At 45.0% G+C, this 285,664-nt stretch overlaps 5 protein-coding genes and 1 non-coding gene across 23 annotated transcripts; 3 read left to right on the top strand and 3 right to left on the bottom strand.

Annotated features, from left to right (window-relative positions):
* The first annotated feature begins 9,117 nt into the window (after positions 1 to 9,117).
* Positions 9,118 to 18,527, top strand: CABP7 (calcium binding protein 7). Its single transcript, XM_044243957.1, has 5 exons — positions 9,118 to 9,226; positions 15,332 to 15,475; positions 16,326 to 16,438; positions 16,752 to 16,905; positions 17,138 to 18,527. The coding sequence occupies exons 1-5, from the start codon at positions 9,118 to 9,120 to the stop codon at positions 17,263 to 17,265; spliced, it is 648 nt and encodes a 215-aa protein (XP_044099892.1). The 3' UTR covers positions 17,266 to 18,527.
* Positions 18,528 to 18,607: 80 nt separating this feature from the next.
* ZMAT5 (zinc finger matrin-type 5) lies at positions 18,608 to 47,270 on the bottom strand. The gene is made up of 6 exons (XM_044243959.1): positions 47,186 to 47,270; positions 33,126 to 33,404; positions 28,425 to 28,487; positions 26,960 to 27,040; positions 24,585 to 24,696; positions 18,608 to 18,972 (listed from the first exon to the last, which is right to left on the bottom strand). Exons 2-6 carry the CDS (start codon positions 33,250 to 33,252, stop codon positions 18,843 to 18,845), a joined length of 513 nt encoding a protein of 170 aa, XP_044099894.1. The 5' UTR covers positions 33,253 to 33,404; positions 47,186 to 47,270; the 3' UTR covers positions 18,608 to 18,842.
* A 337-nt stretch (positions 47,271 to 47,607) lies between these two features.
* Positions 47,608 to 49,669, top strand: LOC122902031 (cytochrome b-c1 complex subunit 9). The gene is made up of 2 exons (XM_044241083.1): positions 47,608 to 47,797; positions 49,404 to 49,669. The coding sequence occupies exons 1-2, from the start codon at positions 47,648 to 47,650 to the stop codon at positions 49,446 to 49,448; spliced, it is 195 nt and encodes a 64-aa protein (XP_044097018.1). The 5' UTR covers positions 47,608 to 47,647; the 3' UTR covers positions 49,449 to 49,669.
* Positions 49,670 to 62,255: 12,586 nt separating this feature from the next.
* On the bottom strand, positions 62,256 to 127,458 carry ASCC2 (activating signal cointegrator 1 complex subunit 2). 9 transcript variants are annotated; one of them, XM_044243950.1, is made up of 20 exons: positions 127,441 to 127,458; positions 99,360 to 99,457; positions 93,871 to 94,029; positions 93,334 to 93,504; positions 91,428 to 91,557; positions 86,743 to 86,810; positions 85,552 to 85,662; positions 84,397 to 84,509; positions 79,499 to 79,573; positions 78,972 to 79,079; positions 78,694 to 78,840; positions 78,465 to 78,542; positions 76,861 to 77,041; positions 75,090 to 75,304; positions 74,088 to 74,207; positions 68,092 to 68,185; positions 67,880 to 68,010; positions 67,234 to 67,333; positions 65,663 to 65,742; positions 62,256 to 65,212 (listed from the first exon to the last, which is right to left on the bottom strand). In XM_044243950.1, the coding sequence occupies exons 2-20, from the start codon at positions 99,438 to 99,440 to the stop codon at positions 65,041 to 65,043; spliced, it is 2,334 nt and encodes a 777-aa protein (XP_044099885.1). In that variant the 5' UTR covers positions 99,441 to 99,457; positions 127,441 to 127,458; the 3' UTR covers positions 62,256 to 65,040. The 9 variants fall into 9 exon arrangements, with proteins under 9 accessions (XP_044099885.1, XP_044099883.1, XP_044099886.1 ...); XM_044243948.1 differs by lacking the exon at positions 127,441 to 127,458 and adding an exon at positions 103,617 to 103,694; XM_044243951.1 differs by lacking the exon at positions 127,441 to 127,458 and adding an exon at positions 103,617 to 103,693 and having other exon boundaries at positions 78,465 to 78,539.
* An 11,498-nt stretch (positions 127,459 to 138,956) lies between these two features.
* Positions 138,957 to 279,380, top strand: MTMR3 (myotubularin related protein 3). Of its 10 annotated transcripts, none has more exons than XM_044243936.1 (23): positions 138,957 to 139,104; positions 189,618 to 189,656; positions 204,130 to 204,165; positions 219,617 to 219,669; positions 225,611 to 225,690; positions 235,059 to 235,148; positions 235,758 to 235,874; positions 243,976 to 244,058; positions 246,275 to 246,441; positions 253,972 to 254,068; positions 256,494 to 256,607; positions 261,601 to 261,806; positions 262,327 to 262,458; positions 263,426 to 263,537; positions 264,908 to 265,103; positions 265,906 to 266,091; positions 269,045 to 269,215; positions 270,336 to 270,481; positions 271,241 to 272,657; positions 273,788 to 273,898; positions 274,353 to 274,441; positions 275,225 to 275,251; positions 277,194 to 279,380. In XM_044243936.1, exons 5-23 carry the CDS (start codon positions 225,688 to 225,690, stop codon positions 277,363 to 277,365), a joined length of 3,636 nt encoding a protein of 1,211 aa, XP_044099871.1. In that variant the 5' UTR covers positions 138,957 to 139,104; positions 189,618 to 189,656; positions 204,130 to 204,165; positions 219,617 to 219,669; positions 225,611 to 225,687; the 3' UTR covers positions 277,366 to 279,380. The 10 variants fall into 10 exon arrangements, with proteins under 10 accessions (XP_044099871.1, XP_044099874.1, XP_044099876.1 ...); XM_044243938.1 differs by lacking the exon at positions 138,957 to 139,104 and adding an exon at positions 139,420 to 139,437; XM_044243939.1 differs by lacking the exon at positions 189,618 to 189,656.
* On the bottom strand, positions 191,780 to 191,909 carry LOC122903880. The gene has a single exon (XR_006384081.1). It is a non-coding gene; the product is annotated as a small nucleolar RNA SNORA70 (small nucleolar RNA).
* Positions 279,381 to 285,664: the final 6,284 nt, after the last annotated feature.

The following is a 285,664-nucleotide window of genomic DNA, read 5'->3' as shown; positions in this document are numbered from 1 at the left end:
CCCCGTGCTCTGCCCATGTGGGAGCCACCTCAGGGCTGGGGTGGCACTTCAGGCACAGGGAGCTAGGGCCAGCAGAAGAGGGGTCTCCTGGGAGTCCCCAAGCCTCTTCCCCCAGAGGTAGTCGATTCTTATGGGGGGAGGATGACGGAGGCAGTCAGAGATCGTGGGATGACCTGGCGAGAGGGGAGGGGAGGCTGGGCTGTCGGCCCTCAGGTGGAGGACACTGAGGCAGAGCATTTTGTCTCCCCCATGCCCACCTGCCTCATTTGCTGATGTGGGTCACTAGGGCGCCATCTCCTAACTGAGCTACTGCACAGGGTTGGGGGCTGCGTCAGCCAGAGGGAAGGGCTCTCAGCTAGGGGTACTTTGGCCATTTTCTCCACCTGGCATTGGCTTCCTGCCCCCTCAGCCGGCACACTTCCCAAAACCTGCCCTCGGCTCCCAGGGCCGAGTCTGGAGGGAGCCTCTCCTTCCTTCCTTCCTTCATTCATTCATTCATTCATCCAACAACTATGTATGAGCACCTCCTGTATGTCACAACACTAGGGATGCAGCAGTGAGCAGAATCCAGGATCAGGCAAGAAAGAAGAGTCCACAGTATGTTACACTGTGGTACGTGCAAGCCTGGACAAGCAAGGCTGTGGAGGATAGGTGCCATTTGTCTGTGTGTGTGTGTGTTTAAATGTTTTCAGCTAGGGTGATCAGGGAAGGCCCATTAGGAAGGTGATTTTTAAGTAAAGAGTTTAAGGCACAGGTGATGAAGATGTCTAGGGGGAGTGCATTCCTGGCAAACAACACAGCCAGTGCAAAGGCTCTGGGGTAGGCGTGGGCCTGGCACTCCGCTGGGAGCACCTGGGTAAGGCTGTGGGAGCCGGGGAGCAGGTGGGGACCAGGAGGTAAGGAGCAAGGCATTTTGGGCCCCTTGTGACTTTGACTCTCTCTTGGCATAAGGTGGATGCCATGGTGGGGTTTTAAGGGGACCACGCCAGAGTTTAGAAGGACAAACAGGTTAGGGACCAAGGAGAGGGACCATGTGACGAGGGCCATGGCCCATGATCTCCCTGTCCTCCCTCCATCCCTTCCTCTCTTTTCTATTTTTCTTTCTTTTCTTTATTAATTAATACAGCAAATATTTGTGGAGCACCAGGCGCGGTTCTAACCTTTTGTGAATTCAATCCAAACGACGTTACATCCTGCCTCCCCTGCACACTTCACCACGTCTGCCCCAGGTGCCTGGGGTGGGGGCTGGGCCCGCATGTCAGCCCACGTGTCCCTCACCCAGGTGCAGAATGAAAGTGGCACGTGTGCAGAAAACCTACCAAACACTGGCGTTCAGGGCAGGGAAGCCTCACAAGCACGGATGAGACTAGCATGGAACACAGGCAGAATGTCCTCTCCCCTCCCCGGGCCTCAGTTTCCCCGTATGAGAAACGAGCAGGGTCGGAGGACCTAAGACCCTTCCCTATGTTAAATGAGGACCCTTTGTGGCTACCTCGAGTCCTGGGGGCCAGACCGCAAGGATACAGGGCTGTGGCTCTACCTGCGTGGACAGGGACTTCGGTGCATGCAGTAAACACACGGGTAAGGCTGCACAGAGCCACGTGAGCCCACATGAGCTCAGGGAACACATATATGAGGATACGGGGAAGGACTGGGCTTGTGGGAATCCCTGCAGCCTGTTCTATGAGGAGCTGGGGTGTGAGCTTTGGGGTCTTTCTGTGGAGTGGTCTCTAAGACCTCCTCTTCCTAACATGATGGGGCATGGGAGGGGCACAAGTCCCCCACACTGGGACCTCACCCAGTTACCCCAGGGGCCCTGCTGGGAAGGAACAGTCGACGAGCAGGAGGTCCCAGTGGTGACACAGCCCCAGCCGGGAAAGGGTCCTGTCTGCTGCTCCCTGCCCCTGGCCCTGCATGGCCCCCCACTTCACCCCGGCCCCCCATAGCTCCTCTAATTACACAGCCATAAAGCACAAATCTCTAACGATCCAATTAGTAACGCCATTACTGCTCTGTCCAGGATTAAAATTACCAATTAAACTGCTGTCGATTTTATCATCACTTAGGCTCGACAGATCCAGGGCACTGTGGGCCACAGAGGCCCATTAGGAGGCCTTTGGGTGGAGGTGCTGGCTGGGGCCAGGGTAGGAGGCTTAGTCCAGCCTTGGAGAACAGAGACCCAGAAGGAAGTCTTCCATCCACCGCCCCCGGAATCCTGGGACCCTGTCCCAGACCTGTCTCTCGATATCAGAGAGGATCACAGCCTGGTTTCCTAGAGAACTCATGGTGGCCAGGGCAGGAGGGGTTTGGAAAGTCTGGCCCCCACTCCCCTTGCCCCCTCTCTGCCACCGTAGAGCCCTCTCCTTGGCCCACAGGCTTGAGGTGCCGTTCTTACTCCATGTTCCCACTGTAGGGGCAGGGGTGCCACTCTGATGAGCTGCTCAGAGGTCAGTGCTGTCTCCAGATGACAGTTCTGGGGCCCCTCTCCCTCAGAACAGGGGAGATCTTGGAGGACAAAGAGCCCAGGGAATAGGCAAGTGGTGGCTCTGCCTCAGAGGAGGGGTAAGCTTCCTGTCCCTGGAGGTGTGCAAACACCAGCTACCACTTGGCATGTGGCAGCAGGGGGAGACAGCAGCTCACACATGGGGAAGGCTAAGCCTGGGGCTCAATCGCTGCAACCCGGTAAATGACTTGGTCCATCTGAGAAAGACCTGGAGAGATCAGGGTCTGAGAATCTCCAGGGGGTTCAGTCCTATGCTCTCCACATCTTGCCCTAGAGCTGCTACCGCAGAAAGAGAAAGCCAGGGGCCAGGGAGGGGGCAGTGGGAGGGGTCCAGGCAACCAGAGAGAGAGGTAGGAAGGAACCTAAAAACTCAGCTCCAGGGAGTATGCTAAAGGCTGCCCGTCTGCAGCATCTCAAGGACCCTGGGCCCAGGGCTCAGCGCCTTCTGTGCCTTTCTCTGGCCATGCTTACCCTCACAGACAAATGCGCCAAGAGCAAGACCAAGACTCCAAGTCCCAACGACTTGCCTGAGATCACACAGTTCTTCTCTTGTGTCTGACCCCAGAGGACATGTTCCAGCCCCCTTGGAAGGGATGGGATTTGCCAGGTGAGGCCGCAGAGCTCACCCACAGGCCCTGTGTAGCTGATGTTCAAAGGGAAGTTTACACCCAGCTCTTCATGTCGCACAGAGAGAGGCAGAGGAGGGGGCAGGCCCGTGGGGAATTGCAGGGTCCCGACCTCACCCGACTTCAGAGGTAGCAAGACCTTGCAAGGAGAGGCAACTTCCGCCACCCACCCCCACGATGCCAGGGCCAGCCAAAGATGGGGCCTCTTCTGGGTGAAGCAGCCGCTCTGGGCAGGTCAGTCGAGTGTCTCATCAGAGGCAACAGACTGAGGCAGGGAACTGGGAGCCCAGAGCAATTAGGAGCTGGCTAGTGCCTTGCCTCCTGCCAGCTGCCACAGCTGTCACTCAGGAAGTAGGGCTGGAGCAGGGTCTGGACCAGAGGTACCCATGTCCTACTCCCGGCCAGCAGACTGACCATACCCTGGGCATAGGCTCCCACTTCCCAAAAGGGGAGCCAAAGGCCCAAAGGGGATGAAGGACACGGATCTCTGTCATTTCCTGGGTGGGACATTCCCAAGTTCTTCTTATCCCTGCTTGGACTGTTTCCCCTTCAGGTCTTTGTCCTCTGGAGCAGTGGTTCTACCCCTGGTTATACCTTAGAAGAAGCTCCCTGGGAGCATTTTAAAAATACCTTTGCCCAGGCCCATGCCCAGCCCAGTGGAAGCTGACTTTGGGGTGGGGGTGCCTGCACGAGTGCCTGTGCCCATCTCTCCTGGGCGAAGTTTTTGCACATATTGACAGCAAACCCTTCCCTGAGGACTAGAAGCTTGTCTACTTCTGTGGCCATGCCTCTCTCTGCCTTCTAGACTGCTCCTGGGCTCAGGAGAGTCTGGGGCCAGAGAAAGAGGTTCTAAAGGTCCAGCCTTTCAGCAACAGGTCTCAGTACTGTGTGCCAGGGACAGGGGCACCAGGTACCGCCACCTTCTTCACTTCATCAGATCTCAGCAACCCTAATTGTGTGGTGGCTGTGTCAACCCCATTTCACAGCAGAGAAAACTGAGGCAGAACTGGCATACTCAGGACACAGAACTGGTAACAGCAGTCAGCATTCATCTCAGCCACATCGGACTCTGAGTCCAGTGCTCTTTTTCCATCACCAAGTTTCCTCTCAAGGAGCAATAAAGTCAAGGATCTGTCCCCTTTGCTCTATGGCCCTCTGATGGGCTCTGTCTCATGCTCTGTCCTGTCTACCCCTGTCACCTACAGGAGCTGGAAATCTGAAGGCTTAGACTGGGTGCCCATGGCAGGGTGGGATCAGAGCAGACAGGGGCCCCTAGATTCTGGCCCACACACCCTCCCAGCTGGGTCAGCCTCTGCAAGTCTATAAATTCCATTATTCATCAAGTGACTGTGTGAGTTTGCCTAGACGATGAATATTTTATTCACCTCCAGACACTGTCCCCAGAGGCTTCTTGGAACAATATTGCTCCCTAGCCAAGGGGCAGAGGCCAGAGCCTCTGCCCTCCCTGGATACCCCCTTCCCCTCAGCAGCTCCCCCCGCAGGCCCCACAGTTTGGACAGCATTGTGGTTAAGCAGTCCCAGATTGACCTTGAGCTTGGCACTTGCCCTCCCTCCACTTTGATATCCTCTTCTGGACAGTGGGCTCCTTTGTTGCCGTGTCAGGCTCTCCATGCCTCCACAACTGCACCCTACGTGGCTGGGCCCAGGGCTTTGCCAGGAGCTCTCCCTGGTGCTGAACGTGGGTGGCAAGAGAATGTTGGCCTCGGAGGAGTTGCTTCCAGCCAGCGAGGGTGGCAAGCCTGCTAGTTTTTAGAGGAGAGGGCTCCAGTCTCTGGAAGGGAGGCACCTAGCCTCTGGACAGGGTGGTCCCCATTCCTCTCCCCTTCCTCCCTGCCACTGGGTGGATTCTCCCAGGGTCTCTTGGGTCTCACCTCTCCTGGCGTCTCTAGCAGCCTGAGCCAAGGACTTGTGGGCAAAGTCTGTGGAGATCCCTCTCTGGAGGGGCCCATGAGTTGAGTCTCCTGATGGCACCCCAGGGAGTGTAGTGTGATGGCGGCAGCACCTTCCCCAGATGGGGGAGCGACAGACATAATTCACACCCTGCAATCACGCCATCTGCTCCCCAGTGACGTGGAGAGGAGAGGACGGGGCTGCAATGCCGAAGGGCTGGTGGGCTGGTGGGTGATCATTCATTCATTCGTTCTCTCCTTCATTCATCCAGCAGAGGTTCAGGCAGCCCCTGCCAATTTCCCAAGCCCAGCCAAGTCCTGTGCCAGACAGCAGATCTGGGGCATACAGAGCCCACCCTCCAGGGCTAAGGGTGGTCCTCTCACACTTCTGAGCTTTTGCTTACCCTGGCTTTTCCTCCTAGAGTTCCCTTGACTCGTAGTAAGAACTATCAAGTACTGTGTGCTGAACACTTCACATGAAGGATCTAAGCATTCATTCTGGGAACTAGATCAGTTTCTATTTAGCAGGTGAGTAAGCTAAGGCTCAGAGAGGTAAGTGTAGTCACCCAAAGGCATATGTCCAGGCCTGGGTTCTCAAGGCGACCTTGTGGCACTGCCTCACCCACCCCATGTCCAAGGTTTTTCAAGCTGGTTTTGTGACCTTCCTTTACACAAGCTGCCCTCCCTCCCCCCACCCTTCACCAGAAAACGAGCTGCCAGGTTGACCACGCTGCTCAACATTCTGATGCTGTTCTGTGAGCTCTGGGTACAAGCAACTCCCTCTCATCCTCTGACTCCTGGCCTGACTTGTTTGTAGGACCTAGCACCCAAGGGTTGCCCCGTGACCTGAGGGTCACAGTGTTGGAGGGCTGAGGAGGTCTGCGATGGCTCCCAGCAGAGGCAGCCAACCTCCGAGCCCAGAGGGATGTAATCAGAATGACCCAGAGCCTGGTTCCTGAAGCTCTCACCCTTACCCTAACCCAGCTCTTGCCTTGGGCTCAAACCCCTGCCTTGCTTCACAACGATACACGACCCATCCTTGTCCCTTAGCAGGGTTGCCCTCAACCATACATGGAGGCAAGGACAAACTGCCTTCAGAGGTTCGGGGGATGGCTTTCAGGTTATGTGCATAGCCCAAGTACCCATGGGCAGATCAAGAAAGGGGACAGGTGAGGCTGGTGACACATGGAAGTCGCCTGGGCCCACAGTCAGCTCTGTGGGTCATGGCTTTGGATCAGGGGAGACACAGGGACTGGCCTGAGTCACCAGAGACCAGGATGTCAGGGATGGCCCAAGCGGTGGGGCGTACTGAGACCTTGGGGTTATAAACCCCATCAGGTCCTGTCCCTCTGGCCTGATGGGAGTCTGTCTGAGGAAGCAGCCTGGTCACAAGAGGTAGAACTTGACCCTTATCTACAGACCAGAAGGAGGGCTTTGTCTCCCTGGACACTCATGCCCTCCCTCAGGGCAGATTCTCAGGACTGGGCTGTGTTGGGTAGACCCATTCACTTGATTTTTGCTTAATTTATTCAAGGACCCTTTCTGCCCCATCCTTTGGAAATTCTCCTCTGGGCTGGGAGCTACAGAGGATATAGCTGGCACTGCCCCTCTGTCAGGCGGGTGACCACGTGCTCTCTAACAGCCCCTCTTGAAGCCGCTGGGAGCCAGGTTTCCCATCAGCCCCTTGGCAAGCTCCAGCCCAGCCTTCCTTGGTGCGGGGGTCCTGATTTAGAACTACTTGCCCTGGGCTGGTGCAGCCTGAGCACTCAGGAAAAAACGAAAGAGAGCCACTGTAGCTCAAGCTCTTGATCAATACATAGCAGCTATAATTATTATTAATTCATATTCCTTGGGGGGAATTTTCATGCTAATAGGAAACTCCCAAGAGCTACAGGGATACTCTGTCAGGCACCTCTCCCATGTTACATCACTCCATCCTTACCACTGCCTGGAAGGTGGCACTGCCAACCCTCACTTCATGAAGGGGGATCCAAGGCCCCGGATGTTAAGGGAGGTGACTAAGGTCCCATGGCAGCAAGGGGATGGTAGAGACAGGAGCCCCAGGTCTGCCTGGCTCCAAGTTCTGGGTTCTTTCCTCCCCACTCCTCTGCTGCACCAGAAGACCTAGGGAACTGAAAACACTCCAGTCCAACAGTACATCGTCAGACCGGGAGACAGATGAATGAGGAGGGCTTTGGGGTAGGGCTTTTGGGGGGCCTCTCCCACCCCTGGCCCTTGGTTCTAAGGGGCACCCAGCTGATCCATAGAGGCTGGGGAGACAGACAAAGAGCTGAGGTTTTTCCTGGCTCTTCTGCAGGTTGGGGACACTGCTGGTATCTCCCTCCCACGCCATGCCCGAGGAGTGCTGGGGGCCAGGGCTGACATCTGTCCCTGAGCCCCCTCTCCCCAGGCCCCAAGATAGGGCTGTGATTAATCAACGACAAAAGCAGAAACAAACAGAAAAATGTAATCAGCTTGGGAAGGGCAGGGCTGGGCTGGGCCGTGGCAATCAGCTTTCCCGCTGGGGCTGTTGGCTGATTGAAGGTGGTTCCGGTAGGGCCTCCAGGAACAGGTCCAGCAGCTGGGGCCATGGAGAGGCCAGGGGGTCAAGCCCTCCCCCATATATATGCATGTACATCTGTGTTCCCATGCCCATGCCACTCCTAGTCCATGGGTCTGCACACCGCCCCCCTCCCACCCACAGGCTCCTACCCAGAAGCTCCTGCCCTCCCCTCCCCTGCCAGCTCACAACCTTGGCACACGTAGGTTTCCATACACACTCCCAACATGCATCCATCTGCATGTGGACTCAAAAACACATGAACACACCCTCCTGGGTAACAGATATATGCACACACATGCTGCTCCCACAAACACCTGCCCCCTCACTTCGATGCACACACGTGCCTTGGGGCCTGGGTGAGTCTTGCGCACACATGGGTCTAACTAGCCATGTGAACTGACAGGCTCTCACACCAGGCCCTACAAGCACCCAGCCACCTCTCTGTTCTTCAGTACCCTGAGCTGGGGGTGGGGAGAGGAATGATGCAGACCCTTGGCAGCTCCCCAGGCAGAGTGGTGGGGGCTTGGAAAGGAGCCAGGACTGGGGCTCTACTGTGGGGGGGGGCAAGGTCAGCCGCCAAGTTTCAGCCACAGGCAGGAGAGCCTGCCCCAGATTTGTCCCAAGCTCCTGCCTGCCACCAGCGGCTTATGACCTTGGTCAACGCCCTTCTCTCTCAGCCTCAGTTTCCCCACCTTGGAGCCCCTCCTGGCACCAATACTGTATGATTCTCCTCCAGGACCCAGGCGCCTGGGGCCCATCTCACCTCGTTGCCAGGTCTCTCTGGTCGTCAGTTCCCTGCTCTGTTCGTGCGGGGTGGGGGCGGGCCAAGGGGCTGGAAGGAAGGGCCCCACCCCCACCTTGGTCCCGGTGGATGCGGACTTGGGGCGAGAGATAAGTGATCCCCCGCTGGGAGAAAGGGCAACCTAGGGCGAAGAGGAGAAGGAGCCCGCGGCGGGCTAGGGGCGAGCGCTCAGGGACCGGCGGCGGGAAGGGGCGGGCGGGGTAGGGGGGAAGAGCGCAGAGGGGGCGGGCAGGCTGCGGGCGGGAGGGCGGGGGAGGCGGGGAGCGCAGCCAGCGCTGCACAGAGCGAGCGAGCGAGCGAGCGAGCGAGCAGGGGAGGCAGCGAGAGCCGGAGCGGCGGGCCGGGCGGCCGCGCCGGCGAGCGGACTAGCGGGCGGTGAGCAGCGCGGAGCGCGCGGGGCACCGAGGAGCGGGCGCGGCGGGCGCAGCGCGCGGCGGCCCGAGCGGAGAGGCCCGAGCGGCGCCGCCCCCATCGCCCCTGCGGGGCCCCCGCCGGGAGCCCGAGGAGGGAGGGGGGCGGCATGGACCGGCGGCCCGGGGCGCGGGGGCGCTAGGCCCCCGGAGGGGCGCCCCTAGTCTAGCCACCGCTGGTGCCGCCGGGCCGCCCTCCGCAGCCGCGCGCCCCGCCCGCTCCAGCCGCCCCCGGGGCCGCCGCCGGCCCATGAGCCCCGACCTCAAAGTTTGCGGCGGGCGGGCGGGCGCGGAGCCTCCAAGATGCCGTTCCACCCGGTGACGGCGGCGTTGATGTACCGGGGCATCTACACCGTGCCCAATCTGCTGTCGGAGCAGCGCCCCGTGGACATCCCTGAGGACGAACTGGAGGGTGAGTGCCCGCCGGGACCCCTGCCCGCCGGCCCTCCTACCTGTGCGCCCAGGTGAAGCGCGGACTAGGGACGCAGGGGGCGGGGGGCCGTCCGCAGGTGCCGGCTGCCAGGTGGGCGCTCCAGAGAGCAGCTGCGCGGGGAGTCAGGACCAACTCGCACCTCTGGGTGCCGCGTTGGGGGTAGCCAAGGCTGAGGGGCGGCCCAGCCCCTACCCGCATGGTCCCCCGCGCTGCGGAAACTTGCCGAGCCCCGCAGCGGGGTCACGGGGCCGCGCAGTCCGCGGTGACGGTGCGGCAACGCGGCGGTCTGGGTGGGGGTCCAAGCTGCGCCCCCCGCGAGGGCCCGGCCGGAGCACCCGCATCCTGATCCCCTCCGCGGCGCCCGCCCGCGGCTCTGCGCTCGAATTGACATTCCGCTCGTGTCGCTTTTCAAATCCAATCTGCTAGGGCAGCCGGAGAAGGGGGAGAGGGCGACTGCCCTGCTTTTGCCGCCTGCGGGGCTGTCCCCAGTCCCTCCTGCAGCCTTGGCCCCTTCCCCACAACCCTGCGAGGACCCCCAGCCCAGAGCTCTGGGAGGGCGGCCCAGGAGGTGGTGGCGACAACAAGTGGCCAGATTGGGTGGCTTGGTCTCCATAACCAAGCCTGGAAGGGAAAGGCAGAGGCTGGGACCCAAATCTGTTTCCCCCAGTAGTCCCTCTGCCTTTCAGCATGAATAGGGACCTTAGGCAAGGGGCTGGGCGGGATGAGAGCAGAGGTCAGGGGCTGGGGTCCTTGGATGGAAGATTCTGCAGAGCTGTGAGAACCCTGGGGCCTGCAAGCTCTTTCCCTCCTGGGATGGGGGCAGGTTCTCAGGCCTTCCATCCCCCAGACCTCTTAGGGCCCCATGTGGAGTGGAGTGGGGGTTTGAGGCTGATAGTCTTGGGCCCCTGGGATCTACTTCTCTGCTGTTGTGTGAGGGGCTGAGATCTCCAGAGGCTGGGCCTCTCTTCAGTTATCTTGGGGCCAAGGGTCTCTGCGATCTGGAGCTCATCAGGGCTTGGGGGGTGCAGCTGAGACACCAATGCAGTCAGGGATGATGACGGGAACACAGGGAAAGTCATGTAGAGAGGTCTTCCCTCATCCCCCAGCCCTGGAGAGGGTAGATCTTGGGGGAGTCAGACTGGGTGAAGGGAAGATCAAGAGGGAGAAGGTAGCTATCCTTCCCCCAACACATACACCCTGTACCATAGACTATGAGCCACCTGCTCCTCTCAAGTCCCCTGAAAGTCCCCAGAGGCTGGCAGAGCCACGGAGACAGGGTCTGGTGTCTGAATCAGGCAGAACAGAGAGATGAGTGCTGCTGCCTTGAATCCCAAAGCCCAAGTGTCTGCCTTGTCTGTCCAGTGCCTGGGACAAGGAGGAGGTGCAATGAGGACCAAGAGGGCAGGGGATGGGGCACAGCCATCTCTTCTCCACCATTGTCTCCTCCTGCCCTAGGTCACCCCGAACCTCCTGCCAGTGTCTCCCTCCATGGGCCCTCTATCCCTTCCTCCTGGCCACTTGGGCAGGGGACAACACTCTCCCCCCAAAACCCATGAAGCTTCCGCCTCATTCCCTATCCTTGCTCCCAGCACCCCACTCTGACGCTGGTAGTCCGGCTATGGGCCTGGCTGGGTCTCTCCTCTCTTGTTCTCCCAGCCCTGGGGTGCAGACCTGAGAAGCTGAGAAGAGGCTGGGATAGAGGGGTGAGCAGGCACAGGGAGGGCAGTGCAGGGGTAAGGAGGCCGCAGGCTCCACTTGGGCTGCCTGGCGGGCACACTGGCAGAAACCCAGCAGTGTTAGTCACCAGCCACACCAAACGCACTCCCTGCTTCTCTCCTGTCCCCCTCTCCTGGGCCCTGAGGAGCAGAGGGACCGTGGCACAGGGGCAACTGAAGGGCAGGGCCCTCCTTGGGGTGACCAGGAGGGGGTCGTGGAATAAGCAGGTGCCTGGGTGACCCCAGCCCATCTCCTAGCCTGTGGGCAGCTGTAGGTGAGGGCAAGAAGTCCTCCATGGCTGACCCCCCCTTCTTGCCTGTGGGCGCTCCAAAAGCCCTCCTGGGGGACCAAGTCTCTGCAGGCCCTGGTGGTCCTTGAGTGCCGGGGCTAGATGGAAAAGGTGACAGACCCCCCCGTCCCCCTGCCGCCCAGTGCCTGGGTAAGACCCAGGCCCTTAGCGGAAAGGACACCCACCAGTGGGGGACCCACACGTGCAGAGAAGAGGAAGCCCGGCAGCTTGGGATGAAATGCTGCAGACATTATGTGCCTGCTGCAGAAATCCAGGGGGCGGTTAGTCTGAGGGGGAGAGGGACAAGGGAAGTGGAGAGTGCAAGGGGTAGATGAGGGCTTTCCAGCCAGGCAGGCCTGGGTTCGAATCTCTGTACTGTCCGCTTACAGAGTGACCTTGGACTATCACTTGGCCTTTCTCGCCTCGGTGTCTCCATCTGTGAAAGGGGCTTGGCGTCGTCCCTCCCCAGGGCTGCTGGTGGCAGAGGACACAATGGAGGCTCTTATCGAGGGGACTGGTGTGCAGCAGGAGCTTGCTGACCCCAATGCTGCCGCAGGGGTGGCCAAGTAGGGGGGTTCTTGCAGGAGTAAGAGCCTGGAGTGTGGAGAGATTGGTGAAGCTCTTGAGTTAAGGACCCAGGATGGATGGGGGGACAGGGCAGGAAGGCTGCCTCCGCGAAAGGCTGGGTAGAAGAGTCCTTGAAGGTCTGGCAAAGGCACCTGGGGACCTGTGGCCCTAGGGAGCCGTGGGTGGCAGTTGGCAGGGTAGACGCGGCTGGGCAAAGCTGGCCCGGAGCCTGTCTGACCCTGGAGAAGGAGAGGCACAGGCTTTCCAGCTTCTCCCAGTATCTCACACCCCGTCTCATCCCTGCCATGACACACACACCCAGCCAAGCCTCCCAGGGTCTGCGGGAGCACGGAGGCTGGCCCAGGGGCATCAGCGGACTTGAGCACCTGAGCGTAGGAGTGCAGTGGCTGCAAGTCCTAGGCCAGCCCTTTCTGGCCAGAGAGAAGAGGAAGGAGACAGACAGACAGGCAGACAGTCACCAGGGCAGGGTTCTGAGGTTGGCACTTGGCCTGCTCAGTCAGACAGTGGAGCCCACACTCAGAGTGGCCAAATAGGGCATTCGGAGTATGGGGGGGTGGGGGAGCCCCTGTCCTGCCCGTTTTCCCTGCAAGCCCAACAGCCGCTTCTGCGTAGACTCAGGGCCGCCAAAGTGGTGGGGCGTGGGGCCAATGCCGCGGAGAATGGCAGCTGCGGCAGAGGATAGGCGCTGCCCCCCCATTCATGAGTGACCTCCAGCGTGTGCACCCCGTCTCTGGCCTTCAGCTTCCTGATGGAGGGCTGATGTGCCTTGAGGCCTGTCAGGCTGCCTCAGGGTCTATCACCAAGATTCCCCTGCCCTCTGCTGTCTCCTGTCCAGTCCCGTGCATTTCCTCAGATCTTCCAGAAGAGGACCAGGGGCTCCAACTGAAGCGGCCATGGGCTCTGAGGGCCACACCCGGCTCTGGGGGCCACACCTGGCCAGAGTGGGAGGGACAGCCTGGACCCCAGCTCCTTGCAGGGGAGGGGGCCCGCATCTGTGGCAGTCCCACTATGCGTCAAGGGTTTTGCCATACCCATCGCAAATTTCCCAGTGGGTCTCTACCGAGGAGGAAACTGAGGGACCCGGAAAGATGGGGTGCTTGACTCTGGGTTCCTCCTTCCAAAACCAGCCCCTCACCCAGAAATCTGGGGATGTACCCTCAGCCCTGGCCTCAGCTTGATTCCTCTCTTGTGTGGTGGCCAACACTTACTCTTACGAGGACTGTTAGTGAACCTGGGCTCTGAATGATGACCTCACACTGGGTATTGCATGCACTTCCGCCCAGATCTTTTCTGTCTGTGCTGCAGAAGGGTAGGCTCCCCAAATCAGTCATTCATTCATTCACTCACTAGTTCGGTGACGTTTATGCTTGACAGACAGGCACTGTTCCCGTCATGGGGCCCCAGCGGCAGCCTTCATAGTTCATTCATAGTCCAGTGTGGTCCATGCAAGGGCAGGGCAGGGTCTGTGGGCGCCCGGAAGCAGGTTGAACTCAGCTGGGGCGCAGGAGGACACCAGGAAGGTGATGCTGTTTATGCCAGGAACCTGAGAGGTATCCGAGTTTGCCATGGTTTGGGGAAGAACTTCCAAGTGAAAGTAGCTCCCTGTTCAAAGGCCTGGACATGGAACGCTCCTGGTGCTCACCAGGGCTGAAAGGGACCCTCGGGCTAGAGTTCAGGACACCTGAGCTGGGAGAGCCTGGGACTGGGTCAGGGTGGTAGAAGTGGTGGACGGTGTGTCTTGTTGCTCTGTTGGTGCCTTAGTCTGTACCTGGAGACCCTTAAGCCATAGGACCCCATTAGCCACCTTCATGACAGCCGGGGCCCCCCTTAGAGACCTCTGGTGGTGGGGAGCTTGCCATCTTGTCAGTGGCCTGGGAGAATGGTAGGTGGGAGTTGGCTTGGAGTTCCAAGTCTGGGATTTATAGAAACCCCTGGGCCTCTGGCCCAGATCTCCTATCCCAGTTGCTTTCTGGCCTTGGGGGCCCCTGGTCAGACCAGATTCTCTGGCCCAGCCTAGGATGGGTGGGGATGGTCCAGAGTCAGAGGATCTGGGGGTCCGCTTGGCTATAGCCCACCGTCTCTGTCTTGGCCTGCGTGCCGTCTGGTCTAACCTCCAGGCCTTGGGTGCAGACACCAGGTAGGAGGAGCTGGATGAGATTTTGGGCCCTTGACCCAAGCTTCCTTGCCCCAGCCCCTAATCTGTGATGGGGCCAGTGGGATTAGGGCCCCCATAGCACAGGATTCCACAGTCTGTTTTAGGGGTTCATAGTCCCTTTAGGCCAGGCCTGGGCCAGCCAGATTCCTGCTCTCACCAGAAATTGCCTTGACCCCAAACTGACCCCAGTCTGGCTGCTTTGCCTCTCTGTGCCTCAGTTTCCAGGTCTGCAGTGTGGACCGTTTTCATCTGTCTCTGTTTCCAAATACACCCACACTCACACCCAGGGACAGGATTCTGTCTGCTGAATCCCAGCCAGGGGACAGCTCAGGCAAAGGCCAAGAGGCTGGCAGGTGAACAAGGATGCTGGAGCAGGCGGTGTGAGTGGGGTGAGGCTCCTGTCTTGGCCAAAGAAAAATGCTCTTGAGGGCTCTTCCTGGGCTGTGGCCACGAAAGGATAGCAGGTAGAACTAAGGTGAGCAGGGAGAGGTTAGGACCCTTCAACAGTTCCTGGACATGCTTGGTAAAATCCCTTGTTGTACCCACATCACTACTGGGCATTCTACTGTGGGTGGGACTGGTCCCAGGTCACTCACTGCTCCCAGCCCAGTTCTCTGTCCCTGTCACCCAGATCCTCAGGTCTCTGTCTCCCCTTCTGTACGATGCAGGGGACGATCTCCACATCTGAGCAGGCCTGGGCTGGCTGGGGCCCCTCCATCCAGCCTCCACCTTCCCCCTAACCTCGGGCTGGGGAGGCAGTCTCTGCACGGAACTGTCAGCCTGACTCTGAGCGGGAGCTGACGGCTGTCTCATGGGGCATCCTTAAGGAGTGCTGGCTGGAGTTTCCAAGCTGAGCCCAGGGGAGGAAGCATGCGATGAGGATGAGAGGGAGTGGGTGATGGAAGGAGTGAGGGGTGGACAGGGAAGCCTTTGGCCCCTCACAGAGTGGCCACCGCAGCCAGGCCTCAGGAGCCCATGCGGTGGGACTCATGCTTACCCGCCACACGGGGTCGTCGTGAGCACGCCCTAAGAGGCTGTGGGAGCCTGGCTGGAAGAAGGAGGACCCGCCCACCCCCCCATCCCCAGGGTGATCCTGGCCATGCTGCAGGCTTGGGCATACCTTTGCCGCCTGACTCAGCTGGCCCTGAGCTCCAGGAAGGCAGTGCTATGGTGGACACTTGGGCCACCACCTGCCACTTGTCTCTGACAAGACCTGCAGGCTCCCTGGTGGATTCTTAGTGCCGGGCTCAGGCTGCAGGTTTGGGGATGCCGGTGGCTTAGGGAAGGGGTGTTGGGGACAGAGGTGAGGTCCCAACCTGCTCTGCTCCCCCCACAGAGATCCGTGAGGCCTTCAAAGTCTTTGACCGCGATGGCAATGGCTTCATCTCCAAGCAGGAGCTGGGCACGGCCATGCGCTCCCTGGGCTACATGCCCAATGAGGTGGAGCTGGAAGTTATCATCCAGAGGCTGGACATGGATGGTGAGCACCAACCCCTGCCTCCGTCTCCTCACCCCTCACCTGGGCCTCTGAGGCCAAGCCCACCACCCTCCAGGTACCCCCAAGCCCATGGCGGTAGGAAGCCAGGTCTGGCCTCATTTCGCAGCCTGGAGAATAGACACTGGATTGCAATGGCCCCAGCCACACCCACATATGGAGGTTTAGAGGCTCTGCCTCTCTAGCTCTGCATTCTGAGCAATTTGTTTTTTTAAGATAGTATTTTTAAGTCATCTCTACGCCCAATGTGGGGCTCAAACTTGCAACCTCGAGACAAGAGTTGCTTGCTGTACGGACTGAGCCAGCCAGGTGCCTCCCGAGCAATTTTTTTTAAAGCACAGAGAGGTAGAAAGGCTATACTAAGTACCCCAGGTCCCATCACCCCAAATAAAATATCATTTAGTCATATTTGCCACCTGGCATTTTATTAAGGAAAACCTAGTAAAAAAGGCTGGTAATATCCAGTCTCCTCTTCTTGTCTCCCCTACCCCCACCATGGGCCTCCATCTCTGCCTCCCCTCCACCCACAGAGCAGGTGGTGGTCTGTGCAGTTTGTGCCCTGAGTTTCAGTTCCTGTCTGTGGGGTGAGGATGTCAGGCCCCACACCTGCTGGGAAGCCACGTTTCTGAGTAAAATGCAAGGCTCTCCCATGTGCTCGGGCCCATCTGCTGCACCCCATCTCCACTTTGCAATCACCATATTTGGTTTTAGTCCCTGAAAATAACTCAAGGCTCAGAGGAGGTGGGACCTGCCCAAGGTACCCTGTGACCTGAGGTGGCCCGGAACCCAGCCCGGTTGTCAGCTGGCCCATTGATTGGAACTGTGCCTACCCTAGGTGATGGCCAAGTGGACTTTGAGGAGTTTGTGACCCTCCTGGGACCCAAGCTTTCCACCTCGGGGATCCCAGAGAAGTTCCATGGCACGGACTTTGACACTGTCTTCTGGAAGGTAAGTGTTGTCTGGTTGGGACTTAGGGCTGTACACACTGTGGAGGGCTGTACAGGGTCGGTGAATGGCCAGGGCCATGCCATAAAGGCAGGTGACTATCCCAGGCATCTGTCCCCTGGAGGTCTTATCTTCCAGAGGGCCAGGGGCCAGCCCGGGGAGGCTGGTGTGGTCAAGGACTCAAGGAATGGAACGAGTAGTTTCTAGTCCTCCAGAATCCAGAGGCCTGTCACTGGGCTTGTGTGGCAACAGGGTGCTGGGTGGCGGCCGTGGTGGTGGCAGTGGCCAGAGCACTGTGTCTCCTCCCCAACCCAAGTGCGACATGCAGAAGCTGACCGTGGATGAGCTGAAGCGGCTGCTGTACGACACCTTCTGTGAGCACCTGTCCATGAAGGACATTGAGAACATCATCATGACGGAGGAGGAAAGTCACCTGGGCACCGCTGAGGAGTGCCCTGTGGACGTGGAGAGTGAGTGACTGGCCCCCAGACCTCCCCCCACCCAGGGGCAGGCCAACTGCTGGGGGCAGGGGGAGGAGGAGGACCCGGGGATTGCAGGGAATGGCTGGGGGCCTCCTTGCCCGCCCCACACCTTGTGTCCCTGTGGGACGAGCCCACGTGTGGGCAGTGCAGGCGGCTCCTGATTCCGCGCTTCGCTGTCCCCGTCTGTCTCTCTCTGGTGCTCCCTGGCGGGCGGCCACAGCCTGCTCCAACCAGCAGATCCGCCAGACGTGTGTGCGCAAGAGCCTGATCTGCGCCTTCGCCATCGCCTTCATCATCAGCGTCATGCTCATCGCGGCCAACCAGGTGCTGCGCAGCGGCATGAAGTAGGCACACGCGGTGCGTGGGGCCCACTCCACACTCCCCACCGCCTGCAGTCCTCTCCTGCACTCGGCTTCCCTGGGCCACCACGTGTACTTCGGGGCCCGAACGTCCAGCAACCCTACCCCACCCGACCTGAGGGCCGTTGCATGGTCCCGTGGCCCGGCTGCGGAGGGCTTGGCGGTGGTTCCAAGGTGGCCCCCGGCCCCGCCTGTACCTGCCCACGCCTGTATGTAGCACTCACTCTCCCTTCCACTGTCCAGGGGCTCCTGGGAAATCTAGGAGGCATCTGCACAGGGTCCGCTAGCTGATGTGGTCACTTAGACAGGAAGAAGCAGCACCCTGTGCCTGGGGCCACAAAGCCAACCTGACCCTTCCCTGAGATTTGCCCAGGGCCATGAGCCTGGTGGAGATGGGAGCAGGAGGCTTCCTCCTGGAGAGGGGGTAAGGCTGGGGTCTCCTGGGCCCTATTCCCTGGCCAAGCCTGAGGAGGCCCCTGGCCTTCTCTAGGGTCCCTTTCTCTGACCCTCCTTAGACTCAAACCCAGCCTTCCTCCAGGCACCCACTGCGGGTAGAGCATTTGCCCATTTCATAGATGAGCAGCCTGAGGCCCAGAGGGCCCCCAGATACGGTGCCCACTTCAACAGGAATTTTTCAGAAAGGGCAAAAGCTCCCAGCAGATGGGGCATCTGAGGTGGCCCAGCAGTCTCTGCACCCTCTGAGCCCCACCGGCCTGAGAGCCACACTGCCCACCACCACCCAGTACAGAATCTAGAACTGGCGTGCAGTGAGGCAAGAGGCAGACCAGGGGCCTAGAGGCTCCATATTGCCCAAGAGCCTGTGCGACCGCCCCACCAGCCCAGGGCCTCCTCCAGGCAGAAGCCTTGGGGGCCGGCCCAGTGTCACTGCTGGGCCAAGGGGCTGGTGTAGCCCAGCACTGTGGGTGCCAAGAAACTCAACCAGGCCACTCCCCCAAGTCCAGGGCCTGTCCTCCTGGGTCCCCCAACCTCTCTACACAGGCCAGAGACACAGCTCCCACCGCGCCCCGGTTCTGCCATCTCACGTTCAGGCACCAGCTCAGTATGGGCAGATGTGGGGACTGGAGACAGCGGACAGAGTCTCTGAGCTCTTCTCCCAGATCCAGAGCCCCCTTACACCCGGGTGACCTTCCCGGCCACACTGGCACACCCTCTGCCCAGCCATGCTGAGCCCCCGCTGGCCCTCCCAGGAGAAGGGCAACAGCGCTCCTCACCCAGCAGAGGACCTCATCTCAACCCCAGTGCTGCCAGTCCTTGGACCAGGGGCTTGGGGAACAGAGCTGACGGCGCTGGCCAAGGACGAAACACACTACCATGGTGACAGACTTTCTTTATAAACACCCAGAAGGAAGTTTTCTCATCCATCTTCTCAGGATGTCCCATGAGGGCAGGAGGTGTAACTGCCTAGAGCAAAGCTAGGACTGGGGCTAGGACCGATGGCTTCAGGAGGCAGTGGGCGGGGCCCCCCGTGTCCCCAGGAGGAGCCCTTATCTGTATCGTGACTGACACCGAAGCTGACCCGAGGGGTGTCAGGTGGGGATGAGAGGCTCAGCCCCACTGGACGCTGGGCTGCAGGGGCCACCCCCCGGGTGGGGGTGCCCGCAGGGATGGAGGCAGCTCCTGGACTGGCGGCCAGCCTATGGGGTACTGGAAGATGGTGGTTCTCATGGGTTCGGCCCTAGAGAGGAGGAGAAAGTCAGAAAATGAGAATGGGGCCCAGCCCTGGCCCAGGCTGGGCCACTCCTCCGAGTACCCCCTCTCCCCACCACCCCAGCTATGGTCAGCTGCTTGAGTGACCTTTCTGGAAGGTGGAGCCTCAAACACACGCAGACCCTTCGAGCCAGAAATCTCACCTCCAGGAATGAGCCCAGATGAAACAGCAGGGCTGTGGGGAGAGACTGAGCTACAAGAAGCAGAAAAAAACCTGTGTCCACCTGTGGGGGACTGATTAAACACACCTGCACGACCACAGCAGCGAATGCTAAGCAGCCCAAGTAATGGAGAAGGCAGCCTTGTATGCACTGATACGGAAAGGTGTCATGATGTACTGTGTGAGTAGAGAGAAAAAGCAGCTTATAAAATAATGTATATAGCATGATACTATTTTTGTTTAAAGATATATAACATATATAAATGCATAAAAAAAAAACCCTGGAAGACAAAGCAAAATGTTAACAGTGGTTCTATCTGCGTGGTGTAGTTATGGGTGATTTTTTTTACTTCCTTTATACTTTTCAAGAAAAGTTTTACATGCATGCAAGCCTTGGAAATCAGAAAAAATATTGTCTAAACTTTTTTTTTTTTAAAGCCTCATTTCTCATGCAGCTCATTCTCCTTCCCCTGGAGCAGCCACCTGGGAACCCAGGGCCTATGTGGAGCATCTGCCCTGGGTGCCCAGCCAGGGGCTGCCTGTCCTCAGGGAGCAGACTGAGGTGCAAAGGCAGTCCCCCCACCCCTGCCCCCGCCCCCCAGCTCCACATTCCAATGCTTCTGGACTTAATCCCCACCCAGTCAGCTGTTGCAGGGCCTCCATGCCCCTTACAGGCTACGGAGCACTTTGAACTCACTGGAGAGCTCATGTCTCCCCTGTGGGACTGGAGCTCTCATGTGGAAGAGACCAGGAGGCTAGGGGTGGTGTCCGCTGGTCCCCCAGGAGCTGGAGCCAGGCCTGGCACAGGGAGGCCACCCAGTGAATGTCTGCTGATGACGAGGAGTCACGCTAAGTGCCCTTACTGCCTAGGCACTGCCTTGGGCCAGACACCAAGGTCTAGAGAAACCTCAAGCACCTTCATAGAACCCCATTTGATAGATGAGGCAACTGAGGGGTGAAGAGTCAGTCACACAGAGTCAGGGATTTGGGGATTAGGGGCTAACGGGCAACGTGAATGTGGGCTCCAGACACTGCCCCCAGGCCGCAGGCCCAGCTCTCAGTGGAGGCTGGGATCCAGACACCAGCCCTCTGCCAAGGGGGAAAGTCCTGGGCCTCTGAGAGGTTTGGAGAGGCCTCAGGCCTCCGATGCAGAGGTGGTGGCTGGGGTCAGGAGCCCTGGGGGTTTGCCTTGCCGCCACCACTGCTCCCCAGCCTGACACTCTTGGGGCCTGACAGGCAGGAGGGAGCCCACTCGAGGACTTCAAGCAGCCTCCTGGTACAAGAGGCCAGGGAAATCCCCTGCTTAGCTGCTCGCTGCCTGCTGGAGAGTCCGGGAAGCAGCTCCCAGCGTGATTTATGGCACTGAGGAGACTTCATAAACTCCGCCAGCTGCAGAGAAGGATGGGAGTGGGGGAGCTCTGCCGTTGCTGGAAGGGAGAGCCCCAGCTGCCAGCCAACCCCGGGCTTCCCGCAGGGTTAAGGTGACTGCAATTCTCTGCAGAGAGGGTGTGATCCTGGTGAACCCCTTCCCGTGAGCTCCAGATCCTTCTCTAGAAGATGGGGCCGATTCCTGGGCAGCTGGGGCCTCCCATCAACATAAGGGCAGCGCCTTCATGGGCTCAGACATGGACACATTATCAGGGCCCCTGAGCTCTTGGAGCATACCCCTCCTGTCCCACACAGAGCGCATGGGACACTGGGGTACACATGGCCAACTGTGGCCTCTTTCGTGGCTGGTGTGCCCTCGGCACAAGGACAGGAGCAGCTCTCTTTTGCTTCTCCCCAGTCACGGTTCTGAGCCGAAGAAAAGAGTCTTAGGGAAGCGCCTGGGCTGGAACAGTGGTGCCAGTCCGGAGAGAGGTGCAAAAGGGGAGATTAAGAGGGATAAAGTCACAATCTGAAGAGCCAACAATGGAAAACAGGGACAAGCACTGGCCTTGCCTGGGGATTAGTCCACGTCTGAGGCCAGCCTCTCCCTCTTGCCACTGTCTGCTCTGGGCAGATCCCTCAGGATCAATGGGCCAAGGAGGATGGTGCCATGTGCCAGGCTGGGGGCTCACAGGGCCTCTATTTCCCCCTTTTACTAAGAAGGGTTGGCCTGGTACACCTCAAAGCCATGGCTCAGGCCATGGGGTTGGAGCCCTCAGGTGCAGGTGGCCCCATGAGGACCGGGCAGCCATCTTCGCCCTGTACCTCAGGGGAGGAAACACACCCAGAGAAGAGGAGCCACCAGACCGGTCCCCAGAAGGGGTCCACAGCACCAACACCCAGGGAATAGTCCTCCAGGCCAGGGACCCTGCTCCCCTACATGCTCAGATGCAGTCAACATGGCCTGAGCCTGTGCCAAGCCTGAACGGCAACAATGTGAGCTCGGCGCCGAGATGGGGGCGTCTTAGCTAAAGCCTGAAGGATGAGTCTGCTTTGCCAGGCAGAGGTGGGGAAACAGTTCCAGGCAGACAGAGTAGTGTACACGTACTGCCCCAAACCAGAAATGCCCACCACATCCAAGAAGCCGCCAGCATCCCAAGGTGAGGGGACTGCATGGGCTTGGGCTTCCCTGGGGTCAAGCTGGGTGGCAGAGTGCAGAGTCCCTAAGGTAGAGGAAGCCCAGGAGGGTTGATGAAGGGGTCGGGGCCAGGTCAAGTCCTCGGAGTGTTTTAGAAGCGGGCTGGGGCTGTTCTGTGGAGGACAGTCAGGAGGGACAGAGTGCAGGTGGGAGACCGGGAGGGACTGCTGCGTCTGTGGGGGAAGCTGGGGTACGTGAAGGGCACAGAGGGAACGGTCTCTGTGGGGCTGCTTCCAGGGCAAGAGACTCAGGGACCAGGACAAAGCAGCCAGGGGACTTGAATCCACCTCCCCTGACCCAGCAGGGGCCCTGCCACAAGTGGACGGGCAGAGCCCAATACCCATGGGCTGCAGACTAAGGGGCTCTCCTTCCTGAGACCGCCCTATGGGAGAGGGCTTGAGGAACACCGAAGCAGTGACGGCCAAGGTAATAAATGGTCACCTCCCTTCCAGCAACGTTTTTCTTAAGGCCAGAGAGGCCTGCTCTGCCCCAACAGCAATCCATTCTGCCTCTGAGCCCTTAGGAGGCAGGTGGAAAGGTACACAGGCACAGAGGACAAGGGGTTGCCAGGAAAATCAGGTCCTCTGGAAGGGGCCAGCTCGGGTGCCCAGGGTGTGAGGGGCACAAAGGACAGGGCTGACACTCCCTAGAGCTTAGGGGGGTCCCCAGTTGCAGGCCCCACCCCAGAAACAGCAACTGCTCTCCCAGCAGCTGGCTGCTGCCACGACTACTCCAGACCTCCAGCTTGGCGGGAGCCCTTGGTGACAGAGGTGGCCCAGGGTCTAGACCAAGCAGGGGCTTCAGCTCTTTCTCAAGTGACAGTTCAGTGCTGCTGAAGATAGCAGGTGTGAGACCAGGACGTTCACACTCTCCTGGAGGAGCTGAGATCCCTCAGCCACAAACCAGGGGCACCGATCCCCTTAAATGCCCAGGGCCAAGGGCCAGGCACACCATAGCACCCAGCACCCCTAATTATCAATGCTCACCACCTCTACCTGAGACTCTGGGCCTGTCATTCAGCCTCAGTTTCTCCACCTCATCCCCCAGTCCTGAGTCTCATGGTCACAAGCATCCTGCACTGGATAGCACTGGGACACATCTGTCCCTAGGTGGGGAATTCTGGTCACCCGTCTCTACCCACTCCTTTACTCAGGCCAACCCAGGGACTGGGTCTTCCTGAGCCCTTGTGAAAAGCTCAGGAGGTACCCAGGCTTTCGGTGCTCACTCCCAACAGAATATGCATCAAGTCAGAGCAGGGAGGCGAGTGGGGAGCACAGTTGAGACCCACAGGTAGCCAGGTCCAAGCAGGAGGAGAGTGGGGAAGGCCTTAGAACTCTCTGGATGCCTCCAACCAGCCCCAGCCCTCTGACACACAGCTGATGGGGCCTGGGGCTCGAGACATGGATCCCTGGACAAGTCCCAAAGGGGCACTCCCCTGACCCAAATCACAACCACCTCAGACAGAACCAAAAGGGATGGGCATCATACTCTATTTTGATGATCATTTTGATGATCATTTTGGCTCAGACAGTGATTTCAGTGGCGTGAGATTGAGCCCTGCATCAGGCTCCATGCGAGGTGCGGAGCCTGCTTAAGATTCTCCCTCTCGCTGCCACACCCCATCACACTTGCAACTCACGCTCTCTCAAACAAAAAACAAAAAACCCAACAACTAAAGGTTAATCTTAAAATGGTTTAACAAAGGGGTGCCTGCGTGGCTCAGTGGGTTAAAGCCTCTGCCTTTGGCTCAGGTCATGATCCCAGTGTCCTGGGATCGAGCCCCACGTGGGGCTCTCTGCTCAGCAGGGAGCCTGCTTCCCTTCCTCTCTCTCTGCCTACTTGTGATCTCTGTCAAAAAAATAAATAAAAATTTAAAAAAAAAAAAAAAAGGTTTAACAAAAAGCTCTCTCCATGGGGACATGGAGAGAACGCCAGAAGTTTAGCCCCCACCTCCTGGCAGAGCTTAGAGGCAAGGCCTCACCCTCAACTGTCCAGCCAGCTTCCCTCAGCCCAGGCCAGGCCATTGTTGCAATGGACCACACCACAGAGACAATAGGGTCTGAAGCCCCATTGCAAGACAGGCAAAGTAAGGCAGCCCAGTACAAGCAGCTTTACAAAGTCGCAAGGAGCTCACAGGCACATCTGCTAGCCCCTTCCCTGCTCTCTCCCTCCTTCAACACCCGGCAGAAAAGTCCAGGAGCCCTGGGACCGCAGGCAGCACACACCTGGGGGCCCCTGACCCAGGGTGCTCCACCCACTTCTGAGCATATTGAGTGCCAGGCCCCGGCAGCAGCTGGGCCCAGCCGCCCCAGTCCCCTCCTCAAGGAGGCAGTGGGACAGTGAGAGTGAGCTAGTCACATCTCTGAGTAATCCCAGCTCTGCCTTTTGGCCGTGTGCCCTTGGGCAAGTCACACCCTTACCTCCCCCTCTGCAGGGTTGGGATAACTGCGCCTATCTGGCAGGGCCCGAGAGGAGACAGCTCAGTGACTGTGGGTTTCCAGAACCACAATCAGGCCCCTCCCTCTGGCAATGGACTTGGTGATGTCCAGTCAGGCTGGCCTGGCCACCTGCCTCCCCTTCAGCCAGCACAGATGCCAATTAAGGGAGGAGCCACCAAGGCGGGAGAATGGGGCTCGGGAAAAGAACCCTTAAATGAGTGCTCCTCAGCCTTTGGCCTGGGCCTGGGGACCCAAGAGTCCCAGTGTGGCTCCTCCCTTGAGGAGCTCTGTGGGGGCATCCATGTCTGGTCCCTGGGCCAAGGCAGTTCATGGAGACGACTTGGCTTCCAGCGAGGGCAGGCTGGCTAGCGTACTCTCCCAGAGGGCATAGGAGACGGGGACCCACGGGACTGTACCTGCTGCTTGGAGCTGAGCTCAGCCGCTTGGCTCTCTTTTCCAACCAGTCTTCCAGACGGCCCTCAGGGAGCTCTACGACATCTAGTGGCCATTCCCTGGCCCGCCTCTCCTCTGTGGAGATAGGGAAACAGAGGTGAGTGAGGAGCATAGTCACCCCTGGCTGGACCCCAATCTCCCACAAAGCAGCCAGAACCTTCCTGGGGATGAATGCACAAGCTGGGAGGCCAGGAGCAGAGCTGCTGGGCAGTCCCCACCCTCAGAAGGCAGGCTCCCTTCTGAGGCCTGCCCCTCTGGGTCTCCCTCTGCTTCCTCATTAAGTGGAGATAAAACACTGACTGCCTCCCAAGCTTTTTGCAGTTGGACACATGATAAAGCATTAGAGAGCCTGGTCTTCAGGAGGGGCCCAAACCTGGGGGCAGAGAGGCAACGTGGGTTGCAGACCAGGGCAGAGCAGGATTTGGGTCTCTGCCCTGCTGCCTGCCAGGTCTCTCTGACCCTTGGCAGGGGAAGGAGCCTCAGCTTCCTGGTTTCCTTTTCTTTCCTTTTTCCTTTCTTTCTTTTTAAATTGTACTTATTTGCCAGAAAGAGAGAGAGAGATTGAGAGAGTGAGCTCAGCAGAGGGAGAAGTAGGCTCCCTGCTGAGCAGGGAGCCTGATGTGGGGCTCGATCCCAGGACCCTGGGATCACAACCCGAGATGAAGGCAGATGTCCATCCGACTGAGCCACCCAGGTGCCCCATCCTGGTTTCTCTTCTCATAAAATATCCTGTAAGAACCTCTGCACACTTCAAAGTGAGTCAACGGTTCAAACAAGCTGAGTGTGAGATGGGTCAGGATCTCTGGGAGATGTGGGATAGGGCCTGGGGGCCAGAGGAAAACAATCCGACTCGGGCACCAACGGGGGCCAGGGCCTGGGCTAGCACTGCACACACTTCATCCTATTTCACCTTTACAACGTGTCAGGACATTGCCTCCAAGAGGTTTAGCTCTGTGCCAAGGTCACGGGGCATGTGGCAGAGCGAGGACTATCAGAGGTGCAACTGGGGGGTGAGGGGGTGCACACCTCTGCTTCCAGCCCCTCAGGCTTCCCCCATCCCTGTCTACCAAGCCCCGTCTCCCGCTGCAGGCCCACTGGCCTAGGCTCTCCCCACCATGGGCCAACGGTTCCCTGAGAGCCCACGGCCAGTGAAGAGCTGCCACCACTGCCAGGATTTGCTGGCGAGGCCTGTGGGGTCTCACTTCTGCCCTGGGAGAGCTCCTGGAAACCCTGTGTCTGGGCCAGGCCAGAGCAGTGCGTGGCCTGAAGGTTATGACTGGTCGGTAGCAGGGGAGTGGGGGCGGTGAGGCCCACTGGGGATTAGGGCAAAGGCCAAGCTGCCCCGGACACTCATTGCCTGCCCTGCGGCCACCCGGACAGAGGGAAGAGTGGGCAGCAGCGCCCTGGGAGGCCAGAATCAGCCTCTCACTGCGGGGGGCTCATGTGAGGTCCTTCTACCCTGGGCTAGCTTCAGTTTCTCCATCTGTTCCATGAGGGGCTGCATGAGAAGATTGACTAAGACCATCTAAGTGCAAATGGCCTTGTTCTCTAACTGGAGAAATGGGAAGTGAATTTCCCAAAAGCAGACGTGGCAGTTTCCACGGGGAGCTAAACTTGTTCTTCCCTGGAATTACTAGACCTGAGAGTTCTGAGGGCAGGGAAGGTGTCCTCGACATCCCTTTGTCCCCAGGATGCAATAGGGGATCTGCCTAGTGCTGAGAAAGGGCTGGAGAAAGATAGTTCCTGATGGGAGGAAGGAGAAAGGATATGCAGGAATGAGCACCCAGCAGGGCACAGATGAGGTTCAGGTACAACCCTTCAGGGCTGCTGGACAGGAGAGCCCCACATACCACTTTAAACCCCACAGAGAACACAGATGGGGGCCCCCCCCATTCCTTCTCCACTCATGCCTGCAGTGGTGTGGAGGCCTTTCTGACACCCACGCCATCACCTGGAGCAGCCCTCAGCTTATTCCCACAGGATGACCACAAAAGAGGAGGAGAGGGTGCCTGGGTGGCTCAGTCAGTTAAGCATCTGCCTTTGGCTCGGGTCAAGATCCCAGGGACCTGGAATTGAGCCCTCTGTTGGGCTCCCTGCTCAGTCAGGAGCCTGCTTCTCCCTCTGCTGCTCCCCCTGCTTGTGCTCTCTCTCTCTCTGGCAAATAAATAAAATCTTTGAGAGGGAAAAAAAAAAAAAAAAAGAAGAATCTATTTAAAAAGAAAAAAAAGGAAAAGGAGGTGGGGAGGCAGAGAGCAGTTTTGCAGGCCTCAGATCTGGCATCCCCCCACCCCCAGCAACCCGCTTCACGCCCCAACCCAGGGTCCCTGCCAAAACACACCCTCCACCTGGATGCTCAGCTCCTGGAGGTCTCTCTCTGACATGTGGGAAAACCTGCAGTTGGAGCCGAAGTCACACTGGCCTGCAACAGAAGACAGGGAATAAAGTTACTCACCACTTGGAAGAGCTCCCACCGTGTGCAGAGGGGCACCCTGTGGGGGCAAAAGGCTTTAGAACCTACAGAGTAACAATCCCACGCCCCAAGGAAAAACTTGGAATCTCTCTAGCTCCACCCACCCAAGCAGCCAGAGCAACCTGTCTGGTCCACTCTGCCCCATTCACGACCCTGGGAAGCAAATTGTGAAGCCTTCCGTGATTGGGGTGCACCGGCCTCTGTAGGCTTGTCTGTTGTCACCAATTTCCTGGCCCCTGGCCTCTGTTCCCCAGCCTCAACAAACCACAGTGGGGGGTCCCTGAAAGGGTCATGCTTCCTCTCTTCAATCCAGGCCCTTGCATCTGCTGTGCTCTCTGCCTGGTGCCCACCTGCCCATTTGGCTTGCATGAGCCACCGGACTGCTCCCCAGAAAGGTTTCAATTGTAGCTTCAATCAAGGAGGCACCAAAGCCCAGGAGAGCTTTCCGAATCTCAACCAGGGAGACCAAATTATGTCTCAAAATAGCAGGAGCCTGCAGGTATCTTAAGCCAGCAGAACCTCCCAGTGGTGTTTTCACAGCCAAATGAAGTCTGTTGGGGAGGCCCTTGATCTGCGGTCCTGGTGACCATTCTAGGGGCAGCACTGTCTCCTGAGGGGAAAACAGCCATTCACCCGTCTTCCTTAAGCCAGCAGCATTACCTCTCCCCAGGGCCAAGCTCTCTTACACACTTAATGGTAATCACCATGGTTCCCCTCTTTGCCTTGGCCATTAGGAAGCTTAGGACCAAACTCTATATACTGGAGAGTATATAGGAACTCAAAGCAAGCATGGAAGAAATGAATCATTCTCTTGACTTTGTTTTCTTTTTCCTACCCTTATCTTCATCTGCTCTTGGTTCCTTCACTTACTGAGGTTTTCATCTCTTTGAAGTATAATGCACCTTTATTTGGTGGGTGTTGAGCAAATCAACACTTAGCATTCTTGGTTCTAATTCTGAAGCTTCTCATCAAACCTGTTACCATCTCCAGTCCTCCCTGCTGGAGGTTGGGCTCCCAGGCTAACCTAATCAGCCAGTCCATCACAGCCATCAATGTCTCCTAGATTTATCTGCAATCTCCCAGTGCTTGCTTGTTCTGAGTGGGCCGGTAAAATCATATTCTAGGTCCAAAGAGCTGAGGAATTAGGTCCTGGAAGTCATTCCCAAGACACAACCCTTGGGAAGGTCCCAACTGACCAGCTAGCTGACACACCAAGACCATAAATTGGGCTTGGGTCATGGCTGGGGTAGGGGAGAGGCTCCGCAGAGGTCTGAGCAGGCCAGATGGGGCATGCTGGTCCTAAGGGGGACCCTAACTGAGTAGAACAGGTTACCTGTCAGTAGAAACTTCCTACAAGGCCTCTTGTTCTGTTCATCTAGTAAAATGGCAGCCGCATCTGCAAGAAGAGAGAGGGTCCGGGTTCAGACTCAGGCTGCACACAGGCACTTCCTATCCCCAAAATCAGGAAAGGAAGAGTTCCCACCCACAGAGGAGTGTAGGAAGAGATGACCACAGGTAGGGATGCTGGGCAGAAGCATCTGAGCTTCAGGTGACCTCAGCCCCTTCCTCCCCACCCAGACCTAGCCAAAGGCAAGAACCAAGTTTTAGGTCTGAGGCTCTTGGCCTTGACCATGCCATGGAACCACCTGGCTAGTTTTATTTATTTATTTTTTAATATTTTACTTATTTATTTTATAGAGCAATCAAAAGTAGGCAGAGAGGCAGGCAGAGAGAGAAAGGGAAGCAGGCTCCCTGCTGAGCAGAGAGCCCGGTGTGGGGCTCGGTCCCAGGACCCCGAGATCATGGCCTGAGCCGAAGGCAGAGGCTTAAGCCACTCAGCCACCCACGCACCGTTTTGTTTTGTTTTTTAAATCCTGGTATGGTAGACTTCTCATACTGTCTTTGCAACTTCTGTGACTCTGTAATTATTTCAAAATAGAAAGCTGAAAAAATCCTCCTGGTGCCCAGGAAGCCCACCAGTAAGTCCCAGGGCTCAGGCCACGGCCAAGCCTGCAACCTCCTGCTCTCTTGTTCCCTCCTCCGCCCTGCCAGTTGCAGGCCTCCGCAGGACTTCCCAGCAATCTTTCCGGAAGCAAACCTTAACCCTGGTTTCCTCCAATTTTTTGACCTTTATTTTCATCATATACTTATGATTTGAGTTTTGTGTGTTTCTTGGTAGGTAAAGAATCAATCAGTCAAAATCTGTGAGTGAGACAGGAAGGGGCTCTGACTCAGAGGCCCTGATGTTGCCCTGGGAGCCTGGGCTGGACACTTGCCGCATGGGTCCGCTGCCTTTTCTAGAGGCCACTGGAGCAGAGGAAAGACCACAGGTTTCCAAGTTCTCGTACACTTGACTCCAGGCAAGTGGCTTTATCTTTCCAAGTCTCTGTTGCCCCACATGTTAAATGGGAAAACAATTCTCCTCTGGTAGGGTTGCTGTGAGAAACAAATAAGACACAGAGCCCCTGGCAGAGGCCCCTGGTGATTCCAAGCCTGAGGGCACATGACAATTGCCAGGGCAGTGGGGCTGGGAGCGGATGTGGCATAACATTCCCCAGGTGACACTAACGTGAGGCCGGGTCTCAGAACCTCTGTCGTGGACACTCGACCAACGCTGAGCAGTGGCAGTTCTTATTTCGTGTCCTCCTCAGGAGCCCATGGCACGGCACTAACATCCCCACCTTGCAGAGGGGAAAACTGAAGTTCGAACAGGGGCAAGGCCACATCGTCAGGAAGTGGCAGTGCCAGGCTGGAACCCTGGTGTGAGTCTAAAGCCCCTGCCCTTCCCCCAGTGGCCACAGCTCCCCTGGTGGCGAGTGAAGTGGTGGGCACTGATGGGACGTTCGCCCTTCCTCCCTACCCCGGCACCAGGCAGCCCGTGGGGGTGGGCTGCTGTGGTCAGGAGTTGGTTATGAGAGAACTCCCTCCGGGGGTGACCCGGTGGAGTGTGGGTGGGGCCGGTAGGGTAGGGGGTGTCCTCCGTCAGCACTGGGCCTGTCAGACTCAGCCCGTCTAGCTGGTCCCACAGACCTTCCCACAGGAGGTGCGCTGGTCGGGGCATGTGAACATTGCCCCGTCCCACCTCCACATCCCAGAGGTAGGGTAGCTGAGCTGGGGTGGGAGTCTGCACCTGAGTCTTAGCCAAGGCATCCTGGGGACTCAGTGTGGCAGAAAAGTTCTAGGCTGCCCAGCACCCTGGTTCTTGACCCCAGCCACATGGCAGAATCACCAGGCAGCCTTTAAAATACAGGGATCCCTGGGCCCATCCTTCTCAGGTTCTGCTTTAATTCACCTGGCAGGGAGAGCATGAGAATTGTTAAAAGCTCCTCAGGGACTCTGAAAGGAACCCAGGACTGAGAACCCGAAACCAGGGCCTGCGCAAAGAAGGCATGCTCCTCCAACCTGGTATTCAAGGCTCCTCATGATCTGACCCTATTGGTCCTTCTTGCTTCATCTCGCAAAATTAACAGCTGCCCTGGTGCCTGGTGTTTGTTTGCTTGCTCATTTAGATATTCATCTAACAAACATTTACTGAGCATGTCCTGTGTGCCAGGCACCACGCCAGGATGAGGATTTAGTGGAGAATAAGTCAGACCTGCTTCTCCCTTCCAGTCCAACAGTCACACTAAGCCATGTGGACATAAACAGGGGAACAGCTAGCATGCAGCCAAATGACCTGACCTCGCCTGGGGACTGGAGAGGGCAACCCTGAGGACACTGTGCCTGAGCTGAGTTCTGAGATGGAAGAGCTAGGCTGAGGGCATGGAGGACAGCAGAAAAGGCATGCCCACTGAGGGGACACTACCTGTAATGGCCAGAGTGGTTGGGGCTTGGAGGGCCAGGTGCGCAGGGCATGGAGGCCTATACAAGACAGGGGTTCTGCCAAGAACATACCGTTATAACTGGGAGCGGAGTTGCCTAGGAGAGGGGGCCCTGGGAGCCAAGGACATACTAAGTGCTCACTGAGATAAAGGGCCTGAGGCCAATCCTTTTGTGGACCCACATGGTTCCTACTGAGTGAACCCTTATTGCCACACAGTCGTCATGAAAACACTGAGCCCCCTGTCACATCCCTAGGAGGTGGGTACTGTTGTTAGGGCTCTTTTACACAGGGTAGAATCAGGACAACACTGTTCATGAGTGACACCTTGGGACAGCCAGCCAGCCAGCCTAGCTCCAACACTCATACCTGTCCTGGCCACAGCAGATGCATTGTCAGCCCCGCTGCGGGTGAGGGGACTTGTCTAAGGCCATGAAACTGGGAGCAAAGTGGGTGTTGAATCCTAGTCCAGGCTGGGGTGCCACTTGCTCCCCAAGGTCTGTGCTGTGCAGTTTGCTCAGCAAGCTGGAGCCCCGGGGAAGCCTCATAAAGTGGAAAGAGCTCCTGCGCTAGCTGTGGACCCCAGGTGAATATCATCTACCATCCTGAAGTCATCACCTTTAAGTGGGGACGCCCGCCTGCCCAGCCTCCCTTGTAGAGCTATTCTAAGGACTGAATATGCCAGGGGATGTGAGAGGAATGCAGGGTCCCCAAGAAGGAGCTTACGGTACCGACTCTTTCATCTTTCTTTCTTTCTTTAAGTAATATAACAGCCTCTGCCAATCAGCCCTAGACCCAAAGACCCACCTGTTCTTCAGCTGAGATTCTGCGGCTGGAAGCAAACACCAAGGTAATCTTGAGGCCTGGCTCCTGCCAGATCGCAGTCCCCACTGGATTTGGGGGGCAGGGAGCCTCTGCCTGACACCAGAGTCAAAGGCCTCCCAGGCACCTCGGAGAACCCTCCTCTGCCACTGATACCACTCTGTCCCCGCTCCCAGCCCCTTGTGACCTCAGCCATGCCTGGCCTGCTGCGCAGCCTGGCCGCCCTCCCTCACCCAAGCCTCAGCTTCCTCCTCAGAAATGAGTCTGGGAGAGCTCTGAAAATACTGTGCCAAGGCCCCACCCCAAACCTGCCTCTGGGGATGGGCTCAGGTGACCAATAAGTTTTTTATTTCAAGGTCTCCAGGTGATCTTAAATTGAAGGGCGGAGCTCAGCCTTAGAGATTTGCTGATGAAGCAAAGGGCAAACCACAAAAGTGCAGCAGGCACTCCATAAACGCCCACTCCCTTCTTACGAATTCCCACTCGAAGACCAGGGCAGACTCTGCCCTTCTCCCTTATCGGCTGCTGAAACTCAGCTCCCTCCTTTTGCTCTGGGAATCCTGCTCCCCAGCTCATGAAGCATCCTGCTCCCCAGCTCATTCTAGAAGATCTGGGCCCATTCCCACCCCCACCCCCGCCAAGTCCCCTGTTTCATCGGCTCCTGGCTGGCCACCCCAACGTCTCCCTCGCTGTCCAGCAGCTCCCTTGCAGCGAGCACCTCCAGGCTCTGCGCTAGGTGCTTGTGGCGTGAACTCACTGGCTTTGGTAGCACCTGCTCTGAGAAGCCTTTCCCGGGAAAGCCCTCCCTCCCGCAGCTTGGTTATTCAACTGGCCGGCCAGTCATTCAACAGCCATTTTCTGCACCCCACACTCACGCAGCAGGCAGGGTTCACTGTCAAATGCAGCTTGTGAGCACTGCCTTCACTTCTACCAGCCAGCCCCAGTCCTGCCACTGGCTTCAGCCCCTACCACCCTCCTCTCCTACTGGGTCCAGCCATACCTTCTCTCCTCTGCTCGGACAGCACCTAATGCTTTGTTTGTGGCTGCCTGCTTCTGCATACTCTCTGCCCAAAATGCTGAGGCTGGCTTCTCCCTGTCTTTCCCACCATTGGCTCAAACATTATCTCCCTGGAAAAACCTTCTTCTTGGCCACTGTATCCCCAGAGGCTGGCAGAAGGGAGCCTCCATCTCGGTCAAGATTACTGGGGGATGGAGCTCACATTCCACCGTGCCCCTTGCATGGCCCATCGGTGGCCCCAGCTTTCCTTTCTTTGGCTCATCCAAGAGCCCTGACCAAGCCTGTCACTGGCCCCGGTACTTCCTTGTCTGCCCATAAGAAAGATCAGAGAGCTGGCCTCCATCAGCGCAGCTGCCCCGCCAGCCGGCACTCACCTCGAAACATGTCATACCAGACCTTCTTGGCCTTGAGGTGCTGCAGCCCATTCAGGTGCTTCTTGCGGTTGTGGAGGTTGTCCTGGAAGGAGCGGTTGCAGTAGTCACAGAAGTAATGCTTCCCCATGGCAGGCTATGCCGGGTGCTACTGCCGGAGAAGCCGAAGCGCTTGGTCAAGAGTAGGGAGGAAGCACCAGGCACCAAAGCCTGCAGTGGTGACGGAGGAGGCAGGCTGAGGACAAAGCAGAGGCTGACACCTGGCACCCGCTCCCGGCTGCCCTAAAACGAACGGAAGGAAGAAACAAATGGTTAACTGACAGCGATTACTGTCCTGAGGGATGTGGGACAGGAGTCTCCCTAAGTATACAAATATCTTAGCGATTCACAAGGAAAAAGCATTCTTACCAGTGGCCTAAATTTCAGAGACCCATAGACTCAATTTCCTGGAGCCTGAACATCACCCTCACCTCCATAGTGATGTGGGAAACAAAGGCAAAAGGGAATGTAAATAAAATTAAATTTCTTTATAATCTGCAGCCCATTCACAAATACTTGGGATACACAGAGTAACATTCCTTCTGGAAACTCCCAACTATCTTAACGTTAACACCTTACTAGAAGGAAAAACAACCTTAGCTGGACAATAGCCAGACCTCCAGTATCCCTAGGGTCTTCTTTAGCATATGAAAGTCCTTTGGGACCCCTCTCTTTTTCCTTACATCCCCCAACTCCCAAGTATATCACCAGCCACTCCTCACAACCCCAGTGCAGCAGCTTTGCTGCCCCCTGGTCCTGTCCCCATGCTTTAATAAGATCACCTCTTTTGCACCAAAGATGTGTTGAGAATTCTTCTTGGCTGTGAGCTCTGGACCTCACCTACATTACAAAACAACAGAATGCAGCACAGCCCCCCAACTGAGCATGCCCTGAAGGCCAGTGTAAGGAAGGCTCTGGTTATACACGCCTCATTTAAACCCCAGAACAGCCCGGAAGGAACTGCGCGGGCCAATGAGTACGCCTGCGAGGCCTCATTCCAGGCAACAATTCTGATGCCCAGCCTCCACCCCAGGGCCAGTGATCACGGAACTTCAAGGGTGAGACCTAGGCCTCAGCATTTCTGTAAAGTTCCCCAGGGAATTCTATGCAACCAGGCTGGAGAGCCACCACCTTATACCCTCTGGCCACTTCCCCACCTTCCCCCCAGCCCCCCAGTACACCTCTGACCTCCTGTCTCCCCTTCTCTCCAGTCTGGCCACATCAGCCTCATCGCTTCTCGCACCTGCCAGGCACCCGGCCACCTCATACATCTGGTCCTGCTGGTCCCTCTGCCGGGATACTCTCCCTTGTGACCCTGCTCACTGGATTCCTTCAATCTTACTCAAATACTATCTTCTCAGTAATCTTCTACGAGGGCTTTATTTAAAATTGCAGAATTTACTTAGCTTTCCCTATTCCCTGCTTCATTTTTATCACCTTTGAAGTAATAAGTTACTTGTTATGCTTATTATCTTTTTCTCCCAACAGGACTATAAATCCACGCAGGCGGGGATATTTTTGTTTTGTTTACTGCTGGAGCCCCACTACCCAAAGTGGTGCACAGTACAGAGTAGGCAACCAGTATTTGTTGAGTAAACAGATTAATTCCCACTTTCCCGACGGGACAACTGAGGTTCACAGAAAGGAAGTGATTTGCCCAAGATCACACAGCTGATGAAAACGCAAAACCCAGATGCCCTAAAAATCCCACTGCTGGGTGTCCTCTCTTCCTGAGCCAGCTTACAGAAGCCAGAAGGCTCAGGCAGAAATGCAAACAGTTTCACCAGGAGATTAGCGAAACTCTTAGATGGCAGGTCCCCACCAACCAGAGAGGGAAATGAGAATGTTTCAGGGTCTTAAGACCCCTCAGCCATGGTGACCACAGCTGCCACACCTGACCCAGGAGATCCCTGGCCATAGGCAAGGGGTAATTCTGAGTGTCAGGGCCGCCCTTGGGTCCCCAGATTTACTGACACGAGACAGGAGGATGAATGGGTCTACTCTGGGCTGCCAAGTGGGATATGCAAAGGCTGAGCCCAGACTACCCTCTCACTCTTCAGGTCCTACAGTTTGATCCCTCGTTTCCCAGAGCAGGGGCCCAGAAGAGGAAGGAAAATGACTTCCCTAAGCAAGCCAGGCTAACAGCAAAAGCACAACTCCCAGGACTTCGCAAATTAAAGATACGGCTGGGACCTGACCACAGGGCAGATGGATGGGGGAGTGCATCTTGGGAAGAAGAGAAGGGGGAGAGAGACAGAGACAAACAAGGCCCCTGGACAGTCCAGGCAGCCAGGTGGGTCGATGGAGGCCTTTCCTGCGGCAGACAGGGATAGCAGCCATTAAGTCAAGGGCTGTAATGGGATCGGGAACAGTCATTCAAAATAAAAACGTATAAAACCTCTCTTCTTCTATTACTGCTGAGAAACCACATCCCAGACACATGGACTTGATATATTAAATTTGGCAGCTCTAATACACCCCGTCTTGCCAATAAACTTATAGGAATTGGATTGAAATTGTAAGAGATGAACGTTTAACGGCCGAGTGCTTAACCAAGCCATTCACGAAGCCTCAAGCTCTGGAGAGCTGCTGGCTCTGGAGAGTCATGGGGAGGGGAGGGTGTCCCCTGGGAGGCAGAGATAGAGCGCTGGCTCTGCGGTGGTCTTAGCTGAACAAAACCACACAGGGCACAAGGCTGGCCGGGTGACCTTGGACCTCTCCCACCCTCTCCTTTCGCTGCAGGAATGTGAGACAGGGGCTCTGCAGCAATGTGAGACAGGGGGTCTGACGGGTTAGCTGATTGCCTGCAGAGCAGTAAACAGAAGTTTGGTAACCCAACTGAAATGTTAATGAGAGTAATGGAAACACAAATGACACTAGTAATGTCCAGCATGTAGCAAGTGCTAAAGAAATGTCACTTACTATTTGATTTACTGAGCACCTACTAGTGTGGTATGAGGCTAAGAGCTTTATAACGCATCATCTCATTTAATCCTAAGGACAACCTGTGAGGCAGGACCTACTCCACTTCTTCAGATGAGGGCACTGAGGCTCCAAGAAGCAAAGTGCCTTAGTCAAGGTCACGGAGCTGGAAAGCAGCCAAACTGGGTTCAGAATCTGGGCAGGGTGGCTCTAGAGCCCACGCTCCTCATGGCTTAGGAAAGTCTCCTTCCAACAAATCACGCTGCTAACTGCTCTTTTTTTTTTTAAGCTTTTATTTATTTGACAGAGAAAGAGAGAGAGAGATCACAGGCAGGCAGAGAGGCAAGCGAAGAGAGGCAGGTAGAGAGGGGGGAAAACAGGCTCTCAGAGAGCCTGACACGGAGCTCAATCCCAGGACCCTGAGACCATGACCTGAGACGAAGGCAGAGTCTTAACCCACTGAGCCACCCAGCCGCCCCTGACTGCTCTCCTTTTTAATCAGTCACTATACCCTGGGGATCATGAGCCCCCCTCCAAACCCAAGAGGTATGTGTTATAAGCCCACTTGTGAAGGAGAAGACTGGGGCTCAGAGTGGTGCCGCACGGGGCTCTGAGTCACGCTTTCAGGAAAGAAAGTCAGAGCAGGTCTCTTAGACTGGCAATGATGAGCCCCTCGGCAGTGGGGGGAGAAAGAGGGAGAGAGAGAGAGAGAGAGAGAGAGAGAGTTTGTGTGTGAAGTTTCCTCCTCACTTGGACTTGCTGGGAAAGCTTCCCTGAAGTCATATAATGAGCCTCTTGGCAGTGGACACTGTGCGTGTGTGAGAGAGAGAGAGAGAGAAACACGTTTCCTCCTCTCTCTCACATGCATGAACCTCAGTGGAGAGGTGCCCACCCACACCTTCCTTCCTCTGCCCACCCTGCACCTGGCACCAGGGCGGCACTCAGCTGTCCACGGCGGGTCAATGCACCCCGCGCTCTAGTCCCAGCTCCCCTAGGTGAGGTTGTGGCTCTGTCGCTTGCCCACTCGGGGTCTCAGTCTCCCCATGTGTGAAGGAGGAGGCGAGCAGCTAGACCAGGTGATCTCTAAGGGCCTCTCCAGACAGCCACGTTTAAATCCAGGTGCCACTGCTTTCTAATTCTGTGCTCAGCTTCCTCCTATGAAAACTGGAATAGTAACAGGACCCACCTCAGGGATTGTTCGGAGAATCAGCTCATCTGTGCACACATACTTGACTGAGCAGAGCCTGGCCCCCAGGGGCCCCTCAAGAAACAACAGCCAGCATCCCCCATCATTATTACTGGTCTCCCAAAGGCCTATATTTCAGAAAACTGAGGCTCGGAACAAGGAACAGGATGTCAGTGTCCAAGTGACAACTGGGGGCAGCTGGTCCGTATGACAAATGAGGAAAAGTGAGGCCAGGAGTGGGTAAGTCGGTTGCCCAAAGCACACAGCACAAGGTAGAGGTGGGACCAGACTTCAGCCTTCACGATGGGCCCAGACCCCTGCCCTGAACAGCAGCTCTGCAGAGCCCGTACGGCCCAGGAATGGTGTCAAGGGGAGCAAACGAGCTCCAGGGCAATCTGTGCGTCCCACCTCCCAGCGGGCCAGTCCCCAGGGAGGCCGAGGTCCTGGGCAGGAGCTGGGCTTCAGCAAGGTGACCTTGCCCAGACAGCAGCCAGCTGTGAGCTTCTAGCGGTCCTGACCCAACCGCCTCCCTCTCTAGTGCCTTGGCACACATTAGGAAAGGATGCTGGTGCAGAATCCTCCAGACAGATACAGTGCCCTGCCACTGCATACTTGGCAATCTGGCAAGCAGAGCGTATCTCACTCCGACTCATCCCTCAGCCAGGTGTCCTTGCACAAGGCACAGCCTGCACCACTGCACTTGGAAGCCCTAAGTGGGAGGTCAGGGAAGGGGGTGGTGGAGACAGCTGGACATCTCTGAAGGCGCCCAGACACCAGCATGGGGTGCTGACTAAGCTGGCCCTCTCGGCTGTGATTCACCCTCATCCTCTGGGACTGGTGCGCTCAGCGGCTGTGAACAAGGCACCATCCTGCCTTGCTGGAAATGGAGACAGCGCCACCTGCCCATTCTCAAGGATGGGGTCCATGTTTGCAACAGCAGCTGCTGGCTCCCAGGAGCTTCACCAGGTGACAAGGTGGCTCCCTATGGCCAAAGGGCAGCAGGTTGAGGCCAGTGGGACAAACTCCGGGGTCACACAGGTGTGGGTTTGAATCCCAGGTCTGCCACTCATCAGCTAGGTGTACTCTAGAAAGTTATTTCATCCCCCTGTGCGTGTCCTTAGCTCTAATCTAGGGACCCCCACTGCTATTGTGGATTGACAAAGGCAATGGTATATTAGGACGCCTACCATATAGTTAGTGCTCAGAGAACGGAGGATCTAACTGCTGGTACTACAACCATCCAGGTGGCTCACTCCCTCGCTCTCCCGGTGAGCCTGCCCAGACCACTGGATTTAAAAGTGGCAGCCGCAGGCCCTTCTCCCCTCCTTATGACCTGCAGTTTCCCCAAGCTCGTCTCACCTCACCTGCTGCTTTACTGTCATAAGTGTCTGCCTCCCCACTAGTATGTGGGTCCCGTGAAGGCAGAGAGATCTATCTGTCCTGCTGCACCCCAGCACCAGGAACACAGCATTGCACATGCAATTGCCTGTGTAAGGAGCTACCCACAGAACCAGAGGCCTCTTGCCCTCTGCTTACCTATAGCTCTCAGACCCTCTTCTCCTCCACTGCGGATCTAGGGACCAGGACGAGGATGGGCAGAGGAGAGAGACACAGAAGGTCCTGAAGACGAGTCTCTCACTGCCACCACCGCCCTCCCTGCAGGACTCCTGTCTCCAGCAGAGCCCTGCTCTACTGACTTGACCCACACCCGGCCATCCTGTGGCACCTGACCTCAGTCTTCTGGGTCTTCCCTCAAGGAGACACTGTGGGGTAGAGGAAAGAAAAGAGAATGGGGGTAGGATGGGGGGAGGGAAGACAGCATCAGATTCCGCGTGCTAGGCACCTGGCTTTCGTTCCCTTATTTCATCATCACAGGGACCCTTTGAGCAGATGTCAAGGTGTCCATTTCACAGATGGGGACGCGGGTTCAGAGATACTCCTCATCTGCTCAAAGCCAAAACTGAGAAAGATTCCTGTAATAGTCATTTCTCATCAGCCTTAGTGCTGCTGGTGGGCCAGTGGCACAGAGGACCCCCAGCACCCTCTGGGAGAGACCTCACCATGAAGCCAAAAGGCGTGGAGAGCCAGCACTGCCCCTGGGGTCCGGGTGAGTCCTGAAGCCTTTCTCTTCCCATCGCACTGCTCCGCTGTGATGCGCCCGTGGGGCAGACGTTTGTGCTTCATTGATATTCTTGGTTCCTTTCATCGTGTGTGTCTCAGGTAGAGCTGTCTTTGGCACAGGGCTAAAATAAGCCAACAGCTTGGCCGTGGCCAAGGGCTGGGAGACGCATCATAATAATTATCCAGGCCTTGTGCTCGCCACATGCTGCCCTCAAGCTCACCTGTCATTTCTTCTAATTATGGCACTGCCAGACCCCAGGTAAACAGTAAACGGCAGCCAGAGGACGGCGTTATTGCACGCCCGCTAGGAGCTCAGCAATGTCCCAGGGGCACATATGCCTGCCGTCTGGAGCTGATGGCATCAGAACTCCCTCGGGGAGGTGGGGGGTGGCCTGCAGGCTATACCACTCAGAGCCCAAATCCAACAAAAGTGCCAGGAAGATCCAGACGTCTTCCCTGATAGGGGCCCCATTATGTCAGGGGTCTCCCTCAGACACCTCAGTGCTTAGCAATGACCACACCCCTCTCTCACCCTGACCTCATTTAAGTGTTCCACCCCTGGGTGTTAGGCACATGTGGCATCATACTCCTGGCCCTCTAAGGCAGTGGGGGCTCCCCACCCACAGCAATTCCTAATTCAGCAGGTCTGAGCCAGGGCCAGGATCTAAGGAAAATGATGCATAGTCCACAGACCATGCTCAGAGAAATGCTGATCTGAGGTAGATGAGGGACTGAAGAACAGAGAGGGTGAGAGCTTACCCAAAGTCACACAGACTACCCAAGCCAGTTCTTACTCTATAATCATTCATCTCAGGTCTGAATCTTGTCTCTGCCATTTCTGGGTTGTGAAACTCTCTGCAAACTACTCACCCTCTGAGCCTCATCTGGGAGAGAGGCATAATAATTCTTTTATTTATTTATTTATTTGCCAGAGAGAGAGAGCACAAACAGAGGAAATGACAGGCAGAGGGAGAGAAAGAAGCAGGCTCCCGTTGAGCAGAGAGCCCGATGTGGGACTCGATCCCAGGACCCTGGGACCATGACCTGAGCTGAAGGCAGAGGCTTAACCCTCTGAGCCACCCAGGTGCCCCAGGCATAATAATTCTTATGGAATGATGGCCTAACACTATTCCATAAGATCACTGTGAGGATGAAATCATGGATATGAGGTGCTTAGCAGAATGCCTGGCACGCTGACAGTGCTCAGTACTCATCTGTGGATATGGCGGCCAGCCTCTGCGCTCCCTACCTTCTGGGGTTTATGCTTTGTATTGTCTGCTCCCACACCATAGGAGGACTGGTCTGCGGGACTAAGGGAACAGAGTAGACATGACCATATGTCACTTCCACAATTGGGTGATAAGACAATACGCCTTCCATCCTGGGGTCTCTTTCTCTGATCACTTAATTTGGGGGAAGCCAGGTGCCACACGGTGAACAGCCCTGTGGGGAGGCCCATGTGGCAAGGAACTAAGACCCCCTGCTGACAGCGTGTGAACAAGCTTAGAAGTGGACTCTCCAGCCCCGTCAAACCTTCAGATGAGGGCAGCCCCAGCAGAGAACTTGACTGTTACTTCCTGGGAGGTCTGAGCCATAACTACCCAGCTAAGCTACTCCCAAATTCTTTTTTTTTTTTTTTTTTAAATATGATTCTTAGGGTGCCTGGGTAGCTCAGTCCGTTCAGTGTCTGCCTTCAGCTCAGATCATGATCCCAGGGTCTTGGGATGGAGCCCAGCATCGGGCTCCCTGCTCCACGCGGAGCCTGCTTCTCTCTCTCTCTCCCACCACTCATGCTTTCTCTGTCTCTCTTTCTCTCTCACTCACTCTCTCAAATAAATAAATAAAATCTTTAAAAAAAAATTTTTTTTTAAGTAAGCTATATACCCAACATGGGCTTAAATTCACGACCCTAAGATCCTGAGTCATATGCTCCACTAAGTCAGCCAGCCACACCCCCATTTCCAAATTCTTAGCCCTCAGATATACAAGATATTTGTTGTGTTAAGTTGCTAAGTTTGGGGAGATAATCTGTTATGCAGCAATAGCTAACTGATACAGTGAAATAGACAAATGAAAAAACTGAATCACTTTAAAATATGTGATGGCTACGGGTACAAAGTGCCCCATATTCCAAAACACTCCTGAGTTGAGTCAAACGAGCCAATCCCTGAACACAGGCATAACCTTCCAGGACTTTCTATGGTTCCCTTCAGCCATATATTTATTAGCCAAACATTTGCTGACCCTCCCTCTCTGCCAGAATGGGGTTCACACCTCACGACACAAAGGCCCTGCTCTCACAAGAAAGTGCACTGAATATATGTTGGGATGGCTGGCCGATGTGCCCCCAGTAACATACTAGGTGATAAGCTGTGTGCTAGACAGCACCAAGGAAGGGTACCTACATCCAATAGGAGTTCCTCTAAGGAAATGATCAGAGATGATCTCAAAGATCTAGATACCAGGCGCTTGGGTGGCTCAGTGGGTTAAGCCTCTGCCCTTGACTCAGGTCATGATCTCAGGGGCCTGGGGTTGAGCCCCACATCGGGCTCTCTGCTCAGTGGAGAGCCTGCTTCCCCCCCCTCTCTGCCTGCCTCTCTGCCTACTTGTGATTTCTCTCTCTGTGTGTCGAATAAATAAATAAAAAATCTTAAAAAAAAAAACAAAAGGTCTAGATACCAAAACAGTCACTGCAACATAGCTTGTCCGAAAACTGAAATCTAAATGTTGGACCATAAGAACAGCTGACAGACAATGCTCACTACATGCAGATAGGCAGCTCAGTTTCCCCGACAAGATAGGAGTGGGAGGGTTCAATGACATGACTCACATCTTACCTAAAAAAAACTGGACAGAGGGAGCCCACATTAGCAAGGATCAAGAGCAGGGCATGAGCCACATCTGTTCAATGCACTACCAGACAGACATTAAAAATCAAGTCAAAGGAGGAGTGCTTGGGTGATTCAGTTGGCTGAGTGTCCAACTCTTGACTTTAGCTCAGGTCATGCTCTCAGGGTCATAGGATGGACCCTGTGTAGGGCTCCGCACTCAGTGGGGAGTCTGCTTGAGATGTTTTCTCTCCCTTTGCTCCTCCAACCCTCCCTCTCTCAAATAATGAAATCTTTGGGGAAAAAAAAGAAAAACAATCAAGTCAAAGGAAAAAAATTCAAGTCAAAGGAGAATATTCCCTTTTAGCTAAATAAAAAATGGCTCCTTATCACAGCAGTTTGTACAACACGATTACACTTTTTTTTTTTTTTAAAGATTTTATTTATTTATTTGACAGAGAGAGATCACAAGTAGGCAGAGAGAGAGAGAGGAGGAAGCAGGCTCCCTGCTGAGCAGAGAGCCCGATGCGGGACTCGATCCCAGGACCCTGAGATCATGACCTGAGCCGAAGGCAGCGGCTTAACCCACTGAGCCACCCAGGCGCCCCACGATTACACTTTTTTAAGGAGAAAGAATGTCCTGCCCCAGCACACCCACATACCCACACCCACGCACACAAGCAGACACAAAATATTTATTGCGACTATGTCTGGATAATAGGATTATATGCAGAATTTTCTTCTCCCTTTGTGTTTTTCTATTTTTCTAAGTTTCTACATTAAGCATAAATTGTTTTAAATTTGCTCAAAAAATTCCCTTCAAAAAAGTGGGAAATTTGCCAAGCTAGGATAAATACTATTCCTTCTCCCTTAGCAGGCCACTGTAGATGGTTCCAATGACTTGGTTCACCTGGATGGACCAATCAGGGCTGGTGTGGAAAGAGATCCGCCTTCAGTCCCTGGCTGAAGGCAGATAGGGCACACCATGATTCCAAGCAGACCTGGCTCAGGGCAGGTTGGCAAAACCCGAATCTGGGCTCCAGGGAGCTGTAGGATGGAGACACAGTTTCTCATCAGATAGTTACAGGTCCCAGGAGGCCAGAGCTTCCAAACAGAAAAGGTAAAAATAGTTTGGTGGAGGCTTCTGAACCAGAAACCTGGACTCGGAACCGCCTCTGCCTCCCCCTTCTTCTGCCGCCAGGCTGGCCCGTCACCACCCTCACTTCTGCCCAAGTCAGGTCTCATCTCCAGCATCTGAGCCAACCTCTTCATTTCACCCACCCTGGGCAGCAGAAGATCAAGTCTCTTAGAACCACTCCTGCTCAAGATTTTCCATGGCTCCTAGTGGGGAGCTTAATACAAATGAAGTCTCCTGGGTCGTCAGATCTCCAGGAATTCAGACTCAGCTGATCTGGAGCGGGGCCCAGAAATCTAGATTTTACTCATGGAGTCTAGTACCCTCTAGTAGGTACCCCTTAAAATACAAAGGCTGGGGGACCAAGTTTCTCCTGCTCAAAGACCTCTCTATTCCCTTCATCCCAAAGGCAGCCTTGGCTGGGGACAGTCACTCTGGGTAGACAACACCTGGATTCTTGTCTCGGTCAGAAACCAGTCTGATTTTAAATAACCTCAGCTCACTGAAATGATAAACCCAACTTGACTGGAATGCTAAACACAATTCATTAGAATGGATAAAGCTGTTTTCCTACTACCTAAGTGTCCTGTCATGCTCCAGGTAAGTTTAGAATTGAAAATAGAGGTAGTAAAATAAATCAACCTTATTGATGTTCCTGACCTCAGTTTAGTAATAATCAGCATATACTTGGTATTTAAAAGTATCTGTAACATTGAAAAGAATTTGACATGTTGAGTATGAAAGATAAGCACTGTGATTCCAATTTAAAATACAGAAGTTAGGATTGAGAAATATATGGGGTGCCTGGTTTGCTCAATTGGTAGAGCATGCAACTCTTGATCTTGGGGTTGTAAATTCAAGCCCCATGTTGACTGTAGAGATTACTTAATACAGAAGTTAGGGGTGCCTGGCCGGCTCAGACGATAGAGCATGACATTCTTGCTCTCATGGGGGTTGTTGAGTTCAAGCCCAACACTAGACATAGAGTTTATTTAAAAAAAAAATACAGAGGTTCTAATATATAGGTAGGGCGGCACCTGAGTGGCTCAGTCAGTTAAGTGTGTGACTTCCATTCAGGTCATGATATCAGGGTCCTGGGATTCTTTTTTTTTTTTTTAAAGATTTTATTTATTTATTTGACAGAGAGATCACAAGCAGGCAGAGAGGCAGGCAGAGAGAGGAGGAAGCAGACTCCTTGCTGAGCAGAGAGCCCAATGTGGGGCTCGATCCCAGGACCCCGAGATCATGACCCGAGCCGAAGGCAGAGGCTCAACCCACTGAGCCACCCAGGTGCCCCAGGGTCCTGGGATTTGAGCTCTGTGAGCTCTGCACTCAGTGGGGAGTCTGCTTGTCCCTTTCCCTCCGCCTTTGCCCCTCTCCCTGCTTGTGCTCTCTCTGTTCTCTCTCAAATAAATATGTAACATCTTTAAGGAAAAAAAATGTTTCATATATACAGTTAGGTAACTGATAAAGCATACGTCAGTAAATGATATTAGATTTATCATTTCAAGCTGAAAGGTCAGCAATAACTAGAAACATTGGCTCCACTGTTAGAATCATCTGGAGTGCTGTGAAAGCTACTGATAGTACCCCCCCCATATCCTAATTTCATGTCAGAGATGGCATCTTTTTTTTTTTCTTTTTAGCTTTCCAGACATAACCAGAGACATAAAAGAATTTAACTAAGTATGTTGAAAGTATTGAACTGTTTACAAGAACTTGAAATTTATTATGTTTGTAAATTTAAATTATTAGATTTTCTAGTAACATTTAAATATTCTTGGGAAATTATACTTGTTAGGTTATATATCTGAAGTACTTAAAAGGAAAATCAAATATATTAAATTATAAGTGAAATAAATGTGTAAGGGAATGTAATTAGGCTATAAATGGGGCTGACTGTTTAAAGGAATTTAAGATTAGTTCAAAGAGAGTTCAAACATCAAAGGAAAAGTGAAGGTCATTTTTCTTATTTTTCTAGATATGTATAGAGTAATTTCTAAGCTGAAGTAAGCAGTTTAAAGAAAATTCAGTATTTCCAAATTGTTGCTGCAAAATAAAATAAAATAAAACAAGCCACACCTTAACTCCCCATGGACTTTCCTAACCCATCCTACTTAAACCAATTCTTTCCTCCTCTAACTTCCCATCAGCCAGATTTGTTGTTAGCAAGACGAAAGTATTCTATCCTAGAAGCCTCACAACTTTGTGTCCCAAGGAGCTGCCAGGATGCTTTGCAAATAGAAAATAACTCCAGTTATGGTTAAGTCATCATGGTTTTAGACCTTAAAACTTTTCACATTTTTCTTCCCAGTCCCCAATCAGGCATTCCTTTTGCTTTTCCAAGTCAGGCCCAGACCTCTAATCCCAGGCCTCTAATCCCAGGTTTTCAGTACCTATGCTGATGACTTATCTCTGGCTTAGACCTCTCTGAATTTCAGATCCAAATCCCCACTGGCCTCTGGGCATCTCCACTTGATGTCTAAGGGGCAGCTCAAATCTAACATGACCAAACAGAGCTTAAGGTCATCCCGCTGGATTTCAAGTTGTTAAGGTCAAAACTTCATCCTCCATTCTTCTTTCCCACACTCTCTACACAGGCCAGCTTGTTCTGTCTGTCCGATCTACCAAAATACATCACAAATCTGATCACTACTCTAATCCATAAACTAATCTAAATTACCATCCTGTCTCAACTGACGCAACACAATAACTTCCTCTCTTCAATCTGTTCTCCAGAGAGCAGTGAGAATGATGACATTAAAATGTAAATTGGGGCACCTGGGTGGCTCAGTGGGTTAAGCCGCTGCCTTCGGCTCAGGTCATGATCTCAGGGTCCTGGGATGGAGTCCCGCATCGGGCTCTCTGCTCAGCAGGGAGCCTGCTTCCCTCTCTCTCTCTCTCTCTCTCTGCCTGCCTCTCTGTCTACTTGTGATCTCTGTCAAATAAACAAATACAATCTTAAAAAAAAAATGTAAATTGGATCATGTCACATCCCAGCTTAAAACCCTTCAGTGGCTTCCTAGAGCAATTAAAAAGAAGTAAGACTCCTTACTATGGGTTACAAGGCCCTATTTGAGCTAACCGAAGCCCGCCTCTTCACAGTTCGCCCTACCGCTTTCCCTCAAGCACTCCAGGACTGCTGCAGCCTCAAGACCTTTGCACCAACCTTTTCCTGTTTGACCAACTTCCCTTCGTTGGGGTCTCTGCTTAAAGTGTCACACTAGGCACCCTGGCTAAAATAGCACCGCCAGACTCTCTTCAAGCAACCTGTCTTTTGCTTTTTAAAGTACTATTTGTTTGTGGTTAGCGAACCTCCCGATCTGCCCACACACTGAGTGCTCCTTGAGAACGGGGCTTGTTCTTCGCCAGGTCCCCAGGTCATGGTCCAGAGGCAGCACTCAGAAAGTATGAGCTGAGTGGCACTAGTACATCAAAATCCCTATTTAATCCCCAAGAAGGAATGAGCGGTGCCCAGATCTCCCCCTTCTAGGTCAAGGTTCTAGTGGGCGAATCCCAGGGGTGAGGGGAACAGGAAGCATGTACAGAACCGCCCCTTCCCCCGATGCCCGGTAAAGGGGTTCAAGCCCCAGGGCCCAACTTTGCCACAGGCTCCAACGCTAGGCCTGGACTTGGATCCAACAGAGGAGACAGGCAGAGATGAGCCGGGGACCTGGGCACCCAGTCCCGCTCGCCCTTTTGTTCTCTCCCCGTTAATTAAGTTGGTGCGGCCCACAAAGCAGGGAAGGGACTTAGAAAGAAGAGCCCATGTCTTCCCCCTTGAGGGGAGACGACTAACACTAGGCCCTCGACGTCCTGCCAGAGAGAGTACCTGGTTCCGCAGGGCCCGACGGCTCCGAGCTCCTCCTCCTTCTGCGCCCTCGTGTCGCGAACTGCTTGCTGGGATTCGTAGTCCTTCCTTGAGTATCAGCCGGCCCTTCCCAGAAACCTTTGGGAATCATAGCTAAGACCGGGCGGGCGTTGGGGAAGGTAAAGGAAACGCGAGGACTTCTGGGTGTTGTAGTTCAGTATATTCACTTAACAAGAAATTTTTTAGAAATATTGGGTAACTAATCTTAACACACTATTTGGGCTGCCCTGATCTAAATTCTACGATGCTTTTCCTCCCCGCAAAGCCATCACTTACCTCTGTCCTTCAAAAAAATAAGAAATGAGCTTCAGAAAAACTACAAATCCCATAAAGTATTGCACGTCGAGGGCTGCTTTTTTTTGGGGGGGGGAGGGGAGCGCATGGTCGGCTGCGGCGCAGGCGCGGGCTTGACAGCGGAGAAACATGGCGGGCCCGACGTTTACTGCGAGGTTGTATTCCCTGCTGTTCCGCAGGACCTCCACCTTCGCTCTCACCATCGCCGTGGGCGCCTTATTCTTCGAGCGCGCCTTCGATCAAGGCGCGGACGCGATCTACGAACACATCAACCAGGGGGTGAGGGACTGGGCCATCCCTGACCTTGGGCCTGCCTGAGGGGTGACAGTGGGAGTGGAGGTGGGACTCAGTCCGCCTTTACTATGAGAGGGGTGGGGAAACGCTGCACGTCTTCTGTCGGTGGAGTGCCATATATCCTCTCCACCGGATGTGAATCCCAAAACGTTAAATGATCCCACTTTGTGCGGGTTATAAGTATTGATATCTCACACCCCCAGATACCCACTTGTCCATTTGCAGGAGCAAAAACTAAAGCTTAGTGAGAGCAGAGGATTTACTGTGGCTACCCTCAGGAAGTCAGTGGCGAATCTGGGCTGGAACCTGGACCCACAGTCTTCTCTGAGGATTTCAAGGGCAGATTTGAGCGGGCGAGGGTCGTGAAAAGGACATCTCCTTAGATACTGTGCTTGGTCTTTTCACATAGCACTCTTCACTTTCCCAGGCTTCCTATGCAAGCATTGTGGTAGCAATAATGGGTAGGAGACGGGAATATAAAATCAGAGACCCCTGGATGGGGATACTGGGCCCTGTCAGTTGATAACTGTGGCATTCAGTTGGGTGAGTTTCTTAACCTCTCTGAGCTTCACTTTTATCTGTGATGTGGAGATGATAGTAACTGCAGTAAGCAGCTCCTGTGAGAATTACATGAGATGCAGGCAAGATGCCGAGTAACCTGGTAGGTGGTGCACTCAAAAAATAACATTTGTTACATTGAGAAAGTGAAAGCGGAAGGTAGGACATAACCACACCTTGTAGACTCATTGTGTGCCAACACTGTGCTAACTGCTGTACACGCTTTTCATCATTACGTTGTGCCTCATGTTAGGGAAGGTCTCCTGCAGATAGCCCTGTTACACCCTTCACTTGTGTTTTTAATTTGAAGCTGTCTGACCCTACAGCCCTGTCCACTGATGCTGTACTGCCTGTGATCAGGACCTCTTTCTGCCCCTATGAAAGCGTCGCCACTGTTCCATCGCCCGCAGAACTGCCTTCCCCAATATTTGGGAAAGGCAGTTAAGTATGCTGTCATAATTTCCCTATCTGTCTTTTAGGAACAAGAATCAAGGACACCTGGCTGGCTCAGTTGGTAGAATGCCCAGCACCTGGTTTAATTTCAAGCCCCAAGTTGGGTGTAGAGATTGTTTAAAAAAAAATAAAACCATTTAAAAAAAAAAAGGAATGAGAATCCAACTAGTTCCTGACCCAAGGATCACAGGTTTAAGGAAATTATTAAAGAATGAGTCAATGTAAAGTATTTGGGGCTATGCATTTAGGACCTCTTGAGTAATACCTGGGAGTTGAGAAATAAGACCTCTTCCAGGCTCTGTTCCTTAGTACTTAGTACTTTTGAGTAATAACCTGTTTCCTGTAAAAGAGGGATCATCCTTTTCCACTTCTCTTTACATGGCGATTGAGAAGATCAGAGCAGTTTACAAGTGTTAGGAATGTGCATTGAGCCCAGTGCTGCTTCCAGTTTGCTCACCCCAGCTGTCCAGACATGGTACATGTTTCTCTCTAGCCAGTTTTAGAGATCAGGACAGTGGGAGTAGCTGCAAAATGTGAGAGACAAAGCTCAAAGTTTGTGGTTCTTGTCTTTAAAATGCAGAAGCTGTGGAAACACATCAAGCACAAGTATGAGAATAAGGAGTAGTTCCTCAGAGACCCCTCCCCACGCCGAAAGGACCAGGTCCACCCACCAGCTGTTTGCCCAGAACCAGGGCCTCAGCCTGAAGATGATGCTCAGATTACTCTTCATTGACCACCTGTAGCTGTTGGCAAGAAGCGGCTTCACCTGACAGACTCTTTAACTTCTGCTGTGTTTGAAGTCTGTTTAGTCAGAGTCATCAGCAAATAAATGGAAATTGTCCTCAAGACGTGGCTTCTGTATCTGGTGCTTTGTTAATGCTACCTAATCTTCACTTTTCAGTTGAGACCACTTTAGAGTCCTCTGCAAACATCTGAAGGGCAGATTTCATTCTTTTGTCTTCCATTAACTTTCAGACAACTCTGGTTTATAAAACATGAGCTGTAATTGGAGGTATTACTTTCAATTTTTGCTTCTAAATCAGTAATTCCAGTCTTTTTTTTCCCCCAACCCAAGCTCTCCCTCCAACAAGAGGCTTAAACTCCCAACCCTGAGATATCAAGGGTTGCAGCAGGGACGCCTGGGAGGTTTGGTTGGTTTGGCACCTGCCTGTGGCTCTGCTCATGGTCCCAGGGTCCAGGGATTCAGCCCACATCAGGGAGCCTGCTTCTCTGCCTGCAGCCCCTTCCCGCCACGCCCCCCACCCCCGCCGCCGCTTGTGCTCATGCTGTCTCTCTCTCTCTGACAAATAAACCAATAAAAATCTTAAAAAAAAAAAAAAGAATTGTATGCATAGGGGGCCTGTCTGGTTCAGTCAGTAGAACATGCAATTCTTGATCTCAGTGTTGAGTTTGAGCCCCACATTGGGTGTACAGATTACTTAAAAATAAAACTTAAAAAAACAAAAGATTAAGAGAAAGTCACATGCTCTACTGGCTGAGTCAGCCAGGAGCCCCAGTAATTCCATTTTCAAGTCATACAAAGGAGAGCTAACTGGCTTAACCATAGGAAAGACCTGGATTCAGCTGGGGGAAGAAACCCTGCCCCAGGGTCCTGTCTCCATTCTGCCTTTAATTTGCTGAGTGTCTTCAGATGAGTTGGCTTACCTCTCTGGGCCATAGTTCATCTGCTGCTGATGAACCATCCTGCCAGAGTTTCCATCTCTAATTAATAAGTTGGGTTTATCATTATGCTTACTTGGTGGGTTTGAATCCTCACTCTACCAGTTATAGCTGTGTGGAACCAAGGGCAAGGCACTTGACCTCTCTGAGCTTCAGTTTCCTGGTCTATTACATGGGGATGATGGAAGTGCCTTCTGTATAGGTTCTTTGTGAGTGTTAAAAGAGTTGTTAAATGCAATTAACATAGTCATAGTCCCTGGCACATGGACATAACTGCTGGCAGGGACACATGGGGGGATGCTTAAGGACCTGGAGAACCAGAAGATTCTGCCAGCAGGCTATGGAGCAGCAGGAATTGAGGAAGAGGGGTTCAAGGACCATAGTCCAGTCATTCATTCAACAAACATCGAGATGGCCACTGTGTGTGAGGCACTGTGCTAGGTTCCACTAGGCACATAGTGGCAAACATGAGGCTTGAACTACAAGAGATGTTGTAAATGCCATTCTATATCAAAGATGTGTGAACATGAAGGCATGTGATGTAATGAGTACTGGGTACTCTATAAGACTGATGAGGGGTGCCTGGGTGGCTCAGTGGGGTGAAGCCTCTGCCTTCAGCTCAGGTCGTGATCCCAGGGTCCTGGGATCGAGCCCCACATCGGACTCTCTGCTCAGTGGGGAGCCTGCTTCCTTCTCTCGCTCTCTCTGCCTGCCTTTCTGCCTACTTGTGATCTCTGTCTGTCAAATAAATAAATAAAATCTTTAAAAAAAAAAAGACTGATGAATCACAGACCTATACCTCTGAAACCAATAATGCATTATATATTAATTGAATTAAAGTAATTTAAATTAAAAAAGATACGGGACTCTTATACTATAGGAAAGCATGTGTGAACCATTTTCCTGAAAGATATTTTGCATGTATGTATTAAAATCATTAATGTGCATACCTTTGACCTAAGAAATCCTACTTCTGGCAAATTTTCCTTTAAAAATGCAGGTGTCCACAGAGATATTCATCATAGTGTTTTATATTATGGGAAAAATGAAAAGATATCTAAAACGGGAATTACTATTTTGGTGAAATATGCAGTCATTTGAAACCTTGTTTGGCTTGAAGAAAATACCCATCAAATGTGGCAAAGTACCAACCTCACTAATACATGAAGCAGTCTGCCAAGTTACTAAGAAAAAGGTGAATAACTTGGAAGCTAAGGCTAATAACACAAACAGGCAATTAGTACAAGAAATACAGGGGCATGTGTGTGGTTCAGAGGGTTAAGTCTCCGCCTTCATCTCAGGTTACAGTCCCAGGGTCCTGGGATGGAGTCCCACATCAGGCTCTGTGCCCAATAGGAGCCTGCTTCTTTCTCTCCCTCTGCCTGCCTCTCCGTCTACTTGAGATCTCTCTCTGCCAAATAAATAAATAAAAATCTTAAAAAAAAAAAAAAAAGAAAAAAAGCTGACAGCTGTCTCTTCTTTAAAAAAATAAAATAAAATAAAATGCACATAAGGGCGCTTGGGTGGCTCAGTCGTTTAAGTGTCTGCCTTTGGCTCAGGTCATGATCCCAGGATCCTGGATTGAGTCTTACATCAGGCTTCCTGCTCAGTGGGGAGCTTGCTTTTCCCTCTCCTGCTCCCCCTCCTTGTGTGAGTTCTCTCACTCTGTCAAATAAATAAATAAAATCTTTAAAAAGTACACAACAGGGGTGCCTGGGTAGCTCAATCTGTTAAGCACCCAATGCTTGATTGTGGCTTGGGTCCTGATCTTGGAGTTGTGGGATTGAGCCCCGAAACTGGCTCTGTGCTCAGCATGGAACCTGCTTGGGATTCTCTCTCCCTCTCACTCTGCTCCTCCCCTACCCCTCCTGGTGCCTGTGCCCTCTCGCTCTCAAAAAAAAGAAAACAAACAAACAAAAAAACCCACGTAACACTCAACAGACTGACCCTCCCAGGTGCTCCATAAATAAGTCTTCTAAAGAAAAAAAAAGAAATAAAAAAGAAAAAGTAAAAAATGCTTAAGAAGAAGGTGCGCATAAAGCATCAAAGTACAAAGCTAAGTGGAAAAAACAAGCCATGAATTCATATAAAGCACCATGCGTTTTTTTTGGTAAACGTGTATAAGAAAAAAACTGGAAATGCTCACAACAAATTGTTAATAGTGGTTAACTCCGGGAGAGTCATTTCCTGTTGTATTTCTCTCCGATGTCTAAGTTTTCTGCATCAGGCATGTATTCTTCTAATGGGGGAGGAATCAAATAGAAGGGGGCTACCCAGAGAGGGTGTGAACACAGAGAAATGCAAAATGTGAGCCCCTGGCTCTGGCTCCAGGCCTAGAACCCAGCTGCTGGGAAGCCCAGGGTTCCCCTTCCACAGCTCCCAGTGAGGGTTTGTCCTAGCATGGAACTGCCAACTGGGAGCTGGGCCTCCCCAGAGCTCCCTGGGTGGGTGTGCCTCACAGGTGGGGGAAGTGAGGATTAGCACCCGCCTCAGACTGGCACCAAGAAGCTTTTTATTACTGGAAAAATTTTCCTTCCCAAGCTCAGCTTGAGGCATTTCCTGGAGGCAAGAGCTGGGACAGTCTTTATGGTTAGAAAGTTCTGGGGACTCACCACCTGCTCCCCTCACACAGGTGTCAGGAAAAGCTAAATAGTTGGAAACCTCAATAAGCTAGTTACTGAAAGCCTCTGAAATCCTCTTCTGAGAAGTTGGCATCCAGTATAGCTCTCCTCTGAGCAAGCAGGACCACTCTCTCAGTTAAGTGTATTTGAGCTAATGTCCTATTCTCCTCGCTTCTCTCTTGTTTTCAAAAATCTCTCCAAACTGGTAGAAACTTCTCATTTATTCAGTCAGTCTGTCAGTCAACCAATACATCTTTACTGAGTGCCTACTCTGCTTGGCCCTGTTCTAGACCCCATACACAGTGAAGAACAAGAAAGATCCCTACTCTCTCGCAGCTTGCATTCTAGTAGGGGAGACAGATGGTAAATAAGAAATTAAATAAGAACGTCAGCTCACATTAAGGGCTGTGAATAAAATAAAACAGGGTGACATTTGGGACTGACTCAGGCTTAAAGAGCAGTGTGAGATGCTCAGGTAGGAAGTCATGGAACATTTCTCCATGGAGACGGCATTTGAGCTGAGATCTGAATGAAAATCTCAGCCAGGTAAAGATCAAGAGTATTTCAGGAAACAAGAACGGCCAGCGCAAAGGCCCTGAGGTGGGTGTGAGTTTGGTTTATTCACGGAACTGAAGGAAGTGAGGCAGTAATAGATAGGGTCATGGTCTTATAGGTCTTATAGGTCATGCTGCAAGAATTTGGATTCCATTCTAAAAAGACAGGTAAACCTCTGGAGGGTTTCTGATGAATAGCTTACATTTATCAACCACTTACTGTGAGCCAGGCATTGTACTAAGTGCTTTGCAGTTTATGTGTCAATTTATTTGAACAGTGATCCAAAAGGTCGTTTTATTATTCCCACTGAAGAGCTCTAGTGAGGTGTAAAGAGCACTGATTTTAGAATGGACAGTGCTGGGTTAGAATTCAAGCCCTGCCACTCACCAGCTGTGTGAATTTAGGCAAGTTCTTTACTGCTCCTGAGCCAGTGTCCTCAACTGTCAAATACCCACCATGATATTGCACAATGGCAGCTATGATTCTTGTTATTTCTGGAGATGTTGTCATCTTGGAGGGGTGTCAAGGGGAGTAAGGAGTAAGTGCAATGAATCCTTACCCAGCTGACTGCTTATTTAACCCAGCCAGGGGCTATCCAGGCTGGCACTCTAGGGGTGCCTGCCAAGGTTCAAAACTTTGCAGCACTGGGTGGAGTCCAAATTGGCCTGGCAGCTCAAAGAAGAAAGGCCCAGCCCTTGGAACATTCTAGGCTTTTCCCCAGTAGACACAGAGAGGCTGCCTATCACAGGCTGTGTTCCCCAGGAAGCAGATTCTTGGCTGGGGGTTAGTGTGTAAGAGGTTTATTTCTCCGGTCTATTTAATTAAAAAAATATATTTTATTTATTTATTTGACAGAGAGAAAGAACACAAACAGGGGGAGCAGGAGAGGGAGAAGCAGGCTCCTCGCCAAGCAGGGACCCGGATGCGGGGCTCGATCCCAGGATCCTGGGATCATGACCTGAGCTGAAGGCAGATGACTAACTGACTGAGCCACCCAGGCGCACCATTTAATTTTTTTTAATTAATTTTTTATTCGACTGTAGCTGACACGCAGTGTTACATCAGTTGCAGGTGTACAACAGAGTGATTTGGCAAGTTTATATTTTATGGTATGCTCACAAGTGTAGCTACCATCTGTCACCATACAACGCTCTTCTAATGGAATTGACTATATTCCTTATGCTGCGCCTTTTATTTCCATGACTTATTCATTCCATAACTGGAAGTCTGCATCTCCCGCCACCTTTCACCCACTCTGCCCATCCCCCCACGCTCTCAGATCCATTTTAGACCTTGAGACCCATCTACTCCTTGAGGACCTGCAAGAACAGATTGCCAAATCAAAGTAGCTAGAAACCCTTTTACTTATTAAACTCGTGAAGATTTGTGAAAATTATGATAATACCCAGCGTGAGCAAAGATGCAGGACATGATCCTTCTGAAATTCAGCTGGTGGGAGGGGCTAATTCGATCGTCAAGAAACTTGACTCAGCAATTCTAAGGATTTACCCTGAGAAAATAACCATGGGGACGCCTGGGTGGCTCAGTTGGTAGAACCGCTGCCTTCGGCTTGGATCAAGATTCCCGCGTCCTGGGATCGAGTCCCCCATCGGGCTCTTTGCTCGGCGGGAGCCTGCTTCTCCGTCTGCCTCCGTCTGCCTCCGTCTGCCTCCGTCTGCCTCCGTCTGCCTCTGCCTGCCGCTCTGTCTGCCTGTGCTCACTCTGACAAATAAATAAATAAATAAAATCTTTATTAAAAAAAAAAAAAAAGAAAGAAAGAAAATAACCATGGATTGGACAAGTATTTAGCCAGGAGGTTGATCGTTACAGCTTAATAGCAAATAATGAGAAACAACCAACATGCACAACTCCAGGCATGACAGTATCACGGGAGAACACTGCTAACCCTTTAAAGAGGATACAGATGAAAAGGGAAACATGTTCACTATGTCCAACTAACCGAAAAAACAGGGATAAGCGCCTATGTAATATGATCCCATGTTTGCGGAAAATGCATATGTAAAAAAAAATCAAGTGCCTATGTATATTCCTTTTTCTAAAATAATGTCATAGGGATAAGAGCTAAAATCCTAACGGCAATTATTTCTGGGTGGTGGAGATGTTCTTTCTCTTTGTTACCTGGTGTGAACCACACTGAGAAGGATGTTACCGCTTTTGTAATAAGAGGGGGGAAAGCCATGTAAGTTACTAAACAGAAATAGATTTCATCCCGTAACTCAGCCAGCTCTTCCAATGACAAGGAACAAGTCTGTCCTACAAATGAATTTGAAGTCTTGTGAGGAAAGGACAGGAATCAATGAATTTAAAATGTCTGAGCAATGTGCAAAGTTGGAGGGAATACAAATTCCGCAGGCAAAATAGAGGTTATGGCCGTTGCTTCAGTGTGAGCAAAGGATGAACACGGGAAAAGGGGCAGGCACCAGCCCACCCAGAGGATCACACACACACACCTGGGCCTGGTACCATTAACATACCCTATGTTACTAGATTCCTCAGCCCGGGGTGAGCACTGCTCTCTACCCCACTGTACAGGTGGAAAATGAAAGTTCAGAGAGGTTACGTATCTTGCCCAGGGTAATCCAGCTCGAGAAAGTAAAGCAGAGGTTCAAATACAGGATAGTTGGCTCCAGAGGCTATGCTCGTAACCACAGCTCGGTGCTGTGTAAAAATCATTTAGCTCTCTTCACTGGGGCCTTGGACTGATATGCTTGGATTTATACACAGACTGAATGCCAAGGGCAGACTCCCGCTGGCATCAAGGACAAGGCAATGATGGAATGTAGTGAAAGTGTCAGCTGGGAGACACTTAGCCAACACTCTGTGAGTACAGGGGAACTGACTGTCTTCCTGCTGTTCCCGGCCTTTCCTCCCTTCGAAATTCCTGCACAGAAAATTTCCTTGGCTACTCTGGACACTTCTTCTCCACTGCACCTTCATAAGACCGCCAGATCAACTCCCTTGCTCAAACAGCTTCAATGGCTCCCCACTACTGCTAAGAGCAAGTTCAAATTCCTTAACCTGACATTTAAGATCCAAGCTACCTCAAATCTCACCTTACAAACTTTCCAAATGCGGTCCTTGCTGTGGGTCCCTTTACTCTCCTGCCTCAGTTCTAGGCATGGATTATGGAAATAGCGCATGCCTGGTTTTGAATTCTAGTTCTTTTTTTTTTTTTTTTTAAGATTTTATTTATTTACTTGACAGAGAGAAACAGAGAGAAAGGGGCACAAGCAGGGGGAGCGGGAGAGGGAGAAACAGGCTTTCTATAGAGCTGGGAGTCTGATGCGGGGCTCGATCCCAGGACCCTGGGATCATGACCAAGCCGAAGGCAGACATTTAACTGACTGAGCCACCCAAGTGCCCCTGAATTATAGTTCTGCTACTCTCTGGCTAGGTGACCTTGGGCAGGTTGCTTCCCCTCTGTGAGCCTCAGTTTCCTCCTGTGGAAAATGGGATAATGATAGCAATACCTCACAGGGTGGTTGGGAAGCTATGTGACTTAATGCTTCTAATGTTTTTAGCACACACCTACCAGCCATGGTTTTGTTATGTTGTTACCATTAGTACATTTTGGGGGGGGATGGCGCTCCCTGCACAGTCTTCTGGGAACATTGCCTAATTAGCATATTTGATCCACAAAATAGGGGCTGAGAGCCTTGGGGATGACTGTACAGCTGAATCATCGAAGAGCCCCACCCCTTGTCCTAGCTGTTTTGAAACCGTGTTCCTGACATCCTTTCTATCCCTCTAAGGCCTGATCACCCTCTTGAGCTCCCTTGCTTGTCCTATGATACATCTTGTTTTTAGTGTCTCTAACACTGTTTTAAACTCCAGCTGACTGGTGCATTCCTCCAGGGTCCTTATCTCTTCCCCACACCTTTAACCACACAACCGACTCCTATCTGCTTTCGTCTGTCTTTCTCCTTTGCAGAAGTCTGAGCACAATCCTCTCTCCCTCGGTCCAGGCCTCCAACAGAGAGGCTACGTCCTGCCCTGGGGCTGCAAGTCTGCGCAGTGTCTTATCTCCTGGGCTCACTAATCTTTCCTAATGAAACACCTCCTTCAAGTTAGACCCTCTAAGGAGTAGCCCTTCCTTCCGCTTGCAGACAGGGAAAACTATTTTAAAGTGGAGATTTGGAAAATATATCCTGCCCAACTTCCCGCTCTCATCTCTGTTAATGGAATGACTTGATTATAAGTTGTACTCATTGAAGTATGGTGTTTAGAACAAAGGAGGTGATAGGTCCTCTTTTCCATGCTGAGCTAACCAGGCATGGAGTTAAGTGTCAAGCTATAAGGAAGCAGGAAAACCAGGAGGCTGAAAATAATGGACTTTGGAGGCTGGTAAACCTGGGTTTGAATCTTGAATCAGCCACTGCTCAGCCATGAGCAACTGGCTGAACCTCTAAATGAGGCTTATATAATCACACCTATCACCTGGCTTTGTTTCAAGGATTCATGGTAATTTCCTGTCCCACAAAGCTGAGCAGGATATCTCCTCTGTGCTCCCAGGGCACCCATCACACACTAACTAGGGTGGATTGTGCCAATTGTCTTCTCTTGTGTGTCTGGATCACCCTGAGCCCAGAAGCTTCCGGAAGGAGTGCCATACAGGAGTCACAGCAGCCGTGCTAAGAGGCTGAGAGGTGGGCTGCATGGAAATCTGACTGGGGCATTGGTGGAAGGCACCCACCCCCTTCTCCCGGGTGCCACTGAGCAGGGCCCTGTGAGTTCGTGTGCCTGCCTCACCATGGGCCAACACTGTATATATACCTTACCTCAGCCATCCTGCCAACATCTCAGTGTAGAGACGACCGTGGCTCAGAAAAATGAGGCCATCTCGCTCAGAGTCCCAAATCCGGAGAGTGGCTGAGGCTAGCAGCTTGCTTCTAACCCCAGAGCTCAGCTCCTGCTCTAAATGGCAAAACCCAAATAAGCCCCTGGCCATTGCATATTACTCTGAGTTACTACTCTGGGAGAGGAGCCAGTGCCTTCCCGTGTAGACTCTAAAGTTGGGACAGGCTGCAAACACCCCTGTGGCGGGTCGCGGAATGGGTCTGTTGCCGCTTTCCTGTGACACTGGCCAGCTGGACCTGGGGTGCGTTCTGCCCATCTGTGGCATCTGGTAGACCAGTCAGGAGAAAGGGGCAACCATCTCACCAGCCAGAGGGGTCCCAGTGTGAGAGTTCCCAGGCTCCCCTAGAGGCAGGGGCCTTTTGGAGGAGGCTGTTCCATGACAGAACTTGCTCATGGAGCCAAAAGCTTTAGAGTTCAGGCCATTCCCTGATTCTCTCCTTCCAGGGAGAATGGTCAGCAGCAATCCAGACAGTGGTAGCTCTCAAACTTTTCCTGGCCCTGGGACCCTGGCATTCCATGGGAAATGTGCCGGTTGGAAATTGGTGATTTGTGCAAAGAAGTTTCTGGCAGGGTGATTAAAAGAGAGAAGAGGAAACTGCCCCAAATGCAACATAGCCAGAAAACTGCCATCGGTTTTCTCCTCTCCCCTTTGAACAAGATTCCCCAATTTCAGAGTGCCCTCTGCCCCCACCCAGCATGATCTCAGCTGACCCTCACAATTACCCATGCTCATGAGGCAAGAGAGATGAGGGAATTTCCTCTAAGAAGATATTGAGGCCCAGAGAGGACAAGGAACTGACCCAAGGTCACAAAGCATGCTGAAATCTAAGGGCCTAGACCCTAGGCTCCCAACCCTCAGTCCAGTGCTCTTTTTGCCATGCTTTAAAAATAAAATAGCAATAAAAATGATGGACTCTTGAGGCCTGCAAACGTGCACGTGAAAGAACACAATATAAGCATGTTAGACCACAGGATGGAATATGGGGGCAGGAGCCTGCGTGAAAGCTCTGCCCATAAAATTCCTAAATGGACGGGCATGTTGGCCCTCATCCCACTGAAGGGCTCCCTTTCTGCCTGGCCCTTCTGCGAAAACCACTTTCAGAAGAAAACCCAAATTACCCACCTTGGAATGGCAGAGCACTTAAGGGACCCGCCAGAGTGCTGAGGGTGGGCTTGTGCAGCCAGAAAAGGCGTATTCAATATCATAATTTCATAGTGGGAAACCTAGAATTAAGTGCCTGTTGTTTTGGTAATTCAGACCGCAGCGAGTAAAGCTTGAAGATATAACCTCCATGGCTGGGAGAGCACCTTGGAAGCCCAGTGAATTCTCAAGCAGGGCGAACCTCCCTGACTCCTGGGAGTGGGGGTGGGGTAACTGAAATCCCAGGGTCCGAGACTTGTGGGGGAAGGCTGGGGGTTTAAATAGGTTGAGAAACTGGACAAAATGCCCTTTAAGGCTCTCCGAGGTCTGCCAGCTGTGTGAAATTCTCTTGATGATTATCGATTGTTGGGAGAGAATTTCTAGTATGATGCGAAGTCAGAATTTGATTCTCATTTTAAGACACACACACCAACCCACCCCCACCCCCCAGGGCTGAGATAGTAACCTTTAGATTACATTGGTTACCTCTCTTCAGGCTGCAGAATTCCAACACCAGTCTCAGGCCATAGCCAAGGTCCCTTTCTCCTGCCCCAGCACTCAGAGATCTAGCTGGGACAGAACACCAGGCTGACCTGGGGAGCTCCTACTGGGGACTAGCCTTCCCCCAAGCACATCTTCTAGAGCCTTGGTGCCTCCCCTCCTCCTTCTAGACATCCCATCAAAACAGTCTGGGTCGGGTGTGTGGGTGGTTCAGTGGGTTAAAGCCTCTGCCTTCCGGCTCAGGTCCGTGATCCCAGGGTCCTGGGATTGAACCCCGCATCGGGCTCTCTGCTCAGCGGGGAGCCTGCCTCTCCCTCTCTCTCTTCCTGCCTCTCTGTGTACTTGTGATCTCTGTCAAATAAATAAATAAAATAATAAAAATCTTTAATACAAACAAACAAACAAACAAACAAAAAACAGTCTGGGTTCCAAGGCTCCTTCCTCTCCTCTCAGCTCTCTTTTCCTCCTGAAGCCATGTTCCTTGGAAGGGGGGCCACTCTCCTTCCTTCTCTTCCTCACCTTCCATTCTTTCCATGTCTTCCCTTCTTTGGGAGGTGGGGCAAAGTCCCCATGAACCTCACTGACTTAGCCTGGTTGACTCCCAGCTGCTGCCTGACACTGTGACCACTACCCTTTGCTGCTGCTGCTTCTTTTCTTTTTTTTTTTTTTTAAAGATTTTATTTTATTTATTTGAGAGAGACACAGAGCCAGAGGTAGTAGGGGGCATGGAGGGGAGAGGGAGAGGGAGAAGCAGGCTCCCCGCTTTTTTTTTTCTGCTCCCCGCTGAGCAGAAAGCCTGACTCCTTGCTCCATCCCAGGACCCTGGGATCATGACCTGAGCCGAAGGCAGACGCTTAACCAACTGAGCCACCCAGGCACCCCCACTACCTGCTGCTTCTGGAAAGTCTCTTTGCTCTTGGCTTTTTTCTGTTCATCTTGTCTATTCGTTTCTTCATTCATTTATTAGGGCTTAGTACAACTGTGACTAAATCACTTTCCGAAAATGTCTTAACATCCAGACCCCACCTTGGACTGTGAATTCCACGAGGGCAGGGGCTGAGGGGCTGGTCTTTCTCACACATGCCTGACTCAGTGCCTGGCACCTAGTAGATCTTGGTAAACATGTGTTGAGTGGATGCATTTAGCCTCTCCTCCCTTGATCCTCCCAACCAGGCTGACTGTCCATGCCCCAAGCCCTGAGGACAGCCAGTTAACACTGGGAGCTGCTCTGGACAAATGTCTGGGCCATGGCCTGGCCTGTGGTCCTAATTCTGGGGCTCCCATCCTCTTTCCCACCCTTCTTCCATATTCACCCTGGACCCTTTTGCCCCCTCCCAGGCCTCTGTGCTCCTCAGGGTCTGCTGTCCCCATCTCTGCTGAGAGAGCTCTTTTCTCTTCACCACCCACCCCCGCCCCGCAAGCCTTTTCTCTGCTTCCCCTGGACATAAAAATGAAGAATCATTCAGTGGGCTTCGCGGCAGACTGGACACACAGAGGAAAGGACAAACCAATCTGAAAACAAAGTGAAAAAAAAAAAAAAAGGTCTGATGAACTGGGATTTCCCATCCTCTTGTCCTATAGCTATTGGGCTTATATTTTCTTCTTTCTTTGTTTAAGAACACTAGTGATGGGACGCCTGGGTGGCTCAGTTGGCTGGACAACTGCCTTCGGCTCAGGTCATGATCCTAAAGTCTCGGGATCGAGTCCCGCATCAGGCACCCAGCTCCATGGGGAGTCTGCTTCTCTTTCTGACCTTCTCCTCGATCATGCTCTCTCTCACTGTCTCTCTCTCAAATAAATAAAATCTTTAAAAAAAAAAACACTAGTGACAAGGATGCGGAGGTGGGGAAAGAAAGGATGGCACGTGGCATAGGGGTAGAAGCGTGGGCTTTAGGAAATCCTGGGCCTGAAGCCCTCCTTGGTCATGTGGTAAGTGTGGAACGTTAGACAGGTCACCTGCCCTCTCTGACCTTGGTTTTCTCATCTGAACCTACCTGGTGTGAGTTCGACAAGATAACACAAGGAAAGAGTCCAGCAGAAAACTGGCCACGGTGAGTACTCGGTAAGCGCTTTTATTCTCATTACAAATATCATGGTCTTACTGTCATTTTCATTTATGCACATTGCTTTCCAGACAGTCTGTACACGAAGTTTTCCAAAAATATCTTCACAATCGTGGAGCATTACCATCCAGTTCATTCTCTTAAAAAACATCACCACCACCAACAAACTTACTCTTCAATATTTTCTCACATTGCTACCAAGTGTTCATTGACATCATTTAAAGTAGGGGGTTCCATAACCACCCCCTGCATTTTTGGTGGGTTTATTTTTATTTGTGGTTCTTGGTCTCCCTCTCTGCATTATGCATTATTCAACCCAAGCTCCCGGTGTGACAGGGACAGGCAGGCTCCTGCTAATCGTTTCCTTTTCCGGATTGCACCTGGGGCTAAGGACCGACCTGCATCTAGGCTCCACTGCTAACTTGCCTCCCTGGGCTCCTGGGTCCCTTTTTTTTAAATCAATGACAGGCCCTGCCCTGCCCTCTGCACCTCACAGAGGCCCAGAAGCCCTGTTCAGACAGACACATTTGCCATCAGTGCCCCTCGTGAGCTAGAAACAATGGCACTAGAAATCCTAAGTCCTCTTGGAGGCACTGGGTCGTAAAAGCTTCCTGGGAAATGCCTGTGATAGCTGTGTTCTCTAACAGGGTGCAGAGAAGGCACTTAGAAATTCCTGCTTAGGAGCAGTGGTGGGGTGGTGGGGCCCAGGGATCAAGTGAGCAGGGTACAGGGCTCCTACCCCACTTCACTTGTAACACTTTTGCCATTGCCCATCTTAAACCTTGGGGCCTCCTCAGAGGATTTAATTGACACCAAGTGGAAACCATTCACCTGGCCCAATGTACCCACTTTGCAGATGGGAAAACTGAGGCCCTGAGAGGCGAAGGGTTGTGTTTGCCAGCACTGCTCTGGAGGAGTCCTGAGTGAGGTGTTTGCAAAGCATCCCTGAAGGGGGCGCCCTCAAGACCTGCAATGAGGAAGAATAGTTCTTCAAGGGAGATCAAGTTTGACCTGGCAGTACATTCTGGAAAGTTTGAAAAATCATTTGTCTTCTCTAATCCTTTAGACTGGGATGCCAAGGTGAGGCCCGAACGCCGCTCCCAGAGGTCAGGAGGTACGTATGACAAAATGAAGGCGAGAAGGGCTGTGTGAACAGTTAACAGTTAAGGTGGGTAAAGCCCAGGACTCCCCCAATTCACCTTGCCTTGCTCCAGGGCCAAGAGCTGGGTCTGAGGAGCTCAGGGAGACAGTAAAGAAATGACCCTCACCTGTGTGGTCCCTGGCAAAGGCCTCTGGGAGGAAACAGAGTCTTCCTGCTGCCTGTCAGAGTGGCTGACCCGAGCCCGATCTCAGCTAATCCAGCAGCTGGAGGGGAAGACACTGATCCCCTCTCTGGTCTGCATCTCAAATGCACCAAGAGAACTGGCGTGACTCAGAGGAATTGCTATTGATTTTCACTTGTGCGGCTGACCTAACAAAACCAATTCGTCAAGTGCCTGTCTGACTCGCTGCTCCGGACACTCATCCAAACCACGTGCAAATAAATTACACAAGCATCTCGGGTGATTTGTCAAGGTCCAGCTGGGCAGGGGCCCTAGCTCCCATGGATGGACTCCAGGCTGGGCTGGGGAGGATCAGGCCGGCAAATACCGCACTCTCGATCCTCTGTTGATCAGCAACAATCTGGGGGTGAGGGGAGACCAGGAATCGGGATGCCTGGCACCTGCTGCCACACTATCAACCAACTGACCACAGCCGGGTGGGGTTTTGAGGAACTAGGCCCAAGTCCTTCAACAGGTCTTGGCACGGACCTCCTTCACAGGCGTCTTCTGGTCTCTGACTCCTTGACTCTGGAGGATCTGACTTCTGGTATTGGATTTGCTATTGGACAAGTGTCCTCGGGACAGCTGTGAGATGGCAATGACACCACCTATGGGAGTCTAGGACTCTATAAAGGCCAGCGGTCAGACTGAGGGTCTGATCCTTGTTCTTCCCCCAACCCCCCTGCCTGTTGCCTGGGCAGGCACCTCCAGCTCTCAGCGCCTCACCTACACCACAGGGCTGGAAATACTCCCTCCCTCTAGGTGTGGAGGTGGCAGGGACTGAATGAGAGCATGTCGGGGACCAGAGGGCCTCACACCTTCATCTCTTCTTTCCACAAGCAGGGACTAGAGGTTCGGAGGAGGGAGTAATGTGCTCAGGGCCACACAACAAAGCAGGGCAACCTCAGGAGGGGTTAAAGCGAGAGGCAAGCAAGCCAGGCTGATGAGCAGAGCGGGCGACCACCCTGCTCTCTCACTCTCCTGATGGTGGCTGTCACTGAAGAATGGGATACAGGGGGAGCAGGCTGGGGGCACTCATGGATCATTGCTTGAAAGGGTCAAAAACTTTATTTGCAGGCCTTTTCTGTTTTTGTTTTTGAATTTACAGGCTTCCTGCCATCCGGGAAGGAAACCACCAAGAGAAGTGGTGTCTTGCTGCATGAGGTCTGTGAGGCTTGCCTTGGGGCTTTGTCCCCATCCCTTTTGCCTGCTCGCTGGGCCCAGGGGCTCCTCCACTGTGGGATAAGGCACTGTGTGTTCTGCAAGAAGGCGCTCACGGCTGGCTGGTGGACGACGAGGCGGCCTTCTCAGGGGCTGCGAAGCTGAGGCTGTTGAGGGGTGGAGTTGAACTTGGGGCCCCGGCAGGAGGCCAACGGGTGAGGAGACCCAAGGCTATAGTAACTCAGCCTGGCAGGTCTGCTGCTGCCCCCTCCCAGCTGGCCCTGACAGGGGGGCCTCAGGATGGAATCATGCCTTTGCTTCTTTTGCGGTCAGCCATGGTTCTCCGGTTGTGGTTGGCTCGCGTTGCCTTGTTGGCTTCCTTCTTCCTGCGTTCCTGGGTTGTCTCACGGGTCTGCCCGTGGCCCCGGGGGCTGCCGGCCACTGCCGTCGAGCTGTCATGCCTGTACCTAAGGGAGGAACAAGCCACCCAGGGAATGGGAAGAGCCCACTGCCTTTCTTAGAGGTCCCTGGGAGCGGACACACAGCTGGGGCCAGGACAACCCTGTACCACTGCAAGTGAGAAGAAATGGAGCCCCACAAGGGCTCTGGGGGCTCTGGCCGGTCCTGTGTCTGGTGAATTCTCTTCTCTGAACCCTGCCTCCAGATGGGTCCCTCTCTGCGGGAAGGACCAGCTGTGGGCTCTCCACAGCAAGGAGAGGAGGGCTCGGGGATGGGGATGGGTCTATTTCTTCCTCTGTAAAATGAGGATGATAATAAAGTGGCTACGCCATGGGGCTGTCGTGAGGATTAAACTAACACACGTGACACACTAGGTGCTTGGCTGAGCCTTCCCCAGATGGGTCCCTTCCCCCCAGAAGGCCCCTTTCCCCCCAGACACAGCTCTTCAAAATGCTCACCCCTTCCTGGCAAGGAAGGCCATCCGCCTGGCTTCTGCCTTCTCCCGCAGCACCGCAGGGTCCTGCACAAAATGATCGGGCTGTGGAGGGGAGGGGAGAAAAAAAATCTAGAGTCAGGAGCAGCCCCATTTAACCAAGCCTCACGTAGCTGTGAAGCTGCACCTGGCTGAATCTTGTAGACGCCTCTGGGCCAGGAGCGGGGGGACGCCACAGAGTGGCAGGGCGAAGCCCTGTAATGCAGCCACCCTTGTTGGGTCCAAGCTTTCCAAGAGAAGCCTCTCTCGTCCTTTAGAAGACGCTAAAGGGACGAAGGCTTCCTACACAAAGGGTGGAGCAGGTGGACCACAGATGGGCGTGCGGATGACAAATGAGGGACAGGATGGCCACCACGAGAGGCCGCACAGGGCCTTGAAGGCCAAGAGAGCTGCCCCTGGGAACTGCCTGGTCCTCACTCTAGGGCCGCCCCCGGGGTGCTCCCGGAGTACCCACTCCTGAAGTCCGTTTTTTTTGCCAATAAGCAAAGGAGCCTGGACTAGCAGTGGGGAGAGCTGGGACTGAAGGATGACACACGGGCTTTCACGGTCTGTACTATTTAAAAAGAAACACAAACAAGTGCAACCATAACATTCAAAAACTGAAAGATTTTATAGAAAAATCTGGGCTGATGGCTTGCCTGGGAAGAAGAGAAAGCCCTGGAAGCTCTGGGCCTCCATTTCTGCTGAGAAACCCCTCAGACAGGGTATATGTGTGCTTCTGCCCCACCAGCCACGGTCTCTGGCAGTCTCTGCTACTCGTTACCTCCGGAGCCAGGCCTGGATGCATGAGAATTTGTCACCCTGGTGGGAGGGCACGAGGGGATACAGGGGTCCCAGGGTGCCACTCTGTTCAACCTGAGCAACACCACCCTTAACCTGTTTTATATGTTGATGTTCTAGTTGAGGTTTCATTTGAGGAAAAAGTTCAGCTGCCAAAAACCCACCAGCCCAGATGACCTCCAAGGGCCCTTGGGCTCTAATATCTCTGTGAGTTTCAGAATTGCCATCCTGGGATGCCTGGGTGACTCAGTTGGTTAAGCGTCTGCCTTTGGCTCAGGTCATGATCCCAGGGTCCTGGGATCGACCTCACATTGGACTCCTTGCTCAGCAGGAAGCCTGCTTCTCCCTCTGCCTGCTTTCTCTCCCTGCTTGTGCTTGTTATCTCTCTGTCTTGCTCTGACAAATCAAATAAATAAACAAAATCTTTAAAAAAAAAACAAACAAATCGAAGAACTGCCATCCTGAGCATGGTGGCCCAGAGCTGTCCCTCTTTCAGCCCCCAGGCTCATGGGCCTGACAAACCCAGCAGCTCAAAGGCTTGGCCTCTAACCTGTCCCCTAAGCCCACACTGGGCAGTAAAGGTGAGTTCCAAGCCAGCAACTCTCCAAGCAGACATCCTAGGCTCAGAGGAACCCCTCTTCTCCCGGGCAGTGAGGCTGCCTCAAAGTCAGCTGCAGGCAAGCAGGGGCGCAGTGGCCCCAATCTGCCCTTCAGAACCGCCCCCTGCCCTTCATCTGCCACCTGCCAAGGCGGTACCTTGGGGGCCTCATCCTCAGCCTCCTCCTCCTCCTCCTCATCCTCTTCCTGCCCTTCTCCGGGCACTTTGGTTCTCAGCACCTGAGGGATGGTGAAGGGCCTGAGGGTTTAGAGAGAAAGTAGATCAAAGACTGGATTAGACCTTGAAAGGGAGCCTCGGGGAGGAGGCAATGGGTCTGGGTGAGAGGGGATATCAGGATGGGGATGGGTTCAGGCGGCTGGGTGCTTTTAAGCCAGCTTTGCTCCAGCCCCCAGACTGTCTGAGAGTACCAGAATCTGAGGCGGAGGCTTAGGGGAGGCTGAGCTGGACAGCTCTGTTTTTATCCACACTGGGAAATCTAAGATTCCATGGCTAAGAGCTTTCTGCATTTAAGAACAATCTGAAAGGACTGCATGAAACCGAATAAATGCTGCCCCACTGGGGATGGGTTGGACCAACTGGCTGAGGGGGTGTCTGGGGCTAGAGGGAGCACTGCACCAGGAGTCAAAAGGGCTCAGTTTAAGCCCTGGCTCTACCACTGACTTGCTAATGCCATCGGGGCCTCTGCTTCCCCATCTGTAGGAACAAGAGGCTTCGGGAACACAGCTGTGCCCCGCCCCTGGCCCCGCCCCCAAACTCCGCCCTCTTAGCGCCCCGAAGCCTCACCTCCGGCTGATGAGCTCATCATCTGAGTCCGCATCATTAGCGCCCACCTGGTTGCCATCATAGGTGTCGTCGTACTCATCCTCGTAGTCGTCCCCGCGGTAGGGCAGGCCCTCGCCTGGCTGCAGGGGCACCTGCAAGGAGTGTGGGGCCGATGGGCCGGGGGCCGGCCTACTCCCTCTCCCCCCCGCCCCGCAAAGGCCTGGGGTCCCTACCTCCTCCACCACCACGCTGTACTGCTCATAGCGCTGCCGCTGAGCCACCACCTCCCGCTTGTCGTTCAGCAGGCTTCGGGTGTTCTCCTCCTTCCTGGCGTCGGCAAGCGGGGACGGCGCAGAGAGAGGAAGGAAAACCATCAGGCCTTGGAGGCTGTGAGCGTGAGTGTCCAACGCACCACGGGCTTGGGCTGGTGCAAACTGACAAGCAGCCGTGTCAAAGGGGGGGCGGGGCTATGGGCGGCAGGATGGAGGTCGGTTGTCCCTGCTGCTGGTGGCCCTGTGACCTGGTCCAGCTGCTCTGGAAGGCATCCCAAAAGTGATGCTGCCATGTAAAACATGCCCACCCTTCGGCTGGGAAATTCTTCTCAGAGGCACCCACCCTAGGTAACTGCTGGCCAGGTGCATAAAGAGGTCTGATGGGGAATTTTCTTTTCAACGTTGATTGTGACAGTGAAAAATGGAAAACAACTAGTGTCCATCACAGGTGAAATGGTCAAATGATGTGCCACATCTATATTATAGAACGCTGCGCAGCTGTTATCAAGAATGACATTCATCTATTTGTGCTGATGCAGAAAGAATTCTAAGACTTACTCCTGAGTAAGCTACAGAAAAATGTATGCAGTAAGATCCCAGCTGTATAAAAAGCAGAAGGCAAACCAGAAAAACTATGTGTTCCTATGAGCACATAGATTATAATTTACATGTCAATGCACAAAAAGCTATTAAGTCCCCTGTCAAATGACAATGGTTACTCCTAGGTCGGGCTTGGGATTATTTGAACCTTTTAAAACAACAAAAATTTAGGGGCGCCTGGGTGGCTCAGTCATTAAGAGTCTGCCTTCCGCTCTGGTCCTGATCTTAGGGTCTTGGGATCGGCCCTGTGTTGGGCTCCCTGTTCAGCAGGGAGCCTGCTTCTCCAGCTCCCACTCCCCCTGCTTGTGTTCCCTCTCTAGCTGTCTCTCTGTGCCAAGTAAATAAATAAAATCTACAAAAGAAATTAAAAAGTAAAAAACAAAAATTTAGGGGCACCGGGTGGCACACAGTCTAAAGCCCCTGACTCTTGCTTTAGGCTCAGGTCATGATCTCAGGGTCCCAGGATCAAGCCCCTGGTCAGGCTCCATGCTCAGAATGGAGTCTGCTTGAGATTCTCTTCTTTTGCCCCTCCCGCTCATGCTGTCTCTCTCTAAAATAAATAAAATCTTTAAAAAATTAAAAAAAAATTTAAGAAAGAGCGAGGCCACATGTGGCCCATTTACTAAGCTCAGGGGAGCCACAGGAGACCTCAGGGGGGTGAGGGGAGAGCAGGGGTAGCTGCCTTCTTCCTTGCACCCCTGCTTTCCTCACGGTAGCCTTCTATCTGTTCTACAGTTCAATCTTCCACGTCAGATTGCACTGGAAGAAAAAGTCCAAAAGTTCAACTCCTGTTATATATCACAGGTGAGGAAACTCAGGCACGGTGGAGGGGAGAGGGATGTGCTTGAGATCTGTGAACTGAAGCACAGCCTCAGTGGGGACTCAGGCCTCTTAACTGTGGCTTTGCAAATCCGTAGAAAAACCTGGCTTGTCAGACACATAGCAGGCTTGTGGAATGTAGTTTCTAGCCCTGCAGGGGAAAATCAATATGAGATGCCAGGCAAGAAAATCCAGCTTAGCTGTGAAATCGGTTTTCTGGAAGGTATCAAGGGTTGGGGGGGGGTAAAAAAAAGAAGAAAAAGAGGTACAAAGTCATACGCAGCTTCCATAAAAATCTTCTATTAACTGGCTTTTGATGCAGGGAGGGACAGGGGCCTGCGTCACTCGGGCTGTCTGCCTGGGAGCCTGGGGCAGGTCAGGATTTGGCTTTTTTCAGTAGTTTTTACTAAGGGCCTACTATGTGGCAGGCAGGGTACTAAGGCTGAGTTGTGAGAGAGAATCAAAAAAGAGTAAGGTTGGGGCACCTGGGTGGCTCAGTGGGTTAAAGCCTCTGCCTTCGGCTCAGGTCATAGGGTCATGGGATCGAGCCAGGCATCAGGCTCTCTGCTCGGCAGGGAGGCTGCTTCCCCCTCTCTCTCTCTGCCTGCCTCTCTGCCTATTTGTGATCTCCGTCAAATAAATAAATAAAATCTTAAAAAACAAGAAAAGAGTAAGGTCTGGATCTGGGCACATGGAACTCATAGTCTAGAGAGGGTCACGACCAAACAGCAGCTATCATGAAATGTGCTGAATGAAGGTAAGCATGCCCTAGGAACACAGAGAAAGGAAACATGACCTCTGGCTTTGGGGGGCTCTAGCGGGGGTGGGGGTGGAAGGAGAGGAAATGGAGGCTCTTGGCGGGGGGCATTGGGGAGCACTGGATCTAGATCAGGGAAAATTCTTGGTCCACAGGAAAATTTCATATCATGCCAAGAAAGGGGGCCTGTGACTTTGGGCCCAGCCCTTACCTGGTCCTCTTCATCAGGCTGGGGGCTAAAGAGGAAAGAAGAGGGGAGCAAGGCAAAGGGGCCCGAGCTCATCCAAGTAGTTGGCGCCAGTGGAAGGAGCACATCCCCTCTTTCTACACATATTTCCTGAGGGCCTACTAGGTGCTAGGACCTGTGCTGAGCCAGGCGTCCAGGGATGAATGAGAGAGGTCACAGTCCTTTCTGCCACACCCCACAGCTCCTGGTCTCTCCAGTCCCTGGTTCTTGTGCATAAGGTCCCACTGTAGGCCTTTGGTTATGTGGCTCCCTGACAGGGCCAGCAAAGCCTTGACAACTCTGCCCACCCAGAGTCCTAGAGAGGACACATGCAGGGAGAGTGGAGCCTGGTGCCCTGGGTATCCCATCCAGGGAGGTGCAATTTCGGCCACATGACCCCATTTAGAGCCAAGAAGGAAAAGTCAGGGGCAATGAATGCCAGCCAGGAAGAGACCCATCCGAGGCCCAGAACTCCAGTCAAGTCTGGAAACACGAGCGACAGTGGCTTCAGACACTTTGGAGCAGGTGCTTCTTTGGCCTCTTACAAGATGACAGGGAGCCCAGGGACCATGTGGGCTCCCCTGAAGCCCAGCCACTTTCCCCCTCCTCACTTCTTCCAGCCTATCCTTCAAGGCCCAACTGGCCCTTGGGGGATGACTCCCACCTCTGAACTCCTAAAGGACCTGAGGAGGCAAAAAATCCCTCCTTTTGCAGACGAGGAAATGGAGGTCCCAAAAGGCATAGCACCTTTCCCAAGGTCACCCAGCTTTTGCCAGCCGAGCCAGGGCCAGAATACAGGTCTACCAACTCTAGTCTGCTCAGGAACTTCCTGAGCTGTATGATCCATCACAAGTAAGCCTCTTATTCTTGCCAAGTCTTAATTCTACATCCCAGGGATGAAATAAGATGATGACTACAAGTGAACCTGGTACCTACTGAGCTCAACAAAGTGAATCCTGTTTCTTTTCACTGCAGGACTTGTCAGGGCCTTTAACATGCTAATGGGCTCTGCGCCTCTCTAAGAAGCCAGGTGCACAGACATTTTTTTGGCCAGAGACCCTTTTCTGAGGGAAAACACTCATAATCTTCTAGATTATGAGTTTAGTCCAAAGGAGTTATGGGACCCCACCTTATACACTCTGCCTCCTTCATTTGGCCCATGTGCCTGGCATCTACCCAACAGCCATCGTCCACCACACCCCACTCCTAACAGACCCTCACTTGGTTCAGGTCTTTTGACCTTTCCCCCTTCTGCTAGAGGCCTGGACCTTGGCCCTGTGACCCAGCTCCCCACTGGGATGAGACCAGAGTCTGGAGACTTCTGGGAGGCTTCCTGGTCTCTAAAAGAGATACAGGAAGATCTGGTCCAGACTTCCTCTTGGCACTGTCACTTCTGGAGGTCGCGGCTGAAACAGCTGCAGCCGCCTAGTGGCTTCAAAGGAACTAGCTCCAAGAGATGGCAAAGATGTTTCCTTGATGATGAGGCTGTACCACAGGTTAACCAAGCCTAGACTGCCCTACCTTGTAACTCCCTGTCATGCCAGGAAGAGATTTCCCTATTACTTGAGCCACTGAGTGCAGCTATTTGATTTAACCACACACCTACCTTTTAACTCAAGTGTGACCTACCTTGTGCTACTTTTCTCGTGTGCCTGCTGACTGCCCTGCCCAGGTTAGGACAGGCGTCCCCACTGCGGTCCCTGTATGCCCCACCCTAGCACTTCTCTCACTCTGTTGCTACTCGTTTAATGGCCTGAGTCTTTCCCACGGTCTCTGTGCCATTTGAGAGCATGGCCCCGAGTGCCCTGCTCACCTTGTCTCCCTGGTGTCTAGCACAGGATCTGGAGCTAGTAAATCACTTAATAAATATTTGCTGAATGAATAAATAAATAATGAATGCATAAATGGAGGCTTTGCCTCTTTGCAATCCTCAGCCCCCAGGCGACCCAACCTCATGAGTTTGGTAAACATTTGCCGCCCAGTCTCTCTGCCCAGAGGGTTGGAGTACCCTCAGAGCAAGGCACAGCCCTCCTCATCTGCCCCTTTTTCCACAGCAGGAGCTGCGAGGGTCATGCTGGTCTGGAACAGTGGCCGCTGATGCAGGACAACATCTCTAGCCCGGGATCTGGGGATGTCGCAACGTGTGTGACTAAGCAGTTTACAATTGCTTCCTGTCCAGCCAGCCAGATGGCTTTATAGCTGCCCTGTGCCCGCTCCCCGAAGCCATCGGCCAGCTGAGCTTCTAGCATGAGATGGCCCTGGGGAGAGGAAGCCGCATGGGGCCCTCACTGAAGAAGAAGCTTGCAATTCTGCCGCTGAGGCTCCTATCATAAGAACGGGGCAGGTCTCTCACTGCCCCTCTATAAACTTCACTGTCTCCCTATGTATATAATGAGGGAGAGAGATGGGGGTAGCCTGTACTTGTCCTGCAGTTCCCAGATTCCCAGATTTCATGAACCAATGCCACTTAAAGAAACCCTGGGGACTAGCACAGTGTTGTCAATGTCCTACTTTGCCTTTTCTATTGAACCATCATCATTACTGACTCGTGGTCCCTCCAATGGGCCTCTACTCCAAAGCCAGGTCCTCTTTCCAAAGCATAAAATGTGTCAGCTCACGGATCATCACCATGCTCCCCACGATCTCGGGGTCACCGTCCCTGTTGTTTACTCTGCCGGAAATTTTCTCCTTGCCCGCTCTTTTCAGAATTGACCCTTTGACCCTTCCTCATCCTTCCGCTCTTGGTCCCATGTCATTTCCTCAGAGGAGCCTTCCTATGCAGATCAAATCCCTTACTGGAAGCTTGGAAGTCCGTACACCTTCACCTTATAGTGCCTGTTAGATCTACAATGTTACTCTGCTTGTTTGAACAACTGATTAGTGCAAACTCCATAGGGCCAGGGGACGTGTCTGTTTCACTGCCCACTTACATCTCCAGCACCTAATAAATCCAGGCCCTAGTATGCCGTAAGCGCCAGGCAAATATTTGTTGAATGAATGAATAAATCATAAATGGGCTTTTCAATCCCAAAAAAGTACAAAGGACATACACTAAAAATAAGTAGAAAGGCCTTAAAATAGAATGCGTTCACCCTCTGAAAAACTCAGTATAGGCCCTTAATTTTCTCATTTTGTTACAGAACAGAGAAAATCACGTGGAGGGGCAGCTTCTAGAAGTACCGCTCGGCTCTATTGTCCAAAGATTTGACGGTTGACACATCCAAAGATATAAGAAGGGAGGAGGGGGACATCTTAGCTTCCTCTGGCCTTTTGCTATCCACAAGGGGATTCATTTAAAAACCACCCCGTGCAGAGTCAGAGCTTAACACGTAACCATTAGAGAAGCTGACCCTATCGCTTCTCGGCCTTTTGGCTAAGATCAAGTGTAGAAGCTGGCCCTGCCTGCTGGGAGTACAGAGGTCCTGGACTTCTCAGGCAGACCCTAAACTGAAACTCAGGCCAGTTCCATAAAGACGGAGGCCTTACTGTCTTTTGATTTTCTCTCTGCACATATAGAGTAGGGGGGCCTGGTACCCCCCAGCCCCCTGTACTCACCTCCTGCCCTTGTGCACCCGGCTCAGGTCCACTGAGTCTCTGCTGAACACGTCAAACTCGTCATTCTGGAAGACGTTGTGACGAGATGTCAGCAGGGGAGTCGGGTCTGGCTTCACTTGCCTGGAAGTGACCCAGAAATCAATTTAAGGGGGACTGATTGGTAAGCTGATACCTACCTTGTGCCCTATGGACACCCACCACGTTACCTCCATCAGATTCTCCACTCCCCCTCAACAAGAGACACGATCTAAAGCACTGCTCCATCTGGCCCCTCCCTGGGGACACAGCCATCCCTCACTCAAGGCTCCCTCTCGGTCCCATGGGCTGGTCACATGGATTTTCTTCAAAATTCCCTCCCTCTCCGAACACTTGCAATAGTCTGACAAGATGGGTCCCTAAGAACTCTCAACCCTTCTGTGCCTCAGTGTCCTCCTCTGTAAAATGGGCACAAAGTGGTTAAGGAACTTGTCCAGAGATGGAGCTAAGTTCATTCATTCAAAAAACGTAATTTGTTCATGGGAGAAACACCCAATTGCATACCCATCACTGCGGCCCTGTGGGCCTTCTGAGAAGCAGTGGGCCAAACTCTGAAAGGGAGGTGTGAGGAAAGTGAGAAGCGCTGGCCATCCTCCCTTGGGAATTGACTAGAAAGGTGACAATGACAGGGGCAGGCCAGAAACTTTGGCACTCTGAAAGGCTCGGCAACCCTTCTCACATGCCACATCGGTGCTCCAGTGAGGTGCTGCTGTGTACACTCTCCGCCCTGCATGGGGCCCATGAGGACCCCCCAGGGACCTAAAGTTTTGAGGTTTTCCAGAGGAGGCCATCATTTACATGGCTGGTAAACGCTACCATGGGCAAGAGACAGAGGACTGAGTTCTGGCACAGAAGGGGGAAGCAGAGAAGCCAAGAAGGGGCCCAGACAAGACCCCCAGAGTGCCTCCAGCCAGGGCCATGCCACAGCCTGGGCACCAGGAGCCACCTCCCACCTCTTTCTCCCACCTGTCTAGGCTGCGGTCCAGCTGGCTGAGGGCTGGGGCCAGCCGCTCCTCCAGGAAGTTGTTGATCACCTGCTCCGGGTCATAGCCGTAGTGCTCCAGGCAGGCCAGAATGAAGCCCTCACCGAGGTCCGGAAGCAGGTCCTTCACTTGGGAGATGAGCGAATCCAGTTCCACACCACCCACGGGAGGGACCAGGGCAGCTGCTGCCCCCATGCACTGTGGAGAAAGCTGGAGTGAAGGCAGGGAAGACCGGGCCAGGTGGGTGAGAGGGCCACAGGCCCTGAAAAGCACAGGACTAGGAATCGGGGGACCTGGTGTGAGTCTTGGCCCTGCCATACCCGGGCCAAGGATCTCAGCCAAGTGACATAGGCCTCTGAAGTCTTCATTCCTCCCCTGGGAAAAGGAGGGTTCTGTGACTTACTGGCAGAGCTACTTCCAGCTGTGTGACTTTGGGCAGGGTGCTTCCCTTCTCTGAACCCGAGCTCCTTCCATATAAAATAGGCCTACTACCACACACCTCATGGGGTTGTCTCAGATGGCTCGGAGAGAATCATTCACCCGAGGCACCAAGCACAGTGCATGGAGAAAACTAGACACTATGTAAATGGCCGTGGCCTCTACTCGTCCTTAGCCAGCTCTAACAAGTTGATGGAGAGGAACAGCACTGGAGAGGAATGGCAATCACCAGCCCTGGACCATGGGGGAGCTGCTCCCCTTTGATTATATTCCTTTTAAGAAAATTTGTAAATCAAACAAACAACAATAAGAATCATCCATGTCAGGGGCACCTGGGTGGCTCAGTGGGTTGAGCCTCTGCCTTTGGCTCGGGTCATGGTCTTAGAGTCCTGGGATCAAGCCCTGTGTCAAGCTCTCTGCTTGGTGGGGGGCCTGCTTCCTCCTCCCCCTCTACCTGCCTCTCTGCCTACTTGTGGTCTCTGTCAAATAAATAAATAAAATCTTTAAAAAAAAAAAAATCGTCCATATCTCTGCTAAGAAGCCCAAATGGGGAAGAGTGCGGGAAAGGTGGAAAAAGACTGTCATTTTCCAAGGCCCTGTGGCAGTCATGGGCCTGAGTCTAACAGGAAGGAGAATGGCATCTGTTAACAGAGCACAGAGGGCTGGCTGGGTTTGGGGTGCTCCACACAACCCCTCTGGGAATCCCCACAAACTCGAGGAGGCAGGGATGGTGACCGTCCTCACTTAGAGATGGGGAACAGAGGCTAGAAGGGAGTGACGGCCACACGGCTGGTGAGTGGCAGGAGCCGGGTACACCCCTGAGCTGCCGGACCCCAGAGACTGGGTGGCCTTGATCCCCACATCACACAGCCTCCCGACATGCAGGGAAGAGTCCTGGGCTCAGTGGCCCATCTGTACAGCTGTAGACTGGGTGAGTTCTGGAAAAGCCTGGAGAGAAAGTGCTAGATTGGGGGCTTCGAAACTCGCTCAGTGGAGCTGTGCTGTGCTCTGGCGGGGAATCCAGGCTGGCCAAGCAGTGAGACCAGGCGCAGCTCTCCACTGCAGCCGAAGTAGTGCTGCGGCGATCTGCTCAGAGGAGCGCTCCAGGAAGGATTTCCCAAAGCTCCAGCACTTCACTTTAGAGGGGAAAAACTGGGGTTTTGGCAGCTGAAGCAACTTGCAGGACTTTCCAAAGGCAGCTCGAGGCTGTCAATTCCAAAAGAAACCCTTTTCTCTGAGAGCGGTAACAGAGTAGGGGGAGAGATTTCCTGGAAAGGGCAAGGGAAGCCGGTGAAAACACCGCTGCGGACACACACCTCGTCTTCCTCTGAGTTTTCCAGACGTGAGGATGGTCCCCCAACGGGCTCTGCCAGTGCAATGACCCCATTAGGATCCTCAGCCGCTGGCGGGTCTTTAGCATCTGTGGCTTTCCGACGGTCCACCCCTTCCCATGCACCCTCGACGGCCTGGAGGATGTAGGCAGTCCGCGTTTCGTCCCTGTTGACACGGGTTAAGGCGTCTCTCTCTTGGGGGCGGGGGCCTTCACTGCCTCCCTTGCTCTGAGGCAGCATAGTTTCTCAATCCCTTTCCCGCACCTGACCCTGTGACTTGTGTTAGGGGCTATCTGAACTGTACCCAGTGGGCATCATGGGCACCTGGGCTGCGTGGGGAAGCAGGTCAGGCCACAACCATCCTGGCCTTAAAACCCAGTGCCTCACACTCAGCAGAAAGCAGATCTGGATGAAGACAGGGCCAGGGGCACTCTGGGATGTGATATCTGAGGGAGCCAGCAGCTCCTCCTCTGCACTGACCCCTAGGAGGAGGGCCTGATGTGGGTCCTGCCACCCGGCCTCCTCCCAACTAGCTGAGGGCTTCCTACAAAGGCTGGGGGCCCGGCTCTCCGCTCAGCAGAGAGCCTACTTCTGCCTCTCTCTCTGCCTGCTGCTCTGTCTGCTTGTGATCTGTCAAATAAATAAAATCTTTTAAAAAAAAAAAAGGTGGGGGGCCCAGCGGGTATCCCTGAGGCGATACCTGAGGTGGCCTGAGCCACCTAACCCAGCCTCCAACATGGCCCACAGGCCCTCTTCCCTGTCCTTCCTCACTCTCTACCACTCCAGCACTGCCAAGCCCGACGTCTGAGTGTTGCCCTAGATGCCCTTCCACCCCTTCTAAACCGCACTCCCATTGGCCACACCTGGATGCCAGCCACAGCATCCCCACCAGCCCCTGGGCCTCACAGAGGTCCCAGGCCAGTCTGTTCTCTTCCCTGTGCCAGATAGAGCTTTTCCAAAGTATAAAACTGACCCTTTTACTCCCCGTTTCACACCTTTCCGTGACACCCCAGTGCTTGTAGGACAGAGCCATGCAGACCAGCCATGCAGGTCTGCTCACCTACCACGTCATAGTTTCTTCCTGCTAGACCCCGGTCCCCCGGACCCCACACCCCCAAGCCACACAAAATGTCTCAGGGCTCCTCAGAAGGGCCTCTCTGTCCTCCATCTACTGGGAACACTTAGTCCTGGTCTTGGCCTCCTCCATTCTCTTCTGCTGTTCTCAGCTCGGACAGCACTTCTGTCTCATAGCCTTACCCCGAGCTTGCTTGTTTCCTTGTCTGTCTCCCCTCCTGCTAGGAGGTCTGTGAGAGAAGGGCTGAGTCCATGTTGGTCACACAGGCCCAGACACTCAGTAAACACCTGCAGAATGCAGGCCTCTGACCCCATCCAGCTCTGAGGACCAGAGTAGTCATCTCCTCCAGAGACAGGGGCTGGGACTTTGGCGGGCATTCTGGAGACCCGTGGGTTGTAGCTGGCTGACCCGTGGGTTCTGGAGCTAAACCTCCCTCTGCTCCCCAGGGTCCTCGCAGCCCATCTCCAACTTGGTCAGGCCAGGTCCTGTCCCAGAGGCTGTGGGAGAAGGATACAAGACTGCCGAGGCCTGCTGGAGCAAGCTGACATCATCGGCCACAGGGAAGAGTGCGTCATAGTCCCGGAGGAACCTGCTGGCCAGGGAGCAGACAGAAGGGACAAGGCTGGGGCAACAGGGGCACTGGTCTGCTGCCCAACCAAGAACCTCAGACCAGGATAAGCATTTAGCAGAGGCTGTAGTATGTAAGGCCTCGTGCTGACCGGTCCCAGCTCAGCTGCACTTACCTCTTCTCCTGCAGCAAGGAGCTGAAGATCTGAAGGAACTCTTCAATGAAGCCCTGAATGTTGTCACAGCTGGAACAGGACAGCAGGGCAGATGAGCTCGCTCGATGCAAATGATCTGGAACTTCCCTCCCTGCTCCTCTGCAAGGCCTCAGGCCAATGAGAGGAAAGAGGCACGGGTCTCTTTTTCCCATCTCGGCTCAACGAGGAAGAGGGCAGAGGAAGAGAGGGGTATACCTCTGCTGGGCTAGCCACCTAGGCAGCTGCTCCCAAGGACTTACCTGCTTTCCAGGACAGGGAGGAGGCAGATCTGGTTTACGAGGATGTGAAAAATCTCCAGTAGCTTCTTCCTAGAATGGGATAGCCTCTGCCACAGGTCCCCTAGCAGCCTTTGAAGGCCAGAGAGAGAGAGAGAGAAGGAAAAAAATATATAGAGATTAAGGAGATTAAAAAGGCCCAGAGGGAGCTTATTCTCAACAGTTGCAGGTGTCCCTCCCTAGGGCTGAGAACGCATCACAAAGCGCTCTGGATAGCAGTTGGCAAAAGGCTACAGGCCCCCAGAGGCCAGTGGATTCCCTGGCTGCTTCTCTGTAAACAGTGGGTGGGAAACCGGTGGATTACTACGATTACTAGAGGTTGGAGCAACAGCGGAGGGGAAAAGCCTAGGATGCTGGGGCTGGGAGGTTGCTAGGCCGGGACACTCCATGGGGCTACCCCCTCGTTCTTAGAGATGGGGATGCTGAAGCCTGGGGAAAGCAGGGCCTCTCTCTCCCTGACGACAAGGCACTTAGTTTTGTCCCCTGCTCACTTGCTGTCTTCAAGCCTCCTCTTCTTCATTGCGGACTCCAGTTCAGGAATTGCGATTTCATAAAAGGAAGCCAGTCTGTGAAGGCACACATGGGGAGAGGGTGGGGTTAATTCCTAAATACCACACTTCTTCAGAAAAATCAACAGCAACCCATGGGAAGGGGAAAGGCCCATTTCTTGCTCCCGAGTTGTCGCCACAGCAATTTGCTCCTGGAACCAGCCCGGCTCTTTCCCCAAGCTCACCCCAGATCGGGCCCCACTGTGGCTGGTCCAGGAAGAGCCACCTAAGAAGTGACCTGTAGCTCCTGTCCCCTTTCACCTGGGAAACTGAGGCCCAGACAGGCTCCTTCTCACAGAGCAACGAGAGAGCTCCTCAGAACTACTGAGATTTGCAAAACAAATGAGATCACTCTTTTTGTTTGCTCAAACCTGCCAGGAGCTCCCCACCTCCCACGACATCGAACTCTTAACAACTCTCTCTGGTACCATGCATAGCCGGCACGGAGCAGCCAACCTTGCTTCTCACCTCAGCTACATCACACCTACCCTCTTCCCAACTCAGATTCCAACTCCCTGTCCCAGCCACACACTTCCTGGTGATGCTCACCCATGTTATAACTCCTTCCCGGAACTAGGTGCCCAGCACCCAATATATGTTACCCTTACAACTTAAAATGTATCCGCCTCTCTTCTGTGGTCAAATTCTTCCTCTGAACATCTTAGGCTTCCTGAAGCCAGAACTGTAACCTCAGGGCCTAGAAACGCTGCTGAATTTGCAGCAGGCACTCTGCAAACACTTTACTACCCACTGGCTGGATTCTGGCAGCTTCTACGCTAGTGTAGTCCCGTACACAGCAGAGGGTAACTGGGCCCAAAGAGGCAGGGTTTCTAGGCCCACGGCATGGCACCCAGAAAAAGACAGAGGGGGCAGTCTGGCCCAAGCAGATTCAGGTGTTGCCAGGATACATGGCTGGTGGGAGGGTAAACTGGAACAACCCTTTTGGGGGGCCATTTGGCGAGATCAAGGAGAATTTAAAATATACAAACCATCTGTTCTTGTGATTCTACTTCTAGGAATATATTCCTCAGATGTACTTGCAAAGGTGCAAAATGATGTATGTGCAGCTATTCTTTGTAACATTTTTCTGGAATAGCAAACAACTGAAAAAAATCTGAAGGTCAGTCTATGGGGTCTGGTGTTCCATACAGTACAACGGAATTCTATCCAGCTGCACCAAAGATGGAGGTTGCTTTGTGTCCTGACACACATTAATTTGAAAAATAAAATGTATCCAGTCTCTAGAACTGTGAGAAATAAACTTCTATCGCTGAACAAATGAATTATTTAATTAAATAAAATGCAAACAGTACATATAGTACTCATAATAGATCAGCAGTTAATTTAAAAGGCAGGGGGTGGGGGTGGGCACCTGGGTGGCTCAGTCCGTTAAGCATCTGACTCTTGGTTTCAGCTCAGGTCTCATTTGCAGGAGTGTGGGGTCGAGCCCCACACGGGGCTCTGCGCCCAGCAGGGAGTCTCCTTGAGATTCTCTCTCTCCCTCTGCCTCCACCCCTGCTTGTGCTCTCCATAAAATAAATAAAATCTTCAAAAAATAAATAAATGAAAGGATGAGGGGGGTAATATGTAATATGTGTATCTCTGGAAAATGCCACCAAAAATCCCTAACAACAATGGTGGAGTGTGAAAATGGGACTGGGGAAGGGAAAGAGGTAGAGTGCATTTTATGTATTCATATATACACTTTACTTTTATTATTATTGGTTTTACTTATTTTAAGTAAGCTCTACGCCAAATGTGGGGCTTGAACTCATGACCTAGAGATCAAGAGTTGCATGCTCTACTGAGCCAGGTGCCCCTCATTATATATTTTGAGTTTTGAGCCACGTGAATGTATTACTTTTTCGTAAAATTATGTGACAAAGAGTTACTCAGATATACTTGAGGATATCTGGGAGGAAGGAGGTTGTCCTGAGAGGATTAGCTACAGAGCTGTTTGGTGGCTGTAGACCCTTCTAGAAAGTTGCAGGCACTGAGATGGCTGCGTTTGCTCACCGGGCGTTCCTGGCCTCCGACACAGTGAGAACACTCTGGGCCAGCCCGGAGCTGTTTGTGGGTCAAAGGCAGTGTCACTTGTAGTCAACCCTGTTTTCCTTTCTTCTTCCCTCCTCACTCTGACATGGGTGGAGCCGCTCCCCGTCCTTTACTGTTCCTTGCAGGAAAGTCAGTTCTTCCAAAAATTACCCTCTGCTTACACAGACCCTTTCAAAAGCAATCTGTTACCATGTTTGGGAAGATGCTTTAACAAAACAGGAAAATGCCTATGGGGGCACCTGGATAGCTCAGTCGGTAGAGCATGTGATTCTTGATCGTGGGGTTGTGAGTTTGAACCCCACACTAGGGGTAGTTTACTTAAAAAAAAAAAAAGGAAAATGAAAGAAAATGCCTATGTAAGTGAAGATAAGCAGGATTCAAAATCCTAAAAATAGCATGATCCCTCATAGTGATTTTAATTTTTTACCTTTGGAGATTTTCCAAATTTCCTATGAGCATTTGCCATTTTAACCATGAGAAAAGATACCTTTTCAAAAAGGGGATGGCAGAGCACCTGGGTGGCATGGTTGTTAAGCCTCTGCCTTCTGCTCAGGTCATGATCCCAGGGTCCAGGGATCAAGCCCCGTATCAGGTCTTCCTGCTCAGCTGGAAGCCTGCTTCTCCCTCTTCCACTCCCCCTGCTTGTGTTCCTCCCTCGCTGTGCCTCTGTCAAATAAATAAATAAAATCTTAAAAAAAGGGGAGCGGGGATTGCCACAGGCCTATCCTAACACCTTTCTTCAGGAGGCGTGCCGACTGGTGCTTTATTCTAACAACCTCTGGGAGGCTGATTAGTCCTCACGTGCGACTTTCTCGACCTTCTCGAGCTGAGAGGACCCAGGAGGGGTCAGAACACCAGCTGCCCTCTCTGACACAGGTCAGTGCTAGATACATGTTTGTTGAATGGGTGAGTAAAACGACTGAATGGACTGGTGGCTGAGCGCACAGAGTTGGGCAGCTCCCAGGAGCTCCTGCAAACGCTGGGGAGATGTCTGGCAAGAGTAACAGCCAGAGGCCACTGAGAACAGGCCAGCACCACCCCCACATCGTTCCCAGGCAACATGCAGGTTACCAGCCCAGGACTGTGCACCCCTTTCTCGCTGCACAAGGAACAGACAGATGCCTGTGAAGCTAAGTGTGCAAGGAGGGTCTCCCTCCCTACATCTTTCCTCATCCTGGCAGGATCTTTCTATAACTCCTTTGGATAAAAGCTCCCAGTGGCTCCCTATTGCCTAAAGAATAGAGGCCCCACTCCCTGCCAGTGATGTCAGGGATCCTCACAATCCAGCTTTTACCAACCTCTCCAGAGTGTCTCTTGTTAGCTGCTCCTTTTCCTGCTGCTCTGGGCCCTGCCTCATCCCACTCCACTCCCTGGCTCTCCCTGGACACCCTTTGGGGTTTCTTACCCTCATTCTGCCTGCTGGAGTAATCCTTCCGTCTGGAAGGTTCCTGTCCATTCTCACTTAAAGGCCATCATGAAACCTCTTACTTCACCAGATGGAATTTTGCCTCCCTCCTCTGTGTTCCCGGAGTGCTTCATAATATGGCCACAGCAGCCAGCCCCACATGTGAGCTTATCTGCTTGTTTCTTTGAGTGTGCTCTGCTCGAGACCAGATGCTGAAGTCCTCAGACCCATTTTTTTTTTAAAGATTTTATTTATTTATTTGATAGGGAGAGAGAAAGAGCAAGAGAGAGCACAAGCAGGGGGAGCAGCAGGCAGAGAGAGTGGGAGAAGCAGGCTCCCTGCTGAGCAGGGTGCCCGATGCGGGGACTCGATCCCAGGACCCTGGGATCATGACTCAAGCCAACCATCAGCTTAACCATCTGAGCCCCCAAGACGCCCACCTCAGACCACTTCTTATGATCTGTTACTCCTTTGTGCCTGCCCATGAGAGGGGCTTTGAAACCAAGGAACTGAACTTGGGTTTTTTTTCTCCCTTATCTAGTTCTTTTTTTTTTTTTTTTTAAAGATTTTATTTTATTTATTTGAGAGAGAGAGACAGTGAGAGAGAGAATGAGCGAGGAGAAGGTCAGAGAGCGAAGCAGACTCCCCATGGAGCTGGGAGCCTGATGTGGGACTCGATCCCGGGACTCCAGGATCACGCCCTGAGCCGGAGGCAGTCGTTTAACCAACTGCGCCACCCAGGCGTCCCTCCCTTATCTAGTTCTTAGCCAAAAATGGGAACTCTTGGGGCACCTGGGTGGCTCAGTTGGTTAAGCGACTGCCTTCGGCTCAGGTCATGATCCCAGGGTCCTGGGATCAAGCCCCACATTGGGCTCCCTGCTCAGTGGGGATCCTGCTTCTCCCTCTCCCTCTGCTGTTCTGCCTGCTTGCATCTCCTGCTCTGTCAAATAAATAAATAAAATCTTACCAAACAAAAAAAAAAAGCGGGGGGAAATGCTTCTAAAACGCAGGTTCCATGGCACCTGGGTGGCTCAGTCGCTAAGCATGTACCTTCTGCTCAGGTCATGATCATAGGGTCCTATGATCAAGCCCTGCATCAGGCTCCCTGCTCAGCAAAGAGTCTGCTTCTCCCTCTCTCTCTGCTCCTACCTCCTGCTCGTGCTTGCTCTTGCTCTCTCTATCAAATAAATTTTTAAAAGTTTTAGGAGAAAAAAAAAGATAAAATGCAGGTTCCACACAAGCAGGAGCCTTACCTGTCTTCTTCACTACTGTATCCCCAGGCTGGAAGAACGCCTGGCACATTCTAAGTACCCAGTAAATATCTGCTGAATGAGGATGTCAACTAGCACCTCTACTTGAGGAGTTGGAATTACCGCTGTACCTGTAACAGAAGTCGTGTTTCTGGAAGGTTTGGCAAGCCAAGGGGAAGATATCCAGAAAGGCCCAGAGCGTTGTGCAGGTATCACAAAGGTAGAGAACAATGTCTTTTAATTCCTGTTGCCAAAAGAAAACACTGCATTATTTTCCTCCACCCCCATACACAGCTCTGTGGTGGGTATGAGACAAAGTTGACAAAACTAGTGGCAGCCAACAGGCAGCTGCCTTGGGCGGGCAGGGAGGCGGGAGGGGGAGAGATCATTGGAGATCTGTGTGAAGACTGGCTGGTCTGTCTCTAGAAGCACGATCTGGACCAGTTACTCAACCTTCCTACCTCAGGTCTTGCTACCTTAGCCCCGACGGGCACCCACCCAATGATCTGGGGTTACTTCTAGTTCTAGCATAATACAGTTCTCTCTTCTGAGCTGAAGGACCTGAAGACAATGCCTGTGCTCCTACACAGAAGGTATGTCCCACTGAGGACAAGAATATCAAGTCCATACAGAACACGGAGTACATTCTTACATGTGTTCTGGAGTCTTTTGACCACTCTGAAAGGCAGGCTGAGCAGCTGTTCGGATCTCTATCGTACAGATTAGGAAACTGAGGTTTAGGCAGGTAAAATGACTTGTTCCCACAGAACTTGGTGTGCCTCCTTCTGAAATACCTGTTTAATGCCCATTTTCCCACGAGGTTGTGAGTTCCGAGAAGGCAGCCTACAGCTGCCTCTTTCTTGCTCTATTGCCGGTGTTTAGCGTAAGGCCTGCCGCAGGTCTGTGTTCCTTATTTACCTCTGGCTTAGACTGCAAGTCCCATGCCTACTTCTGCCCTGCTGCATTACCCTGAAGGCTCAGCACCTGCAGGAGCCTCCTCAGTACAAATTTGTGGACCCAACACAGGGCTCGATGAATAACACGAATGAGCTCATTGTGCTGAGCTACGTGAAGACTGAACCTCCCTCTCAGAATTCTAGTTCCCTGTTCCTTCCACTGCCTCATAAAGAAGCTCCCAGGGAAAAATACAAAGCCTGCTAAAATGCTCTAAGCCTATGTGATGGGACTAGCTGCTTCTGGAGTTGGGGAAAAGGGTCACGAGCAGGGGAAGGAGCTGTGGGGTCCTCTGCTGGCCAAAACCAGGCTGGGCTGAAGGGCAACCTCACCAGGAGAGGCATGTCGCTGGGGGTCAACCGGCCCCTCTCCTCGAGTTTCTGGGGCGTGGCGCTGGCCCCGTCCCCTTGCAAACCACAGTGCTGGAGGATATTGCTGAAAACCTGTGAAACACAAGAAGGGGTCCTCCTACATCCTGTCGAACCAGCAGCTAGGACCCCTGACCTGCAATCGGGGATGGGAGATCTGGAAGCTGCCTTGGAATCTTTCGAGTATGGGCCAGTGTTTCCAAGAAACCAGCCGAGAGAATGCCAGGACACAGGGTTAGAGTGGAAACGATAAAATCGGGATGATGGGGGTTATTCTTCTTACAGGACTGTGGGGAGGATTAAAAACACAAAATGTAAAGGGGCACGTGGCTGGCTCAGTTTGGAAGAGCTTATGGCTCTTGATCTTGGGGTTGTGAGTTTAAGTCCCATGATTGGGGCTCAAATAAAAAAAAATTTATTTTACTTAAGTAAAACTAAAAACCAACCAACCAAACAAACAAAAACATGTATGAAAAGCCCCCAGAATCCTACAGAAATTATCTGAATGAATATGCTGGGCAAGTGTTGGTAATGAACATTTAAGATACACGTTCAACAATGTATGTTTTGGATCCTCTGGAGATGGCAATTTATGGAAATATATTGAAATAAAAAACAAATCAATGGTGTGAAGAAAACAGCCCATCGTAAAATCACGTAAGTCCTGAATTCATTGTACCATCTGTAAGGAAGCTAGCCCAGAACTACCCTAAATGTTATCGTGAATAGTAGAGTCTCTCGGTGGGGGGATGATGGGTTAATCTTCGAGTTTTTTTTATTGGTTGTTTCTATTTTCCAAATTTTCTACAATGAACATTATTATATTCTAAAACAGTTTTTATAGACTTTTAAAACTCTTATTTGAGCAACACAGGCCTCTTAAAGGGGTGTCCTTATTGGCTTGTGGCTGTTGGTAAACAGCACACAATTTAAGCTCTTTTTGTATGAGTGCTAGACAGTCCTCAGATTCCAGTTCTGTTCAAGTGGGGAAAAGGGCAAATTTGAAAGGGTGTGCTGAGGCACAAGACCAGAGACTGTCTGGAGATGGGGCTAGAGAGGGGTGGGGAGTAAACATTTCTCCACGCTATTCTAAGAAAGTCCAGGGCCATGCCATAGGGTTGGGGAGGGGATCTGGGCAGGGATGAGAGCTGGTACCTGAAGGATAGTGGGCATGGTTTCATCCAGGTCATTATAGTAACTGGGCTGCTGCGTAAAGATGTTTCCTGAAAAGAGAAAAGAAAGGTAGGGATTCGGAAAAGAGGGTGGGGGAGGGGAGGACACATTACAAATGGTTGCCAGCATGTTCTGTGACCTTTCTCCCCTTTCTTAAGCCTGTCTGCACTACAGCAGTCCTGGCCCCAGGCCCTGCTGGCACAGAGCTTTGGCCCAACCTGGAAACTTCCCCAGCATGAGGGAGGACTTTACTCAGTACAATTTAACCTTTTAAGCACCTCTGCCTAGCGAATTACATCAAAGGCCTACTCTGGGAGCAACTGGGTGGCTCAGTTGGTTAAGTGTCTGCCTTCGGCTCAGGTCATGATCCCGGGGCCCTGGGATTGAGCTCCGTATCGGGCTCCCTGCCCAGTGGGGAGTCTGCTTCTCCCTCTGCTTCTGCCCCTGCTTGCATTCTCTCTCATTCTCTAATTTAAAAAAAAAAAGAAAGAAAGAAAGAAAGAAAGAGGAAAAAAAAAAGGTCTGCCCTGGTCAAACCAGCTCATGCTGACGTCCCCAGGGAGTGATCATACTGGGCACCGTGCCTTAGATGACAGCATTGGCTTTGGAAGTGGGAGTTAGTCATCCAGGAAAATCAGGAGATATGATCTCTTTGCTCAAGAAACCTGGATGCTACAATCCAGGACTCTTGCCAGGCCACGCCTCTAATAATGTGAGGAGACTCTAGGGAGAAATTTGTCTGGAAATTCTCTTACCCTCTGTTTTTGAATATGTTAGCCATATTAACCTACCTTCCTCCAAGGGGAGAGGCCTGGAAGGGACCTAGAGGCAGGTTTACCACGCATTTGCAGTTGTTCCTATAAAACAAAGCTCCTTTCCAAATGTTTACTACCTCCGAGCGCTGCTGCTGCTGTGAGTGCATAGGTTAGAGCATACGGTAACTGGAACAGAGACCAAGTGTTCCGGCTGCCCAAATGGCGAGGGAGGAAGGGAAAATCATAGCTAGCCAGGAGACATGCTGATGCAAAATACCAACACCCTTAAGAAGAGGCCAGGGTTCTTCAACCCACCACAGTCCTAATGGCTAAGGCTGGCTGTCAGGCTGTGCTGAATTCTAGGCATCCTTTGTCATTGGGCAGGTCTGTCCTTGGTTTCCTTAATGAAAACCAAGGGAAGCCCTTGCCCCATCCTTGAGGATTTGAAAATCCATGGGATCAAAGGCCAGATGGGACTGGGTGAGGAAGCAAGTCACTATGTAGCCGGACTTTCTGTTAACGATTTCTTGGATGCCCCTTCATTCCTTGACTCCACAAAGCAGAGTTTTCCAAGCACGAGCTCGCTCAGGGTATCCCACCTTCAGAAGGGTGCTGATCCCTCAACCTGTGAAGGTACTCCCTGACCATCTGTGGCCGCCTCCTACTCTTGACAGCAAGCAGGGACTGAGCCGTCTCCCCACCAACTTCTGTTCTTTCTCATAAAACCCTCCCAGCCAATGGCATCCTCAAGGTCAAGTCTGAACCCCCAACCGGAGCACAGAGGGCCATATGAGATCTGGCCCAGAAACTACCTCCATGCACTCTCTCTCCATTTCCTGGGCTTCATTCTCTCTTGTACCTCCTCAACCTTAGAGAACAAGTCCTGTCCCCTCCCCTTGCCTGGAGTGACCTCCCAGAGTTGAGTCCACCATAAGGCAGGTGTCACCTCCTCCAGGCAGTGCCTCCTGACTTAGGCGTCAGGAGCCAGTCTCCCCCCACAGTACCATACGGTAGACCCCACTGCACCCTAACCACCTGACCCGGGGTAGGGCACTCTTTCATAATCCTTCTAGTGCTTGTGTCTGAGTAACAGGGATGTTTTACAAGCATCAAAAGAGATAACATTTCACAACTGACCCTTCCTCTCCTTTATCTGATCCAGTGATGGTGAAGATCTGACTTGAGATCTCTTCAAAAAACAATTAAGAAGTAAGGGACAATGGCAGCATCCTTCTCAGACTAAAGCAGTTAAGAAATGCAGGGTGAAGGGAAGGGATTGCCAAAGAGATCAGTGTAGTCCTTGATGGGGCCAAGGCCTGACATACTCCTGCTTTCACAAAATGCCTCCAAGAGTCTAACTGGAAGGCCCTGCTTTCAAAATCACACTTCCTGATTTAGTACACTAATCTTGAGGTTAAAAAAAAAAAAAAAAAGTAAGGTGTGTTTGTGTAGGAAGGTTGAGGGGGATGGGAGGGTTCCCGGTAAGGACTGGGTTTCTGCCCAAAGGACAAATGGCCAGTCCCCTTGTTCCCTCCTTCTCTCCCTTGTCAACACTCTTACTACAGCTGATTTGCTTGGCTCAAAAGCTTCTGTGGTAGAGACATTGGAGGCTGCCCCTTGTTGTGCCTTCCGCTCAAAGGCTGGAAAGACAGCTGCTGTATGTGTGTGTGGTGGGGGGCGTGTATGCGCACGTGTCTCTCCAGGCCCCTCCTCCACACCAACACACACTCCCCCCCCCCACAATGCACACACAACGAAGGGGCTCCTGATGCCCGGTCTGCCTTCTTTTCCATGAACCACCCTCTAAGAGCCAAAGAAAAGACTCTCCTAAATGAGCCAATTAAGGGTTCTCAATCTGTGGGACAAAAACATTCTACAACACTTCAAAATTTATAAGGGAGTATGTTCTGATTCTCAAAGAAGTCAGTGACTCAAAAAACTAGGACCTTTCTCACCCACCCTTGTCCACCTGGAACTGCAGGCAGAAGTCCTTTCCCCCTAAATCTGCACAGCATCTCACACTGACTATGCCTCCACTTGCAACACGCCCCCCTCACCTCCACCCGAAAGGCCCTTTTCCTGCACCTGACACCAGTTTTCTCTAGAATTGTTGATGTCTCCCTCTAGCTCACCTCCCTAAACCCTGCTTTATTCTACCTCTAGGATGTCCTCTTCAGTCAACCCAGGCTCTCACCTTCAAACCCACGCTTAAGTACTGGCCTCCTCCTCAGTCTCCTGTCACCACCCTTCCCACTGGCACGCTGCCAAATTAACTATAACATCAGACAGCTCCTCTCCACAGCTCCCATGGCCTCATTCCAGTAAGAGCTCACAGTAACCCGGTACTTATAACGAGCCAGGCACTATGCTAATCCTCACAACCATCCTACCAGATAAGTAGGGAATTCATCTTCCCATTTTTCAGATGTGAAAACTGAGGCTCCAGTGGTTGACTGATTTGGACAAAGTGACACAGCCAGGAATAGGGTTGGGGTGTGAACTGGGCAGAGCCTGCCTTCTGAACCACCATGCGATACTGTTCCCTGAGTGCTAACGGCTGGCATAGAGTCCTCCCCGATCCGGCCCCAGCTTCCCCTTCCCCATCTCCTGTTGTTGCCCTCCCAGAAAGCTCTGCTGCTGCCTCCCAGAATGCTCTACTCTAACCACTGGCCTAATAACTGTTTCGCTAACTATCTCTCGTGCCTGATTTTGCTCACTCACTCCATGCTCTCTGTCTATAGTAACATTATGAAGAGTTTTTCTTTGGGAAAGTAAAAGAATTGAACTGATGATCAGGGAACAATTAGATTTGAATGAGAAACCAGACACCATTTCAATGAAAAGGCTGGATGTGAAATTTCATATACGTTATGCTCTGACATGGTTGTCAAAAACATGCAGAGAAAAGACTGGAGGGAAATTATCACCCAATGATTATCTATGGGTGCCAGAATTTGGTAATTGCTTTCTTGCTTCTTTACACTTTATATTCTCCCCAAACTTTCTAAACTAACCTGTATTACCTTTATTATTACCTTTTTCATTAGGAGGAAGGAAGGAAACCATTTCAAGGGACAAGTTAGCTTTGAAATTGGGCATTTGGGAAGACTATGTCCTATAATCTCAGGGAGAGGAGGGCTGACAGTGGTGTCCTGTCTCTGTGTCCTGCCTAACACTAGGGTGTTGTTCCCTCTGCAGCATCCCAACCAAGCTTCAGTCTCTGACTGACCCCTCCAGCCCACTGCCTCATGATGGGATCCAACTGCTGAAGTCATTCCTTTCTCAACCCAAAAGAGTCCTCTCTGAACTCAGTCTCCAACTGATCTCAGTAACAATGCAAATCATGAGACTTCTGAGGCAACCCCAATATCCCTGAGGCAGGGAGTGACAAAGAGGAAGAGCTGGAGAGTCAGGCCTCTGTGACATAAATCCCAGCTTGGCCACTTATCAGTCATGAGCTCTCGGGCAAGTCCCTTACATTTTAACCCCAGTTTCCTTGTCTGTAAAGAGGGATGATTACAGAGCCACATCCCAGGACTGCCGTGAGGATTAATTAAGATCACATACAAGGAGCTCAGCAGAGTGCCAGGCCCCCAGTGAGTGCTCACCTAAAGGTTAGCAATCACTGCTGTTCTTACTGTCACCGCTGAAGCAAACCTCCCCACTCCTTCAACAGTTTGACATGTGGCCTAATACTAAGACCCTTGAGGGACCGTGGGGTTCAGTATTGTCTCCACTCCCCCATGGCCACCTAGTTGTGTCTTTCGGAGTCGAAACACACATACCTGCTAAGTCAGGTCCAAACCCCATTTGCCACTGCAATTCTGAATTCCCCTGTGCTCATCTAGATGCTCTAGTTTGGCCTGTGGGGGCCAGCTCTGTGCAACCCTCCAGGCCCTGTGCCCTACATACCTATCATCTTCTGGAGCAAAGGCGAGTTGCCTTTTCCAAAGAGCACGCAGAGGTCCAGGATCTTTGGGATGTCAAACAAGAAGTTATTGTAGAGGATTTCTCCAAATGCAGAGGGGGAAATGAAGTGATCCTAAGGAACAGTGCAGAGAGAGAGGATGAGAGACCTTCCAAAAGCATACTCTTGGTTAAGTAATAGCAAGCTCACAAGGAACAATGGGGGACTGGCTAATAAATGAAGGTCCATCCATATTGCGGGCATGTCTGAGCCTCATATATTGACCTGAAGCAACAGCTGTTCTTCATTTTAATGTAAAAAGAGGCAAAAACACGCTATTAAATAGTCGGTTGGGCATTCATTCTAAAATATTTATGGGTTGGGGCGCCTGGCTGGCTCAGACAGTAGAGCATGCAACTCTTGATCTTGGGGTCTTGAGTTCAAGCCCCACATGGGGCATAGAGCTTACTAAAAAAAAAAAAAAAAAAAAAAAATATATATATATATATATATATATATATATATATATATATATATATATTACTATGATGTTTGGAATTGCTTTAAAATACTCCAGGAGGGGCGCCTGGGTGGCTCAGTGGGTTAAAGCCTCTGCCTTCAGCTCAGGTCATGATCCTGGGGTCTTGGGATCAAGCCCTGAGTCGGGCTCTCTCCTCAGCAGGAAGCCTGTTTCCCCCCTCTCTCTCTGCCTACTTGTGATCTCTCTCTGTGTGTCAAATAAATAAATAAAATCTTTAAAATATATAAATAAATAAAATAAAATACTCCAGGAAAGGGGTACCTAAGTGGCTGGCTCAATCAGTTAAGCATCTACTATTGATTTTGGCTCAGGTCATGATCTCAGGGTGGTGAAACTGAGCCCTGTGTTAGGCTCTGTGCTGGGTGTAGAATCTGCTTAAGGGGTGCCTGGGTGGCTCAGTGGGTTAAAGCCTCTGCCTTCGGCTCAGGTCACGATCTCAGGGTACTGGGATCGAGCCCCACTTCGGGCTCTCTGCTCGGAGGAAGCCTGCTTCCCCCTCTCTCTGTCTGCCTCTCTGCCTACTTGTGATCTCTCTCTCTCTGTCAAATAAATAAAATCTTTAAAAAAAAAAAAAAGATTCTCTCTCTCCCTCTGTCCTTCCCCTACCCTGCCCCTGCACCCTCATGCTCTCTCTCTCTCCTTAAAAAAAAAAAAAACAAAAAAAAATTCCAGGGGGGGGGGAACCCTCAGGGGAAGAAAGAAAATAAAAGTGGCAAAATACTGATAATTGTTGAAGTTGAGTGGATAGGTATACCTGGGGTTCATTATGCCTTTGCATATATTTGAAAGTTTCCACACTACATTAAGTCTTTTTGGGGAAAAAAGCAAGATCTTATTGTAAAAATAAATATGGACTCAAACACACACAAGCATATTGAAAGGAAAATAATTCCCTGAAGGAACACACACCATAACGGTGGTTATATTTGGGGAAAGGGATTTTCTGGTGACTTTCACTACCTACAAAATATTTCTGCAATGTTTGAGTTGTTTAGAGAGCACGTTATTTTTAAAACTGGGGGGAGAAAAGTAAAGGTTTTTAAAAAGCACATAAAAGTTCCTTTAACAAATCAGAATCAATGTTTTCACCCTCTGACGCATGAAAAATGGCACAGTCACACGTCAACTGGCAAAGGGCCCTCAGCTCCCATTGATGAAAACACCGGATGTAATGCAGACCCAGTGAATTCACAGATAAGGGGGGTGGCCACAGATTTCTTCCCTAAAGGTGGGAATGAAGGCGGAGGGGAGACGAAGAGGAAACTCGATACTTCCAGAGCCTTCCAGAGCCTTCCTTCCCAGGGGTGGGAGAGTCTGGCACAGAGGTGCTGGGTGTCTGGCGGCACCCTGTCGTGGGGCCAGGGGCTTACTTTGGATTCCTTGTGAGTGGACATGCGGAGGAAAGTGAGGAAAACACTTCGATGGAGGCGTTTCTGCATGTCAACAACTTCAGGGGCCGGGGCCACCCACTCATCGAACTTTCGGGGGACATAGCGCAGATAGGAGTCCAGGCACTTCTGCAGGGTTTCATCGAAGATAACCTGTGCCGGACAACAGATCAGAGCGAGGATTTGTCACTGAGGCACAAGGGCTTGTGGGTGGACTGTGCAGGGGCTCACAGGCCTACCAGCCCTCGCCTAAGGCAAACACTCCAACCCCGAGGGACTAAGGAGGTATGAATGAGCGGAGGGCTAAACACAAGTTTCTAAACACGTGGGAAGGCGTTGTGTAAACATCGTTAAGATTGTGATACAAGACAGAGCAATCCAAACCACAATTTGCTGTTAAGGATCCAGTGTAAGAAGTAGGGAAAAAAGCATCTCCTAGGGGGGAGAAAAACAACAACAGCAACCAACCAATGGCATGTCATGTGCTTTGTCTTAGTGTTAATTTTGATAGAATGTTACCTGGCACCAGAATTTATCGTGAGGCAAGGCCAGGAGCCAGTCGAGGTCATTGGCTACGAAGGTGGCGCGTTCCAGGTACTCCTCCACTAGGGCGGGAATGTTGTCTTTAGGGGGCGGTTTGTATAACACAAAATACCGGTCTGCCTTCTGCTCGGGGTGCTACGGATCCAAAAACCACGTGTTAACGTGGCAGAGGTTAGTCAGCGAGGGCCCATTTGCCAACCCACAGCAATGACAACACTTGGCTGTTCCAACCGGTGACCCTCCAAGGAGTTTTTAAGCATAAAGAACCAAGTGTCTTTAACAAAGGGGGCTTGGTTGCACCCAGGGAACACTAGGCAGGCATTAAAAACCATGTGTTTTGGAGGATATTTTAATGCCATGGGGAAAGGTCAAGGCAAGAGAAAGCAGGGATATAAACCTATTTAATAAAACCAGTTTGGGGATTTTTAAAGAAGTATATATTTTTAACACAGATTAAAAAAAAAAAAAAAACCGACCCGCGTGGGGTGGGGGGCTCAAGATACCAAAGCTAATAGTGGTTATCTTTGGTGGGGGAGATTATGACTATATTATGACTGGAATACATTTTCCAGTTTAAAAAACACATACATGTATTATTTTTTAAGTTATTTTGCAATTCTACAAGGCAGGCATGCACATCTTTTCTTTCAAAACTTACAACCCTGTAGAGAAGGTGAGATTCCTGGGGCCACACGCCCAGTCCCCACATCCTCCCAGGAGTGACCACTCAGCATCAGGTGAGTGTCCTTGCAAACCTTTTCTAGGCTTTTACGGGAAAAATATGTCCATATAAATATGTGAGATCTATTTTCCTCTCTTATATAAATAGGACCATACTGTATATATCATGCTATATCCTCCTTAGAATTGGGAAAAAAAAAAAACAAAACTTGGTAACTTTTCTCTTTTAAAGAAAAGAATGCTAAGCAAGTAATTGCAGGTCTCAGCTTAGAATCACAAGTTCTCTCTCCCAACCCTTACCTTGCCATGAACAAACCTTACTTTGTTCACCATTAAGAAGAGATGATGAGCTCAGTTTTCTCCTCTGACTACATAACGGCTGCTTTCTCTGGGGGAAGTGGAAAGAGGAGGAAGGCCGGGCAAGGTCTCAGTGGTTATCAACCACAATCCACCTACTTCCAGGTCTGTCAGTCCAGGGGGACAGGAAAATCATGATGGAGTGGTCAGTTTCCTCAAGAACCCCCTATGCCTCAGTATAGCCTGATAAGAGTTTTCAAACTGTGGAGTCTTTGGGTTCCATAAGGATTCCTTGGGGGGGGGGTCCCCATCAGGTGGGTCTTCGGGACCCCGCCCCCATGGAAATCAGAATTTATATAGTGGGCTTCCAGGGACAAGCTTTTTGAAAAAGGGACTCCTGCCAATTGAAACAAGTTCAAAACTACTCTCTTGGACCTAAATTATCTCCTTGGCTTCCAAGCTCCTCCCCTCATCTTTCTGTCAACACCTCATCTCTTAGGTTACTTCTTAGTCAGGGCTCCTCATCACCCCCTACTCCTCTGACAGACAGACAGACAGATAGACACCCCCGACCCGAGATTCTACCGTCCTTGCATTCCTACAAACATTTACTGGCACAACGTTAGGCCAGGTAGGGCAAGGCACATGAAGAAAACGTCAGCATGCTCACGGAGCCTATGCTCCAGAGAGGAGATGCACATCTAAGCCAGCAAGTGGGCACAAAGCAGAGAAAGTGACAGCCCAAACCTGGCAGAGGGACCATGGAGGGCGGGGAGGCAAAGGTGATTATCTGCACTCAGAGGACAAGGGAGAACTTCCCAGAGCAAGCAGCATCTAAGCTGGGCCTTGGGAAATGAGAAGGATTTTTTTTGATGGAAGAAATGGTACATTATGGAGCATAAAAATGGGTTGGGAACCAAAAAAAGGGGCCAGGATTGCACCGGGTGGTGGGAAACAGATATGGAGGGAGAGAACACTGGAATGGTGAAAATAAAGGCCACCACTTGACAAGACCTGCTCTGTGCTGGCTGCTGGGTACGAATGCCCCACAGGCTAGTTCTTTTTCATTATTAACTATTTAAAAGGGAGATAATATTCTCCCCATTTTACAGAGGAGGAAATGATCAGTAAGGGGCAGGAATTTTGCTAAGGTCACAGGGCTAAGGAGGCCACTGAGGCAGGATTTAAACCAAAGCTTGTGCTGCAGACCTACTCAATGACCCACAGTAACCACGTGCTCTCCTGGTCCCGCTGCTTGGCCTTCTGATCCCAGCTCTGACCTCATCTACTCCAGGAAGTCTTCCTAGCTCCCAACCCTGACCAGGCAGGGTGTGCACTTGGGCTCCCCCAATCACGGCAACTGTCGAACTGAATCAAAAGTACCTTCAGATCAGTGGGTGCTACCCATGGGGGCAGAAGAAAGGTTGGGTCACTGAAGGGCACAAGGAACCTTTCTGGGAGGGGTAGAAATGTTCATTACCTTGACTATGATGACAGTACCCTGGGTGCATACTAATGTCAACACCAGCCAAATTGTATACTTTCAGTATGTGCAGTTGGACTGTCTTTCAATCATGCCCCCATCAAGTTATATGAAAAGGAAGGGCCTGCCTTCTCTGTCACCCCTCCTAGCCTATAGGTCTGCAGAGGCAGTCTAGGCCTTGCTCACCACGGCATTCCCAGTCCCTGGACAAGCGTTTGGCATGGAGCAGACTCTCCATCTACATTTGCTGGTTGGATAAAGCATCAATGCGGGTAAAGAAGGACCAGATCCCACCAAGTTCTCTGAAGGACCTTGAATGCCAAAGTCAAGAGTGGGGACTTAATTTTGTAGGTAGCAAAAGCCGTGGGAGATGTCAGGGCAGAGACTACCAGGCCCAGCTGTATCTTCCACCCTTCGAGCTTGGCTCAGGTCCTACTTGCTCTGTGAGGCTTTCTGGACATTCTCTGCCCATCAAACTTCTGTTCTGCCGATCTCGATAAGAAACCATTTCGCCCTGTTCTCTGCCTGTTCCATGTTCCACTTACATGAGTCTTGTCTTCCCCAAGAGCTCATTCACTCATTGTGGCTCAAGACTTTATTTCTTTTGGGTTTTCAATAGCACTAATTGTGAGCTGTGTGCACAGTAGCTACTCAATAAACATTAGCTCCACCTATCACCCTGCAAAGGCAACATGGTGGCTGTCCCTTTGCTAGATAGCTCCTTGTCTTAAGTTGGGACTAACGAGACAAATATAGAGTGAGTACAGATCTCTTCCACAAGACCGCTCCTTCATCAGGCAGCTGTCTCCCTCAGCTCATCTTTTTCCCACCTTATTCCCCATTCGAACCTTCTGCCACTGTCACTGCTACCATCACTGTCACTGAGTGCTTACAATGTTCTAGTTATGTGGTTAAGTATGTGTGAGATTTAACACAAAGTTTGTGCTCCAACTGAATGATACTGCTTCCACCCCAAGGAAGTGGTGGTTGGGTAGGAGTCGGGCTCTCAGGACTCTGGGATGGTATACTTGGATCTCCTACCAGCTTCATCCTTCTCCCATTGCTCTCATGGCTACTGATTATTCCCCCTTCAATACCCAGTCTGGGGTCCCTCCCCTCCTTCATGAAGCCTTCCCATGCTGCACATGCCCTCCCACCAGCCTCAGGGCATCCCTGCCCCTTAGACCCCATTCAGTCTGGATCAGTGCCCTGGGCTCTGCATTCAAGTAGCCACTTCTAACACCACCTTGATCACACCGTAGAGAAACTACTGGTCTGCTTTTCTCTTCACTGCTGGTCTTCTCATAGACTCCTCAAAGGCAGGAACCATGTCTTTTTTCTCTGTAGCTCCAGGATCTGGCACAAGGGCTGGCTGGAGTCCTTGACTCATTTACTGAATATTTCCTGAAAGAAAAGCACCTGGCACCCGGGAAACCAGAATGAAGAGAAGGGACCAGGATCCTGTTCTTGTGGAGCCCACAGCCTAGCAACCCGGGTATTAAGTACACAGGGAAGGACTGAGGTGGAAAATCAGAGTTTCTGTGTTAATGGAACTGTTCCCTATCTGTGCTGGCAAATACAGTAGGCACTCACCACATGGACTATTTTAATTCAAATTAACTAAAATTAAATATAAAATGTAGCTCCTTCAACTGTCTACATCTCAAGTGTGTAACCCCTATTTGTGGCGAATGACTACTGCACTAGGTGGCTACCATGCTGAGCAGAACAAATCTGGATTTTCTGATAAATACCTTCTCACATAAAAAGGTAATAAAAGGGACGCCTGGGTGGCTCAGTTGGTTGAGCAGCTGCCTTCGGCTCGGGTCATGATCCCAGCATCCTGGGATCGAGTCCCACATCGGGCTCCTTGCTCGGCGGGGAGCCTGCTTCTGCCTCTGCCTGCCTCTCTGTCTGCCTGTGCTCGCTCTTTCCCCCTCTCTCTCTGACAAATAAATAAATAAAATCTTTAAAAAAAAAAAAAAAGGTAATAAAAAAGAAACGGCAGGCTTTATAGCAGAAAGGTTAAGGGTATGAGATCCAGAGTCAGTCTAGCTGGCTTCCCATCCCTGCTCCCTTAATTTCCTAGTTCTGTGACCTTGAACTTTCAGTTTCCTCATCTGTAAAGTGGGGACAATCAAAATACCTCCTCACGGGGCTTAAAAGAGATAATCCAGGTGAAGTGTTTAGAAAGATTTGGCCCAGAGCAAGTGCTCTATAAACATTAAGTCCTATTATCAGAGAGGAGTTAGGAAGTAATAAGAAGCCATCCAGAGAGCAGGAAACCCAACACCAAGCTCTTGTTTCCCACGACTTTACTCAAGCCCCCCTAGAAAATACTTCCTCCCACCTTGCTCAAGTAAGCTCATATTCTTGGGAAAACAGTAAGTGGGTGTGGGGACTCCGGTCCCCACGTCTGTCTCCTTCAGCAGTCTGGCACCTCTCCGCAGCCCTAATCTCACCCTGCAGCTGGTAATCAGCACGCTCACAGCCTCCTTATTTTTCAGTCTCCCAAGCCCTGCAGAGTCGGTATGTGGCAGGTGGCGCTTCGTGGCCTGGTGCGATAAAAGACAGCCTGACCTCTGAAACTGGTGTTCCCCCCTGAAGTGTGGATAGCAGGTGAGATAGCTCTGAAACAAGGCCTATTTGAAACCTGAACACTTCCCGCAGGGTCAAATCCCCAAACCCGGCTTTGGGCTGGATCCTTTTCTAGGCCAGCTCAGGTTGAGCCACAACTGCCATCAGACTCTGATTCAAAATGAAATGCTTTGGGGGCAAGGTGTGGGGTGGCAACATGGAAAATAGGACTCAAATTCAAGCTGCTGCTCTCAGAAAGGAAACTTCTGCACTGGGTGTGGGAGGACCTAGTAGTGCCCCAGCTTCTGAATTGCTGACTGCGGCCCTCGGGTCATTCTTGGAACAGATAAAGGAGGAATTTGCTTTTTGCTTCTGAAATTGCAAGAACGATAGTATCAGGCTGAACGGCCTCAAGGTCCCGGCTCACCAGCGCTGGGGAAGTCCTCAGTTTTCCTGTCTTCAGGTCCGTGTGGGTGATCTGAAGTTGGTCCAAGGGCAGAGCTGGCATTGTGCTGCGTGACCCTCCTGAAAGGAATATGGATGGGAAGAGGAGAGCAGACACATAGGCTCCTGGTGGAAGGGGCCTGCCCTGGAACTGATCCCAGAGCCAGGAGAGAAGCTTCACCCTCTGGCCTCAGGAGGCTCCTGACTTGAGCCTTGAAGGCCCGGAGCCTGCACCTACAGTCCAGATGGTGCTGATTTTTTTGCCTAAAGCAAGAGCTCTCAGCTGAGGAGGAAAACACTCACCAGGTGACTCCTGAAATACTCCCGCCCTCTTTGTAAAGTACTGGCTAAGCGGACCTAGGTTATTTTTATTATGGCTCCGGCTCTGTACCCTACTTGGCCTGTGAGCTCTGTGAAGACAATGCCTGGTCTCTCCTCTTATTATCTTTTCTGTGACCAGCAAAGGCCTGGTGCAGAGTCGGCCTCATCAACTGTTTGATGAATGACTGAATATAAGGACATTTTTCTTATAATTCTAAGCAGACCTGCAGTCTTTTCAGGGATGGAGGAATGGGCTTTTCCTCACTTTTTTTTTTTTTTTAAGATTTTATTTATTTATTTGACAGAGAGAGAGCACAAGTAGGCAGAGCGGCAGGCAGAGGGAGAGGGAGAAGCCGACTCTCCACTGAGCAAGGAGCCCAATGTGGGGCTTGATCCCAGGACCCTGGGATCACGACCTGAGTGGAAGGCAGCTGCTTAATCGACTGAGCCACCCAGGTGCCCCGCCATTGCTCACTTGTAGGGGGTTTTAAGATTTTACAACCTCCCTAGGCTTCAGGGAAGAAGGATGTGAATGAACAGAAGGATGAGGATCCAGAGAGGATGACAGAATTCACAGAAAACAGCCAGTGTGAGCTCTTTTCTGCAGAGGCCCAAATGCACCTCCAAGTCAGTGAGTGGTAGATGCCACGTCTCTTGTCTTCCTATCCAATGTTCTTTCCACAATGCTACTTCGCCTGCCCCACAGAAAGGGACACACATATTGGCTGGATCACAGAGTGAAAGTGAATCAGGCCCCTTAGAAGACATGCCATATGAGGCCATCACAGTCTCGGTGACAACACAAAGACATACTGAGGCTGGGATGAGGAAACCATCCGTCACCTCCTGAGAACCTCACAGATGAGCTGAGGAGGCACGGTCAGCCACTGAGTTATGGGATGTCCCATATCTCGGATATCAGGCCAGGCCCTGGTGTTATGAAGATAGAGCGATAGTGCAGGGTTTCTGCCCCACAGGAGTTTACAACCCAATAATTATGATAATGGCAGTAGTAGCAACACACTTCTAACATGTGCTAGTACTGTCCCTAGGGCTTTTCTCAGCATTAACCTGCTATGCGTGTATTAATGCTCAGAAAAACTCTAAGGTTAGGTCTATTTTTATCTTCATTTTATCAGTGAGTAAATAAGAGATGCGGAGAAGATAAGAAACTTGCCCTCGGACTTAGTTCGTAGTTGGTGAAGCTCGCCCGCTCTTAACCATTTGCTGTATTGAGTCTAGTGTACTTGAGCTTGTAGGGAGTGTTGCTGTCAGGAAAATATTTCTGGGGAGCCTAAATGATCAGGAGAGCCTGCCTTGAGTCTTGGTAGTGGAGGTTAGCCAGGAAGGAGGGTGCTTCAGGCAGAGGACAGAGCAGGAGCAAAGGTAAGGAGGTTGGAAGCAGCTTGGTACAAAAAGAACCTTAGTTCATGGGCTGTTTAAAAGATTGTGAAGATATCCATTCTAGAAGGATGTAAAAGAGACAGGACCACTATGTCTAATCCTCAATGCCTGTTCCAACTCTAGGATCTCCGTGGGTCAGCCACGAGGTCCCTGTACATGTGAGGTAGCCCACCAAAAATTATAAGGTGTGAAGTAATGAATGGGACTTGGGTGACTTTTCACCTTTCAGCTTTCCCGAACATAGGTAATAGACACATGTTGCACAGATGTTAGTTTGAATCAAGTTATGATTGTACTAGCATCTCACAACAACCTAGCTACAGACAACAAGGATTATTGATGCTCAGAGGTCCAAAGAGAGACAGACACGTTAGCGACCAAGTTGAAATTGAAGCCTAGCCTGTCTGCTTTGGCACCTGGATCTCCTGTGCTCAACAGACTAAAAATACTTCTTTCCTAACCTCCCAGTGATACTGGGAGGGCAGCTGGGAACACCAGAGGATCTGCTCACCAGACCAGAAGTCTAAATGACTCACGGGCCCAGTTCTTTGCATGTTCACCTGCCAAAGAGGGTTGTGGGAGTGTCCAGTGAAGGGACCTAGGTTGGGGAAAGAGCCATAGTAGGTGGTGCCTCTTCAACCTTTTAACTTCCAGGCCCCAGAGGCCAGGCTTAGACAGGTAGAGACAGCACCTGATTTCAGAAGAAATCCACTCCTACAAGCCAGTGCTTGTAAAGGCGGTTCTGACTCAGGCTGGCATGATGGTTAAAAGAGAGCTTTATAGTTCTGCAGCCTGGATTCACATCCCAGCTCCACCTTTTCCTACCCATCTTTGAGACCTGGAGACAGTTCCTTAAACTCTCTAAGCCTTGCTTTCCTCATCTATAAAACTGAGACGTGAGAAGTAATCAATGCTAAGTGTTCAACACAGTAGTTGGCACATAATAAGCACTCAATAAAGTTTACTTGTGATTTCAAGTCCAAACCATAGGCAGAACACTTTGGACTTCCTCATTTACTCAGCAAAGGCTAACTGAATACATTCTGGGTCCTGGGCATGTAAATGACTGTCATTCAGTGTGATCAGAGCTGTAACAGGGAATTTTCAAAGCAAGCACAAAAGAGAAAGGGAGGATGTCTCTGAGAAGGTGACCCACAACCTGATTGTTGAAGGATAGGAGGAAAAGATGGGGAGGAAGGGCATTCAAAGCAAAGAGCAAGTGGGAACACGGGCTCAGAACCAGTGGCTTTGAAGGAAGAGGGAGACATCTGGTATGGCTGAAAATGCAAGGTCAGGTAGGGGGGATGATGGAACTTGAGAGGGGAGGTTGGATAGGAAAGATGAAGCCATTTTAAAAAGAACATCCAGTGTGATGCTAAAGATTTTGGTCTTTCATCTAAAGGCAATGAGGAGTCATTTAAGTAGAAAAGAGATATAATCAGAAAGAAAAGACAACAACTCTGTGGCAGAGACACGGCCTATGAACCACTGGAGAGCAAAGACCATGTTAATAATTTCACTCAGCCATTCAAAAAGTTTTTTGAGCACCTACTATGTGCCAGGCACTGAAGCCTGGAGAATACCAAAGTGGGCAAATAACAGATTTGGTCCTGCCATTCACAGAGCTTACAGTCTTTATGGGAAAGACAGATATGAATCAAAAAGAGTACCATGGTGTATGCTATGTAGATCAGGCACATGGGGCTGTGACAGCATTTAACAGAGAGAACAGATTTGAGGGAGGGAGCATGTCAAGGAAGATCCGAGTTTTCATCTAAAGTACAGGTAGAAACTAACTAGGCAAAGATGAGACTCTAAGTTCCAAAAGGTAAAGGACACTGATCACGATGACATCTATGTCCACTACTGCATCTTTCATGCCAAGCAGGGCAGCAGAAGCCAAAACTTAGAAAAGAGCTTTCTTTAGAAGGCGAGCTTGATGCAAGCAAGGATGCCTGGGAGCATTTCCAGGGCCATTGCTGCCTCACTTTCTCTAACTGTCATCACCTTTCTGGTCTCAATTCAATATTAATTTCCTCAAAGGCCTTCCCAGACTCCCCAGTCTAAAGTATTCACTCCGCAGTTATTGTCATATCTTTAATTATATTGTGCCTTTATTTGTCGTTAACGGTCTCCTCCCACTGGACTGTATGCTCCACGAAGGAGGGTACCTTATCTGTCTGGCTGTTTGTATCCCCAGTGCCTAGATCTGTGGCTGACACGTAGGAGGCGATGGACCTGCATTTGTTGAACGAATGAATGAACACCAAGGAAACAGAAACCCGGAGTGCCGGTAGGAGGATTATGACTCGTCCAAGGTCACTCTGGGGTTGAACCTCGAACCCTAGACTCCCAGCTCTAGCGGCCTGGCCTCAGGTGCGACTTACAGTCCCTCTGGCATCATCAGTCTCGGCCCCGCCAAGCAGGCGAGGAGGATCGTGGCCGCCGGGGGCATGGCCGCGGCTCGTCCCAGGCCCGATGCCACCTATTCGGCAGGGCCCAGCCGCGCACTCACCTCGGCGGCTCCACTACCGGCGCTGTGCCGCCGCCACCGCCGCCGCCGCCGCCGCTGCCGCGGTCCACGGTGACAGCTCCCAGTGTGCTGGCACTTCCGGGGTCAAACGGCGATTCCGCAGGCGCAGACAGGAAGCCCCGACCGGCCCCGCCCCCGGTGCTAACAGCCGCCGGGAAGCCGGGCCCGTGGCCACGCCCCCAACCTAAAGACTTCGCCCCCACCAGGAACCGGCTGGACGGTAACCACGCCCCCTTCCCCATCCTATCTTCCAAGAGATTCCACCTCTTGGAAAACACAAGTATTGTACCTGGTCTCTCAGAATCTCAGACTTACATCTCCTTCCTAACCTTCTCAATCATCGTTTTACACATTTCATTCAAAAGAGTAGTTTTAGGGGCGCCTGGGTGGCTCAGTGAGTTAAGCCGCTGCCTTCGGCTCAGGTCATGATCTCAGGGTCCTGAGATCGAGTCCCGCGTCGGGCTCCCTGCTCAGCGGGGAGCCTGCTTCCTCCTCTCTCTCTCTGCCTGCCTCTCTGCCTTTTGTGATCTCTCTCTGTCAAATAAATAAATAAATAAATATTTAAAAAAAAAAAAAGAGTAGTTTTAATAAGTCAGAAGCATGAACATGATGTTGAGCAAAAAAAAGGAAAATAGTACAGATTGCAATTTTGTTTACAGGAATTTCTAGAACCCGCAAGACTAGTGAGCGGTGATGGGATTAGAATGGTGGTTACCTCTGGGGCTGGTGACTGTAAGGGGCCACAAGTGAGACTGGGACATTGCATGTCTTCATCTTTGGGTAGCTACATAGATGTGTTGAACTTGGAAAAGTCATCAAATTGTACACCTATGAGTTGTGCACATTGGTGTGTGTATGCAATACAAATAGGTTTTGCTTTTGTTTTTGTTGTTTTTGTTTGTTTTAAATCAAGAAGGCTGTGCTATAGCTATCTTTTTTTTTTTTTTTAAGATTTTATTCATTTGACAGACACAGAAAAAGAGAGCACAAGTAGGGGGAGCAGCACGTAGAGGGAGAAGCAGGCTCCAGGCTCAGCTGTGGAGGCTGAGCCCCCATGTGGTATAGCTATCTTAAAAGCAAAATGCAAATTTTCCATAGAATGTCTTAGGTGGTATAAGGTTAGTATTTCCAAGTCCCGCTGTGCATCGGAATCATCACAGAAAGCTAGTTAAAAATACACAACCCTGGCTTTCTCTCTGTGCCTAGCACACAGTAAGGATTCAAAAACCACCACTGCCAGGGTACTGGAGTAGCTCAGTTGGTTAACCGTCTGCCTTCTGGTCAGGTCATAATCTCGGGGTCCTGGGATTGGGCCCATGTTGCGCACCCTACTCAGTGAAGAGTCTGCTTCTCCCTCTCCCTCTGCCTCTCCCCCCACTCGTGTGTGTGTGTGTGTGTGTGTTGCATGTGTGCACATGCACTGTCTCTCTTTCTCTCCCTCTCTCAAATAAATAAATAAAATCTTAAAAAAAAAAAAAAGAGAAAGAAAGAAAAGAAACCCAGAAGGGTACCTGGGTGACTCAGTTGATTAAGCATCTGCCTTCTGCTCAGGTCATGATCCCAGGGTCCTGGCTCAGTGGAGAGCCTGCTTCTCCCTCTCCCTCTGCCTGCTGCTCCCCTTGCTTGTGCTCTCTCTATCAAATAAATAAATAAAATCTTAAAAAAAAGAGAGAGAGAGAGAATTACAAGGGATGCCTGGCTGGCTCAGTTGGTAGAGCATGTGACTCTTGATCTTGGTTGTAAGTTTGAGGCCCATGTTGGGTGTAAAGATTACTTAAAAATAAAATCTTTAAAAAAAAGAATTGTAAGTGATAAAAACTATTGTACCATTTTATAGAGGGGTTTAGAGATTAAAACAGGGTCACAAAGCTTGTAAATTGATGGACTGGGGATTTTAACCCAGCTTTGTCTAGCTCCAGAGCTTGCCCTCATAAGCTCTGTACCAAGGACTTGCCCAAGCTCCATGAAACAAGTTTAGGGGTCTCCAGTCCAGGAAGAATTCTGTGACCAAATGCTGCAGACTGAGTCCAAAGAGTGGGTGTGTCCCTTAATTGCTGTCATTTTTCAAACAAGGCTGACCATCTAATAAAATGGAAATGATACCAGACTGACCCAGGAACTCAGGAAATTTCTAGTAGAAGGTCCTGCGTCACTGTCCATCTTACCTTTTAGGAACTAAACTCCTAGCTTCTTCTGCCTGTCTACCTTACTTTTTAGAAACAAACTAACAAACTGCCAGGACAGAAAAAGAAACATTTGAGGAAGATGCCTGCAGTGATGAATCAGAAAGTGCCAGAAGTGACCAACAGTTACCTCAGCCTCCTTGTAATGTTGAAATCCCCTTCTGAGTATTTATCCCAAGCCCTAATCAAAGGACCCTACTTTCCCTTGTTTGGAGAGTCACAGTTTTGGAAGTTGTTCCCTATAATCTCATTATTTGTACGAATACAGATGACGTGTATGACAACTCCTTCTGATGTAGTCCCTGACTTATAACTCGCCAAGGAGTAGACCCACTTCGGTCTGGTAACAGAAGGGGCAGAAAAAGTTGCCAGAAACACCATGTTTTTTTTCCTCTGGCACCACGCACATTGGGCACACAGGAAATATAATCTGTATCTTGGTGATTGGTTGGAAGGAAATCATGAATAGCAGTCTGTGGCACAGAGAAAACTTAAAATAAGACTTCTGGCAAAAATGTATGGGTGAGTTTCATCTTTCCTTATGGGTATTAATATCAACAAGCTAAATAACAGACCTGTAAAAGGACAAATCAGCCAATAAGACAACTAACTTCTTCAAATGCGTCTGTTTCTTCAGTTGTTAAAAGGGGTCATTAATACCTACTTCATCATCATCAGGAAGTTTAATGAGATAATACAGACAATTCCGGCCACAGGATAGGTGCTCAAGAAATTTATAGGAGAGGAAGGAAGAAAGGAGACTCCCTATCACTTGGAGTGTTAACCCTTATGTTTCCTTTATCTCTGTTTTCTCTTCTTTGCCAGAAGAGATTAATAAGAAATGTGAACTTTCAAGGGAGCCATCTTTCTCTAAACCTACATGTGTCCAATTGAAATTAAACTAGAAAGTCATTTTAACAGAAGAAGCCTTAAGCCATACATTAGTCACAATACAGAGGAATCTGGGGGCTTCGATTCTCTAGATTAAAAGAAAAACAACAGGATGCCTGGGTGGCTCAGTCTTGGGCGTCTGCCTTTGGCTCCTGTTGCAATCCAGCAGTGATCCTGGCCTCCTGGGATGGAGCCTTGCCTCTGCTCTCTGCTCTCTGCTCTGTGGGAAGCCTGCTTCTCCCTTCCCCCTCCCCCCTGCTTGTACTCCCTCTCTCAATGTCTCCCTCTGTCAAATAAATAAATGAAATCTTAAAGAAAAACAAAACAAAATAAAACAAAACAGGTAGCTTACTTTAAGAGCAGATATTTGGGTTGCCAATGAAGGCAAATCACCTGTGTTGCCCATAACCAATCAAGTCTTGGGATAACTTGGAAGAAAAACTGTTAGTAGTTGGAGCTGGAAAATTGGCATAGGCATATCCGGGCCTGAATCCCCCTGACCTAGGTGCTCAAAGCCACCTAAAATGAATTAGTATCATCTTAATGCTTCACTCTTCCAGCAAGTATGTGTCTATGGAGAACCCATAGTTGGGTTAGCTGTTGTGTGGCCCACCCAAAGTTCATTTCCTCTGTTCACCTTCCCATTAACAGCAACTTGATTACTCCTCAGGGAATCATTCCTTCCACTTCAGTCCACATGGAGTAGAACTGATTCCTTACCCAGGGTTGAGGGATAAGAAATTGTGCCTGTTATGTCTTACTGTGCAACAAATCACCCCAAAACTCTGTGACTTAAGACAATAATAATCATGGGGTACCTGGCTGGCTAGGTCAGAAGAAAACGTGACTCGCTCTCAGGGTTGTGAGTTTGAGCCCCAAGGAAATTGAAAAAACAATTATTTTTACAATAACATCAAAAAACATAAAATACAGGGGTACCTGGGTGGCTTAGTTGGTTAAGCATCCAACTTTTGATTTTGTCTCAGGTAATGATCTCAAGGTTGTGAGATCTAGCCCTGTGTCAGGCTCACGCTGGGCATGGTGGCTGCTTAAGATTCTCTCTCTCCTTGGGGCACCTGAGTGGTGCAGTCAGTTAAGTGTCTGACTCTTGATTTCGGCCCAGGTCATGATCTCAGGGTTCTGGGTTCAAGCCAGAACCTGCGTCAAGCTCCAACTCAGTGGGGAGTTTTCTTGAAACTTTCTCTCTCCCTCTTCTTCTGCTCCTCTCTCACTTGCATGTGCATTCTCTCTCTCTCTCAGATAAATAAATAAATAAATAAAATCTTAAAAAGAAAAAGAAGCAGCAGCAACACCTGTATGAGCCAGTCTGGGAAGTCACATGGTATCACTTCAGCTGTATTTCTATTGGTCACATAGGCCAGCCTTGGTTTAGTGTAGGAGGGGACCATATAAGGGCATGAAAATCGGAAGACAAGGTTGCTGTGGGCCCATTCAGAAGCTGTCCATCACATCCATCTCAGATGAGTCTGGCCAATTGTCATTTTCCAAACCTGCAGACATAGTGATTGGCTCAAGAATGGATATGTAATCCACGCCTCTCCAATGATACTAATTCTGGATTCTTGGTTGGAGCCAAAGTGATAGAAAACTCTCTTTCTGTTGAGATTGAAGACAGTAAGAAAGAGCTAAGCCTAGAGCTGCCAGAGGCTACTACCTGGAACTTAAGAATGAAACCGCTACAAAGGAAGCAGAGCTGGGAAAAGAAATGGCAAGTGGGGGGCGGGGTAGAGGGAGATGAAAGAGCCTGATGATGTCATTTGATCCCTGGATCCAGGTGCACCTGGATGCAGGTGCACCTGAATCCAGATTCTCCAGACTTTGTTCATTCCTGCTTTCCCTAAGCCATTTTGAGTTGGGTTTCCATTCTACACAATTTCTAGATGCAGAGTCCTTCTTGTGTCTAGTCTATTAGCTTTTTCTGAAGATTATGATTGGCACCCTCTGGGACAAGAAGGAGAGGTTGCTTGTTAACTGTTCGAGCTTGCAAGTTGCTGGCTTTACAAGTCACGGCATAGTAATGAGATCCAGCTTGTGGATTGACCAGGTACACTTTGGGTATGTGCCATCTGGTATCCTTTAAGTAGACCAAGTGTGTTCAGGAGTAAAGCTGGTTAAGAAAATGTGGGAAATAGCTTGATGGTGGAGCCTGAAGATCTGATTTGGGCCGCCTACTCGCTGGGCAACTTTGGACAAGATGTTCAGCTTTTCTGACTCTCCATTTCCTTATCTACATAATAGAAATAGTAATACTTATTCAACCCACTATGTCCATGCAGCAAACATTCATTGAGGACCTAGGATGTCCCAGGTACTGTCAACAAAGCAACAAAAAACTCAGTTCTAGTTTTCAAGGTTTCCACAGTCTCTTCAGATGTATGAATAAGACAGGGAGCATGTGGCTAGTTCAGTCAGTAGACCATGTGACTCTTGACCTTGGGTTATGAGTTAGAGCTCCACATTAGATGTAAAGATTACTTAAAAATAAAATCTTTTTTAAAAAGTATGATTAAAACATGAAATGTAATGTGTTTTGAGGTAAATGTACATAGTGTGAGATATATACATGGTTATTTTGAGGTCACAAAGGAGAAAGTGTCTCAGATGGTGGGATCTGCTTGGACTTTCTGAAAAGGATGCTATTTAATTTGATTTTCAGGGAGTGTGGGAATTTACAGGTTGGACGAGAATAACAGGCAAAGAGCACAGCCTGGGAAAGGACCTAGAGGTATAAAAAAGAATGGACTAGTAAGAAATTGCAAGCAGACCTATATAGCTTGAATCTCAGGGTTTGTGGGTATTCTAAGGAAAGACCAGATTATAAAGGGAGTTTGGACCTCCTCCTGTTGATGGTGGGGAAGGCCCTGAAAGGTCTGAATAGAATTGAGGAATTTCACAAATGTATTTTATTTTATTTATTAATTTACTTATTTGATATAGAGAGAACCAGAGAGCACAAGCAGGGGGGATGGTAGTAGGAGAGGGAGAAACAGACTCCCCACTGAGCAGGGAGCCTGATGCAGGGCTCCTCGATTCCAGGACCTGGGATCATGACTTGAAACAAAGGCAGATGCTTCACCAACTTAGCCAGGCACCCCCACAAATGTATTTTAGAAAGGCCATTCTAGCAGCCTTGAAAGTGCAGAGAATGAATGGTAGCAAGAACAGACATAGGCTTGTATTGCCACTATCAGTTGCTACAAAACACGTGACTCCAAAACTTCATGGCTTCCAATGACATATTATTTCTTGTGATTTTGTGAATTGACTAGGCTCAGTTCTTCTGCTTCACGTGCTGTTGGCTAAGGTTATCATTTGGTTACATTCAGCTGGGTGTTCACTCTAAGGTGGAACATCCAAGAAGTTTCACTCCTATGTCTGACTGGGGTGGCTGGAGCAGCTGGTGGCTGGCTGGGCCTTTCTGGCAACATAGTCTCTCATTCTTCAGTAGTCTAGCCCAGCGATTTTCAAGCAGGGGTGATTTTTCTCCCACAGGGGATGCATGGTAATGCCTAGAAACACTTTGGTTGTCACAAGTGGAGCAGAGGCCAAAGGGGCTACTAACCCTCTGACATTGCTTCAGATAGCCCATCATAGAAGAACCACCACAAAGAATCGTTCGGCCCTAAACGTCAATAGTGCCAAGGTTGAGAGACCTTAGTCTTAGCCCAAGCTTCTTTACGTGGTGACTGGACCTCTAGATTGTAATAGTGGGAGTTGCCAGATCTTTTGAGGCCTGGATTCTGAAACTCATGAATTATTTCCTCCACGTTCTAATGGTCAAAGCAAGCTTCAAGGCCAGCTCTGATTCAAGGAGATTGGAATGAGCCCTCCTTCCCCATCCATGGGCAACCACTAATCTACTTCCTGCCTCTACTGATTTGGGGTAGCCATTTTTTTTCCAGGCAATCTACCACAGCCAGGGAGACTACACAATGAGAGAGATTCACGTGGGAGGTGATAGTGGTTGGAGCGCAGGCAGTAGCAGTTTCCCCAGGAGAAAATGAAACAATAGCAGTGAAATCTCTTTGCAAAGTGTTACATAAAAATACTAATTTCATTATCCACGCTGTCCCCAGCCAGGAACTGCTGTCCCCAGCAGCTTTCTGCTAAGCTGGGCTTTCTCTCAACAGGCCTCTGCACTGTGCCTATCCAATCCCCCTGCCCTCTGTCGAGTTGATCAAAGCATCAAAGCTTCTGCTGACTGGAGAAGAATCTAGAGAATGATCGCTGCAGTGAAAAGTCTCAAATCATCCCCCAGGGCCCCTAATAACAAAACATCTGCTTGTCATTCTCCTCTCCCACTCTGGGTTTTAGTGAGAAAACAGTGTTAAATGATGATAATGATAAACAACTTAGAAACTAAGCCTCCTGGCTTCCAAGAAGGGAGGACTAATTTGAAGGCCACTAATTATCCACTCATGATCATTTACAAATAGTTGTTGTCTTGTCTTCTCTTGCTGGTCTGTGAAGGATAGTTGAAAAGATGGGGAAAAAAATGTTTGATTTAGCCCATTTTTGAAAGAAGAGGTTAGAGAATCCCCAAGTCAAAGAAAGAATCTTATCAAACACATAGTCTAAATTTCTTATTTTATGGATAAGGAAACTGAGGCCCAAAGAGAAGACTTGCTTAGAGTTGCCCTGTAACTGGTGGGTGGCAGAATGGGCACTGGAACCAAAATTTCTGTGCAGGCTCCAACCTAAAACTCCACCCAAAGAGATGAAAGGGTAGCTCTGTCTGCCCCATGCAGCCTGGAGACTGCGCTCAGACCACCCATCAAAGTGGCAATTGGCACGTCCGGGCTTCTCCATAATCATCGGTGTAGGACGATGGAACCACACAACCAGGAGGTGGAAATAATTCCTCAAAGGGTGGGACATGGTTTAAATTGCAGAGGGGGCTGGGGCAGGGAGATCTTTGCTACTTTAAGATTAAACAATTTTTATCTAGTACCATGTTGTGCTTCTCATATAGGACCTGAGAAGAAGGGGTTTCAGCTACTTGTAGATGAGAGGTTGGTACTTAACGTTCTTAACCATTGAACCTGGGGTTCACATGCCACGCAATATTGCCCGCTCTTTAGCTTTCCTAGGGAGGGCATGAAAACGAAGTTACTAGAAGCTATATGCCTTGATCATCGCAAAAAGAGGGAAACCCTAGCCTTCTCATGTTTCCAAGCACAGAACCCAGAGGACTCCAGAATGCAGCCAGGTTATAATTATTCCCTGACATACACATTCCTAGCTAGTTCCCTGCGCTTCCCTTGTGCAGCACTGATCACATTTCATCATCTTATATTTCTTGTGTGATTGCTTAGTCAGTGACCACCTCCCTCTTTGGACTATGTATTCTGACATGTTAGGGACCTCCTCTGTTTTGTTTCCCAACCTCATCCCCAGTTCTTAGCTTGGTAACTGGCACCTGATAGAGTGCAATAAATACTTGTGGAAGGAGAGGCACTTGGGTAGCTCAGTCAGTTAACCTCCAACTCCAGTTGTGATCCCAGGGTCCTGGAATCAAATCCCGCATCTGACTCCTTGCTCAGCGGGGAGCCTGCTTCTCCCTCTTACTCTGCCTGTTGCTCCCCCTCTCTGTGTGTGCTCTCTCTCCCTCTCTGTGAAGTAAATAAATAAAACCTTAAAAAAATATATTTGCAGGGCGCCTGGGTGGCTCAGTGGGTTAAAGCCTCTGCCTTCCGCTCAGGCCATGATTCCAGGGTCCTGGGGTCAAGTCCCGCATCGGGCTCTCTGCTTGGCAGGGAACCTGCTTCCTCCTCTCTCTCTGCCTGCCTCTCTGACTACTTGTGATCTCTGTCAAATAAATAAATAAAATCTTTATATATATATATACATATATATATATATTTTTTTTTTTTGGCAAAAGGATGGGTACTGGCTGGCTGAGTCAGTGGAACATCTGACTTTTGATCTCTGGGTTGTAAGTTTGAGCCCCATGTTGGGTGCAGAGCTTACTTAAAATGAACGTTTAAAAACACATATTTGCAGAAGGAATGATTGAATCAAGATAATCTAGACCAACTCTTCCAGTTCCAAGTGAAGAAAATATGGCAGAGAGATGGGCCAGGCTTACAGAAGTGTCTAATAGCTCCTTGCTATTTATTCACTTAGAGTAGTGCCCAAAACAGGGCTATTTCGGGGAAATGCAAAGCTGAGGGGCTAAGCTGTTTTCCATGCCCTGGACCATTGTAGTCTGTCCCTCTCCTCAAGAAATGACTCCCTTTGAGGTAGGAATTCTAAAGATGGATCCATGGAGGGGCTCCAAAGATCTATGAACTTCCTAAATTGCATACAGATGTAGTTTTTTTCTTTTCTCAGTAGTGAGGCTGCAACACTCTCTTCTGATCCTCAAAAGAATAAGATCCCCCAAATGCTAAGAATCATGCACACCAGCTCTCTGCTAAACCTTTCATCTCCTTCTAGCTGGAAAAGTCACTCCACAGCCCAAGAATCTCTGGTAGCAGAAACATGGCTTAGTGTGAGGCTGTGGGGTCAGCAGTGTTCAGGGCAAGTGGCTTTCTGAATAAGTAAATAGATAGATAGATAGATAGATAGATAGATAAATAAATAAATAAGTAGATGTTCAGCTTCAGTTGGGTGGGGATATCAGGGAAAGTTTCCTGGAATAGGTGGCCTATAATGAACTGTGAAAGTCTGAAAGACTGGAAGTGACATGGGAAAAGGATAGGGTCCGAGATTCCCTTCTGGTAGCTCCAGTGTCCTCATCAACTCCCCATTCCCCAAAGGAAAGCTTGTTTAAATTGTTCAGTATCAGAGTTGTTTTGGTCCAGACACCAGCCTAGCTGTAGAATCCTGTTTTCCCTCTTCCTTTCGGAGGCAATACGGGTTGTTTCTGTGATGACAATCATCGCTGGCGGCCCTTTGTCCCCTCTGATGAATTATTCATCCTGCAAGATAAATTATTAATTTCCAATTCTGTACAGCAAATGCCTGGCAAACAGGTAGAAAGGAGTTGAGACCCTGGGCATGGAGCCACAGACCTCCCCAGGTCCCCTGAAGCAACAAGGCCACCAGGGCCAGGAAATTATGCAGGAATCTGCAAGGGGCTCACCCTGGAATGCACTTGACTGAGGGCAAAGTTTGCACAAGTTCATGGTGCCCATGAAATGACTGGGCTCCATTCTCCCCTGACTCTCAGGCCCCTGGCTTTACTGGGTCTTAGCTGTGGCCCTCCTGCCTGGGTCCTGGGCTGGGCTGCCCTGCATGTCCAGAGTGGGCTCAGGGACATTTGGCAGAGTGACTTGAGTTTGATTCTGAACCTAGAATCCCAGTGGTCCCAGAGTAGTCCAGCAGGGCTTCTCAGCCTCAGTATTATTGGCATTTGGCCCAGATAGTTCTTTGCTGGGGACTGTTCTGTAGGATGTTGAGCAGCATTCCTGACCTCTACCCACTCAATGCCAGTGGCACACCTTCCTCTCCTCCTGGTTGTGGCAACCAAAAATGTCTCTAGACATTATCAAGTGTTCCTTGGGCAGAGGGAGTGGGGAGGAAGTTGCTCCACTTGAGAGCCACTGGGTTAGTGTTTTCTCTTCCTTGAGCCTTTTTTTTTCCCTTGTCTTTTAAGTGGGGATCAGAGTAGTAGTTGCAAGGGTGCAGTATGGTGATCACAGGAGATCACAGATGTCAAATGTTGGTTTAATCAGAGTGTCTCCACCCTGGGGCTTGTCTGCTGCGTGAACTGATGGTTTTTTGTGCTGAAGTCAAAGGCCTGGTTAGGGTTGCGCTCAGATGCAAATAATGGGACAGCCACCTTAACCTGACTTGGCAGTGAAGGAGAGCAAGGGGTTCCGGTAACTGAGAACCAGAAGTGGGTGGAGTTTCAGGTTTGGTTGATTTGACAACTCGCACATGTCCTCATCCTCAGAGACCAGTTTTTTCTGTTTCCGGTCTACTATATACAAGTGAGAACTGGTACTGGGGCCTCAGGATCCTGGAATGACCTCCAGCAGTAGTTGGCACTGTGGCCTTCTTATTCATTTTAGTGTCCAGAAGAACACATCTGTTCCTGCTTTCCAAGACTGAACCCTCAGTGTCAGCCTGGCTGGGCCACTTAGGTCACAAGCCCACTCTGAAATTAGCATCTACATCTAATGGAATGGGTGTGTAGGTTGGCTTAAGCCCTTTAAGTCCCACCTCTGGAACTTGGAATCACCTCCCCCAGTATATGGCCATGCAGATACCATGAAGATCTAAGCATGGATAGGATCTAGTAACCATTCCTGAACCAATCATTCTAGCTAGAGGGGAGGAACAGACCATGCATATTGGCTGGATCTGGGACTTGACCAAACTTTGGAGCTGAGGGTGTCTGGAGGTGGGGAGGTCACTTCACCCAGTTATAAGGACTGAAAGTGGGGGAGGCTTGGTTTTCCAATCCCCAAATAGGGATGCTGCTACCAGAAAAGGAGGAATAGGTGCTGAGCAGGCAAGAATGCAAGGTGTCTACTGCAGGTGGTTAAGAGAGGGCCCATGGATGGTGGTGGAAGGGGGGATGTTTGTATATCTATAGAGTAGATCAAACATCTCTGTGTACCACTTCAGGTCCTCTTGGGCTCACCTTTTATTCTGACCTGTGATAGATGATCCCAGGTGCAGCTTGACAACACCTCACCGCTCTCTCTTCTGCCACAAGGGATGGGGGGTACTTGTCAGGCTTGGTACTCACCATGTGTGGCCCAAAAGTGTGAGATGTTAATGCTCTGTGAAGCAGCTCTTGACCATGGGGAATGGGAGCTGATGGCTAAATATTTCCCCACTGGTTGGCTCTGTTAGTGGAGCATGGGACTCCTGATCTCAGAGTTGTAAGTTAGAGCCCCATGTTGGGTGTAGAGATTACTTATGAAAAAAATTTTTATGGGGTGCCTGGGTAGCTCTGTTGGTTAAGTGTCTGACTCTTGATCTCAGCTCAGGTCTTGATCTCAGGGTCGTGAATTCAAGCCCTGAATTGGGCTCCATGTTGGGCATGGAGCTTACTTAAAAAAATTAATTAATTAAAATAAAATATTTAAAGTCTTCCCCCTTTGTTCTTGGAGTCGATGCTCCTGAGATATATTTCCTAAGGGATTTCAAAAGATCCCGAGGGATACTCATGATTCATCCTTGTTCTGGCTCGAGTTCCTTGCTTGTCCTTCACTCCTGCTCCCTGGGGCTACTTCCTAAATAAACTATGCACACAGAAACCTTTATCTCAGACTCTAATTCTAGGGGAACCCAAGATAAGTCAAAGATTTGAGCTAGTCCAAGATTTAGATTTAAGGCTTTATGATGTTTAGGCAACATGTGAGACATTAACAAAAGTAAGTTTCATGCCTTTACATTAACCTCCTGCCTGCTGATTGGGGGCCCGCACAGAAGAAAATGCACTCAGGGACTGAAAGTCAAAAAACTCTTGAAACCCAGTGAGTCCTAAGCCTTTGCTGGCAGGAGGCAGCAGCCTCACAGCTAGGCGGGCAGGCAGGCAGCAAGAGCGGCCCAAGATGAAACTGTTATCCCGAGGAGCTGTCAGAGGCTGACTGGAGGCCTTGGGAACTATATCAAGATGTTACCAGGCAAACTGGGAAGGCTGCCCTGCCTCAGCTGAGACCCTATGATTCTGACTGATGTGGCAGGACACTGACACGTCCCCACTCCACTCGAGCTTGAAGTGCTCTCTTGGGGTGGCCTGCCAGAAACAAGGCACAAAACAAACCTTTGCAGAGACGGTGAGAAGGGCCTGGAGAATGGGTTGTCTCCCTTTCTCTAGCAGCCTTGCCTCTGCATAGCCGGCTACAGACTTGTCATCATACATCTCTGCTTCCTGCTCCCCGGGGCTCAGCTTCCTCCACTGATGCCCACTGACAATCCCTGAGATCATTTGGATGAACACCTCCCTTTCTTGATCCTCTGGCCCTTGCCCCTATACTTGCTCTGCTCCATGCCCCCTCCCCCCATAGGGCCTTCATCCACCTCTCCTGGGCTCAACCCTTGCTCCTGGCTGCCAATAAGGTCAACAGGCCCAGTGCATCTTACCTTTTCACAATTCTCTACCTCTCTAACAGAAAAACATAGCAGAGTTGACAGGGCACAAAAGCAGACCAATTTACACATATTTGGCCGTATCTCAGATTATGGACAGGACTACCAGAGGAATCTGGGGCAGGATTGAACGGTTACTGATTAACCCCAATCTGACTGTGCCACTTCTTGGCTTCATAATTTTCAGCGGCAGCCCATGGTAGTTCAAGGGCCTGTGTAGGGTATTCAAGCCTTGTCTCATCTGTGTCCCATAACATCCAACCAGTGAGCTCCATGACCATCCCACACTCCCTCTAATTCCCATGCTTATGCCTCAGCTGGCCCCACTGCACAGGAGGCATTTTCACTCCTAGTCCCCTATTACTTGGCTTACTTTGAACCATTTTCCAGGTCTCAGTTGACTGCCACCTCCTCCAGGAAGCCTTCCTTACTTTCTCAAACTGAGCAAGGTTTCTCCTGGAGGCCCCCAAATTACCCCAAATAAACTTTAGCACATTGCCCTATACCTATTTATGTGTTTGTTTCTTACAACAGGTAATAAATTCCTTGTCATTCAAGTACTATCCCTAGTTTACCATCATTCTGTCAGGGCCAAGCACTATGCCTGACACAGAGAAGGTGCTAAGTAAGTTTTGTTGAATAAATATTAGGAGACTTCAAAGTGTCTCATAATTTGAGTTGAGAGTTTATTAAAGGCAATAAAATTTCAGGTTTTATATAATACTTAAAAGTAGAAAAATAATTCATGCATTAATAGGGAGTATTAATAATATTACCTAGTTACAGGGGCACCTACATGGCTCAATTGGTTAAGAGTCTTCCTTCAGCTCAGGTCTTGATCCTGAGGTCCTGTGATCAAGCCCCACATTGGGCTCCCTCCTTAGCAGATAGTCTTTCTCTCTCTCTGCCCTTCTCCCTGCTCATGTTCTCTCTCTCAAATAAATAAAATCTTTTTTAAAAATTACCAAGTTAAGGGGAGCCTGGGTGGCTCAGCTGGTTAAGCATCTGCCTTCAGCTCAGGTCAAGATCCCAGGGTCCTGGGATTGAGCCCTGCATTGGATTCCCTGCTCAACGGGAAGTCTTCTTCTCCCTCTCCTACTCCTTCTGCTTGTGTGTCCCTCTCTCGCTGTTTCTCTCTCTGTCAAATAAAGAAATAAAATCTTTAAAAAGTTTTTAAAAGAATTACTAAGTTAGGGGCGCCTGGCTGGCTCAGTGGGTTAAAGCCTCTGCCTTTGGCTCATGTCACGATCCCAGGGTTCTGGAATCGAGCCCCACGTCGGGCTCTCTGCTCCGTGGGGAGCCTGCTTCCCCCTCTCTCTCTCTGCCTGCCTCTCTGCCTACTTGTGATCTCTGTCTGTCAAATAAATAAATAAAATCTTTAAAAAAAAAAAGAATTACTAAGTTATATTCATATGTCAAATATATCTTTGTACAGACACATATTTTAAAACTCATATGGCCACAAATTTTTAAAAAAACACTGTTAAAAACAGAAAGTAAATAAATACGCAACAACCTAACAACACGAGCATTGTTTATTTTCCTCCAGTCTTCGCCTTTGGGCAGGCATATTTACCCCAATTACAGCAAGAGCTATTTCTACCCTTCACTTAACATTAGAGCATCAACATTTTTTCATCTTGGAATCACTGCCTTTGTAGCTAAAAGGAACTTAAGAAATGGTTTCATCCATCTGTTTCATTTTCAGAGAAAGGAACTGAGGCCTGGAGCCATGACTGGCTCAGAATCACCTAACAAAATGACAACTCTAGTTTCTAAACTTCCTAATATGTGATGTCAATTTCCTGCCCCATAGCCTTTGAGATTTTCTCAGATACTCTCTACTTCTGGATCTAAACAGGAAAATACTCTAAAAAGAGGATTTGGAAGCACGGATGGATCATAATTGGACTTATATGCAATTGCTTTTCAGGATTTAATGACATATAGTTTTTTACTTCTGCTGGAGCTCTCCCACACGGCTGGTGGGAGGGTAAATGACACTGGTACAACCACTTCGGAAAACTTGCTGAGATTACTTCCCAGAGCTGCACATCCACCTATAACTCAAAATTCTCCTACATACACTCCCATCAGAAATGAGTGCTTGGCTCAATTGTTAGGCATTTGCCTTTGGCTCAGGTCATGACCCCAGTGTCCTGGGATGGAGCCAGGTCCCTGCTCAGCAGGAAGCCTGCTTCTCCCTCTCCCACTCCCCTTGCTGTGCTCCCTCTCTCACTGTGTCTCTCTCTGTCAAATAAATAAATAAAATCATAAAAAAAGAGAAATGAGTGCTTGGGTCCATCAAATGAGATGTACAAGGAGATTCACAGCAGCCTTATTCATAGTAACTCAAAATTAGAATCAACCTAAATGTCCATCCACAGTAGAATGGGGAAATAATTGCAGTATCATCATAGAATAAAATACTACACAGCAATGAAAATCAACAAAGCTCTACTATGTGTCAAATGATGGATGAATCTCATGAGCTCAATGTTAAGTGAAAAAGGCCAGACAGACATAAAGGAGAATATGCTGTATGATTCAATTTATTTATTTTATTATTATTTTAAAACTTTTTTTAATTTATTTGACAGAGGGAGAGAGTGAGCACAAGCAGGGGGAGCAGCAGGCAGAGGGAGAGGGAGAAGCAGGCTCCCCACTGAGCAGGGAGCCCAATGCAGGACTCAATCCCAGGACCCTGGGATCGTGACCTGAGCTGAAGGCTGAGGTTTAACCCACTGAGCTACCTAGGCATCACTATATGATTCTACTTACATAAAGTTTAAAATAGGTTTACATAAAAAGTTTACACAAAATAGGTTATGGGGGAGGCTATTTACTTAGAGGGGTCATTACTGTTTACTTAGAGAGTACTTAGGTAGGTTTGGAGGCTGATAACATTCTATACCTTTATAGAGATGTTAGTTACATTAATGATTAGATACGTAAAACTTCATTGGGATGGACACTTAAAATTTGTGTATTTTCAGGGCACCTGGGTGTCTCAGTGGGTTAAAGCCTCTGCCTTCAGCTCAGGTCATGATCCCAGGGTCCTGGAATCGAGCCCCGCATTGGGCTTTCTGCTCTGCCAGATCCTGCTTCCTCCTCTCTCTCTCTCTGCTTGCCTCTCTGCCTACTTGTGCTCTCTCTCTCTCTCTGTTAAATAAATAAGTGGGATCTTTAAAAAAAATGTAGTTAAAAAAAATTGTGTATTTTCTGTGTGAAATAAAATTTTTAAAATATATTATGCTCCCCAAACTGGTGCAATCTGAGTAAGGTATGCAGTCTTATTAATGTCCTGTTTTTGAAAATGCACTGTAGTTGCATGAGATGTTGCCATTGGGGAAGCTGGGGAAGTACGTAGACTCTCTCTGCACTATTTTTGCAACTTCTTGTGAGCCTGTAACGATTTCAAAATATGAAAGTAAAAAAAAAAAAATCGTATGCTCCCTACTTCCATTACAAAATCAGATATTGTAAATATATTACTTTTTTTTAAAGATTTTATTTATTTGTCAGAGAGAGAGAGAGAAAGCATGAGCAGGGGGAGTGATAGGCAGAGGGAGAGGGAGAAGCAGGCTCCCTGTCAAGCAGACAATCTAACATGGGGCTTGATCCCAGGACCTGGGATCATGACGTGAGCCAAAGGCGGACACTTAAAAGACGGAGCCACCCAGGCATCCCAACATATTACTTTTTAAAAAAACATATTATTTTTTTCAATCACCCTCCTTCTTACCTTCAACCAAACTTATGGATCAAATAAATTTATTTTCTTTTCCAAGTAGTTTTAGGCCCTCTTCTCCCTCCCCCCACCTTTTTTTTTTTTTTAAGATTTTATGTATTTATTTGACAGAGAGAGAGAGCGAGAGCAGGAACACAAGCAGGGGGAGCAGGAGAGGGAGAAGCAGGCATCCCAATGAACAGGGAGCCCGATGTGGGGCTCAATCCCAGGACGCTGGCATCACGACCTGAGCAGGAGGCAGACACTTAATGACCCAGTCACTGAGACACGCCCCCCCTCTTTTTTAAGGAGGCTTATCTCCCAACATGGGGCTTAAACTTGTGACTTTGAGATCAAGAGTTGCCCACTCCACCGTCTGAGCCAGCCAGGTGCCCCTCTTCCTTTCCTTTTTTTTTTTTTTTTTAAATAAAGTTTTATTTATTTATTTGACAAACAGAGATCCCAAGTAGGCAGAGAGGTAGGCAGGGAGTGGGGTGGGGGGAGCAGACTCCCTGCTGAGCAGAGAGCCTGCTGCAGGGCTCTATCCCAGGACCCTGAGACCATGACCTGGGCCAAAGGCAGAGGCTTAACCCACTGAGCCACGCAGGCACCCCCCTATTTTTTGAGTGTCATTGTTCCTGGCCTGTTCCTCTTTTCTGCCCCTTCCGTATCACCCCACCTTGGTGAATACCTTCCCTGAGAAGGCATCTTCATAACATCTTACTATCCACTTGTTGAATCCAAGAGCTGGGGAGCCTAGAACTCTTTTCACCCTCCTCCCTGCTCCGACCCCTAGTAACCTATGGCCAGGTCTCTAATTTGTAAGTCTGGGTTTACCTGTTTGGGAAATGGGTTGAATAATAGATGCCTACCTCACTAGGGTGTTGAACTTTAATTACTGTTTGCAGTATTGCTTAAGATGTTGAGATGAAAGGCAATTTTCAAAGTCCATGTTATGGGCATTAGTAATAAAGCTGAAGAATTTGTTTGTGAGTTTGCAAGGTTGTCATAACTGGGAGAGGGGGAATAAAAGTTGATTTTATGTGGAAAAACCTTGCCCAAAAACCAGCCACAGATCCTGGTTGGTCTGTATAAATAGCAAGAACATGTTGTACCTCAAAGGACTTCACAAATTTCATATTCTTCCATGCCCCTAAAAAGATAGAACCCACACTTCCAAAGTTGAAAACAAGGAGTTACCTGGGGTTAGAAGGCAGGAAATTCAGGGACCGATTTTTGGCTGAGTTCATTCATGGTTCTTTTCGCAATTTTCAAGAAAAATGCAGTTAAAGCACAGGGTTCTTTTTTTTTTTTTTTTTTACTGTCAACACTTTGCTTTTCCTTTTTGCATTCTGATCACATTTCCACCAATATAGCAGTTAACAATTAACACCAATATAGGTAGTTAAAGAAATCTACCATTTGTGTGAGCACTTTATAAGGGAGGGTAGGATCAAATAAAAAGCTAAAACTCAGCCCATGTCCTCAGAGCATTTATCATCAAGCTGGAGGATAAATAAGAACGAGTGGCCTATATTTAGAATTTATTTCATGGTGCCCTGTTATTAATAATAACTGCCCCCCTTTGGAGTGTCCATAGCCTTTTGAAATGCTTTACTTCATTTGATCCACCGACAGTGCTAGAATGACAAGCTCTGATGTGAGGGTGAGAAAGCTCAGACAGAAGTGACTTTTCTAAGGCTACACAGCTTGCAAGTGATGGTGTTGGTTCTTAAACATAGTCTTGGGAATTAGGACGGTCTAGAGGAATCTAGTGGAAGGATCTAGTGGTCTTTCCACTATACTGTCATGCCTGGTTGTTACTCAGCCCTGGCCTTTTGTCCCAGGTTTAAGCCAGCCTAGCTCAAAGATCAAGGCCATGTTGCTTCTACTCCAAGAAAGGAGTTACGTAGAGTTTAAGGGTATGAGTCTTGAACTCAAGCTCTGGATTAATTACTGGCTCGTAATACTACATGGATTGGACAAATGAAACTTTATTCTACTGAATCTCCATGTCCTCATCTGTTAAATGGAGATCTAATAACAGTGTCTTCTTCTTGCTAGGTTCAGTTAAAAGAGATAATCTATGGAGAGAGCACAGAGCCCAGTGCCTGACATATATAGACCATTCTTTTTAAAAAATATTTTATTATTTATTTGAGAGAGAGAGAGAATGAGAGACAGACAGTGGGACAAGGAACACAAGCAGGAGGAGTGAGAGAGAGAGAAGCAGGCTCCCATCAAGCAGGGCTTGATCCCAGGACCCTGGGATCATGACTTGAGCTAAAGGCAGCTGCTTAACAACTGAGCCATCCAGGTGCCCCTGTATTGGGTAAATGCACCTTCTCCGGAAAGAAACCATCTGGTCAAGCAGTCAAAAAAATTAAAAACAAAAACAAACAAACAAACAAGCAACAAAAAACCCCAAACACCTATTTTAAGACAATCATAGATTTACATGCTAGTTGTAAGAAATAGTAGCAACAGAGATTCCCTATGTCCTTCACCCATTTGTCCCTAATGATCGCAACTTATCTAACTATAGTACACTATCACAGACAGGAAATGGATGTTGATACAACCCATCTACCTTATTTGGATTTCACCAGTTTCACATGCACCCATTTGTGTATGTGTGTGTGCTTAGTTCTCTGCAGTTTTATCACATGTGTAGATTTGTTTAACCATTACCACAATCAAGATACAGAACATTTCTGGGTTCAGTCAGAAGAGCACGCGACTGTTGATCTTCGGGTCGTGAGTTCGAGCCCCACATTACATGTAGAGATTACTTGAATGAATAAATATGAATAAATAAACTTAAAAAAAAGATATGGAACGCTTCCAATATTTGCAGTTCAAGGGTTCCTTGGGTCACACTTCATAGTCATAGCCTTTCCCTTCCTCTTCACTTCCCTAACCTTTTGGCAACCACTAAGCTATTCTCCATGTATTTAATTTTGCATTTTATCCTTTCAAGAATGTTATGCGTATATACAAAATCATGCAGTATGTAGCCCTTTTGAGGTTATTCCTTCTTACTCAAGCATAAGTCCCTCGAGATTCCCTGGAGTTATTACATGGATCAATACTTACTTCCTTTTCATTGCTGAGTTGTATTCTGTTGTGTGAATGTATAACAGTTTGCTTTAAATTCACCCACTGAAGGACATTCATTTGTTTCAGTTTGGGGCTATTATGAAGAAAGCTCTGGATGATCACACACAGGCTTTGGTGAACATAAGTTTCCATTTCTCTGGAACGAATGTCCAAGAGCAAAATTGTTGAGTATTGGTAAGCATATGCTTAGTTTTGTAAGAAACTGCCATACTTTTTCGCAGAGGGACTCTGCTATTCTACATTTCCACCTGCAGTGTTTAAGTGATCCAGTTTCTCCATATCCTCATCAGCATTTGAGGTTCATTAGTTTTTATTTTAGTCATTCTTATACATGTGTGGTTATATCTCATTTTGGTTTCAATTTGCATTTCTCTGCTGACAAATGATGTGGAAACTCTGCTTATTTGCCATCCATATACATCCCTTCAGTGGGATATCTGTTTAGGTCTTTTGCTTATTTTCTAATTTTTCACATTTACTGTTGAATTTGAGTTCTTTGTTAGGAATGTAATTTGCAAATATTTTCTCCAGTCTGTACCTTGCCTTTTCATCTTCTTCACAGGGTCTTTCAAAGAGCACAAGTTTTTTGTTTTGATGTGGTCCAACTTCTCAACTCTTCATTTTGGGGCTTATGCTTTTAGTGTCAAGTCATTTGCCTAGTCCTAGATCTCAAAGATTTTCTCCCATTTTTTTTTCTAAAAATTTTATGGTTTTACGTTTTATGTTTAAGTCCTTGATCTGTTTTGAGTTAATTTCTGTATTTGGTGTGTGGTTTAGGTCACTGTTCAATTTTTCTGCCTATTGATGACCAATTCCTCCAGGACATTTTTTTTTAAAGGCTATTTTTTTCCCTATTGAATTGCTTTTACAAAAATCAGTTGCCATATTTGTGCGGATCTATTTCTGGGCCCAGAACCAAAAACAATCTTGACTTAGATATTGTACTTGGGCGAACAACACACAAGAAACCAATCCATACAAAGACTGAATGAAGACTAACATGTGATGCATTTATCAAACAACCTAATGCTCTATGTAATTAAGTGTGACACTGGAAGAAATTGACTGTGAGTACCCTGATCATTCAAACACAGGCTCAGGAAAGTGATCCAAAGCAGCAGGGTGTATTGAAACAGGCCCTGACTTTGGGTCCCAGAGCTCTGCAATCAGACTGTGAGTCCATCATTTATCATCTGAGAGACATTGAGCAGATAAGGGAGTTAACCTGGGGCCTCAACTTTCCCCTTCTTCATGGAGATCATGTTACCTGCCTCTCAGGACTAGTTTGTAAACCAGTGAGATGGGGATCTGAAGAATGGTTGACAGTGAACTCGGTCCACAATAGCTATGTCAGAGACAGATCTGAGGGATGGGTTGGAGGTCTTATCTCACATTCTCTATCAACCCTAACCCAAGCATCCACTCTAAGTAAAAAGTGTGTGTACTTTGTCAATATTCCTTCCAAATACAGCACTGAGTCCCTCCCTTCAACCAAGCTACTGTTCTTAGATTCTTCTCTTATAGAAACTGCAAAGATTCTATACATGTACAGTATACATACAATTACATATAGTACATAGTACAGCATACTATATACACTGGATATCTTTTCCCCAGAATATCAGAATGTGGTGGGATTGTCCTCAGGATTGGCATTCAGAGGTCCCCATTTCAACTTTATCTGGCCACTGACTCACTCTCCAAATGAGGTTGATCATCTTTCTCTGGACATCAGCTATTCCCTGGAAAGGGGCAGAAACTTGATGCCCATCTCCCAAGGTTGTTTAGGAGAACCAATAAAAAACAAAATGGAGAATACCTAGTGACTTCTTCATACTTTCTTTGTGTTAAACACTGTTGACCAGTGGTCGTAAATTATGGCTCAGGCCCCAGCTCTGCCCTCCTCTCTCCCCTTGGCCTGTTTTTGTATGGCCTGAGAGCTGAGAATGATTTTTACATTTTGATTTTTTAAAAAAGATTCCATTTATTTATTTATTTGAGAGAGAGAGTGAGCTGGGGAGGAGCAGAGGGAGAGGGACAAGCAGACTCTGCACTGAGCATGCAGCCCCATGCAGGGCTCAATCCCATGACCCTGAGATCATGACCTGAGCTGAAATCAAGAGTCAGATGCTCAACCAACTGAGCTAACCAGCTGCCCCTGTTAGCTTTTTTTTTTTTCTTTTAAGATTTATTTATTTGAGACACACAGAGGGGTAGAACAGATGTGTGGGCAGGGGGAGGGGAGAAGGAGAGAGAGAGAGAAGCAGACTCCCCTCTGAGCCCGGATCCTAGTGTGGGAATTTATCCCACAACCCAAAATCATGACCTGAGCTGAAATCAAGAGTAAGATGTTTGGGACGCCTGGGTGGCTCAGTTGGTTAAGCAGCTGCCTTCAGCTCAGGTCATGATCCCAGTGTCCTGGGATCGAGTCCCACATCGGGCTCCTTGCTTGGCAGGGAGCCTGCTTCTCCCTCTGCCTCTGCCTCTGCCTGCCACTCTGTCTGCCTTTGCTCGCTCTCTCCCTCTCTCTCGCTGATAAATAAATAAAATCTTTAAAAAAAATTATAAAAAAGAGTAAGATGTTTAACCAACTGAGACACCCAGGTCCCCCAAATTTTAAGGGATTGTTCAAAGGAAGAAGGGAGAAAGGAAGGAAGGAAGGAAGGAAGGGAAGGTCCACAAAGATGTATGTGGTTTGTAAATCCCCAAATATTTACTATGTGGCCCTTTACAGAAAAAAAATTGCTGGCCCCTGCTATAGAGGATAAAACCGAGGCTCCAAGAAGAGAAGGATGTCACATACCTTGGTCACACAACAAGGAAATAGTCAAGCTATGTGTTCATCCATCCTTCCAAAATATATAGTGATAAAGGAGATTTGTGTATTGGGACTCACAAAATGGAGGCTGCCCCAGTGGCCTGAGCCACATCATAAACCTAAACTTAAGTCAACCCCCACTTAAACGAAAAATATTCCAAAACTGTCTTGGAACCCTAACACACACCAATCACAATCCTCCAATTAAGTTTAAGCTAGCTCCCCTTACCCTAGAAAACAGGACCTACTACCCTTACCAGGAAATCCCTGACTTCCTAGTCCATCGTGCCCTATTTCCATGTTATTGCTTATAACGTTCTATAAAATTTGCTCTTTGGGAAGAGAGCTCCACTGCTTGTGAGGTATTGTGCTTTCCCAATCCATGGATTATTTCCTCTTGAATAAAGGACATTCAACTCATTATTAAATTGTATCACTGTTGTCATTCAACAATAGATTTGGACTCCCTTTCTATATAAGGATAACATGCTCCCAAAATCATGGGATGGTGCAGCATTTTTCTTTTTTTTTTTTTAAGATTTAAAAAAATGCATGTATTCAACAGAGAGAGAACAAGAAGTGGGGAGCAGGAGAGGGAGAAGCAGTTTCCCTGCTGAGCAGGGAGCTCGATGCAGGGCTTGATCTCAGGACACTGGGATCATGACTTGAGCTGAAGGCAGATGCTTAACAGACTGAACCACCCAGGTGCCCCAGGGCAGTAATTTTCAACGTGAATTCCAAGGAGCCCAGATTCCAGGAATTGCCCAGAAATAACATGTCCTCCACTCAAATGACTTCTGGAAACTGAAAACTCTTTAACTTCCTCTTAGAATGTCACCAGGTCTATCAGCATACCAAGGCTCTGAGAAGTTCAACAGCAGAGAAAATAACCTGGTTACCTTTGTTGAACTCAGCATATTCCCCAATTTATCAGCCTAGGAAACTCTTATTTTGTTCTATTTATTTCAATGATAGCGGTGTAATATCACTCACCTGAAACATTCGGGAAATTCTGAAGTTGTAGGCCAATCACTTGGTTTGAAAGCTGACCAGGCAGGCCCCTTCTCGGTTGTAGTAACTTGAGCAAGTGACCCAACTCTTCTGAGCCTCAGAAGTGAAAGCTCATTTCCACATACATAGACATCTCTGATCCTGTTTCCTGCCTTTGGAGGCAAGTTTCTCACCAAGGCATTCATTGGCAATCTGCCATGCTGTTGCACTCCTGGTAGAGGAGGTTTGGACTTTATTTTTTCTCTCTGGTTGGGTAAAAATTCTGTGATTTCCCAGAAAAATAGAGGCCTCTGGATTATACCCACTACCCCTTTATGTCATGTATGTCCTGATAAAGGAGGATGGAGTGGGTCAGGTTCTAGAATACTTGACCTTAAAAAGTCAAGAACATAGGACTCAGGGAGACAGATGGAACACGTCCAATAAAAAGGATTTGTTAACATCCAGAGACTTGATGGAACAAGGTTGATTATTTCCTAGGGGTGCTGATGGAGGAATTTGTCATATTAAAAGAATGCAACCATTATGGAATCCAGCCTGCACTCTATGATTAACACCACATTAAATCATTGAATTTCAGCAAGTTTCTAGCCTTAGAATGAATGGTAAGCTTGTCTCACAGAGAGATGCCCAAATAAACCCGTACTTGCTCCAGTTGGTTTGTTCAATGAATAGGTCAGTTTTCTTCTGCCTTTAGGTCCTTTCATGTGCTGTTCCATCTTCCTGAGTCATCCTTTCTCTTTTGTCTGATTAAGTTCTACCTTTCCTTCTAGTCTGTGCTTCAATGTTACCTGCCCCCACCCTGTAAGTGTGGGGTAGGTTCCCTACATGACTGCCACCATAAGTCTTGTATCTTCTCCATCAGAGCACTCAGCCGACCTTCTGTTGACTTTGTCTTTCCAAATAGACTGTGAGTCCCGGGATGGCAGAGTTTGGTTTTCTCTTGTCACTGTTGTCACTCTTTCATCTATAGAGCTTGGCCTGAGGCTAGACAAAGGGGAATACACTTGCAACAGAGATTGACTGAGTGTGTATACTCTTTGAACTCCTTGGTTCTCAGACACATTGGAGAAACCAAGGCAGCTTGACAGACTTTGTAGAGGTGTGGCAAAGCTCAGAATGGAACTGAGATTCTTTGACACTAGATGTGAGGCTCTATTTCATACCCCTCAACCACCTCTTTCTTTCTTTTTTTAAGATTTTATTTTTAAGTAATCTCTATACCCGATGTGGGGCTCGAACCCACAACCCTGAGATCCAGAGTCTCATGCTGTACTTCCCGAGCCAGCCAGGTGCTCAAATACCCCTCAACCACTTCTTTTAAATAACTTCCTTCCTTCCCAACAGAGCTTCCACAGCCTATTTCAGTTTTTCTTGTCATCGCTGTAGAGGTTAAGACTGTTTTGGAGAATTATTTTATAACAAATGGGATCTTGAGGCAGAAGAAAATTTATCTCACTCTCAGGGGTTGGAGAAATGTGTGCCTTTGGACCTCGGATTTAAATGAGCCAGCAAATCCCTGCTAATTCTCTTCCCTTGCTGGGTCCCGTCTGCTTCATATTTAGCAAAGGAGAAAGCCAGCCTGCGTCACCCATGATTTATGCCCTGCTGTTTGCTCTCTTCCCCTAGAACATTAAACACCCTGAGCAGAGGGGGAAGAAGAGGTAATCTCAGGATGCCTGGCTGCCAGACGGGTGTCTGGGGTGGGCTTTCTCCTCTGCGGGTAAAGGAGAGGAGGTTGAAATATGGAAAAAAAAGAAAAAGAAAAAGACCCATGGGGCTTTCACAGAAAAGGAACAAGGGAGTCTCTGTTTGCTTCAACCTCTGCAAAAAACACGTGCTCTGTGCTGAGAGACCTAGGTGCTTGCTTTATGTGTTTACTGAGTGCTTCTCCTCTCTCTGGGTCTCAGTTTCCCCAACTGGCTAAGGAGAATCTGGATGCCCTGAGCTCCCCGCAGCCACAGGAATGTGGAGCTAAATGGTACAGCGGCCTTGGAGTATAGTGAAGTGTTTAACCACGGTGACTCTGGGTCCACTTCCCACTGGCTATGTGGCTCTAGGCAAACTCCCCACCTCCCTATAGACCTTCTTCATTGGTTTGCTGGGGACGAAAGCTCCTGGTGGTACTGGCACAGAGCCAGCGCTTAATAAGAGTCTGTTATTGGGGCTGCTGCTCCTTAGGTGGTCCTCAACCTTAGCCTTGGTGTCACTCTACCTGAGTTCCCTGCTTGGGGCCTGGCTGGTAGGGGCAAGGCATCCCTGCCAGCATTTGGAAACTCTGGGTAGGAGGGAGGAGGAGCTATTTTCAGTGGGTTCTGGTTCTATTTGTGTCTGCGAATTGGCCCAGGCTGCAGGGAAGCTTTGGGTAGAGAAAGCTGGCCACTGAGAGGGGTGTGTTGTCTTACAGAGAAGGTGGTGAGAGGAGAGGGAGGAGAAAGAAAGGAGAGGAAATGGAGAGAAGAAGGGAAGACTGCCCCTTCCCTCTCTGAGTCTTCCTCACCAAGCCCCACCACCCTTTCCCTTTCTAGCCTCTTGCCAATTTCATCTCCTTTGCTTTCTCTGGGGGGTGACTGACTTTTCAAAGGTGGATTTAGTTAGTAACACCAAGCAATCCATCAATCCAGTTAACACAGTGTTCCCAGCCTACAGCATCGATTTTTCTCAAGCTGAAGTGGGATTTGTATCCCCCAGTGTAATTGCAAGGTATTTGTTAAGGCGTGAATGGTGTCTAAACCACCAAATGCCTATATCATTTATCAAAGTGAAGAGGAAGCATTCATATTTCCCCACTGGACCCTGAGGCGTTGCTGCCTCCCCTGCCCCTCCCCCATGTGGCTAAGCAGGTGGCTTGACTTCTCCACCTCTCTGGGCTTCAAATTTCTCTGTTTTTGGAATTGGTGGGGGGCATGCCAGGGAGACATACAGAATCCTTTCCAGCTGCGGTTCTGTGATTATCTGACACAATGATCAAAGAGGTTAAGGCTGGCTCCTTTAATCAGAGGATGGTTGGTAGGACTGGGAGGCTCCGGAGAGGATGACATCCCACCCCGTCATTTTCTGGATGAGAAAACTGAGGCCGGGAGGGTGGAGTCAGGTCAGTGAGGCAGTGGCTCAGCTGGGTCAGGAATCTGGGCTTCCTACCTCTGATTGCAGCAGGCTTCCAGAACACTGGACTACCAGGAACCTTTCCCTGGGAGGAGGATAGGAAGCACATCTCCTGAGCTCTACTGCACATGCGTTAACTCATTTAACCTAGACAATAATTCATTTTCCAGATGAAGTTACCCCCACGTAGTAAGGTATGGTGGCAGGTTTGTCTATTCAAAAACTCCATCACTGTTTGAGGGTTTCTCAGAGTCCAGTCATTTGGGTACTATCCTCATGAAATTTTTAATAATTGTATTTATTTATTTATTTATTTGAGAGAGAGAGAGAGAGAGAGAGAGAGAATGCATGCGAGCAGGGGGAGGGGCAGAATAGGAGGGAGAGGGAGACAGTCTCAAGCAGATTCCACGCTGAGCACAGAGCCAGACCTAAGGGCTCCATCTCTTGACCCTGAGATCATGACCGGAGCTAAAATCAAGAGTTTAACCCACTGAGCCGCCCAGGCGCCCCACAACCTCGTGAATTTTTGACACCATCAGCTTTGTACTAATATTTACCTTTGTTAAAAAACAAAATTCAACTGAGTAAATTTAAAGATCCAATTGGCTTTATTAAGCAATTCATGAATTGGGAAACAGCCCATTTAGCACGGAGAGAGGTACTCAGAGGAACGCTAGGAAATGGAAGGTTTTTATAGGAAGGAGGGTGGGGCACGGAAGTTATTAGCAAAAGAAAAGATTGTTCCGCCAGAACCGCAGACTTTTTTGGAAGAAGGGAATGCAGAGTTTTTACTATTCAGATTAATTTCAGTAGCCCTGTTAAGAACATTTCAGACTTTTAAAAGATCATGTTTGGGAACCTGGGTGGCTCAATTGGGTAAGCGGCCAACTCTTGTTTCAGCTGCAGATCATGATTTTCTGGTTGGGAGACTGGGCGGCTTCAGGTCCCCTGCTCAGCGAGGAGTCTGCTGCCCTTGCCCACTCCCCCCCTCCTCCACCGATGTTCTCTCCGCTCCCGCTCCAAATAAATAAATAAAATCTTTTTTCAAAAGGATTTTATTTGTTTATTTGACAGCACAAGTAGGCAGAGCGGCAGGCAGAGGGAGAGGGAGAAGCAGGCTACCCACTGAGCGGGGAGCCTGACTCAGGGCTTGACCCCAGGACATGGGATCACGACCTAAGAGTCGAAAGTAGTTGTTTAACCCACTGAGCCACCCAGGCACCCCATAAATAAATAAAGAATAAATCTAAAATAAATAAATAAATAATAAATTAAAAGATCATGTTCCTGGGGCACCTGGCTGGTTCAGTCTGTAGACCCTGTGACTATTGATCTCTGGGTCATGGATTCAAGCACCACATTAGGTGTAGAGCTTACTTTAAAAAAAAAAAAAAGTCACATTTCTGTTCAATTTTTGTTTTGGCACCAAAAAACAATAAACAAAAATTAATAAAAGGTCACATTCCTGGGAGAGGCTGAAACTGTAACACAGTCTGGTTTTCTGTTGTGCAGGGCAAATGACTTCATTCTGGGCTTGTTTCTTTTTTTAACACTTCATATTTTTCCTTAAAGCAGTTCATAATTTTATATAAATAAATTGAGCCTCATTCCCAAGCAACGATACCTGTGACGACTGAATTTGGTTGGCTATATTCTACCATACGTATTAAATAACTATTTAGTATATGTGCTGCCGAAGCGAGCACTTAATCAAAAAATCCAAGTATGGACTAAAAATGCCTTTCTATTTGAGAAATACCAATGAATACTTTGTACTTGTGGTTCTCAAACTTGTTAGTTTCTTTAAAATTACTGAAGACCCTAAAGAGATTTTGTTTATGTAAGTTATGTCAATTGATATTTATCTTGATAGGAAATAAAACTGACAAAATATTAAATTATATATTAATTTACAAAAATAGCATGACTTGACTTGGGGGTGCCTGGCCTGCTCAGTTAGGGACTCTTGATCTGTAGAACTTACTTAAAAATTTGTTTTAAATGCATAAAAAATAAGCATGATTAAAAAAAAATTATAAACCCATGATAATATTGACATAAATAACATATCTTTATGAAAAATAATTAAACTATGTTTTCCAAAACAAACATTTTAGTGAGAAGAATGGCATTGTTTTACACAGATGCAGGTCTCCTTAAAGTTTGAATTAATAGGAAAATTTTGCTTTCTCATATCTGCTTCTGCATTCAGTCTGTGGCAATTTGTTTTAGTTGAAGTACATGAGGACAATCCAGCATCATACAATTCAGATAAATGAGCAGATTCTTTTTTGATCCTACCCTAAAACATAAGTGGAAGTTTCTTCAAATTTAGTTGCGTAAGTCACATGAATGAATTTTTCCTAAAATCCATTGGTTTATCTTGCATTGTGGAGGATTTTTTATTCATGCATGTGATATGGTAACATCATGCATTGGTAATTTGGAAAATATTGGTTCACTGGGTTATGCAGCTCTTCCAGTTGTCAGCACAGTTCATGATACAATATCAAAAAATCCACTTGTTAAATATTACTACCCATCTGAGTAGAAAAGATGTTAGGGATTGGGAAGTTGTCAAATTCATAGTGGGATGTTCAAATTTTCTCTTTTTTTTTTCAGATTTTATTTATTCATTTGAGAGAGAGTAAGAGAGAGAGAGAGAGAAGGAGAGAACTATCAGGAGGGAGGAGCAGAGGGAGAAGGAGAAGCAGATTCCCAACTGAGCAGGGAGCCCAACACAAGACTCAATCCCAGAACGCTGGGATCATGACCTGAGCTGAAGGCAGATGCTTAACTGACTGAGCCACCCAGGTGCCCTTCTAATTTTTCCAAAATTCTAATTAATCTTAAATGCTGTAATTTGTAACAAATACTAGCAGTTATTTTACTTGGCATGACAACTCATTTAATACATTTTTTTAAAAAGATTTTAAGTAATCTCTACACCCAACATGGGGTTGAATTTACAACCCCAATATCACAAGTTGCATACTCCACTGACTCAGCCAGTTGGGCACTCCTCATTTCATACATTTTTGAGAAAAGTTTGCCAAATACCCTAATCTAAATAACTGTAGTTTGTATGTCGACCATTCTTTCAGGTAAAGTAAAAATAGTGGGGTTTTTTTACACTCCTCCCTCCCCTTGAAAAAAAGGCTAGTTTAGCTTGCAACTCAAAGATCATATAAATGCTTTCCCTTGCAACATCCATTCTACTTCTACACATAGCAGAAGTGCTTTTTGTGTGGGGAGTAACTTATTAACGGATATGGGATTTATTTTAGAGCTATGAACATGTTTTGGAACTGGATAGAGGTGTTACACAACACTGTGAGTGTATTAAATAACACAGAATTGGCCAGGGCTCACTTGGAAGAGTGTGTAACTTTTTTTAAAATAATATTTTATTTATTTATTCGACAGAGAGAGAGACAGCAAGAGATGGAGCACAAGCAGGGGGAGTGTGAGAGGGAGAAGAAGGTTCTCTGCTCTTCCTGGCGGGGAGCCTGATGAAGGGCTCCATCCCAGGGATCATGACCTGAGCCCAAGGCAGGCGCTTAATGACTGAGCCACCCAGGTGCCGCAGAGTATGTAACCCTTGAATCCGGAATTGTGAGTTCCAAGTCCCATGTGGCCTATAGAGATTACTTAAAACAAACAAACAAAAAACACAGAATTGATTACTTTATTTTTATTTTTTTAATGCACTTTTACAAAGATTTTTTAATTTTATTTATTTATTTATTTATTTGACAGAGAGAGAGAGATCACAAGTAGGCAGAGAGGCAGGCAGAGAGAGGGGGAAGTAGGCTCCCGGATGAGCAGAGAGCCCGTTGCGGGACTTGATCCCAGGACCCTGAGCCGAAGGCAAAGGCTTAACCCTCTGAGCCACCCAGGCGCCCTGGTCACTTTATTTTTTTTAATTTATTTTTTTCCCCTCTCTCTCTTTTTAAGTAATCTCTACATCCAATGTAGGACTTGAACTCACTACCTAAGATCAAGACTCCCATGCTTCACCAACTGAGCAAGCTAGACCCCCCAGAACTGGCCACTTTATAATGGCTGATTTTATGTTACGTGAATTTTACTTCAGTAAAACGTTTAAAAAGTGCTTTATGTGAGGGACGCCTGGGTGGCTCAGTGGGTTAAAGCCTCTGCCTTTGACTCAGGTCATGATCTCAGGGTCCTGGGATCTGAGCCCCACATCAGGCTCTCTGCTCAGCAGGGAGCCTGCTTCCCCCTCTCTCTCTGCCTGCCTCTCTGCCTCCTTGTGATCTCTCTCTGTCAAATAAATAAATAAAATCTTTAAAAAAAAAGTGCTTTATGTGTAATTTCCATTTCATCATAGAGGATATTAAAAAGACTTGTATTCAAAAGTCTAGAGATAATAAAATTACATCTTTCTTTACTGTTTTCTTAAAGATATTATTTTTTTCTTTGTTTTTAAGATTTTATTCTTAAGTAATCTCTATACCCAAGGTGGGGTTTGAACTTAACCACAAGAATAAGAGCTGTCAGGTCATGATCTCAGGGTCCTGGGATTGAGTCCCGCACTGGGCTCTCTGCTAGCTGGGAACCTGCTTCCTCCTCCCCCCACCCCTCTTTCTCTCTCTCTCTCTCTCCTTGTGATCTCTCTCTGTCAAATAAATAAAATCTTAAAAAAAAAAAAAAAAAGATTAAGAGCTGCATGCTGCACCACCTGAGCCAGCCAGACGCCCCTTGAGGATCTTCTTAAGTGAAACTGGCATTTTGTTTACTACCAGTACACATTAAGTGAAGACTACCATGACTCCTAATACAGATGGTACCACTGCCTTGATTTGTGCCAGCAATCTTCCTACCACCGCTTTTGTATCACCAGTGCAAATGGCATCATGGTTAAAAAAAAAGAGGTAAATGATTTATTATTAAAATAATTTTGACCCATATGGGCCCCTGAAAAATCTCAGGACCCCAAAGAAATTCGTGAGCCATACTTTGAGGACCACTGCTCTATGCTGAATTGTTGTTGAGCTGATCTAGCCCAGCTCTCAGGGTACAATGTGGACACTGGAAAATCCCTGGAGATGTTGAATCACATAAACTTGAGTTCAATTCTAGTTTCTAGCTGACCCTGGGCAACCAGTTCCTCCAAATCTGAGACCCCCGGTTATCCCTGTCTGCTAGGTGGGTGAGGAGGCCAAAGAGATGCTGCAGTTGTAACCCTTTGGGGATAATCCTCACAAAAGAGCTCAGGGAGGAAGTGACTTTTATCATGAAGCAGCAGGAAAGGCTGCATTTGGAGGTACTTGAGGGACTCTTCCTTTCAGGGTCCCTTTGTGACCTCAGGAGGCCTCTATCAATCAACCTTTCCATCTGTCTTAGGCTACTTCAAAGAGTCGCTGAATAGCTGGAAGACCATTTTCAACTTTGAAGATAGCAGGGGTGGGGGGAAGGAGGCTGAAAGGGTAGCAGGAGGAGGGAAGGGAGGGCAGGTGGGTAGAAGAGGGCACCTCACATGAGAAATAGGGCAGTGATGAGCCCTCACTGAGCCTGGATTGGTTTTCTCTCTCTTTTCTTGACTCATTGCACAAAGTTTAAGGCTTTGTTTTCAGCCAAAGCCCAAGAGGAATTCCATGCACTGGTTTAGCTTTCCATAAATTACAAGAAGTTTTCAAACTCATTACCTTAAAGAACCCTTACACACCTCTGTAAGGTGAGCCGAATAGTGATTAGGACCTCAGAAGACCAATGAGGAAACTGAGGCATAGAAATGGTAATAAAGAACAATATATGGAGGGGCCAGGATTCAAATTCATCTTTAGGCCCAAAGCAGTTTTCTATTATTTTTCCCTTTTTAGGCCTTTCCCCTTGAAGTGAGTTCTCAAGGCCATGCAGTAGTTTTCTCCTTCTCATTTAAAGACAAATTACTAAGGTCTGCTTAATGAAAAGCAGGTGGGCAGCGGTGGGGGATGATGCGTAGCTGAAGCGGGGGATGATGCGTAGCTGAAGCTTAAAAGCATGCTCTCCGAATCGGAATTGTCTTGGATTCAAATTCTGCCTTTTATACTGCCTCCTGTGTAAAATCAGGTAGAGTAACAATACCTGCGCCTAGGGTTGTTAAGATCACATTACACACACATGTAAAGCACTCATATCGCGTCAGCACGTCTTAAGATTCAATCCATGTTAGCCATTTTGAGAACGAGGAGACACAAATAGTGATTTCATGGGCACAGAGAAACTCCTTCCCTGTCCTATGTACGATCTGAGGACCTAGCTTAAAATTCCTTAACCCAAGTTAAAAGACAAATAATGATATTCTGCCTAAAACAGAAAACCAAGCGGTACACCAAAGGCACCTCTTTCCCTGCGGATTCAGGGAAGCTGTCGCTGAATCTTTGCCCCTAGCCACACCTCATTGGAAGCTAGCCAGCCAATGGGCAGGCTGTACTGGAGTCAGGTGCTAGCTTCAATCCAATCAGAGGCCACCCAACTATAGAAACCCATCCTTTAGTCTTTGCCTGAACAGAAGAGACCTGTGAAGGAGAATATGCACAGAGAGAGGTCAAACCTGTTGGGAGCCTTATTTTATCAGACAATTGGAAAAACAGGTGAGAAACCTGTGTGTGTGTGTGTGTGTGTGTGTGATCATTCTTTTATTCTATGTACCTACTGTTTCCTCTCTCATTCGGTAAAGGCTATAATCATAACGGAAAGGAGAAATCAAGACATTAAAATATAAAGAAAAGGACAAAGTTGAGGCGGGAGAGAAAACCACAGTTAATATGCAGACTGGAGCGCGCCTGGGTGACTCAGTGTGTTAAGCCTCTGCCTTCAGCTCAAGGTCGTAGGATCGAGCCCTGCATCGGGCTCTCTGCTCAGCGGGGAGCATGCTTCCCCCCCCTCTCTCTCTCTGTCAAATAAATAAATAAAATCTTAAAAAAAAAAAAAAGGAAAAAAATATGCAGACTGGAAGGGCCAACAGTAGGCTACCACTGAACTTCAGATTTAGCCTTGGGGTTTTGGGAAGCCAAGGTGAAAAAGATACACAATTAGCTGCATAACACTAACTAATTATCAGAAAGGAAGCATACCTCATTCTATGGGAGTACAGCAAAGCTGTTCCTAACTTTGAATTCTCATGTGATTTTTTACTTGGGATTCTATTTTAGGGGTAATTTTTGTTGTCAGTTGGGGTTGAGTTTGAATTTTGTTTTAGTGCATCTTATTATGGGCTGTAGTTTCTTGATCTGTAAAATGGAGATAACAGTATCTGCCTATTAAAGCTGTGAAGATTCAATTAGATGAATTGTATAACTAAATATTAGCTGTTAAGAAATTTCAGGGGTGCCTGGATGGCTCAGTCAGTTAAGATCTGCATTTGGCTCAGATCATGAGCTGAGGGTCATGGGATCCAGCCCCGCAAGGGCTTCCTGTTCAGAGGGGAGTCTGCTTCTCCCCCTCTGCCCCTCACCCATATTCCTGCAATCTGGAGCCCCGGGAGCCCACCAGCGCTCACTCTCTGAATAAATACAATATAAAAATAAATAAATAAAAAAGACATCTGTCAACTACTTGCCATGGGCAGTTCCCGGTGCTGGGGATAAAGTGATGAGCAAAACAAGAATTTTATTCTAAAGTAGCTTTTACATTGGAATGGGATAGAAACACAATAAACATGAAAGATGGATAAATAAGTGCAGGGAGTGCTGTGGGGTTAAAAAATATAACATTGTAAACACAGATTTCATTTGACTGGTTCTCTTAGCTATTTTCCAGAAAAGTCAATGGTATAATGTTGAAATGCAACTCTGAAGAAGTTAATCTGTTAAGGGCCTAAAATAATTCCATTCAGGCTATTGTGGGTAGGGTACAATTTTTGTGTGTTTGAAAACTCATTTCTTGTAGCTGAGGTTCAGCTGAAGCAGTTTGAAATTGTATTTCTGAGAGCCTTGAGCACACAAAACTTATATGCATTATGTTAAATTAGTTTTAGCCTCACCATAACTACAGGTGAAAAATACTACTGTTGTTCCATTGTACTGGTTAAGTAGAGTAAGGCTTTGTCTTGCTCAGGGCTATAGGGCAGGGAAAAGATGCCTCCCCCAAATCTTAGGGCCACCGTTGGTTTTCTTCTTTGTCTATTAACCACCTGTTTCTAATTCTTTCTCCACCTGAGCTGTTCTTCCAGCCTTTCCCGCGGAGGGCATTCTGCTGGTCTGTAGCCCCGCCCACAACCGGGGCGTGGCCACCGGCCCGGGCCCCGCCTCTGCCGAACCCGCGAAGGCCTGCCTTCTTCCTCCAGACCGCGGACTGAGGGCCCGAGCGTGCGCGCGCGCCCCCGCTCGCGGCCCGGCTCGGCGTCGGGAGCGCGCTCTGTGTGGCCGCTGCCGCCATGTTGTTGTGGTTGTGAGAAGGCGGCGGCGGCAGCGGAGGAGCAGCCGGAGGAGAGGCTCCAGCGGCTCAGGCGCTGACCCCCGCCGGCCCTGGCTGGGAGCCTAGTGGGGTGGCGGAGGTGGCCGTGCCGTGGCGGGCCTCGCCATGTCTTGCCGCCCGGTAAGAACGCCCCCCCTCCCCTTCCTCTGGGGGTGAGGAGGGGCTGGAGGAGGGGCCGGCCTCGGCCCCGGCGCAGTGGCTGTCACCCTCTGAGGAGGCGGCGGCCTGTGGGGGGCTGGGGACAGCGTGCGTGGCCCGGGGACGGGTGTCCTGGGTGGCGGCCGCGGCCGCCAGGGGGAGGCTTGGGGAGTGGGAGCGTAGCTGCCGGGCTCGGCGAGGGGGAGGCGGGGTCCCGGGCGGCCATCCCGAACCTGGCAGGGACGGGCCCATGGGGCTGGGGTTGTGAAGTGCTGCCCCCGGAGCGTCCCGACAAGTGCCTGCGGACCCCGGGAGGTGAGTGTGCCTCCATCGCGCCCAACCAGGTCTGTGGGAGTCCACTGTGGCGAGAGTCCGGAGGTCGGGGGCCAGGAGAGCCCCCGGGGCGAGCGGTGCGGGCCCAGGACTTGTGGGAAGGAGGAGTGGCCGACTGACTGTGCAGCAGGGCATCCTCCTGACCTGGTAGTACTTGGGTGGGAAGGATGGTTCGGAGGCGGTTGAGAGTTCAGTGAACACTGGTCTAACAGCTCCGGGAGAGATTATTTCTCAGGTGGAAATAGTGCGGCTTAGGACCCTTGCGATAATATTGTTACTTGTACTTTGGGCTGGAAAACTTAACCTCAAAATAATGGGATCAATTTTATGGCACTTTAATAAACTTCTCGGGGTCTGATAATCTTGCTTGAGTTTTGCACTTGGTCTTCAGTTACCAATTGATGTGCAGGTGTCTTCTCTGGTCAGAGGCTGAATTCTTGACAGATTGAATATATTGACATCCACTCTGCTTATCTCACAACCTAAATTTTCATAACGAAAAAAGAATGTTCATACTCTTCTAGTTGCGGTTCAACTGTTCTCACAATTTGAATGGTGATTCTATCGAAGGCTTGGGTTGAATTACACAAGTTTTTTTTTTTTTTTGTAAAACGTTTGTGATTTTTACATGGAGAGGTGACAGGGACTTTCTCCTTTTTAAAGGATGTTTCTGTAGGGCCAGAGACATGATATGTGTTATTTTTACTGGGAGACCCCAGTAAGGTGGATTGGTGCCATGCAAAAAGTCTTCCCTCTAGGGCCTGTGACTTGCGTGGGTAGAAGAGCTTACAAAATGACCAAGTTTTGAGTAAGCCTAGTACGGTATGTGATATTAAACTAAATTTGGAGGATTCTAGAATTTTAGATTAGCTGCCTATGAAGGCCTCTTTCAGCTGTAATTACTTCCCTCATTTTCACATGACCCAGAGAAGTTCAAGTGACCAGCACAGTGGTGCAGACCCACTTGTAGTTAATGGCAAGCCATAGGAGAACCCCTCTTTCTCAACTTGTAGGCTAGGTTCTTTAGTTCAGTGGTTACTTCAATATGGTCATCAGAAATAGTATGGATTGCCCTGAACTCCATTCAGGAGGGCCTGGTGAATTAAAATCTTTGAGGGTGGGGCCTGGGAATCCATCCTTATAAAGCTCCCTGAATGATTCTGGTCAGCCAGGTTTGTGAACCTGTGAAAGTCAGCTTTAGGTCACCTTTGGTATTCCATAAGGTTCCCATTAATTATGACTTCTGAGAGTGCTTTTAGTTCTTTATAGAGCTTTAAGAATTTGATAGGGAAGAAGGGGAAGCCTGGGAAATTTTAAAACTGAAGATTGAACATCTCTTAAAATGTAATGGATTTAGGTAGGGGAATTAGATTTGTTGCTAGAAGTTATTTGTGCCAGTCTTTGGGAACACATGTGATAAAATTAGATGCTGCTTGACTGGAGGTATATCTAGAGATACATAAAAGAATCTAGAGGAATGAAAAGGAGAGGGAGAAGCAGTAGATCTACTTTTGGCTCACAAAGAGGTCCATGGAAGGTGCTTCCCAACATCTCAGCATTCTTGCTCCTAAACCAGCTGACTCAGGTATCTAGTAAAGTGAGGGTAGGGTGGGTGAGTTAGCAGTCATTTGAGATGAGGGTTGTGGACCCGGAAGGTTTATTGTGGATTATGAAAAGTTCTTGAAATTTGCCCCAGGCCATGAGGAGTGGTAAAGTCAGTTTTTAAATCTGTTGTAGTTATGGTTAACACCTTCTGTGATAAAGCTGAGTGGTGAATTACCCAAGAAGTATTCATGTTGCAGAGGGGGTGTTGTGAAGTTTGTTATAAGTTTGGAAGAATTGGGAGAAGTGTCATAGTTGGGGCACCTGGGTGGCTCAGTGGGTTAAGTCTCTGCTTTCGGCTCAGGTCATGATCTTAGGGTCCTGGGATTGAGCCCCACATCGGTCTCTCTGCTCAGCAGGAAGCTTGCTTCCTCCCCCCACTCTGCCCCCTGCCTGCCTCTCTGCTTACTTGTGATCTCTGTCATATAAATAAAACAAAATCTTTTTTTTTAAAAAAATCATAGTTATGTAGAGTAGTGAAGGAGTTTGGTAAATATCCTGTCAAATCATGGAATAGTATTTTAGAGAAGTGTATCCTACTGTCCAGTTTGAGAGCCAGAGGCTGTTTTGTTTTCAGGGTGTCTCCAGTGTCTGGCATAGTTCCCACAGTGTATACTGTGCTCTCAGATATTTGTTGAGAAAATTAATAGTGTTGAGATGGGGGAAAGAAGTTGTGATGGTTGATAACATTAGTTAATAAAGGCTACTTGAGGGGGTGCCTGGGTGGCTCAGCTCAGTTGATTAAGCTTCTGACTTCATCTTAGGTCATGATCTCAGGGTCTTGGGATCCAGCCCTAGATAGGGCTCTCCACTTAGCAGGGACTCTGTTTGTCCCTCTGCCCCTGTGCGTTCTCTCTCTCTCTCTCAAATAAATAAATAAATAAAATCTTTAAAAAAAACCCCAAAACCAAAAAACAACAAAACCCACTTGATACCTTGCGTTGGATCAGAGAGCCAGTTTTTAGCTCATGTGGTTTAGAACTTTGGGATTCCTTCAAGAGGTTCTATGGTATAGGGGCTTTTCTCTGGTTTAGTTGGTAGATTATGTGATTCTTGATGTGAGGGTTGTTTGAGCCCCATGTTGGGTGTAGAGATTACTTAAAAATAACATCTTTAGAAAACAGAAGGTTTTTCTTTCTCCTTTTTTTTTTTTTTTTGGGTCTTCCTAGGACTGTCATTGTAAACTATCCTGGGTCTTGAATGTGTGTGTGTGTGTGTGTGTGTGTTTTAGGTATAATAGCCCTTTTTAGTGACTTTATTAGATGCAGAGACATTTAGAATAATGGGAAGCTGTAGATTGGCAGAGATTGTGTCTTTAATTGTCTATGACTGCTGTTAGGAATTCAGTTCTCTGGATCTCTGTTTTCTCATCTATACAATTAAAGGCCTATACTTGTTGATCTCAGGTAGTTTCTTCATCCTAATTCTGCAAAAAATTTTTTTAAGAACTATTTCATTTTTTTAAAGTAAGCTCTATACCCAGCAAGAGGCCTGAACTCTCAACCCCAAGATCAACAGTCATGTACTCTACTGACAGAGCCAGCCAGGCATTCCTCTGTGAATCTTCAGTAAATTGTAATTGTTATTTGGTACTTATTTTATGTAGGTAGATGAACCTTTTTTTTTTTTTTTTAAACTTGAACGTTTTTGGGTTCTACTCTTAGCTTACAGATTTTAGACATTGTCCAAAAGTGCACTGGAAATTGAGTGCATGTTGCAAGTATTATGCAGAAATAACACACTTAGCTGTTGTAATTCACTTAGTGTTGAAATCAAAATGGATTTCACATAAGGAACTTCATAATTTAGTGTGAAGCCGCAAGTTTAAGAATGGTTTGGGGAAGTTTGTGTAATTTATGTGCCCAGTTGTTTCTTACAGACCACCCAATTCTGTAATTTTCTATGGTAAATTTATATGTAATTTTATAATCAGTAAAAGGTTCACTTAAGACACAGTATGAGATCAAATCTGTATTGGATTGCACTAGAATTCCTGGTAATTTTAGAGGGTACCAAAATTGACATTCATTGCTGTTTTTAATCTTTATTTTGATACCATATTGATATGCTTTCATTTTCACTTTTGTATCTAGACATTAAAAAACTTTTTTTTTTTTTTTTAATTAAGTATGCTCTATACCCAGTGTTGGGTTCTGACTCACAATCCTGGGATCAAGAGTGCCATGCTAGACTGAGCCAGCGAAGTGCCCCTCATATCTAGGAACTTAACATACTTCTTAAGTTCATATTTGTATCAAATGTTCACCATGAAAATTGTAACATGAGAATGGGTAGACAGGTAAGTCTTCAGTTGTGTTCCTTGTTAGCTGTGTTGTTTCTGGCAGGCCATGTAAGTGTTCTCTGCTTCAATTTCCTCATTAATAAAAGGAAGAGTAACACTTCATCTCAGTTCATCAGGGAGGATCAAATGGAATGGTGCATATGGAAAGCAATCTGAAAATGTAGGGGTATGATACTATATTAGAGTCCTGTTTTATTTTCTTGGAAGAGTTGGCTTGTGGAGTAGTGGTAAACCTATTACATGTTCTCAAGTGTAGAATTTACTAATATGGTAACAGAAAAGATTTCTACTTCTGTAGTTAGTCTGGAGAAACTTTCAGCACTTGCAACCTGTCTGCCAGAAGGAATCGGTTACAGGGGCACCGGGCTGGCTCAGGTGGAAGAACATGCAACTCTTGATCTTGGGGCCGTGAGTTTGGGCCCCCTGTTGTGTTGCAGAGAGTACTTAAATATTAAAAAAAAAATCCAAGGAATCATCTCAGTTCAGCAGAAACTTCAGAGAGGGATCTAGGACGTCTTACAATTTGTACTTGGAATAGATTTGCTAGATTTCACCCATTTTTTAAAGTGGTGGTGGAAGGAGTTTAGTACATTTTGTGTGAAGTTTAGGGCTGTGTTTTCTAAATGGCAGGTGGCAACATCATAGGGTAAAGGTAAGTGTGGTGATTTGTTTTTATTTATTTTTTATTTTTTAAAGATTTTTATTTATTTGAGAGAGAGTGAGAGAGGGAGAGAACATACAGAGGAAGAGGGAGAAGGAGAAGCAGACTCCCCGTTGAGGAGAGAGCCTGGCGTGGTTCTCTATCCCAGGACCCCAATATCATGACCTGAACTGAAGGCAGACTCTGATTGGACTAAGTCTCCCAGGCTTCCTGAAATTGTTATTTCTGATTGTGAAAGCTGCCCAACTTAGTCTAATTTTTAATTTCAAAATGAAATTGTGATTTTTTTAAAAAGATTTTATTTATTTACTTGTGTATGGGACAGAGAGCACAAACCTCAGTCAGAGGAAGAAACAGGCTCCCTCTCCAGCTGAGAGCTGGGTGTAGGACTTAATCTTAGGGTCCCGGGATCATGACCTGAGCAGAAGGCAGACTCTGATCGGACTAAGCCACCCAGGTGCCCCTGAAATTGTTATTTTTGATCGTGAAAGCTACAAGTACATATTCAGTGTGGTAGTAGTGGTGGGGTGGGGGGGAATCCTACAAAACAAAGACTTGAGATAACTCAGGAGAATCAAGTAGAGATAACCCATGATCCCACTTAGAGTAATGTTTGGTATTTTCCTTTTTTCTTATACATTATCTATTGAATACTTCAAAATGAACAACTTTTCATGTCAAATTGATGTTCTGTTAATATTTATTTACTGTTCTGTGATACGGATGTGTCATAATTTACAATTCCTTGTTAATGGACATTTTCAGTTTTTCTCTTAAAACAGTGATGTCATGAATTCCTGGGTTTTGAATGTATTTTAATTTTTTAAATTGGACTTTTTTGGGGGCACCTGGGTGGCACATTGGGTTAAAGCCTCTGCCTTCGGCTCAGGTCATGATCCCAGGGTCCTGGGATCAAGCCCTGCATCAGACTCTGTCTGCTCATTGGGGAGCCTGCTTCCCTTCCTCTCTCTGCCTGCCTCACTGCCTACTTGTGGTCTCTGTCTGTCAAATAAACAAAATCTTTAGGACTTTTTCTTATGCAATTGTGCTGCTATTTCCATGGACTAAATTTCTTAAAGTGGGCTCATACAGTCAAAGGGTTTGTGCATTTTACATTTGAATATACTTATGGTGCCCTGTAGATAGGATGTCTGTTTTAAAGCTTCACCCTGGGTGCCTGGGTAGTACAGTTGGTTGAGCTTGGGACTCTTGGTTTGTGTTCAGGTCATGATCTCAGGGTGAAAAGATAGAGCCCCATGTTTAGCTCTGTTCTGGGCTCTGGGTCTGCATGAGATTCTCTCTCCCTCTCCCTGCCCCTTTCTGCTTGTGTGCCCTTGCGTGTATTCTCTTTCTCTCTCTAAAATGGATAAATCTTTAAAAAAAATTCCCAGGGGGCACCTGTGGCCCAGGTGGTTAAGGGTCTGCCTTCAGTTCAGGTTGTGATCTTGGGATCCTAGGATCAAGCCCCACATAGGGCTCCCTGCTTAGTAGGCAGTCTTCTCCCTCTCTTGCCTCGCCCCCCTGCTCGTGCTCTTTGGCAGGTGTGCATGCTCTCAAATAAAATCTTCAAAAAAAATGAAAAAAAAAAGGTCCCACCTGGGTTGCCTTGGTGGCTCAGTCATTAAGCGTCTGCCTTCGGCTTGGGTGATGATCCCCCTGGGATTGAGCCTCACACTGGGCTCCCTGCTCTTCTGGAAGCCTGCTTTTCCCTCTCCCACTCCCCTTGGCTTGTGTTCCCTCTCTCCCTGTGTCTCTTCTGTCAAATAAATAAATAAAATCTTAAAAAAAAAGTCCCACCAATAGTATGTTAGTGTCCAGTTCTCTATTATTCTTGCTAGTGATTTATTATCTTTTAAATTGTTGGTGGGAGTTTAAGATAGTTGGGAATAGTTTTCCTTTTGTTTTTTTTCAGCATCAGGTCTTAGCCTCTGCAGTTTAACTCTGTTAATGGGGTGGGTAAAAATGAAAGTGCAGTGACAGAATACATCAGGCCAGTGATCTCCAAAATTTTGATCATCTCAGTGGAAAAAAAAAATTTGAACATTAATCTTCACCCTTAAGTATTTAATTTACAAACAATATGGATAGTAACTGGTTATTATGTACCTTATAAAATATAAACAAAGAAAATTAACAAGGATGAGAAAAATAAAGTGGAGCACCTGGGTGGCTAAGTGTGTTAAGCTTCTGCCTTTGGCTCAGGTCATCATCCCAGAACCCTGGGATTGATATCCACCCCCGCCCCCCCCCCCAGTCCCAAGTCAGGCTTCCTGCTCAGCAGGATGTCTGTTTCTCCCTCTGCCACCCCCGACCCCTGCCATGTTAGCGCTCTCTCTCTGTCTCTGAAATAAATAAAATTTAAAAAAAAAATTAAAAATAAAGTTCAAATATTTTTCTTCTTTACCCCAGTGGAGTGTTTGGGAGTATACCTTTAGGTATATTACTTTTTTATTATTATTTTTTTAATGTCACTGGTTTAGACTTGTAAAATTTAATGTTGGGCCTTTATGATTGATTTTGAGCATTTCCTCTCCTTCTGCAGATGGTCAGTCTAACTGGATTATGATAGTCTTTTTTTTTTTTTTTTTAAAGATTTTATTTATTTATTTGACAGAGTGAAATCACAAGTAGATGGAGAGGCAGGCAGAGAGAGAGGGAAGCAGGCTCCCTGCTGAGCAGAGAGCCCGATGCGGGACTTGATCCCAGGACCCTGAGATCATGACCTGAGCCGAAGGCAGCGGCTTAACCCACTGAGCCACCCAGGTGCCCCGGATTATGATAGTCTTTAAAGTGTGCCATGCTTTTGAGAGTTATATCTGCAATAAGGGCAAACATATAAACCTTTCTGAAAGTATTTGATACCTTTTGTCATTGTTGAGGTGGCTGAATTTGAAAAGGGAAAATCACGGGATAGGAAACAGTCTTAAGTAGTCTACTTCTCTTAGATATGAAGAATTGATACTGTGTAGGGTGTATTTTAAAAAGTATGTGCTTTATGGAAAGCAGTTTGGCTATAACATATCCCTATTTTCTAAGAACCTAGAAACTGAGGGAAGGGATGAATAATTGCTACTTGCTTCCTTTGCTTGCAAAGTACTGCAATTAACCTGTCACTCTAACTCCATTTGGAAGAGCCTAAACCTATAACTTAAAAAAAAAAATGCTTTATTGGGCTGAAATTTTCCATGATAAATCTTAGATTAAAAAGTAACTTTTTAAATTAAGTTTGAATAAGTTGCTTTTGATTTGTGCCTCCCCCTCCCCCCTACCATATGTTTTGAAATCGGGAAATGGTGCTTTTTGTACCAGTAAAATGAATCTCCCTTTCTACTCCCATCGTGGGGAACTTCAGTTATTTCATATGGTTCATTGTCAGAGAAAGATAATATTGAGGTCTTAGAGATTGTGGAAAGAGCAACTCGTGATTATTTTTTTGTCAGTTAAAAGAAATGAGAGAATTTAGTGCTTTCTTTTTAACTTACATAGCATGATTTATAAGGTGCTTTCACATATCTTCTTAGACTCAAAGGAATTAAGAGCGTAATTTAATGAGTGATGTGATTTCTGTTCCTTTGAGGCCGCATGCCTAGTGTTTGACATCATATTTAAAGAGGTAAGACTGTGAGCCTTGCAGAAGTAGGGATGGCTGTTCTCTCTCACTCCCTAGCACTTGTACTACCTGGTACAGAGTTACGGTGTCTATACTTCTGGACTCTTCAAACTCTTATGTATTTATTTACACATGTAAATAAGTTATAGAGTTGTAAAAGTAATAGTTACAATTTTTTGTAGTTGTTCTTTCATCTCATATGCACAGAACATATTTTTGTGGGAGGGGTGATTAATTTTATATCACCCTTTCAGGTATTTAATTTTTTTAATTTTTAAATTTTTTCCCCAGCCTTTCAGATATTTTACCTCTCCTAAGGATAGTTTAGAGACTGAAAAAAAAAAATCAGTCTTGATTTAATTCCTTTTACTAGGTGTGTTCCTCCTACTGCCAAGACTGGGTGTGTGTGTGTGTGAGCGTGTGAGAGAGAGAGAGAGAGATTGATTTATGTAGTAGGCTGCTACTTAAGAAGGAAGCATTAGTTTTTGGGTATATAATGGTTCTTGAAATATGGAATCACTGGTTGCCATGGGGTGAATTTCTCTGACTCGTCTCATTCTCTCCAGTTCCATGTACACACATGGTTTTGGCTTAGAAAACACTGAAGAAAATTAGTCTTCAAAAGAACTAGTAAGTTATTTCCCTTTTCTGCTGTACTTAAAATCCTTTTCAGAAGATAAACTAATACGCTTTTGTAAATAAGTGAGACCCTGGAAAGACAGGAATAGAAAAAATTTTTTAAAAAAGATTTTATTTATTTATTTGACAGAGAGTTTAAGTAGCCAGAGCGGCAGGCAGAGGGGGAAGCAGGCTCTCCGCTGAGCAGGGAGCCCAAAGCAGGGCTCTGTCCCAGGACTCTGGGATCCTGACTGGAGCTGAAGCAGCTGCTTAACTGAGCCACCCAGGCCCCCCACAGGAATAGAAATATTAATAATGATTAATATTTTGCTGGTGGGGTAACGTCACTGTTTTCTGCTTCATGTTCTTCTGTAGTTTTCCAGTGTTCTATGAGCATGTACTACTCTTTTTTTTTTTTTTAAAGATTTTATTTATTTGACAGAGTGAGAAATTGCAAGTAGGCAGAGAGGCAGGCAGAGAGGCAGGCAGAGAGATCGGAGGAAGCAGGCTCCCAGCTGAGCAGAGAGCCCGATGTGGGGCTTGATCCCAGACTCTGAGACCATGACCTGAGCCAAAGACAGAGGCTTAACCCACTGAGCCACCCAGGTGCCCCGAGCATGTACTACTCTTACTAGGAAAAATGGCTATTTTAAAGCACATTTTGATGTCTTTAGTTTTTATTGGGTGTCTTTTTTTTTTTTTTAAAGATTTTATTTATTTGACACACAGAGAGAAAGATCACAAGTAGGCAGAGAGGCAGGCAGAGAGGGGGCGGGGGAAGCAGGCTCCTGCTGAGCAGAGAGCCTGACTCGGGGCTCCATCCCAGGACCCTGAGATCACGACCTGAGCTGAAGGCAGAGGCCTAACCCACTGAGCCACCCAGGTGCCCCTCACTGGGTGTCTTAAGAGGGTTTACGTCATAGTTACCAGTGAAAAAGTGGGTAGTTAACCAGCTCCAGTTCTTAAGCAGGGTGGCAGATTTGAACTTTGTGATTGTAAACTCCACTGTGACTGAGACTGAGCTTTGATCACCTTGACACACAAGAAGAGCTTCATCTAATTTTCGTCCTGATGAGCTGATTGAGAATTATGAGTTATACCTTGAAAAGAAAAATCAGATTCTGTGAACCCTAAACACAGGGCTCAACCTTAATTCCCAGTTCTCCTGCTCACTTGCCATGTGAACTTGAGCAAGTTCTATAGCTGTGTGTATCTTAAATATTAAGTGGGATTATAGCAACAAAGAGGTGATAGGATTTTATACATGTAATTTGAACTGGATGATATGTAGATAAATTGCTTTCATTATGACAATGTAGTCTTATTGGGGTCTTGCTGTTAATGTACAGCTTAGAGTTGAGCCACTGTAAATTTATATACTAGTGATATTTTAGGAAGATCTATATAATATATCCTTTAGAGTTTAAGTGATTAGATAGATCCTGTCAGCTTGTGTTGTTTTTTTTTCCCTGCACATTAAATGTTAGATTTTTGGGGTAGGGCATTTGTAATTATCTACCCTTTATTTTTTTAAAGAATAAGATTAAAGTTGAAGAGCAATCAAGGTAATAAATGTGGGTACTACTATAAGTTAATGGAGTTTTTCAGTTAGAAGTTTTATAGTAAATAATAAGCTTGTGAAAAGAAAATACCCAGTAGAAGTCTACAAAGCCCATTCTCCTCTGTTCTTAAATTCCATGCCTGCCTTTCCTTTATTATTTTTAAATTTTTGTTTATTTTATTTTTTTAAAAGATTTTATTTATTTATTTATTTGACAGACAGATCACAAGTAGGCAGAGAGGTAGGCAGAGAGAGGAGGGGAAGCAGGCTCCCCGCGGAGCAGAGAGCCTGATGCGGGGCTCCATCCCAGGACCCTGGGATCATGACCTGAGCTGAAGGCAGAGGCTTTAACCCACTGAGCCACCCAGGTGCCCCTGCCTTTCCTTTTTTAAAAGTAAAATTTGAATATTTCAAAAATTCAGAAAATCACAAAGAATAAATTTAACAAATGTCATGTATTTAATAGATGTTGGTTTAGATTTAATAGATGTTGACATCTTGTTAGATTTGCCTGGATGTTTGTTTTTAAAATTTAAATATCATATAATTGGAGTCCCTTTTGCTCTCCTCCTAGATCCTGTTTCTATTGCCTAGAGATTATTTATCTTTCTTAGCCCTTGCTTATATTCTTCCTATAGTTAGATCTATTTAACTTGTAGTATTATGTGTTTCAGATATGTATGATACCTAAGTATATGTATTCTGCAATTCGAGAGCTTGAAATTTATCTGTATCAATATGTATGTATTTACTTCATTTATTTAGTTGTGTGAATAGGAAAGTTTTAGTCCCCTGTTGATAGTTGTTTTCAGTTAATGTGTAGATAGAAAAATTTCCCTCTAATAGGATCAAAGTATACATGCTTTTCTATAATTTGCTTTTTTTCTTACAATAATAATGTATTACATCTTACCCTATCATAAAATGTAAGTGTACCCATTTTTAAATACTGTGGTTTTTTTTTTTTTAAATTTTATGTTTAAGTAATCTCTATACCCAGTGTGGGGCACAAACACATGAACCTCAGATCAGGAGTTGCATGCCCCACCAACTGAGCCAGCCAGGTGCCCCCATGTAGGGTTGTTGTTGTTGTTTTTTTTTAAACGTAATAGACACTTATTTATCCTAGTCCCTTACTGATTGACATCTAGGGTTTTTCTTTTTTTATATCCTCAAAAGTGCCGTCTGTAATGGATAGTCTTGTACTTCATATTTTTTAACAAGAATTGGATTATTTCTACAGAAATAGTTCTGCAAAATAAATTCTTGGGGAATAGAATTGCATGTAATAAATATAGATGGCTTTTATATTAAAGCTAAACCACTATGTGTATTTGTAACTTTCTTATTCCTGGTCTGTTCATTTAGGTTTGTTCAAAATGGGTGCTTGTATGAGATGCTGAAAAGATAATTTCCTAATATATAAATTAATATATTGAAATTCTATGGTAGAGGGGAGCCTGGCCAGCTCAGTGTGTAGAGTATGTGACTCTTGATCTTAGGGTCGAGTTTGAATCCCCTGTGGAGAGTGTAGCCTGCTTAAAAAATTGTAGAGATGAGGAAGAGTCCAGCTTTGTATAGGGAATGGGGAATAGTTTGGGGAATAGTTTGGGGAATGGTTTTGATCTTGCTAGCTAAGACAGAATAGAAGATAGAGGATTCGAAGACACGTTTGCAAAGTGTGTAAGCTACAAATTGTTGACATCAAATAATTAAAGTTTTTGAATATTTTTTTACTCTCTGTACTGAGTCCTTTTGGGCTTTTGAGTTAAAAGGCAATTTTGGGGAAGATGTGTCTGATAGCAATTGCATGATTGGGAGCAGGCGAAGATTGGAACAGTGAGGAATCTGTACTGTACACACACAGGTAATGAGGACCTGAATGAAGGTGGTGGCAGGGTGGTAATTGAGGTGGCAAGATTAAGGTAGAAGATTGCTAGCTGACACCCTAAAGGAAATGAACATTTGTGAACTAGTTGAATTGGAGGTAAGCAGCACTGATTCAAAGTTGATGGGTTTTGGGCTTTCGTGAATAATGATAGTACAGAAATGTGGAATTGGGAGGAGGAGCTGGTTCTGGAAAAGGACTAAAATGAAATCCTTCATACATTTAAGATTGAGGCCAGGGGATAAGGAAAAATGTCCTGCAGGAAATTGGATATAGAGAATTTCAGGTAGGAAAAAAGATAGGTTGGCTTCATCTAGATAAGGCCTTGAATCAAGAAGAGACAAAGATTGAGTATCACATTTTGGGGGGTGGGAGAAGAAGATAAAATTAAAACAGTTAAAATTAGGTTAATTAGGTATAGTAGAAACAGAGGAGAAGAGAGGATTTCCAAATTAAGTGATAATCAGTTTGAGTGAAATGAGGGAAGATGAAATAACTGGATTTGGTGATCCATGCTAGTCATTGATCATGATTTTCTTAGATTAAGTTTTAGCATAGTAAAGAGCTAGAGGTGAGTGGGAGATGAGATTGCATTTATAGAACAAGTGCTGGTTCAGTAGAACTTTTTCTGATGATCTTTCTGGCATTCGATATCTGCACTGTCCAGTACATATTAAGCATTTAAAATTTGGCTAGTTTGACCAAGAAACTAAATTAAAAAATTTTTTTAAAAAGTTAATTTAATTTCCTTTTTTTAACCTGTAGTATAGTTGACAGTTTAAACTTAAATAGCCACATATGGCCAGTGGTTGTCCTGTTGGATAGCACAGATTATGGACTCAGTGAAACAGATGTAGATTAAGCCATAGGAAGAGATCTCAGGATAAAATAGAGGCATTTAGTTATCTAAAAAATTTGTTGCAGTTCTATCGAAATGGTATTGGAATTAGACATTCTAGTGCAAACCAGATTTTTATATTTTTACTCTTTGTGTTCAGTGTTGGCAGTAATTAATGACTCTTTTCAATGTATAAGAGCAACATTGAAGAATGTAATTTTAAGGGCTGCCTGTGTGGCTCAGCTGGTTAAGTGTCTGCCTTCAGCTCAGGCTCAGCCTGGCATTGGGAAGCCTGCTTCTCCTCTCCCACTCCCCCTGCTTTGTGTTCCCTCTCTTGCTGTCTCTCTGTCAAATAAATAAAATCTTAAAAAAAAAAAAAAGTAATTTTAAGATAATTATGGTCTGCTATCCCTTCATGATTATTTTTCCTGTCTTTTAAGAAAAGGTTGCAATTCAAATTTTACTGATGAAAGAATAATATTTGAGACCTTTTGGGTCTCTGTTTTCTCTAACTAAAAGTAACTGGAAATATCTATCTTAGGAATCTCATTGGAGACTTTAACTGTAGAGAGCAAATTGATGGTTACCAGAGGAGTGGTGAGTGGGGGCATGGGTAAAATAGGTGATGGGTTGGGTGCCTGGGTGGTTCAGTGGGTTAAGCCGCTGCCTTCGGCTCAGGTCATGATCTCAGGGTCCTGGGATCGAGTCCCGCATCGGGCTCTCTGCTCAGCGGGGAGCCTGCTTCCTCCTCTCTCTCTCTCTGCCTGCCTCTCTGCCTACTTGTGATCTCCCTCTGTCAAATAAATAAATAAAATCTTTAAAAAAAAATAGGTGATGGGTTTTAAGGAGTGTGCTTGAAATTAAAACTTTTTTTTTTTTTTTGGTGTTAATGCTTCGTCTCTTTATTTCGACAACTTTCTTAGCTTATATGTGTCAGGGTGACCAATAAGGGGCCAAACAATGGGGAGAGCCAATGAGAGTCCTGTTACTATGCTGATTATTGAAATTAAAACTTAAAAGAAAAATTCAATTTTCAAGCAAACAAAACACCCAAACTCATTAGGTAGAGATGAAATACCAGTTATACTTGACTTTAAATAAATCACTATTTAGATTGAGAAATGGTTTGCTTTGAGAATAATTTATGGTTTAAATTTGAATATTTGATAGTGTTGGGAGAATGTTTCTTACTATCTACGTAACCTAAATGCTTTCTGTTTGCAAGAAGAAAAAGTATATGAAAGAACCCATTCATAAGATGACACGCAGTGTGTGATTCCATTTTTACAAAGTTTAAAAAACAGACAAAAGTAAGAGATGGTAATTGAACTCAGGAGAATGGCTGTTTATCTTGGTGATATGCCTAAAGTAGACTTTAGGGGTGCTGGTAATGTTCTGTGTCTTGATTTGGATGATGATTTCATGGTTTTCTTCAGACAACTGTTTATGAGAGTCATTACGTTTTATACTTACGTGCATTTTTTTGTAGGTATATTATACCTCAGTTTACTTGTACCCTCTCACAAAATTCTAGTAAACATAATCAGTTGAATTTGTCTCCCTTTTGCTTTTTTTCTTTAAACTTTTCTACTGCTTCTCTTCATAAAGGAATACATTTAATGATGAAACTTTTCTTTAAAAATTTTTTTTTAAAAAATTTATTTATTTTGGGGCGCCTGCGCCGCTCAGTGGGCTAAGTCTCTGCTTTAGGCTCAGGTCATAATCTCAGGGTCCTGGGGTTGAGTTATGCATTGGGCTCTGTGCTCGGCGGGAAGCCTGCTTCCTCCTCTCTCTCTCTACCTGCCTCTCTGCAGGTAGAGTGCCCCTAATTAGGGGCCACCCATTAGGGTGGCACTAATGAGTGCCACCCATTAGGGTGCCCCTAATGATGAAACATTTTACCTGTGTATTTTTTAAAAAATACTTTATTTGAGAGAGAGAGAAAATGAGAGTGAGCGAGCACGAGGAGGAAGGTCTGAGGGAGAAGCAGACCCCCTGCTGAGCAGGTAATCCAATGTGGGACTGGATCCTGGACTCCAGGATCATGACCTTAACTGAAGGCAGTCATTTAACTGAGCCACCCAGGTGCCCTTTGTTTCTTTTTTGAAATAAGCTCCATGCCCTGAGTGGAGCCCAGCATGGGGCCTAAATCCACGACCCAGAGATCAAGACCTGAGCCGAAACCAAGAGTTGGAGGTTAGACCCTTAACGGATGAAGCCACCCAGGCACCCCTTACCTTTTTCAATTATGATATAAAATAAGCATACAGGGGCGCCTGGGTGGCTCAGTGGGTTAAGCCTCTGCCTTCGGCTTAGGTCATGGTCTCAGGGTCCTGGGATCCCGTCCCGTATCGGGCTCTCTGCTCAGAGGGGATCCCGCTTCCCCCTCTCTCTCTGCCTGCCTCTCTGCCTACTTCTGATCTCTCTCTCTCTCTGTCAAATAAATAAATAAATTTTTTAAAAAAAGATTATTTATTTATTTGACAGACAGAGGCTACAAGTAGGAAGAGAGGCAGGCAGAGACAGAGAGAGAGGGAAGCAGGCTCCCTGCTGAGGGCTCGATCCCAGGACCCTGGGATCATGACCTGAGCCAAAGACAGAGGCTTAGCCCACTGAGCCGCCCAGGCGCCCCAAATAAATAAAATCTTAAAAAAAAAAAAAATGCATACAGAGGACTGCACAAAAAAGTGTGTAGCTTAAAGTATTTTTAAAATGCATAAATTGGAGGTGTTTTTTTTGTTTTTGTTTTTTTGGTATGTCATACCTGTATCAGAAGAGAAGGGTTTGATGGAGGGCCAAAATACTTGGAGAGAACAAAGTTTTGAGAAATCTCAGAGCAGCAGATCCTTTTCTTGGCTCTGCCTTCATCTTACTGTCCTTTTGAGCAAGTCATTAAACTTACTTGGGCCTCAGATTTTTTTTTAAGTTTTTTTTTTTTTTTTTTTTTTTTAAGAGGGAATGTGTGCACAAACAAGGGGGGGAGTGGCACGCAGAGGGAGAAGAAGGAGCAGGCTCCCTGCTGAGCAGGGAGCCCTATGTGGGGCTTGATTCCAGGATCCTGGGATCATAACTTCAGCCAAAGGCAGGTGCTTAATGGTCTGAGCCACCCAGGCACCCCTGGGCCTTGGATTTTTCTGTATAACAGGGGTATTACTTAACATTCTTTGTAGGTGACTTAGTGTAGTTCAGGTGAAATGATAGGAACTTAGAATGGTATTAATGCATAAGTATTTGGAGCATTGCATTTAGGTCTCTTACCCTACAGGGCAGAATACACAAAAGTAAATGATTTGTCCAAGGACACTGAGCTGGTAATTATTAATATTCATTTATATTTACTTGAAACTTGCTGAGGATTAAGTATGTCAGGCACTGTTCTAAGTGATTATATGTATATTAGTTCATTTAATTGTCTAGAATTATTCCCAGACATAGATATAATTATTATTTTGCTGGTGAGAAAATTGAGGCAAAATGAGGTTAAATAACTTGCCCAGGTAGTTGAGTTGTTGAGTCTGAGCTTTTAACCATTTTGCTGTACTGCCTAGTTAAGTGAAAGCACTTAAAGATTTTAGGCACATGTTAAGATCTTAATCTCTTGCAGGTTTTTTGAAGTGAAATTTTGGGTTTTCGAACGAGAATTAAGAGAGGAAGCTCATTTATTGTGACCGTAGGGGCACCTGGGTGGCTCAGTGGGTTAAGCCGCTGCCTTCAGCTCAGGTCATGATCCCAGGGTCCTGGGATCGAGTCCCCCATCAGGCTCTCTGCTCAGCAGGGAGCCTGCTTCCCTCTCTCTCTCCCTGCCTCTCTGTCTACTTGCGATCTCTGTCTGTCAAATAAACAAATAAAATCCTTATTGTGACCGTAATAAATCTAGATAAGATGGTGTTCATATATTTTTTTGGTGTTAATACTAATTGCTTGGGTTTTATTCCCTCCTTGACAAAGCTTATTTTCTTCCAGCACTACTAGGATGTAAATAATAGGTAGTTTTCTTAAAAAAACTTTTCTTAAAAACCCAATGTGGGGCTCAAATTCACCACCCCAAGATCAAGAGTCACATTCTTGGGGCCCCTGGGTGACACAGTTGTTTGAGTGTCTGCCTTCAGTTCATGTCATGATTCCACGGCCCTGGATTGAGCCCTGTGTGTGGCTCCCTGCTCAGTCACGAGTTTCCTACTTCTCCTCTGACAACCGCGCACCCCCGCTTGCGCGCATGGGCTTGCTCTTCCAGATGAATAAATAAAAATTCTTAAAAAAAAAAAGGGTCATTGTCTTTTGACTGAGCCAGCCAGGTGCCCCAAATATATATATGTGTATTTTCTAATATATGTACTTATGGTTTTTTTTTTTAAGATTTTATTTATTCATTTGACAGAGATCACAAGTAGGCAGAGAGGCAGGCAGAGAGAGACGAAGGGAAGCAGGCTCCCTGCTGAGCAGAGAGCCCGACATGGGGCTCAATCCCAGGACCCTGAGATCATGACCTGAGCCGAAGGCAGAGGCTTTAACCCACTGAGCCACCCAGGTGCCCTGTATTTATGTTTATTATATATTTATATATTACGTGGATAAACCCAATCAATGAATATATATATTTACTTTTTAATCCTAAGGGAATTTATAACTACCTTACAAATATTATTTTAATTTCTAGACAAAAATATTAATGGTAGGTTTGGTGTACCTGCTTTGTTGTTTAAGCAGCCTCTGGTCCTGTTTTCAGATTAAGAGTCTACCATCTCCATGTTTTAGAAAAATTTTACAATGAAGATATAATTTACATGTAGTAAGACTCACCCTTTTTGAGTACAGTTCTGTGAGTTGTAGAAACACATATTATCACAGTGATGGAGATACAGAATAGTTTCATCATCTCAAGAGATTTTTCTCCTGGCCCTTTCTAGTCCACCCATCCCCCCACTTCTCATCTCTGGCAAGTACTGATCTATTTTGTCATTACAGTTTTGTCTTTTCAGGAATTCCTTATGAATGGAATCATGCAGTATGTAGCTTTTTGAGACTGGCTTCTTTAACACAATGTACTTTGACATATCCATATTTTGTGAATTAGTAATTTTAATTGCTGAGCAGCATTTCATTGTATGGGCGTACCATAGTTTATTCATTTTTCAAGCTCATTTGGGTTGTTTACAGTTTTTAGTGACTACAGAAAACTGCTATAAAAACATTTTTTACATACATACACGTATACATGCCCTTTTTTAAAAAAGATTTTATTTTTTTTGATTTTTTAAATTTTTAAAAAGATTTTATTTATCTATTTGACAGATCACAAGTAGGCAGAGAGGCAGGCAGAGAGAGGAAGGGAAGCAGGCTCCCTGCTGAGCAGAGAGCCCGGTGCGGGGCTCAATCCCAGGTCTCTGGGATCATGACCTGAGCTGAAGGCAGAGGCTTTAACCCACTGAGCCACCCAGGTGCCCCTAAGATTTTATTTTTAAGTAATCTTTACACCTAATGTAGGGCTTGAATTTACAACCCCAAGATCAAGATTCCTATGCTCCACCAACTCAGCCAGCCAGGTGCTCCATGCCCATGTATTCTTTTTGGGGGGGGCGCAGAGGGAGAGGGGTAGAGGAAGAGGGAGTGAGAGAATATGAAACAGGTTCCATGCCCAGTGCGAAACATGACCTGAAGCACCCCATTCCATGTATTTAATGCATTTTTGAAAAATATGGTGCCCAGAGCTTCTGTAACTTTACCGTGGAACTTGAGGCTTATTATTTTTCACAGAAAATTGTAAATTACTTATTAAACTTCATCCCCAAGGAAGCCTACTCTGGAATGAGAATAGTTTGTTACATAAATAATCTTGTAAACTGTAAATCAGACTTTTCTTTAAGGAAGTAGGCAGACACATTTAGCCAATGGATAAATTTATTTACAAAACTCCCTTTTTTTTAACTTATAAAACTCCTTAGTACATTATTTCATATTTTATGTTTTTAGTAGCTCTTGAATTGTGAATCCTTGACTTTGTTTTGTTCCTCTAAGTAGCAGAGTGGTTATGTAATTTTGGTTTTGAAAAGTTTTAAATAAAACATGTTTAGCTAAAGTTCCTGCTGCATTTCCTCCCCTGTCTTAAGGTGCCTGGAGGTATTAATATTAATAGTCATAGTTTCATGTGAACAAGACATAAAACTTAGGTTTCATGGCTTATGGTTGATTAGCTACTTGAATTAAGTAGCTTTGTGAACTTTCTTTTTCTTGCAATATGAGACCGAGGGAGAGATGGGACCTTTTTACATTAGAAAAGACATTGCAGGCAATTTTTGCAAGTTAAGGGTTCGAGCTTCCAGTTCTGACCCTGCAAAGGACTGCAGAAAGGACCATAGGTGGTTTCACACTTTCAAGAATAGTAGGTCTGCGTGTTTCTTTTGTTTAGTCTAGAATCTTAGCTTTAGATTTAAATCCTATGATTGAAGTACTTGGTGTACAGAGCTGTAGGTCTTTTTTCAGAAGTGTATATTTCTTCTAAGTTAAAATACTCAGAATACTGAATATTGTGTTTAGAACTGAGAGATGTTACATTTCAAGTATAATTTGGTAAGTGATTATTTGATATTTCATTTGTGGGTTTTCATGTTTCTAGCCTTTTCACGTGGAAATACCTATCTGGAGATGTCCAATCTTGACAGAATGGAGATTGCAAATTTGGTCTTCTGTATGTGGTTACTTGATAGGGACAAGACTTAGTTATTAGGCTTTTACTTCTTCTGATACTACAGTGTTGGTGATCCAGGTCTAAAATTCCAGCATAAGGTTGCCAACATTAAAAACATGGGAATATGGAGGTAACACCTGTGGTTCTAGTATTACAAATAAGGTTTTAATATGCTGTATTAGTTGCACATTATCTGAAGTAGGCAGGATAGGCCATATTGTAACTCACACTTTACAAGTGAATAAATTGTTTCACAGCTGTCAGGACTTGTCTGAAGTTGCACTGCTAGTGAATAGGTAAACTGGAACCCAGATCTTCTGACATCAAGTTGGATGCTCTTGGCACTATTGCAGTTTAGTATAATGAAGAGCTCAGGCTTGGGTTTGAATTGTGGTGCCACCACTAGTACCCCTCTCTACTCTTAGGCAAATTCCTTAACATTGTGCCTCAGATTTCTTAGTTTTAAAATGGGGATAACAAGGGATGCCTGGGTGGCTCAGTCAGTTAAGCGCCTGCCTGGTGAAGCCCCTGCCTTCAGCTGGGGTCATGCCAGGGTCCTGGGATTGAGCCCCGCATTGTGCTCCTTACTAAGTGGGGAGCCCGTTTCTCCTGCCTGCTGCTCCTCCAGCTTGTGTTCTCTCTCTCTCTTTTTTTTTTTTTTTAAAGATTTTATTTATTTATTTGACAGAGATCACAAGTAGGCAGAGAGGCAGGCAGAGAGAGAGAGGAAGGGAAACAGGCTCCTCGCTGAGCAGAGAGCCTGACGCGGGGCTCGATCCCAGGACCCTGAGATCATGACCTGAGCCGAAGGCAGAGGCTTAACCCACTGAGCCACCCAGACGCCCCTCTCTCTCTCTTTCTGACAAATAAATAAAGTCTTAAAAAACTGAAAATAATGATACTTGGTCCTTTTGTGAGGATTAAGTGCTTAGACAGTAGCTAGCCAATAGTAAGCATTCCATATATGCTTGTGCAGTTGTTGTTACTTTTAACTACAGTGCTAACAAGAACACTGCCTCTTTCCACAGGGATCAGTGTCAGAGTTGAAAGAAAGTAAATACAAAAATATTCAAAGATAATAGATTCAAATGGAGCCCGGGAGAATAAGTAGCAAGGGCAATTGATTTTTGGCAGAAAGATAAGGAGTGTTTGTGTGTGTGTGTGTGTGTGTGTGTGTCTTGCTTTTAAGCATAGAAGCAATTGGATATCTAAATACAAATAGTTAAGGCAGAGCTTTAGGACAGGGCTAGAGAGAACTATCAGTGCTGAGGAGGTAAATTTTTAAATCACCATCACATATGATATGTGGGAAATTTACTTTGCACCAAAATTTACGCAACACTAAGTTGTTGCCCTCTATTACATACGGTTCTTAGGGCTTTGTTACATAAGCAGTAAGAAGTTTACCATACATTTTCATTTTTAGTTGTTATACAGAATAAACAGATATTCACCATGTATTCTAGTATGAATAACAGGGAAGTATATCTCCTTAAATTAGTGAATATTTCTTGAGCTCTTTTACCATGTGCATAAAACTCTTAAGGGCTAGGGAATTCTGAATTGTATGTTAGAGGATTATGCCTTTTTTTTTTTTAATGTATTTGACAGACCGATCACAAGTAGGCAGAGAGGCAGGCAGAGAGAGAGGGAAGCAGGCTTCCTGCTGAGCAGAGAGCCCGATGCGGGACTCGATCCCAGGACCCTGAGACCATGACCTGAGCCGAAGGCAGTGGCTTAACCCGCTGAGCCACCCAGGCGCCCAGGATTATGCCTTTTAATGTTTGAGTCCTTGTATGTGGGTAAGGTACTTCCTTGGTATAAGATAGTGTTTATTCAAGCATTCTAAATTGAATGCAGGTTGTTTGAATTTACTATATTGGGAGGGGATATCTTGCCTTTACTGTAATAATGCTATATAAATTATATATTTTATACTTAGTGTTTTTGAATTTGCATTTATTATTATTATTTTTTTAAGATTTCATTTATTCATTTCACAAAGAGCACTAGCAAGGGTAGCCTCAAATGAGGGAGAGGGAGAAACAGGCTCTCTGCTGAGTAGGGTGTGGGGCTTGATCCCAGGACCCTGGGATCATAACCTAAGCTGAAGGCAGACATCCAACTGACTGAGCCACCCAGGTGCCCCACTTACTACTATTTTTTAAAAACTTACTTATTTTTAGAGAAAGTGAGTATGCCTTCTAGTAGGAGGGAGGGGCAGAGAGGGAGGGGAGAGAGACTCTTAGACTCTACGCTGGGGAGTCTGATGTTGGCCTTGATCCCAGGACTCTGAGATAATAACCTGAGCCAAAACCAAGAGATAGGTGCTCAACTGACTATGCCACCCAGGCACCCCTGATTTGCAATTTTTCTTTTAAAGATTTTATTTATTAGAGAGCATAAGCAGGGGCAGATGGAGAGGGAGAAGCAGACTCCCCACTGAGCATGGAGCCTGATGTGGGGCTCGATCCCAGGACCCTGCGGTCATGACCTGAGCTGAAGGCAGAAGCTTAACCGACTGAGCCACCCAGGCACCCCTGAATTTGCAATTATTATTGTATACTTAGAGCTTTTCTCCTGTGGGTATTAAAACAACATTTATGGGTTTTTATGGCTGCATGTTTTAAATTTACACACTAAAATTCTGCATAAGCACATTTTTAGTTATGGTAAGTCTCTTAAACTGGTAAAACTGTGTATATTAGCTTTTTTCCAGAGTCATTATGTATTCTGTTGACAAACCTGAAATGAGCTCTGTTTATCTTATGAGTAGATTCATCCTGTATGTTTGCTCTCTTCTCAAATTCATAGGAAACACTTCCTTTTTTTTTTTTTTTTTAAAGGAAAACCATACATGAATATACCTTACTTTCTATATCCTGAAAGTAGATGTTATTATTATCCATTTTTTCTTCAGAGCCACAAGTTTTCCCATTCTTGCTCTGTGGAACTAGTTAGTTGCACTGCATATATTATTCCTCTGTTGTCAACAGTATTTTCCCTTCTCAAAACTAAGAATTACACATTTTTAAAAAAAAACGAATGGGTTCCTCTAAAAAGATAGAGTGGAATAGGTTTTTTTTCCCTTCTGGGATAGTTGATGAAAATTTCAGAGAATTCTTGGCTATCTCATGTTTTTATTAACTTAAAAATTCTTCAGTTCATTTACCTGATACATAAAAGATGACTTTTTCTTTCTCAAGGACATAAAAACTTTTAAATGTACCCATTTGTATAAAATCTACTTAAAAATATCAGGAGATTTTACAGTACATTTTTGGACTCTTACATGTTAGATAATTTTTTTTTTACTATGATTCTGTGAAAACACCTTTGTATTATTTGTCCCTTCTCTTATTGAAACATGTGAGTGGCTTGCTTGGATATGTATCTGTGTCCTTTCTTTGATAAACACTTTTAGGGACTCTTTTGAAATTGTGTTGTGGCCACCATATCAACTCTACAGAAATATGGTTTCATGATTAACTCAACAAAAAGGCACATTGGCGGCAGTCCAGAAGCTGACTCACCAAGGAGTAATGATAGACACTTTGAAGGGAATGGCCTATCCCAGGGTCCTATTTCAAAGCTTCATGCTATGATTACATCAGTGAAAGGCGGCCAAGAAATCAAGATGAGATCTTGCTTGTACCTCCTGGGGATAATGGTAGGAAGGACGTAAGTAGTAGGATGCAAGTAAGATTTTTTTCCCTAACAATCTTGTAAAACTTTGGGACAGAAACCAAGTGAGGATTCAGAATGGGGGTGACCTTTGTGGTGCTGCAGTGGCATTTCCTTTTTGGGCCTGGATGAAAATAGTCTTGTAGTGACTAAGGGTTAACTCAAGGAGTTCAATAGGTATCAGTTTTCTAGAGCTCAGGGAATATACTTAGCTCACTAGTAAGCACAAGTATCATGTTCACATCAGACACTGTAGCTACTGTTTCTTACTTGAACAGAGCAGAAGAAACCAAAGCAAGACCAGAATCAGTTCAATTTTGAGGAACAGACCCTTTTTGCTTACTAGTACTGCACATTTTAGGAGTAAAAACACTATGAAAGTAGACTTGCTTCAGAACTGTGAAATAAATACCAATCCTCATTGTTTTTGTGGATTAGAATGATTGCAGCTCCATTTCTAAATCTAGTTTCATAGCTTCATATTTTTCTAGGTGACAGATTGTCACCTTAACTTAATTGTTAACTTGGTGGAAATACCATTATGTCTTTTTCATGTTTTCGAAGGGTTGTCTTTCAGATAAGAAAACCGCTTAATAATCTGAAAATATTTTTGAGATAAAGCTAAGTGAATATGCCATGATGATAGATTGACCTATTTTTGATTATTGTAGTACTTTCTGTTTCTCAATAAAAGTTGTTGCACATGGTAGTTCTTTCCTATGGGATATTATGAGAGATTGCTTTGAGGGATTTGCTACATTCTTTCAAGCATAATATTTAAGAATGAATAACCAGTATTCAAAGTGCTGCCATTTCATATGATTTTTGTCAAGAATGTGCCTTTTAAAAGTTAAAAGTGCTTTCTTTCCGTTCCTTTTCAAAGTTTATTGGTATATTATTTTTAGTAATGTCTATACCGAGTGTGGAGCTGGAATTATGACCCTGAGAAAAAGTCACATGCTCTTCTGGCGGAGCCAGTCTGGTGCCCCTGAAAGTGTTTTTCTTTAAGAAAGAGTTACTTGTGATATTTTTGTATAGTTTGAGAATATAGACATTTTACCCCCCAGGGATCTGGGTCTGGTTTCATGGTACTGAGAGAAAAACAAACAAGCAAACAAACAACTTAGTTCCTCTTAGTCTCTGCTGCTTTTCTGCCTTTTTGTTGGAATGGACTACTTTGACATTGACCATTTTGTTTTTGAGATGGCCTGACATGTGCTAGTCCTCCTTAATACATGGTTTGAATTTTCATGTGTAAATTATTTATTAGCTAGCTTTATGACTTAGACAAGTTACACGTTACTTTATCTCTTTGTGCCTTAAGTTCCCCCTCTGTAAAATGGGATGATAACTTGTTGTTTTAAGTGCTCTGTGTTGTGTTGGTTATTACAATTATTATAAATAGTTGCCTTGACTTCGCCCCTACATTATTTGTAGCTCTCTTTTTTGTAATTTTTTCAGAGGCAGTATGACTCAGAATCTAATAGAACTTTTTTTAAAGAAATAACAAGCATTTGTATTTTAATTCTTTATTATAAATAACTATAAATTTGCTGCTTGTTGAAAAATAGTGTTTATTCCTTCAGGTTGAGCTTTGAAAGATAAAAAATTAGTAGAAAGTGAGCCCTTTTCTGTGTCTTAGAGGTACCCAGATACTACTAAATGTAGGTCATTGTTTGACTTGAATTCTGAGTATAAATGCAGTTATGTAGAACAAAATCAGCTTGCATGGTACTGGAAGTACTGAAAGATAAAACTAGTTGGTAGCAAACTGTTAGTTAAATTGAGTGATGGATCAGCAGAGAATCTGGGACTGCTGAGTTTTATTTGTAACATCCAATTGTTTTGAAATGATTAGCCTTGAAACAAAGTAATTTAAAACTCAGATACGCCAGAAAATTTGAGATTCCTTTCCACTTACAAAATGTCTTTTTAAAGAAGGAGGCATTTCTGCAGAGAGATTTAATTCCCCAAGTGTTGGATGAATTTTAGCTATTGCCGTGGTGATTGATTGCCCCCAATATGGGTCTCATGTTATCCTTTAGTTTCAGATTTGTGCCATCGCTGAGAGAATTTTTATTTTTATTTTTTAAAAGATTTTATTTATTTATTTGTCAGAGAGAGAGGGCGAGAGAGCGAGCACAGGTGGACAGAATGGCAGGCAGAGGCAGAGGGAGAAGCAGGCTCCCTGCTGAGCAAGGAGCCCAATGTGGGACTCGATCCCAGGACGCTGGGATCATGACCTGAGCCGAAGGCAGCTGCTTAACCAACTGAGCCACCCAAGTGTCCCACTGAGAGAATTTTTAAAATAAGATTGCTCTGTTTCTTGATAAACTGTCATATGTAAACCCATTAAGTTGAACTCCTCCTTTTTTCCCATCATAGGACTTCCCTGTAATTTTAGGTCAGTGGTTCTGTTCCAAGGGTTAGATTTCCTTATTTTTTTTGGATTATATTTGGAGGGGTTATTACCAATTCTTAGATTGTGTCCTTAAATCAATTTTTTTGGACATTAGGGACTCCCTCAATACTTTATTATATATATTTTATTATATATATAGCAAAAGGAATAGGGTATTTATTGTGTTTTTGTTTGTTTTTGAGATCTTGCATTTAATTCACAGAGTCAGAATAATTTGTATATAGTAGCAAGTCATTGATTTTAATTTATTCAGCAAGATATCTTAGTCCTCATTTTCTGGTGTCTTATGGTTGAACATGTGTAGCAGGTCTGTCCCTCTTGAGTACTGATTGGCATTTGACCCAAAGGGCCAATAGGCATGCTTGACTAGTATTGATAAACAGATGACTGGAGCAAGTGGTCAGTTTTCTTCTGGGCTTGTGAAGTTAGGAAGCTAGCAGGAGGCAGGAGGTTCTGTCTCCATTGGGAGAGAATGAGGCCAAATGAGTAAAGAAGAACATGAGATAAAGAGATGCATCTGGTGGTGCTGAGCCTTTGAGGCCCTACTGCTTGAAGTTCATTCTTTGTTTCAGTATCCGGTGAGCCAGTCAGCTCTGATTTTGTTGGCTTGGGTTTCTTTCACTTAACAATTGAAGGTTCTAACTAATATGTCTAGTATTAGTCTAAAACTGTTTCTACAGCGACTTTCTAAGTATTTAAAGATAGTTTGGACTTCAAGATCAGGGTAAATGTTTAAGATACATAGGTAAACTCAGCCTATAGAGGAGTGAAAATAAATATCTTTCCATTTTCAGCGGGGTCTTTGCTTAGAGTGAAACATGTTTAAATGGATATGGAACAGATAAGTATTCTTTTCCAACCACTAATACCTATACAGTGTAGAAGTTTCCTTTAAAGAGATTATCACCATAATAAATAGAAGAGCGAAGATAGGAAGACAGATTGTAATAATGATTGCACTGATCTAGGCATAAATATCCTCTTTAGTGTTTTCTCACAAAGGAGCTGTAGTAAAATAGATGTGATTCATGAAGAATCAGAGTTTTTTGTCTTGCTTTTTAATAAGCTGTTGGTATTAAGTTGTGTAGCAAAATTTGGTTCTTTTATAATGTGACCCTAATTGGTGGGGTGTAACACATTAGGTGAGAATGAAAGGTGAATACTTAGAACTTTTTTCAGAATTGTTCTTTTGGAAGCCTTTGATTAATGGAATTAATGGGTAGGAGCTGCAGTGAACATGAAGAACTTTAAAAAATATTCCAGTCCCAAAATAAACTTGACTATTGGCAAAAGCGTGGTAAGCCAAGCGCTTGAGATGTCTGTGCTGCATTATCCAACTTTTAGTTTAATCTGTTTTAGCTAGCTTGCCCTGTGTAACTTGAAACTTCCTTTAAGGCTTCACTGTGGGTTAAATGCAGTTCATGGAGCTCCATCAGAAGGGACTTAGTTATACAAATCTCTTGGTCACCTGTAAAGCATACATTCTGAGTTTAGATTTCAGTGAAATGATCTGTACCCCTAAACAATGGTTCCACTAGTTACTAAGGGTATTTAACTCGAAGATTTAGGAAGAATACTTTCTTTACTAAAGCACATATCTATATTTCTGATTTTTTTTTTGCTGCCAAATGGGGGAAAAATTTATTGAGGCATAATTTATACAAAATGAAATTCACCCATCTTTATATAATTTGAGTTTTTATAAATGTAAAAAGTCATTTAGCTACTCCAATTTGTCACCTCAGAAAGGACACCCCTTGCAACCTTCATGGTCACCCTCCTCCTCTTATCCCTATCTCCAGCAGTTACTGATCACTTTCTGTAACTATAGTTTTGCCTTCTCGCCTAAAATGTCATATAAATAGAATCATACAGTATGTACATTTTGTATGTACCCTCTTTCACTTAGCATAGTGCTTTTGAGATTCATCCCTTTTATTAAAAGAAGTAGTAGGTTCTATTTAATTGCTAAGTAGTATTCCATTGGATATTCCACAACTCCTCTCTTCAGTTGATGGATATTTGGGTTTCTAGTTTTTGGCTGTTATGGTAAAGTTCTTATGAATATGTGCATAGAGATCTTTGTATGGGCATGTGTTTTCATTTCTCTAGGTTAAATACCTAGGGAGTGGAAGTTGCAGGATTGTATAGTAAATGTGTGCTTAGAGCTTTATAAAAAACTGCAGACTATTTTCCCAAGTGGCTATACTGCTTCACATTCCCACCACCAGTGTATGAGAATTTCAGGAAATCAGCATCCTTAACACTTGTTATTGTCAGTCTTTATATGAATTTTAGCCATTCTTGGTGGGTCTGTAGTGATACCTTATTGTAGTTTTATTTTGTAATTTTCGCATGATCATCCTTTTATGTGTTTATTTGTCATTCATTTATTTTCTTCACTGAAAATGTCCCTTTCAACTTTTTTCTCCATTAAAAAAAAATAGGTTGTCTTTTAAGTAGCAAGAATTTTTCATATATTCTGGATATGAGTCCTTGATCCCAGGTTTTGCAAATCACAGCTTTGTAAATATGTTCTTGCAATTTGTAGTTTGCCTTTTCATTTTCTTAACAGTATCTTTCAAATACTGAGAAACTTCTATGAAGTCTAAGCTACTGTTTGACTTTTCCTTTATAGTAAATGCTCTTTATAGCTATTTAAGGAATCTCCTCTAAACCTAAGGTCACTAATATTTACTTAAATTTTCTTCAGAAATTTTTATAGTTTTATGTTCTACATTTAGGTCTGTGAAGCACTTCAAGGTGTAAAGTCTGTTTAATGAATGAGGTAAGGGTTGAGGTTCATCTTTTTGTATATGGTTATCTAAATTTTTCTCTAATGTTTTAGCTAGATACTGCAAATTGACATATTATATACTTACATTTAGTTTGAAATATTTTCCAGTTTCTCTCTGGCTATGGATTATTTAGATATATACTCAATTAACAGATATTTGGGTTGTTTGAGATATTATTACAGATTTCTAATTTAATATTGTGATCAGAGGACAGACTATAAGCTTTCAATCTTTTGAATTTGAGATTTGTGGAAGACATAGTGAATATTCTATGTCTAGGAAAGAAAGTGTGTACTGCAAGTAGATATCTATTATTGGTTGATAGTATCATGAGAGTCTTTTTTTTTTTTTTTTTAAAGATTTATTTATTAGAGAGTGTGCACCCACTTGAGAGTCAGTGGTGGGGACAGAGGGAGAGGGAGAGAGAGAATCTCAAGCAGAAGGAGCCGTATGTGGGGGCTTGATCCCAGGACCCTGAGATCATGACTTAGGCTGAAATCAAGAGTTGGACGCTTAACCACCCATGTGCCCTTTATTAGAGTCTTTTTTTTTTTTTTTTAAAGATTTTATTTATTTGACAGAAATCACAAGTAGGCAGAGAGGCAGGCAGAGAGAGAGAGAGGGGAGAAAGCAGGTTCCCTGCGGAGCAGAGAGCCCGACGCGGGGCTTGATCCCAGAACCCTGGGATCATGACCTGAGCCGAAGGCAGAGGCTTTAACCCACTGAGCCACCCAAGCGCCCCTATTAGAGTCTTTTATATACTTAGATATTTTTTGTTGACTTGTTCTATTACTGAAAGAGGAGTGCTGAAATCTCAAACTATAGGTGGGGATTCAGTGCTGTCAGTTTTTACCTCTTGTATTTTGAAGGTCTGTTTTAAGATTTTATTTATGGGATACCTGGACAGCCTAGTTGATTAAGCATTTGCCTTCAGCTCAGGTCATGATCCCAGCATCCTGGGATCAAGGCCCACAGCAGGCTCCCTGCTCAGCGAGGAGCCAGCTTCTCCCTCTCCCTCTTTCACTCCCCCTGCTTCTTAAAAAATCTTAAAAATGATTTTATATATTTATTTGAGATACAGCAAGAGAGAGTGATCACGAGCTGGTGGGGAAGGGTCAGAGGTAGAGGGGAGAGATAGACTCTCCTGTTGAGGAGGGAGCCCGATGTTAGGGCTCAATCCTAGGACTTCAGGATCATGACATGAGCTGAAGGCAGGTGCTTGACTGAGTTGTCCAGGTGCCCCTTCAGGGTCTGTTTTTAGAGGGATACGTATTTTAGGATTCTTAGGTCTTCTCAGTAAATTTACTCTTTAATCACAAATGACTTGTCCCATTCTATCTTGGTATGAATATAGTTATTGTAGCTTTTTTATGACTAGTATTTGCATGGTGTATCTTTTTCCATCCTTTTATATTCAGCCTGTGTCTTTATATTTACAGTGTATTTCTTATGGTTAGCATATAATTAGTTTTTTTTTAAAGATTTTATTTATTTGACAAAGACACAGCAAGAGAGAGAGAGAGAACACAAGCAGGGGCAGTGGGAGAGGGAGAAGCAGGCTTCCCACTGAATAGGGAGCCCAGTGTGGGGCTTGATCTCAGGACCCAGGGATCAATCATGACCTGAGCCAAAGGCAGATGCTTAACGACTGAGCCACCCAGGTGCCTCCCAGTAATTTTTTTTGTTGTTGTTGTTTTTAAGATTTTATTTTTAAGTAATCTCTGTACCCAGCTTGGAGCTCAAAACTCCTAACCCCAAGATCAAGAGTCCTGTGCTCCATCAACTGAGCCAGCCAGGTGCCCCATAGACCTTGGTTGAATTTTTTCTTTTTTCCTTCTTTTTTTTTTTTTAAATATTTTTGTTTGTTTATTTGACAGAGAGTGAGAGAGGGAACACAAGCAGGGGGAGTGGGAGAAGGAGAAGCAGGATCCCCATGGAGCACGGAGTCCTATGCGGGTCTCCATCCCAGGACCCTGGGATCATGACCTGAGCAAAAAGCAGATGCGTAACAGCTGAGTCACCCAGGTGCGCCCCAGGCCTTGGTTTTTAAATTTGATTTGACAGTCTCTGCCTTTTAATTAGTGTCTTTACAAAGATCCATTAACATTTAAGTATTGATATGGTTAGGTTTAAGTCTGCCATCTTACATTTGATTTCTGTTGTGGGGATCTCCTGGGACCTCCAGAATTGATAGAAGATTATTGAGGTATAGGAGCACCTGGGTGATTTAGTCCGTTTAGCGGCTGCCTTTGGATTAGGCATGATCCCAGGGTGCTGGGATCGAGTCCCGCATCGGGCTCCCTGCTCAGAAGGGAAGTCTGCCTCTCCTCTGCCTCTCCCTCTGCTTCTCCCCCTGCTCATGCTCCCTCTTGCTTTCTCTCTCTCAAATAAATAAATAAAATCTTAAAAAAAAAAAGATTATTGAGGTATAGTTGATAATATAGTATAACATTAGTTTCAGGTAGAATCTAAATGGACAATTTTTGATATACAGCAAATGTAGAAACCCTCTTGGAACTTCTCTTGTCTCTAAAAGCAGAAATTTGGGAGTGAGTTTTCCATGAATCTCCTTCCAGGGGAATTTTTATGGCCATAAAGAAAAAAATGAGTAAGACTACTCTTCCCTACATAAATAGACATTATCATAAACGTTCTTATCTTCTGTTTATTCTCTTAGAAACCCATTTGTTTTTTCTATAGGAGCCTTTCAGCTCCTCCCTCTCCTAATAAATTAAGTATAAAAGGCCCCATCTTTAGTTGTTTAGAAAGTCACTACTTTTGTGTGTTCATATACATGTGAATAAACCTCGCATCCCCCACCGCCATCATTTTCAGTTTAATTTGCAGGCCTCTAATTGAACTGAATAGAGAAGAGGAAAAGTTGTTCCTTCCCGACACTTCTTCTATTCCTTTTTTTTAAATTACAAAAAATATTTTTTTACGTAATCTCTACACCCAGCATGGGCTTCAAATGAGTTTGAAACTCATGATCCTGAGATCAAGAGTTGCATACTCCATTGAGAGCCAGCCAGTCACCGCCCCCCATCTCATCTATCCTTAATTTTTCTTTTCTTACCATTTTTTGGATTAAGTATTTTGTGATACTTACTTTATCTCCGACATTAGTAAATTAACTGTACTTATTTGCCTAGCTGCTGTAGGGTGTATAGTAAACCCTTTATTTATTTGACAGAGAGAGAAAGAGAGATCACAAGTAGGCAGAGAGGCAGGCAGAGAGACAGAGGGAAGCAGGCTCCCTGCTGAGCCGAGGGCCCGATGTGGGGCTCGATTCCAGGACCCTGAGATGATGACCTGAGCTGAAGGCAGAGGCTTCACACACTGAGCCACCCAGACGTCCCTAGAGTAAACCCTTTTAACTTATCATGGTCTACCTTTAAATAATATTATACTACTTGGTGTATAACATTAGAGCCCTCTGGTAGTATGTCTCCATTTTCCCTCCTCCTGGTCTTTGTGCTAATGTCATTTTACTATGAGATATTTTATAAAACCCATAATTCAGTATTGTTATATTTGCTTTAATTTTTTTTTTTTTTTTTAAGATTTTTATTTGTCAAAGAGAGAACATGGGCAGAGGGAGAAGCCTGATGCAGGCCTGAATGCCAGGACCCTGGGATCATGACCTGAGCTGAAAGCAGATGCTTAACCCACTGAGCCACCAAGGCATCCCTATATTTTCTTTAAAAAAGCTTGCTTGCTTTATTTATTTATTTATTTATAAAGATTTTATTTACTTACTTGACAGGGAGAGACATAGTGAGAGAGGGAATACAAGCAGGGGGAGTGGTAGAGGGAGAAGCAGGCTTCTCTTGGAGCAGAGAGGCAACTTGGGGCTCCATCCCAGGACCCTGGGATCATGACCTGAGCTGAAGGCAGACGCTTAACGACTGAGCCACCCAGTTGCCCCAGAAAGCTATCTTTTAAAGAGAAAAAGTCATTTTATATTCAAGTACTTGAAGACTTGTTTTTATAGAAAGCTTTGTTAGGTAGGCCAAGAGAAGAGACTTGGTCCTCCGGCTAGTTTAACTCTGCTGATGCACTCTCATCTGAATGCTCTTGAGTGTTCAGTAGGGTCTCTATTCTGGTTGGTCAGAATCAGAGGTCTGTAAAGTCTAGTGGTAGTTATGTTTATAGTACCCAAGTAGTTGCTCATCATTACCCAGTGGTTCTTCCTTTTTTTTTTTTTCTTTCTTAAAGATTTTATTTATTTGACAGAGCCTGTACAAGTAGGGGAACTGGCAGAGGAGAGGAAGAAGTGGGCTCTCCACTGAGCAGGGAGCCTGATGAAGAGCCTGATTCCAGGGTCCTGGGATCATGACCTGAGCCAAAGGCAGGTGCTTAACTGACTGAGCCATCCAGGTGCCACCCTCCCAATGGTTCTTCTTTACCCACTCTCCTGGACTCTCACTTTATGCAGGTACAGCTTAGTTAAGTAAGACACAAGAATGTAAGTAAGACACAGGAATGACCCATAGGTTACAGCTACCTCAGCCTTCTGACACTTGTATTTGAGCTTCTGTTGGATTTTGGCTCTGCTTGGATTCCCCCTTTTTGGCTAGGGTGTGTAAAGTGCTTTGGGGCAAAAAGTTTAGGTAGTCATAGGTCTCAGGTAGTTTGTCTCCCTTCTGTTAGGGGAACATTCAAGAACTGTTGTTTCATATATTATTATGTCCAGTGTTCTAGTTGGTTATGGTGGGAGGGCTAGTCCCAAACCAGTTACTCTATTGTGGCTAGACTAGTCTTTTAGAAATGCAAGATTCTGCATGATAAAAGCTATTAATATAATGGGAACCTGGCTGGCTCAGTCAGTAGATGAGGTGACTCTTGATCTTGGGGTTGTGAGTTCAAGTGCCAGGTTATAGATTACTTTAAAAAAAAACAGCCAGGGGCGCCTGTGTGGCTCAGTGGGTTAAAGCTAATGCCTTCGGCTTAGGCTATGATCTCAGGGTCCTGGGATTGAGCCCCGCATCGGGCTCTCTGCTTGGCGGGGAGCCTGCTTCCCTTCCTCTCTCCCTGCCTGCCTCTCTGTCTGCTTGTGATCTCTGTCTGTCAAATAAATAAATAAAATCTTTAAAAAACAAAACAAAACAAAAAAACAACCAAAAACTGTTGTAGCCTTTGACTACCTTAATATATTGCATTTTGCAGGCAACCTTTTGTAGCAGCTGTCCCGGCTTAGCCAATATCCATGTTCTAATTATTTATTACAGGATTTTATGTAAATTAAGAAATGTTAACCTTTTTAATAGGATTGTAAATAGTACCCTGGATCTGCTACTTCACCAGTTGCTTCCTAATGCCTCCAGTTGATAGCTGGCGCTGTCTCACTGACCACTGTAGCTTAAAGATACAATGTCACTAATTAATTATGGATTCTGTTCTTGTTCTGTAATACCCTAACACTTTCAGTAAATGATTTTGTATTGACTTTTACAAGCTGGTATTCATTAGAATATGGGAACAATTAAGAGGATTAGCCTCTTAAGAACCCACTTTAAGAACATTAGAAGAGTAAAGGTGATTTTATTTTATTTTTATTTTATTTATTTATTTGACAGACAGAGATCACAAATAGGCAGAGAGGCAGGCAGAGAGGAGGAAGCAGGCAGAGAGGAGGAAGCAGGCTCCCCGCAGAGCAGAGAGCCCGATGTGGGGCTCTATCCCAGGAGCCTGAAATCATGACCCGAGCCGAAGGCAGCGGCTTAACCCACTGAGCCACCCAGGCGCCCCAGTAAAGGTGATTTTAAATGACTCTTTTTTCAGATGAAGGAGGCATTAAATTTTCATATGTATTTCTTAAAGGAAAAATTGTGTGGCTAAAGGTATCTCTTTATAGTTGGGTCATTTTTTAGGACTACAGACTTCAGTTTCATTTTCTTATTAATATTATTTTCTTTTCCACTCCTCATCACCTGTAAGATTTAAAAATTTGCACTGTACTGGGGTTTGTTTTTGTTTGTTTTGTTTTTAAGAGTGAGAAAGCATGCAGACAGGAGAGGAAGAGAGAATCTTAAGCAGGTTCTGTGCTTTGCTCAAAGTGGAGGCAGTGCTCTATCTCACAACTCTGAGATTATGACCTGAGCTGAAATTAAGTGTCTGTTCCTCAACCGACTAAGCCACCCAGGCGCCCCTGTACTGGGATTTGTATTAAAAGTTGCAACATATACCTAGTAGACTTTACAATCATAATGTATAATTTCCATCTAATTTCCATCGAAATTGGGGTGTGTGGCTGGCTCAGTTGGAAGAGTATGCAGCTCTTGATTTCAGGGTCATGAGCTCAAGCCCCATGTTTGGTGTAGAGATTACTTAAAATAATTTTCCTGATATTAGACCGTCTTTGTTCATGAGAACCTTTATTTCACTGGAACAAATCTTAGTGCCAAATTTGGCACCACTTAAAGAATAGTGCTAGCATTTAAATATTGACAAAAGATGATCAGTAATTTCCCCTCCTTTTTAATTAATTTATTAATATTTTAAAATTATTTTTTCCAAAGATTTTATTCATTTATTAGAGACAAAGAGCATGAGTCAGGAGGAGAGGGAGAAGGAGACTTCCCTGCTAATCAGGGAGCAGAACGTGGGACTTGATCCCAGGACCCTGGGATCTTGACCGGAGCAAGGGCAGTCAGTTAACTGACTGAGCCACCCAGGCACCCGCCCCTCATTTAAAAAAAAAAAAAAAAAAAAAGGCTTATTTATTTTAGAGAAAGAGAGCACAAGCATGAGCTTGCATGCAGTGGGGGAGAGGCACAGGGAGAGAGACTCTTGGGAACTTTGCATTGAGCAGAGCCTGCTGTGGGGCTCAGTCTCACAACCATGACATCACAACCTAAGCCAGAACCAAGAGTTGGAAGCTCAACCAACTACACCATCCAAGTGCCCTCCCTCATTTTATTGTCGTTATTACTATTAGGTGAATAGAAGATTATAAAAATATTGTGCATTAATTTAATACCTGTTGTTTACTTTCCTTTTATAGCTTTTATGTCTTGGTAAAAAGTTAATTTATGGGTAAATTGACATACTGTGTCCATGGGTAAGTAAGATCTTCTTATAGCTTGATGATCTTCTGAGTACCAGTATTTACTAATGATTAAATGGGATTTGAATAACTGGTAAGGGATCACTTGACCCAGGGAAGTTGCATATTAATCCTGAAATTATAAATTACTTTTTCCAATCTAAAATCATCAAATGTCTTAGGTTGCTAATGCAGAGAGTTTAAGTGCTTAATTTAGAAAAGATTAGTAATTGCTGGTATTATCTGGTGTGAGATGAATTGGGAAGGGAAGTGTTAGGAGCATGATCTGTACTTGGTGCAGTTTAGAACTTTTAGAGTATATATAATTCTTTCTTATACTAGTCTACTATATGTGCCACAATAAGGTTTTACTTCATAGATACCTGGAAAATAACTCCATGATGTTAAGCATCTCTAAATTGGTTTTATAATTTAAAATAACTTCCATGTATTATTAAATTTGAACTTAAAAATTTTCATTTTGATAACCGGTAAGATCTCTCTGAGGCATTTCCCCTGCCTTGAAACCTCTTCCTCTTTAAGTTTTACCTTTCCTTTGTAGGATTTGGCTTAGGTTTATAAATACAGTATTTACCAAATGCCACCTATTTACTAGACACTCCAATGCCCTAGGCCTTATGGAGGCTGTAATGAGCAAGATTACATGGTCTCTGACTTCATTCAATTTGTAGCCTATAAAGGGAAAGGAGTAGGAAATTATTCATGTATAAGTTGCTTTCTTGAGTTGCTTTCTTGAGTCAGGTGGGTAGAATATGCTGAATGGTAATGATAGGCTTCTGCTTTCTTGTGGTACATTGGGGTTTTACCAGAATCTGTCAAGAAATTGTCAGTCAGCAGTTAATTTAAAGGGATCATTTCATGTCACGTGTTAAGGGTAAAGGGAATTTAATAACAACAAAAAAATGCTACTGGTTATGGATTCTAAAAGGTAAAGGGATGCAATGTTATTTGCCTTTAAGGATGCATGGAAAAGATTGTCTTTATGTTCATTTGAATGTCTTTTCTCCCCACAAGAGACATTTCAGTATCAGGGTAAAATCTAAAATTATAACTTTGAGTGTCATGTCATAGGACTACATAGTTTTTACCCATAGTCACTGGGTCATTAAGTTTCCTCATTTTGTGTTTCCTACTTTTTTTTTTCTTTTTTCCTGGGAGGAAAAAAGTTTTCTATAGTCCCCACCTCCTCCTAATTCTTTAGCATGTCACATTTTTATTCTTTAAACCAAAAGTGTACATACTTAAAAGTGATAGGGAGGGAGACAAACCATAAGTGACTCTTAATCTCACGAAACAAACTGTGGGTTGCTGGGGGGAGGGGGGTTGGGAGAAAGGGGGTAGGGTTATGGACATTGGGGAGGGTATGTGCTTTTGGGTAAATTGGAAGGGGAGTTGAACCATGAGAGACTATGGACTCTGAAAAACAATCTGAGGGGTTTGAAGTGGCGGGGGGGGTGGGAGGTTGGGGTACCAGGTGGTGGGTATTATAGAGGGCACAGCTTGCATGGAGCACTGGGTGTGGTGAAAAAATAATGCATACTGTTTTTCTGAAAAAAAAAAAAAAAAAAAAAAAAAGTAAATGGCATTAAAAAAACAACTGTTGATTCCTTTTTAAAAAAAACATATATTTGTATTAATGTATTTACATTAATACATTAGTATATTAATGTAATATTTCAGGGGTACAGGTCTGTGATTCATCAGTCTCACACAACACCCAGCACTCACCACAACACATACCTTCCCCAGTGTCCATCATCCAACCACCCCATACCCTTTACCCCTCTCCCCTCCAGCAACCCTCAGTTCGTTTCCTAAGATTGAGAGTCTCTTATGGTTTGTCTCCCTCTCTGGTTTCATCTTGTTTCATTTTTTCCTCTCTTCCCCTGTGATCCTTTTTATGTCTTAAATTCCACGTATTGGTGAGATCATATGATAATTGTTTTTCTCTGTTTGACTTATATTGCTTAACATAATACCCTCTAGTTTGATCCATGTCATTGCAAATGGCAAGACTTCATTTTTGATGGCTGCATAATATTCTGTTTTATATAGACACCACATCTTCTTTATCTATTCATCTGTTGATGGAGCTCTTTTGGGCTCTTTCCAGAGTTTGGCTATTTTGGATATTTCTGCTATAAATATTGGAGTGCAGGTACCCCTGTGGATCACTACATTTGTATCTTTGGGGTAAATACGCAGTAGTGCGATTGCTGGGTTGTTTAAAAAAGAAAAAAGGGGGGGGTGCCTGGGTGGCTCAGTGGGTTAAAGCCTCTGCCTTTGGCTCAGGTCATGATCCCAGGGTCCTGGGATCAAGCCCCGCATTGGGCTCTCTGCTCAGCAGGGAGCCTGCTTCCCCCTCTATCTCTCTGACTGCTTCTTTGTCTACTTGTGATCTCTGTCAAATAAATAAAATCTTAAAAAAAAAAAAAGGGCATTCTGTCTTGGCATGGATTTCTCACTGATACATTTGGCAAAATGGTTTAAACTGTCCAGTTGTAAATACGTTGAAAGCAAAAGCTAGTTGTGAAAATGAGAAGGGGAAGTTTCCTTTCTTTCTTTCTTTTTTTTTTTTTTTTTAAAGATTTTATTTATTTACTTGACAGATCACAAGGAGGCAGAGAGGCAGGCAAAAAGAGAGAAAGGAGGAAGCAGGCTCCCTGCTGAGCAGAGAACCCGATGCAGGGCTCGATCCCAGGACCCTGAGATCATGACCTGAGCCGAAGGCAGAGGCTTTAACCCACTGAGCCACCCAGGCGCCCCAAGAAGGGCAAGTTTTCTTAAAGAAGTTAATAAAGTTAATGTTGTAATATAGTAATATATGCCCTGTAAGACATTTGTCTCTTGAAATTTAATAAGTATTTCTGGTCTATTAATTTATATTCACCTTTGGGCATGTTTGTAGTCCTGGTTTTAATCTGTAGGAAGTATTTTTCTACATTAAATTCAATCCAGTACAACTATGTTTAAATGTATTTCACTTTATTAAGATTTCAGGTGATGACTGCATGTGTATTTTATTTTTCCTGTGCTTTTATTATTACGATTAAGGTAATTTTGTTATAAAACTTTAATCAGATGACTCAGGAACTCAGTCTTTATTAGCTAAAAAAAATTATTAGATAACTCCATATTGTGCTAACTTAGTGACTCATTTCTGCTAACTTAACCATCTGTAATTGGCTGGAGAAAATAACATTTTGTTGGAGCCTACTTTGTAAAACTAAGGCCATCAAAGAATTCATACAAGATTAAGACTTTAGGAATAGAAGACACTTAAGTTGAAGTCTGGATATGGGACTCAGTAAGAAATACCTTGTTAAATTTGCGTACTGTTTTGGTACCTACTGGTACTTAGAATATTTGAATGTTATATTCACTTGGATGCCTATTTTTTGCATCTTAAAAAAGAAATGGTTGATATTTAAACTTTTTGAATGGTAGGAAAAGAATCTTACAGGTGAAGGAAATCATGTCAAGAGCAGTATTGTACATCTGTTATGGATAAAGCATCTTTGTGTTTTCAGCCTTATATGTAAATCTCTAGTGGGGTGCCTTGCTGACTCATTCTGTTGAACATTCGACTCTATATCTCAGGGTTGTGAGTTCAAGCCCCACTTTGGGTGTGCAGCCTACTTAAAAAAATCCCTAGAAATCTGTTGTGTAGACTTTGATATAAAGCATAGAAATAAATTGCATTTGGTTTAAAGATTGCTGGTGACCAAATGTAAAAGCTAAAACTTAAAAGTTTTACTTCTAATTTTTTTTGCCTTTTGTTATTCTTCTTTGAAGATATATGGGTGACTAACTTCTTCAGGTTTTACTATAAAGGTTTAAAATGTACGCAGAAACAGACCTGTGAATACAGAGAACAAACTGATGGTTGCCAGAGGGGAGGAGGATGGGGGGAATGTACAAAAATATACATACCCACAAGGTATGGGGAATGGAATATGAGGAGGATGGGGTAAAGGGGTGTGGGAGGTATACAGGCTTCCAGTTATGGAATGAATAAGTCACAGGGTGGGTGGGGTGGGTAGGGGTGAAAGTTATATCACGGGTCATAGATATTTTAATAGTGCTGTATGTTGACAGATGGTGAGCATGGCATAAGGTATAGAGTTGTTGAACCTCTGTGTTGTATACCTGAAACATTGTGTGTCAGCTGTACCTCAATGAAAAAAATAAAGTTTACAAATTTACAAGTCAGAGTTGTAACAAAAACTCCAGGGTCGTGGTTTTTGTTTTTGTTTTTTGTCCTCTTGTACATCCTGTTAATGGACACTCTGTTAATATTTTGGGGAATTTCTTTTGGGGGAGCTTAGGATTTTTATATATATATATATTTTTAAAGATTTTATTTATTTATCCATTTGACAGAGATCACACGTAGGCAGAGAAGCAGGCAGAGAGAGATGGAGAAGCAGGCTCCCCGCTGAGCAGAGAGCCCAATATGGGGCTTGATCCCAGGACCCTGGGACCATGACCTGAGCCTAAGGCAGAGGCTTTAACCCACTGAGCCTCCCAGGCGCCCTGGATTTTTATATTTTTTAATGCATTTTTCATTTTGTGAAATTCTTATTTCACTTTACTACCTTTACCTTATGCATATATATATATATATATGCAGAGAGAGAGAGAGAGAGAATGAGTGTTGTGGTAAAATATACATAACATGAAATTTTCATGTTTCATTTCAACCATTAAAAAAATACTTATTTAGAGTGAGTATGTGTGTGTACAAGTGAGGGGTGGAAGGAGAGAATCTCAAGCAGACTGTGTGCTGAGTGTGGAGCCTGATGTCGGGTTCCATGCCACAACCCTGAGATCATGACCCGAGGTGAAATGAAGACTCCAGTGCTTAACCAACTGAGCCCCCCCCCCCCGTTTTAACCATTTTTAAGTGTACAGTTTTGTTGCATTAAGTACATTCACATTGTTGTGCATCCATTCCTACCATCCATCTTCAGAACCTTTTCATCTTCTCTAACTGGAACTCTGTACCCAATAAACACTAATGCCCCATTCATCCCTCTCCCAAGCCCCTAGCAAACAACATTTTGCTTTCTGTTTCTCTGAATTCGACTACTCTAAGTACCTCATGTAAGTGTAATCATACAGTATTTGTTCTGTTGTGCCTCATTTCATTCAGCATAATGTTGGTTCATCCATGTTGTGGCATGTGTTTGAATTTCCTTTTTAAGGCTGAATAATATTCCACTGTACACACATGCCATGTTTTGTTTATCCCTTCATCCACTGATGGACACGGGTTGCTTCCACCTTTTGGCTACTGTAAACAGTGCTGTGAACATGGATATATGAATACCTGTTCAGGTCCCTACTCTTCAGTTCTTGTGGGTATGTATATCCAGAAGTAGAATTGCTGGATGATGTGGCAATTTTATGTTTTGATTTTTTTGAGGAGTTGCCGTCCTGTTTTCCACAGTGGCTGTACCATTTTACATTCCCACCAGCAGTGCACAAGAATTCCAATTTTCCACATGGTAGCCAACACTTAATTCTTCTTTTTTTTTTTTAATTTTAAGTAATCTCTATACCCAACACGGGGCTTGAACCCACAACCCCAAGATTGGAAAGCATGCTCCACTGACTGAGTGAGCCAGGTGCCACTAAACTTTATTACTTTCTGTTTGTTTAAAATAGCCATCTTTTTAAAAGATTTATTTGTCCATTTGAGAGAGAAAGAGAGATGGAGAGGGACAAGCAGGAGAGGGGCAGAGAGATAAAATCAGATTCCCTACTGAGCAGGGAGCCCAACTCTGGGCTCCATCCCAGGATCCTGAGATCATGAGCTGAGCTGAAGGCAGATGCTTAACTTACTGAGCCACCAGGGTACCCCTGAATTTTTGTTTTAAATCTTTGTTTTTTTTTTTTTTTCATTGTCTCTTACAGGTTTTGAGGTGTATTAATAATGTTATTCTTCCTTTGTGGCAGTAGTTTATTAGAGGAGAAAATTTGAGTATTGATGGGCCTTCCAAAGTAGCATGTAATATGGTGCATGATAGAGGCACAGCAACTTGTGTGAAATAATAGTAATATTTCTCAGTTTGAACTATTTAAGGGAGGAAAACACAATATATCCATTTCTTGTTTGCATTAGTGCTTTCCAAAATAAAATTTCAGTATGTGAGTTATAGGTGAATAGTTTCTCCTTGTGAAATATTAAAGCATTAAAGATAAGGCTAAAATTCCTTTAAATGTGCTGGTCTTTTTATTCTCTCTAGAGATAATCACTATAATTCATTTAGCATATTCCCTCCCCCACAGGCTTTTTTCCCCATGCCTCTGTGTGTGTATGTGTGTGTGTATGTGTATCCATCCCTAAATAATATATGGCATTCTTTACCTTTTTTCTTTTTACTATACTGTACATCTCTACATCATTTTTCTCTTCAGTGTGTCTCAGAATATTTGCTTAAATATTATATAATATTCCATAATACAAACATAATTTTTTGTTCATTTAGTTACTCTATTGGTAGATATTTAGGTTATCTTTAGTCTTTTGTTCTTACTAGCTGTTGCAGTGAAGGTTTTATTGATTAATTAATTAATTAACTAACGTCTCTCTCAAAGCATCTTTCTCAGTGGGTGACTACTACTCTGAAGTATTGAGAAATAGATTTGCTGGGTTAGAGCTCCAGGCTGGCTCAGTCGGTAGAGCATGTGACTCTTAAATTCAGGGTTGTGAATTTGAGCCCCACTCTGGGGGTAGAGATTACTTAAAAGGCAAAACAGATTTGCTGGATCATATGGTATACATAGCTACAGTCCCCCCCTCCCCACCCCCATGTAAGCTATGAGCCAGCATGGAGCTTGTGACTCTTGATCTTGGGATGGAGAGTTCATGCTCTACCGACTCAGCCAGTTAGGTGTCTTGTGTACCTGTAGTTTTAATATGATGCCAAAATGCTCTTCAAAGTAGCTATAATAGCGATGACTGACTGGCTTAGTGGGTGGAGCATTTGATTCTTGATCTCAGGGTTTTAAGTTTGAGTCCCAGTGTTGAATGTAGAATTATTTAAAAATAAATCTATACTGGGGCACCTGGGTGGCTCAGTGGGTTAAAGCCTCTGCCTTCAGCTTAGGTCATGATCTCAGGGTCCTGGGATCGAGCCCCACATCAGGCTCTCTGCTCAGCAGGGAGCCTGCTTCCCCCTCTCTCTCTGCCTGCCTCTCTGCCTACTTGTGATCTCTATCTGTCAAATAAATAAATAAAATCTTTAAAAAAATCTGTATTAAAAAATAAACCAAGAACTAAAAAGTTAGCTGTAACAATTTTACTTCTACCCAAGTGTATGCAAGTAGTCATTTTCCATGTTTATTTCATTATTTGAAAGTAAATGGTATCTTAATTTTGGCCAGTCTAGTGGCTGTAATATAGGAAAATAGTTATCTTCGTTGTTTTTATTTTGTAGTTTTCCGATTGCTTATGAGGTTTAGGTTATCGTAAGATAGCTTTAGGAAAGTGTGCATTATTTTCTGTTGTCCATTTACTCAGACTTGGTTCCTTCCCTCCCAGATTTGTTACATTTTTTTTTTAAAGATTTTATTTATTTATTTGACAGAGAGAAATCACAAGTAGACGGAGAGGCAGGCAGAGAGAGAGAGAGAGGGAAGCAGGCTCCCCGCCGAGCAGAGAGCCCTATGCAGGACTCGATCCCAGGACCCCAAGATCATGACCTGAGCCGAAGGCAGCGGCTCAACCCACTGAGCCACCCAGGCGCCCCCAGATTTGTTACTTTTAAAGGTATCTCTGATGCTTGAAGGGTCTGTGTTTTGACTGAAATGCTTATAGCATTGAGCCAAGTGTTTGAGGAGTGGCAGTGGTAGGTATGGGGACAGTAGAGCTGGTGAGGGTCAAGTGACTTTGGAAGTCCCCTTGATTGTCTTCCATACAGATATCTTTTTTTTTTTTTTTAAAGATTTTATTTATTTATTTGACAGAAAGAGATCACAAGCAGGCAGAGAGGCAGGCAGAGAGAGAGAGGAGGAAGCTGGCTCCCCACTGAGCAGAGAGCCTGATGTGGATCCAGGACCCTGAGATCATGACCTGAGCCAAAAGCAGAGGCCTTAACCCACTGAGCCACCCAGGCGCCCCCATACAGATATCTTTAAGTTAAATCAAGTTTCAGTGAATTTTTTTTTCCTTAGCATTTGATTTCCCATCATTTTTCAAATTCTAAATTGGGTGTATTTACTTTTTAAGTCTGCTTTATTAAGATATAATTTATATGCAACAGAATTCACCTGGTGTACTTTGACAGGCATATGGGCTTATAAAATCACCACTCTATTCTTGATAGAGAATATTTCCATTACTGCAGAAAAGGTTCCTTATACCCTTTAGCAGTCCTCCCATTAGTCTCAGCAAACCACTGATCTGATCTCTGTCACTGTAGATTAGCATTTCTTATTATAGAAATTTGATATAAATGGTCATTCCCAGACCTCTTATGTAGACTTCTGAGGTTAGCATTGTATTTGGTTTATTAAGAGAATGAACTTAAAAAAATGATTAATTTCTAGATGTTTTTGGCTAAAAAGTTCCTAAATTTCTTTAGGGTTGAGAGTGTTTTCTGAATGGTGACTTGGCAACTTGATGTCACTGTTGAATTAGAAAAAAATTTTGTTTCAGTTCTGCTGTGGAAATACTGACACAATAAGGGTAACAGTACTTGAATCTGTAATGAAATATAGCCCAGTGGAAGGAAGATAGCAGTAGCTCATCTACTCTTTATTTCCATACTTGCTTCTTAAATGTTAGTTTTCATCGTCCTGTTTATTACTACGTACATTGATTTTGGTTTATATTGTCCTGAATTTGCAGACATTGTTTTGAATGAAGGACAACACCCACAGTGTTAGTGTTTAGTTTCTTGCCAAAGCTATATTTTTAAAAATGTTTTCTATTTCCATAGTTTCTGCAAAGGGAGAAAAAAAATTCATGCTTTTTAGCCTTTTTTTTTTTTTTTTTGAGAGAGGGAGGGACAGAAGGACCGAGGGACTGAGACCATCTTTAGTAGGCTCCACGCCCAGTGTGAATCAGAAGTAGGGCTGGATCTCATCATCCTAAGATCATGACCTGAGCCAAAATCAAGAGTTGGATGTTTAACCAACAGAGCCACGCAGGTGCCCCATTATTTATCTTTTTAAGGTGGCTGAGACTAAAACATAAAACAGTAGAGGGGAATCTGTCTAACCTGATTTCTTGTGTAAGATGATAATGTTACAGATCATAATATTACAGATTTCATGGTATTTGTTGGGAACTCCTGACTGCCAGTTCTTCTTTCTTCCTTGCATAATCTCTTTGAACACCTTCTATTTAAAATTTTGGAATGGTTATTCTTTAAACAAACAAAACAAAACAAAAAACCCACCTCAGAGGTATACTGCTGTTAACCAAGATTACAGAGACTGGTATAAATCTGAGTGTCATTGTAATCTGTGTCATTCCGTCGCATTATGGGTTTTGGAATTGAACTGAGAATGTCTGTTTTCTGAAAGTACTAGTTTGTTTTAATTTATTTTAAAATTGGGAAATAACTGTACATGTAATAAAGTATAGTAACCTTAAGCTTGATAACTTTTTACATGTGTATAGATCCATGTAATTGCACCCAGATTAAGATAGAACATTTAGGGGCACCTGAGTGGCTCAGTTGGTTAAGCAACTGCCTTTGGCTCAGGTCATGATCCCAGGGTTCTGGGATCAAGCCCTGCATCGGCCTCCTCACTCAGTGGGGAGCCTGCTTCTCCCTCTCCCACTCTCCTGCTTGTGTTCCCTCTCTTGCTCTGTCTTTTCTCTCTCAAAACAAAAACAAAAACAAAAACAAAACACTTAGAGCTCTCCTCCACTCAGACTCTCTCCCAGTCAGTACATACCCCAAAGAGATAATCACAGTTTGACTTTTATCACTATAGTGTCTTTGTTTTTGTTTTTAGTTTCATAGTAAAAGTTCTTTTTCAAAATGTTTCTTTTTCTGCTTGTAAAGAGCACCAGGGTAGCATCCCTAATAAATTAGGGATGCTATAATCAGAGATAGCTTGAAAGGCATGGAAGTGAACAAGGCTTAATTGTATGATAGATGATTAATAACAAAATTCTAGTAGTCTTATGCAGCCTTCCTCATGGACAGAATATACTTTACCTGGGACTAGAGTACAACCTTCTTTTTCATTTGAATTTTTTTAATCATAAGGAGAATTTAGATTAATCAAGTAATATAATGAATGTTCATGTACCTGCAGACTAGTTGAATAATATTAATCTGTCATATTTGTGTCAGATTTTAAAAAATAATTTTTCGCTTTGATACAATTTCAGACTTAGTAGAAGTTACAGAAATAACATAAGGAATTTACCAGTCATTACCCTTCACCAGTTGTTTACCTTTTGTTTCATATGCTTTATAATTCCCCATTTTTTTTTTTTTGAACCCTTTGAGAGTAAGTTGAAGGAACTGTGCCCCTCCAGAATTCCTTTGAATACTCTGGAGTTTATTTCCTAAGAATAAGGTAGGGACATTCTCTTACATAACCATGGAGAAATCCTTTATGGATTTTTAGAGTTTAATTTTAATGATAATCTTATATCTAAGCTCTTGGATACACCTCACAGTTGGCAAGATATTTCACGTACCACCTCTGGTTCCTCTATCAACAGAAGTTTCAGTATGTTTTTAAGCTTAATTAAATGCAAATGTGGTTTATTTTGCTTTTGGTCAAGATGTTTTGAAATTTGAAAACTAAAATGCATCTTGCTAACTTTGGCTTGTATATCATTAGGTTGTTGTCACCAGATATATTATATTATAGTATCTTAACATAATTTTTGAACTAAGAAGTACTAATTATAATTAAACTTTAGTCTGTCAGGGTTCTTTGTAAACTAACACTATGAAGTGTCAAGTTGATACATAAACTCAACAGAGCATTTTTAGTTGTCCCTTATCACTGCCTCCTGCAGAAGTGACATGCTTGTCAAAGTCACATGTATTCGTCCTGTTTTCCCGATAATAGTGTAAGTTTTTAGGTCAGTCGATGTATGGATAAAGGCATTTGTATTGTGTTTACTCTCTATGGAAGTGAGTAAATTTGCTTGTGAAAATTAAACTCAGTACACTAAAGGTCTTAGTACACCTCTCACCAAATGAACCACTATCCATGGTGGAGTATCTAAAGAAGGTTGTGGTTTTCCTTGTGCCCTGTTTAGATATTCTGAAGCCCCGTTTTTCTCTTGTACTTGTAACTTCAGAAGTTCTTTCTGGTTTTATTTGTATTTTCATGTAAAATTTATAATGTCTCTTTTCCTTAGTATCTGAGTTTTAGTACTTTAATTGTAGAATTTGAAAAGATCTTAACCATTGTTTTAGGGGAAAACTGCATTCAAGTGATCATGTCACATCATGGTAAAGGGTCCATTCTAGTGTGGTGTTTTAGAATCTAGAAATATACCGGCCCTTTGACCTTGGGCAAATTACTTAGTCCTTGGGCAGATTACTTAACCCTTGGGAGACTTGCTGTCCTCACTGAAGTGGGGATAAATAGTACCTACCTCAACAACAGCCCTATGAAGATTGAATAAGATATGTATGAAAAGTACATAGCTCAGTGATAGGCACAGGTCAGTAAATACTAGCTTTTAAGTAGAAGATAATGGTAGTTATTCAGACTTTGGTTTTGTTTAACAAAATAATACTTAAATATTCCTTTAGACTAGTTTTACTAAGCCTATAAAGGTCCATAATATAAAACAGAGCTCCATATGCAGTGTTTAACTGTAGCTTTTTTGTGAACAGAGTAATGGATAGATCTATAATGGAAGACTTTTTAGTAGCTTTTTTTGTATATTGGTTTGTTTTCCAGTAATCTCATGAAATTGGGCAAGACAGATAATTATATTTCTTTTGAGAGCTCAAGAAACAGTTACCTAAAGTGTGTGTGGTGTAACTAAGTTATGGATACATAGCAGGGTATTAGTGGGAGTAGCTAACATGTATGTGATTACTAAATGCTAGGTACACTTCTGGTTGCTTCTGTGTCTTAGATCACTTATAATAACACTGTGGGATATTTTTGCTGTCAAACATGTTAATGAAAAGAGACCTGCTCAAGATGATAAAACTAATAAATGCCTGAATTAGGTTTTGAGGCAGGGTCTACCGGACTCTGAAACTCTGAATGAATGCCTAAAAGAGAACACTCTTCAGGGTGCCCTTGTATGTTTTTAATTCTTAAATACCGGTATTCCCTTGAAGTCTTTGTTTAAAAGAGCAGACACTGAAGTGACAGTGCATAGTAAAAAGGGAAATCCTATTCCTCCACTCTGCCACAGGCTGTGGGGAGTAGAATAAAGGAATAAAAGCAGGAGATGTGGTCTTAAATACTGACTTTTGCAAAAGAATTTGCCTTTTTTATTAGGTTTACTATCTGGTTGAATAATCTTTTATCTTCCCTTACCCTTATTTTGGGGAAAAGTTTAGAGGCTGGAGACAAAGTCAGCTATCTGTTCTGCAAGCCCTTAGAGAGGTTTGCATTCTTCCTATTCTGTAGTCTATAATTGTAATTTGGAAGGATTAGATTTAAGAAGAATAAAAGATTCCTTAACTTCTATGGTTCTATCAAGGTACCCTAACCCCATAATTTTATATATACAAATACTTCTGTGTGTGTGTGTGTGTGTATGTATATATATTTTATGTATAAAAAATACATATATTTAACTCTGTATTTGGTTATGCTTGGGAACTTTTAGGTACTTACAGTCTCATTAGTATACTGAACACATAGACCAATTGTCTTATCCGGTGAGCTTTTTGCTTCCTTGCCCTTATATTTGTTTTATTGTGCTGGTGCCCATAACAACACAAACTTACAGCTCAGTAATGCAGGGCAAATAGACTTCTTTTCCTTCCCTGGAGGCTTTTCCTGTGCTAGATGCCAGTTGGGAGGGTGGTGAGCCTGCGAGTTTAATGGAAAACCTGATTTCCTGACTTTCCCTTATTTAGATTGTCTTAGTGCTGAAATAGGCTTTAAGAAGTGAGTAGAAAGCAGTGCCCAGCTTGAAGTTATTTTAAAAATATTCAGTTGTGAGTGAATGGATTTTTTCCCTTTATTTATTTTTAAAAAGATTTTATTTATTTATTTGACAGCGAGAGAGAGAGAGAGATCACAAGTAGGCAGAGGCAGGCAGAGAGAGCGCAGGGGAAGCAGGCTTCCCTGCCGAGTAGAGAGCCCAAAGTGGGGCTTGATCCCAGGACCCTGAGATCATAACTGGAGCCAAAGGCAGAGGTTCAACCCACTGAGCCACCCAGGCGCCCCCGATGTTTTCCTTTGTTAGCATCTCAGAAGGTGTTGATGGGTTTAATATTTTAATATTAAATTAAATTTAATATATTATTTAATAATAATCTGTAGTAGAACATTATTTAGTGACACCCAGTTTTCAATTTAATAGCCATTTTAAATTTAATTTTTAAATTTAATAGCCTTGGCAAATTCTCTGTGTTTTCCTGTATTCCCCCAAACATGCTTTTCTTTCTTTTTCTCTTTTTTTGTATTTATTTATTTGTCAGAGAGAGAGCGCGTGTGCACAAGCAGGGGGAATAGCAGGCAGAGCAGGCAGGGGGAGAAGCAGGCTTCCCGCTGAGCAAAGAGCCTGATTTGGGACTTCATCCCAGGACTCTCGTGACCTGAGCCGAAGGCTTAACCGCTTAACCACTTAACCAACTAAGCCACCCAGGTGTCCCAAAACTTGCTTTTCTTTACAGTTTTCCAAGTTAATTTCTTTTATTTTATTAAATTTTTAAAAATTCATATCCTGGATGAGCTCCCCCCCACCCATTTTTTTTTTTCTTAAATTAAGATGTTTATTTTATTTTAGTAACCTCTATACCCAGCGTGGGGCTTGAACTTAAAACCCCAAGATCAGGAGGCACATGCTCCACTGGCAGAGACAGCCAAGGCACCCCCAAGTTAATTTCTTTGAATAGAATGTAAAATTGTAATATTGAAAAAATATGACCCTCCCTCATCCTTTCCATTTGAGTTCTATTTATTTATTTATTTATTTATTTTTTAAAAAAGATTTTATTTATTTATTTGACAGAGAGAGATCACAAGGGCAGGCAGAGAGGCAGGCAGGGAGAGAAAGAGAGGAGGAAGCAGGCTCTCCGCTGAGCAGAGAGCCCGATGCGGGGACTCGATCCCAGGACCCTGAGACCATGACCTGAGCCGAAGGCAGAGGTTTAACTGACTGAGCCACCCAGGCGCCCCTCCATTTGAGTTTTAAGATGCTTATGTTTTTGATATTACTACCGTGGTTAAAAGACTTTATGGGGAATTTGATGTGATGTTTGGATTTTAAAGGCTTGTATTTTACCCCTTTTCCAGAACCTTCTATCAAGTACTCAACTTCTGCAGCTGACAAAAGTAAGATACTTACTGATAATGGATCTTTGTTATCTTTCTTGTCATTAATTACTAGTGTTTTAGCTTTACTGTATTTTGTCTTCATTTGAATCTAGCAGTTTTAATACCCTTATTAGCAGGGTGAATCTCTTAGGAGAATGCTCACATTTACATGGCTATAAAACTTAGTTGTTTGAGTGCCTACTGAGCATCAGGACATTCTTTTCTGGAGATGCCTTTCTTTACCACACATTGTTTACCTTTGATCTATCACAGCAGTCTTGGGGCTCAGAAGCAACTTGTTTGTTGTGCTTGTGTGCTTTTTTCTTTCATAAAACTTTGAAGGTTTGTTTTTATAAAATATTAGTTTTTAGAATGTAAACTTTGGTGAATAATAGCACTCCATATAATTTTGGGGTCTCAATGAAGTAAACATCAAATTGCATTTCATAAATGTGTTTAAAGGATCTAAATCTGTGAATGATGGAAAAAACTTCCCAAAGCTTGTTCTTCTAGTTGATGATGTTCAGTAGGTACAGACCTTTCTGAAATCTGAGTCTGATTTGGAACCATATGTGTTCTTCTGTCATACTTAAAAAAGATTTGTATTGATTTGTGAGCCCAGAGTTAAATTTTTCTTGGTCATTAGAGTGATGGGTGTTTAAAAAAATTTTTCCCCCATAGATTCCTTGCTTAGGACTGGCCATATAATTTGCAGGGCTCCTTTTTAAAAAAAAAAATTAAGAATTTCAGAATGATTATAGCAGAACAATAAACCAAGCATGGAGTCATGTGACTGTACAGGTTGTGCACTCATGAAGCTGGCCTTGTCATTTCTTAAACAGCTAATTTTATTTTTATTTTTTATTTTTTTAAAAGATTTTATTTATTTATTTGACAGAGAGAGATCACAAGTAGGCATAGAGGCAGGCAGAGAGAAAGGGGGAACCAGGCTCCCTACTGAGCAGAGAGCCCGATGTGGGGCTTGATCCCAGGACCCTGTGATCATGACCTGAGCCAAAGGCAGAGGCTTAACCCACTGAGCCACCCAGCTGCCCTGCTAATTTTATTTTTAAAAAAGATTTCTTTCTGAGAGAGAGTGGGGGAGTGGTTGGAGGGGCAGAGGGAGAGAATCTTCAAGCAGATTCCCTGCTGAGGGTGAAACACCCCCCTACCCCACGCGCAGTGGGGTCTCAGTCTCACCACCCGTGAGATTTTGACCTGAGCCAGAACCAAGAAGAGTTGGATGTTTAACTAATTGAGCCACTCAGGCACCCTGTTAAATAGATAATTTAGAAAAATTGTGTACATTTTCTAATTTTGACATATGTGTATATTTTACTGTTTTTATTTGAAGAAAATATGTCCATGTTAGGATTTAAAATCTTAAACTTTTATGCTAGTTTTATTTTCTAACTTAAGATCTGGTTAAGGAGTGTCACAGTACAAATGTTCTTACTATAGGTTTAAATGAAATAACACAAAACTTGGATCTTAAAAATGTTTTGTTTTATTTATTTTCTTATTTTATTTTGTTTTATTCAGACATTGAGGTCTTGTAGAGATAACTTTTGAAATTGATGATCCTGAGTTGCGACTTTAGGTCATGTACTTACCTCACTCTTGAAATAACTTTATAAACCTTTCAGGCTTGCTAATTAAGGTTAGCTAAAACAAATTTCAGCAAAAGCCCTGTGCTTGTTTTCCCAGTGAGCTAAATCAAGCATTAATTTCTGAGGATAATTTTTTTTTTGATAGGAAGTAGTATTTATGGGTGGGCATGAATAGGGAGGGAGCAGTGCCAAGGTTCTCATGAGTGCAGAGCCCTTCATTTGGCCCCACAGCTACCTGGGATGAGCCGCTCTTCAGCTACCATGTCTTCAACTTTGTCTGCATTAAACTTAGTAAAAGCCCCACTTCTTGGAGAAGTGCATCTTCTGGCGGCCAGGGAACTTGAACTTGGCCCTGTCTAGGGCCTCAGTCACATGCTCCTTGTTCTGCAACTTGTTATGGATGGACATGATGACTTAGCCAGTGTGGACCCTGGCTCCTGTGCCCTAGGGCTTTCCGAAGGCACCCCGCAGGCCGGTCTGCAGCCTAGCTTGGAGATAGCATGAGGTCACACCTCAGTGTCCACTGGAAAGGGCTGTGTTCAAGGTCTCTTGGGGCAACTCATGCAATCAGCAGGCTCCATATGCCACTAAGGAGGCTACTCTTTGCAGCATGGCATGCTGGTCCCCCATGGAGAAAGAAAAGAGTACAGTCGGCTTGAAGATAAAATTTTTTAATGAAATTGTTTAAAGTTTTCTGGGTAGACGTTATTCTGAAATGACTTCTTGTGTATGGAGAGATTATTTGTGTATTTTATATAAAAGAGTAGCAGTTGATGTAGACTACTGGAAACAGCTTTAACTAATAGTAATAAGAATATTACTCTATTTTTTTAACCAGTAAGAAGTTTTATGGGAACTGAACCTAGTAACCCCCCCTTTTTTTTTTCCAAGTAGTAAATAAGAATGCTATCAAAGGTCCAACATTTTTTTTCCCCGCTCTTCTTCCTCCTCACCATCAGGTTAGCAGGTGGTTAAATAACCATTTCTCTGACAGAAGGTGCTGGGTGATTAACAAAAGCCATCATATAACACATTCCCTTGATCATGTCATGAAGTTGATCTCCTTGGAGGCCAATTAACTTCATGGAAATTTCTGTACCTTAGAAGAACTTTAGACTTTACCCAGAACACTGATCATATGTAAATGCTTGTCCTTTGGTTATATGGAAAACCACAAGTTCATATGCATTCCCTCAGAAAGAGATTTGAAACAGAGTTGGTGACCTATGTAGGGTAGTTCATATGATCTGCTTGTACAACTTTTTCTAAATACTATACCGACTACTTTTGGATGAGGGTTAGAGTCCCTGCTTTAGGATATGATTTTAGGAGTTTTAAAAAATTAAGATAGAATTTATATAGTGAAATGCAATCACTTCTCAGCCTTTTGGCTAAGGTCAAGTGTAGTATATAGTGAAATGCACAGATAGAAGTGTGCAGTTTGAGTTTCAGTAAATGTTTACAGCTATGTAGCCACTGCCACAATCCTGATACATAACTTTATATTGGAACATACTCATGGCCCCCTTCTGGTTATTTCCTGTTCTTCTCCCACCCAAACTGCAGATCCTACCTGAACTATGTTTCTGTCACTATAGATCAGTTTTATTTATTTATTTATTTATTAGATTTTTATTTATTTATTTGACAGAAATCACAAGTAGGCAGAGAGATTGGAGGAAGCAGGCTCCCCGCCGAGCAGAGAGCCTGATGCGGGGCTCGATCCCAGGACCCTGGGATCATGACCTGAGCCTAAGTCAGAGGCTTTAACCCACTGAGCCACCCAGGCGCCCCTTATTTATTTATTTTAAAAGGTTTTATTTATTTGACAGAGATCACAAGTAGGCAGAGAGTCAGACAGAGAGAGAGGAAGGGAAGCAGGCTCTTCCTGATGTGGGGCTTGATCCCAGGACCCTGGAAATGACCCGAGCTGAAGGCAGAGGCTTTAACCCACTGAGCTACCCAGGTGCACCACTATAGATCAGTTTTATTTAATTTTTCATTTAAATGGAATCATGTAGTATTTGCTATTTTTTAAGTTGCTGCTTTGAGTCAGTCTAATGCTTTTGAGATTCATCCATGTTGTTCATTTTTATTGCTGAGTAGTATTTTATTGAGGAATTGTACCCATAATCTGTTTATCTGATCACTTGATACTGGACATTTTGAGTTCTTTTCAGTTTGGGCCTGTTAGGAATAAAGTTGTTCTGAACATTTGTTTCCAAGCCTTCTTGTGATCACATGTTTTCACTTCCCTTGGGTTAGTATCAAGGAGTGCAATTGCTGGGTGTTTAACTGTATAAGTAGCTGCCAGACTGTCCTTCAAAGTGGTAATGCCAGATTTATACTTTCATGAGCAATGTATGAGTTCCAGTTACTCAACATCATCAAATTTGTTATTGTAAGTCTCTAATTTAGTTACTCCATTGGGTGTGAAAGGGGTTTCATTTGCATTTCCCAGATGATTGATGGTGATCCACATCTTTTAATGTACTTACTGGCCATCGATAATGTCTTTGGTAAGGGTTCCATTAAAATCTTTTGTCTATAAAAGTTTTCTTCCTCTTACTGATTTGTGTTTGCTTTTTATGTATTTTTGGACATAAATCCTTTATTAGATACATGTATTTGCAAATATTTTTCCCACTCTGAATTTCATTTTCTTAAGGGTCTCTTTAATAAGCAGAGATTTTAACAATTTTTAAAATCTTTTTTATTGTGAGGAAAATACACATAACAAAATTTATCATTTAACCATTTTATTATTTTTTAAAATTTATTATAGCACGAGTGGGGAGGAGGGGCTTTGGGAGAGGAAGAAGCGGACTCCCTGCTGAGCAGGGGCTGGATCACAGGACTCTTGAGATCATGTCCTGAGCTGAAGGCAGATGCTTAACTGAGTCTCCCAGGCACCCCCCATTTTAAAGAGTACAGCTCAGTTGCATCAAGTATTTTCAGTGTTCTGTAACTGTCACTATGTATTTCCAGAACTTTGTCAAACAATCTGTACCCATTAAATAACCAGAAATTTTTAAAAAAAAGATTTATTTATTCATTTAGATGGGGAGGGGCAGAGGTAGAGGGAGAGAGAGAATCTGAAACAGATTCCCTGCTGAGTGCAAAGCCCAATGTGGGGACCTATCCCATAACCCATGGGATCACAACCAGAGCTGAAATCAAGAGTTAGACAGATGCTCAATGGGCTGAGCTACCCAGGCGCCCCTGAAGACTTTTTTTTTTTAAAAGATTTTATTTTTAAGTAATCTGTGCACCCAACATGGGGCTCAGATTTACAGCCCTGAGGTCAAGAGTCACAGGCTCTACCGACCGAGCTAGCCAGGTGCCCAAATAATAAGAAATGTTTTGTATGATTTTTTTTTTTTTTTAAGAGAGGGAGGGGGAGAAGCAGAGGGGAACAGAGAGAATCTTAAGCAGGTTCCACATCCGGTACAGAGCCCTACGCAGGGCTTGCTCTAACAACCCTGAAATCATGACCTGTGCTGAAATCAAGAGTAGGATACTTAACTAACCCTTTGTATGATATTTGTAAATTAGAAGTTTTTGTGTGAAAGCAGTTAATGTTCTGTCTTTTGAATGCCTTTAAGCTTTTAGTTTATTGGTTCTTCCTTGACTATTTGAAACATGTGATGTGTATAGTTTTCTTATCTGCCTTTGCCACTCTTAGTGGTAGAGGGGATAATACATTAAGATATTATCTGTCATTGTCCATTGTTTCAGGTAAGAACTTTACTTACTTTCTGACTTGCCTGTTTTGTGATATTTTATTCTAGATGAAGTGTCCTCACTTGAAGTCACATTTTTGATAATGATAGGGGAAAAAGTCAGGCTTTGAGTTTACTGGCTTTTCTTTCTCCTCGAGAGGACAGGAAGTGGATAAGGAAATACCAAGCTGAGTTAGATGAGAATGGTATTAGTGGTCTTCTAAACAGATTCTGTTATCCTTAGGACATCTGTAGCTTCTGGATACAGAGGCAACATGACTTCTGGAAAGTAGGCACCAATCTTCCTTTCTGTGATGGTCTTAAGTTTCACAAGCTACTTTGCTCTGTTGCCTTCAATGTTGATTTGCTTATTTCCCCACTCCCAACCACACAAAACTCTCTCTCTTTTTTTTTTTTTCCTAGAACTGAAATATCCTTCCCTTGTTCCAAAACATACCATCACAAATTTGTTAATCTCATGCATTTCTTTCTCCCAAGTTGTCTTTTTTAAAAATAATTTTGTAATGATACGTGACACACACAGAGAATCAGATGCAAACGTACAGTGTAGTGAATGGTTGTATAAAGTGAAAGCTCATGTCACTACCACCCAGGTCAATAAAAAGATCATCCTCAGCAGGCTGCACCGGTCTCTGTTGCTTCGTACACAGCTCCCTCTCCCTTGCTCTTAGAAATAACTAACCACTGTTCTGGTCTTCATGGTTATCACTACCTGACTGTTATTGATATTGTGTGTCCATAAACAGTAGTTTAGACTGTTTTTGAATGGAACTGTACTGTGTGTATTTTCTATCTTTTGCACATTCCTGTGTGTTTTGTTGATCCTAATTCATTTTTATTGCTATTATATGGTACATTTTTGATCATGATAGGGGAAAATACACTACAAATTACCTTATTGTTGCTGGACATCTGGGATGTTTCTGGATTAGGGCTGCTATGAACAGTACTGCTATAAATATTCTTGTGCATTTTTTCTGGTGTTTGTCACATTCTAGGGTGTAAACCCAGGAGCTTAGGTGCCAAGACATAGGATATGTATCTTCAACTTCAGTGCCATGTTGTTTTCCAAAGCGATTTATCAGTTCACACTCCCATAGTAGTGAATGAGAGTTTCCGTTGCTCTGCATCCTAGTCAACACCCAAATTTGTCAGTGTTTTCAATTTTTGACAAATTTGGGGAGATAAGTAGTAGTATCTTGTGGTTCTGATTTTGATTTCCCTGGTTATTGGGTGTGAGCATCTTTGCCTATCTTATGGGCCATTTGGGTTTTTTTTTTGCAGTTGCCTATTCTTTTCTCTTTTTGTCTATTGAATTATTTTTCTTAAAAATACTAATTTATAGTTCTTTATATATTCTGGATTTTTGTCAGTTAACTTTGGACAAATATTTTTGTCCATTTGGCTTTGTTTTCACTATTTTTGTGGTCTTTTGATTAGTAGACATTCTTAACTTTAATGTAGTCAAATTTATTTATTTTTTTCCTTTATGGTTACTTTTTTGCCTTACTTGAGAAATCTTTTCTTCTCTGCTCAGAAGTCATGAAAATATTTTCTTAAACATTTTTAAAAGATTTCTGTTTTCAGGGGGAGTGCCTGGCTGGCTTAGTCAGAAGAGCATACAACTCTTGATCATGGGGTTGTGGATTCAAGCCCTACAATAGGGGCCAATTTCATTTTTTTTCCCCATGTGGATTATCATATCAGTAGACCCAACACACTTTATTGAAAGGCCGGTCCTTGCCTAGTGTTTTATATTACCTCTTTTTTTCATAAATCAAGTGGTTACATGTGGATGTTTCTTGGCTCCCTGTTCTGTTCCACTGGTCTTTCCCTGTGCCAGTATCACACCATCTTTAGCTGGCGTAGTTTAAACTTGCTACCTTGGTTCCTCCCCCTTTTTCAAGAGCATTTTGGCTGTTCTTGGACCTTTTGTGTTTTTAGAATCCTTTCATCATATCCTCCAAAACAAAACACACTGTGCTAATGTTTTGATTTGGGTTGTATTGCTTTTCGCTTTTTCTCTTTTTAAAGTAATATCTTTGCCCATTGCGAGGCTCAGATTCACAACCCCAGAGATCAAGAGTTTCATACCCTACTGAGCCAGGTGCACCTCTCCTTTTTATTTCTAATAATGCTTTAAAGTCTACTTTATCTTGTGTTTTTATACCCAAACCATTTTTCTGTTAGTATTTGCATGGTATTTCTTTATTGTCTGTTTTTCAAATTTTCTGTTTCCTTAAATTTCAGTTGTGTGTTTCTAACAGTGTGGCTCAGTCACACTGAGCCTAGGTGGCTTAGTCAGTTAAGCATCCTACTCTTGATTTTGGCTCAGGTTATGATCTCAGGGTTGTGAGATGGAGCCCCATGCTGGGCTTCACACTAGGTATGGAGCCTGCTTAAAGGTCTCTGTCCCTCTCCCTCTGTCCACACCCCCTATATTTGGAAACTGATGGGATGCACAGCTCTGTCTCTCTTCAGTTTTAGCAAATAACCCAAGGGCAGAAGCTGACCAAAGTATTGTATTCATCTCTCTGAATTTCAGTCTCCTTTCATATCTTAGGGAGTTTAATTTTAATAATAGCTCTCACTTTGCTTTTAAGAGAATTTTATTTTTTTTAAAAATTTACTTATTTCATTGACAGAGAGGGAGCACAAGTAGGGGGAGTGGCAGGGAGAGGGAGAATCAGAGCCTAGCTTGATCCCAGGACCATAGGATCATGACCCAAATCAAAGGCAGACGTTCAAGTGACAAAGCCCCCTGGTGCCCGTTATTTTATTTTTAAAATTTATTTTATTAGTTTGTTGTGCCAGTACCCAGGAACAAATCACTTATAAGATAATTTTAAATATTTTATCCAGGTTTTAAAATTGTCCCATTAGTTATTTGAATTACTCATTGCTGCTGGAATTGTTTTACTCTTTATTTGGGGTTTCTGTTTGGGATTCTGATTAGGCACTTTAAATAATTCTGTTTAGAATTTTTTTGTTTGTATTCCTTCTGCTTAAAATTTGAACTTTGATTACATAAGTAGGCTTGGAGGGAGTTCCCTTGGGTTTTACGGTAGACTGGGGTCGGGTTTGCAACCGCGTATTGATATATTAAAGGTTAAGGTATGACCTTAAGATACACTGTGAGCTTTGTTTGTTCAATGGATTTTTTGTGACTTGACTTCATCCTGGGATGAAAGTTGCTTTAACTTATCTAATATTACCCCCATTAGTTTTGTAGTGGACTGATGGAAGGCTTGATCCTTCTGTTGCTAGTTTGAGAAGCATTGGATAAAGCAGCAGGAGAAACATGCAGCAGTGCTGGAATGGAAACAGGGAATGAAGGATCCTGGACAAACTTTGAATCCACTTGAAACTGCCATTTCACCCCAGTGATAATCTGAAATATTGTCTAATATATTTTTAAAGTTTTAGCTCTTTTCAGAGATGGATGTAAGTGTAAGATGGAATTAGAATTCTAAAGAAACCTCGAGTGGCTCTTGGATCTGCCCATTAGGTGTGGTGAAAGGAATAATGTCACAAAGAGGTTGTCAGAACATTGGAGTTAAAAAATTTAGAAAGTAGTTTGGTGGTAATTGTTTTGAATGCATGGGAAAGATTAAAACCAGGGATATACTAGATAAGCTAGGAGCTAACATATTTTGCATTGGGAATGGAGACATGATTAACCTAATTTTGTGCATATGCACCATGGCATAAAGATAAACTTGATTCTTATTTTAATATATCTTATCCCTGGGAGCCCTGTTTTCTCTTGTTCATCTCCTGCTTTCATTCCTCTCTTTTTTTATTGACTGATACACCAGTGAACTGTTGCAGACTTTAGTTGCTTTACATTAATATATATCCGGATTATTGAGTTCTACTTTATTTTATTTTATTTTTTTATTAATCTCTCCACCCACTGTGGGGCTTGAACTCTCAACCCTGAGATCAAGATTTGCATGCTGTTCGGATTGAGCCAGCCAAGCACTTCTTTATCTTTTTAAGTAAACATTTAACCTGTTACTCAGATCCAAAAGGGAAGTAGTCTGTGAAAAATTTGCATTTTCTTCTACAGACTGGGGCTAAATATGTGTGTATGCACATACTTGTGTATTATTTAAGACGGATAAATCCAGGGGCATGTGACTTTTGATCTTGGGGTCGTGAGTTCAAGCCCCACATTGGACATAGAGATTACTCAAATATTCCAAATAAATCAATCAATCAATCAATCCAAGGTGGCTCAGTTGGTTAAGCATCTGCCTTCGTCTCAGGTCATGATCCCAGGGTCCTGGGATCAAGCCCTGCGTCAGGCTCCTTGCTCAGCAGGAAGCCTGCTTCTTCCTCTCCTTCTCTCTGCTGCTCCCCCTGCATCTGTGCGTGCATTGTCTCTCTCTCTCTCTCTCTCTCTCGCAAATAAATATAAGTAAAATGTTTTAAAAAAAGACAAAAACAAAAACGACTTTTTTTTTTAAAGTAATTTCTGTACCCAGTGTGGGCTTTGAACTCATGACCGAGATCAAGAGTTGCATGCTCTACCAACTGAGTCAGCCAGGTACCCCCAAATCTAACTTCTTATATGGACACAACACAAACAGGATGGAACGAATATGCGTATGGATGCTCTGCGGAAGCAAGATGGTAGATTGTTTTTTTTTTATATGATGGTAAAGTGACATTCATTGAGGAATAAGTTAATTGTTAAGGTTTTTAATGTGAGCAAGGCAGAATACTCAATGAGCAGGTAAAAAAAAAAAGTTGAGTGCTAGCCAGCTGATGGTTACTTTTTTTTTCTGATAAAATTTTCTTTCTGTAATCTATATAAATGCTTTATCACAGATAAAGATTAGCTGTAGTTTCCATTTTCCATTGGTATATTTCTGGGTTTTCTCGTTTTTGGAAAGGTTTACTTTTCTCTCTGACTGAAATAAACATCTGTTTAACAGTTACAATGAATGAACTATTAGTTGTGCTTATTGCTAAAATCACTACTGCCTTTGATTTATAATAAAAGATTTCTCCAGAAATCAAAATTAATACAAGATCCAGGTTAATTTCTGGAAATGAATTGCTTTAAGTATTATTTAAGAAAATGTTTGATGACTTCTTGTAATATTCATAAAATATTTTACTTTTCTTCTTTGAAGCTGTAATTTTGAGTATATTAGAGTTTTAGATTACTTAGAAATTATTTAATTTGTAATCTTGGTGTGAAAGAAAAAACGTGGTATAGTTTAGTTTTTATTACCATGCTGTGAAAGTTTAATGAGGTTTTTGTCAAGAAGAAATCTATAGGGGTGCCTGGGTGGTTCAGTCATTCAGTGTCTGCCTTGCATTTGCCGTTCTGGGATTGAGCCAGCATCGGGCTCTCTGCTCAGTGGAAAGCCTGCTTCTCCTCTTCCCCTGCTTGTATTCTTTCTCTCACTCTGTCTCTCTCTGTGGAAAAAATAAAATCTCAAAAAAGAAAAAAAAAAGAAGTCTCTAGCAGTGCCCGGATCTCTCAGTCTGTTAAGCAGCCGCCTTCGGCTCGTGATCCCAGCATCCTGAGGCTGATTGAGCCCCACTTGGGCTCCCTGCTCAGAGGGGGCGGGGGTATGCTTCTCTCTCTCCCTCTGCCCCTCCCCTCTGCTCATGCTCTCTTTCTCTCAAATAAATCTATAAAACTTCAAAAACTAAATTTTGTCTCAGCATGCAATATCCAATAGGAGTTATCTTGTATTCAGTTAATATAGGACATAGTAAATGGGATGATTTGTATTTGAGTTATTAGTAATGCCCTAACTTGTTGTTTAAAAAAACAATCTGGTATACATTATTTATGATTTTATTAGGGAAATCAGGCCGAATATGTGGATCATCTGATTTTGTTATTCAGGACTCTTGGTTGCTGGTGACAAACTGAATGAGAGCTTAAGTAAAAGAAGGTATGGCTTTATTGGCAGGATACTGGAGCAGTTCATATAATTGAAGAACTGTGACAGCCAGATAGAGGACTTGGAATTGGGGGTACAGTGTCTTAATTATTCTAGTTTGGCATCTTGCTGGTCTTTGCTGTGATTTCTCTCAGGCTTCTCTTGGCTCATGGTGAAGAGAGTCTCTTCTTCCTTTTGGTGACTCAGTAATATTTTCCACTGTGCCCCTTCACCAAAAGAAATAGTAATATTTCCATTTATTAAGTAGTTTGGACCAAACAGCTTAAGTATTTATTTCCTAATAGTTTAGCTACTTGAAAAACTAATATATATGATTTGAAAGAAAACATTTTAATTTTAATATGTGTGCCTTTTGGGTACTATACAAATTCTCAAACCTTGGAATCAGATATTCCAGCTTTTTTTCCTTTTTGGCACTGATTTTTATATGATACTTGGGTTTTATCAAGCAGCTTGCCTAAAACCCCCGTTTCTTAAGTATTGAAAGGAATTTTTTTGAGCTACTTTTGAAATTATGAATGACGTCAGATCATTGTTTGTGTGGTTCACAAACGTCAGTTACTGCTATTTCCCTCAAGAAACTTAAGATTCCCTTAGTGCCCCTGTGAATTTACTGTGGTACCCTCAAGGTGCCTTAGCACACAGCTTAGAAACCATGATTCTAGAAGAAGAGGAGGGATTTTTTTTTTTTTTTTTAAAGTAATCTCTATGCCCAGTGTGGAGATTGGGCTCAAGACCCTGAGATAGAGAGTTGCATGTTTACCTACTGAGCCAGCCAAGTGCAAAAGGAGAAAGATTCTGTTTTTCTTCTTGGATCATGTGGTTGTAGGCTATAATTTGGTCAACCTGGGGGGGATCGATATTCACCCACTCCTCTGCTTACAAGAGCATGGTATTCCATTGTATGGGTATATCAATTTACCTATTTACACTTGTTTCAAAATCGCAGGGCATAAATTAACATCTTGTGTATCTGTGTCTATTTTCATAGCACAGAGCCTGTTAAGTCTCATCTAATACTTACACTATAAAAAACTTATGGATTTGAAAGCATGATATTTGTGATTACATAATTATCTGGGTAATTGAGAATCAAAGACCTAAATTTAAGAGCTAAGACTGTAACTATAATACTCTTTCTGAGGAGGAAGCCTGATGCAGGGCTCGATTCCAGAACCCAGAGATCATGACCTTAGATGCTTAACCTAGTGAGCCACCCAGGAGCCCCTGCTTAAAACATCCTTAACAGTTGGTCTCAGTTGCCCATTAATATGAGGTTGTCCTTGTAGTGATAGCGTTTTCTCTCCCTGTTCTTGTTGTCACTGTAAAACAAAAACAAGAACCAGCATTATTAAAAAAAAGAAAATTGGCTTTGTTTTTTCTAAGTACCATGCCCAGTATTATTACAATTGCTTTCTGGTGCTATAGAGTTAGCTATTCATGTGGATGCAGTACCATTCAGATTCTTTGCCAGTTATCAGAAATTGTTATATATATATACAATTGAAAAATTATATTGGCTTCAAGTTGGAACTATGTAGTCTCATCGATTTGTGAACCTGTCTGCTCTTCCTTTGTTAATTCAGGAAAAGTTGAGAAAAGGACAGAGAAGGAATTCAGTTTTCAGGGGAGAAGCAAAATTATTACACAAGGAATGGAATGTAAAAAGGATTTTCTAAGAATGGCTTGATCATAAGAACTCCTGCTTTTATATGATGGCTTCAAAGAAGTCAAAGAGGATTAAAGCCACTTCCCTCTTGCTGTCACTTTTATATTCCATATCCTTGTCTTGAAGCAGTGTTTTTTATCTTTACAAAAACCATTATTTTATACATATGTGGCATTATTTTTTTTTCAAAAGTGACATTTTTATTAATACCAGTTCAGGACTGATATTGCAGCTATTACCAAGTTCTTAGTCACTTCAAGAAGTCTTTATGTGTTAGTCAGACAACATTATGCCATTAATTATGATCATGTATTACCTATTTTTAGCTTAATGTTGGAACATGAAAGTAGAGAGCACCTCACCTATAGCATTATTACCTATAGCTATTTAATTGTTCATGAGAAAATTTTTCATGATTTATCCCCAACCTTTAAAGATAGATAAATATTATTTCATTAACTAATCAAAGCATTTTGAGTAGCTCTTGAGGGAACTTGCAGACTATGTGTGTTTTTTTTTTTTTTTAAAGATTTTATTTATTTATTTGACAGAGAGAAATCACAAGTAGATGGAGAGGCAGGCAGAGAGAGAGGGAAGCAGGCTTCCTGCTCAGCAGAGAGCCCTATGCAGGACTCGATCCCAGGACCCTGAGATCATGACCTGAGCCGAAGGCGGCGGCTTAACCCACTGAGCCACCCAGGCGCCCGACTATGTGTGTTTTGAGGGAGACAGAGAAAGAGGGAAGGAGGGAGAAGAATTTGGAAAAGGTGGAGAAGTAGAATTTGGTAAAAGATAATAAATGCTAAATCATGTGTACCTGCAAAAATGCAGTAAAAGCTTAGTGGTCTAAAATACTGGAAGAGCTCTGATGATCTGTTTCGTAGTAAAAAGTCCAGTCTGTGTATAGGGAACAACATAAACAATGGCAAGGAATTTGGAATGAATATAGAATGTCCTAGAGGGGAAGAGTAAGACCCTCATTTGAGGCAGACCTGGTTGTTTGAGAGAAAAGGGCCTCATTTGGGGAAGACCTTATTGTTGAGGTGGATGCACTAGATCTTGACAACTATAATGATTGGTATCCTGAGAGTTCATGTGTTGATTGTGTGTAAAGAATAGCAGTTAATTTTGCTTGGCTCACTCAGTTAAGTGATTCTTCTGAAGTGTCAAATGGCTACTAGAATTTTTGCTTCAGAAAATCACATACTACTTTTTTATTTTGAACTTTGAAAGTTTATAATGCATATGAAAGTTAAAATGCATATTGGAAATAAGGCCGTTACAAGGCCTTATTCTATATGAAGACAGGCAGGTAGAATTGTTGGATTTATGGTAAAAACTAGAATATAGAGGTTTTAAATGGACATGGGTGCTAAATAGAAGGCCATGGTTTATTTCTTGTATTTACCTAAATTATGGTTTGTTTGTTTTTTTAAATTCAGAAGGTAGTTATTGAGCATGTTTCTTGTCCTTGTCAGAATTCATTTGATTTGAAGATACTTGTGCAGTAACTCTTCTAATGTTATCTCCATTTTACAGATGAGGAAACTTCATGAACTTCCCAGACTGACACAAGTAAGTTTATAGTCAAAATTCCTATCTAGAATAGTCTGATTCTAGAATCTGTGATCTTACCTAATAAGCTATATTGTAGTGTCTCTCAATAATGCATAGTGTAAGGTCATTGGGTTCCATTGTTAAGTAGTAAAATGACGTTACATATGAAATCATAATCTGTCTAGTAGAACATACAGAAATGTAAATAATCATAATGACATTTGGTATTATAAAATATAGCTATATTTATATTGAAAGTGCACATGAACTCTGCAGGGAGGCTTTCACAGTGAAAGCTTTGTTTTCAAGGAAGAATTGAAGGATACATAGTATTTAACCAGATAGTTAAAGCAGTATGAGTAAATTAGGCGGAAGTAATAGCAGTGACAAAAACTCATGGATGGAAAATTTGAAAGCACCTTCAAGTTGTTCGTTTTGGATATAATGTCATAGGGGCATATTTTTTTGAGCAAGGATGTTTTAGTGGAACTTCTATTGATCGGATTGGATTTGTCAGATGATGTTAAAAGAACCAGTTTTTTTGTGACTTCATTTGTAACTGGTGGTTTTGTTTCTTAGGTAACTAAGGTCTACATAAGTTTAATTCAAATGTTTGAGAATCAGTTAGCTAGACCAAATAGTGTTGATACTAATTTCATGGAATGGAAATATGGAAATTGAGCATTTCAGGAAGAGCAGTAGGAGATGGCATCAGATTTTTTTATTGGAAATGGTCAAATGATTGCTAGCCTTGAAGTCCTAGGCCTACCGAGATTTTCAGTGGAGTATTAAGAAAGAAGGAATGGTGCGGGGAGGGGATGGAGGCTGATGATAGATTTTTGTTAAGGATATGTAGAGTTAGGATATGAGCTCCAGTGACAGTTCAGGGAAGACCCTGTACCCTGTGGTACTGGGCTAGTAATAGTCTCTGGAGTTGGGGAAGGTGTGGGAACTCTGGTGGTAGCAGAAACCTTAGGTTTATCTTTTGTGTGGGGGAAGGACGAGACGCTGTTGTTACATGTGGCCCTGGTCAGGTCTGCTTATGAATGGGTTCAGACTTTTAATGACTTGAAAAGATGTCTTATGAAGAAAAATGAGAGAATAAAGCATTTTGAAGAAAGATAGTTGTGTAATAATTTCTATATATGAAGGATTTATAGTAGCATATCTTATCACCTAGACCTCTCATTAATACATTACCTGCATGATTTTTTTCAACATCTGTATGCTAAATGGGAATGCATCTTAGAATCAGTGGCATGTTATAGTTGAATTGGAATTTTTTTCTTAGAGGTGTGTAAGTTTAATAGTGTGCTTTGAATTTAATGGCATCAGAGTCAAGGAAATTTTTTTCAGTGCAGAATTTTTTCCGTGCATAAATACATTTTTTAAAAGTATTCATATTCCATTTAAGTCATCTCAAATATCCTAATGGCCTGTATACCACTTAATGAAAACACTGGTAATTGAAAATATAACTGTATGCTGTAGAATGTAGGGTTTGGGTTAAATATTGAGGGTGTAAATCAATAGAAAAGAAAAAAGATAAGCTCTAAGGTCCTCTGTTTCTTTTCATTTTAGCATATGTAAGTGGCCTGATTGAAAACAGTGGTACACAATGGGTTGTTTAGTCATAGGCCTTCTGTTTACCAAAGAGTTATGTAAACACATTATTCTTTCTGCCTTTTTGAGACATTGGTGCCTCTGACTATTTTCAGGTTGGAAAATGCAAGAAACTGAGTGGTGCTGATGGACCTTGGAGGTGTGATGTTATTTTTAATAGTTATGTCCACACGCTTATTGGAAACGAGAATTTGAATTATTTGTGTAAATTGTTTTTTCCTTTTTAAAGATTTTTTTTATGTATTTGACAGAAAGTGACACAGTGAGAGAGGGAACACAAACAAGGGGGAATGGGAGATGGAGAAGCAGGCTTCCCACAGAGTGGGGAGCCCGATATGGGACTCAATCCCAGGACCCTGAGATCATGACCTGAGCCGAAGGCGGATGCTTAATGACTGAGCCACCCAGGCGCCCGGATTGTTTTTTTCATGTTGAATTGAATAGTACTTAAGTTTGTGATATATAAGCAATATACTTGGAATATTCCATAATTTGTACAGAATAGGTTTAGAGTAGGTTGTATGTTTGAGAAGTTTTTCATCTTGTTTCGGAGAATATTTTACCTATATTTTAATATGTTTAGTATAAATAGAAGTTGTTTAGGCCAGTATGCTTTTTTTATTACTCCCTGTTCCCCATTAATGGGTTAAACAAAATGATAGTTTAAGGATTTTTGTCTTCAGTATGAACCCATGACTTGAGTTTTTAGAGTGGTTGTTTTAATTGTAGTTACTTAAAACCAAAAAGGGAGAAATCTCTTTAGCTTAAGAGCTCATTTCTTATTAGTCTGGAGTACTTTGGCCCTCCTCTTGTTTAAAGCATGTCAATGATGGGGTGCCTTGGTGGCTTAGTGGGTTAAGCCTCTGCTTTTGGCTCAGGGCATGATCCTCAGGGTCCTGAGATTGAGCCCCTCATCGGGCTCTCTGCTTAGCAGGGAGCCTGCTTCCCTCCCTCTCTCTGCCTGGCTCTCTGCCTACTTGTGATCTCTCTCTCTCTCTCTCTCTCTCTGTCAAATAAATAAATAAAATCCTTTAAAAAAATGTTGATGAATTCTACTTTTTGACTTTAGCTGAAAGGTTTTTTCTTCTTTTATTTAGTTGGATGGCAGTGACATGTTGCTCTCTGTTTACATGAGATAAATGTTACTAGTTTAAAACTGTGGGACTTGGGGCACCTGGGTGGCTCGGTGGGTTAAAGCCTCTGCCTTCAGCTCTGGTCATGATCCCAGGGTCCCGGGATTGAGCATTAGGCTCTCTGCTCAGCGGGGAGCCTGTTTCCCTTCCTCTCTGTCTCTGCCTACCTCTCTGCCTGCTTGTGATCTCTGTCTATCAAATAAATAAATAAAAATCTTTTTTTTTTTTTTAAAGATTTTATTTATTTATTTGACAGAGAGAGATCACAAGCAGGCAGAGAGGCAGGCAGAGAGAGAGAAGGAAGCAGGCTCCCTGCTGAGCAGAGAGCCCGATGCGGGACTCGATCCCAGGACTCTGAGATCATGACCTGAGCCGAAGGCAGCGGCTTAACCCACTGAGCCACCCAGGCGCCCAATAAATAAAAATCTTAAAAAAAATTGTGGGTCTTTCTCTGGGGGTTCTGTTGAAAATTCTTAAAAGGATGGTCTTAAGAAGATGGTGTTCTGGTCAAACAATTTCTGGTCTTTTGGCTATTTAGTAATTGAGAACGGCTTCAAAAGGGTAGGTATTTGGGGCACCTGGGTGGCTTAGTGGGTTAAAACCTCTGCCTTTGGCTCAGGTCATGATCTCAGGATCCTGGGATCGAGCCCCGAGTAGGGCTGTCTGCTCGGCGGGGAGCCTGTTTCGTCCTCTCTCTCTCTCTCTCTCTCCCTGCCTCTGTGCCTACTTGTGATCTCTGTCTGGTAAGTAAATAAATAAAATCTTAAAAAAAGGGGGGGGTAGGTGTTTGACCTTGCCATTTAAAACACAGCCTGCGTTGTAGTGTGTGGTTACTGGAGGTTGTTTGGGTTTTTATTGGCTTGCCTTCAAAAATATGAGTAGCCCCCTACCTAATTGCCAGAATATTAATTTTAACTAGGCTAGTAGAAGAGTAGATTCTTTTCATTGCACATAACCTTTATAATTTGAATTTTGTTTCTCTCCTCTTGGGTGTACCTTTTGGCTAGCGGGAATTGGACAGTTTTTAATTGTGAATACAGCAGCTAAAAATTCAAACCTGTTTCTTCATTAAGTTGTATGCCTAAAAGATGGATTTGCATTTTCATTCAGCTTTCTGTTTTTTTGTCCATTTTTTTAAAAAGATTTTCTTTCTGTATTAGTTTGAGAGAGATCATACATGAGTCAGGGGAGGGGCAGGGGGAAAGGGAGAAGCAGACTCCCCACTGAACAAGGAGCCCACCTTAGGGCTCCTTCCCAGGGCCCTGAGATCATGACCTGAGCCCAAGGCAGATGCTTAACTGACTGAGCCACCCAGGCACTCCTTGCTCCTTATCCATTTTGATGTTCGTTACTCTACATAAAACTGAGTGGAAAGAACCAGAGCTTTGGACAGTCTGTTTAGAGACTGGGAGAGGAATATTAACATTCCTAAATATAATATTAATATACTAATAAGCAATACGCAGATTAGCTGGGTTTGGAATACTGATTAGGTTTGTTTGTTTGTTTGTTTTTTTAAGAATGTAGTTTACTACATTTTTCCTGGAATTGGCGTTAAACATCTCAAGTACTTAAGCAAAACAGGAAAATCATGCTCATTTACACAGGGGCACACTGTTGAGTTCCCATGGTAAATTGACCTTCAAATTACGTTGTTTGTCTTTCTAGAAAAGAAACTTCTTATGCAGCTGTGAGTGGGGAGGATTGGTGTAAAATGGGTGGGGTTTGGAGGTTATGTTTTTGTTCCTTTAGGGCAGGGCCCTGAGGAAAGCATATTAGAATAAGATGGGTAAATCTGCAAGTTTCAAAATGAAATTGGTGTGTTGAATTTTGCCTGTGTTTTAGTTGCCTTTTTTTAAATTGCATTTTTGGGGGACGCCTGGGTGGCTCGGTGGGTTAAGCCTCTGCCTTCAGCTCTGGTCATGATCCCAGGGTTCTGGGATCGAGTCCCACATCGGGCTCCTTGCTCGGCAGGGAGCCTGCTTCACCCTCTGCCTCTGCCTGTACTCTCTCTCTCTCTCTCTCTAACTAATAAATAAATAAAATCTTTAAAAAAAAATAAATTGCATTTTTGGTTTTTGCTGCCTGTCTCATTTGATTAGTTTTCTTTCTTTCTTTCTTTCTTTCTTTCTTTCTTTTTTTTTTGAAGGTTTTATTTATTTATTTGACAGACAGAGATCACAAGCAGGCAGAGAGGCAGGCAGAGGTCGGGGCGGTGTTGGGGGGCAGGGAGCAGCCTCCCGGCTGAGCAGGGAGTCCGATGTGGGGCTTGATCCCAAGACCCTGAGATCATGACTTGAGCTGAAGGCAGAGACTTGAACCCACTAAGCTACCTAGGCACCTCTAGTTTTTTTTTTTTCTGTTGAGTATGTAACAAACAGGAATTGATAATTTAAGCATTTATTTATTTATTTTCAAATATTTTATTTATTTATTTGACAGAGAGAGACAGCCACAGAGGGAACACAAGCAAGAGAAGTGGGAGAGGGAGAAGCAGGCTTTCTGCCGAGCAGGGAGCCTGATTTGGGGCTCCATCCCAGGACCCTGGGATCACGACTTGAACCAAGGGCAGAAGCTTAACGACTGAGCCACCAGGTGCCCTGTAGCTTTTAAAAACTTTTTGAGACCCTATTATTAAAACTGCTTATCTTCATAGGGATTGGTCATTTAGGTGTTTTGTCCCAAAAAATGCCCTTAAAATTTTATTCTTTGGACAAATGGAAGCAGGGACGGAGTCTATAATCTCATGCTAAGAGAGAATCATATAATATGTTAAGGGGGAAATTATAATTAAGAAAATTTAAATTTCTGTGAGGAGCTGTAGATCAAAAATCAGGAATGTTTTTCTCTTTCTTTTTCTTTTTTTTTTTAAATAGGACATTGACCTATGCAGTGCCAGTGAGAGCTCTGACATGGGGGCAAGGGGGGGGAGAAGAAAGGAGAGGTGCAAGAGGAAACAAAGTTAACTTCCTTCGTCTTTATCAGAGGTTAACTGGGAGCAAGTAGCTGGACATTAATATGTGTGTAGGAATTTGCCTTATGTTAAATCTCAAAGGTAGACCTCAGAACTAGTCAAAGAGAAATCAGGAAACATTTTTCCGACACGGTGGCCAGTCTTTCTGATCTTTCTGTAGTGATTATAAATATTGAACTACCTCCGGCACTTAGATAAAATGATCTGCTTGGCTTTAAAAATACAGTTAATTTCTAGTGATTTGAATACCTGGATTTCCTATCCTCTTAACATCCGAGATTTAAGTATTTCTTCTGTTTTCTGTTAAATTATAAGGGTTTTTGTCTTTCTTAGGAGGTGGGGAATGTTTCATTGAAGGTGATGAACTTAAATGCTGCCTTATAAAATTAAATTCTTAATTTCAGGAATAAAATGCCTACCATGTGATTTCTGTCTCATGGAGGACATGGAGTCAGAAAATTACATTATAAATTATACATAGACATTTCTTAGAGTACTATTAGTAATAGATCTGAGTAGTATGAAGTGAATGTGTTCTGTTACAGAAGTCATTATAAAGAGTAAGCCAGAACACTAAAAAATCTTTGCATTCTTAAAATTATTTGATTTTTACCCTTTTTTAGGAAATAGTATGTGATCCATGGTTTTTCTTTATTTTTAAGATTATTTTAGAGATAGAGCCTGTGAATTTGGGGCAGGGCAGAGGGAGCAACCTTTAAGCAGACTCCCACGGAGCACTGAGCCAAGGTGGGGTTCGATCTTCTGACCCATGAGGTAATGACCTGAGGTGAAACCAAGAGTTGGTTATTCAACCAACTGAGCCACTCAGGGGCCACTGTGATCCGTGGTTTTAATCTTTTCTGGTCATTATCAGAAAATATCTTCACCAAGACATCATGTTAGGATTTATGTTCCCCCCTCCTTGCCTACCCTGTTGTATAAGGATTAAGTTTAAAAGGAAAATACGGGGTGCCTGGGTGGCTCAGTGATTTAATGTCTCTGCCTTTAGCTCAGGTCATGGTCCCAGGGTCCTGGGATTGAGCTCAGCAGGGAGCCTGCTTCCCCCTCTCTCTGCCTGTCTCTCTGCCTACTTGTGATCTCTGACAAATAAATAAATAAAATCTTAAAAAAAAATAAAAAAGGAAAATACTTGTATATTAAATGATTTTTAAAAAGGTACAAATCAAAAAAAAAAAAAAGGTACAAATCAGGGGTACCCTGGTGGCTCAGTCGGTTGGGCATCTGCCTTTGGCTCAGGTTATAATCCTGGGGTCTTAGGATCAAGTCCCACGTGGGCTCCCTGCTCATCAGGGAGCCTGCTTCTCACCACCCACCCCCTCTCCCCGCACCCCCTTCCCCCCTGCCCCCGGCTGCTCGTGCTCTCCCTCTTCCTTCCCACTCAAATGTTTAAAAAAATAAAGATACAAATCACATTTGCTAAAATTGGTTTGATCATAGTTAATCTTTTCTGAGAACATGGTTGGGGCTTTCTTTTGCCGACTTGAGATGGGAAAAGCAGTAACGTTCATCTGAAGTGCAACTGAACTTTGTCTAAAAATGCTAGAGCATAATTTCTTGCTTTTGATTTCTCACATTTGAGGTCCACTTTTGGAAAAGCAACTGTCAGTGTTTCAGCCACTTAAATGACACCCAGTGATTTTAAGTATTGATTACTAACCCAACTGTTTGAAATTCTGTGTATTGCAGAGCCTCCTTTGTGGAATATATGCAGAATTTATCCCACCTTTAATCCCCCCATTCCCATATATATACATACATGCATACAAGCATACATTCATATGCCTATGTATGTAGAATATAGAATGAACCACACTCTGTACCACTAGTGTAGTCACAGATTATACAAGATTGATCTTTGGTGGTTATCTGTTGAAACAGAGCTTTTTTGTTATTTTGAACATTATCTTAAGTGTTGCTGGCTCAAGAGACTTATTACCAGTGAAAGGCTCTTGATACAGAAATGTGATTGCAACATGGAGTTTAAGTGACAGTTTCTGGCAACTTACTGGGTTTTTTTCAAGGAGAAGATGGTTGTTTTTTGGTTAGGAAATGATAATATTTTAGCTGCTTATCTGTGCTCTACAGCTGGCAGAGAAATGCACATAGATCATGAATTTGCATCTGGATCTCTCAAAACTCACAGACATTACTTAGTGTTTCTAAAGGGGTAGAAAAGACATGTAGAGTCAGTTTCTTCGTCTTTCTCATCATCTTGTTTAGCAATTTCACCGAACAAGGTAACCGACACAATTTTATATTTACTTTTCTTTTTATCTTTTTCAAAGCATAGACCTAATAGGTAGGGGAGAAAAGTAACACTGAGGACATTCAGCCATGTGAGAATAGTACAGTTGACACAAAAATTGCAGCTTCTGGACAAACCGTAAGAGACTCTTAATCTCACGAAACAAACTGAAGATTGCTGGGGGGGGTGTGGAAGTCGGGATAGGGTGGCTGGGTTATAGACATTGTAGGGGGGGAGCTATGGTGAGTGCTGTGTGAAATATGTAAGCCTGATGATGTACCCCTGGGGCAAATAATGCATTATATGTTAATTTTAAAAAATTGCAGCTCCCTTTAAGGATAGGAACTTTGTTTTGTTCATATCTGCATCAATCCCTAGTGCCTAGAATTGTGCCTACCACTCCCAAATATTTGTCAAATAAATGAACCTTCACAGTGAATTTGCCATGATAGGTGAATGCAGGCATGCTTTTTGAATTCTTTGTTTCTTTTTTTATTTATGGTTGACTTCAGCGGCAAAGGTTTTAGAAAACCTGAGGTTTGCAATTCTATTTAAGGAATAAGACCAAGCCATAGTAGGGTTTTTTTTTTGTTTGTTTGTTTGTTTGTTTTTTAAGAGAGATTTTATTTATTTATTTGACAGAGAGAGAGATCACAAGTAGGCAGAGAGGAAGGCAGAGAGAGGGGGGAAGCAGGCTCCCTGACTAGCAGAGAGCCCGATGTGGGTCTCAATCCCAGGACCCTGATATGACCTGACCCGCAAGGCAGAGGCTTTACCTGCAGAGCCACCCAGGGGCCCCAGAGCCATAGTAGTTTTACTCAGCTGGTAAGTGCTGGTGTTTAAATCATCTCTCCACCATGGAATATAATCCCACCCAGCATGCAGGGTGCTAGTATAGGAAGGTTATACCATCCATCAGATATTTGAAAAGTTATTAGGAAAGTTATAAGGAATCATGAAGAAACTGTAAAAACTTGCCTTAACTAGTAGCAGTTGGAAAGCCACTTAACAGTTAACATCTCTGAATTATTTTATGTTGCCTCCACACTTAAATTTTGCTGTAAATCTGTTTCTTAATACGCAGTACATGTCTAAGAAAAAGCATTTCTTTGACATCCAGTGAAAATAAAAGATTCCTTTAAAATTATTCAGTGTTGCCTTCTCAAAGTTTTCAACTCTTAATTACCCAGCATTTGAAAGTGAGACAGGAATATGTAAAATAGTCCTTTTTTTTTTTTAAAGTTAAAATGTACACTAGCTAAAAAAGTGCTGCTTTAGGGGCACCTGGGTGGCTCAGTGGGTTAAAGCCTCTGCCTTCGGCTCAGGTCATGATCCCAGGGTCCTGGGATCAAGCCCCACATCGGGCTCTTGGCTCCGCAGGGAGCCTGCTTCCTCCTCTCTCCCTGCCTGCCTCTCTTGCCTACTTGTAATCTCTGTCTGTCAAATAAATAAATAAAATCTTTAAAAAAAAAAAAAAAAGTGCTGCTTTAGCCACCTGTGCCTAATCTCCCCCACCCAACATTTTAAGATGCCTGGTCTGAGTCTCTTCGTTTCTCATGAATTGATTCAATCTGATTAGTTGTTTTAAATTAACATATAATACAATATTTGGGAGTACAGTTCTGTGATTCATTAGTCTTATATAATTCACAGCACTTACAATAGCACATACCCTCCCTAATGTCCCTCTCACTCAGCCATCCCATCCCTCCCATCCTCCCTCCAATCCAGCAGCCCTCAGTTTGTTTCCCGAGATTAAGAGGCTCGTATGGTTTGTCTCCCTCTCTGGTTTCATCTTCTTTCATTTTTCCCTGCATTTCCTATGATCCTCTGTCTTGTTTCTCAAATTCCTCATATCCGTGAGATCATATAATTGTCTTTCTTTGATTGACTTATTTCGCTTAGTGTAATATCCTCTCGTTCCATTCACATCATCACATGTGGCAAGATTTCATTTTTTGATGGCTGCATAATATTCGTGTGTGTGTGTGTGTGTGCGCGCGCGCACGCGCGCCACATCTTCTTTATCCAGTCATCTGTTGATGGGCATCTGGGCTCTTTCCATAGTTTGGCTGTTGTGGACCTTGCTGCTACAAACATTGGGGTGCATGTGCCCCTTCGGATCACTACATTTGAATCTTTGGGGTAAAAACCCAGTAGTGCAATTGCTGGGTGGTAGGGTAGCTCTATTTAGCTCTATTTTTAACTTTTTGGGGAACCTCCATACTGTTTTTCAGAGTGGCTGCACTGGCTTGCGTTCCCACCAATACTACATCCTTGCCATCATTTGTTGTTTTCTGAGTTGTTCATTTTAGCCATTCTGACTGGTGTGAGGTGGTACCTCCCTGTGGTTTTGATTTGTATTTCCCTCATGCCGAGTGATGTTGAACATTTTCATGTGTCTTTTGGCCATTTGGATGTCGTCTTTGCAGGAACATCTATCTCTTCATGTCTTCTGCCCATTTCTTGGATTATTTATTCTTTGGGTGTTGAGTTTGGTTAAGTTCTTTATAGATTTTGGATACTAGTCCTTTATCTGATATGTCATTTGCAAATATCTTCTCCCACTCTTTCGGTTGTCTTTTGGTTTTGTTGACTATTTCCTTTACTGTGCAAAAGCTTTTGATCTTGATGAAATCCCCATAGTTCATTTTTGCCCTTGCTTCCCTTGCCTTTGGCGATGTTTCTAGGAAGAAGTTGCTGCGGCTGAGGTCGAAGAGGTTACTGCCTGTGTTCTCCTCAAGGATTTTGATGGATTCCTTTCTCACATTGAGAAAGGACTCCATTTTGAGTCTGTTTTTGTGTATGGTATAAGGAAATGGTCCAGTTACATTCTTCTGTATGAGGCTGTCCATTTTTACCAACACCATTTGTTGAAGAGGCTGTTTTTTTTCCATTGGACATTCTTTCCTGCTTTGTCGAAGATTAATTGACCATAGAGTTGAGGATCTATTTCTGGGCTCTCTATTCTGTTCCATTGATCTATGTGTCTGTGTTTGTGCCAGTACCATACTGTCTTGATGATTAGATAGATGATTAGAATAGAGCTTGAAGTCTGGAATTGTGATGCCACTAGCATTGTTTTTTTTTTTTTTTCAACATTCCTCTAGCTGTTTGTGGTCTTAACTGGTTCCATATAAATTTTAGGATTATTTGTTCCATTTCTTTGAAAAAAGTTGATGGTATTTTGATAGGGATTGCATTCAGTGTATAAATTGCTTTAGGTAACATAGACATTTTCACAATATTTCTTCTTCTAATCCATGAGCATGGAACGTTTTTCCATTTCTTTGTGTCTTCCTCAATTTCTTCCACGAGTATTCTATAGTTTTCTGACTACAGATTGTTTCTTTTTTGGTTAGATTTATTCCTAGGTATCTTACGGTTTTGGGTACAGTTGTAAATGGGTCGACTCCTTAATTTCTCTTTTATCTGTCTTGTTGTTGGTATATAGAAATTTCGGTGCATTGATTTTATATCCTGACACTTTACTGAATTCCTATGTGGGTTTCAGCAGTTTTGGGGTGGAGTCTTTTGGGTTTTCCACATAAAGTATCATATTGTTTGAAAAGAGTGAGAGTTTGACTTATTTTTTGACAGTTTGGATGCCTTTTATTTCAATCTGGTTGTTTTTGTGGTTTGAATTCTTTTATTATATAAAAGGCCCAGATTGGTGTGCCTCTTTGCCCTGTTGAAGCTAATGGGGTCTGTCTATTCATTCGTCTATTGTTCCTCCCCCCAGCCCTCTGACCTTTAGGGGAAAAAAAAGATTTTATTTATTTGAGAGAGAGAGAGGGAGCACCGGAAGGGTTAGAGGGAGAGAGAGAAAGGTAGAGATAAGCAGAGTTCCCCCTGAGCAGGGAGCCCGACGCTGGGCTGGATCCCTGGACCCTGGGATTATGATGGGAGCCAAAGGCAGGCACTTAATAGACTTGAGCCACCTGGGACTTCTTTAAATACATTCAGTATATATTCAGCGTCACCCAAACCTAAGTGCTGTTACTCTGTGAGGCATGTGTATACATGATTGTATCATAAGATATCTGCTGCTGTCACTGACAGGTAGCTTATGGCACCAGAGAGCTTCTTTCAGACTTAGCTCTGCATGGCCTTTATCTGGCAAATAGTCCTAAGAGGCGTGGGCCGTTTTTTGTTGTTGTTGATGTTGGCAGTGTTTCACACTGACATACTTGTTTCTAACCAAGTGGTTCTTTGATTGTAATTGTTGGGAAGAAGAGTCATTGCCAGCATTGAAGCAGACCTGCCAGAACCTTCTTGTTTAAACTACCTGTTTGGTCTGTCTCTTGGAACTTTACACACTGTGGAAACTTTACACAAACATTTCTGTATTGATGGCCTTCTTATATGTTTGACAGAATAAATTATCAAGTAACTTAAGGGGCGTCTGGGTGACTCAGTGGGTTAAAGTCTCTGCCTTCAGCTTGGGTCATGATCTCAGGGTCCTGGGATCCAGCCCCACATTGGGCTCTCTGCTCAGCAGGGAGCCTGCTTCCCCCCTCTCTCTGCCTACTTGTGATCTCTTTCAGTCAAATAAATAAATAAAATCTTTAAAAAAAATTATCCAGTAACTTAAAACATGTCAAATGGTTTTTATAGTAGATATAGTGATTTCCTTGAATTAAATTTAGCATCTTGAATTAAATCAGTTCATTATTATCCCTAGACTTGACCTGTCTTTTGAATTTAATCCCTCCTACCCTCCATCTGCTGGATATACATCTACTTGACATTGCTTCCTGGAACTGCCTTCCATTTCTTTCTTTTTTTTCTTTTATTTATTTTTAAGTAATCTCTATACCCTGTGTGGGGCTCAAACTCATGACCCCAAGATCAAGAGTTGCATGTTCTTCTGACTGAGCCAGCCTAGGCATCCTACCTTTCATTTCTTAATGATACTATCCTTTTTCCACTAACCCCAGGCATTAACATTTTAGAGTTACCTTTGACAATTTGCTCTGCCTCTTTTTTTCCCATTTTTAATCAATTACTAAGCTCAGGAAGTTAATGCTTTTACTCACTTTGATGTTTTCCCCCGCATTTCCTCTGCTACAGTTGAGATACTAGGCTGTTAGCAATTCATACCTGAACTACTAGTCCACGAACATCCTAAGTCAATTTCCCCCTCCAGACCATTCAGCTTGCTGCTTGCTGTTGTTTTAACACAACCACTTTTGTGGTTTTTCCTGTTTATAAAGCTCTTGATTTCGTGCCATTGAATTAAATCTGACTCCTTACCCTGACATTGAAGGCCCACAGTTGTGTCCTGCCTTTCTAGTCTTCTCTTCTTGAACTCTCTCTTGATATTCTGACTTCTTTCTCAAAAATGTCATGTTTTCTTCCTACTGTAGTATTAATAGCTATCCTGTCTTGAATTATCCCTATCCTTTTTTTCTCTTTATTTAGACCCCATCTAGTCTATAAAACACAGTTAAGAGTCTTCATCTGCTGTGAAGTCTCCCTGTGCTGTTCTCCCCTGAACTCTGAGCACATGCATATCACTGGGCAGTTAACCTTGTAGTATCCTGACACGTGCTGAGTTACAATGAGCCGTGTTTCATCATTTTTTGTTTGTAATACTTTTTATGTGAAATGTGTCTTGACATACATTATTTCATTTTTTTTTTTTTTTTAGTCAAAGACAAAGAGACCAAGCAGTTCTTCTTAACAAGCAGTTCTTTATTATCCTAAAGTAAAAGTCTTAGGTAGTCGGTCTCTAGGTGGCTTAGTTGGTTAAGTATCTGCCTTTGGCTCAGGTCATGGTCTCAGGGTCCTGCTCAGCGGGGAACCTGCTTCTCCCGGTCCCTCTGCCTTTTCTCTCTGCTTGTGCGCTCTCTCTCAAATAAATAAATAAAATCTTTAAAAAACCATCGTATAATGTACCTACTGACATAACTTAAAAGGAAGAAATTATATGTATTTTAGTATTTAAGTGCTTAGCAAAAATTACATTCTAGCAAGAAAAGGTCCTGCAGATTTATAGACCTCCAACTTTTCTTCTGTATTGTGTTGTACCTTTTAAAATAATAAGACTAAACTTGAGGGATGCCTGGGTGGCTAAGTCGGTTAAGTTGAAGCTTATGAGTTTGGCTCAAGTCATGATCCCAGTGGGATCAAGCCCTGAGTTGGGCTCCCTGCTCAGTGGAGAGCCTGCTTCTCCCTCTTCCTCTACCTGTCACTCTGCCTACTTGTGCTCGCTCTCTCTCTGTTAAATAAATAAAATCTCTAAACAAAAAAAAAGACTAAACTTGATACTTAATATGGTTTGTATCTCGTCGTAAATTATTAACAGCTTTATTTCCCATATAGTATGTGGTTAATATGGCCTGTAAGTTCTAAAATTTAAATTAGAAGTTATGGGAGACAAACAAAAATCCTACTTGTAAAATGGTTAAAACACTTCATTATTGCATATTTAGCCTCCCTTTTTTGGTTCTTACCCCATTAAAATTGTTTTTCTGGAAGTTATGGATGTCATGTGCTATGTTGACTGATTCCTTTAAGATTTTAATACACAGTTTTGTTTATGTGACTTCATGTCCTCTAACAGCCCAAAAGAATGAGTTGTCTGCAAATACTGAGAGAAATTATTACAAAGGAATCCTGTTATGGGGCACCTGGGCTCGGGGAGTGCTCAGTAGGGAGTCTGTTTGAGATTCTCCCTCTTTCTTCCTCTGCCCTTACCCCTGATGTGTGCAGTCTCTCTCTCTCAAATAAATCTTAAAAAAAAAAAAAAAATCGATTAGGTATTTTATCTTTGTAAAGATCAAATTGGTGCCTAGTTGTAACAAAATTTGTGTTTAGATCATACTCCTTCCGCCTTGATTTTTTTCTTACACATAAAAGATCCCTTGGTAGGAATGCCTGGATCACTCAGTTGGTTAAGCGTCTGCCTTCCACTCAGGTCATGAGTGGGGTCCTGGGATCTAGTCCTCCTTGTTCACGGGGGAGCCTGCTTCTCCCTCTGCCCACTGCTCTCCCTGCTTGTACTCTCTCTCCTTTCTATGTCTCTCTGACAAATAAATAAAATCTTAAAAAAAAAATCCTTTGGTAGAAGCCAGTTGTGTGTACAAAACACCGTATGTTACCAAGTCTTAAGTCTAACATAAGATCTTCTTTTTTTGAAGTACTGGTTCATGTAGTGACAAAGGTTTAGCTGAGAAACCATCAGAAATGATGATTGATTGAGGAAGAATCCATATATTGGAGTATCTGTAGGTTGTTGGAAAGTTCTGTCTGAATAGTTCTGTAATTTCTAAAGGCATCCTGAGGCCTGACTGGGCTCATTTTGGGCAATTAAGCACTCTAAAATCTGTTGACTAAATAGTCAACAAATAATTAAAAAAATATGTTGTCACAGCATTCTACCTTGTAGAGGAAAGTCTTGTGGAGAGCTTTAAGTGGCTTAACTTGATTCTTAGGATATTTGTAAAACTATTGGTTTTTCTTTTGCAGATTGACTTGTGAAACCTTCTAATAGAGGAAGTTCTTGGGATAAACTTCACTTGGTAAGTTTGTTGTACCCCTCCCCCCACTTTGTGCTATTTTGAGCAACAGAAACTAATTTACAGATTAATTGTGGGGGGCGGGTCTCTTTGTCCATGTACATAATTATTTATATGAGCTTTTTAAAAAAAATATTCTTTTCTTTTTTTTCCCCCAAAGGTTTTATTTATTTATATGACAGACAGAGATCACAGGTAGGCAGAGAGGCAGGCAGAGAGAAAGAGGGGGAAGCAGGCTCCCGGCTGAGCAGAGAGCCCGATGATGCTGGGCTCGATCCCAGCACCCTTGGGATCATGACCTGAGTTGAAGGCAGAGGTTTTAATCCACTGAGCCACCCAGGCGCCCCTTTAGATGAGCCTCTTACGTGTTCACTTTAATGTTAAATCTCTAAATACGAGGGCTCAAGGCAGATTATTTTTTCAATATATAATTTGTCATAATACAGTATACTATACTTGGAAACTTTGTATTTAAATTGAGAGTAAATGAGTTGGACCCCTAATATTTTGTTTATGGAGTAGACAGTTCTTAACAAAATGGAATTCTTTTACATTAAAATGATTCTTGTTTTGAGTTTTCTTGTTACATATCTATATAAAAATGTTTCATCATTAGAAATAGTACTAATGTGACATTTAAGAAGAAAAGTTCTAAAAAATTTAATCTTATCCCCAGTGTGGTTATTAATCCTTGTTCTTTTCATAGACTGGTGTGTATCTATGACTTTCAGTCTTCATTACTACCTCTTCTTTCTGCCATCTGTTTAATTTACAAAATTATAATCTAATTTTATTGAAAAGAGAATTTGTTGTTTTAGTTTTAACTTTTTAGATCCATATCAATACTTTGTTTCACAACCTTTAGCTTGACATTGCCTCCAGACTAAGGATCAAGCTCATTACCATGGCATTTTAGTCTCTTGACAAGTGGGCTTTAAACATTTCCCCATATACCTAAGGGTACCTTTTGCTGTAGCCACATTGACCTGTTTTCCCTTGAGTACTCTCCAGCATGCTTGTTTATTTATTTATTTATTTATTGGTCTCGTTCTTTTCTTGTGCCTTTCCTGTTCCCTCTGTCTCAGTAGCTCAGAATCTGACTGGCTCAACTATTAAAAAGCTCAGTTGTTACAAAAAGCCTTCCTTGAGTGCCCAGACCAGAATCTGTTTCTGTCTTTTGCATCCTCATGGAGTTCTATTTCTGCATCTCTTTTCACATTCTGCCTTATTAGTTATCTGTTTGTTGTCCCCATGAGATTGTGAACACCTTGAAGGCAAAAACTATGTTCATATTTGAATTTTCAACTCACACAGACATTTCCAGAGTCCTGGGGTACAGGAGTTCCACAATAATTTGATTTTAAGTAAGATTTTTGTTTTTGGTGGGAGTGAGTGTGTGTGTGATAAGAATAAAGGAGAATAGATTTTGTGCCATCTGTTTAATTTAGGAAATTATAATCTAATTTTTAATCTAATTTAGTAGGGATTAGTTATAATCTTATTGATTCAGGGTACTATTTTTTTCCCTTCTTTCTGTATAATGAAGGTTTATATGATACATATAATCTGTGACCTTATAGTCTGAGTTGCAGTTGAGTTACTGTTTGTGAGTGTAAGTTTTAGTTATTGAGAAAGAAATTGGGTAATTTCTCCTTTACAGGTGCCTGAAAGATGAGATACCATGTTCACTAGGAATATGAAATGATATTTTACTTTTGTTAAGACTCCTCAGAAGTTGCATCTATGGGTGGTACTGATGACAGAGCCCAGAGAAGCCTGCAGATCCTAGATGTTAAATTCTCATGCATATATTAAGAAAAGAGCAATCATTTGACTTTGATGCTTGGAGTAAGAATCTTATCCTTCATTTGGCACAGTGGGTCTGTATTAGACCTTTAAAAAAGGAAGTGTAATCCTAATATATTACCTGGCTCTGCAGGTTTAATTTTTACATTGCCATAATAATGTAAGTGTTCACTGATTTTTATTTTTAGAATCATTATTGACTTGATAAAGCATCTAATACCTGTATTTGCACACAGTAAATTAAGGTATTTTTTTTTCAAGATTTTAAAAATTTATTTATTCATGAGAGACAGAGGTGGTGGGGTTGGGGGTAGAGAGAGAAGCAGGCTTCCTGCAGAGCAGGGAGCCCTACTCGAGGCCGAATCTCAGGACCCTGGGATCACAACCCAAGCTGAAGGCAGATGCCCAGGCAACTGAGCCATTCCAGGCACTCTTAAAGTGTTACGTTTTTTAAAATATTACATTCTTAAGAAACATGGTCTAGGTTTGGAGGGAAAGATGTGAGATGATTGAATTAATTTTGATGCCAGGAAACATTATTTGAATTAATATAATATGGGTCACAGATTAAAAGAGACCTGAGGTAGGACAACTAGATTCAGTATGTGATCCTAGACTTGATCCTCTGTTGAGGGAAAAAATTAATATGAGGTATGAAATTGGTTAAGTTGAGCAGATTATAATATAGAAGGTAGATTAATGTACTAAATCAGTGTTAAACTTTCTAAATTTTAAAACTAATACTGTGATTATTTAAGATTATTTTTGTTCTTAGGAAGTATATACTAAAGTAATAAGGAGTACAGAGGCATGGTGTATACAGCTGTCATTTTTAAAAAATAATTTATTTATTTATTTGAGAGGTAGAGAGAGACAATGAAAGAGAGCATGAGAGGAGAGAGGTCAGCAGGAGAAGTAGACTTCCCACTGAGCAGGGGGCCTGATGTGGGACTCGATCCTGGGACTCCAGGATCATGACCCAAGCTGAAGGCAGCTGCCCAAACAACTGAGCCACCCAGGCACCCACAGTTGTCATTTTTTGAAAAAAATTGATTTATTCTAGAGCAAGAGAGAGAGAAGGGTGGGAGGGGTAGAGGGAGAGAGGGTCTTAAGCACATTCTGTGCTGAGCTTGGAGCCCAACGTAGGGCTCAGTCTCAGGACTCTGAGCTCATGACCTGAGCTGAAACCAAGAGCCAGATGCTTAACTGACTGCACCACCAAGCACCACCACAGCTCTCTTAAATGGTTCTAAAATAGGGGCACCTGGGTGGCTCAGTTGGTTAAGTGTCTGCCTTCAGCTCAGGTTGTGTTCTCAGGGTCCTGGGATTGAGCCCTGTGCCAGGCTCCCTGCTCAGTAGGGAATCTCTTTCTCACTCCCCCTCTGTCCCTCTCTCCACTTGTGCTCTCTCTCTCTCTCTCTGTCAAATAAAGTCTTTAAAAAGAATGGTTCAAAAATAAATAACTGTGTATGCACACACACACGTATGTGTGTGTGTATTTAAAAAACAGGACAGTGGTGGGAACTCTCCTATCCAAGTTCTTTGTATGTTATGGAATATCTTAATGATTTAAATGGTGCTTATTTCTATATGTTAGTAATTATATTAAGCACACCATATGCATTATCCTTTAACCCTCACACGTCTTTCATGAAGTTGTTAATTTTTATTTATAGATGAAGAAACAGAGGCTCAGAGCGGTTAGTATGACTTGCTTTCAAGGTCATAGAGTTAGTAATATGGCACAACGCTTAACCAACTGAGCCACCCAGGTGCCCCTTCATTTCTTACTGTTTTTTTTGATTGAGGTCATTATCTTTACACTTTGCCTTAGATTAAGTGGAAAACCTTTTATGCAATGTTATTCTGAGTTTCTTTTTAAAAAAACTTCTTGTAAAAGTTTGTTTTCCTAATTACAAATGTAAATTCTAAAAGTATAAAAACTAAAAGTCCCCACTCCCACTTCTCTTTCTTAGAGGGGTAGCCATTGAAAAAAATTCATGTATCATTTTTCTGTGCATGTACAAACATGCTTCAGAATTAATACAAATACTGCTTTTGTATATATTTAATTTAACCTTTTAAATTACAGAACATTGACACCTTTTAAGTTGCCATGGGAATTAGTCTTTAGAGACCATACTGTAGATGCCTAGAATGCTTATTTCTGCTGGACTGGCTCCATAACTTTTTTTTTTTTTTTTTAAGATTTTATTTATTTATTTGACAGAGATCACAAGCAGGCAGAGAGGCAGGCAGAGAGAGAGGAGGAAGCAGGCTCCCCGCTGAGCAGAGAGCCCGATGCGGGGCTCGATCCCAGGACCCTGGGATCATGACCTGAGCCGAAGGCAACGGCTTAACCCACTGAGCCACCCAGGCACCCCTCCATAACTTTTTTGATGTAAGATTATTTTTAGTTTTTTATGAAGAATTTGATTATATGCACACTCTTTACATTAAAGCGCCTGGGTGGCTCAGTGGGTTAAAGCCTCTGCTTTCGGCTCGGGTCGTGATCCCAGGGTCCTGGGATCGAGCCCCGCATCGGGCTCTCTGCTCGGCTGGGAGCCTGCTTCCTCCTCTCTCTCTGTCTGCCTGCCTCTCTGCCTACTTGTGATCTCTGTCTGTCAAATAAATAAATAAAATATTAAAAAAAAATTTTTTTTTAAGATTTTATTTTTTAATTATTTATTTTTAAAAAGATTTTATGGGGCCCGATCCCAGGACCCTGGGACCATGACCTGAGCTGAAGGCAGAGTCTTTAACCCACTGAGCCACCCAGGTGCCCCTTAAGATTTTATTTTTAATTTTTAAGTAATCTCTACACCCAGTGTGATCTCTGTCTGTCAAATAAATAAATAAAATATTAAAAAAAAATTTTTTTTTAAGATTTTATTTTTTAATTATTTATTTTTAAAAAGATTTTATGGGGCCCGATCCCAGGACCCTGGGACCATGACCTGAGCTGAAGGCAGAGTCTTTAACCCACTGAGCCACCCAGGTGCCCCTTAAGATTTTATTTTTAAGTAATCTCTACACCCAGTGTGGGGCTCAAACCCACAACCCTGAGAGAGTTGCACACTCCATTGACAGCCAGGCACCCCTAACTACATTTTTTTTTTTTTTAATTGAGCTATAAGTCACATCACTTGAAACTTACCTTTTAGAGTTGAGGGATTTTTAGAATGTATATAATGTTGTGCTAAACACTACTATTATCTAATTCTGGAACATTTTTATTACCCCACAAAGATGCTTTGTATCCATGAGCAGTTACTCCCTATACCTTCTTCAGCCTAATCCCTGACAACCACTAACCTGCTTTCTGTCTTTGTGGATTTACCTGTTCTGGACATTTCATATAAACGGTATTTAATAATGGGGTTTTTTGCCTGGCTTTTTTCTCTTAGTATAGTATTCTCACAGTTCATTCACATATTATCATGTATCAGTATTTCAGTCCTTTTTATTGTGTGACTTTCAGATGAACATAGAATATTGGGACAATAAGGCAGTTTTTTCATATTTTGCTTACTAAGCCAGTTTGGTTCTCACAGATAGGGAGATCCATTTTGAATTTATAGATCAGCACAGAAACATCCTATAATTTTACAAGAATAGGAGCACCTGGGCTCCGCGGCTGCCTTCAGCATGGGTCATGACTCCAGGGTCCTGGGATCGGGCCCCACTTCGGGCTCCCTGGTTGGTAGAGAGCCTGCTTCTCTCTCTCCTTCTGCCTCCCCTCTGCTTATTTGTGTTCTCTCTCTGTCAAATAAATAAAATCTTTTAAAAAACGGTTGTATTACAAGAATATTGTTTTTGCATTTGCAGGTTGGTTTTAATCTTTATTATTTCATTCAAAGTTTATAACATTTTCTATCAACGTTAGAAACTTGAGTCTTTGCTGCATTTTTGCTGAAATAGGTTAGGACTTTCACATGTGAAAATGAGGATTTTCACAAAGGCATTATGGAGTTTGGATTTAACTAGGGGGAATTGGCTGGGTGATACATGTTCTTGGGTGACTCTGGTCAGGTCTGCAGATCCATGTATGTGTGGTTCTTTAATTAAAATATGGCCAAGTAGGGGAAGATTGCCAATTTTGTTTGTTTTTCCCCCCCCTTTTTTTTCCTTTTTAAAGATCCACGTGTAAAGGAAAGTCTTGCCGGACACTGAAGAAAGGAAGGGGATTTCTCCTCCTAATCTGGGCCTCCTGTCATGGTAAGTAAAAAGAAATAACAGGAAAATTGGCATTGAACTCTATCCTGAAATTAAGTGAACACTAATAGGTCCATACATTTAAAAAATTTATTTTATTTATTTATTTATTTATTTTAAAAAGATTTTATTTGTTTATTTGACAGACTGAGATCACAAGTAGGCAGAGATGCAGGCAGAGAAAGAGAGAGGGGGAAGCAGACTCCCTGCTGAGCAGAGAGCCCGATGCAGGGCTTGATCCGAGGACCCTGAGATCATGACCTGAGCCAAAGGCAGAGGCTTTAACCCACTGAGCCACCCAGGCGCCCCACATTTTTATTTTTTAAATCACTTTTCTTTTCCTGAACTCTCTTCTTGTTACCTTTCTTTTGTTGTTTATTCAGTAATAATGGAGCATTTTAGTGTTTTAGAATAGTTTCTTTCTTTCTTTTTTTTTTTTTTTAAAGATTTTCCTTATTCATTTGACAGAGATACAGTGAGAGAGGAAACACCAGCAGGGGGAGTGGGAAAGGGAGAAGCAGGCCTTCCACCCAGCAGAGAGCCCGATGCGGGGCTTGATCCCAGAACCCTGGGATCATGACCTGAGCCTAAGGCAGACACTTAACGACTGAGCCACTCAGGCGCCCCTGAGAATAGTTTATTTCTGTTTAATTCTGTGAATTAGATAATGTATGTTACTTTTCAGTCATTTAATAAGTGGAATTAAGACTAAAATTCATGGTTCTTGGATTCTAGGTTTCTTATCTTTTTCTAGGAAGCAAGATGTAGTGAAAACTGTGTGTGTGTGTGTGTGTGTGTGTGTGTGTGTGTGGTATGTCTGTAGAAGAATTATGATATGGTCATACACATATTCTTTATGAATTCACCTTTCTGGATAGCAGTATATCCCTACCTTCCTCTTTCTGTTTAAGATAGTATTTTTATCCCACTGAAGGTGAAGCAGCTTTCCACACCCCTACCTGCGTCTTTGACAATAGAGCGTATAATGGCCATTTCAGTGACTTGTGAGCCATTTAGTGCTCCGTCTAAGCAGAGAAGATGCAGCAATGAGCCAGCCACATTTCTATCAGTCCTGAGCATATGTAAACAGTGCTTCAAGGCTTAAAAAAGAAATGGTGCTCTGTAATATTGTCCTGCTTCTACCTTGTTATGTTTCCTAGATCGAGACTGTTTCATGCTGGCGCACAAAGAAGGAATTGAAAAGGCCATGTTAATTTCAAGCTTCATTAGGGACATGGGTTGAAAATGCTTTTTAAAATTAAAAACAAACTAAAACACAGCAGAAAAACTAGTTGTGCAAAAGTGTCATACTAAAAGAGGGAGAAAGGTAACTGCTTTCATTTTGAAGCTGGGCCAGTTTTTTCTTAGTTTGTGGGTGTAACAACTTTTTGATATATCCAGGCACTGATGAACCTTTAATATTCTTTCTCTAGACTACATTTTATTTTATTGGTTTTCCCACAGAGTGTTTAATGAATTGAAAAAATACTTGCCTAATATTTATGTGGTATGTATGCCATTGCTAATGAATAACAAATGACAGCCTTATAAAAGCAGCTCTGTTCTGTACTGAAGGTTTGTTCTTTATTATAGACCATGTAGCTAGGAAGAGTGTGGTTCTCGTACTGGTGCTGCTGGGGTCTCTGCTGGTGACCTGGCAATAGTCTTCTGGTGTGCTCTGGAGAAGCTTTTATGTGCTATAGTTGGGGAACAGTATGGCCATGTGTCTATTTTTTTAAAAATTTCTCATAAAGTAACATTATAACAAGTTTTTACAAATACTCTGATAATTATACCACCAAAACCCATGGTTGTAGTCCTTTCTATGTAGTTCATGTCCTCATATATACTTTTTTATGTATTTGGAATTAAAGCATAATTAAATTTCTGTTTTGCTTATTTCACTAAAGGAATTAAACATTTCCCCGTATTGATTCATTGGATTCCTAATGTTCATTTTACTAGCTGTATAACATTTTGCAAGTTGTTGAACCATTGATTTAATTAATATCCTAATTAATTGATGTATTCTGTTTCAGCATTTTGGTTGTATATGCTTAATCCTTATTTTTTGTGTAGTGCATTCAGGAGTACTGAATTTTTTTTTTCTTCAAGATTTTACTTATTATTTTTAAAAAGAATTTATTTATTTATTTGAGAGAGAGCATGAGCTAGGAGAAGGTCAGAGGGAGAAGCAGACTCCCCATGGAGCTGGGAGCCCGACGCGGGACTCGATCCCGGAACTCCGGGATCATGACCTGAGCCGAAGGCAGTCGTCCAACCAACTGAGCCACCCAGGCATCCCAAGATTTTATTTATTTATTTGACAGAGAGCACAAGCATGGGGAGCAGCAGGCAGAGGGAGAAGGAGAAGCAGGCTCCTTGCCGAGCAAGGAGCCAGATGCAGGATTTGATCCCAGATCTGGGATCATGACCTGAGCCAAAGGCAGAACTTAACCCACTGAGCCAACCAGGCATCCCAAATTTTCTTTCTTTTTTTTTTTTTTTTTAAGATTTTATTTATTTATTTGACAGAGGGAGAGATCACAAGTAGGCAGAGCAGCAGAGAGAGAGAGAGGGGGGAAGCAGGCTCCCTGCTGAGCAGAGAGCCTGATGTGGGGCTCTATCCCAGGACCCAGGTGCTCCCCAAATTTTCTTTTTTAAAATATATACCTTTGTACTAATTTGAGTAACATCTTCTCTCTCAAGCTTATAAAGATTAAGTGAGTTTGAAGCCTTTTTTCATATGTTCAGCATTAGGAGAATATGTTTTCATGTTTTACGGAAAATCTCAAGCTTGCACAGAAAGACAGTGAATGATCATATGCATCAATCCACTGCAGTAAGTATTAATTCATGGCCATACTTGTTTTTTCTGACTCCTTCACTGTCAACTCTTGGATTATTTTGAAACAAATCCCAAGCATTGTGTCAAGAGAAATTTGTATTTTTGATGGCCTTCAATACCAGTCTTAAGGATAATGACTGGGATTGACAATGAGACTGATAATTATTTTCATTTTTACATTTTGTCCAGTATTCCTACACATATTTTATTCTCAGCAGTAGTTTCTTTCTTTCTTTTTTTTTTTTTTAAAGCCTGGAAGTTTGTATGTGAATTTAATTAATGGGTATTTTGACTTGTTGGCAGTCTCTGCTTCCTGTATTCTTTAAATATTTCTTTGTAATATTGATTTCCCCTCTAATGCACGGATTATGGCTCTTACCTATATAAGCCAGTAGCAGAAACTAGCCTGGAACTGTGGTGACTAATCCCTTTTCAAGATTTTGTAGGTAGTCCCACTGACCTTATGGAACTGGTAGAGACTAAGAATTGCCAGATGCCACAATATCTGGTGTCCCTCAGCAATACTAGGAAATCGACCATATGGAATATATGCTTCCTAGTACTAATAAATTACTACTTGTAGCCTGGGAGAAATTTTGCAAGCCTCTTAGGAGGCCAAGACTTGCTAGTCTGTTTCTTCCTTCCCTTTTGTCTCCTTCCAGCTCCTTATTCTATCAGAATAGGTTTGACCTTTTTTTACCCATGAAATTTAGAAAGTAATAAATTAGGCAGTTAATTTAACTTATGTTATGAAATCCCATTCTAGGATGTCAGTAGCTTGTCCTAATGTTAATTAAGACCTTAGTGATTAAATGCATATTTATGTATAGGGGGAAATCAGCTGTAAAGCCTTATAGGTAATGTGAATTGAGATAGTCTTAAAAAGCACACTTACTTTATTTGACTGTGAAGAAAATATTACTTCATGATCTTGCCTTGCTGACTTAATTCTCTGTTATGTTCAATACCATTCATTCCATCTTCAGTTTTCACTGGCTACTTTGCTTATATACGTTAGCATAGATTAGCATCCAAGTGAATGTGCCAGCAAGAATAGATTTGTAGATTTGTAATGGCTTCTCATTTTTGGTTTTGTTTTTAGCTTGCTACATTATTTTGATTCTGTGCTATTGAGAGGTCAGTAAAAAACTAGGTCCAGTAATCACTTGAAGAAATGAGTGACTCTGTAAAATGATCTTGAAGAGAATAAAAGTTTAGGCCTATATGTTTATGTGAGTTAAAAAGTTAATGTGATGCCAGGGAGGCATGTTTACTTTTATGTAATAATTTTTTTTTTAAGATTTTATTTATTTGACAGAGAGAGATCACCAGTAGGCAGAGAGGCAGGCAGAGAGAGAGAGAGAGAGAGAGAGAGAGAGGAGGAAGCAGGCTCCCTGCTGAGCAGAGAGCCTGATGTGGGGCTCGATCCCAGGACCCTGGGATCATGACCTGAGTCGAAGGCAGAGGCTTAACCCGCTGAGCCACCCAGGCGCCCCTTACATAATAATTTTTTAAAAAATTATTTATTTATTTGGCAGAGAGAGAGACCACAAGAGAGGGAACACAAGCAGGGAGAGTGGGAGAGAGAGAAGTGGGCTTCTCTGCCAAGCAGGAAACCCGATTCTGGTCTTGATCCCAGTATCCCAGGATCATGACCTGAGCTGAAGGCAGACGCTGAATGACTGAGCCACCAAGGTGCGCCTATGCAATAATTTTTTAAAGATTTTTAGAGCTGGGGGAGGGGCAGAGGGAGAAGGTGAGCATCTCAAGCAGACTCCTTACTGAGCACAGAGCCTCACACAGGGCTCGAGCTCACAACCCCCAGATCACAACCTGAGCAAAATCAAGAATCCAGTGCTTAACTGACTTAGACACCCAGGTGCCCCTTTTATGTAGTAATTTTTAAAAGCATTCCCCCTCATAGTGTTCCCTACCTTTCCTCTGTTGCTTTTTGTGAGAAAAATCTTCCTAAAATCAAGATTCCTCTTACCTTTTCTTGGTTTTAAGTGTAAATACTCAATGATCTTTGGGTCAGGAGCTACCTCTTAATAATGGAAATAGAATTGGTTAAAAGAAAAAAAGGTAACACAGAAAAATGAGTTCCTTCCAAATATAACTGTATCCCTTGTTATTCCTTCACTCAGTCATTGACCTCGGAGGAAATGACTGAAGAGGGATAAAAATGGAACAGACTGACACAGATTTCTTCTTTATCTAACAAGTTATTTTGGTGTTTATGGGAGTAGAGCCTTTTTACAAACCTTTGTACACCCCAAGTAATTATATTTTTAGAGGTTCTAAGCCACACGATATTAACCTTACTGAAATATACTGCATTGATTAAACTTTTTTTTTACTATGAGAAATTGAATTTTTTATACTTTAACTTTTATAATTATCAGTCATAATTTCTTAATTCATCAAGGTAAATACCTCACAGCACTAGGGATGTGACTCTGTTGACACCTCATTTGTTTTCAGATATAACAAGACTTTATTTAATGATGACTGATGTTTCGTAAATTTTTTTGGATTTCATGAGCCATTTGTAAAGCTGTTACAGTTTTATTTTTAGAACTTTAAGTCAGTAATGTCTTTCTGTATTTTGAATATCAAACCTTTAAAAGGTAAGATTCTTCTGCCTCAAAATAAAGTGGGTGGATGGAATGGGCCCAGTCAGCTAGTAGCCAAGAGACTGCTTTTATGGTGGTAGATGGGTGAGGGATTGTTACTCAATTTCTGTATGGCTCTTCTGGTCACAGATTAGTGCTGGAAGAATGGTTTTAGAGGAAGTGTGACTTAAAATGAGCCCACTTGAATGGTATTTTGAGTTGCAGTATAGTAGATAGAACTATAGTTTTCTCACCTCTGCTTTGAGGATCCCTTCTTACATTGCTGAATTATTGAGGACCCTAGAGAGATTTTGTTTACATAGGATATGTCTGTCTATACTTTATTAGGAATTAAACCTGAGAAGTCTTTAAAATGTTCTTTTGTTCATTTAAAACTAGTAACTGGGGTGCCTGGCTGGCTTATATGGAAGAGCACGCAACTCTTGATCTTGGGGTTGTGAGTTTGAGCCCCATGTTGGGTGTAGAGATTACTTAAAATCTTAAAAAAAAAAAAAAAAGTAACAAAAACCGACTAAATGTTGACATAAATAACATTTTTGTTGAAAAGTAACTTTTTCCTCATCCAGAGATAGTGTAAACAGTGGCATTATTTTAAAATTTTTACAAATCTCTTTAATGTTTTGCTTAATAGATGATAGCTAGATCCTCGTATCTACTTTTGCTTTTAATTTGTTAAAATTTGTTGTTGAAAAAAAATGTTGAAAAATGTGAAGCAAATTCAGCCTCACATGGATATATAGTTTGAAGAATATTTTAATAGTTTTTCCATCTGGAGAATATTGTGTGTATTCTTCTGTTATACCAAAGCAAGGAATATATGTTTCTTTTTTGGGGGGGGGGACAAGTAATATTTCTTTAAAGGTTAGTTGCATTGTGGAATCTGAAACCGTATCAGTGAACTTACTACATTCTATTACATTTTTTAAAAGATTTATTTATTTTGGATGGGGGAGGGGCAATGGGAGAGGGAGAGAGAATCCTAAGTGGACTCTGCCCTGAGTATGGAGCTGGACATGGGACTCGATCTCACGACCCTGAGATCATGACCTGAGTTGAAATGAAGAGTTGGACACTTAACTGATGGCACCACCCAGGTGCCCCAATATATTCTATTACCTTTAAAGCCATTGGTCTATCTTGCACTTTAAATGGATCTTTTTTAACCGTGCATGATTTTGTAACATTATTTATGCATTTGTCATTTTGAAAATAATTGTTAATTGAATAATATTGATCTTTCACATATAGACCTATTTCTCTTTATAATTTATTTTATTATTTTTTTCTTTTCTTTTTTTTTCTGAAGATTTTGTTTATTTGACACACAGAGAGAGAGATCACAAGTAGGCAGAGAGAGAGGGGGAACTAGGCTCCCCACTGAGCAGAGCGCCCAATGCGGGGCTCGATCCCAGGACCCTGAGACCATGACCTGAGCTGAAGGCAGAGGTTTAACCCTCCAAGCAACCCAGCTGCCCCTACTTTTTATTTTCTTAAGTAGGCTCCAACACCCAGCATGGAACCAATTGTGGGACTTTGAACTCATCATCCCAAGATCGAGATCGAGACCTGAGCTGAGATTGAGAGTTGGATGCTTAACTGACTGACCCACCCAGGCACCCCTGTAATTTCTTTAAAAAAATCACACTTGGGGGTGCCTGGGTGGCTTAGTTGGTTAAACATCTGCCTTTAGCTTGGGTCCTGATTTGGGCTCCTTGCTCAGCAGGAGCCTGCTTCTCCCTCTGCCTGCGCTTTTCCCTGCATGTATACCTGTGTGCTGCTTCTTTCTCTGACAAATAAGTAAATGAAATCTTTAAAAAAATGAAAATAAAAATCACATTTGGTAGTATTGGCTCTGATTTTGTCAGAAAAGTCTGCTTAAGTATTGGCAATCTGTGGAGCTCTTCATTTTAGCAGATGGTGGGTTTTCCAAGATTCAAATTTTCACATAAAAGCTTTATCATTAGTAATTAATGATGTCATTTGTAGGGAAAAAAACCCTGTGAGTTTAAGTCTGAATTATAGCTTGTCAGATGTTCTTTCAATTAAAATGGTATTTAATGGGGGAGGGGAACTGGTTAGTTTAGCTGGTAACTAAAACAGTTGCACAGGGGCACCTGGATGGCTCAGTCATTAAGTGTTGGCCTTAGGCTCAGGTCATGATCCCAGGGTCTTGGGATCTGAGCCCCACGTTGGGCTCCCTGCTAGGTCAGGGAGCCTGCTTCCCCCTCACCCCCTCCCCCTGCTTGTGCTCCCTCTCTCGCTTGTCTCACTGTCAAATAAATAAATAAAATCTTTAAAAAAAAAAAAAAACAACCAAAAACAACCATTGCACGGATGCTTTACCTTGAAACAACCATAACATGTCAGTATGTAGCATAAGTGTTTCATATTATTTCCTGTATATAAAAAGAGTTACCAGGGTGCCTGGGTGGCTCAGTGGGTTAAGCTGCTGCCTTCGGCTCAGGGTCCTGGGATTGAGGCCCGCATCGGGCTCTCTGCTCAGCAGGGAGCCTGCTTCCCTCTCTCTCTCTCTGCCTGCCTCTCTGTCTACTTGTGATCTCTCACTGTCAAATAAATAAAATCTTTAAACAAAAAAAAAGACTTAACAAAGGGTCAAGATTAAATAAAATTTTATCATTTTTCCTCAGCTTTATCCAAGACATCGACAGTGAAATTGGTGTCATTGCTTATACTAAGGTGTCAGTAGTTTTATCTGTTAATTCTTTTTGTACTGTTGGTACAAAGGTCAATGTGGCAGATAATGTCTCAGTACTAATGTGGAAGTGTTTCTGACCACATAGAGCTCCTGAAAGGTCCTAGAATCTGTAGATCTCACTTTGAGAGTCACATTAGTAGTGTTACTGTGTTATGATTAAGATTGCTATTAGGTAAAGCCATAAATGGGTTTATAGTTAGGATTTATAGGTAGGATTTATTTTTCCCTTTGAGGAAATTTAAAGAATTGCTGGGATTGTGTTAAGCAGAACATGTAGGTAGACCTGTCCTCTAATTAGTGGTTATAATTCTTAGTGCTGTCGGAGGACACGATATGGCTTTTGCTTTTGTAAAATGTGCTGTATAAAACAGATTCTATAATAATTTACAGTTAGGCTTTCCAGTAGATTGCTTTACTCCTGTCTTCCTAAACCATAAAAATTCATAGTATAAAAAACTACTTTTTAAATACACATTATAATTAGTTCAAGTGCTATTTAGATGAGAATTTAGTGCTGCTTTTTTTGAAATTGTCGTAATAGAAATGTTTCGTGATTTAAGGCAGATTAAACTAGGGACAGTGGGTCACATGTTTTCAGTTTTTGAGGGATTCAGTTCCTAAACTTAAATTTTTAAAGAAACCTTTTCTGTTGTGGAAATCTCACATCTAACCAAAGTAGACACAATGGTTTAGTGAACCCCTGCTTTTCCCAGTTTTCTCAGTTATCCCTCATGGATAATCCTGTTTAATTTGTTTCCCACTCACTTCCTTTCTACCCTTCCCCCTCCAGTTATTTTGAAGCAAATTGTAGATACCACACCATTTAATTCTTCAGTAATTCAGGATATAGCATTCAAAAATAAGAATTTAAGGTTATAGCAAAGAGAAAAAACTGTCTTGGTTTCTCTTACAAGTAATGTGTTACAGTTTATTTGTGCTTAGTAAAAATGTTCTTTACGCTCAAAACTTTTTTTTTCATCCATGTACTCTCACTAGAGACACCTTATGTATTGTATGGAATACTTTGGGGATGAATATTTTTTCCTTGAGCTTTCTGCCTGTTTACCTTGGTAACTGGACTCTGAATTGTGATCATGCTACTAGACATGGCAGAAAAATAAAATATGGATGACTGAGAGCTTTGAAATTATTTAAAGGTTTTGGGTTTTTCCAGGATGAAGAGACTCGGCACAGCCTTGAGTGCATCCAGGCCAATCAGATTTTTCCCAGGAAGCAGCTGATCCGGGAGGATGAGAATCTTCAGGTAATTACAGGCCACTTTGATTATGAAGTAAGTATTTAGCCTCATAGTAACAGTAGCAGAGCTAATGGATTGAAGTAATGCACTGTATAATTTTGTTTTTCCCTAAACTATACTCATAGTAGAAATGCAACCTGGAAAATAATCTCTTTTTATGTATTTATTTTTTAAAAATATTTTATTTATTTATTTGATACAGAGAAAGAGATCACAAATAGGCAGGGAGGCAGGCAGAGAGAGGGGGGAAGCAGGCTCCCTGCCGAGCAGAGAGCGCAATTCGGGGCTTGATCCCAGGACCCTGGGACCATTACCTGAGCTGAAGGTAGAGGCTTAACCCTGTGAGCCTCCCAGGCACCCCACAATCTCTCTTTTTAGAAAGTCTTATTTCTTGAGAATTCGTTATTTGAGAGGATCATCTCTCTGTCATTCCTTCAGTAGTCTGGGATTTGAATAACCGGTATATTTGATATATGGATATAAATCATCCTTTTTAAGTCCCTTATTTATTTATTTTTGAGTGACAGGTCTTAATCATCCATTTGTCCAGCCTGTACTTGAAGACTTTGCTTTACTGCTTTAGAACTCTGAAAGGTTTCTTTTTCCATTTTGAAGGTTCCTTTTCTCGAACTTCATGGAGAAAGCACAGAGTATGTGGGCCGTGCTGAGGATGCCATCATTGCCCTTTCTAATTATAGACTTCACATCAAGTTCAAGGAGTCTCTTGTTAATGTAAGTGATTACCAACTGTTTTCCCACTAAAGTAGAGGGAGAAAGGAAGTAAAAAAAACCAAAGAAATCGTTTATGTTCTCAGAGAAGTGTTATATACAGTTGGGTATGAAAACATTGTGTGCTCTGCTTTTCTCTCTCTCAGTTAGCACTCAGGGGACACTAGGTTAACAAGCAACTCTTACTCTTGATTCAGAATAATAAACGTAGTTGTCAGCTGAATTGTCCATTTTTTAGTAACACCTAACGATTTGTACTAGGTAATGGTGTGTCATTACACACAAAGGCTGTATAGGCTTTTATTCTTCAATCTTTAGTATTTAACAGCTGCCTCAGTTGAGATAATTTCTGGGACCTTGATGTCAAGTGATGAGGTGTACTTTGAACTCCATGCAGACTTTCATTATAGGACGAAGTTAATGCTAATTGCTTCTTAGTGGAATAAGCATGGATGTTAAATATAATGTTTATTTGCATAATGGACTGTATTACTGAAGAAAAGGGAGGCCCTCAGTTCTCAAGAGTGCATTTGCCCTTTTCAGTTATGAGGGTATTCTCAGTGAACTGGTTCTTCAGTGCACTGCCATCGTTAGTTTTCAATGAATGTGCCTTCACCACAAAGATATGCAAGTTCATATACTTCCACCAAATGAATGCCTTCTTCCTTTTTCCTTTGCTGGTATTGTGGCTTTCTTTCTGCAGTTTGATTTGAGCCCTGAGAAATGTATCAAGACTTCTTATAAAAGTTCAGAACTCGGGGCGCCTGGGTGGCTCAGTGGGTTAAAGCCTCTGCCTTCAACTCAGGTCATGATCCCAGGGTCCTGGGATCGAGCCCCGCATCGGGCTCTCTGCTCAGCAGGGAGCCTGCTTCCTCCTCTCTCTCTCTCTGCCTGCCTCTCTGCCTATTTGTAATCTCTGTCTGTCAAATAAATAAATAAAATCTTTAAAAAAAAAAAAAAGTTCAGAACTCTCCTTTCATTCAGAATTTACATTGTGTGTTTTAGGTTTCATTTTGGGTTCTTTGAAATCTGTCATTTAAGTTCACTTTACTCAGTGGTCCAGAAGTTACATAACTCGTTTGTCAAATTCTTTTGTTTGTTGAAATGCTGTCCTTTTTTTAATAATTGGCTTTTATTATTTATGTAGTAGTAGTATTTTTTGTAGTATCAAAGAGCTGTTTCGGCTTGAATTTCTCCTGGCGTGTAGATCTGGGCTCTGACTGTCCATCAGCTAAAAATACATATAGGATTCATCAAGGAAAGAGGCATGCTGTGCATTCATACCATATAGCACTGTATTCAGAAGGGTCCATTTGGTATTGGGTGGTCATGATAGGAGGGAACAGGATGAAAACTCCTATAAAATCCTGGCAACCAGAATTTGCTTCCCAGCCACTATGAAATTAAGGACAGTATAATTAGTAGAATTGCCCACTTTAATCTTGTGTTTAATTGTTTATCTGATTGGAATTAATGAAATTGTAATTAAATTGCATGAGGGGATGATACAGTTTCATGTTATTGTATTTTTCCATATTGTCCCCTATTTCTCAACTTACTGCCTGAGAGCCAGGTATTTCCGAGGCCGTTTTTAGATTTATTTGGAAATAGGGTCTGTTGGAGAGAAAGCATCGATTTGATCATGTCATTTACCAGTCTGAGGCCTCCATTGTTTCTTCAGTATTTCTAAGATGAAATTACTTAGCATGGTATCAGGCTAAGTGGTGTGATCCTTGGTCTCTGTCAGCTTTTCTGTCAGTTTCTCTCTTATCCTCTTTCTCCCCTTTATATTATTAATAAAACCACCCTCCTTAAAGTATTAAGCCATACCACACACCTTTGAATTCTCTTTCTTGTTTCCTGCTTGGGGAATTTCTCTTCATCTGTCAAAACCCATTTTAGGTGGTAACTTCTGTGAAGCCTTTCTCTGTTCCCTCCCTGACAGTTTGTTACCCTTGCCTCTGACTTCTTCAGTATCTCAAGCATGCCTTTACAATACTTATGAGATGTGTTATAATTTTTTGGTTCTTCATGTTTGTATCTTCAGAATTAGCATGTTTCCTAGTGCTGTGGTATTCAGTAAATGTTAAGTGAATTGAAGTTAATATGAGTTTGAAATGGATATTAGACCATTTTAAAACCCCTTTTGGGTTTAAAGCTCATTTAAAAACAAATTTCTGTGTGACTAGGACTGTGTCAACATCCTCTCTAACAGTAGTATATGAGTAGTAGGCTGTATACTGTAATTGTTGACTCTCCATTATGACTGAGGTATAGTGCTTAAGAAAACTTACACTGTTCTTACTTTTGACCCATTTCCTCACCTAAAAGTGTTATCTCAGCATAATAACCCTCTAAGGCATAGAACCTGCATGTCATGTAAAAGTCCCAAGATAATGGCTTTGCACTCAGCAATGGTTGTTCAAAAGTATTTTGGCATTGCAGCAACTTGAAACATTTCAGATCAAGAGAGACTGGGATTTCTCCATACAAATACTCACATCATGGTTAGTGCTAAGGTTCTTTTTTTTTTTTTTTTTTTTAATTTATTTTCAGAAAAACAGTATTCATTATTTTTTCACCACACCCAGTGCTTCATGCAATCCGTGCCCTCTATAATACCCACCACCTGGTACCCCAGCCTCCCCCCCGCCCCCCCGCCACTTCAAACCCCTCAGATTGTTTTTTAGAGTCCATAGTCTCTCATGATTAACCTCCCCTTCCAATTTACCCCAACTCCCTTCTCTCTAACACCCCTTGTCCTCCATGATATTTGTTATGCTCCACAAATAAGTGAAACCGTATGATAATTGACTCTCTCTGCTTGACTTATTTCACTCAGCATAATGCTAAGGTTCTTAAACCTGTGGTTACTACTTCACAAAACAGTAGTTGTTCCTGCACTAGGTCCTGGGGGAGACCAGAGAGTTGGTGGTGTCTCTCCACCTTTACTTTTCCCTCTCCCCTCTCCCCTCCCCCTCTCCCCTCTCCCTTCTCCCCTCCCCTCCACCCTCTACTCCCCTTTTCCTTCCTTCCTTGCCTTTTAAATCAACATATTTAGCACTTTAGAAAATGACTTACCATCAAGTTTTAAATAGCTACCTGATATCATATATTCTCTTTTAATTTTACAGCACATTGAATAAAACATGCCTGTAGATTTAGATACCATAATATCATTACTTTAAATATATTCACTGGGTATCAGTTTTCCAAGTCCTAGAATAAAGAACGTCTATAGGAGAGTTCATTTGTAACATTTAAGGTATGAATTGCTCCCATTCTGTGCTTTTCCGAAACTGTATTTTTGCATATGTACAGGTTTATTTCTTTGCTCAGCTCATTTATAAACAAGTAAGTGTTCAAGTGAATTCATGAAAATTTAAAACAATTTTTGTTGTGTAATTCAATAGACTGCCTCTCAGTCTGCTGCTTCTGAAATCCCAGTAAGTAGCATGAGAATCCTAGGTGGTTTTTGCACCTGTGCTTTGGAACAAGTTGGTTTTGACTGTCAGAAGCTCACCTTGCAAAGCAGCAGAATTTGTCCTCTCTGCATGAGTCCCTTCCATTTTACCAGACAAAGTGTTACTGGTACACTATGATGAGAACAATTTGTAGAGTGAGGAAAAAGCCCCATAGTGTGTACATAAACAGATGGAATTGTGATCCTCAAAAAATGTAAAGTGAATTTCAACTAGGAATAATTTGTAAAATCAACATCAGTATTTAAAAAGATAGTAAAGCTTCTATTTCCAGGCTGACCTGTTAATGCTTTTTAGGAAAAATGTGCAAGTGTAGCATCTGCAAACATTTTCCTTAGCATTTTTTCATATTCTTTTATTGTCTAACTGTAGTATAGCAAAAATCTTTATTACCCAAGTATCAGAAGGAGGTTACTGTCAACCCTTCCTTCATGTACCTTGGCCGCAGTATTCATATGCCAGCAGAAGTGTCTGAATCAGTGCTAGAAGAGCAGCTTGTAAATATAAAAGGTGAGCAGTAGAGTTTGGATCTTTAACTGGTGACAGTCTTCTTCTGACTGGTTTCTATATAAGATTTAGAGCCCAGATACTTAACAGCTTATTACAGATTTTAGGTTTAGACTCATTATTTTCACTCAGTTACTGCCATTTTTAATTCAAATGGATGTACAGAATTAGTACTTTCCATTCAGGCTATAAAAAGGGCATTGTTTTTAAAAGGTAGACCTATCCCACTTTTAAATTCTGGTGCTTAAAAATACTGCACATGTGCATGTCCACACACACAAACTGAGAAAGAATTAAAGTAAACATACTAGGATATGATGACGTAAAATTCCCTCTGGAGTGAGATAGTACTATGGATCTTTAATACTGTGCATGTCTATTATAATTTTTAACTGCTGCTCTTCTGCTTTTTTGGATTGATGCTGTTATGACTTTTGATGCCCATGATGTAACTGTTGGCCTTTTGAGAAATTAACAGCACTGAGTGTGTTTGATGCATCGTTTGAGCATGAGTTTTGTGGAGATTATAAGAGGAAAATCACTGTAAAGGAAGTTAAAATTATCTTGCAGGAAGAAGGTAGAGGCGAAAGAAGCAAAAAGAAGATGAGTTGCTACAAAACACTGAATCAGTTTGCTAGGGAGGATTTGAATGTATGTGACTTTAGATTTTTTCGTACTCTTCAATGGATAGAACTGTACATAAGGACTCTGGTTTAAATTCTGTTCTCCTCTTGAAGGTCCCTGGTGGAGAGCCCACTTAGTTCTGAGAGAAACATTAAAGTAGAGCCCATACAGCAAGGAGGGGCAATCTTAGAGGAAGAAGGAAAGATGCACCATTATATTGGAAGGAGCTTGGGCTAGAAGACAGGTGCATGGATTCTGGTCCTGTCTTTGCCACTAGCTTATAGTGTAGAAGCTTAACCTCCCTGGGCTATAAAATGGCCTGGATTCAATGGTATGGATTGAAGACAATCTATAATTGTTTGCTAGTAGGGTTGAATATGGGCTTTGCCTGCTTACAGAAATGGTAAGAGATCCTCTTGATGTGTGAGGAAAACTGAGAAACCTAAAGCAATGGAGCAGGCCTTAAAGTAGAGAAACTTAGTGTGTTTTCATTGGGTGTGTAAGAGGAGAAGGCCTGTTCTGCATTTTTGGAAGAGGAGGCAGTCTGTGGAGGGAACATCGAAGGGAACGTTGGGCTAGATAGGAGAAGAAAAAAGGGAGTTGTTCATTTGGTATATAAAATCACTTATTTCTCTCTTATATGTCTCTTTTTTTTAATTGCTGCATATTAAACTTCCCTGCATGTGACAGTCTGCATGAGCATTAGAATCTGTTTTCCATATCTATGACTTGAGTACACATGGTGGTTTATGGTGACTTGCTAGTAGTATCTGCATATTAGCATCTGGTATTTTTAGCCTTCTTCCTTAAATTTGTGATGTTAAAATGTGTGAAAATTTGCATATCAAATGCATTTTAGATAGCAAATATTTTGCATGCTCTAAGGTGTTTCGTTATTCTGGAAGTCCGGACACAGGCTGATCCAACAGTAGGGCATGTAAAGCTTATCTCTTCCTTATAGCACAGTAGCACAGACTCGTTCACTTCCTCCAGCAGCTGCTATTAGCATTAGTTGGTTTTCAGATTTTATAGTTATAAGAAAGGTGACTGAAGGGGACCTGGGATGCAGGTGACTTCTGAGAGAGCAGCCTTTCCATGTGGGTTTGTAAAGCTACTCTCACTCCACTCAGACACTTCCTGTTCCCTCTGCCTGGGACTTCCTGTGCTGTGACCATTTGATGTTCAGAAAACATATAGGCAGGTTTGAAATTGGCCCAAGGAAATCAGGAAGTTGGCAGACTTAGTTGGTAAAATTTTACAAATTTGAGATTAGAATTCAGGCTTCTTAATTGCCATTCTTGCAGTCACTTTTGGGAAGGGAGGGAGAAGGGAAAGGGGTTCTATTAAAACAAAGCAAATGCAATATGAGAGTCTGTTACAGGGCATCCAAAAGCAGTATAAGAGTCTTATAGGGCACCCAAAGGACTGACCTGCAGACAGATCAGTGTCCTCTTCCAATCTCCATCTTTTTTTTTTTTCCCCAAAGATTTTATTTATTTATTTTGGAGAGAGAAAGTGGCAATGTGTATGTGTGCACACAAACCTAGGGAGAGGGAGAAGCAGACTTGCCCCTGAGCAGGGAGCCTGGCGTGGGGCACCATCCTGGGACCCTAGGATCATGACCTGAGCCGCTTAACAGACTGAGCCACCCAGGTGGCACCTATCTCTATCTTTTTAATCTGTGTTCTTCCATTACAGCTTATCCCTACCCGTTGATGTATATTGTCTTCTTCCTTCTGAGATGTACAGGTCTTGAAAGAATTTTTAGCTGCATCAGCTACAGTTTCTCACAGCACTTGGACTTAAAAACAGAGGGCCGGGGCACCTGGGTGGCTCAGTTGCCTCTGCCTTCAGCTCAGGTCATGATCCCAGGGTTCTGGGATTGAGCCCCTGCATGGGCTCTCACTCAGTAGGGAGCCTGCTTCCTCCTCTGTCTCTGCCTGCCTCTCTCCCTACTTGTGATCTCTGTCTTGTCAAATAAATAAATAAATAAATAAAATCTTAAAAAAACAAAAAACCAAAAAAAAAAACCCCAGAGGGCCAGAGTTCATTTTTTCTCAGAATACAAGATTTCTTCACTTACTCCCAGTCCTATTATGAGGGAATTTTTAGTTTATAGACTTAGAACTAAGCAAGAAGGTTCTGAGTTCTGAGGTAAAAACTCCCATTTTCTATATATTATTTTGTTTGCTTCTCTTGTTTAATCCCTGCCCCAGTTTCTGTTTCTTATCCTAGACATCCAGCACTGGGCTTCTTTTTGATTCTCACATCATTTTTCTGAGAGTTCTCTGCTGACTCTGGCAACTGCGTGGTGGGGCAGAGTTTCCTTGCAGGAAGCCCGTTTCTGAAACTGGCTCAGCTAAGATGATGGCCACCTTGTGCAGGCAGCACTCTCTTATTTCTGTGCTGGAGACTGCCTGTCTCTTCCTACGCTAAACTTGAATTGTTGGAATGCTACTTGGAATTGTCAGAGCTATATTTTGCCTGGGCATGATATAGTATAAGAAACAATAGTCTACCCCTTCTCTAAAGAGTAAGTGTATCTACAGTTATTTTACCAGGCTCTCTTGAGAAGTTTTAGAAATTAGTTTCTGAAACCAAGGGTTGAGTCAAGGTGAATTGATCCAAGAGGGGGAGGATTCTCATATCAGCTTGAAGATTTGTCACCTGTTAAGATGCTTTCCCTGTCTGCCTCCCTTTCCTTCTCCCAGCCCTCTCCGCTATTATCCTTACTTCTGTGTTCTGTAGAGTCTGCTCACCGGATTGGCAGGGAGAGAACCATTCCAGCTTGTTCATACATCAAGCCCCACTTGGCAGACAGGGATCTTCCTGGTCTTTTGAAGCAAATTAGACTTAGGTAGTTTTAGGACCTTTGACCACTGTGTGGCCTGCTCCCTCCACTTTAATGTTTATTCTAACATCTAGATGTTAGATGGGTCTATTCTACTGAGCACAGAGTCTGACAAGCAAGCACATCTTTCCTGTGTGGCTTGTGGGCAATTTAGATCTCCAGTGTTTTTCAGGATGTTCCTTTGCTAAAACAAAGCCACAAGTCCACTTTGCTGTTTGGGGCAAATAAGTGTAGTCCTGCCGTCACCTTGATCTGTACTTCTCTGTGAACAAGACCAGATTACCACTCTGGTTCCCTTCAGCTGCTTTGTCATTGCAAATCACAGCTAGCTGTAGTGTATAAAGTAGTACCTGGAGAGATTGTGAGTTTGATACTTGAGAGATGACCTGTTTCCCTGCTCTTTCATTCCTGAATGTCTTCATGCTCAGATATGACTTGAGGCTATTGATTTAGAGGGAAAGGAGGGGAAACCCTAATTGACTCAGTAGTAAATCACTTGAATACTACTGATTCAGATAAATTTGTGGCTTTGTTTGCTGCTTTCCTTGTAGAGCTTTTGGATCTTTCTTGTTGAACCCACTGAGAAAACTGCGGGATTAATGCCTTCTTGACAAGGGGTCTTCATCTTTTTTAATTGCAGGTTCCATTACAACTTATAGAAAGTGTTGAATGCCGAGATATATTTCAGCTTCATTTGACTTGCAAAGACTGCAAAGTTATCAGGTATGTGATGTGTTTATGCTGTTTTTTAGTGTGGAAGATATGTATTATTAAAAGAATGGATTCATGGTTTGGTAACAGAAAAACAGCTTTTGAGTGTCAGCCTTGTTAGGAATATTTTCTGAGTAGTTAGTGCCTGAAATATTTCATCATTAGGCTACTTTCCTATTTGAAAAGTGATTTTTAAGTTTTTGGAAATAATTTCAGATTTACCAAAAATAGTGCAGCAGTTAAAATATTAGGAAGAACACCACTATTGTTAACATTTTACCCCATTTGCTTTATTGTTTGCAGGTGCTGTGTGTGTGTGTGTGTGTGTGTGCGCGCGCGCGCACGCGTGTGTGTATTTGAGTGATTGATTCTTTTTCTGAACTATTTGAAAGTAAATTATGTAATCCTGGCTTTTCACCCTGAAATACTTTGGTGTGCTTTCCTAAGAATAGGGATATTTTTTTACATAACCATGGTATCATTATCAGGCTTCACAACTTTACACTCATAATACTTTTATCCAGTCTACTATCCTTGTTCCAATTTTGTCATTTGACCTAATAATGCCCTTTATAGCATTTCTCTCACCCCCACCTTATTCAGGATAGGATCCATGCAAAGTCAGGTAATGCAATTTAGTTGCTGTGATTCTGTAGCCTTCTTAGTTTTTTTAAAATATGTATTCATTCATTTTATTTTATTTTATAATTTATTTACTTTATTCATCCATTTGTCAGAGAGAGCGCACACGCACAAGCAGGGGGAGGGGCAGGCAGAGGGAGAAGCAGGCTCCCCAACTGAGCAAGGAGCCTGATGTGGGACTTGTCCCAGACCGTGGGATCATGACCTGAGCTGACACCTAACTGACTGAGCTGCCCAAGCGCCGCTCTAGCCTTCTTTACTCTGAAACATTTTTCACTCCCTTTTTTTCTTTTATGACATTCACATTTTAAAGAATATAATCTTTCAATTGAATGTTTCTCATTTTATGTCTGTACAGTGTTTCCTTCTGATTAAATTGAGGTTCTGTATTCTTGGCTACAGTACTATATGTGTAGGTTGTATCCTTCTCAGGGTGCTCTATTACATCTGGAGGCAAGCAGTGTCCATCTGTCCCTTACTGGTGATGTTAATTTTGATCATTCTGGTTGATGTGTCCCCTGCTTTCTGTGCAATTTCTTCATTTTCTCCCTCACAACAAATAAACTATCTATAGAAGGCACTTTAAGACAATGAAAATATCCTGCTTTTCGTCAAGTTTCTCCATTGATTTAACATCCATTATGGTTTTTATCTGATATAATCTTTACTCTAATGATTGCGAAATGATGCCTGAAATGTGTTTTTAAATTTAATAGCTCTAGAAGTTCAGAATTCCCTTATCTGTTTGATTTTGGAGTGCCAGTAAACACTGTGTGTGGGCATATTGGTGAACCACATTGATTGGAATGAGCAAGAGGTTCAAGTGACCTCCTTGGTTTTAAGATATATAAGTTGCCTTTTAGCCATTGAGATTGGCTTGCTTTTGATAGATGCTAACTACAACTTACATTTAAAAAGCTTATTTATTAATTACTCAGTTTAAACACTCTCGGCATTTGAAAAGGTGAAGTATTTTTTTGCCCTAATTGAATCAAACAATATGTACCTAAAATTACAATTTCTAATAGAATTGTTTGGTTCTCTACATGGTCACAGCTGCAAGTTTCAGGGTCTTATTCTGGATCTACAGTTGCTGATTTATTCTAATTGCTGAGTTAGATTTTGAAATTATTATCTAACTGGCCAAAAGTTGTGCTGTGATTTATTTTTGAGCTTGGCCTGATAGGTTTAGGAGAAGTTCTTTTTGTTTTGTTATAACCTATTTCTTGACAACCTTTCTAAAGCTTTGGTGGAAGACATAGAAGGAAACCTTATTCATGAAAGAGAACACTGCCATTTTACTTTAATAATTACCATTAATCAATCTCAGAAGCAATTTCATCAGCCTAAAAATAAGTTTTTCACACGTCCATTTTTTTTCTTTTTGGCATTTTGTACCATTGCCTAAAATTTATTGGACCTCTTTTTATCATAAATGATGAACGTGATGAATGGCCACCTCTGATGCTCTTTTGATTGTAGCTGTCACTGCACCAGGACGTAGGCACTCTTGAAATGATGGCTTCCCTCAGGTTTCGTTGTCAGCCATCTGCTAATTACATCCATACTTGTTTGGCTTTACAAAGGTGTCAGTTCTCAACCTTTGAGCAGTGTCAAGAGTGGCTCAAGAGACTGAATAATGCAATCCGACCACCTGCGAAAATAGAAGATCTGTTCTCATTTGCATACCACGCTTGGTGCATGGAGGTCTACGCCAGTGAAAAAGAGCAACATGGAGACCTGTGCAGACCAGGTAGACCTTTCTAAAATGTGCAAATAGTGTCTTTTTTTTTTTTTTTAAGATTTTATTTATTTATTTTACAGAAATCACAAGTAGGCAGAGAGGCAGGCACAGAGAGAGGGGGAGACAGGCTACCTGCCGAGCAGAGAGCTTGATGCGGGGTTCGATCCCAGGACCCTGGGATCATGACCTGAGCCAAAGGCAGAGGCTTTAACCCACTGAGCCACCCAGGCACCCCAAATAGTGTCTTTTTTGAACTACTGTTTGAGGTACCCTTCACATGAAATGGGACTCTAAGCATATGTGTATTCATTTGTTATCTATTTTATGGAGCACCTAGCATGTGCCCATCACTTCTAAGTTTAATAGAACATGTTTCCTGCCTTTCAGGGGAAGGGAAGAACACTATATTTGGTATCACTGTCTATTGGGCCTAAAAACAACTATAGTATGGTTTAATGGGGGTTGAAAGGAGCCTAATGGAAGGGAACCGTGAGTGTTGTATACACATTTGGGAAGACTTCACATTCATAGTAGCTTTTGAGTAGGCTTTGAAGGTAAAATAAGGAAGGGTTCATGGATTAGAGAAAGGGGGAAAATGTTAACACAAGTTGCATGAACAAAGGTCCAGAGGTATGTGAAGGTAGCATGCAGAATAGTGGCATACAAAATGGCCTTTCCCTATCTTCTTCTTTTCATGTCAGAGATTTCCTATCCCTACCCCTTTCATCTCCTAGGTGATAAAACAGAGGTCTAGAGAGGCCAGGTGACTTTCCTCGAGACAAATAGAGAAGCCGAGCTTATGCTGGAGTTCAGGCCTCCTGCCTTCCCAGGAGATCTTTGTTCCACTCTTTCCTTCAGAAGTGGCTTGGATCAAGTTCGTGTTACTTCTCCACGTGTATTTTTCTGTAAATTTTAGGCTGCCATAAATAGAACTTTGCTGGTCCAACACTCATTCTTTATTATGTCCAGCCTGGAAGCAAAGTCTTGAATTTCTTTTTTTTTTTTTTTTTAAATTTCTAAGCAGTGAAGAGTTGTGAGGCTCCTTCCAACTCAGCTTACTCTAGAGACTCTTTTCTTTAAACCTCAGTTTTTAATCCTGAATTTATCTTAACTATTCTGCCCTGGGTGATTTTAAAAATTTGAGGCTAATCTAGCTTTGCTTGTATCTCTTTGTTCCCTGGCTCATTCATTAGTTGAAGTTTCTGGTTCATAATTAAAATATAACAGTAAGCATCATCTTATTTTTAAAGATGCTTTGATAATATACTTTTGTTTGACCCTCATGACCTCATCAAGCAGGCAGGATAGACTGAGTCCCTGTTTTGGGAGCCACAGAAATGGAACTCAGAGGTAAAGCCTGCTGCCGGGTCCCACTGCCAGTCAGTGACAGAGCTAGGACTGAACCCCAGTTCTCAGCTATTGAGAGTTGACTGTGTGGGGTGTTGTGCATGCAGAGATGAAAAACAAGGAAAGCCTCGGGAATCCAAGCTACCCATGAGCCTGGTCAGGCCAGTGAATCCCGGAGTCAGCCACAGGAGTTCACACCATCCTGGAAAAGGTTATGAAAATGTGCTTGCACTGTCTCTGACTTCACTCGATCAACCATTACATCTTTTCATTTTCCTTTTTTATTGAGATGCCATCGTATTTTGTTACTATTGTTGTTTATGGCTTTTTTTCAAGTTTTTCTTTTTTCAAGGTAAAATTTACATACAGTGAAATGCACAAATCTTATATGTATTTTTGCTGCATTTTTAGTCAATGTGTCTTACTGAATTTTTAGTCTCTACCATTTCCTAGGATAATGAAGTTAGGGGGTTCTGTCTAGCTGCATAGTGTTATATAAGAACTTCAGTTGTTAAAGAGTCCTAACCCTAATGGGCATACCCCTAGTTTTAGGTGGTTAGTCAGCAAGGCTTGCTTTTTCTCCTAACCTGTTTTTTCACAATGACAGACTAGAAATTCCTCATCTCCTTAGATGACTCCTTATTTCCTTGATAAAATTAGTTTCTTTTGGATTTGAGCCATCTCCTAGGCTATTGCTAAGGTGTGCCAGGTCAGAACTTCACTCTTTTAATTATGGATGGCTGTGTCTTGAGCTGAGATGACTTCTATCCCCAGATCCTTCTCTTCCTGTTGATACTTGGTATTCTTTGGCTGCCAGAGCTTACAGATATCGACATTAGTTTGTGATGGGTGGAGGTATTTGGGGGGTAAAGAACTAAGAACTAGGGAACCTGAACTCAAACCCTACTTTACCATTAATTAAAAAAAAAAAATATGTGTATATATATATATATATATATATATATATATATATACTGGGCAAGCCATTTATCATCTTTGTACTTCAGTTTCCTTTGTTCTTCAGACAGGGACATTCCTGTTCTTCCTACCCAAGCTGATCTGGGTATCGCGAAGATCAAATCTGTTATTGCTAGAGAGTTCAGTTCAGTAAATATCTAAGTGCTTCCTATGTGCCATACTTGTCAGAACATTTTGGGTTTTATGAATATACAAGGTGATGCCATTGTAACTGATTGGTTGGAGCTTAATCTGAGTAAAGGTTGTATTCTGTTTCTTGCTAATGTCACAAATCCACACTGAAGTTAACCTGCTACCACTTTACATGGAATCTTACTGTACTTCAGTGACTTGATTTGAGTGTGTTTATATATGTATGGCTTTTTCCTTTTTATATATTTTTACTGTGGAGTACAGAGGGAAAACTTGTTCCTAATAAAAAATACTGTGGTGGCATTTTTAAAGCCAGTCAACCTGGTTCTTTTGTCTCTGCCCGGTATTATTGAGTGTTGTTGGTGGCTACAGCATTACTCACCAAGTGGGAGTATACCAGACAACCACATTCTTACAAGTCATCTTTAGGGTGAGACAACACTTGAGATATTTCAAAGTGATGCCTTTGTATAATCTGCTCCAATATATGAGATCATAAGCACATAGACTCTGAAGAGTTGAAGTTAGTTTAGTCTTTTAGCAGTTAATAAAGGGTTTTATAGATTCTGTCTCTCTATGCCTAGTCTGCTAAGAGTAGAATGTGTCAGAAAGGAGCGAAATGGGAAAATTGTATCATTGCCTTGTATTCATATAAATCTTAAGTTTCTGACTTGTTGAAGCTGTCATAGTTAAGCCAGCCATAAGCTCTGAGTCTTAATCTGCTTTGGAAGAAGTCTCAGTATTTCTATTGGAATTTACCTGTGAAACTTGCAGAAGTCTTTGTGAAACTCTTGACTCTGAGATCCATTTCAAACTCTAAAAAAGGAATGGACTGAAAGCTTAAAGCTTCTCTCCCATATGCTTGGTTTTCTTCTCTTCATTGTAGCTGCCTTCTTGATGATCATTCTGTCCTTGAGCATTAAGCAGGGGTACTGACAAATGACTGGGCAATTCAGTTATTAGTTTAGTAGCATCAGGCTCCTCTCTCTGATCTCTCTTCTGTGAGATGCCCATTAAGCACATCTTGAACTATGAACAGCATAGGAGTCTGGGTCTCACAGCTCTTGTGCAGCTACCTGTTTAGTAAAAAGCCAAGTCTTAGGAGTTTGAACGAAGTCTGGTAAGTGTAAATTTAGATGACTGTCCTGGAATGTTTGTTCATAGAACAGAATGATTCTTCCATCCATATTTGAAAATCTGGGAGGGTTGGTTCTCACCTTCTCTGACTCTGAAGCAGTTCTTTTCCTCACATCCTGTATAGAGGACTGGCTCTTCTATCTCAGACCTTTAGGCTGTTTATAATTGTGGGCTTTTGAATGCTCAGAATCACCCAGGGAGCTAGACTTTTGAGGGGGGGATATTTTTAGACTGCCTATTGACACTGGTTATGATAGAGGGTCTCATTGCTTTAAAAAGGTTTTCATTCTCGGGGCGCCTGGGTGGCTCAGTAGGTTAGGGCCTCTGCTTTCAGCTCAGGATATGATCCCAGGGTCCTGGGATTAATCCCCACATCAGGCTCTCTGCTCAGCAGGGAGCCTGCTTCCTCCTTTCTCTCTGCCTGCTTCTTTGCCTGCTTGTGATCGCTCTCTCTCTCTCTCTCTCTCTCTCAAATAAATAAATAAATAAAATCTTTTAAAAAATAAATCTTTTTTTAAAAAAGGTTTTCATTCTCACTAAAGAATTGCTGGACTGTTTGCATTTGTAGTACAAGAAATAAACATTAAAAAAGGACACATCCTCATTTGGGGTGGGGGGAGAGCAGACAGGAGGGTTGCAGTGGAAACTCAAAGCCAAACAAACTTAAAACCGTAATATTTAAAATAGGATATGATAGTATATCTGATATTGAATCAGTGGAAACCAGAGAATTCTTAGAGGGAGATTCATAAGGGAAATCAGCAAATAGATGTGCTTGGCATTCAGTTTTCTAGCTGAAAAACATAAGGGCGCTTCTAACACAATTTAGCAAAAGCCAATTGAATTACTCCTGTATTTAAGGTCTGTTGCTAGTTTTTTTTTTTTTTTTTTTTAAAGCACTGCTTTTCTGACTAAGTTGTGATCCACTTGTGGGTCATAAAATCAAAAGTTTTAAGGAATGAAATACAAAATGAAACACCTAGGATAGAAAATATTAAAATGTATCCCACATAGTAAGGGTGGGTAGTTTAGTAAAGCTTTTAAAAATAAACATGCGGTGGCTTATGATGTAAAACCCAATTATTTGGGTTGTGATGGTCAGTTTCAAACTTAGGAACTGGCCTTTTTAGAGGATACAAAGGTAACTAAACTCCTTGTTCTCCTTGTTTACACAGTAACATGTTTTATGCTTGTTACACAGTATGTATTTGTATGTAGCTCAAAATTTCATACTCTTGATAGTGGTTCTAAGCTTTTCTTTGGCAAATTGCCAGTGATGGTGGTGTTGATTTGCCAGTTACTATTTTAAAATTAGAGGGTCCTTTTAGGGCTGAGTATTTGTGCTCAGAGTAGAGGTACTAATGTTAGAGTCATTAATTTTTACCTTTTGCAAAGACTTGGAGCTATATCACAGGTGGGAAAAATCTCATTAATTAATGAACTTGGAAATTGTCATAGTTTTACTGTTTTAGATGGGGATTAAAAGTGAAGGACTCTCCAATATTCTTTTTTTTTTTTTTAAGATTTTTTTTTTTTTTAAATTTTATTTATTTGTCATAGAGAGTGAAGTGAGAGCAAGCACAGGCAGACAGAGTGGCAGGCAGAGGCAGAGGGAGAAGCAGGCTCCCTGCCAAGCAAGGAGCCCGATGTGGGACTCGATCCCAGGATGCTGGGATCATGACCTGAGCCGAAGGCAGCTGCTTAACCAACTGAGCCACCCAGGCGTCCCGGACTCTCCAATATTCTTGATGGTCACTATTCCTTGAAATTTATAGACAGATGGCACCCCGTTTCAGACAGCTTTTTTCCTATTTGGAAAGCCGACATCACATCTAAAACTTTTCCACAATGGGATACATTCAGCTGATTATTTCTTCCTAAATCTCTGCACCTCATTTTTTTATAGCTCTCCTTCAGGAAACATATGATACCTAGTTTAAGCTCACAAAAAGCAGTTTAAATGGGAAGTAGTTTTATAGAATTGTCCTTCATTCAAGTAATTGCTGTTTCCTATTCTGAAGCTCCTTTCCCAGGGAAAGCAAAGCTTTCTACTTTGATCACCAAAGCAGTCTAGTCTGCTTTGTGCTTTTATTATTGTAGTTTCTCCCAGCCCCCACCAGAATTTATTTTACAACCTGTAACACTACATATAGAGATACTGCTTAATGGTTTTCTGTTTGTTTGTTTTACTGCCCTAGGACTCTGTGTGTTTTCAAGGAAGAAAGTTATTTCAGATTTAATGACTTTTATGTTTGGTTCACTTCTGCATTTGTTGCTTGCTGTCTTTAGGAAGAGAAAGCCAGTTTCATTAGCGCAGATGTAGGCGGTTTATACTTGTTTGGGTGGATGTTCTTACAAATGCTTAGCACTTTACTTAGTGATATGGCGTTTCCTGAGATTCTTGGGTACTGGAAGTTACAGTTTCATGATTTCTTATCTGCAGTTCTGTAATCTATAAGGCTCTGAAAATCAAGTCTTCTTACTTGGTGGCTTGACCCAGTCTGAGCTGACATGAAGCTATTTGCTGCTTTACTTATTACCATTTAGTGGGAATTATCCATGCATTTCGCTGTAGAAATACTAATGTTTTGATTAGTAGACCCTGTTGAGAGTGTTAATCTAATACTATATTATATATACGATTTTAAACTCAAGTTTTGAAATCTGGCGCATAGGATTTCTGATGAGGAGTTGTAGATTTATATTACTATTCTTGGTGAACTTGTTCATTTTATGTTTTATGTATATTGTGAGTGTGGAAATGGGAGAGTAGCCAGTGACAGGGACTGGATTATGGTAGGACAGACCTACCATAATAACCTCTCTCAGTCTCAGTTTTATCCTCTGTAAAATGAACTCGGTGATAACCACTCTGAGTTGGTAGTAGTGATTAAATGAGATAACATAATTTTTTTTAAGGTTTTATTTGATTACCTGACAAATCAGAAATAGGCAGAGAAGGAGGCAGAGAGAGAGAATGGGAAACAGGCTCCCTGCTGAGCAGAGAGCCCCATGTGGGGCTCCATCCCAGGACCCTGAGATCATTACCTGAGCGAAAGGCAGAGCCTTAACCCACTGAGCTGCCCAGGCGCCCCAAAATAATGGGAACAACCTAAGTCAACGTAAGTGTTCATCAATAGATGAATGGATAAAGAAGATGGGGCATAGCACGCGCATGTGCACATTGTGTACATACACACGCATACAGGAATATTACTGACTCATAAAAAAGAAAATCTGCCATTCGTGACAACATGGAGGGACCTAGAGGTTATTATGCCAAGTGAAATAAGACAGAGAAAGACAAATACCATATAATTTCACTTATATGTGGAATCTAAAAATGGACAAACAAAAAAATAGATACAGATTCATAAATACAGAGAACACATTGGCTTTCTGGTTGCTAAAGTGGGGGGGGGCGATGGGCAAAATGGGTGAAGGGGATTAAGAGGTATAAACTTTCAGTAAGAAATATGTCACAAGGATACAAGTTACAGCATAGGGAATATAGTAATATTATAAATACAATAATATTATAATATTTTATTGTAATACTGTAATATAGTCAATAATATTATAATGACTACCATAATATTGTGATACAAAATTGTAATAGCAATATTATAATATTGCAATAATATTGTAATAACTGTCACTCTGTATGGTGACAGATGGTACCTGCACTTACAGTGAGCATTTCATAATATATGTAATTGTTGAATCACTATGTTATAGACCTGAAACTGATGTAAATTGGATTAGCTATATTTCTATTAAAAATTAATTCCTCATTCCTTTGTATAGTCTTACCCTGACAGGGACTTTTTAAACTAAAACTAAGTACATGTTATTTATATAACTGAGCAGGGTAGCTATGCTTTTATTCTATCTGTTTTACAAAATGGTAATCATTTCTTTCTTTTTGCTGTCCATGGTCCCTAGGGGAGCATGTAACGTCAAGGTTTAAAAACGAAGTGGAGCGAATGGGTTTTGATATGAACAATGCCTGGAGGATTTCCAACATCAATGAGAAGTACAAGTGAGTTGTATGGGTGCCTATGGACTGTGCTTCACAGCCAGTGCCTTTGCAGAAATCCCAGTTCTCATGCGGCGGAACATTTGAACTTAGAAATAGACCTATTTTTTCAGTGGAATTTTATTATATCTAACTGCATGGTCTTCAGAGTACTTCTTGAGCCTTCTGTTCCCATTGCTGTTACTGGAGTGGAAAAGTGGTATTTCATAGGATTCTGGAACCTTCTTTTCCATCCCCCCTCCAGATCTCTGTTGTTCAGGTGCGTGCATTTCCTAGACAGTATTGTGTTCTCATGTAGGCAGGCAGTTTCCATTGGTCTCATCACCACTTGATGTCACATTGGAGATAGACTCTGTGATCGCAAAGCAGTGATACAACACTTACAAGCTAGTTTTTATGACTTAATTTTACTCCAGATTCTATGAAATAGGCATAAGTACTATTCTGTACTTTCCAACTTCATAGCTGTGACCATTTAATCATTAAATATTAATATAATCACTATTAAATATTTCCCATTTCTTGTTTCCTTAAAAGGTGTGAGTACTTTGGTATTGGGGGGGGCAGCTAACTATTATGATTTTGGTGGTCCAAATTTCTATGAAACAAAAGAAAATTGTTCAGGAGATTTAAATTAGTATTTTTCTCCTCTTAAGATCTAGCAGTTGGGAGGCATTAATCATTCTGTTTTTCAAACTGCCTCAAATTATGATAGCCATTTTCTTGGTCTGTTTGTGGGTAGCCATCAGAGCATTTCATTTTTCATTGGAATAGTTTATGCAGCTCTTAACATGGACCCTGGCCAAGGAATTAAGAACCCGGGGTCTTGTGAAGGAACTGGAGCTACATGTAGATCTGTCATACCTTTGCCTGTTCTGTTACAAGTCAAAGCAGAGAATAGAGGTGGAGACTGGAGGCAAGGGCTCAGAGAACCTGAGGCTACCACAGGCTTTGTTCATGTACAGCCCTCCTTTCCTGTGCTGGAAACTGCTTATCTACATGTAAGCAGCCAGTATTTGCTGAAGAGGTGACTACTAGGTAGTGTAATACAGGACAAGGAATAGAATGATCAGAATATTGGATGAAGTCAGAAAACCAAGTTAAGCTAAATTTGTTGAATAAAAACCAAGTTGAATAAACTTGAATTCAAACGAGTTCAAAAGCCATTTGGTTTTCAAAATTGCTATTCAATATGGGTTATAAAAACTAATTTTTGTCTTTGAATCCCCTATTTCTGCCTCAAAACCAGTCTGCAGGACATTGAAAAGTGCTTCCTACTATGCAGGAGCGCTAAATTTACTGTTAAGTTTTAAACAAGATAAAAGAAGAAAAGAATAAGACTCGTGGTTACCATATTAACTATGGTCATAGTGTCCCAGATTATTTTTAGTTTATGGGTGTTAAGTTTATAGAGCTACTGTCAGTTGTAGATATTCTCTTGGTTCAGTGGCTTTTAAATTCTTGATATTTAATCTTCTGGAAATTGAGAACATGTTGTAGATATTTTGTGCAGAATGATCCTAAGCTACTTGGTGTTTTCTGCCTCTTCCCCCACTGCATAAGGTAGGCAAGGGCTGCTTCAGGTGGTGGTACAGGAGGAGGAGGAATTTGTGTATTTTAAGATTCGGATTAAAGGTCTTCTTACCTTCACTGCTAAAAAGTAATATTAGGATACCCATAGAGACAATGTCCTATAAGTGAAAAACCTGTCAGAAAGAACTGCTTTTTAAGGGCACCAGCATGACTAGCATGTAGCTACTATCTTCCTCCCCAATGAAAAGAGCTTTATCCCCCCTGAATATAGTTCTAAAGTATGTTTTATGAAATTATGATTAATAGCTTACTCATATTATTAACTGTGATTATGTATGCAATGTCCTGACTTCTGGTACTGCTTCTGCATACCCATGCCTGTACCTGTTACCTATAATTAGGACACATCAGAGAATATGTTAGTAATTCTGTAAGGTATCTGGAAACTTGAAATTGTAGACTTTTGTCTTTCTTCACATGTTTCCCTTTGACAGAAGCCTGAAAGAGTGAGGGGGTCTGGTAGAGGTTAACAGACTTTCACTTCTGTAGTTGGACTGTGAACTTTCTATAGTTAAGAAGTGACTTGTATGTTTGTTACAAGAGAATGTTAGAGTGAAGTAACTGATTGCCTGTGGGCTCCCCTTATTTCAGATGTTAGGATCACCAAATTCCCAAAGGTAGCCTAAAGTGGAACAGTGCCAGATACTATCAGGCGACATACACATAAGTAAACACCTAAGGTGACTAGTTCTGCTGAATAGACCAAGCTCCATATTGCCTTTTAACTCGCTCTGGGTAGCTTGATCAGCATCCTTATACTGGCTCACCTAGTGTCTCTCCCTCTTTCCCTCCCTGTCTTCTTCCTCCACTCCCTCCTTCTCACCTTCCCCATTAGGCTATGTGGTAGCTATCCACAGGAGCTCATAGTGCCTGCCTGGATCACCGACAAAGAACTAGAGAGTGTAGCAAGCTTCAGGTCCTGGAAGCGCATCCCTGCCGTCGTCTACAGGTAAGTAAGCCTAGCCAGGCCCAGCCTGGTCTGGTGCTGCTGTCCACTGCATGTGGTCTGCTGCTCTGTTGCCGCTAACCTGGGAAGGAAGGAAAGGGTTCAGAGAATTTTCCAGGCAAGCTTGTGCTTCCTTATAGTTAAAGCCACTCTTACAGTGACACACTGATACTTACCACATCCAGAATACTTGATGATGGTTCAGGTGATAAGAAAACTTTAATAGAAAAGTGGCTAGTCTTGCTATTTTAAGAGCCTTCTGACATTCTGTGGGAAGATAATGTGTTACTGCATTTGGCCTTTGGATTGAGAGAGAGGAGTTAAAGTCAAGTAATTTGTGATCATCTTTGTGTTTGAAACTTTGACACATGAAAGAGTTCTGTTTTGAGAGGGAGCATTAAAAGGAGAAGGCTAGGGCTTGGCTAGATAGAAGATCTTAAAAAGATCAAAGACCTGAGAGCCAAGGGAGGCAAGTTCTAAAAGGGAATGGTGGCGTGGTGTCAAGCACAGGTTTGGGAGTTCAGGTCTTCTCACTGATAACTCTTGCTAAGGCACCTTGAGTAAATTCCCTAATTTACCTCAGCCTGTTCCTAATTAGTAAAATGGAATGATGGTCCTCAGAGGTATGCTGAGCCGCATGAATGCATCTGTGAATACTGGGCTGCTCTAAGCAGTACATGGAGGAGGTTGTATTCCTGGGGACTGTTTTTATATATAATTCATTGAATAGCTCAGCTCTCAAGGACTCAAGTTAAGACTTGAAGAAGTCATTGCCTCTTATTTTGAAATTGTTTCAGATGTCATCTCTTTATAGTATTTACATTCTCCATTCCATTTTTCCAGTTTGCAGATTTGGACTTTCCTTGAATTTGGGCCTAGCCACTGGGGCTCACTCAGAGACTTCCATGCCAGGAAGCATTCCGTTGAAATACTGATGTTGTAGGAAGGGATTTATCTCCTTGTGGGATTTCCACTGAGGTAACCAGCTTGTTCATTTAGTCCACTGATGGCAAATTCTGATGGCTGTCCTGAATAGAGAGAAATGAAAAAGTATTTGTTTCTGGCCCAGTGGAATCCATTAAGTTTTCAATCTCAATTTTCATCACTATTGTTTTCAGACACCCCTAGAAAAGTAGGTCACCAAATTTACCTATCACTCAAGTGACAAGGATGACACAGGAATTAGAGAGCAGGGAAAGCTGAAAGGATTTGTGTGTTAGCAGTGATTGGCCTAGCTCAAATAGGGAAAGCAGCCAGTTGCTGCTCTGTGGCCAACAGCTGTGTTAGATCAGCAGCCCTAGCATTTGTAGGGTTTGTGGACTTTGAGCATAAGAGGAAAAGACTGTCATTTTCAAAGTACAGGGCTTTAGGTGAATTTTCCTTGTTGGTAGAGAAGCCTGTAAGTGCAAGTTAAAGAAAAACTTAGAATAAACAACAGAAACCTTTTTTTCCTTTCTAAAATTTATTCTAGAGGGCATGGGCCATGGGTTCCCCCCTCCCAGCCCTTTCTAGAGATTATAGTATATATGTATAAATGAAATTTATTTCCAATTTCTCTTAGAAAATCTGCTCTCAAAGGATTACAAATGAAAGTTCTTGGTATTTAAAAAAAAAAAAAAAAGTTCTTGGTATAGTCCACAAAAACTCAGCTAGGCTTTTAGGAACTAGCCTCCATTTGGGAACATTTTTGAATCTCTGAGCCCCAAACTGGGTTGTTAAAATGGTCGGGAAGTTTTGTAAGGGGTATATAGAAGACTGTTTTGGGGATACTCTGCGACTCTGCTTTGCCAGGCCAGGTGGCAAGCTGCTTCTGAATCCAGCATACGTTTACTGAATTTAGTTGTCTGTAGACTGCAGTAAGGATTCCTGAAGTTGCTAGCAGCAGTTACTTGACAGCATCATGCTGAACCAGTGCCTCATTAGTGTTTTTTTCCCACTGTGATGAGAGAGTGTTTAATTGTGTTTATTACTGAAGACCAAGATTGCTCTAACCTAGCAAGGTGCAAAGGGCATCCATCTGTAGTGCAATTCACAGCTCCCCCCTTTGTGCACTGAGTGATTATTAGAAATTTCTAATCATTTAGTGAGCTTGCCTAATACTAACTTAGGAATAGTTTAAGTATTTATGTATTTCTATATAGAATTGAAGCATTCAGTGTTCAGTAGGGGACTCATCCATTGGACATCTTCATTTTTATACTTTTTCCTTGGTTCTGTTTGTTGATATGGTAGAAATGCTCTTTCATGATTTTTAGCTGTATTGTTTTAGTTTTTGATCATGCAGTCAAAAGCATTTTGGAAGACTGCAGAAAACTGCTTATTGCAACAGTTCAGTTGAAGCTGGCTGTTAGAAATGCTATGACCCTTTAAATCCAAGATCCAAGCTGAAGAGTGCCATCTTCTGTTCCTCTTGGGCATTGCTAGGAGCACTGCAGAGAAAGAAGATGCTCAGGAAAGGCCCTGCCAGCCTTTTTTGTGAAGGTTTGGCACAAGTCAGCTCTGCTCTTTCCCAGTGCCTATTACATGTGCAATAGGCGTTTTAGGAATTAGGTTTGATTTCCATTTGGGCTCCATTCAGCAGGTGAGCCCACTGAGCATATTGGCTAGTGCTTTCTGTTACTGCTAGTCTCTAGTTTCTGACTAGAGACTAGTTTCTGCTAGTCTCTCTGTTCTGGAGGATTTAAAAACTAAAGTAAACTGATGCTTCCAGTGGAATATGGTTCTTACTGAATTTCATTGACTGCCTGTGAGCTTTAGGATTAAAAATAAAAATTGTTCTCACATTGTTTCTTAAAGATGACAGATTCAGTAGTATGTTTTATTTAGATCTGTCTCCTATGTATGTGTTATAGATGTGTATGAATGTATGTATGTAGATTTTTAAAAGATTTTATTTGAGAGTGCGTGTGAGGTGGGGGAAGAGCAAAGGGAGAGGGACAAGCTGACTCTGTGCTGAGCTCTGTGCTGTGACTGGTTTCTTTAACGTAGGGCCCCATCTCAGGACCCCAAGATCATGACCTGAGCCAAAACCAAGAGTTGAACGCTTAACCGACTGAGTCACCCATCGGGCCCTGTATTTAGATTTTAATGGGAAGTAAGACATGGATACTTCCCCTCTGGGAGATAGAATTGGGAGGCATTTAAACATTTTGCTTAATACTTACTCTGCTAATTTAGTTTTATAACGAACCGATTACTTTTATAACTTTCTAAAAACTACTTTGTGACTATCACAGTTCACCCTTTTAATGTGTAGTTTGATTTTTTTAAAAAGATTTTATTTATTTATTTGGCAGAGAGATCACAAGTAGATAGAGAGGCAGGCAGAGAGGTGGGGGAAGCAGGCTCCCTGCTGAGCAGAGAGCCCAATGCAGGGCTCAGTCCCAGGACCCTAAGATCATGACCTGAGCTGAAGGCAGAGGCTTAACCCACTGAGCCACCCAGGTGCCACTGTAGTTTGATTTTTTAAAATATATTCAGAGTTGTGCAATCATCACTACAGTCAATTTTAGTACATATTCACCCTCTCAGAAAGAAACTCCAAACCCATTAGTAGTCACTAGTAATCTACCTTGTACAGATTTGCCCATTCTGAACACTTCTAATAAATGCAGTCATACAATATGTGGCCTTTTGTGACTGGTTTCTTTAACTTAGCATAACATACTCCAGGTTCATCCATGTTGTAGCATTTATTGGAACTTTATACCTTTTGTGCCAAATACTACTTTTGTACCTTTTTTTTTTTTTTTTTTAAGATTTTCATTTATTTATTTATTTGACAGAGACATCACAAGTAGGCAGAGAGGCAGACAGAGGGGGAGAGGGAAGCAGAAAGCCTAATGCGGGGCTCGATCCCAGGACCCTGAGATCATGACCTGAGCTAAAGGCAGAGGCTTAATAACCCACTGAGCCACCCAGGCGCCCCCTTTTATAACTTTTTAATTGCTAAAATTGCCTAACTAAATTCCTAACTAGGAAAAGACTGGGTTTTACTTTTTATTTCTTTATTTTTATTTTTTTATTTAAGAATTTATTTATTTGACAGAGCGCAAAGGGAGCACAAACAAGGGGAGCTGCAGAGGGAGAGAGGGAGAAGCAGACTCAGGGAGCCCAATGTGGGACTCAATCCCAGGACCCTGAGATGATGAGCTGAGCCAAAGGCAGATGGCTTAACTGACTGAGCCACCCAGGCGCCCCAAGACACTAGGTTTTAATATCACCTTAAAGACTTTTGAGTAAGATTTCTGGTCTTAATTTTTACAAAAGATCTATCAAAAAATAAAAAAGGGTCAGAGTATGGCTTACTGAGGTTTATGCTGTTCCTTCTGAGAGCTTAAGGAAAGGTAGATGGTATGTTGAGCTATCTGCCTATAATAAGAGCAATTTGTGAGTCATGAAATCTCAGAAGATTTTGTAGAGTGGTCCACTGTGGGCCAGGTAAATGTTTGAGTACCAAAGGTGGGATCTTGTTTTAAAAAGAATCCCCAAGCCATCCATAAGTGTACAGTTGGTGCAGTGAGCCCTCAGAAGTTGTTGTGGAAACAGATTTTTCTGCATCAGCATCTATTATGCCAGGATATTCAGGCGCAATATTAAGAAGAGATTAATGTTTCCTTATTGAATAGCAGAATTAGTGTAGTATTTGTAGATTATATTTTTACCCAGTTTTCTAAAAATAAATTTGAAGATTCAAATGTTTGCTTAATGAATATAAATTTGTTTTTTCTAAGAGCACACATTTATCATTTTGTTGCTGACTTTACAAGGGCCTCAAAAATGATCAATTTTTGAGAAAGATTCAGATAGGTTTTGTTGTTTATTCTTGATGCTATAGAAGATTTCTGCCCTGAGAGGACTTGAAGCTAACCCATCACTTACCTGTATTCAGGCTGTTCATTAACACATTTAAAATACACTACCTGACTTTTGAATGAGCATAGAGCATCGGAATGGGACCGCTGAGATGGGTAATGGGGTCTTATTCCTTGCACAGGCACCAGAGTAATGGAGCTGTCATTGCCCGCTGTGGACAGCCGGAGGTCAGCTGGTGGGGCTGGCGAAATGCTGATGATGAGCACCTGGTGCAGTCTGTAGCCAAAGCTTGTGCCTCTGACTCCCGATCAAGTGGCAGCAAGCTGTCAACTAGGAACAGTTCTCGAGACTTTCCCAATGCGGGAGACCTTTCTGATGTGGAATTTGGTAAGATGCTCCCTGGATCCAGTAGCAGAAATTTTTAGAGTATCTTTGAGAACTTTTTCTTGAGTAGCCTTTCCTTGTAAGACCTATAATTTGTTTCATAGGAGAGAGAGGCTGAAGCTTCAGTTGATGGGATTATTTGAGGACTCATAGGTCTGGACAGTGAACCAGACAACTATTTCAGACTTGGCTTAAGAGGGCTAATGTATCTGTTGTCTTTCTAGTCCTTGTGACAACAGTGGGGTATGTATGTGATAGGGGACCTGGAATTTGTCCAGACCATGACAGGAGTCACCAGTCTTCATGAAAAGACTATACATGTAGAAATGAGATAAAGGAGACTGGTAGACAAAACAGAAGATCGAGAAGTCCTGTGTATTAAGGGTTCTGGTTAGGTGGGTTTCATTTAATTGAGGGTTTTGTTTCTTGGTATTGTAGGAGGTGTTTTTAATTCTTATTTTGCACAATTTGGGGGAGAGATGGGTTCATTCTAGTTTTTCACTCCTACCCGTGATGTTCCTAGATTCTTCTCTGTCGAATGCTTCAGGAGCAGACAGTTTAGCCATCCAACCGCAGAAGCTTTTGATCTTGGACGCACGTTCCTATGCTGCAGCTGTGGCGAACCGAGCCAAAGGAGGAGGCTGTGAATGCCCGGGTGAGGTGTATGGTGCTTTGTCCCCTGATACTGTTCTCGTGAACCCAGCCCATGCCCGGCTGGGTCTTAGTTCTCAATTTGAAATGAACGGCAAACTATGTTCTTCAGCGTATCTTGAGAGAGCCAGAGCTGTTTGGATTCTTAACACTTGTTTCTTTTCAGGGAAGTGGAGGAGGAGGTGCAGGGAAACCAAATAATCTTCCTTCCTAACCTTTAGATGATAAAGAAAGTAAATCCTCCCCATAATAAGGCCTGTTCATGTTTGGAAGCTGCTTCTTTAGTGGCTCAATTTCTCAGCCTTCTAAAAGCTTTTCGTTGCCTTTGACTGTGGGTTTACTCCTCACTGACCTCAGAGAAAACTTCCCACATGGCTTCTACTTAGAAAGGCTGGGGTGGAAGGTGAAGCACCAAATACAGGACTCTAGCAGCGCACCTCTGTCCTGACCTATAGCACCCCTGCTTTCTGAATGTATTCTCCAAGGAGGGACCCCTTCAGTGCCAGTGGTGCGCTGATGGAGCAGGGAGAGGTTCCAGGCTCCTTCATCGGGATGTGATCTCAACTGGAAATTGAAAGCAGTTGTATGAAGGCGATATGTGAATACATAAAATGCATTGTTCTGCCAGCTTCTTTTCGAAGCGATTCCAGAGCTACAAGTTAGATGTGGCCCAAGAAGTTAACCTGAGATAGGATCTATAGATCTTTTTAAAAAAACAAAAAACAACAAAAAAACTTCTGTTTTATGTCCATATCTTCACAAATTTAACTTTCCTTTTTGCAGAAACAGCTAAAATTCAAGCACTGTTTTTCCTGTGATAAAAGGACTAGACTAATAGGCATCAAAACAGCAGTTTCTTTTGTCAGCAACTATAATGGATTTGCTTTATAGCCTGTTTGCTGCTTTTAAATTTGGCCATGTGGGCTTTAAAGTCAACATATATTTGTTCTCTTTATTGTTGTTCTCTGCAGAGTATTACCCAAACTGTGAAGTCGTGTTTATGGGGATGGCAAATATTCATTCAATTCGGAGGAGTTTTCAGTCTCTGCGGTTGCTGTGCACACAGATGCCGGATCCGGGAAAGTAAGACTTTGGCCTTAGCTTTAATTTTGCATTGCCTTTTTTCTTTCTTTGTTAATGAGTTTGGAGGTATCTTTTCTTCTGTTTCTTGGTACACTTCGGTCTTATTTTCAGTCCCTGTGTGCATTCTCCTTTCTATGTTAGGAGCACAGTAGCAAAAATCTAGCCCTTTGAAAGGTTTAAAGATGTGGAGCACAAAACAGATCTCAGTCCTCAGAAGCCCTGCCTTCTTGTTTTTCCTGGGACCTCTAATATTCTGCATTGTTTTTGGCTCATTTTTAATTCTTTGCTTTTTGACATCCTATAGGTAAACTTACCTCCTGTGAACTGGGGGGGGGTGTTTTTACCTTGAGTCAAAATTTATTCATCATGTTGTAAAAAAGGGTTAAACTTGCCATTTGGTGAAATCCTTTTACATTTGCTTCTGAGTCCTAAACTACCCTCTCTCATCACGAACATTGCTTGTTAAAAATGAATGGCTGGCATTTGCAGTGAGGTAGGTGAAGTAACACTCCCTCCCCGCCCACCCAAGGCAACTGGTTGAATCCAAGAAAAATTAGCAGGAATGGTCTGTGAAACAAATACGGACAGATAAATATTTAAAAGACCCTGTTTTACTATTTCAAGAAGCCAGAAATGGTGCCAGAGAAGACAGAATTTTCTCTTTTCTGGTGTTTGTGCTAGAGCCCATAGCTGTTTCTCTGGGTTCTGTTCAGTAGATCTGATCATATCAAGTTTTGCAGAATCCCTTGATTTATTCAATCAAATGGCTGCCTGAACCACTTGTACTAATACTTGGTAGTAAGGGATTAGATTCATCGCAGTTGGAATCAGCCCAGAGGGTGAAGCGCAATTGTCTTTGGGGAAAAAGCCTGACCCAAGAATGAGCTTGCTTCTCCACTATGGGGATTAGCAACTTGTATTTGCTACACAGCCAGCAGTGCTCTCTTCCCCAAAGGTGGGCCATAGAGCCTGGCTGAGGTCTCAGCAGATCTGCTACTAATTGACTATGTGACTTGAACCAAGTGGCGTAATTACTATTTCCTTCAGAAGACTCCAGAAAGAACTACTTATACAGGATATATAACTACCATGGACTGAAAAATACTAGATACTCATTCTCAGAAACTAGCCTTAAGATTTTTAGAACAAAAATTCTATTAATTACTGTCCTCTGTCCTCTATTGCATAGTAGGGGTTTACCTGCATCTATATGCATGCTTTATAAAGACAGAGATTTGTTTGTTTGGGCACTGTTTTATTTGGAGGGAAAGATCTTTGGGAATTGCCTTTTAATTTCACGGGTATTTGGCATGATGCAGTAAATCATAAAAATCCGCATTTCCTTTCCCCTACTGTTTTTATTTTTATAGTTGGCTCTCAGCCCTTGAAAGCACAAAATGGCTCCATCACCTGTCTGTGCTCCTGAAGTCGGCACTTCTGGTAGTGCACGCTGTGGATCGTGATCAGCGGCCCGTCCTAGCGCACTGCTCAGATGGCTGGGACCGCACTCCCCAGATTGTGGCATTGGCTAAGCTCTTGCTGGATCCGTATTACCGAACCATAGAGGTGGGTGCATCCCAAGAGTAGGATTTGGTACATCAGTATGAGTGGGCGAAACCTTGGATGGTTTTATGATCAGTTTTGGTCTTGGTGGTTAGGCCTAAAGAGAGTGAAATTTGTTTTAAAACTATTGCTCCTTTACCTTGAGCTAAATTGTGGTGGTGCCTCCCACAGTTCTTGTGTCTTTTAAAATGGAGCAGATTGTGGATAACAAGGTATTGAGAAATTAGACATGTTTCCCTCTGTGTCTATATACTTGGAAAAGTTTTGGCTGCTCCAGGAAAATGGGGATATTATAGTAGGATCTTGGCATGCTCATCCTGATAATGGGTCCAGATATCACTGCAGTATTCTGTGGAGAAAGAGCCCTACTCTGAAAGAACCACATGTTGGGTTAAAGATACAAAAAAAGCCATAAAGGTGCCCTAAAATACATGTAAATCCGGGGTAGGGAAAGATATTAGAAACAAGACTTAGTTAGTATAAAACAAAATAAAGAAATTAAAAAATAAGTTTAGAAGAAATGTGGTTCTTACACTACATACTGAAAGAAAGTACAGACTCAGGAAAGGCTTGGATAAATGATTAGTACTCATTTGATAGTTATGGAATGGAGCTGAGTGAAGTGGGAAATTGCCCTAAGGATGTGTTCCATGGAGCCCTTGGCTATGGGGCTGGGTCAGGCCCTCATGTTGGGCTTAGTGGGAGGGTATTAAAAGGGATTATTACTGTTAGTCCTGACAGGCTCAGGACTGTCATAGTCTCCATAGATAAGTACAAATGGTCTATCCCGGATGTTTCCCTGCAGGGTTTCCAGGTCCTCGTGGAGATGGAGTGGCTGGATTTTGGTCACAAGTTTGCTGACCGGTGTGGTCATGGGGAGAACTCCGATGATCTGAACGAGCGCTGCCCCGTGTTTCTGCAGTGGCTTGACTGCGTTCATCAGCTTCAGAGGCAATTTCCTTGCTCTTTTGAGTTCAATGAAGCATTCCTTGTGAGTTTGGGCTTGTAATTCTTTATTTTGGGGACATTCTAAAATTATGGGGGTATCAATGCAAATGTTAGTGGGTTAGTTTTCACGTGAAACTGAATTCTTTTTAGAATTTAATAAGGGCCATTCTTTCTCCCAGTTCTAATTAAAAACAGTAAGAAGTATGTGTTTATTCAATGAATATAGATGTGTTAGGTTTGCATAAAGTCTTTGAATTGTTTTATACTTAGCTTTTAAAATAGATGATAGAAGTCCTAAATATTTATAGAAATAATGGGGGTGCCTGGCTGGCTCAGTTGGTAAAGCATTTGACACTTGATCTCGGGGTTGTAAGTTTGAGCCTCCCGATGGGTGTAGAGATTTTTAAAAATAAAAGAGAAATAATAGAATATCCTCGGCTCCCTCCAGTCCATCTGTCAATCTCCTCACTGTCCTGTTCCCCCCACCCTGGACCCCGGCTTGTGTCCCACACTCACTGCACCCTTTCTTTTGACAGAAGACTCACTATCTTTGCCCTCTTCCAGCCTCTCCATCCACTGCTGCACCGCCTTCCATTGCTTGTTCTCTCCTCAGCTGCATGGTGCCAGCATTTCTCTCCTTTGCGTTTTGCACTGGCGTATTTCCCTCTCTACCACATCGTTGCCGTTAGTACTCAGACGTGGCGTAGTACCTCCCATCCCCTGAAAACCCTTTCTCAGCTTTGCATCTCTTGCCAGCTATTAATTATTTCCTGTATCTCATTTCTTCACAGCAGAGCTCACGTCTTCTGCATTTACTGTCTCATATTCCTTTTTTCCCATTCTCTTAAACCCAGTCAGGTTCAGGTGTTCCCCCAACCACTTTAGCAGAGCTGTGGCTTTCATGTTGCTAATCCAGTGATCAGCTCTCTGTCTTCATCTTGCTAAGAAGTTTTTTTTTTTTTAATTCAGGTATAATTGACAATATAATACTAGTTTCAGGTATACAACATAATTCTATATTTTTGTATATTGTGAAATAATCACAATAATTAACATTCATTGCCACACAAATTTTTTTTCTTGTGAGAACTTTTAAGACCTACTCTTAGCAATTTTCAGATACGCAGTAGAGTATTAACTATATTCACCATCCTGTACATTACATCTCCAGGACTGACTTATTTTATACCTGGAGTTTCGTTTCTTTGACTCATCTTCAGTTTAGTCTTTGGCACTGTTTTAGTAACACCTTTCTTGAAACCCTTTCTTCAGTTGACTGCCAGTACAAACTCTGCCTTATTTCTTCTCTGCCTCACTAGCTGGTCCTTTTTGTCTCCTGTGCTAGTTCCTTCTTATCTTCCCGGTACTGAATGTTGGAATGCTCCAGGACTCAGCCTCAAAGGTGCTTCTGTATCTCACTGCCTCTCTGGGGATTTCCTCCAGTCTCGATGGCTCTGATTGCTATCCATGATTCCTACATTTATAATTATGTCTTCAGCTCAGATCTCTCCACTTAACTCCAGACTCGCATACCCAACTGTGACTGCTCAGTATCTTCACATGGATGTCTTAATGGTATTTCACACTTAACCTGTTCAAAGCTTGGTTCTTGAGTTCCACATCTTCCCACCCAAAATCTGATTTTCCAGAAGTCTTCGCCCCCAGACTGAGCAACTCAGTCCTTCCATTTACTTCGGGCAGAAACTCATATGGCCTGCCCAACTCTCCTCCTCCCCCTTTCATACTCCATGTTCAGTATGTCAGCAGATCTGCAGCTTTGCTTCCAAAATCTATCTAAAACCTGATTACTTCTTGCTACCTCTACTATTCCTACACTGGTCCAAAGTTATCACCATCTCCTGCCTTAATTCTGGAGAGTCAACCCAGCGACTAGAGGGATCTTTCTTTTTTCTTTATTTTAAAGATTTATCCATTTATTTATTTTAGAGAAAGCACACAAGCAGGGGGAGGGGCAGAGAGAGAAGGGGGGAGAGAATCTGAAGCAGATCCCCTGCTGAGCACAGAGCCTGATGTGGGGCTTGATCTTACCACCTGACACTATGACCTGAAACAAAATCAAGAGCCGGCTGCTTAACTGACTGAGCCACCCTGGCTCCTAGAGGGATCTAGGGGCAGTCCTTCTAAAACATAACTGAGACCATGTCATTCCTCTGCTCAAGAACCTCCAATGATTTCCATTTCATACAGTAAAAGCCAGTCCTTAAAATGGCCTGCAGAGCTGTCCTAGAGCTTACCTCTCTAGATTCATTTCCTGCCATTGCCCTCCTTGTGCAGTGTCCTTCAGCTACACTGGCCGCCTTCTGTTCTTAGAAATTGCAACCATGTGCTCACCTCAACACCTTTGTGCTGGCTGCTGGCTGTTGGCCTCTGCTTGGAGCATTTCCCCCTCAGATACCCTCTTAACTTGCTCTCTCATTTCTTTCTCCTGCTGCCCTGTGTGTGCCCTGTCCCTCTCACCCTGCCTTACTGTGGTCCACAGCAGTGGTCACCTCTCCCCCACAGTTAGAATCAGCTCTTTCAGGGCAGGAGAGCCATCTGAGAGTTGTCGCCTACCCAGTACCCCTAGAAATGTCTGGGGTGTGTCAGATGCTCAGGATGATTTGTTGAGTGAAAAGCTGTTTAGAAATGTGCTTTCAGTTCAGACTTGTGTTGCACACTGACCTGCTCTTGTACCTGAGTGATAATGATCTGTCGCTCTGGAGTGTGGCTGTTAACTCGGGACTTCTCAAACTGGTTGCAGGGAGGCCAAGAGGAGTGGGGTGCCAGCGATCTGTCTTTGCTCTTCTGAATCAGGAATGCTAGTGGTTGGGGTTGGTGGTATGAGGAGGCAGCTCTTCCGTGGCTTACTTGGTTTCCCCATCCTTATGGAGTGTGAATTCTGAGGTGCTCTCAGGGATGTTGGGGAATGGGGGCTTAGCGGGGCTACCCTTCCCCCAGAGACATATACCCTGTTGCTTGATTTTGGACTCCCATAGGTGAAACTGGTGCAACATACCTATTCCTGCCTGTTTGGAACATTCCTGTGCAACAATGCCAAGGAGAGAGGGGAAAAGCATACTCAGGAGCGGACGTGTTCTGTGTGGTCGTTGCTTCGGGCAGGCAACAAGGCTTTCAAAAACCTACTGTATTCCTCTCAGTCGGAAGCCGTATGTATCCTTCAGCCTTCCTCTCTGATCAGCAGAAGGAATTTGGGGGTGGTGACATATGGGAGCCATTTTCGGTAGTGACTGTTTTCTAAGAGGCATCTCTGTTTTCTCAAGCAAACTTGTTTTCTCTGTTTCTTCCATCTGTCCCGAGGAAGGCTTGTTTTCTGGTGCTGCTCTGATCTGCTTCTAACCCCTTTTTGCTTAGGGTGGTTTGATTTAATACCCATCTCTGTTTTGCCACTCCAGACACGAATCTTTTTTGACACCTCTTCTAGAACTTAACTCACTCTTGACATGTTCGGTCTAACAAATGGAAGGGGAACCTAGTTGTCCCCTGGGTGCCCATGATAGCTTAGGAGCTACCACCAGGCCCCTGGCACCATTCCAGTGCCATCAAGTGATGATACGCACTGCAGCTCCTGTCTCTGAGAGCAGAGGTGTGTTTGACACTAGCATGTGTGTCCATGTGATTTTCTGCTCACGTGGAGAGCTGGTAGACTTTTTTCTGCAAAGGAGCACCTTCAGTTAAGCAGAGGAAAGGAGGCACACACATCTGTGTTGATACACGGTGATATTCCTTTTGTCAGAATGCATCTTAAATCTAAAGAAGTCAAAAGGAAGCTTCATGAGAGGTTGTATTGCTTCACTGGACTGTTAACATGCTTTTCACTACATTTAAGTAGTCAAAGGAAAGATTTACACTAACTGCTTCTCTTTCCTTCACTGTGCCTGCTGGGGAAGTCACAGTATAGGAAGAAAATTCCCTTCTTTTCCCATAATTAATTTAAGTGATCCTATACAACAGGTTTGATGGTGTTTTCCGAAGCCACGTTTTTGTACAAGGAAACATAGTTACCATTTAGTGAAATGACTCACTTTCATATGTAGTAAAAGCAACTAAAACCAAGCTGATATGAAAGTAGGTCATTCAATAAAGGGGACCTAAGAAGTAATTAATGAGAAATAGATTTTTAAAAATCCTTTAGATTTTCATGCCCACAGGAGGCCCTCAGGTGGGAAATGCAGCTGGTGCACACCTGTTGGGTATTATAGCTTGGTGACTTTTTGACCCTCATTTCTGGATTTGTTTAAACCTGTATCCCCTCTGATCTCCTGTCAGGTGCTGTACCCTGTGTGTCACGTGCGTAACCTGATGCTGTGGAGCGCAGTGTACCTGCCCTGTCCATCCCCATCCACCCCCGTGGACGACAGCTGTGCACCGTACCCAGCCCCTGGCACTAGCCCTGATGATCCGCCCCTGAGCCGGTGAGCCCGGGTTTGATGCTGAGCCTTCAATCCCTCATGGGTGTACTTCTGTGTTGGGCACACACAGGCATGGTCAGAGATCATGGCGTCCAGCTCCGCATGTCTCTCCTAGATCTCTGAAGTTTTCTCAGGGCAGGTTATAAGGGTTTCAGGCTTTAAGGCCATGAGGGTCTCATTTCCTGAGGCACTGGGCCCTGTCACTGTATCGCTCGGCTGCATGCAACAAGCCATTTCTCACTTAATGTGCAAACCTCTAGGTTCCTTGTGACCCTCTGGCTTGAGTTTCAGCCACTGCTCTGTGCTCTTGCCTTTCTGCTGTCATTTGTCTTGTTGGGGTTGAAAGGCAAATGCTGTCAGATGATACAAAGTTTGGCTTTGCACTGGAGAATTAACTTTACTGAATTCAGACTGCTAAACAACATGTTAATTTAAAATATTGTAATAGAAAACCAGCAGTGCTACTTTGCCACTAGTGGAGAAACAGAGCAGTATCATGATGTTTTTTTAAACACAGCATTTGCTATTTGTTTATTTGTAGGGACACGGGGTGGGGTGGGGTGGGGCTAGTCGGGTAGGTTGAGAGGAAATTTGCAGACTAGAAGAAGGGCCAATCCTGGGGCTTTTTGCCTGTCAGTCTGAGCCACACTTGGGAGCTACAGTGGACCCAGTTATGAAACAACTGCCTGTTAAAACCATTTGTCTGCTACTTTCCTCTGAACAGCCTCAGATTCTCATTTCCCTCAAACTCCTTTTGTTTAGGCTACCAAAGACTAGATCATTTGACAATCTGACTACAGCTTGTGACAGCACAGTGCCTCTGGCCAGCCGGCGCAGCAGTGACCCAAGTCTGAACGAGAAGTGGCAGGAGCACCGGCGCTCACTGGAACTGAGCAGCCTAGCTGGTCCTGGGGAGGAGCCTCTCGATCCTGACAGCCTGGGAAAGCCCACCAAAGTGCTGGGCGGTGCCGAGCTGTCTGTCGCGGCTGGAGTGGCTGAGGGGCAGATGGAGAACATTTTGCAAGAGGCCACCAAAGAGGAGAGTGGGGTAGAGGAACCTCCCCATAGGGGGAGCGTTGAGATGCAGGAGGTCGAAGAGGAGGCTGTCTTAGAAAAGCAGATCAGGGCGAAGACCCCTGAGGGCTCAGCCATTATCTTTCCTCAAGAACCAGAACTGGGTGATGCTGCTCTGGTGAACCGTCCAGACACTGGCCTTTCTGCGTTCTCTCAGGATATTCCTGAGCAGCAGGGTGGGCACAGTGTTCTCCCCAGTTTTCTCCAGGAGTCCCTCGAGCGAGAGGATGCCCAGGAGGTCCCTATGGAACAGCCCCAAATAGGAGCTACCACAGAGGGTAGGGAGGAAGCTTTTCTTCCAATCCCAGTAGATGCAAAAGATGGCTATGGTACCTCACAGTCAAGTTCTCTGCTGCCCTCCCAAGTCCCATTTGAGGCCAGAGGACCAAATACAGACAGTTCAATGGACATGTTAACAGAAGATCAAGTCAAGTCGGAAAGTGGGCCTGAAGGCCATCATACACCTTGCCTGGTAAACAGTGGCTGGTTCAGTGGCAAGCACATGCTTCCTCAAACCATGGAGCCCCGGCCCTCGGGGACGAGCCTAGCTGAGAGGCCCCAGGTGGCATCTGTGGTACATAGGACTTCCCCTGGCAGCACCCACAGCCCAACACATTCTCCTTGTGCCTTGCCTTTAGCCGAATGTAAAGAGGGGCTTGTGTGCAATGGTGCCCCAGAGACTGAAAATAAGGCTTTAGACCAGCCCCCAGGGCTTAGTACTCTCCAGAAGCATGCCACCCCCAACGGGCACTGCACCAATGGCGAGGCTGGCAAGAGCAAGGACTCACTGAGCCGCCAGCTGTCTGCTACAAGCTGTGGCTCTGCCCACTTACACTCGAGGAACTTGCACCACAAGTGGCTGCACAGCCACTTGGGGAGGCCATCTACAACGGGCAGCCCTGACCAGCCTTCCCGCAGCCACCTGGATGATGATGGCATGCCTGTGTACACGGACACTATCCAGCAGCGCCTGCGTCAGATTGAGTCAGGCCATCAGCAGGAAGTGGAGACCTTGAAGAAACAAGTACAGGAGCTGAGGAGTCGCCTGGAGAGCCAGTACCTGACTGGCTCCCTCCGCTTCAATGGGGACTTTGGGGATGAAGTGGTGAGTAGACCACAGTGCCTCCACAGCTGCCCTAGGAGAGGGCACACTGAGGCTGGGTGCTCTTTGTGCCCTGTGCACGGTGATTGGTACAGATTTCTAGAAGAACTGGAAAGGTCCAGAGTAGTTCTTTTGAGAGGCTGGAGATCAGCATCAGCCGTGAATGGCAGTCGGCCTGTTGTTCTTCCCTGCCTTGCTTGCTTGCCACAGGGGTCCTGTTCAGGCAGTTAGAATAAGGAAGACAGCACTCAGTATGTGGCTGGTCAGATCTCTTTGGAGAGAGGATCATGTTTTAAGAAAAGGCATGAACTCCTGGGTTCATTAGTAGGGCAATGTCAGATATTTCTGTCAAATTATGATGCCTGCCCTACCCCAGTAGCTAGTAAACTGTGAGCTCCCCTGCCTCCCCTCCCCTCAGCTGTAGTTTATTTAACAAATGTTTGTATTTGCCCTGTGGCAGGTGATGGCAGTAGAAATTGGGAGACGGAATTGGTTTCTGGCACTGTGGAGGAGTTAGCACTGATGGTGCCTGGTGACTGGAAGTGGGGGGGGTGGGTGGCTACGTGAGGGGAGGCTCTCAGGGAGGTGCTCCCCTCACAGGCTGGGTCTGACTTGATGTGTTCAAGTACAAGAGGGAGCCTGGCTCTGAAGCAGTCAGCGTACACTAAAGGCGGGCTCATCCAATGACTTTCAATTCAAACTGACTTCTCGGTATTTCCTTCATACTAATGATGGTTTCTCATTTTCCCAAAGAGTCCTTCAGAGAAAGGAGGACATGCCCAAAGCACTCAGTTTCAACACGCAGATGTAAGTGGCAGGGTTGGAGTAACAGACTCACTGGAGCAGCTGACTCAGAGTTCACACGCCACCCCGGTCACTTCCTGGAGCCCAAGGCCTATCCTTCCCCTGCAGTCACTGCACACAGCCTTAGACCTGTGCATCTCTCTTCCACCTGAGTTCAGCCCTGTCTCTGCACCTGCTCAACCCATTTCTTGATGGCTGAGGTGCCAACAGATTTGGCAGCCCTTAATACTCAGGCCCACCTGAAGTCCCCAGTGCTCCCTTCTTTACTAAGCCCTTTCTTCTGGGAGGAGCCAGGTTCATTCTGTTCAGCTCTGTTTGTTTGCCAACAGACTTCAATCCCCGACTCGGAAAGCAATCTGGATCAGAACTGTTTGTCTCGCTGCAGCACAGAGATTTTCTCTGAAGCCAGCTGGGAGCAGGTGGATAAACAGGACACGGAGGTACAGGCTCAGCCCCTGTTCTGAGTACCGTCCATGCAACTGTTTTACGGTTCTTCTCCACCCCCATCCCTGTCCCGTGCCCCTGGCCAAGAAATAACCTCATAGCACACTTAGCCTTGAGCCTCTGTGAATCCCCATCGAGCCAAGAATTTCTGAGTCAGGGAGACCCAGCAGTCTGGTCCTCTCTCCTCCTTGCCTCTCTGAACTGGAGCCTTGCCCGGTCTTACGGTGACCCAGGGTGCTGCCACCCTGATACTTTATCTCAGGGGAGTTTGGAGTCCCCGCTAGGGAAACGATTTGGACGCCTTTCTTGTACTGCTGACATCAACCTGCTGGGCTGGTGCCGCTGGAGCCAGTATGGTCCTTGTGACTCTTGCTGCCCCCAGCATGGCTCTGCTGGCTCCAGCTCGATGGCCCATCTCCAGTCACTAACCTGGCCCCACCTGTTTTACAGATGACCCGTTGGCTCCCTGACCATCTGGCTGCCCACTGCTATGCGTGTGACAGCGCCTTCTGGCTCGCCAGCAGGAAGCACCACTGCAGGTGCCGTTTGGGTGTGTGGTGGGGGTGGGGTGGGCCAGGGTTTGGAGGCTGAGGTTTGACCCACAGAGCTTGCACCTTGGAGAGGTGCAGGCGTCTGGCTGGCAGTGTCCCCTCTGAGGCAGAACCTGGGGTCTACAGGACTCCAGCTCATCTTTTGTGCCTCTGAAATTGGTTTTTGCATTTGTTGTTTTGGTTTTTTTCCAATTCAGAGTGATCATGACTAAATTTTAAAATGTGCAAATGATGTCCCCTTTTGTTTTGTTTTGCTTCCTGGATTAGCAGAGCAACAGCCGCCACCCAGACTACCATTTCTTATTCCTACCAGTTCTTCCCATTCAACATGGCTGCCCTGAGCAAGAAAAATTTTCCTGCTGTGGGCAGGGAACTTCATTTTCCTACTCCTTATCCTGCTCCCTGACCCCAAACTTGTCTTGTGGTAGTAGTGAGGAGACCTAGCTGTGGGGACTGGTAGGGACAGCTGAGGACATAGTCTTCAATCCTTAAGGCTCCCGACTTCTTTCTTCTTGGTTGGGGTAGTTAGCTGCTAGGAATGCTTTGCCCCAACTAGGGTGGTGACTGACTGGAGGAAGTGCAGTGTTCATGGGGTAGGAAGTTTATCTGAATCCTGACATAGCTCATCCACAGGAGAGAACCCAGGTAGAAATGGAACCACCTCTTTGTCTAGTAATGATGCTTCAGGATCGTTTATCTCCCTACCATGCACCCCAAGCCCGTATGTCTTTGGTTGGCTTCTCCTCTGAGCTCTCTCTCCCCTCCTTGCAGGGACACTGACCGTGTTGATCAAACGTGGTGAGCATTTGCAACAACCTGTCTGTGATGTCTGCACATCTACAATAACTTCACACTAACGCTGCCATTTCCCCCTCTCTGCACTCACTGGGATGAAGCCTGGGGCTGGGAGCACAGGCAGGCAGGCAGGCAGGTGGGCTTGGGTAGGGGGGTAACCAGAGCAGCCAACTGGGGAGACAGTTAGGGTTGAGTCAGACTGCAGCCATGTGCTCCCCTCCTGACCACACGGGTCAGCGGAGCCGTCCTGCTTGTGACTTAGAAGCTGGGCTTCAGCAGGGGCTGCTTTTGTGGCAGAGCCAGTTGGGTTTTCAGAGCTATTTTCTTTGGGTCATTCATTCAGTGGGATCCTAGAATGATGCTTCATGATATCTGAGTCAGACAGCATTGCTGCTCCAATTTTTTTTTTTTTTTTTTTTAAACAAAGAGACCAGGACTGAACAGAGGTGGTCTTTCCAGAGAACTGTTTTAGCAGGGAAGACTTTAGTGGAGAGTTCCACTTGGGGTCTGTCAGGATCCCCTGAAAAAAGCCAGATAGGAAAGCTTAGTTGGTCAGATTCATATCAAGATGAACTCCAGCAGGTATATTAAATAAATGCAGATGTTCAGAAGTAGTTTAGGTAATTTTCCTGTGAAACCACAGGTTCTTGCTGATTCATGCTTTTCTGAAACATGAGGTTCTTACTGCGTTCTAGAAGATGAAGTTATGTGTGTTTGTTTTAGTTCTGTCCTTCCATTGACCCATGTCTAGCCTTTCCTTTTGTGGGTCTTTTTGTTGTTGTTGTTTGGTCCCCAGAGGGTATTTAGTATTCTCTCCTCTGTGCCCAGGTGGTCCTTAGTTTACATTCTGTGGGTTTATATTCTGAGGAGCATAAATGAAAAGGTAGCGAGTGATGCTGGCTAAGGGGGAGCATTTCCCTTCAGCTGCTTTCCCCATGTCTTTGGTGGGCTATGTCAGGCTCCTTGAAGTCTCCCATTCTTGGGTTTATTGAGATTGAATTGTACTTCAGGGCCTAGCAGAGTGGGGTTGTAAGGTGAGCGGAAACTTTTCTACCAGTTCCTTTTCCTCCTAGCTCTAAAGGATGGTTGTTTGGTTGTGGGCACCTTTGCTGCATGGACACGTCAGAGCTGGGCTTTCAAGTGGAAGAGAGGGAGGGAGCCCTGGGGCCTGAGTACAGTCTGGCCTTCGGGTGGAGCTCTGATAGTTCCTGGTAAATGCATGGGGGCAGGGGAGTGAGCTGTAATTGACTGACACCTATCTAATAAGGGGGGGTGTTTGTGCACGTGTGTTCATCTGTGCTCTCTTGTCCTTTCACCTTGAGCATGTGTTGCTTGTCTTCTGGCTTTGCATGCTGGCAGCAGGGCAGTCCTAGATGGCAGCAGTCTGTTCTTCATGTTGCTGCCTCCGAGCCTCTGGGGATGTAGCCTGTTGGACAAGGCTCCTCACCCCACCCCAGCTTGGCTAGGTAGTTTGTCTTCTCTAAAGGGCTCGGAGGTAGTTCCATTGGACTCTGGTCTCTCTGTGACCACGAGCTACACAGAGGCCATTGCCCAAGTGGGTATGGCTCACTGGGTTTTTTGGGCCAGGACTTAGCCAGTGTTCTAGAACCTACTGCTGCGTGGGGCCCTTTTGTTCTCCTGGATCTCTCTTGAGCAGCATCCCCCCTGTGCACCTGTAACCTTGAGCCATATGGTGAGACAGCCAGGTGTCCTTGGCCCTAAAGTCACAGTGCTGTGCAGCTATACTAGGCAGGGACTTCCTGCCCCCCACCCCTCACCCCCACCCTGGCTTTTCCTGGGCTAGAAAATGAAACAGCTCAGTCTTGGAGGAGTCTCCAGCACATTCGAATTACCACAGCCAAGTTCTGTCTTCTGAAGTTGGTTTCCTCACACCATACCTGCGACCAAAACTAACTGTGTTTTGTTTTCTTCTTCCCATCTCAAGGAATTGTGGGAATGTGTTCTGCTCCAGTTGTTGTAATCAGAAGGTTCCAGTTCCCAGCCAGCAGCTCTTTGAACCCAGTCGAGTGTGCAAGTCTTGCTATAGCAGCCTTCATCCCACAAGCTCCAGCATTGACCTTGAACTGGATAAGCCCATTGCTGCCACTTCAAACTGAAGCTCAGTGACCTGGGGCGGGCAGAGGCCAAGCTCCTGTTCCTCTGACAGGCCCACACAGCCTGGACAGACCGAGAGGCCCGTGCACTTTGGAATGGGGGCATGGAACCACCTGTGCAGAGTGACAGAAATTTGGGATGTACCACTGGATTGTAGATTGATTTTTCTTTCCTGTTGTCCCTCCTCCCTCCTTTTGCATCTTCTGCCTCCAAAAAAGAAAGAAGTCCCCTGGTTGTCTTAAAATTTTTTTTTTTTTTTTAAAATGAAAGGCCAGAGGTTACCAGGCCCCATGTAAACTGTTGAGCCGTCTGCTGTCCTGTGATGCTGAAGGTTGGCTTGGTTCCTCAGGATGGGAGGAGGCTGGTCAGAGTCAGGAGTGGAGGCCCAGGATGAGTGAGTGGGGGGAAGCAAGCCAGGGCTGATGTTTATGACCATTTCTTGTGCTACTGCCACATCAGAGGTGATTGGAAAAACCTTTGCTGCTGAGGAGGCTGAAAGCATATTCCCTCGGAGCATTGCCCCGAGTGCCATCTCTCTCTTGAGAGGAGCTGGGCCTGTCTGACCTCAGAGATAAATGGGATTGGCATTTGAGGGAGGGACACAGAGTAAATGGAACCCTTCCAGGCCCTCTTTCAGGGAAGGAAGGTGTTTGTTTCTCTGAAGCGAGTGAGAGGGACTGGGAATGGGGGTGGCATGTTCTCTCTTGCATGGGATTCTGTTTTTAACTTGACCTTGGATGGTCTAGGGCTCCCTTCACTGTCATGCGTAGGCCTCTCAGCCAGGCTGTGTAGTACTTCCCACCCTCAGGCATAAGAGTGCATACTGGCCAGAGTGCGGTGTCCTGCTGCTGTGGCCAAGGCCAAAGCCTGCCCTGAGCCCGGGCACACCTGGAAGCCCCTTCTGGGGCCTGGTCCCCCAAACAATCTCTCTCCCTTGACCAGCACAGGGAAATCCAGACTCAGGGTTCCCCAAATTCCCCATTCCCAAACCAAACAAATCATGGATCTCCCCCCTTAAGGGGTAGAATCAGCCTTTTAGAGTGCAAGCCTCTGGAAAAGGGAGCATGTCCTATACAATCAGCCTTCCTCCTCCTCCCCTTCCTTTTTTGGGGCAGTGGGAAGGGCCCAGCGATCCCCCTGCCCTGCTCCTGTGCTGCTGGCCAGCAGTGAGGGGACACTTGGTGACTCTGCAGGGTTCTTTAGGAAATTTGTGACACAGCCCGTAGGAGATTTGGGGCACCTTTCCTCAGTAAGTTTGGTGTGGTCCAAAAAGAGCCTTAAATCAAGAATATTTGTGGTAGAGTGAGTGTGGGGAAGGTTTGTGCTTTGTAATCTTGGCATCCATGTTTTGTGCCTGCCCTCCCTCTTGGGGAAGGGCCATGCTTGGCTCTGCTAAAAGCTGCTAACTGGTAATGGCGGATCGTGGTGAGCAGATGGGGATGAGGCCAGGGAACTCTCTGACCTTTCGGAAGCAATTCCCTGGCCAAGGGAAGTTGTGTCTCAGGAAGGTGGCTCCTGGGTGTGCCTGGGTGTGGTTACAAGGTGGCCCAGAGCCTCCCCTGGAGCTGTCAGTCCAGGCAAAGCCAAGAGCATCAGAATGAGTCTCTGACTTCCTAGTGGCCGCAGGTAGCTCAGAGTCTGACTTTAGTGAAACAGGGTGTAGTTCTTCTCCACACTCTGTATGGTCTGGCCGTGCAGGTGGGGAGAAGTCAGTCTAATTAAAGATTGTGCAGTTCCTAGTGACAGGTGCCAAGAGGTTATGATACGGGTTTCTTGGGTCTGATGTACAGTGTGAATAAATGCTTGCAGCTCTTAGCCCTTTTCGATCAATGAAGCACTTTTTTATTAATATTTTCTTTGTATGTAAAGGAGGAACCGTAACTCTCCGTAGCTGTACATATAACCCTTTTCTCCTAAAGAGGAGTCAGTCAGTGCTCCTATATTTTTCATTTTTTGTCAAAGCAGGAAGTAAATACTTTAGAACTGTTAAATATATAAATAAAGTGAATAAAGTTTAGTGTTCCGCATGGTAGCATTTGCTAACACATTCTAATTGTTTGCCCTGTGGTTTATTCCCTCTTCATCCCTTTTCCCTCTTGTAAGAGTTCAGCAGCAGTTCCAGGTGCTGCCGGGAAGCTGAACTTTGGCGAAGGGAACTACAGGTTTCTGTTCTACTCTGGACCTTGGCAAGCAGGTGCTCCACAGTGCCCAAGCACTGGAACACCTTTCCTTCATGGTTTTGCCCCTAACCTCTCTCTCAAGCTAAAAAGGCAGAGCAATCAGGCATCTTAACAATCGGCGGGGGTGGGGGTGGGGTGGTGTTCCTCATCCAAAGAACTGAGCATCAGTAGTAAATACAGTAAACTACCTCTGTCTTCTAGCCATGCCCCCCCAGTAGCCGGTGCTCTGGCCCCTTAAGCCCACAGTGGCATCTGCAGGGCTGGTTAAGCAGAGCCCTGCATGGGGAGGTGTTGAGGCAGGGGGAAGTGTCCAGAAAATGCTGCTTCCTGTGCTTGGATGAGAGCGAGTGGGTGGGCCGAGAGACCCTCGGAGTAGAAGCTGACATGGGTGTGACTGGATTGTGTGCCTGACTGGAGGTCATCCTCCCTCCACACCGAGCGCCCAACCTCTGCTCTGTAGACCTGCAGAACCAGCCAAGCAAGCAAGACCATAGTAATGGTCACTTCTTGACTAGTTCTTGCTCTTCTCAGAGGTGGGTTTTCTTTCCCTGCGTCATCATGGGGCACCCTTCCACCGCACAGGTCTGTGGGAGAGCTACATCATGGCGCTTCCTCCCTAGAGCTTTGTCCTGAGTAGTGCCCACCATGTCTGGTGGGTTGGCCAGGCTCTAAAGAGTGACCTGCTCAGAGCCTCCCTCAGGGCCTCAACTCCAGGACAGGCTTTTTCCACGGTCGCTTTCTGGATGCACACTCTGCCTAGCTTGTGTAAAGTACCTGAAGAGGGGAGCTCAGCTGCACGTGCCATCCAGCAGGTGTTTGACAATGGCCTGTTCGGGAGAAGGTGCCCCTTCACCTGCTAGCAGGGAGGCCAGACCACATTCAGACCAGTTTGTAAAAATGAGTGTGTTCCAGCCACCATGTGTCCACACACTGCTCCTGTTCCTAAGGTCTGATGGTTTAGACCTTGGCCAGTTAAAACATGAGGAAAACCCAGCAAGGCTGGCTGGGGTCTACAGGTGGGGAGCTGCTGGGGGGAGGTGAAGATGAAAGCCAGCGTGCTGGTGAGACCTGCACAGTGTGGGGCTGAGGCCGGGAGCTGCTATGGGTGAGGTCTGTGTGCAGAGAACGGTGGTTGGCCAAGGGCCACGCCAGCTTTCTTCAGGCCCCCACGAGGCGGCACTTGGTGTGAAGCAGTGAGGTACTAACAGTGATTGGCCAGGATGTCCTCCTCATCTCTGAACTTGATCCTGGCGCTTTCTCAATATTTACCTTTTTTCTTTACTTTGGCCTTAATCCGAGTATAAAAATGAGAGAGCTGCCTTAATCCACTGGGATTTTTCTAGTCAGGAAGTACAGAAAATTTTTTGAGTTATTTTGCTAATATGCTCACTGTGGATTCCTATGTTAACAAAGCATATTCTAAGACTTAGAAAGGTACTGTGGCAGATCTGAAGGAAAACGAAAAACATGGCGCTGGGTGATCTGTTAGACAACATGCAGCTATCGAATATATTGAAATGGGAATCAAGAATATACCCTAGAGTAAGGTTACAGGCTCTTGAGACAGCCGATACACTTCGGGCTGCTGTGCGTGAAGCTAGGAGATTAGATTCCATGTTTGTTGAAGTTAACTCTAGCCCTGGCCTCTCCCCATCTCTTAGGGCTGATTTGAAGGTGCTCTTGCAGGATTTCATTTAGCGAGTGCCTGTTCAAGCAACCCGTCCCCAAGGCTGCAGCTGCACCTGCCCAAGTGAGTTCACCAAGGAAAGGCTAACAGCACAGTTAAAAATGGACCCTAAGTCACGGAGCAGTGACTGATTATCCATTCGGAGTTTGGAATAACATGGCAAGAATCCCAGATATTTAATTTCTAGTCACGTTTTCTAAGAGCATTTGTTTTAAGTCGAGGTTACTGACCAGGTGTCTCCAGAGCCGGCCTAGAATGTGTGAGAGGCTTCTGGCAGTAAGAGGTGACCCTCTATGCTTTTGCCTCTTAAAACACAAGGCCTGCCGTCCCTAGCAGGAAACCACTCTGACGTTTCCTCTCCCGTGTGTAGCGTTCACCTGCTGCACAGTCTGCACAGGTACCAGCTGCATCCCCTGCAGAACAGGCCTCTCCTGAGCAAGGCCCATGTTCAGAGGCTTGAAGGAAAGGAGTCTCTCCCCACCCCCACTCCCTATGGGAATCCCAAGGTTTTTAAATATGGCTATTGTATTTTATTTACCACTTCCTGTCTTGTCTTTCTACCTGAGTTGGGTCACCTTTTCTTACAGCGCTCCTAGTGGTTGCATTTCAATTGTATTTTCAAGTTGAAAGTTGTTTTACATTGGCATTTAAAATTGGCCTTTAACTGCTTCCCTATTGGTTCATAAGTTTTTTTTTTCTTTTTTTAAATGCAAACATAACCTGTGAGGCTTGGATGCTGTTTAAGAAACGCTGTGTGTTGCCACAGACAGTAGTGCTTGCCTATTGTAACACCGTTGATTCTGCTGTAGCCTTAGTGACCATGTAAATGAAATAAACGTGTCCTCTTCACCCACAAACAGTTGTTCGGCCCCTGGATTCTGGTTGCCACCGTGGTTCTTTAGTCAGTGCGGTGACCAGCAGCATACTATGTGCTGGGATGAGTCAGTTCAGCTCCTCGGTTGGTCTGGGAGAGGGAGGAGCCTGGCCGGGAAGGGGCGGCAGCGTTTGTGAGTCAGAGGCAGGGGACTTGAAATCCTGACGATTAGACATGGAAGGGATCTTAGATAATCTGGTTTCGTGGTTTTCATGCTATTTTGTGGGGAGGGAGCCGCCACAATACATTCAGTATTATACTTCCAAGTAAGATACGATTTGAAGAAAGGTTTTGGTGCTTAAAATAAAAGTCTGAAAATGATTTGATTTTATCCAAACTCCTCTGTTTTTTTGGTGAAGGAAACAGCCTCAGGGAGCCACAAAGACTTAGCCAAGATTGTCAATGAATTAACAGCAAAATCAGAGTAAGAAACTTTCTCTCCCAACTCCACCTCCACCACCTGCCAGTGCTCCTGGGCTTCCAGAAGACAACCTTAGATAAGTGGCTACGGTAACCTGCCTCTGAGCTAGAAATCTTAGAGAAGAGCTTAGTAAATGCTACCAAAAGGCTTAAAGAATGAGCCCTCCTCTCCCTCCCAAGCCAAATCAAAAGGTTTTGATACTAGGGGCATCTGGGTGGCTCAGTGGGTTAAGGCCTCTGCCTTCGGCTCAGGTCATGATCCCAGGGTCCTGGGATGGAGCCCCGAGTCGGGCTCTCTGCTCTGCAGGGAGCCTACTTCCTCCTCTCTCTCTGCCTGCCTCTCTGCCTACTTGTGATCTCCGTCTGTCAAATAAATAAATAAATAAATCTAAAAAGAAAAAAAGGTTTTGATACTATAATCATTGTCTTTAACCTTTCAAATATGTGTTATTAGCATGAATTTGTCTAAGTTGAAGTAATAACACTGTCTTAAATCAGTAGGACTGGGGGGGCATTTTTACTACTGCAAATGGGTTAGTTGTGAATGGTCTCTGCCTCCAATTTATTTCTGAATTTGTTTTCTTTAGAGCGAAAAATCATATCATAGGTGAGTGGCTGCAAATGTTAACAGTCACAGCTTGTCTGCAATCTCTGGTTATTGACAGAAGTGAAGTAGATGCTTGGAAAAAAGGATTAACAAGTTAATAGAAGAATACTGAACACCTGCTTTCAATCCTTATCCTCGCTACATCAGTAAGAAACACCTAAAGGTTATAAATAAGCCCTCAAATTACAATGAGAGCCACTAGCGCTGAGCAGCAGCTGGGCCTGGTGATCCACCACCAGGCTAGCGCCCTCCGTCTCAGCCCCCAGGCCTACTCAGGGGCGGCTGTGGAGGCCTCACAGTGACGTCTCAGGCAGTTTAAACTCATGTGCACATAAGCGATGATTTTTACCATCTCAGCTATTTGAAGTGTTTACAGAGAACCCCAGAAGCGCTGCCACAAAAGCCAGTTTCAAAACCACTAGTTTGGTGGAGAGAACCTGAGTTTCTGAGCCCACAGATCTGGGTTTGGAATTCCAGCCCTGCAGCACCAGCTGAGCTCCCTTGTGGGCGGGTGGAGAGCTGAGCCATTTCCTCGTCTAGAGCACAGCGCTTTGCCAGAAGAGCCGGTTGAAGGTGGTTGCTTAGTAAATGTTCCCCTCCCCACTGTTCATGGGATGAGATGGCATTTCTATCTCTGGCTGCTGGCAGACACTGCATGTCTGGCAGACGTTCTGTTGCACCATGTATTGAGACTAGGAGACAACCGGCCCCACCCTGGGTCTTCCACCTTACGGAGGTAAAATTCTGACCTTGAAGCATTCTGATCTGACATTTGCAATGTATTGTAAAACTATCACTACTCAAAGACTTTAAAGTTCATACATGTATTTTATTAAAGGATTAAAATGTTCTCATGGATGCAGGTGCTCTGATGCTTTTAAAATTGCACAAAAGCAATGGAAGGGGGCCCGAGAGAAAGAAACCGCTTGTTGGGGTTGAGGGGGCACCTAAGAACTCCTGAGCCCTGTGGAGACTGACATGGCCTCACTTTGCTGAGGTTCCTGACTAAAGGCAAGAGACCAGCTGTCCAGGCTGAGGAGCAGGGGAGGCAGAAGCAGGTGGCCTTTAACCTCTGCCGTGCAGATCTCTGAGGCAGAGGCCCGGGCCCACGTTGTGTGCGCTATCTAGTAAGAAAACCTCCGTGAGGACCCTAGAGCCCAAGGTTGGAAAACGAAGCAAAAGACCCTGGGTTCATATGATCCCCACCCCTCCACCCTGGCCATCTCTTGTGCCAAAGAAGCCCAAGCTAGCTGAACGTATTTAAGGCTCTGTCACCCAACTTAAACCAGATTACCGTTCACTGTAAATGGTTGCCCTACTACACCTTGCCATGTGGAAGGTCAGGCCCTAGACTGGTGGTTCATTCAAGTCGCTGTGGAGGTGCCGCGACCAGCTAGCACACCCTCTTCGCTGGGGCAGCTCCCACTCTTACTGTCAACTCTTGGGACATGACCCCTGTGCTCTGGTACCTCAGGTGCGATTCTTTCATCTGAATGATAAACCAGGTGCTGCCTCAGAGGCTCCTCTTGCCACCCCCCCCCCCACTGTGCTCATATGTCCCTGAGGACTAGCCATGTGCTCCGGTCTCTGCCCCAGAGCATTCCTTCTCAAAGTACACTTCACCACAAGGCAACCCCCAGCCGGCGCTCACACCTCTGCAAACAGCCTCCAGCACCGGGCTTGTCCTCTGCTCTGTCCTCTGCTCGGTCTGGGGGACCTAACCGGTCAGTGTCCGGAGCTGGCGTGAACACTGGTGCCACTCTGCCCTTCCTCCTCCGCTCCCAAGTAAGAAGTTAACGTCTTTGCAGACACGTTCCCTGGGACTGGGAAACACTCCGCCATGCAGTCTGGCTATGAAGCTTAGTCTTAAGTTCTGAACCATACCAGGCAGGAATAAACCAGAGCACCCAGTGCCACCTCACACAGCTTCCGTCTGCTACTCGGGGGGAGGCCAGAGGAGTGGCAGCAGGGGCATCTGCCTCTCCTTAACTGATCACCCTTGCCTCTCCCACGACCTCCCCCCAGCCCTACCCTGCAGAGCACTCCAGGCTTTTAGAGAACTCTGCCAATGCCTGAAAAGCCCAGACAGAGCTGAGGACAAGGGCCTGGCTATCTGGGATCACCTAGTCACTCCTCCTTGCTGGCCCCTCACTGCAGGTCTTTGCTTTCAACAGCTCTGGATACACCAGGACTCATTCACTTAACAAGTAATTGAGGGCCGTGGGTTGGCACAGGCTTCACTGGTGATTCACGCACACATAACCGCCCCCATCACCCTAAGAGGTGGTGACATGGCATTTCTGTCTTGACGCTGTTTGCCCTAGGAGTGTGCCGTCTGTTAGGGAAGATGGGGCAGATAAAAGTTAAGTTAAAGGGTATTCATTATCAAAAAGAACTGAGGCTTGAAAAAGCCTCTGAGTCAACCTACTTAAAATGGAGACTAGAGTTACATATAATGAACAGTGGAAAAGGTTTGACTGGAAATTCCTGGAAAACGAAACTACTACTAAAACTAGTAGGTCTCAAAGTGCAA

The sequence above is a fragment of the Neovison vison genome, chromosome 3 (genome assembly GCF_020171115.1).
Source record: "Neovison vison isolate M4711 chromosome 3, ASM_NN_V1, whole genome shotgun sequence".
Taxonomy (NCBI): Eukaryota; Metazoa; Chordata; class Mammalia; order Carnivora; family Mustelidae; genus Neogale; species Neogale vison.
Note: the sequence above shows the minus strand (reverse complement) of the source record. Positions and strands in the feature narration are given on the sequence as shown.

Excerpts from the sequence above, each read along its gene's own strand:
- CABP7 (XM_044243957.1), top strand. The coding sequence starts at position 9,118 with ATGCCGTTCCACCCGGTGACGGCGGCGTTGATGTACCGGGGCATCTAC. Across the intron at positions 9,227-15,331 it reads CCCTGAGGACGAACTGGAGG|AGATCCGTGAGGCCTTCAAA; the intron begins GTGAGTGCCCGC and ends CTCCCCCCACAG. Across the intron at positions 16,439-16,751 it reads TTGACACTGTCTTCTGGAAG|TGCGACATGCAGAAGCTGAC; the intron begins GTAAGTGTTGTC and ends CCCCAACCCAAG.
- ZMAT5 (XM_044243959.1), bottom strand. The coding sequence starts at position 33,252 with ATGGGGAAGCATTACTTCTGTGACTACTGCAACCGCTCCTTCCAGGAC. Across the intron at positions 28,488-33,125 it reads CTGGTATGACATGTTTCGAG|ATGCGGCTGCCATTTTACTA; the intron begins GTGAGTGCCGGC and ends CTCTTCTTGCAG. Across the intron at positions 18,973-24,584 it reads AGCTCAGCTCCAAGCAGCAG|GGCCGAACCCATGAGAACCA; the intron begins GTACAGTCCCGT and ends CCTCCTCTCTAG.
- LOC122902031 (XM_044241083.1), top strand. The coding sequence starts at position 47,648 with ATGGCGGGCCCGACGTTTACTGCGAGGTTGTATTCCCTGCTGTTCCGC. Across the intron at positions 47,798-49,403 it reads ACGAACACATCAACCAGGGG|AAGCTGTGGAAACACATCAA; the intron begins GTGAGGGACTGG and ends TTTAAAATGCAG.
- ASCC2 (XM_044243950.1), bottom strand. The coding sequence starts at position 99,440 with ATGCCAGCTCTGCCCTTGGACCAACTTCAGATCACCCACACGGACCTG. Across the intron at positions 78,543-78,693 it reads TCCTTGCTGCAGGAGAAGAG|CAGGTTCCTCCGGGACTATG; the intron begins GTAAGTGCAGCT and ends CTCCCTGGCCAG. Across the intron at positions 68,011-68,091 it reads ACAGCGTGGTGGTGGAGGAG|GTGCCCCTGCAGCCAGGCGA; the intron begins GTAGGGACCCCA and ends CACTCCTTGCAG.
- MTMR3 (XM_044243942.1), top strand. Across the intron at positions 261,807-262,326 it reads CCTTTCTGATGTGGAATTTG|ATTCTTCTCTGTCGAATGCT; the intron begins GTAAGATGCTCC and ends TGATGTTCCTAG. Across the intron at positions 272,658-273,787 it reads GGGACTTTGGGGATGAAGTG|ACTTCAATCCCCGACTCGGA; the intron begins GTGAGTAGACCA and ends GTTTGCCAACAG.